Source organism: Bacillus rossius, chromosome 1, assembly GCF_032445375.1.
Source record: "Bacillus rossius redtenbacheri isolate Brsri chromosome 1, Brsri_v3, whole genome shotgun sequence".
Taxonomy (NCBI): Eukaryota; Metazoa; Arthropoda; class Insecta; order Phasmatodea; family Bacillidae; genus Bacillus; species Bacillus rossius.
In genome coordinates this window covers 308414275-308702632 of record NC_086330.1, presented here as the reverse complement: position 1 = coordinate 308702632, position 288358 = coordinate 308414275, and the positions used below count along the sequence as shown (strand labels likewise).

The 288358-nt window shown below is 37.8% G+C and overlaps 2 protein-coding genes across 6 annotated transcripts; both read right to left on the bottom strand.

Annotated features, from left to right (window-relative positions):
* Window positions 1–117172: 117172 nt before the first annotated feature.
* Window positions 117173–261139, bottom strand: LOC134527883 (tyrosine-protein kinase Fer). 5 transcript variants are annotated; one of them, XM_063360882.1, is made up of 16 exons: window positions 260982–261110; window positions 256029–256241; window positions 245466–245639; window positions 242924–243023; window positions 239128–239323; window positions 238658–238795; window positions 226984–227214; window positions 222592–222790; window positions 195558–195743; window positions 190439–190636; window positions 178831–179007; window positions 169764–169977; window positions 165629–165781; window positions 153918–154040; window positions 144679–144801; window positions 117173–128067 (listed from the first exon to the last, which is right to left on the bottom strand). In XM_063360882.1, exons 2-16 carry the CDS (start codon window positions 256239–256241, stop codon window positions 127925–127927), a joined length of 2568 nt encoding a protein of 855 aa, XP_063216952.1. In that variant the 5' UTR covers window positions 260982–261110; the 3' UTR covers window positions 117173–127924. The 5 variants fall into 5 exon arrangements, with proteins under 5 accessions (XP_063216952.1, XP_063216953.1, XP_063216957.1 ...); XM_063360883.1 differs by having other exon boundaries at window positions 190439–190615; window positions 260982–261104; XM_063360887.1 differs by lacking the exon at window positions 260982–261110 and adding an exon at window positions 252957–253086 and having other exon boundaries at window positions 256029–256135.
* Window positions 261140–263741: 2602 nt separating this feature from the next.
* Window positions 263742–265875, bottom strand: LOC134527902 (uncharacterized). The gene is made up of 4 exons (XM_063360923.1): window positions 265791–265875; window positions 264821–265115; window positions 263965–264365; window positions 263742–263872 (listed from the first exon to the last, which is right to left on the bottom strand). The coding sequence occupies exons 1-4, from the start codon at window positions 265873–265875 to the stop codon at window positions 263742–263744; spliced, it is 912 nt and encodes a 303-aa protein (XP_063216993.1).
* Window positions 265876–288358: the final 22483 nt, after the last annotated feature.

Genomic DNA, 288358 nt, shown 5'->3' with positions numbered 1-288358 from the left:
ACTTTTCTTATTATATGAAGGTCCTTATCGTATAACTAAGGTTATAAGAGAAAATTGTTATGAATTAGCAGATATTGACACAGGTAAAATCATAGGTCATTACAATATAACCCAATTAAGAATTTATAAAGACCCTAATATGATAGAGAATTAAATTCTCAACCTGATTGGAAAAAAAAAAACATACCATTAATTAAAGTTTGGAGGGGCAAAGTAATCGTTTATTTGAAAGTTTGTTTTATTTACACACACACTAATGATATGAATGCATCATATTTGTATAACGTGAAAGGTTAATGAAGTTACTAAGTACGAAAACAAAACAAAATTATGATACAATTGTTTAACTATGTTTAAAATAGAAAACATGTACTTATTAAATGGAGAATTGTTTTGTTGTTTTATTATTTGAGTGTGAATTGTATGTAACTCTTGTAAATATGTAACGATGATATGTGTTCAAGTGTAATTTTGTCCATAGTGTATTATTGTTATTGGAAGAATACCTCCAGTGTATAGTGTCACCATACACAATGTAGACATTCTTCGGAGGGGCATTCTATAAAGGTTGAACTTGTTAATTTCACATAACAAGATGGATGAACAAAATTAATGTAGCATATTTATAATTTCACTTCACTACACATTTTATTTCTCTATGAACCATAAAATCAGTAATTTGTATTTATATCTTTGAATGTAATACTTCCTTGCTCAAGTAATGATATTTGTTTAACGAATAAGAATAGTTGTTTTTGACAGTTCATATGTAATATTATATGACGAATATTTGTAAAACAATCTGGTATTGGTGGAAAAGATTTAACAAAAATTATTGCAAGCTAATAAAAGTTTTGTTTGGAAGGAATAGCGAAAACGAAAGGGAATTGATATAGGAACTTCGAATAGGAAAGACATGATATTTTTATGACTGCAGAAATTGAATTTATAATTGGTGAAATATTTTGAAGAATTACAAGATATGATAATAAATAGTAATAATATTAATGATTTGAAGAGAGTTAGAGAAATAAAGAAGAATTATTCTTTATAAGAATATTTGAGTACTACAAGTCGATACCAGGAAGAAGACTACGAGTATAAACTACGAAGACTGAAATCAGATTAAGGCGTTTCCAGGACGAAGAAAGAAGTATTTCTAATTTTCAACTGTACGAGAAGACGATCAACGCGAGGCGTTCCCAGGACGAAGACGATCAACGATAGGCGTTTCCAGGACGAAGACGATCAACTATCGGCGTTCCCAGGACGAAGATGGACATCTAGAGGCGTTTCCAGGACGAAGTTTGAAACAACGAAAGGCGTTCCCAGGACGAAGACTACTCGTTAATACTAGGCGTTCCCAGTACGAAGGTACAAGACAGCGAATGGGCGTGCCAAGGATGAAGATGCCGAAGATTCATTGCTGAGGTCCTGGCTGAAAGAAGGCAAACCTAGTAACGCATAGTTCGTTACCACGGAACTATAATAACAGGTCGGTTATATAATGATGAATGAATGTCACCACATTTACTAGCTTGAAAAACTGACAATCGGGAATAATTAATATCACTTGAAATCCCTTACTAAACCTTTTACCCTACCTGATTGCTAAAGTTAGAGACAACTTGAGTTAAAATTCACAAAATAGTTGTATACAAGCTAATCCAAGGTTTTGCGAATTTTTCCACGATATACCCAACTCTACCCCTGAATAGCCCGGACAATAATAAAGAATATTTTAATTAATGGCGTGTATTACAAATTAATTAAAATAGAAGTAATTGTAATGATTATTCATTATTACAACTTCGTAGAAGTTGTTGGCGCCCACAAATTAAATTAAATGATTCGTTCTTTTGTTCTTATCATATAAATACACCAGAACGAGTCTAAGTACTTTCGAGTCTTATCAAATTAAATATATTTATTATAAATAATAAAGAATTTGATAGATAAGGCCCGTTTATGGGTCTTCCTGCTTTTACATTTGAATTGTGAACTGTTTCATGACTGTAAAGTCCGCAACAGGTATAATTATCTGCAGGAAGAGGCACATGTTTTCTTATAGTTCATGCACTTGCATTGCTCCGAGGCACAACATGCTATAATGTTTGATGGGTCAATATCCATAACCACGTTCGTGTATATTATCATTAATGTGCATACCTAAATTATTTGTGTTTATTTCTCATGTGCACATCTTATGTTAAAACACATGCTGCTAGGGCTAGGTGCATTTATTATTATTGCTGCATTCAGCAACGTAATGTTAGCTAACTTGCATACACGTAACATTCAATTTGTTTTGTATCTATTTATCGTTAGAGGCATTTGAATTGCCCCTTGTATTCAAGTTTGTAATTTTGCCTCTATGATAATAGGTATTTATAAAGCTATTGACAATTCGTTAGAATTGACTGTGATACGTTTTTAAAGATATTTATTGTTATAGCCTTTTGGTAAGTTGTTGATTAATATTAATAAATTTATATTTATTTGTGTAATTGTCTACTATGTCAGGTGTTTTCTCGCGCTACCTCTTGTTCATAGCACTCAAAATCAGCTCTGCTTAGATCTCCCTTCCAGCAGGGAGTAGGTCTTTCTTACTTTTTCTTTTTAGTGATTTCTAGGCGCACGGTTGTGACTTGGTGGGATCTCGTAACCTACCACTTTGCAGTTTAGGAAAAGACTTTGTAGTAATTCAAAATATTTTACTTTTGGTAGTAATGCTTCTTATAGCCATCATATTTATTCACTTTGTTTGTATGCCAATGATCTTGTAATTTTTGCGATAGTTAAAATAGTAAGTTTACGCCTCCCGTAGTGAGTCTATTTATTATATGGAGGTTTAAATATGTTAATGATGAGTGAATGTAGTTAATATGTAATTGCAATGGGCTTTTATTATTTATTATTTGCTTTGTAATTGGCGCTTGCGACATTAGCTAAGCGAGACGATTAGATTATGTCGTGTGCCTCCTAGATTGTTAAGGCAACTGCTTTAATTGCGTTATGTTGTCACATAAACGTGTACCGGGATGGAAATACCCGCAACAGTGGAACCAATCTTCGAAACTTCCGAAGTAATGTCTAGTCGATTTTATTATATTGGTCTGAGACTTATAAAGTGACTAAAGTTGTAGAATAATTTTAACAGCTTTCTACGAAAGATTCCCAACATATATTGGCCGGAAATAATCTCCATTCATGAGCTATGGTGAAGGACGGGAGAGATTAAGATGGTTATACAGATAAAGCTGTGGAAATTTAAATGGATCCCGCATACACTCAGGTAAAGAAATGGATCCGTTGAGATTGAGGCACTGTGTTCGAACCCGTAGGGTAAAAGGAGGAGAGGGAGACCCAAACAAAGGTGGCGAAGATCTATACACATGGAAGCAATGGAAGAAGGCAATATCTGGAGAGAGGTGAAGAGGTTGGATGAAAATGGTACCAGATGGATATGATTTGTTGCAGCCCATGTTCCACTAGGGACGACAGGAATTAATTCAAGTAAGTCATCATTAAATTTACATTAATTGAGGTAATATTTAATTAAATATATATTTTTATCTAAAATTACCTTTTATTTATACAGGCATGGATTGAACCAAGTGCAGGAAGGGGAGAGGGGAGAGAGGGGTAATTCCGTGCACTTAAGGCAAAATTATTATGTTTAACTTTCTGGACTCAAATAAAATACGTGTTTTCAAATACTTAATACCCTAAAGGTTTTAGTTTAATATTTGGATTATTAAGTCTATTTCAAATCATGCAGGTATTTTACAAAAATGTTTCACTACATGATATTACCCCAAGGGCTGAGGTAATACCATGCAGTATAAGAGGTAACAACAAACAAAACAGCAAAAACTATATAAAAATAGAACACTTGAACAAATTATATCTTCCTAATTTATTTACAATACCCAGATGTAAAACATAACTAATTATAAAATGTCAGATAAAGACCAAAAAAACTAAAAAAAAAAATTCCTGATAAATTAGGCAAAAGTCACAAATAGTGTTTTCAGCATTATCACACCCGCTTCACTCGGAACACACCCATCCCCTGCCAAGTACGCATCGGTACCATAGCTCTTTGTTTTCCCGAACTCTCCACATAGGAGGCAAGCGGAATTCTTTTCCGCAGATGTCTTAATGTCTCTGAAATTCTTGGGGTCAATGTCATCCATCTCATCGTTTTGCAGAGTTTGGATAAGGGTAGTCCTAGGTCTAAATCGTCGTCTGTTGACGGCTCAAAAGATATGTTCCGGTGACATTTATTTCTGTTAGACTGCTGAGGCCTTATCTTAGATGCAAACTTTCTGAACTTGCATTTTCATTTAGTTTTTAACGTTGATTTTTTTTTTTCGCTTGATTGCTCTTTATTTTTCTTATTTAATTTGTCTTTTCTTTAATCTTCGCAGCTTTTTCTAAACCCTCTTTGTTAGGAGTCAAAGTGAAAATTGAGGAATGCTGTTTTTTGGCACGATTATTTAACTTCAGAGGGGATGGTAATGTGGATAATTCTTTGAATCGTATTCCAACTGCAGGCTGAGCTTGTAAGCCTTTGTCGATATCGTCCAGGACTCGAGTGGCTATCTTGTAGTACAATGGACAATGTTATGAAGTTTCATAATTTTTAGCATCATTATCCTCAACCACCTATAGGTCTAAGGGTGTATTTTCTACTGGGTGCAAAAGCACATAGTCATCGTCGCTAAATTTGGTGGAGTCTAGAGGGAAAATTCCTGTTTTCTATATTTTCAATCCTCGTGAAGGCAAATTCCATGGGGTGTTATTTTCTGGTGAGGATTATACTCCATAAAATGGTCACATTCCTGATTAAATGAAGCTTTGAAACTGCTGAAAAGGAACACGTATGTAGGTTGTTGTAGCCTGTGAGAGCAATGTGGTTATAGAGTAACGACAATTCCGTTATCCTTGCAAAATGTGTAGGCTTCTAGTGACACAAGGCTAGTGTGATTGTCTAAAAAAGAAGTAATGGAATGGCTCTTGGAAGCCTTAATAAAGTTCGCAAAATGGAAAGAAATGTTCAATAATTCAACCATTCTTGCTACAGTCATATATTGAATTTGATGGCCCCCTTCTTTGTAAAGCAGTGGTAATCCTAATCCGTACGAAAATAAACATGGGAGGCATGTATGCCCCATTGGCGCTCACGGCACAGCACACTGTACTAATTTTCCCACGCTCCCAGCTGGCTGATGAGCCAACTTGCTCATCTCTTTTGTTCAGCTCTTTTTATCAATTTTCCCTGACTTTTGAGCCGATGTTATACAGTTTTCATCAAAATTATTAATTCTAGAGACATCAAATTTATGGATTGCCATCACAGAAGAGAGGTTAGAGAAAAAAGTTTAAGTTCATTTACATTAAAAGCTGAGATCCGATTAAGACTCGTAGCCTCAAGCTTTCGAACACTGACTGATGGATTTCTTGTAAGAAACCCAGTAAGCCAATTCTGCCCCACCAACTTGAATGATTTTTTTTAAAATTATGCTGAATATAATTTGCCTCAGCATACTCATACACTAATCTTCTCAACTCCACAGATGATATTCCATAAAATGTCTTTGTTAACACCAACACGTGCTTAGCGAGGTCTTATTCCTGTTAATTAGAAAATGTAGGCTTTCTACCTAAGCTCACTTTAGAAAAATTCCCACTTTTAAACTTATCGTTTAAATTTGAGAAAGGTATTGCATACCTTTCTTGCAACTTCCCTCTGTGATTTTCCATTTTCAATAACATCTTGGAGTTCACAATTCACCTCATGTTCCGTCCACCCTTTTCCCCTGTCCGTCGTTCGGATTCTTTTACTCACAGTCTGTAAAAGAAGAAACTTGTAAGTTTCCACACACTTTAAAAAATTCAATTCTGTGCGAAATATAGCATATTCCATAAAAAAATTAATAATTAATGAAAAGTAGGTACCACATGAGGCAATGGCGTTCACCACGGGGCAAAACCGTGAATCCTGCGCGTTATTGCCCCGTGACAAGACTACATATATTTTCAATCCTAAACCAAACACGTTGACGATTAACTACTAATGTTTGGTGTTTAAAACTAGCTCATGAAAGGTGTAATTAAATACAGTTACTATAAATAATGTTACTTTTAACATATTTATCTTACCTCTATACTCCCGATTCCCTAATTATATAACAAAGGAGGTGAAATCAAATAAAAACAAACGTTGAACACCCTCGTGCTGTTAGAAGCTTACCACCTGACTGGAACTGATTGGGATGCCTTCCGCTATGTAGCAGCACTGCGCAGCGTTCGTTATTCCCTCTAGGAGATATATAAAAGCGATGCACGGTATTGCCCCACTCTCCCCTAGACAATAAACCAATATCTGATGACAAGAAAATCAGAGATGGATCCAAGATGGCTGCGTGACGTCACACTGGTTGAAATAACAAAAATATTCCTAGGCATTCGTGGTGGGGTTAGTCTACTTGTAGACACCTTGGGGAAGGTTTATTTAATTTTGCCTTAACCAGGTTCAAACCAAGTACTCTGTACTTGATGATGTAAGTTATTTTTATTAAAATTTTGTTGAATTTATTTTAATTAATTATTTTATAATATTGAAATGTTTCTCAATTTTTCGATGATGTCATTAAATATAGCATAAAGTTCTATAATATAATATGGCGGGATTTAAAATGTCAGAATGTTCTATAACCCAAGATGACGGACATGGCTTCATGCAAGTTGGCGGCCAGAGTCATGGCCAAGGTCAAAAGTTCCCCTGGAGGCTTATTGGAGGCTGTTAAAGTTGAAGTTAAGCCTCTTTGTGACATTTAATTCTTTTAAAGGCAAAAACACTTTGAAGAATTTATAATTGAGAATCGTTGAATTTTTGATGGGAACGTTTTTCTTCAATGGGAATTTTCGAGATTTAAAGTTTTTGAGATTTTTTTTCTCAAAACGGGAAATTTTCAGTCATTCTGGCTCAATTTTGGCGATTTTGAGTCAATTTTGGGACATGATGAAATTTGAAAGTCAACGTCAGGTAATCTAAGATAGCGACCGTCTCATCACAAGCCAAAATTGCGAACCCAAGATGGGTGCCATAACTTCACACTGGTTGGAATAATATAAGTACATTCCTTGGCATTAGTGAAGGGACGTCATTTTGCTTGCTGACACCACGGGAGAAAGTTTATTTAATTTTTTTCTGACTGGGTTTGCACCAAGGTCACCGGACTCGATGATGTATTTTTTCCATCATAAATCTATTAAAATATCGAATTAAAATATTTTATATCTGAATCATTCAACCAATCACACTCGGTATAATCGTTGTAAATTATGTCTACATTAAGGATGTGAAAGCTTATTTGTAATGTTAATTGTCTATTTCAGTTCAATTTTTGTGATCAGTAGTATTAAATTTGGTATAATATACACTACTGCCAATTGTTATTTCCAGTAATAACAATGTTTCCCATTGTATGCAGGATAAAAGATACAGCATTATCACATGTTCAACTCATTAAAGAAAATTGTTACAACATTTTTTTGGGTGAATGATTAAATTCATAAAATTATATTCCGATGTTTTAGTCAAAATGTAACGCTTTTCAAAATAGTGACGAAGATGGTGCACATTGCGACATACAAGATGGCAGAAAGTACTAGAATCCAAGGTGGCAAAATTCATAATGGCGGAAATGACATTATCTTAGATAGTGGCCGGGATCAAGGTCATAGGTCAAGATTGAAAGATCAAGGTCATCCAAAATGGCGGTAGGAATTGGACTTGTGCATAGGCAGTTCGTTTTGACAAAAAAAACCATAAACAGATGGAGTTTACAAATTCATGTTATTAGACAACTTACATAGATCTTGTTGTATTCCAATACAAACCAAATGTAACATAAGATTATAAGGTCGTGCAGTTTCGTATTTCCCAGGAGTAGTCAGTGGGTTGTTGGGTTCTTGTCGATTGTTTGTTCGTATAATTTAGTTATATATTTCACTAACGCCAATTTATCTCGCCGCTCTAACAGTTGCCTTTGATAATGAATGTTACTCGTAAACTATTGTTTTTACGTTTCCTTGTTACCGCAGAGCAAAATATTATTTATTATTTTCTTATTTCCACTATCAACCAATGTACAGTTGCGCAGCCGTTGCACGTAGTATCTGTCTCCTTTAGAACTGCCAACTGAGTGAGTTTAAACCATGTTTTTGCAACGGCATTAAGCTGTGCATGCAGCTGCCCTTCCCCCACCCCCCCCCCCCCCCCCCAAACCACACATTAAAACAAACTCCTCTTTGGAAGCCGATGCCCCACATCAAGCATAATCACCCGTCACATCATTTGGGAGAGCAGTAGTGGTCATAAAATAATCTGGGTTCTGGGCAGTAACAAACAATGTTCACTCTCGTCCACACCTGATATTTTATTTCGGTTATTTTTGTAAGAACGTAAATATTTTACATTTTTAGTGCCCGTGTAATGCTTTTTTTGCTCAACTACTCTTAAAAATCAGACGAACTCAAACTTTTGATAATAACTTACGTTATAAATTTTTATAATAGCCGTTCAAATGATTTTTTTTTTCTTTTCGGAATTTCTGCCTCGCCATCTAACCGGGAGGTAACACTTACCGAACAAAAGAATATCCGGTCTTCCGCCGCCCCGAAGTTGAAGCTGGTCCCCGCTGAGAGAGAGTGGGCCATACGGCATTCTCGTAGCTGTGTCTGGGCTAGCTTTGGTCTGTTCTGTTTCACAGACGTTTGTGAGACTCGACGAGTGAAAAACAATGACAATCACACCGAAACATACTGGTACCAGAACAGAAATTTGTACCGTAATGAAAATGTCTATACCGTCTTGCCTTAATAATTTCCCAGCTATTGGTCATAGAGACGTAAGTGTGGTGTCATTATTTAGCGCATACAGTCAGCTCGTTTAGTTTGCGTCGCGGGCGGGCGGGTCAGTGGGGTAGGGGAACCGCACAGAACCGGCGCTCTCGCTCCTTTCTACTCAGTGCAGCTCGCGACTCAGACGTGATAGCGTGATGATGCTTAGGTTTGTGTATAGAGTTCATTTAGATGGATCGATTTAAGCCAAAAATCGTATGTTTTTGACAATATTTGTACTTAAAAATGTAAAGTTAGTCTATAAAAAAGTATTATAATACTGTTACGAGTATCATGTGGAAACAAAACTGGGTTCGTAAGGTATAGCCTGATTAATTTGTTTAGTTTAATTTATTACTAATACATACAACATACATTTAATTAATTTAGACAAGATTTCTGTCCACAATAATTAGTCTTACACTGGTCATTGAAATATTAACACTTTCCCACTGGAGCTTGGCTCGACAGTGGCTCGCTCTTCTGTCCGCCTCTGTCCGCTTCCTTCGCACACTCACCCACACCGCGCCGCAGTCCAGTCCCCAACTATCGCTCGTCGCACCCGACTGGCTCGCCAGGCCTTCACTCGCAGGTATCACCTCCTGATAGATCCGGTTCACTCAGCAAGGACTACTTGCACTCTTCACCTCTCGCTGATTGCACGGGTATCGCCAGTATCACTCCCCGAGGGATAGACTCTTTACACTGCTCCGCTCTTCGCTCTTATACTCTTGACAGACTTTCTGGAACCGTTTGGGAAGGAGCCGGGGGGGGGGGGGGGTTGGAAGTGTCTTTCACCTTCGGCCGAGCCAACGCCCGAGAAGTCCAGAAAGGCGGTGTTTATTCGCGCCACTCCGCGCGGAGGCCACGGGAACCCGCGGAATTCCCAGGCCGCTAAAAGGGTCATTGACAATGGCCGGAGGCGGGAGGGTGCGGTGGGAGCTAAAGGGGCGAGGGGGTAGCGAGGACCCTTGTAATCCGGCCAGGCACGCGTGGCATGCCTTACATCAGTGACCGTGCAGGCCCGCCAGCCAGCTCCGAACCTGACGCGCGTCGCGGTCCTGTCTGCGTTCGTAACAATACGCCAGCCTCAGCCCGTGCAAGAGCCAGCCTGAAATATAAATCACGTCTGTCATTATAAAGAGGAGTCTGTGTGCCACGCACAGACGCCCCAGTGTCCGGTGCCGGCACAGAGACTGTCTCGGGAGCGTCGCACAGCTGCCACGGAGAGCTCAGTGATCAACACCGACTCCTCCGCTGTAGTGCCTGCACCAGTGGACACATCGAGAGAAGATAGCACCCACACATCTGTCAAACACGTCTCCGAACTGAGTTATGTGAACATCAGTCGAAGTGAAGTGATGCAGGACCACTGGCGTGCAGCTGACGCAGACGTTACACGTTAAACCAACGGCCGTGTGCCCCGACACAGCCACGCCCAATTTTTTTCCTTGCATTTTCTCTTTAGGGTTTTGTACATATATGTCAATACAAGTTAAACTAAACAGTATCATTAAAAATTTAATTATTATTATTATTTTTAGAAAAGATGTACTAAAACCTTCTTGAAAGGTGAAATGCGACCTAGAGTGGATTACTTCGTGTTACCTTCGCAGGTACTTGAGTGGTGGCGGGTATGTGGCGGGTACATCCCACAGGACGCCGCCTGACCGCAGGCACGCCGCCGTGTCCGGTGCCTGCGTCTCCCCCCTCCCCCCTCGCCCGCCGCGAGCCGGCCCCTAATTGCGCGCTCCTCTAATTGAGTCATTTGCGTGCAAGAACGTGAGGCAGACTCGGGCGCCCTCGGGCCTCGCCCTCCCCTCCTGCTCTCCGCTCCTTCTTCACATCTTCCTTCTGCCCCCTCCCCTCACACCGCTAACAGCTCGTCGGTCTCTCCGCCTCTCCTTCTCGCACACCGGCTTCCTGCTCGGCCCGACTCGCGCACCAACCGCCACGTGCTTGTATCCGTGATTCAGTCGTGTGCTCTGATGACTACAACACGGTAGCCTATTTAGCAAGTCGAATACACTATTGTAAATTGTGGACTTGAAACATTTTTATTACCATAAGAAGTTCACATGCACTAGTTGTAGATTCCCCCAGCTTTGTGGAAACATTATTGCAATTGGTTCCAGAATGTTAGAATTACCCAAGCCGTGTGGTAAAGTTGATGCTATTGGTTCCAGGATGTTAGAATGTTTGAAGCCAGAAAAAAAAAACAGGAATAAATTCCCTAGCCTCGTGGTAAGGTTTGTGCTATTGTAGAATGTTTAAAGTCAGCTTTGTAGTACGATTAGTGCTAATGTCTCCAGAATGTTAGAATTATTGAAGTCAGAACAAACATGAATATATTTGACTATTCTCATATACATATGGAAAAATATAATGGCGAGTTATTGTATACCATTTCCCTGAATGACCAATTTTCCGAAAGATCCGTTCTCCGAACCTGTTTTAGTCGATGGCCACTTCACCGAATGACCACTTTTCAAAAAACCAGTTCTGCGAATACTGAGGAGTGAAAAGTGTCTCCCGCGATCTTCCCGTGCCCCGATCTTGTCAATGTTTTGAGCCAATAGGCACACGGCATATAAACCGAATTGAAATTGCGTTGCATATACGTACATGAAGCACCAAAGGTGCGAGGTGAAAACAGCTTCTCGCACGCAAAAATTTAAAACAATTTAGGTGACATGCAGCAAAAAGTATAGTGAAAATATTATTTTTCCGTTATAACTCAGCATTTTTGAACTTTGAAGTTTTTTATGTTTTGAAGACAAAGGGCCAAATTCACCACAGTTAGGTTAAACTTTAGGTACCTTAGCTGCGCTTAATGTGACATCATAAAATTAAACTTAACGTAAAGTGGTTTTTTCTCCAGCATTTCTCGTATGGCACTAATCTTGTGTAGTAGCATCTAGATTAACTTTAATGATGTTAGGTTGAAATATATTTACAAGGTAGTGGCGGTACTGTTTTGTTTCTTTTGTGGCGAAGTATAGTTATGTCAGTAAATAAATATAAGCCAGAAACAAAAGATAGCAATACTTTAATTTCTCAAAAATTTATCTTATTATATGTAATTATCTATATTCTAATCATGAAGGTATTAGTATATGGAGTGGGTGTCTGTACTGAAGTTGAAGTCAGCTGTTTAGCAATTGGATAGAGAAACAAACCGTTGCTTTATAAAGGCAAAAATACTATACGTTCATGGTTATTATAAAGTTTGTTTTACACATACATTAATTTAATTTTTTAGCAACTTCTAATGAGTGAAATAGGGAACTTTAGAAAATGATTCGGGTACCTAAACTGGTGTATTTTTATTTATTAATTTCCCAGAATAAAAAATTGCAAAACTTTTCTGTTTTGTTTCAGAAAACGTAATTTGATTTGAATTATTTATCGATTATTTTAAATTTTACAAATCAAAAAGATTTAAAGCACAGTATTTTTTTTTTTCAAATTATGTTAGCTGAACTGGACAAAATTTTAGGCCACGTTTCAGAAAATATTTACATATTTTAAATGTTTTTAATGTGTGTGAAAAATTAAAATGCAATTTATGCAGTAATACGTGGACTATAACAATAAAATTTAATTGGCCTTCCTGGTTTCTTGCTAAGCTGAATTTTAAAATCATGTTTCCAATTAAAGATATAGCACTTTATTCGCAATGTTACAAAAATTGTTAAAAATTAATTTAATAGACAACTCATGAAAAGGTCCAAACGGTTTATATTAATCACTGTGAGATATTTAGAAATGGTCATTGTTTTAATAAAAAATATTGACAAATTAATCCCATGTTTAGTTGACATATCAAGTATATTAAGAGTAAGATATAAAGGCATATGTCCTCACAGTGTTAAGCCTTCATACTCTTCTTTCATGGCTTTTTCGTTAATGTTAAATTTTTACTCAAATTAAATGATTTTAAGAACTCGTAACATTTTCTAAATGACACAATGCCGTCATAGTTTTTTTTCTTTGACGTACACGTGTTTGCTTTGCATTAAAAAAAACATTTTCCAAACTATAAACAACTGAAAAGCAAAGAATTTCGTAAGGCTGCAAGACCATTTTATCTCAAACGAAGAGAGTAGTATGTTTTGGTAGGTCCGAGGATAAGCTTCACCAAGAGGAACTCAGAGGAGCCGACCGTCATCTTGGATTGTGACGTCAAGGTGGCCATATAGGGATAAAAATTTCCTCAAGAGTCCTCAAAAAGATTTTAAAAACCTCAAAATAACAAAAAAAAAAATCCCTATTTCGAGGGAAAAATTCCCTTTTCAGGGAAAGATTTACAATTTTTTCTTAAAAAAAAAAAAAACTCCGGAGGCTAATTTTCCTCACTGGTGTTTAGATTCTATGCCCGCTAACAGGCTTAATGACTTAGAAAAAAAAATACTTTTCAGATTTAAAACAAGTTACAAAATGGTTGACAAAATAAGACAAAATCATTATTCTGGACCTTAATCAATAAAACAACTTCATGGCTATACATTTAACAATAAGTGACATTTTATTATATTATTAATATATTAGATTTCATTTTTAAGTATTATTTTATTAATTAATTTTTTTATTGAATGTTAATTTCCCCCCGATCTTCTAGCATAAAAAATATGGAATCTTAAGATGGCGGCCATAACGATAATTGCAACAGTTACAACATAATACAAGAAGACGGTCATGGCATCCTAATTGTCAAGGCCATGACCTCAGACGCTTAGGGAGGCTTGTAGATATGGTTTCTTAAGCCTAATCACTCACTTTTCAAGCTTTTGATATTTTTGTGGACTAAAACGGGAAATTTTGCCTCTAAACGGGAATATTTCCCTCGACGTAAAGAAATTGTTTATTTTTCAAACTTTTTGAGATTTTTTGGTGAAATTGTTTTCCTAAAAAGTAGAAATTTTGGCGGATTTTTGTGTTTTGTCAAATTTTGGGTCATTTTTTGAAAATTTTAGCAAATAAAGGTCAAGTTTCAAGATCAAGTTAATCCATGATAGCCGACGTGACGTCATCATTCAAGATGGCATCGACAGAGCTCTCAATTCTCCTGCGGAAGCCTGGGCCAGGAGGATTGTTTATGTACTACTAATAATCCTTTTCGTATAAAATTTCACTGCGATAAAACCATGTTAGGTTTACTCGATTGACAGTTTGTGACGACACGCGAAAACCTGTAAAGATGAAGTCCTTGTGCCTATTGTGGAACTACCTAAAGACATTTCGACTCCTCGGTTTATGCTGGGGACTCCTATGCGTACAAGCACACTAGCAGATGTGAAGCAACCGATTGCGATGACGCCTGGAATGAAACTAAACCCCAGAATGTGCTGGATGCATTAGGGCCTACAAGAAAATGATAATGGATTCCATTTGGCGAAATTTGCATTTCGTGGAATTTTGAAAGACTTCTATTATCTAAATACGTTCAGTGAGTCGAAAGTCATCTGTACACTTCTTGAAGTTATCAAGCAGAAAATTTTCAATAAGCTTAACTTTATAATATAAATTATGGCTGGACTGTAGTAGTATATAATAGCCGGAGCTGGCACAGGGTCCAGGGTGAGGAGCGAGGAGCCGGTCCACCATCTTGGATTGTGATGTCACGGTGACCATCTTGGATGGTTGTGACCTTGACCTTTGACCTTGACCCCGGCGGCCATTTTGGATCCGCCATCTTGGATCCGCCATCTTGGATGACGTCATTGTGTTCTCGAAAATTCCGGCAGTTCTTTGAGTATGAAGGATATTTCTTTGATGCACGGATAGTTTCCTGCACAAAGCGAGCCATGTAGAAGTCTTAGCCGGTCAACCAATATGTTTGGATCTTTCCATGATGTGTAATCAATCTCTTCTACCACCATCTTACTTGCTTGTTTATTATAAATACTTTTAATATCACAATCGTCCCAGTGATCATAATAAGCATTATCAGATTTATTTAATATATCACGTCGTTTCCATCGTTTCGGTCTCAGGACACCGTCACATTCTTCGATCTTGTCAGCTTTAGGTGCTTCATCATAGTCTATGGCTTTGTCAACAGCCTCAGAGTCACTGTAACAATCACCGTAGAAGGAATCGTCTTCACCCAATTTACCGTAATAATTCGTTGTTGATGATTTCGAAGTGTCTTCATCGTCTTCATGCTTCCTTTTTAGGAGTCCATCATTTTTTCAAAGTAGGAAAGATCTACTTGAATTCGGCCGGAATATATTCTCACTTTTCACGTTAAGGATTCTTCCATTGTCTTCATTCTTCCGTAAATCATCAACCTCCTTCAATTTATGTTCTTCCTCACGATCGGGTGAGCTAATACCATCACGCTCAGGACAAGGAAAATTATTGTCATAATGCAGATCACTCTTCTTTAGTCTAGTGGATCCATCGGTGTCCTCTATGCCGTAAGTAGTCTTGACTTTACATGTTCTACCATGTCTTTTTAAGCTGTCAATTCGTGTTAACAACCTGCTACAACGATTACAGCTTAACATGTTGCGTAGTGGGTTTCTAGCACAATCATTCTTCTCATGACGTCTAGCATTCCTTCTCATGTCAAAATCCTTGCCACAGTATCTACAGCGGCTTCCTTCCGATTCAGCTATAGATAACAAACCACGATCCATGGTAGCTTCTGTGACTAATGTTAGATACAAACTGTCAGTTTTCTACAATTGGAACCATTTCTTAAATAGAGTTTTTGAAATATTACATCAGCGAGAGTTAAGTTATCTAATGCAAAGAAAATTGATGCAAGTAGTTCCGGCTGTCGTCAACAGATGGCGCCACGTGTTGCTTGCAGGTAAATAATATTTAGTTCTTTTATGCGGGATGCGGGATGCTCACTAACGATCGCAAAAGAAGGATGGCTTCGCTAGACTCCAAGGAGAAGGAAGTCCGTCCTTCCTGTTAGTGCTTCTTAGATATCTCAGAGATTATTTGACTAAAAAAGGATTTTTTTTATTTTCCACCTGATAAAAATATTACAAGTGTTGATTAAGTAGCAGAAATTCACTAATTAAATATAACCTTAAATAAATTAACATGACTCATTACATAGAAAAAATCCTTCATGAAGAGATCAATTGCTCATCTGTAACCAGAAGCACTTGCAGAAAACCATCAAAATATTGCCAAGTATAATCAGGAGCACACGGAGAAAACTATCATAATATTGTCAAGAATAAACGGGAGCACACGGAGAAATCCACCATAATATTGAAAAGAATAATCAGGAGCACACGGAGAAAACTACCATAATATTGTCAAGAATAAACGGGAGCACACGGAGAAAACCATCAAAATATTGACAAGAATATTCAGGAGCACACGGAGAAAACCGCCGCAAGTTTTCTTTGATATCATAAAATTTCAGGAAAAAAATAATACTAAAAAATAAAATTAAATTAATAAAAAATTTAAAAAAAAATAAAATAAAAAAATACATAAATATATTCTGCTAGCTTGTGAACTTCTCATTGTTGAACAAAGATAGAGTTCTAGTACAAGCCAGAATTTTATGTATTTATATCTTCATTATGTAAAATGCTCCGAGAAAGTTAAGTGTGAGTATAATGAACATGGTTCTTGTTTTGACTCATGTGTTGTACCGACTGATGAGTCTATATAAGTGAGACCCTGGTGATATGGACTTCAGTCCGTCTCTGGCTGAGGTAATGAACGGATCGGATAGACATTTAAAGTCATGTAAAAGGCTTAGTCCGTACAATAAGAAGACTGTTTGAAACGTGGAATCCAAAAGGCTTTGGTAATTTGTCAGTGTTTTTTTTTGTACTTGTAGTAGTGTAGTATGTATGTAATAAATTTTTTTAAAAGAACTTGTGGTGTTTTTATTTTCTCAAACCTGTCGCTTTTGTGGTATTTTTTAAAATTAAAGTTGTTTTGTATCGGCCAGGGATCGAACCAAGGACCTTATTCGATCTAATCAATCAGTATATAAATTACAAATTTATTTAATGAATTTTGAACTTTTTCCCGAATCTCTAGCATTAAAATTACGAATTTCCAATATGGTGGTCTTGATGTCTGATAGGATGATGGTAGTAGAGGATTTAGAGTCTCTTTAAATATGTTGAACATGGTTTATTGCAATTATTATTTTTTACATAAAATTAAACATTATTGCATCGTTCGGGTATCGAACCAAGAACAGGAGCGGGTCGAATCGATATGTAAGTTAATGAGTGATTTATTTAATGAATTTTGGAACTTTTCCCGAATTTCTAGCTAAATGATTACGGATTTTCAAGATGGCGGCCAAATTTCAAGATGGCGGGTGTCACAGTAATAAATGATTACTGCACTCTAGCGGGTAAGAATTAAACTAACATGTCATCAGCGCACTCTAGCCGACGATACAATGATGATAGCTTCCAGCATCGAAGACAAGATGGCGGACATGACGTCATACTAGGTGACAATATATATGCTTTGAAATAAGTGGTGGGAGTCAGTATGCCAGCACCCACCACAGGGGAGGGATCGGTCGCAATTTTTTTTTTGCGCTCGTCGGGTTCGAACCCAGGACTCCGAGCTCCGTGTCGTTAATGTATGATTTTTAAATATTTTTCATTAAATTTTTATTAAGTGAATTTTTTTATAAATTTTAAATTTTTTTCATTAAAATCGGATAGTAAATAAAAAAGTTAAAGATGACGACCGTAACGGAAATTGCAACGGTGACGTCATCATTCAAAATGGCGGATAACACAATGCCGGAATTTTCGAGAACACAATGACGTCATCCAAGATGGCGGATCCAAGATGGCGGATCCAAAATGGCCGCCGGGGTCAAGGTCAAGGTCAAAGGTCAAGGTCAAGGTCAAAGGTCAAGGTCACAACCATCCAAGATGGCCGCCGTGACGTCACAATCCAAGATGGCGGACCGGCTCCTCGCTCCTCACCCTGGACCCTGTGCCAGCTCCGGCTATTATATACTACTGACTGTGTATGTGGTAAACGGTGTCCGTTCGAGGACCAAGAAGTGCACTTTCAAGACTATAAATACTCTCATTTACAGTTCTGACTATGCAAAGCAGTCCGTTAGTCACAGAACCGAGAAATTATGTTGGGAAGAGGAAAAATATGTCAGTAAAGGATCTGGCTGGTCACTATCTTCAGTAAACCGATTAGTCAGTTCAAGCTAATGCAGGACTAAATGTTTATTAGATTACTAACTTTCGCAAGTGTTCTTGTAGTAGAGTAGAATTTACATAAAAAACTTTTATTTGTATTTTTTTGTTTTATTTTTAATACATGTCAATAGAATGGTACATTTTATGGAAAAAAAAACTTTTTTTTTACATAGAGCAAGGATCGAACCAGAGGTAGGATAGATCAAACCATTCATTATTTTAACAAGCTATATTTTTATGATATTTATTTATTTTTTCCTAATTTCTAGCTTAACAATAACAATTTTTCAATATGGCGGCCAAAACGGCCGACAAAATGGCGGAAGCTCTGGCAATAAATAATTACTAGAATCTAGCAGGTAAAAATTAAATTAATATGGCGCCAGCGCCCTCTAGCCGACGAAAACAATATGTTGGATCGATGATGGCGATCTCCAACAGACGAAAAAAAATATGGCCGCCATGTCATCATCATGGCTGATGTAATACATTCCTTGGCATATGTGGTGGGAGGTCAAACTGCCGGTAGCATCCGTGCAGGAAGGATATCGCCATTCTTAATTTAATGACCTTGATGGGTTCAAACCCAATACCTTTTTATAAACTTTACTATAAAAATTTAATAAAAATATTTTTTATTAAATTTAAGGTAATATTTCCCAATTTTCTAATTTAAAATACGAGGATTTTCAAGATGGCGTATAAATGTCCAAAACGTGGAATAATTTTCATTACAATTTGATTAAATAAATTTTTTATAAATTAAAAAAATCCCGAATTTCTAGTTTAATATTTACGAATTTTTAAGATGGCAGCCATAACGAAAATTGTATTTTGGTTGAAGAGAAGTTTTTTACCTCAGCAGCTTAGGGCTGCTTGCCTAAGGTGAATTTTCAACCATCTGATTTTCGGAAAATAAAATGGGAAATTTTCCTTGAACATCGGAAATTTTCCTTCAAAACAGGGAAATTTTTAGGAATTTTGGGTTATTTTTAAAGAATTTTGAGGAAATTTGACACCACGATGCCACCCTGACCTCACAATCAACAATCCGGACCCTGGACCCGGACCTTGGAGATAAATATTCACTATTTATTTTATGCCTCAATCAAGACACTGGTTCACGAGGAATCTCAGTCAACTGATAATCTTGATGTTTATATTGAGAATTATTAAATATTCGTTCATGTGATATATGTTCGTGTAAATATTATACCAAGGCACATTTCATCGAAAGGATAAATAAATAACTTACATTTATCACGAATCTGCTACAAATTTAAAATAACCAGTGGTCCATATCTATGTTTCTGAAGACTGAGCAAAGCTATTCCTGATAATGTCAGTGTCTATCAAGGGCGCCCATACCCGTGGGCAGGGGGGGGCCGTGGCCCCCCCCCCCCCCCTAGCTTTCAGGGAAGGAAAAATATATAGTGTAGTCAGGTGTTTTACTTTAAAGAAAATTATTTAAATTAGGTATTATGTAGAAATGATTCAACACGAAGATATTATTGTATATTTTTTTACACGTCTACTTCATTTTTTATGTTAGTTCAAGCATTAGTTTCTGCTGCTGCGATATAAGGTGTTGTGAACAGGGAGAAAACGCTGTTCAAGCGCAACGCCCGTGGCGAGTAATTCCCCTTCGTAATCCCGCCCAAGCTCACGCGATAACACAACACAACAGATTTAGACCAGTCAGAGTTAGACGACGCGACAGTTGACATGTACTTGTAGACGGCGAAATGTTTTGCTACTTTTTCGTCATAATAATGTGAATGTTCACAAATAACATCTCAAAACAGAGATTTTTCAATAGTCTTTAGGTCTACATTTTTCTGCATCTGGTCTAGATTTAGTTTAGTGTATTCAGTCAGTATAAATAACTTAAGTGTAAATAAATCAGTGAAAAGTGTAAAGATAAAAACCATTGTTATTATGTAGTGTTTCTTAGTTTTCCTCATTCGTCACATCCGCTCAGAATATTCACAATTTTTAAGGTAAGCTAACACCTTTAAAGTTACTCAAATAAGAATTATTGTTAAGAAAAGTCTACAACGTAAAATTTATTTTGGAATTTTGAATTTAGAGGAAAACCACTTTTTCCCTTCAAAAGTGTTTAAAGGAATAAGGATTCCGCTACCTTCAGTAGACTCGGAAGCAATTTACACTGGAATCTCGATTTTACGTACGCTCACGGTCGCTTGGATTGCATTCGTAAAATCGTTATCTTCATAAAATTTTAAACACCCCATCCCGTGAAGATACATGTTATAATTTATTGAACGGAATATATATAATATTAAATAGTAAAATCAATGACTGCCCTCTGCCCTCCCCTGCGTTCCCCTTATTTTTTTAACATTCCACTACTTGCCTCATTGCACGAGTGATATAAAATTAACATCACAGCGACTAAACACAGTTGCACCACGCATTGCATCATGTTAACTTTTGTGTGGTGACAGTAGGTTGTCCGACATGCCTTTCTTGGATATCTTTCCTTTTCGTAAGACGCGTGCTACTAAAATAAATTTATATTTGAGTTTGCAAACTTGTCCACTCCTTGCCAGAGACGACTGAACACAGACGAGACTATCCAGGGTAGGGTTTATGAGCTGGAAGAATTCCCTGCCTTGCATTTTTATGAACTTTACCTTATATTTATCAGTTAATCTTTAACAGATCGGCTTGAAAAATATTAATGAACGCACTTTTAGTAACATAATCGAGAACAAGCACACAGTTCAGTGTACACCTGTACTGTTTCATAAAAGTGATCATAGGTAGGGATTGGAAAAATTCGCGGTTTCAATGACCACTAGGATAGACTCCACGATTCTCTATGTACTCGGGCAAATATCACCTGGCTATTGGCTACCGACTCGGGACACCTGTTTATTGCGATTCTTATGATTCGATACTTCTTTTGTTGAGTGTTTGCCATTGGCTCGGAGTCCTTCAGGTAAATTGCGGTCCAATCACTGACGCAGCATTAAGCTAAACGAGTTTGGATTCCAGCCTGTCTCGAAAGGAATCCGCGAATTTTTACGGTCTCTAATCATAGTCTTATTTGGTGAAGAAAAACGCTGCTCTGTAACGACAGACATTCATTAAAAACACAGTACATTTTAGTGCGAGCATCCCTTGAATTTGTGATAGCCATAGGGAATTATTTGTTTGTATAGTTAGTTAAAAAAAGCTTAGTTAAAAAACCGCTCGTCACGTCTACTTGCTGCGTCACTTATACCATTTTTGAGCGTTTTTTACTGGCAAACCGATGCAGCGAAGGTAATGAATGCGACACATGTCAAGATAATGCCTAATGGCATGGGTTGCTGGATATTAGCGGAAAGGAGAGGAAGTAACTACTCAATATCGTTTCTTTCTCTCACGCTTCACAAGGTTTCAAGCTCAGTTGCTATGCTCACGAGCTGGAAATGTTGGAATGGGTAAGGAATGTTGAGTATAGTTCATTTGCGGTAAAATAAATATTTTTACGGCCTTGACATAATTTTTCAATCGAAGAAATTTCGAACTATGCGACAAATAGTGTACCTAGTCCATTTTTTCTTTTCGATTTTGAGTTTGATGACGCAATAACGTATACAATATTCACTAACGGTAAATGGATGTTGTATTAGCTTAAAAATATGAATACGCTGTGCATTAAAATTAATATTTTTATATGTTTTCGTAGTGTTTTTTAATTTTTTATTAAATAAATTTTGGTGTCAAATTTTCCGAATTTTAGATGGTTCCTGAAAAATGTATTCGTAAAATCGCGGCTTCGTTGAGTCCGGGCTCCGTAAAATCGAGGTTCTAATGTACTCTTAATTCTGAAGTTAAGTAATGAACATGTTATTTAAGGGTTTATCAGGGCCGTATCTACACGCAGGCTATCTAGGCTGTAGCCTATGGGCCCGCACCACAAATAGGGCCCGCACCACACGACACGAAAAAAAAAAATTATACTGTGACGTGGATCTTCTTATATTCTTAAAATACGCGTCGACATAGTGTCCAGTTGTTTTGTGTGGATTAATTGCGCCGAACTAAACTCTTCTGTGGAAAGCTGACATGAGTTATGTCAGCATTTAGAAATTTTCGATTATTTTCATTGGTTTTGGTGTCACTTAATTCCTTAACCTCTAAATACTGTTTGGTTAAATTGTCTAGTTAAATAATAAACTAATTTTTTCTGCGCTTTTCTATCACTAAATAAACTTATAGTCCTCGACTACTGAATCCATCTGTGCTAATTCTAAATGATAAGCAATTATGATTCATATCGAAACATAGTAATATTCATTTAATTGTGAAACAATTATTGACTATAATTATAAGCGTAGTTCAGGTGTTACATTTAAAAACAACTGTTTTCTGACTGTGATAACATATTTAAATCGTTTCTCTCCCAAAGTTGAATCTTTTGACCAACACGTTTTAAACTTTATAATTATTTTAATTTAATTTGTACGCGATATTTATTTATGGGTAAAGAGAGCAATTAGTTGAAGGACTGTATTCTTGATATCCGTGTACCCAAGACGCTGTAAAAGTATAAGGACTGTATTCCTGCATTTTTGTTGCTAAAAATTCATTTGTTTCAATAAAATAGTTAATAATTAATTAATAAAGTAGCCAATATAGATTTTTTTTATGGCGAATGAGTACTGTGGTCTTTTTTTTTTAGTAACAGGACAAAAAATTTTAATAGGGTCAGAACTGGAACTATTTTATGGCTAGTAACAAGCCGCAGTTAAGTCTTCCAAAATATTAAAAATACTTCATTCCCCTAAGGGGTCGTCCATTAATCACGTGATGTTTTTTTTAAGCAAATTTTTAACCCCCCCTTCCCCCCTAGTGATTTGTGGCGAGGTTTCAGACTACCCCCCCCCCCCCCCCCCCCCCAAATCACGTGTATTTTTTTGGTACAAAATATTTTTCAAAAATTCAGAATATTATCTTCTTCCTAGTGTGTTAAAATTAAGCACAGTGATAAAAATGTCCAGACACACATTAAGGTTGCAGGTTTATTCTCACTGGCATAAAAATAATAAAGGAAAGGCTTATATGTGATTTACGCATGTATTCGGCGCCAAAATCACAGTCTTACTGGCGACTGGCAAGCCGAGCCAGGTGGTTCATGTTGCGGCGGGCGGGGATATTGTTGCCTGGCTACGGCGAGTCAAGGTCACGCGTCGCTTTTCGGTTTAGTAGAAATCGCGCGAAAAAATAAATACACGTGATATCTCTACACCCCCCCCCCCTCCCACATTGTGATATTTCGTGATTTTTCCCGACACCCCCCCCCCCCCCTTTCGAGCCTCTCGTGATTAATGGACGATCCCTAAGTCTGGCCCCCCCCTACTAATTATCATATGGGCGCCCTTGGTGTCTATACTGGAAGCGTCATGTCAACCTTTAGTGAGATTTTAGTTCGATAAGTAACTCATGCATTGTTACCCATAAATGGTAATACTGGTGCATGAAAATTGCTTGTATTCGTTCTGTTCCCTAATCAGTAGTACACCAAGAACACACTAATAGTAGTTTCCTATAATATTAACCTGATTCATGGTGTCACTATATCGAATGTGCTTAATGTAGTTTAAGTAAATTAAAATGACCAATTATACATACTTCTTCCTGTGGTTGAAGTAATTTATGTATTTTAATTTTCAATCAATTAATGTAATAAATAAAAGGTGTTGATTGATTCATACAAATAACAAAAGTACACTAATATAGGTGTGAATATGTAGAGTTATATATAATTATACATTTGTAAGAAAGAGAGAATAAAAAATAATTATCGACGCCCAACATGCGGCTTGGAAAGAGAAGTTTGCAGTGTTTCTGATATGTTAGTGATTTAACATAGCTAAGAAAATTTTTAAGGTAGATCATTTACCATATTTCTTGCGGGACAAATCAAAGACAGATGTCAAGAGGGGGGAAAGAACACTGAGGAGTGTAGTGACAGGTCAGATAAGCCCAATGGTATAGACAACAGGACAATGAGGGACAGCCATAGGGAATTAATTACCCATGGAGCGGCAGACACCTGAACCGGTAAACACAGGCAATTACACCATCTGTTCAGGTTGTTAGAAGTGTAGGTAATAACCCCATGGATTTTAATGCATCTAGCTAGCTAATATTAATGAAGCTGAAAACGCACAGCAAAGATATGCAAACACTGAGTACCTATACAGATAGAAGCACGGGGAAAATATATGCAAACAGTAAGTACACAGATGGAAGCGCAAAGGAGTGGTATACAGACGCAGTTTGTAACATTATATACCAAGTTGGAAACACAGCAAAACCATATAAAGTTGCAGTTGGCAACACTAGATAGTAGGTTCAAAACACTGAATGATATGTTGGAGGAGAACGAAACTCGGATCACAACATTGGTCGAACAGAAGTTTCGTGAGCAGGGTAAATATTTAGCGAAAGTGCAGTATAAAGTAGTTTCGCTAAATAATCGTCTGAACGAACACGAACTTAAGACAGTCACGCAATTGCGGCAAGTAATAAATATGGTTCGTGAAGTTGGTAAAGTGTGTAACTAGAATAACAAAAAAATTCGGCCGGATTTAAATCATGTTCAAGGAGGGGATAATTACTCAGATGAAAGAGGTAACGACCAGGGTGAACGCGACTGAAGTTAGCCTAGTTCAAGCTCAATCAAACTGCGACACCGTGGCTAATGAGGTGATCAATGAAAATGTGCAATAAATTAGAGAAGTGGTAGCTGAACTGAAATGGGTGAGATTAACCAGGAAAGGCAACAGGTTCTTCAGGAACACGTCATGTCCCTCAATAGGAAGGTAGGTGAGCTGGAGAGGCACATCTAGGGACTCAACTTACAAGATGCGTCACGAAAGGATGGCGAGAATTCGACAAGTAAGGTTTCAGCACCGAAGGTGATGGCCAACCATATGCATCTCACATTTACCAGCAACATCACGCATAAAATTATGAATACTACTCCGCAAGGCATACCAGTCAACTTGATTAACCACCCAGCCAGACATTGGGCTGAGGCGAAGTCCACGTTTTCTGCATATTCAAACGAAAATCCAGTCCAATTTCTGAAGCAGTTTGATGAATACAGAAAGATGTTTAACCTCACTGAGCAGGGCAAACTCAGATGTCACAGTTCTTGTTGAAAACACAATGCATTTTATTGGTGGGGGGGGGGGGGGTTGTTTCATACTCATGTACGTTCCCACAGCAATACTGGAACAAGTAATAGCAGGAGAATTTGAGGGCACAAACTCATACAAAATGCTACGAACCACGAAAGAACAAATCTCATTTGGGTCCATGTTCGAAAAGACTAGGCACTTAGATTTACCACTGGGTTACAACGAATTTGAAGCGATGAACTTGTCGCAACTACCAATTCGTTACCAGGTACACTTATCGGGAAGAAACTACGATAGCATCGACAAATTTAGAGAGCAACTTCCATTGGCGTAGCTGTGTTCATAAAGTTGGGGGGGGGGGGACAAATAATGATTTTGATGTCATGTAAACCCATTCCCTTCTTACTAAGACGGGGGGTCCGGGGGTCCTCCACCGAAATAGCGATTTTTAATCAGTTTTTGTATCCAACCATTGGATACATCGATGTAAAAATTATTATTGTTTCCTTAAGATAAAATTTGAGTGAAGAAATTACAAATAAAATTGGGCAGAATAATATTATAAAATAAAAATATCACGGTCTAGAAAGTTGGGGGGGACAGTCCCCTCCACCCAAAAAGTTCAGGAGGACACGTCCCCTCTGTCCCCCCTGTCCCGCCGGTTTCTACGCCCCTGGCAACTTCTCTCCTTCGATTGTTTAGAACGAATGAGTAAGCATTCAGCATTTCAGGAGTCTGGTGAACATACAAACCAGTCGAAAAATCAACCACTCTACAATAACCAGCCCAGAAACCAACAGTCTTATCAGACAGGTAACCACCGACAGCAGGAGTAAGACCACCAAAATCAATGCTTACAGATGGCAAGAAAAAGGGATGTTCTATGCGAAAAACCAGAAAACAGAATACCAGCAGTACTATCAAGATAGTAATAGCCAGCCATATAGAAAATTGAAAACTTGGTGGGGTAAGCAGCGATGGGACAAGGAGAGTGATTCCGACGAACAAGGAAGAAGAAATGTTGCATGACATAGGTCTCAACAGCAGGGGCCCTCGACCACATCCGAAGGGCCACCCAGATATTCGTATTTCGAAGATCGTCAACCACCCCCACTGAATATCTTTAATAACCACCAAGGTACATGGCCACAACACAGCGCAACCTTTACTACTAGCAACACACCCACCTCATACTTCATCATTCTCAGCAAACCCAGAAGGGTACTTCACATGCCAAGAATCATTGAACCAGACAGTACCGATGCATTTACCAAAGGAAAATCAAGAAACCTTGGAAGCAGTATCCCAATTGGTCGGTCATATCAAGGTTTACAACCAACTATTAAACAAGACAGAGTTAGTGAAGCAATGCCCCAGTCATCGATCCTCACTCGCGATATAAGGGAAAGTCATAACTTGCTGAACATAGTGCTACCTGCATATGATTGTATCGAATATGACAGTTTTTTATGCACAGTAATGTTGAATGAAAACAAAAGGAAAAGTTAAGAAATTACATTCCCGATGAAAGAAGTAATAGCATTATTACTCTATGTCTATAATTAAACATGAGCATTAACAGGACTGAAGTACTTGTCCTGTTAGACAGCGATGCAGAAATTACTTGTGTTAGTGAAAAGCCAATCAAAGTAACTGAATGCAATGGAACTAAAGTACCATTAATACCTTTACTGAGTATAAAGATTTTAGAGTAATATCAAGGGCGAGTCCAATTGTCAACCGACAAGCCTTGTTACATGTTAGTGGATTAGAATAAACCAAGATAATTTCAGCTTTAGCAGTGTGAGGTTTAGCAAAACCATTAATTCTTGGCACAGATTTTTGGACTCAATACAAGATCATGTTAGACTTCGGGAATTAGGAAGATATCAGCTGATTGTCATGAAACACCACCAACAATATCGACAGATAGTTGGCAAGTCAAAGTTAACTTTTTAGGACTGAATATAAAGCACTTAAGTTCTATTTGGGTCATGAATGTGAAATTGCAACAAAATTTAGTATCAACAGTTGAAGACCTACGATTAGCCCTACAAGGTGTAACAATGGTCAGTGATAACCTGAAACCATTGTTACTACAAATTTTGATATATAACCGCCAAACATTTTCCGATAAGCCAAGACCAATTAATATGTATGCAGCCATAGAAATCAAGGATAACGAGCCTTTTCACAGAAAAGCATATCCATACCTGCTAAATACATTACTGAAGTCAAATAATACTTGAAGCTTATGTTAGAATGGAACATCATCAGATGCAAGGCAAGCCCATATACTAATATTGTGGTGATGCATTAAAAAAAGGATGTTTTGTAAGAATTTGTTTTGCTGCCAGGGAGCTGAACCGAATTACATTAAAAGATCGCGGGTGTCCACAGAAGATCAACGAGATCCTTAGTTTCTACAAAGGAGTAAAGTATTTGATCATATTAGATTTATCCTCAGGATATTGGCCAATTCTGTTGGAAATTACCTCTCAGAAGTACACTGCCTTTCTTTTTAGGAATCAGCAATTTATGATTCAAGAAATGCATTTTAGTTTTTGAATGCCGTCACTGAATTTACAAGATGCCTCGATGCAACACTGGAACCCCTTTGCAAGGCATTCGCCAAAGTGTATTTAGATGATATCCAAATTACATACTCCAGTTACGAGGAGCACCTGGAGCACATTAAAATAGTGTTGTCAAGGTTAGTCGAAGCGGGTATGATGGTAAAGATACAAAAATTCGTATTTTGTAGGAAATAATTGTCATTCTTAAGGCATGTACTGACTCCTACTGGAATAAAAACAGCCCCAGATAGGTTACAGGCCATAACCGAATTTCCTCATCAACTGTGTGGTTTTCTTGGCATCATTGGGTTTTCTAGAAATTACTCAAATCAAATTGTCAAACTAGCATTACCTATTTTCGCATTACTGAAGAAAGACTCTGCAAGGACATGGTAAAAAGCAGAGAAAACAGCATTTCAGGTCTTGAAAGATATTGTTCTTGCGGAGCATGTGATTTATAATCCTGTGCAAGACAGAGAATTTTTGCTTTACACCGACTATGCTTTGGGAGCCAAACAGGTGCAATTCGATGACAACAGAGTCGAGAAAACTGTAGCGATGGCCAATAGGACGCTAAGCAAAGCAGAACAAAATAACACTCTAATTGATAAGGAAGCACTCGCCATCTTTTAGTTGTTACAGAAATTTAGGATTTTATTGCTGGGTGAGCAGATCAAATTGCTGACCAAACATCAGGCACTATCATTTTTAAAAGCTGGGAAAGTATTCGGAAGCCAGTTAACATGTTGGTACTTATTGGTACAAAATTACAATGTAGAAACCTCACACATAAAGGGAGCCGACAATACAGTGGCCGACTACTTAAGTCATATGCAAATTTGAACATTGACACCATGATTCCTGTAACACACCCTAATGAGTTTTGAGTTGTAACTGTATGTACTTCCAAAATATGGCTAAACCCCAGGTTGTCAAAATTGATTCAAAATTTGAAAATCGCACAAGATAATGACCCGTTTTGTCAGAAAGTCCTAAGCAATTTAAATTAATTTTAGTGAATCTGCAGATAATATTTTATTCTGCCACTATAAAAAACTATATTTTATGACTATTGGAAACTACTTATAGCAGCTAGTATCACCAATTTAGTGATATGGGAAGTTCACATTAGCCAGGGACACTCAGGATAAAAAAAAAGTGTATGAAGCAATAATAAGGCAATTATTTTGGCCGAACATGTCCAGGAATGTAACCCAAGTCACAGCATCCTGTGACATTTGTGAAAATGGTAAACACACATAAGAACATTTACAAGGCTAATTGCAATATATTTTACCAAAAATACCATGAAATTAGTTCAATGGACCTTTTTGGACCATTGCCTACTACAAAGTCGGGGGTCAAATATATCTTTGTTGCCATGGGTATCTTCTCTAAGTATTCCAAATTATAACCCATCGTTCGGCCAATGCAAAATCCTTTCTAAACAAATTGAAACAGTTTAGGGAAGAAATAGGTAAACTGGAATGTGTATTGACGGATCACATTACCCAGTTTACCAGCATTGTATGGCCGTAAGGTGTTATGAAATTAGGAGTCATGCCTACTATGTCATCCATTCGAAACCCATAGGGCAATAATCTGGTAGAGTGGCAGATGCACACATTATAGAACTTGCTCAGGATGCATTGTCATAAGACTCAACAAGGATGGAGATACCAGTTACCATTAATTGTGTGCATTATTCAGCTACAGGTTTTACCCCATATTAAATATTGAATCGCGAGAGGTAGGAGGCATTGTCACTAACCATGTAACCTACCTGTGATAAAGCCAATCCATCAAGTTTTACATCGAGGATTTTGTGCGAGCCCGATTAATTTCAGGCGCAGAGTCGAGGAAGAAAAAGAAATCACCATCACGTGTCAAGAACTTAAAAATAGGAGAGTTGATAATGAGGTGTACCACACCAACAAGTAAGTTATGGGAAGATGTAACAAAAAAAAAATTATTTGTATGACAGACCATACAAAGTCAGTGGAGTGATCAACAACAACTGTTATTCCTTGGAGTCAATAGAAGACAACCAGTTTGCAGGTAATTTCAACCTTAATCAGCTGCGAGAGTACACACCACCTGTAGTTTTAGCTGAAGAATAAGTCAGAATAGTTAATATAAAGAGCCCTATAGTATGGTATAGAGAATTAAAATATAGGATGTCAATAACTGAAAAATAATTGGATTTTCTGCAGCATAATTAGTACAAAGAAAATAAGCTTGTAGGCATGGCTTAACCAATAGTGTCACTATTGTGGTTTTATTATTGTGTGTCAATTAGTAAAGCAAACTACTGATAGTTATTTTGGGTGAGCAGAGTCTAACTAATTTTGGCATGGCAATCTATTTGGGGCTGATATGCTCTTGAGCTAGGTTGAATACCTATGTTTGCGGTAACCTGAGAATTACCCATGTTTGTTATTGCCATTGTTGACCATGTCTCATTATACATGTCTCGGTCCACCATACTTGAATATTGTTGGTATTTTGAATTTTAGGATATAACTAACCTCACAAAAGTTAACAACCAAAATAGGCGACTCCGTAAACTTATAGAAATATTCTGAAACTTAAGAGGTATGTTCAAGCACTGAGTTTAGGGTATAATCTGACTAGTATTCTTTGGTACTCTAAGAGTCATACTATCCGAAAGTGTATTTTAACTATTGTAATATCAATGTTGGTGTAGCCTGGTGTGATGTAAATTTATTTGTTTATGTTCCTCGAACAGCTTTAATTGTAGCACTCATGCCCTATAGGAATTTAGAATAGTCTGGACACTTAATTCCCAACTGACACTACCTTGTGGCAGGTGAAATATTTGGCATAAACAGGGGAATGCTCGTAATCCACATTTTCGGAGCATAACTCATACACAGGAATGAAGCAATTCTTAGTTGGAATAATAAAATATTACATATTAGAACACTCATGAAAAGGAAAAATTTAAAACTAAGAATGTATATAATTTTAAATATAGTATTAGTTGCTGCAGTTGTAAATATTTAACAAAGGTATTATGTATTTGAATTAGCATTATTAAATCTGCTATGTAATTTTGTTGGTAGTATAAACAGTAAACTAAAGGTTATGATAGCACTTACAAATCATTAAATATCGAGGCCATAAGGGCGATGAATTTTCTCGTTGTTTAGAAGTGATGTTTTGGATCAATGCTTACAAATGCTTTATATGATTATCATAACTTTGCAACCGTATGACTGAGTGTGATAAGTTTTAAAACAGAGTTGAAACATGAACAACGTAACCATAAAGCTACAGGAAGAGAGTATACAGTGGTAAATCCATGTGGAGGCTTACTCCAATGACAATCGAACCCTAGGACGAGATACTATGGAAGGCTACCAGCCGACGACCACCGCGTACACTGTGGCTAGTCAAGAGTCTTTCCGATGGAGTGGCGAGGAGTAGAGATGCCATGCCACTGCGTGTTCCGGAATTGTATGTCAGCAGTGCGTGATTTTTTTCCTAGCCTAAGTTAATATAAATGTGTGTGGGGGGGAGGGAGTGACCAGGTTAGGTGAGGACCTAAGTGTGTCTCAGGCCGAAACCTACACACACTACCATGCGGGATTTGAACCACGCAGAATAAGGGCGCGTGCATCATGTGCTTATTGGGATTTATTGGCTAGCCATGACTGCGATTGACGCCATTGATTGCCTAGCCTAAAAGCTAACCATAGTGACCCAGGTAAAACCTTCATAGACACAGGGAAAACCCTGGGCCGGGTCCTGCGGGGATCAATTAATCATGCATTAATGCAAGCAAGAAAACTAAGGACAAGAGGGAAAAAGGTCCAGGTAAGAAGAGTCGGGCGGGGCAGAAAGAATCAACCATGCAGGGGTTAGGGGCTTGGGCCTTGCGGCCCACATTATTGTTAGGCACACCTGGATTGTATTTACCAGGGGCGCATGCGCCGTGCTCTCGGCGGTGGGCAGACGAGCCAGTAAACCAGCTCGAACTGCGGGCGCACGGGGTGCCAGGCAGCCTGGCGATCCTCCATCTTCATCTTCATCTTCCTTCTTCCAGTCAACAACCAATTACCTTTCAAGCCAGGGTGGGGGTAAGTCTTCCAGGCGAATGAAGTATCTTCCCGTTTCGGACCCTCTTGTCCTCCAAATTCCCCGGGTCGGTTTCAGGTCGCGCCACCCAGGGCTATACCACTGGCTCCAGGGCCCCAACTTGAAAGCACCGCCATATATTCCTTCAGAGTTCCGATACTTTTCAGTTCCGTTGCGCACGCAGCTTTCCGGAGCTCCGCCAGTTCCAGCCCGCAGTTCGTCTACACTTCGCATCCAGGGCACACGCAGTGCCTTCGCTGACGAAACCGCTTCCAGCTGCGCGCCGATCAGCATCCAGGCTACCTTTCACCGCCGATAGATAGCCGCAATAAAGACTCCACCATGCCGGCCAGTGGTCCGCGGACTGCTATTGGTTATTCACAGTCACTCCAGCGAGATTGCAACTCTCGGGCTTGGATTCCAGTATCCGCCACCCGCGGGACGCACTGCTAGGCCGCCCCCAGGCGGTCCACAAACAACCCTCGCACTGCCAGCCTTCGGTAACCCAGCAGGCCGCAGGGCACATCCCAGCCAACAGCCCGCAGGGGAGATGCGTGCGCCCCGAGAGACGACCGCCGACCAGTGTGTGACAGTCGCGGGCACAGTCCAGCCGGATTATTCCCAGGACATTCACAGCTGGTGTCATTAGGGTACAAAATGTGACGACACCGCAGGACGCAAATCTCAGTTTCTCCTCAGCAAAGTGTATTGTTTCCTAAGGCTCTTCTGGAGTGTCCTATGACAGGTACTCTTATGAATTGTTGGCATAGAAGATAAACAAACATTTTAATGATTATTATGTTTTTCGTTGATAACTAATGACAGCTTCATTAGCTCGCAGAAGTACTGCGTCATCGCCATGAACTGTGCTATTTTCAACATTCGACGACCAATGTCTATTTTTAGAATATTTGCTTTTTTTAAATTTTGGTAAAAAAAAAGATAGATTAGTGACACCAAAAACACTTTTGTGATTTTATATGTTAAATTTAATTTTGTTGTTAAGGCAATCACCATTAACTAAACAGGGTTTGTTAACATTGATCGCCTTAAAGTTTCATTCTGCGAGAACACAATTATTGTTACCGAAGTATGTAATTTATTTTGTTTCTCTGTGCCAAAGAATAGTTAAATATATTAGTGTCACAGAAGTATGATGTTTTGCTCTTTGGCGGGCTATTCAAATGTGTGTAACTATGGACATGAAATGAAGGATTATAGTGGCTATTTTACTGCACTACATTCTAAAACTAAGAAAGCTTGGAAGAAAATGTCTAAAATTTAACATCTTACTGTATAACGATAGTACAGCTCTAGCTACTTACGTTTTAGTAAAGAGTCTAGGATAAGAAGACATCAGGAAAATAAAGAAAAATGACATCATTTTCAATTGATGCAATAAAGATATGCATAGATTTAATAAGCTAAATATTCACTTATTATTTTATGCCTGAACTAAGATATTGGTTCACGAGAAATCTCAGTCAACTGGTAATCTTGATGATTAGACAGAATTATCAAATATTCGTGCCTGTGATATAAGTTGGTATAAATATTACCTAGGCACATTCAATCGAAAAGATAATTAAATAACTTACATTTATCATGAATTAGCAACAAACTATAAGTAACCAGTGGTCCATATTTATGTTTCTGAAGACTAAGCAAAGCTAGTGTCTATATTGGAAGCATCATGTCCATCTATAGTAAGATTTTGGTTATATAACTCATACGTTGTTACCCGTAAGTGGTAATACTGGTGCATGAAAATTCAATTCCTTGTATTCGTTTTGTTCACTAATCAATAAAGCAAGAATACACTAATGGTAGTTTCCAATCATATTAACCTGTTTTAAGGTGTCGCTATATTGAATGTATTAACAAATATACATATTTCCTGCGTTTGGAGTAATTTGTGTACTTAATTTTTACTCAATCAACATAATAAATAAAAGGTGTTCATTAATTCATACAAATAACAAAGTACACTAATATAGATATATGTATGTGGGGTAATATATAAATATACACATGTAACAGAGAGAATAAAAAAAACATGTACACAAAAATGTTTGAAATACAGAAAAAAATATGTTTATATACAAATAATATTCGATCACAGAGTCTTATAGTTTCCATACTCATTATGACTTAATTTAATATAGTACCTAAAAAACAGACGAAGAGACCATAGAACCAGTAATGATTACAGTCTCACTACTAAGCATAAATCCACATACAATTCATTATCATATTGTTATGAACGCAGACACGACCGCGACACACGCCAGGTTCGGAGCTGGCTGGCGGGCCTGCACAACCACTGGCGTCACGTGCATTGTCACGTGCCGTCTACTGACGTAAGGCATGCCACGCGTGCCTGGCAGGATTGCAAGGGTCATCGCTACCGCCCTCCCCCCCAACACTCACCACGCATCGTTCGGCCTCGAGCTTACAGAGGCCACAGCGTGGAGTGGCGTAAACAAACGTCGCCATTCTCAATGTTTCGGGCGTCGGGGCAGCCCGGAATGACGCGACTCGTCACGTCGGTTCGAGAAGGACACCACAAGTATATAAGCAGCAACGCCGACCTCCGTGGGAGTTCCGAGAGTTCCGCGAGTGAAGGGAAGTGTAACATCGGCGAAGAGGGTGAGAGATCCCTCGAGAGTGGTGCGATGCAAAGCGACGGGATCGAGAGAGTGCGACTGAGTGGCGCAAGATTTTGTGTGTGGACTGGCGCGAGGTAAGGGGCGAAACACTATTGAGCCTAGCTCCAGTGAGGAGTGCGAACTGTGGAACTTGACATACATTTGTGACTTGTGAATAAACATTTTTAAGTGTCAGTTCTTGGTGATCGGACATTTTTTAATTATAATTATTTATTAGTAATGTAAATATTAATACTTAAATAAAACTGTAATAAAATTTGATTAGGAAATTCCTTACGAACCTAGTTTTCCCCACATAAGTCGTAAAAATAATTTTACAATTTATTGTATCATGCAAAATCCTACAAATCATATCTTACTCTATAGCCTATTACCAATCATTCCCTATCCTACCAAAAATATCATAACTTATCCTACCAATCATATCCTACCATATATTTTAATCATATACTACCATATCCTACCAATGGTAACCTACCAATTCCTGCCAATCGTACCCTATCATTTCCTACATTTCGTATCCCATCAATTTTTCTATCATTGTATTCTACTGAAATCAACGAAGCTGAATAAATCAGTATTCCTTTTCTTGATGTTTCCTATCGAGAACAATCAAGGAATATCCGACTATTCAATTTTTTTTATGTATCCTACTGAGCTCAACGAAACGCTATCCCAACAATCCTTATATCATTATATTCCACTAATCTCATTCAAGCAGATTATATAGTTCATAGCGTGCAGTAATTTCCTACAGACATGTGACTGTAGTTAATGTTTAATTTCGATTAGAACATAATATTCCAGTTTTGTTAAATGAATATATTTATATTTACAACCAATCAAAAGTAATTTTTCAAAAACCTAGAAGTGCTAATTTTCTATTTAAGGTATTATTTTGAGTATTTTTCTTTAGGGAATTATCTGAGGAAATTAGGTTTTTTTTTAGACCACGAGAACAGATTATTTTTATTTTTGGTTCTTATTTTGAGTATTTTTCTATAAGGAATTATCTGAGGAAATTAATTTTTTTTAGACCACGAGAACAGATTATTTATTTTTATTTTTAGGCCCATTTTTAAAGTAGTATCATATTTTAAAAGACTGAATGTATTATGTAAGCTTAAATCTGATTGGTCAAAATATTTTCGCTAGAGGGATAATGTCATATAATTATGTTAAGAACATTTTACTAATATTTGATCCTTCAGAGGAAATAGACATGTTTTCTAAGCATTCACAATCTAAGTAATTTGAATCGTCATTGAAACTCAATTTTATTGTATGCATTCCTACTAATATTATAAACTCGAAAGTTTGTAAGTATGGATGGATGTTTGTTACTCTTTCACGTAAAAACTACTGAATAGATTTGAATTAAATTTGGCCTACAGCTAGCTTATAACCTGGATTAACGCATAGACTTCCTAAGGGAGTGAAAAAAACATAATTTCATTTTATAACAGAAAATTGGTTGTCTGTAAAGTCGGTTTACGGACGATAGTTTAACGTGACAACGTCATAACAAAACATTGATTAAATGATTGATCCAGAAGAAAAGGAAATATCATATTCTGCCTGAGAATATCTTTTGTATGATAAAATCTACCTCTGCATACTTTTATGAATAAAATTGAATATTTTTATTGAATTATCACTATTTTGTATGGATACAAAGGAGTGAAATGACATGTAGAATTTAATTGATAAATTTACTTTTATTTGCATTCATTATTCAAATATATTTATTACTTTTGAAATGTTACGTGCGCCGTATTTATTTTTACAAGTACAAAAAAAAATTTCGCACTTGCCGGGATTCGTACCGACAACCTTTCAATTAGAAGATAGCGCCGCTGATCGCTCACCCACTCACTCAGCCATATTTAATTATTAATAGTTGTAGATGTGATATATACATTTATAAAAATTTTGTTCACGGTAGGGGACTAATATTATTTCGTTTTTATAACTCGATTTTATAACAAATACGCATCCCAAATACACCAAACTTATTTATAATGTGTTACAATATTTTTTAAAACATTGTGCAAAAGATCCCGGTTGTAATTTGAATTATTATGTGTAACTGTAAAACACCATTGTTGGTTCAAAACGTATTTGAATATTCAACATTACTTTAAAATAACTGTACCGATTGTGCTGAAAATCGGTGGACAATCGTTAAATTACATAATATTAATCATTCAAACGACGAAAATATGATTGAAAAGTTAAATCGATGGTCGTTCCAATCGAGTGGAAGAGAGATGCCACGCATGCGTAGGCCCTACAATGAGCATGAAGAGAGATGCCACGCATGCGTACAATGAGCAAATACGACACATCCGTAGTGGGACACTTTTTCGTGCGTGCAGCGATTTCGAAAAAGTTCCCCTTCACCCTGTGTTCAGCCCGGGCAACGCCGGGTATTGCAGCTAGTATTGTTATAAGTGAGAAATAATTTTCAAAGAAGATATTACAATAAATAAAATACATTTGTATTTATAACCAGGTACTATTTACTGTATTAATAAAGATATAACTCTTAAAATGTCAGTTCACAAATTAATTCTTTCATTTAGTCGGCTGTTTAATTTTCCCGCTGGAGCTCGACTAGACAGTGGCTCTCCCTACTGATGTTCTTTGACCTCGCACCTCTGTTTCTGAACTATGCCTCGCACTCCTCACTCGTCCATCGCACATAGCATAGTCCCGATGCATCAGTCTCATCACACAACACCCGTCATTCCACGCCATGTTCACTCACAAAGTAGTCACTCATCATCCTCATTTCAATGCCTAGGAGGTTGGAATTGCCATTTTTATCCCCTCAGCCCCCTTTTGGAATGGTTTTGAACCTCTTTGAAGTGTTGCCTCATGACGGTCGAATTGACACACGAAGTTCCCAGAACAATGGCATCCTAGTTTCACAAATTCACGAAGTGGGCTCCGGGAGCTCGCAGAATCCTCCATAAGGACAGATAGTTCTATGACAAAGTGCCAATCAAGGGGGAGTGGTGGGTGCCAATCAAGGGGGAGTGGTGGTTGCCAATCTGATAAGGAATATGTCACGCTAATTGACTGCACTATACCCGAGGGCTAACGAGCCAGCTGACAGGCTAGCTGGCCCACTGACCTGCCACGCGACCCCACCTCTATAAGCTCGTAACACTGCCTCTTGGTTCTTGAAATGATAACACCTCTCTTCAGGAAAATCCCCTCAGTCAGTCCAAATGTACCATTTTGATTTGTCACCTCTTTCCTCTCTGGATGCCATAGACCACAAATGTAAGCCATTTTAACACGTCATATGGGCTTTTCTACACTGATTTAACCTTAGTCACCTGCTTTTCCTTCATTGCCGGTTTTACAGTCACGCCAAATCACATTCCTGAAATCCGATTGAATTAGCCTTCAGGTCGTACCTCGTCTTTATTAGGTTCATTACTAATCGAAGGTTTTTACGAACTTGAGCATGTATAAGTGCCATACGCTCCTTCAGATGATTGCCAAAGTCGGTGGTGCTGGCTGACTCTCGGCGAGGACAACCGAACTTGACATAACAGGGTAGCCTCAACTCCTGAACAAACACTGTACTCGCAGGAGTCTGTCCATCTGAGTCATGAAGAGCAGCTCTATAAGCCATCAGGAATAATTGGATGTGTTGATTTCAATCTTGTTGACAGTAAGCCACAACCTTGGAAAGGTGCACTCCTGGGGTTTTGTTAACCTTTCCACCATGCAATCGAACGGAACATGTAATGTTGTGGTCCTGGTTTTCTTTCTCCCCAGTAACCGACATACCTACTGGAATATATTCGTTTCCAATTCGTGGCCATGGTCTGAGTGTAGCTCCATCGGTACCCCAAATCTGCAGATGACGTTTATTGTTTCAGCATGTTAGTGTTTCCTGGTTAGGAAGAGCATACTGAAAATCCAATGGCCACTAAAATATACCATTACCATTCTTAGTCTTAGGAAATGGCCCAGCAATGCCAATAGCTAGATACCCCATAAAATATGGCTCAAACATTGTAGGGTCTCATTTTTCCTTGACTGCAATACTGTAGCCCTTTTCGGGCTGAACATGTGTCGCACTGTTTCACTAAGCCTTTACATTCTGATGGCGCCTCAACCAGTAGTAGAACTAACAACTCTGGGCTAGAGTTTTATTTACTCTAATATGGCTATCTGAGGTTCCCTCATTCATTTCTTTCAGCACTTCTGTCACTAGACTTGTCAGGATAAGTGTCTGAATGGTGATCCCTTTTCCATTTGGACTCTCTCACACCCTCTTCAATAACTCATCCACCATCCTGAAGGGATCCTATTTTGCCCATGAAACTTTTACAGCCCTTCGGTAACTGGATATCGCATGCCATGATGAATGTAATGTATCCCTTTCTAACCAGCCTGTAATGAGCCTTAGGTCAGGATATTGTTGCTGTGCTTTTTTTAAGCATGGCATGGACCAATTTATACTCTGTTAACGATAGTCGCACTTCTTCTCTGCCATTTAGCAATAAATGCAGTCTACATTGCATGGTCAGCGAGAAAGGGCATCAGCATTGCTGTGAGGCCTTTTCTGTGTTAGATTCTGCAATAATAGTTCTGTATCTGTTCAATTTACCTAACAAGTGGTGCCTCTGGCTTCTTGAACTGCAATAGCCACTTAAGTGAAGCATGGTCAGTACGTACAAGGAATTTTCCCCCATATAAATACTTGAGAAAATGCTGCAGAGACTTAACTACAGCTGGAAGTTCTTTTCTGGTGATGCAATAGCTATGTTCGGGCTTAGATAAAGTTTTGCTGTAGTACCCGATGACTCATTTGCTTCCAACCTGGACCTGGAAAAAACACAGCACCCAGTCTGTCTCCACTAATTTGAAGATGTATGTGGTAGAAAACAACTCCAGTTCAGCCAAGGATACTTGCACGTGCCTTGACTTTATGAAGGCTACTTGATAAGCTAACTAGTGGATTAATATGAGAAGAATGGTCCACTCAAGTATACAATCATTCTTGAATGCGGCTATGAAAAGCCGATGGATGCATGTAAAGACAAGATTATATTCAAAACCATAGATGTTCCCCTCTACAAAGTTCATGAGGTGGATGATGCTGTTGCCGAGACCATCTCTAATATCTTTAAGAAAGAGGAGTACTACATGGGGAATGTCTCTGGATGAACTTTGTCTACCGTGAAGCATCTCCAGCTGCAAATAAACAAACTTGACCTACTGAGTGCCAGCTCCTCCATTGAGTTAACCACCTCCTCAAGTTCAAAACATTGCAGCGGTCATGTCCGCTGCCTTCAAACTTTGTGCTTCGCTGCGGGCGTCGACGCAACTTTCCCTCCCTCCTTCCGCCTCTTAGTGTTGTGTTTTGTTTCTCCTCGTCTCCCCTCTCGGGGTTGGCGCATGCGCGCTGTACCGCGCCGATTCCATATAAGCAGCCGTCAGGGTTTTATTCGGGCGATTAGCATGTAATCTTCATGTAGAATTTTAATATCAACGATGTGTGAGAGCGACCTTGGGGGAAAGCTATGTAAGTGTCATATTTTGTGAGTGAGGCGGTAGCCCTTGCCATAATGTAATCCGCGAACCTTAACTATTGTTTTTGTTATCTAGTATATATTCTCTTTCGGCTGCCACCTCGGAAAAATTCTGTTCCGATTTAATTTTCTGTCGTTTGCTTTTTCATGCACTTACTAATTTCTCTTAATTGGTTACTCAGAACTGTTCTCCCCCGAGAAGTCGATAATGATATTAATAATGATGATGTAATTTATTAGTATGTAAACTTTATCGCGTGTAATATTTTTTGGTTCATGCATTTTTACCATACGATTAAAGTATTTATTATCCTGTTTATGTGGCGTAAGCCTTGTAATTGTGTTGGTTGACATAACGGCCCTTTTGATGGTTCGTACAGGGATCATACTCCAGTTATGCGTGTGTTACTTGCGTTGAAGAATGTTCATGGCCTTGATATCTGTAATGCTCGTCTACATTAGGCGTAATTATTCGTGTGTATCCCTTTAGGATTTGTCAAATATCATTGCTTGAGGCAATCGTATTTAGCTGGATTGTTTTTTTTTTGTATTTACCTATGTCTTAATGTTCACGGACAGTATAACTTCTAACAACTCATGATAATGGTATTTCACCTGTCAATATTATCGTTGTACTTTGTATGAAATGTTCTATTGTGTATTGTGTACCTTAATTTTATTAGGCTCTGGGCTTAATTAAATATTAATTTTAATATTCTTATTTGAAACTACCTTCGAAGTCCCTGTTGAATGCATTGTTTTCTAATACACAAACACCTTAGTCTTTGCCGAATAATTTAATTTGGCCACTCCTTGCTTAGACGGCAATTGTAGAAAGATAAGCTTTTAACATAACATATACATCCGCAAATCTTATATGACTGCATTTGCTTTAAGTGGGCTATAATGATCAAGTTCATGGAGGGTTAGTATCCTGAATGAGTCAATCAACACTACCGTGACTTGGAGGGAAAGTTCGACTTCACTAACATCGAGTTTCTTACTCCTCTTCGTCAGATCCCTGTGATTGAGAAACAAAATCGTGGTGTCTCCATCAACATCTACAGCATCGATGAGAACCAGAATATTGTAAAAGTACAAGTTTTCCCAAAAGAGAAAAAACATCATTTTATTTTGCTCTTGGTCAATGACGATTCGCTCCATTTTGCATTTGTCAATGATTTTTACAATTTGGTAAATTTCCAACTTACTTCACATTGTGATTTAATTCATTAATGAAAACGATGCTTCAAGCATTTCGATGAACTTAAAAGGGTTGTGTAGTTTTGTTATATCTAGCTGTTTGTTATTTTTCTTATGTCAAATCCACCATAGCAGGAAGGTAACTGTACAATAGTGACATGAGGTCTGTGAGTGATCCTATGTTGGTAGTCTATATTTATGTGTTAGTCAAGAGTTTAATATTATATCTTAAACTAGCGACTCTAATATCGCTTTTAATTGCGAATGTTCAAAAATCTAAAAATAAAAATAATCCTAATTTTGTTTTAATTTGTATTGAAAATATGACACAAAAATGACACAAAAAAATTCTGTTTATCCGATCGCTACCAAAATTCACAGGATCGCTCGCTGGGCTTATCTGAAGATTGCCTGAAAATGTTCTCAAAATCGGCCCAGCCGTTGTTTAAGTCCATAGGGAACACACATACACACATCAATATATATACACATTGTTTTGAATGTGATTGAAAATTGAGGACAAGTGTTTGATATAAGTGTAATATTGTTGCAAAAAACCGTTTGGTGTTTTAAATATGTGGATTATTGTTTATAATATGTGTACTATGGGGATTGTGTAGCTTATGTGGATTGGTGATAAGAATATGTGGAATATTGTGTGTTGATTATGTGGAATATTGTGTGTTGATTATGTGGAATATTGTGTGTTGATTATGTGGAATATTGTGTGTTGATTATGTGGATTTGTGTTTGAAATGTGTGGATTTATGTTTGAAATGTGTAGATTATGTAGGTTGTGCGAATGATGTGGATTGTATGGATTTTGTGGATTATTGTTAGAAATATGTGGATTATGTGGATCTTGTGGATTATGTGGATTAGTGTTTAAAATATGTAGATTATTTAGATAATTGTTTGAAATATTTGGGTTGTATGAATTGTTTGGATTATTATTTGAAATAAATGGATTGGTGTTTAAAATATACAGATTATTGTAATTGAATTTTGTAAGCCAAGTTGGACGCCAGAAATGACATAATCCAAGAAGTTGGCAGTAAATGACATACTTTAAAATATACACCGGAAATGACATAATCCAAAATGGCCACCATGAATCCCTGAATCACGACCTCTCACCCCCTGCCACAGGACGAACTAAACCTATCTAGGGCCTACTCAGTCTCCTTGCCCGCAGTGACAGACAGGCCTTGTTCGGCCAGACTCTGGTTCTAGCCTTGAGAATTTTTTTAAAACTTTCGGGATAACGAGCTTGAATTTAGGTAACTTACTTTGACTAGTTGTACGTGAATACTTTTAAATTAATATATAATTGTAAATAATATATTTAAAGATGCAAGAACAAAGTTGCTGTTATGCCACCAAATGAGTGATTTGCGCTTCGTATATGTGCTGTCGCCTTTCTCCTCTATCCAGATGTTTCATGTGATAGTGAAGTTTTTTATTTATTGTACCTGGAATCTTTAATGAAGTATTTGTCAATTTAATTAAATATGTACTGCCTCTTATCGTACCAAGAACAGAAATAGAACGAGTCAATAAATATATTAATTATTTTTAGAATTTTTTCAGATTTTCAAGATGGCCGACAAGATGGGGGATACTAAGAAAGCTGGTTGTCTAGTGATTGGCAGTACTGAACTCTAACGGGTAAAAACTAAACCAATATTGCGGGTGCACACTCTAGCAGAAAATAAACGTTTTTGGGAAAGTCACTGTTTAATTTTATAAGTAGGCCTACATTAATCGAGAATAGAACCTAGTTCTCCACGATAAATGACGTATTTGCGGTTTTCATTTAAGTATTTATATTTTTGTCTGAATTATTATTAGTTTTTTTTTTTTTTAATTTCCCTTGCTGTGATAGAACTGAGGGCCCTGAACTCTATGGCATACGAAATAACTTACCTTATTATTTAATTATTTTTTTTAAATACGTACATTATTAATACATTTTTTTGCTAAAAAATTATAAAGTAGAATTTCACCCTATGTATCGTATTTCATACACTTTTACAGATCACGTTCATCCAAGATGGCAGCCGTGATGTCAAAATTCCAGATGGCGGTCGGTCATTGAGCCCATTCTCAATCCTCAGCAGGGGCGGATCTAGAAGCTAGGATTGGGGGGGGGGGGGGGTCCGGGGGTCCTCCCCAGGGAAAATTAGGATTCCAAAGTGCAAAATGGTGCTATTTGGGCATTTTTCATGCTCCAATGTAGAATATATCACTGGCAGAAAAAGTAATAATTTTTCTGGGAAAACGGGTATCAAATAATTATGATTAAAATTGTTTTAAACATTTTTAATTATGCTACCATTATTCTGCTTGTTTCTTAAAGATTTTTCACATCATGACACGGAAAATCAGCGTAACTAAAGATATACTTGATATGCATATATGTCAGTGGCATATACAAACAGGTAAATAATAATAATAAAACATTTTTTAAAAACATTGTTAGACAGAATTTAGAAAAGTTCACTTGTGTACAATATTTCACATAAAAAAAAATATTCATCACAGTACAAAAATTGCAGCCTCCTTGGTTGCAATCGGGCAAACATATCGATTACAGCTGAAACTTCGAGCTTAATGTTATGTTTATGAATGTTCATAAGAGCGAGGCCATTCAGTCGGTCTTCGCGCATTGTCGTTCTAAGGTATGACTTAGTAAGTTTCATAGTAGAGAAACTCCTTTCTCCACTGCAAGATGTCACTGGAAAAGCAGGTGAAGAAGTTGTTTTATGCTTGGGTAAAATCTTGTAGATGGATCGCAATATGCATCAATAGCACTGAAAGCTAGTCCCTTTTTTGCTTTCCAATGCTCACGCCACATAGCCACCTCATTCTTGAGCTTGATTTCACTTGGGTCCTCACAGTATTTTAGAGCAATGCTGATCAATTCGTCTTCCTCAGTTTGTGCTGAAAATTTTGGAACAAGGCTAAACAACTTAAGCAAGTCTGCATATGTTGGGGAAAATCTTGTTGATAATTCACTAATCAGGTTGTCAAGAAATGGAATGAAGACTTTTTCCTGTACTATTCTTCTGGGTTGGATTCCTGTATATTGGATCTGTGAACTTGCCTCTTCACAATACGGGGTAATCTACCTTGAACTTCGTGTTGCGTTGCTACATTTACTGCTTTTTTGTAAATGCAACTGTAGAATGAACTCTCTGTACGATATCGCTGTAGTATTTTAATGGTTGTGTTTGCCATGGCATAGCACAACTGAAGATCAACATCTGGGCTCTGAAGGTCACGAGACAAAGTTGCTGTTATATCAAGAACTGTTCCTAGGATGTGTAATGTTAAAATAAAGTCAAATCGGAGAATAGCAAATAAGAGTCCTGCTGATTTGGTTGAAGGTATTTCTTCTTCTGTCAAAGTCAAAAAGGCTACAATTGAATCAAACATCTCAAGAAAGCGTGTCACTGCATCATGTCGCTCGATAAATCGTGTTTCACACAAAGATAGTAATTTGTGCTTTTTCTCGTTTGGATGTTGTTCAATGTAGATTTTCCCAAGCTTTTGCACTCTTTGGGGCGAATCCTTAACAAAATTAATTACATCTGCTATTATACCAGTAGCATTTCTTATACTTGGTTCGGAACAAGAATGCGACAATGCCAAATTTAACTGGTGTGACGCACAGTGTACATATAAAGCCAAAGGATTCAATTCTTTGATACGAGCCTGAACCCCTTTGAATCTACCTGACATGTTGGACCCTCCATTATACGCCTGTCCTCTCAACCAACTGAGATCCAGGCCTAGCCTCTGTAGTTTTTCTACTATGAGTTTTGTTAACTCTTCACCTGTCGTGTCATGGGCTTCAACAAATCCAACAAACATCTCCTTAATCGTACATGACTCAGTATCAAGATACCGTATGCATATAGTAAGCTGTTCTACCGAGCTACTGTCTCGTGTTTCATCAGCAATCAAAGAAAAGTATTTGGACTTCTTTATTTCGTCAACAATACTCTCAACAATTACCTGACCACAACAATTGATTAAGTCATTTTGGATGGTTTTACTAATGAATGTTGCATTCTTTGGGGCTGTTTTTAAGTGAGATTCCAAATTTTCGTCTCCTGCATCCACACGGAATCGTAACAATGCTCTGAATTTACCTTCTCTCTTTTTTCCTTCTTCCAAGTCCATGTCTCCATCATCACGATGTCCACGAAGCGCAATATTTTCTCTGCCACATAGAATTATTGTTTTTACAATCGGAATAAGCCGTCGTCTGTTTTCTGCCCCTCTCTTCTTGGCCTCAGAGTCTAACAACACATCAATTTTTTGGGCAGGGTTTTCATGTTTTTTAACAATATCAGTACCTTTGAAGAGAGCTGTTCTGTGGTATTCATTATTACTGTGCTCCTTAAAACTCTCAAGTGCATGTTTGTATTTGCAAAGAGATTTCTTCACCAGCTTCCCTAAAGGTGATTTTCTTTTTACCCCTGCATCTTGCGGGCCAAAAAGAACACACGCTCGGCAGTATACACCTTCATCTTTTTTACTATAGGACAACCAAGGATAATCATGCAACCATTTAAAATTGAATTTCCTATTTTGGCCTGACTCAACACTTAGTGGGAAAACATATGATTCAGCTGGGGTCCAAGGTTTTGTAAACACAGTGTATAGTTCTTCAAAGGAAATGGTTTGACTTTGGCACACATAGTTGGCAATATCATGTGAATCTGTATAGAAAATGTGTGTACCTGAATTTGATGCAAACTCGTTGGACGTGCTAGGTTTAGGACTTGGAGGTCTTCGATCCACCGATGTTGATACGGCTGTAGAAGGTTCTTGTTCTTGTCCGACTTCGTTAACTGCTGCAGCTACACCATTACTTTTATTAAAACCTACTGTTTCAAGAGAAGAATTAGTACTTTTCTTTTTGACAAAAGATAATAAATCTGTCATCGTTTGGACATCGTTAAACACAAAACACGAATACAGTTGTATTTATAAATAATACTACGTTTGTTTTGCAAACCTCGTCGTAAACTATTACACAATACCGTATGGTTTACACAGGTAGCAAGGTCATTAGATACCAGGTCGTCTCAACAGAAGAAAAACGAGTTTGGTCGTTCGGGTGTTTCCGTGATATGACGTATTCGCTAGACCTTCAAAGTAAACAAAACTGTGAAATTGCGTGCTTGTTTTGATTTTGTTTTCGTGCTGTTGTTTAGTAATGTAAAAATGCCTGCTGTTGAGAAAAAATTGGTTGCTTCATTTGTAAGAATAAGGACTTTTTTAAGATTGAATCATCTCAATCAACAGCTTAGTAAAAAAGTGTTGGAAGAAGCAGCAACTAAGTGTGGAAGAAAATGAAAAAAATTGTTACATAAATAGTAGGCTTATAGATTTTTTAAGGAAGTGTCATTTAATTTAGATTTAGCAAAAAAAAATTGTGGGGTGTGTTTGGAGTGATAGTAATCTTTTGTAATTCATATGAAATAATTTACATGTAAATTGCAGTCATGGATAATTTCAGAATGTGTGTTGACTACAGAATTGTTTAACAAAAACTTATGACTTCGCAAGATAGAACTTCTAAAACTGTTTGACAGGACTAAATGTTATTGGATGTATTATGTTTGTAGGAAATCCATAAGGCTCCTGATATTGCTCGTCGTTCATTGAATAAAAGCATGTTTGATGTGAACCACACCTAATGAACTTCATTTTCTGGTATAATGAATTTGTCATTGCTTTGTTTATCTTTAAATAGCAAACATTCCATAGCTTGTCAGATCACTCATTCTTTCATTATATTGTTTTCTTTCTCTGGTTTTTCACTAAATTGAAACTAAATAAATAGCTCTGAACATATTGCAAAGAGTTGTCCCTTGTTACGTTCACAAGTAATTGTCTATGTTCTTATTATATTTACATATTCGTGCCTTTTATAATTTTTAATATGTGTTGTGGTCATAATTGGGCCACAGTGATTTAATGCAGTTTAACAAAAAAAACCCTGAAACTAACCGCAGTTTTCAACATGAATAGAAAATATGTAGCATATCAAACTAAGTAATTCAGATGCATGGAAAAGTTACAAATGTGTTTGTATACTGATGTAACAAGCAAGTGCACCCATGTGATATTTCGATGGGGGGGGGGGGGGGGAAGTGAGATCTGGAGGTATATGGTGTTTTAAATATTTTGGAAGACAAATGGTGATTTGTAAGTAGGTACATATATTTAAAATCTTCTACGTGAAAATATTTCAGTGTTGGACGACTTATACGTAACTACATTTTTGTCTTTCTCTGTCAAGGGGGGGGGGGGGGGGGGGCTTTGCCCCAGGTATGGGTGCCCATGGTAACCAGTAATAATCTAGTCATGTAAAATATGTCTTGTTAGCTCCAAATGAAGTATTTAGGGAGTCATGCTTAGTTTTACCTCAATTTATAACATGTATTTGTCTACCACACACCAAAATTTATACTAAGCCTTATTATCATCATCATCATCATCATCATCATCATCATCATCATCATCATCATCATCCACTGTTTCCAGTCTGTGGCTGGGTCAGCCAACTGGGTCTTGTGACTTTGTCCATTTAACAATCACATTAAAGTGTGATGATATTGAAAGCCTTGCAGTTTATATTTTATTCGTACAAATATATAGTTATGTATGTGTGTGTGTATATGTGTGTGTGTATGTGTGTATATATATATATATATATATATATATATATATATATATATATACACACATACATACATATGCCATATAAATTTCAGAGATATAGAAAATATGGTATTAATTTTCATGGCTAGCTGCCACACTAATTCTTTTGATCCAGGATTTTGTGCGAAATGACTTTTATAAAAAAAAACTAATGGCAACAGTATAATAAATAAATTTAACATTTAATAGAGGTGGTATTAACCAAAATGTAAATAATGTTATATCATTTACATAAATATCTTGGTAACAAAATTTATTTATGTACATATTTCATTAAGGAGACTTCACGCTAAACCATTTGAAACTTCGCAAACATGTAAAAATACAGAAAAAAATATTAAATTACTTTTTATGTCAATTAATGTAATAAATGATCAGCTACAAGTTGGGAAAACAATTCCTACACATTTGCATTTAAAAAAGCAATTAAAGCAAAATAGTAATGAGATAATACCTGTAGTAAAAAATAAAGTTTTGTGTATTTTTTGTCAGCTTTTTATTTATCTTTCAAATATGTGTTCATTATAAAATATACTTGAAGTGCCTATTTATGTTGATGATATATTTAGAGAGAAAAAATCATGTCAATTGATGTAGTTTGTATGACAGAACATAGTGACTAATTGTATTTGTTTTATAGCTACATACTCACCACAATTTATAATAGGCATAAGTAAATGTAGATTATTATGGATTACCTATATATTTTGTTAAATACTGAATTTTGATGTAATGAATTATGTTCTGGGATCAGATTTGGAGTGTTGAAATATTTCTGATGAATTATTTGAGAAAAATTACCTTGTTACTGTTTCTAGCAGTAAAGAATTATGATGAGAGTATACAGACTGCATCTAATAAAATGAAAACAATTTAAGATATGGAGAAATGTGTTATGTGCATGAAAAATAATGAATATCTGATAAATTAATGGTGACTTAGAAATGCAAATCATCAATATAATCACGAGTACATTTAGTAATAAATTGAATAGTCACAAAAATAAATATTGCAAGTTTTAAAAGATGTTACACTCCTATGATACAAACACTTACAATGAAATATTTTTCATAGTAAATTATCATGTTTATTTGGCTCAGTGTTTTGTACGTAGTTATGGATTACAAGTTTCCAGGTTTAAATCCTGTCACTTAAGAATTATTTTAAGTAGGTACATAAACTTTTACTACATTTTAACACACTAGAGTTATAGAGGATTATATTATTGATGGTTATTTGTTCACCTAATTGTTGTAATTACTTTTAGCTTGGTCATTTTTCACTAGGTGGTCTTACAACATTTATATATTTTTTACTTGTAACAAAAAAAATTAATCTTACAAACACAATCAAGGAGATTAATTACGAACATGTAAATAAACATTTATATTGATACAAATTAAGTGTATATGTTTGTTTGCATGCTGGTTTTTTTAATTTTATACAAATGTACAATTTTATTCTACACAAATAAAGTTTTGCACATTTAACCTTTGAAACTAGAGGAATGTCACTGTCTACACATTTAAAAAACCTGCCTCTTTTTCTACCTCTTACAGCAGAAGTTTAGCATTTTGTGGTGAAATTTTTTGTAACTAACAGTTCAAAATATGATTACTACTGTGAACATCTGATTACAAAATAAAAAAAAAACTATTCTCATGCTCCATCTTCTACCAGTAGTTTAATTTTCTGACATATTAAAAAATATATTTTTTTTTATTCTAGTTACTCTCGTTCAAAAAAAAAATATGTTTGTCTAAACTGCAAATGATGAATATGTGACACTGTTTCTCATTACCGGCTTAGTACAATTTTACGTTCCAATGTTAAGAGATGAAATAAAATTACCCAGCGATGTATCATGTAATAAAGACTTTGAACAATGGTCTGTGATATTTGTGTTTTAAGCCACAATTTGAAGACCACTTGTTGGAAAGTATCACAAGGTAGGAATAAAGTGTTTCAGTGTTTTAGGCATGTTTTCTTCCAGAAGAAGTGTTCAGGTAAATCAGAAACTGAGTATGCCTTACTGCCTGCACTATGGTGCGTAAGTAGTGGCCTTAGTGGGAAAGGAGCATATTTAGTAATACCAGCTTGGAAACATGTAGGTACCTGCCAAGAATGCCAAAATACCAAAATATTTTTATCATGGTAAATGATCTGGGAGTTTGTTTTGCAATTTTAATTTGAGATTTTATATCAAAATATAATAGTATATGTGGTAATTTTGGAGACTATTAGTTTTTGGTAAATAAGTTGAGTAAGGATTAAAATGAAAGATTTTAAGCAGAGAAATACATATCTTTTAAAGAATTAATTACTTTAAAAAAATAATTGTGTTATTATTGTACACTAATAAATCTTTCACTTAGAGAGTAGTATATATTGGGGGCTCCTGAAACAGGCTTCAGGCTGTGGAGCCTGTGGAGCCGACCGCCATCTTGGATTTGTGACGTCACAGCGGCAAAAATTCCTCAAAATTGACTCAAAATGACTTAAAAATTCCCGTTTTAAGAAAAAATTTCCCGTTTTCGAGGGAAAAATTCCCGTTTCGAGGGAAAATTTCCCGTTTTATTCCGTAAAAATCCCAGCAGCTAGAAATGTCCATATGTAGGCTTAAGCATCCATGTCTACAGCCTCAGATAAGCCTCATCATGGATGATGTCACCGTTGCAATTTCCGTTACGCCCGCCATCTTCATCCGGCGCCTGGCACCGGCGCGTGGAGCCGAGAGCCAAGCTACATCTCTGACGTCACGTCTATCTGTGACGTCACGGCGGACATCTTGGATGAGCGTAACGGGACACAGCGTAACGGGACAAGTAGTACCACGACTTTGACCATGACCTTGACACCGGCGGCCATTTTGGATCCGCCATTTTGGATCACCCATTTTGGATGACGTCATTTTGTTTTCTCGAACATTCCGGCATTGTGTTTTCCGCCATATTGGATGATGACGTCACCATTACAATTTCCGTTACGGCCGCCATCTTTAAAATCTTTATTTATTATCCGATTTTATCGAAAAAAAAATTTAAATTTATAAAAAAAATTTAAATAACAAAATTTTAATAAATTATTTATAAAAATTACATTTATGACACGGAGCTCGGAGTCCTCGGTTCGAACCCGATGAGGGCAAAAAAATTAAAAATGGCGACCGTTCCTTCCCCCGCGGTGGCTGCAGGCAGACTGACTCCCACCACTTTTTTTTTTCAAATCATATATATCGTCACCTAGTATGACGTCATGTCAGCCATCTTGTCTTCGATGCTGGAAGCCACCATCATTGTATCGTCGGCGAGAGTGCGCTGATGACATGTTAGTTTAATTCTTATCCGCTAGAGTGCAGTAATAATTTATTATTGCTGTGACACCCGACATCTTGTCATTTGGCCGCCATCTTGAAAATCCGTAATTATTTAGCCAGAAAAGCGGGGAAACTTCCAAAATTCATTAAATAAATCACTCATTAATTTACATATTCATTCGATCCGCTCCTGTCCTCGGTTCGATACCCGATCGATGCAATAATGTTTTAATTTTATGTAAAAAATATTAATTTCAATATACCATGTTCAACATTCTTAAAGAGACTTTAAAACCTCTATTACCGTCATCCTATAAGCAATCAACACCACCATCTTGGAAAATTCGTAATTATATTGATAGAGATTCGGGTAAAAGTTCGAAATTCATTAAATAAATTTCCAATCAATATACTGATTAATTAGATCGACTAAGGTCCTTGGTACGATCTAAGATGTTGCAAAAAAAATTAAATATAACATCAATTTAACATAATAGCAACAAGTTCGAGGAATTAAATACCGCAAGTTCTTTTACAAACATAATATTTATTACATAATTTCTATTCTACTACATGATCACATACGAAAGCTAGCAAATTTAAAATCAATCATTTAGTTCCGCATCGGTGTGAAATGACTAATTCTTAGCTCCAATCGGTTTATACTAGACAGAGTCCAACCAGAACCTTTACTGACATAGTTCTCCTCTTCTTGACAGAGTTTCTGGATACCGTTTTTAACAGTTTGTTTCACATCGTCAGAACTGTAAATTACTGTAGCCGATGTCTTGAATGCACACTTCTTCACTTTGTCATCTAACGGATATGGCTTTCCATATAGACAGTCCAACCACAAGTTATATTTTAATGGACCGTTTGTTGCTACGTCATCAGTAAGCTGATTGATAATGTCCTGTCTGATATCATCAAGAAAATTACAAATGTCTTTCGACTCACCGAACGTATTTAGATAATAGTAGTCTTTCAACGTTCCACGAAATGCAGACTGCACCAAGTAGAAGCCATTATCGTTTACTTGTAATGCACCGAACACAGTCTTAGGTTTATTTTCATGTTCAGACGTCATACCAATCGGTTGCTGCACATCTGTTTTTTTGCTTGAACGCTCACGAGCCTTCAACCTAAACCGAGGAGTCGTAATTGCGGCAGGTAGTTCAGCAGTAGGCGCACGGACTTCACCTTTACAGTTTATCGCATGTCGTCGCAAATTATCGATTCGAGTAAACCATTTAAGGCACTCATCACAGCGAAACTTCATGCGAGAAGGATTCTTCTTGCATTTGCTCCGCTCATGTCTTCGTGCATCATGGAAAAATGCGAACGACGTATCACAGTAGCTGCAAGGATGCCTAGTTGAAGACAAACCCGAACCAGATGACGTTGTAACTGTGGTTGTACCATTTCCAGGCATGCTCTTATGCACATCGATGCATCGTTGTTGCACCGTTACCTTTACTTTCTGCCGCTCTGCAGGGCCTTTACATGTATCCAAGTGATGCTTCAAATTAGCATTTCTTGTAAATTGCTTGCGACACTTAATACAGCCAAACATTTTTCGATAAGGGTTCTTAGCACATTCTCTCTTCTCATGTCGACGAGCATTGCTGATGTTTGAGAAAATCTTGTCACAGTAACGACATCGATGTTCGTTAGCTGTTGAGGATTCGTCATCCATTGAAGTCTCCATCGAGGGTGAAACAGCGTCCGTTGAGGTTTCCTGTACAGCCCGCACTACCGGCATTAAAGTCTCTTCTGCTGGTGGTATCATGTCTGTCGAAGTCTCCTCCAGTGTTGTAGTCGTTGCCAACGGGATCTGCTCCTTCTCCGTCGTAGCTGTCGTCAAGGTTCCCGTAGACGATGGTACAACGTCCATCGAGTTCGCCGTTAAAGTCGGTAAAGATGCCATCGAGTTCGCAAAAACAGGTAATTACGCAACTTATGCACCGGAAGAAACAAACTAGGTGATCCTTACAACGTCGTCAGTAACAAACTGAGCGACCCGATGTCTAGGACTCGCTTATATACATGCACCGGATGGAATAATACGCTAGTCAAATCAAGATCAATTTACTATAATACTAGAGTCAAATCAACATTAAAAATAGAAGCACCATCAAAAAGGCAGCACATTTTGGACGCGCCGTCAATAAAAAGGAAGCACATTCTACAAAACGAAAGCTCATTTAACGAAAAGGAGGTACATTCGCACTTACATTAAACTCGATAGGATGCGATCGTTAGTGTTAAGCTAGGATATAATGTCTCCATCAGTCTATGAATCCACCAGTTAGTAGTTCCATAAGTAATTGGCTTCAACAGTCTTTAGGCTCCAATATTCGTTGGCTACAATTTTCGTAGGCTCCAATATTCGTTGGCTCCAATATTCGTTGTCTCCATTATTCATTGGCTCCAATTTTCGTTGGCTCCAATATTCGTTGACACCAATATTCGTTGGCTCCAATAATCATTGGCTCCAATATTCATTGGCTCCAATATTCATGGGCTCCATTATCAATTGGCTCCAATTGCTCCAAATGCTCCAACAGGCTCCAAAAGGCTCCATCAGTCTTTTGACTCCAACAGTCTTTTGGCTCCAATATTCGTTGGCACCAATATTCATTGGCTCCATTATTCATTGACTCCAATATTCATTGGCTCCAATATTCATTGACACCAATATTCATTGACTCCAAAATTCATTGGCTCCAATAGTCATTGACTCCAATATTCATTGGCTCCAATAGTAATTGGTTCCAATAGACATTGGCTCCAATAGACATTGACTCCAATAGTCATTGGCTCCAATATTCATTGTCTCCAACAGTCTTTTGGCTCCAAAAGTCTTTTGGCTCCAATTTTCGTTGTCACCAATATTCATTGGCTCCATTATTCATTGACTCCAATATTCATTGACTCCAATATTCATTGGCTCCAATAGTCATCGGCTCCAATAGACATTGGCTCCAATAGACATTGACTCCAATAGTCATTGGCTCCAATATTCATTGTCTCCAACAGTCTTTTGGCTCCAAAAGTCTTTTGGCTCCAATATTCGTTGTCACCAATATTCATTGGCTCCATTATTCATTGACTCCAATATTCATTGACTCCAATATTCATTGGCTCCAATAGTCATCGGCTCCAATAGACATTGGCTCCAATAGACATTGACTCCAATAGTCATTGGCTCCAATATTCATTGTCTCCAACAGTCTTTTGGCTCCAAAAGTCATTGAGTCCAACAGTATTTTGGCTCCAAAAGTCATTGGCTTCTAAAGTCATAGGCTCCAACTGCTTTTTGTCTCGTCAGCGTCAAATATATTTGGCTAGAATGCTACGAGTCTAAGAGACTATGACTTTAGAAGCCAATGACTTTTGGAGCCAAAATACTGTTGGACTCAATGACTTTTGGAGCCAAAAGACTGTTGGAGACAATGAATATTGGAGCCAATGACTATTGGAGTCAATGTCTATTGGAGCCAATGTCTATTGGAGCCGATGACTATTGGAGCCAATGAATATTGGAGTCAATTAATATTGGAGTCAATGAATAATGGAGCCAATGAATATTGGTGACAACGAATATTGGAGCCAAAAGACTTTTGGAGCCAAACGACTGTTGGAGACAATGAATATTGGAGCCAATGACTATTGGAGTCAATGTCTATTGGAGCCAATGTCTATTGGAGCCAATGACTATTGGAGCCAATAAATATTGGAGTCAATGACTATTGGAGCCAATGAATATTGGAGTCAATGAATATTGGTGTCAATGAATATTGGAGCCAATGAATATTGGAGTCAATGAATAATGGAGCCAATGAATATTGGTGCCAACGAATATTGGAGCCAAAAGACTGTTGGAGTCAAAAGACTGATGGAGCCTTTTGGAGCCTGTTGGAGCATTTGGAGCAATTGGAGCCAATTGATAATGGAGCCCATGAATATTGGAGCCAATGAATATTGGAGCCAATGATTATTGGAGCCAACGAATATTGGTGTCAACGAATATTGGAGCCAACGAAAATTGGAGCCAATGAATAATGGAGACAACGAATATTGGAGCCAACGAATATTGGAGCCTACGAAAATTGTAGCCAACGAATATTGGAGCCTAAAGACTGTTGAAGCCAATTACTTATGGAACTACTAACTGGTGGATTCATAGACTGATGGAGACATTATATCCTAGCTTAACACTAACGATCGCATCCTATCGAGTTTAATGTAAGTGCGAATGTACCTCCTTTTCGTTAAATGAGCTTTCGTTTTGTAGAATGTGCTTCCTTTTTATTGACGGCGCGTCCAAAATGTGCTGCCTTTTTGATGGTGCTTCTATTTTTAATGTTGATTTGACTCTAGTATTATAGTAAATTGATCTTGATTTGACTAGCGTATTATTCCATCCGGTGCATGTATATAAGCGAGTCCTAGACATCGGGTCGCTCAGTTTGTTACTGACGACGTTGTAAGGATCACCTAGTTTGTTTCTTCCGGTGCATAAGTTGCGTAATTACCTGTTTTTGCGAACTCGATGGCATCTTTACCGACTTTAACGGCGAACTCGATGGACGTTGTACCATCGTCTACGGGAACCTTGACGACAGCTACGACGGAGAAGGAGCAGATCCCGTTGGCAACGACTACAACACTGGAGGAGACTTCGACAGACATGATACCACCAGCAGAAGAGACTTTAATGCCGGTAGTGCGGGCTGTACAGGAAACCTCAACGGACGCTGTTTCACCCTCGATGGAGACTTCAATGGATGACGAATCCTCAACAGCTAACGAACATCGATGTCGTTACTGTGACAAGATTTTCTCAAACATCAGCAATGCTCGTCGACATGAGAAGAGAGAATGTGCTAAGAACCCTTATCGAAAAATGTTTGGCTGTATTAAGTGTCGCAAGCAATTTACAAGAAATGCTAATTTGAAGCATCACTTGGATACATGTAAAGGCCCTGCAGAGCGGCAGAAAGTAAAGGTAACGGTGCAACAACGATGCATCGATGTGCATAAGAGCATGCCTGGAAATGGTACAACCACAGTTACAACGTCATCTGGTTCGGGTTTGTCTTCAACTAGGCATCCTTGCAGCTACTGTGATACGTCGTTCGCATTTTTCCATGATGCACGAAGACATGAGCGGAGCAAATGCAAGAAGAATCCTTCTCGCATGAAGTTTCGCTGTGATGAGTGCCTTAAATGGTTTACTCGAATCGATAATTTGCGACGACATGCGATAAACTGTAAAGGTGAAGTCCGTGCGCCTACTGCTGAACTACCTGCCGCAATTACGACTCCTCGGTTTAGGTTGAAGGCTCGTGAGCGTTCAAGCAAAAAAACAGATGTGCAGAAACCGATTGGTATGACGTCTGAACATGAAAATAAACCTAAGACTGTGTTCGGTGCATTACAAGTAAACGATAATGGCTTCTACTTGGCGCAGTCTGCATTTCGTGGAACGTTGAAAGACTACTATTATCTAAATACGTTCGGTGAGTCGAAAGACATTTGTAATTTTCTTGATGATATCAGACAGGACATTATCAATCAGCTTACTGATGACGTAGCAACAAACGGTCCATTAAAATATAACTTGTGGTTGGACTGTCTATATGGAAAGCCATATCCGTTAGATGACAAAGTGAAGAAGTGTGCATTCAAGACATCGGCTACAGTAATTTACAGTTCTGACGATGTGAAACAAACTGTTAAAAACGGTATCCAGAAACTCTGTCAAGAAGAGGAGAACTATGTCAGTAAAGGTTCTGGTTGGACTCTGTCTAGTATAAACCGATTGGAGCTAAGAATTAGTCATTTCACACCGATGCGGAACTAAATGATTGATTATAAATTTGCTAGCTTTCGTATGTGATCATGTAGTAGAATAGAAATTATGTAATAAATATTATGTTTGTAAAAGAACTTGCGGTATTTAATTCCTCGAACTTGTTGCTATTATGTTAAATTGATGTTATATTTAATTTTTTTTGCAACATCTTAGATCGTACCAAGGACCTTAGTCGATCTAATTAATCAGTATATTGATTGGAAATTTATTTAATGAATTTCGAACTTTTACCCGAATCTCTATCAATATAATTACGAATTTTCCAAGATGGTGGTGTTGATTGCTTATAGGATGACGGTAATAGAGGTTTTAAAGTCTCTTTAAGAATGTTGAACATGGTATATTGAAATTAATATTTTTTACATAAAATTAAAACATTATTGCATCGATCGGGTATCGAACCGAGGACAGGAGCGGATCGAATGAATATGTAAATTAATGAGTGATTTATTTAATGAATTTTGGAAGTTTCCCCGCTTTTCTGGCTAAATAATTACGGATTTTCAAGATGGCGGCCAAATGACAAGATGTCGGGTGTCACAGCAATAATAAATTATTACTGCACTCTAGCGGATAAGAATTAAACTAACATGTCATCAGCGCACTCTCGCCGACGATACAATGATGGTGGCTTCCAGCATCGAAGACAAGATGGCTGACATGACGTCATACTAGGTGACGATATATATGATTTGAAAAAAAAAAAGTGGTGGGAGTCAGTCTGCCTGCAGCCACCGCGGGGGAAGGAACGGTCGCCATTTTTAATTTTTTTGCCCTCACCGGGTTCGAACCGAGGACTCCGAGCTCCGTGTCATAAATGTAATTTTTATAAATAATTTATTAAAATTTTGTTATTTAAATTTTTTTTATAAATTTAAATTTTTTTTTCGATAAAATCGGATAATAAATAAAGATTTTAAAGATGGCGGCCGTAACTGAAATTGTAACGGTGACGTCATCATCCAATATGGCGGAAAACACAATGCCGGAATGTTCGAGAAAACAAAATGACGTCATCCAAAATGGGTGATCCAAGATGGCGGATCCAAAATGGCCGCCGGTGTCAAGGTCATGGTCAAATTCGTGGTACTACTTGTCCCGTTACGCTGTGTCCCGTTACGCTCATCCAAGATGTCCGCCGTGACGTCACAGATAGACGTGACGTCAGAGATGTAGCTTGGCTCTCGGCTCCACGCGCCGGCGCCAGGCGCCGGATAAAGATGGCGGGCGTAACGGAAATTGCAACGGTGACATCATCCATGATGAGGCTTATCTGAGGCTGTAGACATGGATGCTTAAGCCTACATATGGACATTTCTAGCTGCTGGGATTTTTACGGAATAAAACGGGAAATTTTCCCTCGAAACGGGAATTTTTCCCTCGAAAACGGGAAATTTTTTCTTAAAACGGGAATTTTTGAGTCATTTTGAGTCAATTTTGAGGAATTTTGAGGAATTTTTGCCGCTGTGACGTCACAAATCCAAGATGGCGGTCGGCTCCACAGGCTCCACAGCCTGAAGCCTGTTTCAGGAGCCCCCAATATATACTACTCTTAGAGCTACCATTTTTCAGAATTACAGATCCTAGTTAACCTAGCAAACCTTTCACATAGTGATCATTTACCATGTTACTCAGGAGTTACCATTCTTAAGAATTACAGCTGATGGAAAGGGACATGGTTAATGGTAGGCCAGACAGATTTAGAGTGCAGTTTAAATTTTTTACTTAAATTAATAATTATAAATGACAGGTCTGTAAGAAAACTTTTTCTATGCAAAATTAATAGCTCACTTAATATGAAATTAATGGTAGGAAGAGGGAGTGGTGACATGGAGTATGTACCACAGGGGAGTACCATGGGGCCCTTGCTATTCATAATGAAAGATGTCTGGGAAAGCATGAGTAGATTAAGATTGTTCGTAGGTGACTGTGATATACAAAACCTTGGGAGGAGTGGCACATCTATAAGATGAAATTAGAGTGTTGGTCAAGGAATAATGGAATGGGGATAAATGTAAACAAAAAATAGATGGCTAGATTCACAAGAAATAGAAACATAGACAAGCAAGTATATTACTGGAATATATTGCAGGAGATTCTGTAAGCAGTAGATGATTACAAGTATCTGGGATTAACACTACAGAGAGACCTAGACTGGAAAAAAAAAAAAAAAAAAAACCGGACGGTGAAGAAGGGAGTAGGGGTCTGGGGTTAACTGCTATGACACTAAAGGAGAGAAATAAAGTCAATGAAAAGGCATCTTCCATGCTGGTGATAACCAGATATGGAATACACCACAGGAATTTGGGACCCGTACCTAGCAATGGACATTTAAGAGTTATGAAGGTACAATGCAATGTAGTGAGATAAATGACAAATATCGGAGGAGAAACGATGACGGAAGAAGGAAGATGCATAGACCATCAGTGATGATGATGATGGAGCTTGTGTGGGACACACTGTAAAGGAGGAGAAAGAAAGAAAGAATGGTGAAATAGTTTAAGGTAATTAAAGGGAGGGGATTTTGGAAAGCTGAGAGATAGGTAAAGGGCAGAGGGATCACATGTGGAAGATCCACAGGTTAGAATGCAATGGATTAGACAAAATCATATTACTGCACACAAATATGAAATTTGGTAGTTAAAGGGTCATTAAATATTCTTAGAATATTTTTTGGAGGATAGTCATTACCATAAAACTTGTTATATTGTATGATATTCTTAATACACTTACATTAGTTTGTTTACTACTGAAAATGAACATAATATGTTGACACTTAAACATATAGCAAGGAAGCTAAATGTAATATTGAATATAATTACTTATCAATGGTAACAAGCATAAACAAATTAGCATTAAATAACACAATATGTGAATATTGCAAGAACAGCACGCATCACAATGTTTACCAACAACACCAGTTTAGATTTTAAAATACACATTTGAGCTAATTTACGATTAAATAACTGACAACATAACAAAGATTAAATATATTACTAGCGGAAACACGTGATACATTTAACCTGTACATAAATTACATCAGTCTATGTGAATAGGAAAATTTAAGAAAGTGCCATTTAGACACGTGATTAATTTGAATTCCCGCGGCAATATGGTCTAGCATGTACGTCAGACGCGATTGACCAATAACAGTAAAATAGCGGGATGAGATGACCTGGTATCTAATGACCTTGCACAGGTAGGATGAGTCAAAATACCCTCGTCATTGATTCAGGGTTGCAGCTGAACTTGACAACATAAATTGTCACTAGAAAGATGCTGGGTAATTAGAAGTTCGCGAGCAATTCCAGGGTTACCCTGCAAGGTTGCAGCTGAACTTGACAACGTAATATGTCACTAGACTCTGGGTAATTGAGCGAGCACACTCCCCTGGCAAATATCGCGAGGATTGCCCTGCAGGGTTGCAGCCCAACTTGACAATGGTAAAAGTTACTGGATGCTAGGAAATAATAAGTGCGTGGACATAATCATTGCTGCACTCTGCTGCTGTGTTGATAAACTGCTAAACCACAGCGGGAGTGTGACTAGAGAAAGGAAAAGCGTAAAACTTAGCATTTTTAATATAGCTTTTACATATAAGCCACAGATAAGGCATCCTTGGCTCGGTGTCGATGTTGGTAATAATAACCGAGTCGAGCATTGTTATTTACATAAAGGAAGAACTACGCACAGTTCGCCAGTTATGAATAAAAACAGTAACTCATCAAAAACCGGAAATTGAAACACTTCTGCATCTGATTTGGGGGGGGGGGGGAGGGCCCTTCAGCCCAGAAACCCCCTCCCCCCCTTAAATCAGCCTCTGATCCTCAGCCTAGATATCTGTCCTAGAAGGAACCAAACACTACTATTTTTGTCGTGAACAATTTAATAGGTCTACACCTTATATAAATATTTATACAATATTAGCTTCAAACATTTCAAAGTTCATTCTTGAAACACAGAATGATGCCAATAGCCAAATAATATCGTCTAAAGGGTTATGTGGTACTTTTATGTTTTAATAAATATGTAGAGATGTAAAATAATATAAAATTGATGAAAAATCAAAAAATATATACGTATAATTTTATAAGTAAACTGATTTAACTTGTGATGTTATAAGCCTGTTTTATCAAATGCGTTTGTTCGAAAATGAAACATAGTAATTTCCATAGTTTTGTCGTGTATAAAATTTGACGATCTTATTTAAAAAAAAGGTCCCTGACACTCTGAACCTGAGCATCAACACTAAAAGAGATTAAAAAATCACTTTACAGAAGTTACGTATTTTTTAAAGAGTATTTTAACTCATCGCATACTTACGGTACGTTTACCACTCTCTAGGGTTCAAAAAATAACACGAAGGTTAACAGGTAAAATCTACTTATATTTACATTTTTTTTCTAGGATAACTGTTAACACAATTGCACTATTTATTCAATCTTTAAAATAAAATCGCTTTCTGTTGATGTGTTTCATTTAGCCACTAAACGACATTTAACTGTGGTGTTTATATTTCATTAAATATTTAAAGGATGTTTAAGGAAGTGGGGGATTCAACACGTGTCTTATCATCTTCGTTACGTTTTACAAATATAACGTAAATGTTGCCCACGTAGTCACTAACTAGTAGCCTACTTATGAGTTACGGCAAGCTCACGACACGAGCTCGAGGATTGGCCACCGATATCCGGCGCTTGTGGCAAACGAGCTGCGGTGATAGCTCCGGGGAGGCGGCGAGATGTTCCGGCCGGGAGAGCAGCCCAGGCCCGCGTGAGAGCTGCGGTGCCGGCGAGGGGCGGCCACAAAGGCCGGGGAACGGCTTGCCTGCAGCACGTAATCCGCTTACGAGCCCCGCCGAGCGCCGAGGCGGTAATCCGCCGGGTTGGCGGGCGACTTCTCGTGCGAGCAGCACCTGGCGCGCGGCGATCACAGGGGCGTTGCAGCTCCTGCAGTCCGTCCCCTCCCGTCATTCTGGCCAAGTCTCCCTTCGTCTCCCTTACGTGGAAACCACGCACCATGTGTAACAAATGATAAAAGAAAGCTCAAATTTACACAATTTTAGTTCTATTCACCATGTTTCCCCTGATGTATTAATCTTAGCAGTACCTAAACGCTAGCACTATATTTCACCTGATGTATCAATTTTGCTAACACTATAATTTACCTGATGTATCAACTTTACTAGTACTTAAATAATCTTTATATATGTTTATATTAAAAACTTATCTGTTTAAACTTCTCAATTTAAAAATTCCAACAGAATTTTTCGTCACACACATTGTCGTTACTCACAATTAAGATAGTGACGACTAAATTTATATAATTACACCTATGTTTATATAATAAGTTGGTTTGATTGCATACATATGTAGCCTACTGTATACAAGTAGATGAGAATCACTATCATGCAAGACGCTTCCCCTTCCCCCTAAGGTCTAACGAAGCTCTCCTTCACTTGCGACCGCGACGGAGCATTCCGCAACCCACATAAAACAGCCACTGCTTTTACAAAACAACGAGTTATGAATGTTTGTTACTTGTTTGACTATGCAAGGTAAATTGTGCTAGGTGGATTCAGGTGTTATAGCATGAACACTCTCCGAGTCATTATCTAATGCAACATTTGTTGGTGAAAAGCAGAACTACTTAGTCATGAAACAATAAAAATGGAAAATTAATTTCCGCTGATGGTTTATTTAAATAACTATTCAAGTATTTGATTTAGAAATAATTTTCAGTATGCATCTGACCACAGTCACATAAGCTAATATGGATTCCAGATCGATGCCTGCAGCGTTACTACAGCAAGGAAGTTTCCCTAAGAAAGAATACTAGACGTCATGAGAAAAATGATTGTGTTAAAAACCCACTGCGCAAATGTTAAGTTGTGATCGGTGTGAAATGTCGTTTACACGAATTGATACCTTAAAACGACATGGCAGGACTTGTAAAGCCGTGCTCACTTACAGGATGTAGAAGATAGAGGACAACGATGGAGTCACTACACTAAAGGAGAGTGCACCGCATGACGACTATAATATTCCTTGTATTTAACGTGTTGTTCTTAGGTCTCCAGATCTCGACAAAAACTTGAATTGAAGAATGTTGATGGTTTTAGGAAGACTGAAGTCAATGGAAGTATCATTACCACGAAAAGTGAGAATACATTCAAGCACGCTTCAAGTAGATCCTCCGTACTTTGGACCAATGAAAGACACTTAGAAAGGATACGTGTAGATGATGAAGAAGCTTTGATATAAAAGATTGCGAATTATTACAAAGATATATTTGAACATGCTGACAACTACAATGATGATATTAGTGTATTTCAAGCTGGTGATAAAAAAGAAGACTGTAAAGATTTTCTGTATATTGGAAGTAAAGGTGAAATGAATATGAAGGCAACTGCAGTAAATACATATTACAAATCGAGGGACGATCAAAGTGGAATTATTGACAGACAAACATTCATTTTTCTTCTGTATTTTCAGGAGACAATTCTCGCATGAATGAGATATCCTCTGTACTTTAAATCCTGAGAGAAGAGATATTCATAGAATATACATATATGTTGTTGTGCACTCTAGCAGACGAAAACAAGATATTGACCTCCAGCATACGGAAACAAGATGGCGGAAATGACAGCATATTAGCCGAGATATTAACCCTGGCATTAGTAGTGGGAGGTCAGTCTACCGGCGGCCTTCATGGAGGAAGGATCGGCCGCCATTTTTATTTTGACCTTACCGGGTTCGAACCGAGGTGTTAAAAATGTAAGTGCGTTTTTTATTACCATTTTAATAAATAGTGATGGTTTATTTTTTTAATTTTAAATTTTTTCCCATTAAAATCTAATAATAATTACGGATTTTCAATATGGCGGTCGTGATGACATAATCAAATTGGCGGAGAATTTTTTATTTAAGTTTTAATTAATTTTTTATATATTTTAAACTTTTTCCGAATTTCTAGCATAAAAAATACAGTTTTTAAATATGGTGGGCGTAACGAAAAGGTCAACATTGGTTTTTCAAATATTTTTATTAAAATGTTTTTAATTAATTTTTTATAAATTTAAAATTTTCCTGATATTCTAGTATAAAAATTATGGATTTATAAGTTGGTAGTCGTAACGAAAATTACAAAGGTAACAAAATTATTCAAGATGGCGTTCATGAAATCCTTATTGTTAGGTCATGACCTCAGAAGGTTAGGTGAGGTTTGTAGATATGGATTCTTAAGCCTCATTACGGACTTTTAAAGCCATTGACATTTTTGAGAACTTAAACAGGAAATTTTCCCTCAAAACGGGAATTTTCTCTCGAAATAGAGAAAAAATTAGAGATTTTTTGACGTAATTTTTCCCAAAATAAAACTGTACATTTAGAAAATTTTGGACAAATTTGGGAGAATTTGGGTTCTTTTTTGGCAAATTTTGAAGGTCAAGGTCAAGTTCATCCAAAATAGCTGCTGTTACGTCAAAATCCAAGATGGCGGTCGGCACCACAGCCTGAAGCCTGGCTCAGGAGACCCTTTTATATGCTACTGATATTGTATTTTGTTTATACAGGTACTTTTAGTAAAGTATAAATTACATAAGAAATATTTTGTTTGTGAAAATGTGTTGTTTTATTACTTTAACCTGTCACATTTATGGTAAAATGTTAAATTGAGGTGACATTTAACTAAATAAATATATTTAATCTAAAATTGACTTTTTTTTGCAGCGATAAAGGTTCGAAACAAGGACATGAATAGATCGAACCAATGATTTTATGGTATGCGCCACACAATCTGGTGATTTGCACTTTAGCAAATAAAAATCAAACCAAAATGGTAGCAGTGTACTCTGATGGAGGATGTATGTACGAATTTACACTAGTGCTCTTAGTAGTTAGTAGTGTAAACAAAGATGGTGGCAGCACCCTCTATCTGACGATGTGTGCAATATGTGACACTAGTGCTCCTAGTAGCAAGTACTGAAAATAAATATGGCAGCTCGGTCTCCAACAGATGCTGCTGCTATTATTCCTTCATATTAAATTATGCAAGTCCGAATATATATATATATACATACATATATATATATATACACACACACACACACACACACACACAAAAAAAATATTTCTCAGTCTGGTAAATGTCTAAATGGCCGTGTGGTCAAAGGCATAAGTTTTCCAATTCAGAGGTCCGAATCATGGTTCGAATCACCTCGCTTACAATGTATTTATATAAAAAAAAATTAAAATTAATATTTCAATAAGGGTCATAACATCACTGATAGGTAATTGAACAATTACCTTATGTGCATGAGTTAGAGCGATGTAGAAATAAAAATTGCTGTCCAAGATGGCGACCTCCAGCAGAACAAAAAAAAATATGGTGACTGACGTCATCCTATGATGGTAAGTTCTAGAAACCAAGATGGTGCAATCCAAGATGGTATACGTGACGACATTCAATATGCCCACCAGGGTCAAGGTAAAAGGTCAAGGTCCTGCAAAATGGCCGCCGTGATGTCAGTCCATGATGGTGGTAGGATCCTCTCGGTTCCTCCTGGTGAACCCTGTTCCCGGACCTACAATGATATGATTACGAAAATTATTTATTTCTTAATTAATTTTATTTTTATTTTCAAGTGTTTATGCCTCAAAATTTAATTTATTTTCACAATAGAGTTAAATGAGGGCACGCAATTATTTTCATCGGGACATCCCGTGCTCAAGAATAATCTGATCAATTTATAGCAGTGTGTACCACTGTTAGTATAAGTGTCGATATTTTAAAATTAGGTATGACACTATATTTCCCCTCACAACTTGTAATTATATATTTTTTTTAATTAACTGGCATCTCGAACGGACGTATCTAATTATTTCCTGTACTTATGCGACTGTTATGGCAATATTTTGAGACTAGTTTCTCTGCAAGTTGACGCCAGTTTTACTCTTTTACAGTAGTGATTCTAGTATATAGAAGGCACGATGCTGAAAAAAGTAGTTTTAAAACTTTTTAAACGTTTTTAACTTTAACATTCCCACAAAAATATTAAATTTATTAAGTTTATATTCTAGAAAATAAATTATATTGTGTAGTAGCAAGCTATCATTTGTCTAATTGTATATACAGCTAGAAAACTTAAAATGAACAATATTAAGACTTTGATGGTATTATGAATTTGTATGATCTAATAATAACTATATCCGACTGTAGAAAACATGTAAGAAGTTAGAACTTTTAACAAACGCAAATTAAATAACTTTATGGTTTTTATTTATTAAGATGAATTTCAATTTTTTTTTGTGAGAGAGCAAATGAAACACAATATCCTATCAAAATCATACAGAAGATTTTGAAAGTAGACTATAAATAGTTAACATTTATTGACAAAACTTGCCAAATATTTCAAAATATTCAAACATAAGAAAATAAATTAACTTTATACTACACATACAAAAGACCTCTTATTTTTAAAGTTATCTGCTTGGCTGTAATAAAATAAAATATGTAATAATGATTGTTGGTTGCTATCGCTTGTACGTAGCTGTACTGGCTGTACTGGCTACTCTCAATGCTATAGAGCAACTGCAGGAAGAATTACTTAGTATTTTCTTCGAACTAATTTGTTCACAACGGCAGTTTCAGCTGAGTCTATCTTCATTAGGGATTAATTACGATCCTCCTAAATGTTTTGGGTCCACCAAATTTAACGAAAGTAATGGACAACCTTGAGCTCAAATGGAGGACGCTCTATTTATCCAGAACAGACAAACAGAGAACTCGAGAGGTGGACCGAAAGAAGAAGTAAACAAAAAAGAGTGTTGTGAAGAGCGCGGGGACCATTCTGAGCCAAACCCCGCGCCGTCGCTCGATGATTTATTTTCTGCCCGACCCCGAGGAGTGGGTCTCGCAGGACCGAAATAACGCCACCCGCTCTCTGAGCAGAGGCGTATGTGACGGAAATGGCGTGCGTCTCGGCAAGACTTCCGGCGCGCAGCGAGGACATCGCCAAGCCAAACAGGCAGGCCTTGTCATGCTCGAACCCATGCTAAAGTCTGTGCTTGTGGCTGTGCTTGGGCTGTTCTTTAGGACATGCTTAGGCCGCGATTAAGGCAATAATGAAGGCTTTGTTTGAAGGTGAGCTTGAGGCCGTTCGTCATTCCATGATTGTGGCTGTACTTGTAACCGCATTGTACACATGCTCGTGGTTATGCTTCTTCCCGTGATTGTAGCAATGTTGTGGTTGTGCTTTTAGATGATATTGTACACATGCCTGTGATTGTGATTGTATGGTTGATCGTTTTCCCATGATTGCAGCTGTGCTTGAGGTTGTGGCTGTGTCTGCAACCGCTCTCGTACAAATGTCTGTGGTTGTGATTGGGGTTGTGCTTTTTCCCATAACTATAGCAAGATATTGGCTGTGCTTGTATCCATTATTGTATCTGTTACAGTGCTTGCGGCCGTGTCTGTGGCCAAGCTTGTTTCCATGATGGAGGTTGTGCTTTTACAGATAGCTATGTCAGTGATGTATAGGCCTAGTGATAAAAAGATATATTTAAAAATTCTTGGAGTATTTTTTTAGCCCAACAATGCAATGTAGCTGCACCGATATATTTTCTGTATGTCTCTTGGTACGACTTTAGCATATATTAAAGTAGATTTTTTAAAATTAATTACTGGTTTTTACACTTAGTCCATTACAGCGTAATTTCAAACGGATACCTCGTACAGATACTCTCCTCATAACGTGCATTTAAGCTTACCGAGAACATAATAGAATTGTTGGCACTGATGCTCAAAATACTGTGTTGGCTCCCCAGATTCTGTTGTTGAACCCCTTACGTGCTTTATAAATATACTGTGTTCAAATTATGATGTAACAACAAACGAGAGAGAGCCTCATAGTGTTATTCACTTCCCCATCTCTAAATTACACTGTTTATCATCAAGCCTCTTTAAGTAAATAAACAAGACATAACAACAAATACCAACATTAATCAGCAAATCAACATACACATAAAACATAAAGTTTTAGACATGCACACAGGGCCGTCGAGAGCAGGCCGGGGCCCAGGGGATACTAACAGTGGGGCCCTCTCTCATCCCTGTTAAAAATACCTAATGTTATCAACAGTGAAAGGAAAAATTTTATTATCTTATTAAAATACAACATGTAAAATAAGAAATGGCATGTACTTATGTTATTAAAAGTCAGAAAATTATTTTATACTAACAAAAATAATTATAATAAAAACATGGGGTACAAAATAATCTCTATCAAAGTCTGATCAAGGAAGTCACTAATTCTAGATAAATAATGTACATGAAAAATGGCATACAAATTAAAGTCGAACACAGTGAGATAAGCATCAGAAAAACCACGAATTCCACGTAATTAAATTACATAAAACTTGGAGTACAGTAAATTATACTCGAAAACTAGGCCACAGTAAGATAAGAGATGTTACAAATTTAACAATAATTTAATTGAAAGCTTGTAGTCTGCCACAGTCTGATCACATGTATTGCAGATTCCACATACTGTAATTAAATTACTTAAAAAATATGAGGTAATAATTATACTGAGCCACAGATAACAGATGTTGAAAATTTAACATTAAAAATTTACATAGGACCTACATAAAAGTACACAGTACAAGTAACAACACTCTTATCACAGCCTGAACACACAGTTCCAAATTCAAAATTATTTTAATGGGGCTTTGCGAGCTTTGCGATTAGCAAATATCTCAATGACCTGATTAAAGTCTAATTTTTTCGCAAGTCTGCCTTCCACTGCTAATGTTCCTAGGTTGGTCAGACGGTCCTGGCACATTGTAGATCGCAGTACATTCTAATCGCAGAGCAACAATAATGTTAGGAAATAAACTGTCCAGTTTCATTTCATGCAGTTCATTCAGCAAATCAATAGGTGGAAGAATTTTCTGTCCTAGATTGGGAAGATGAATTGCTTTGAGATGTAACAGTTCCTCACATATTTCCTCACTTATGTCCACACTATATTTCTCATAAATTTCCCTTCCACATTCACGAACTTGATCCTTTTCTATCTCAGGATATTTTCACAAGATGCTGAAAATGTTACACAAATCTTTAGCTGCTTCAAAACGCTTCGTCAATTTTCCAATAACAGCATCCAACAGTAGGGTAAAGCAAGGTAATTTCGTGATAAAATTAATTTTTCGCTAATAAATATTGTTTTATTCAACCATTACTGTCGTATTTGGCCAAAATTGTTTAACTTCTGTGTAATACTAACATTATAAGTAATAAACTTGCAATTATATACATATTTTCAACACAAAATTTAATTTCAAATTTTAAATGGTTTGACAGGTAATTTCGTGATATGGGTATCTAATTTCGTGATAGGGGTTAGGCAATTTCGTGATACAATAACAATACAAATATTTTCAAACAAATACCAACTATAATAACAAATAATATAATTTTAACTTGTAACATGCGTTCTAATTGCTGTTTTCTTCATTTCTTCAAAAAAATGTTCAAATAACCTTCGAAAAATTAGGTTTAGTCTAGTTTTTTTTAGATGCTTACCTCGCTCAACTCACTTTCAGCATTAGCACAATTATCACACATGAAAACTAGTTCCCCAGAATCAGCAGGTTGGCACTCTTCATGATAAGGCATCAAGCAATAACAGCATTGTACCCATTTAGCGCCATTTCTTATTTGAACGTCTCTGAAATAACTGTTCCCGCACATACCACAGATCCAATCTTCATAAAGAATTTGGACTTCCTTTGATTTTGTCTTGCATTCGCGAAGTTCTGGACCAGATATGAACGGTTCTAATGTTGGTGTCGAAGCTTTTGAAGTTGATGGGACAATATTGGAAGTTGATGGGACAGCCATGGAAGTTGATGGGACAATCTTGGAAGTTGATGGGACAGCCTTGGAAGTTGATGGGGTAGCCTTAGTAGTTGATGGGACAGCCTTGGAAGTTGATGGGACAATCTTGGAAGTTGATGGGACAGCCTTGGAAGTTGATGGGGTAGCCTTAGTAGTTGATGGGACAGCCTTGGAAGTTGATGGGGTAGCCTTAGTAGTTGATGGGACAGACTTGGAAGTTGATGGGGTAGCCTTAGTAGTTGATGGGACAGTCTTGAAAGTTGATGGGGTAGCCTTAGTAGTTGATGGGACAGCCTTGGAAATTTATGGGACAATCTTGGAAGTTGATGGGACAGCCTTGGAAGTTGATGGGGTAGCCTTAGTAGTTGATGGGACAGCCTTGGACGTTGATGGGGTAGCCTTGGACGTTGATGGGGTAGCCTTTGTGGTTGATAAGATATCCTTCGATGATGACATTACAGGATTCGATGTTGGTAGGGCAGCATTTAAAGTTGAAGTGGCAGGTCTCAATGATGCGTATTTTATTGACCCCAAGGTGGTAATTTCTCCTACTGGAGTAAGGCATCTTGCACTTGAGTCTCGCTTTATCTTTCCTTTGTTAATGAGGGTGTCTCTTGACATTGATTGCAGGACCAAGATCTTGTCAGCTACCAATATCTCATCCTTTTCCGGCTGTTCTTGAGGTAGAGGCTTGTTTGTTAGTTTGGAGGGTTCAAAAGCTTCCTTAGGAATAGCACACTTGTTGAATGGATGAATTCCCGTTTTCTTGAAAGAATTTGTAATGTTCTTAGTGCAGAAGCTCTCAATAAAGGCAGTATTCATAATCGTATGAAAATTTGTTCTATTTGGTTTTTCCGTTGGATTTTACTTCATGTAGGAGTTAAATGTTGACCCCAATGTGATTTTAAGGATTTGTAAACTCCTACATCTAACGGTTGCAACAAATGAGTTGTATGGGCTGGGAAAGTAAATAAGAAAATCTGATTTTCTTTCGCAAACGAAATAACTTCAGGGTTAATATGCGATGCGTGTGAATCCATGAAGAGGATGACTGGTCGAGCAGGAGGAATGGAGGCTACAAAGAACTGGAACCATTCAAAGTACAGATCACTGTTAATCCACCCTTTTGGAGACAACTTCCCTATTGCATTAGGCAAACAATCTCTCTTTAGGTTATCGTTCCACCTGACACCTTTGAAAATAATCATAGGCGGAATACATGTCCCATTTGTGCACACACATCCCAAAAGTGTATGTTATTCTCCCTTGTCTGCATAAACTCTCTTATAAACATATCGCTTTCCCACTGCTGTTACAACTTTGTTTGCTTTCACGACATACGAAAGACCTGTTTCGTCACAGTTCCATAGCCTATCAGGTGCTTCTTTGATATCCAATCTGTCCAGTAATTCCTCTAATTTAATATAAAAATCCCCAATGATTTCTTCATTTGCCATAGAAGCCCTGTATGCTGCAAGGTTTTTCTGGAGATCTTAATGAGTGATTGTACCTACTCTTGAAATATGTACACCACCATTTGCTTGCACTTTCACTGTCGGAATTTAATAAATTTTCACGGCCGGCACTTTTTGCGAGTTCATGTGCTAATTTCCTTACTGTAGAAACAGTTAAACCTAATCCTAACTCTTGCATCTCTATGATGTAATTATACAGACTAATTTCTAGGTTTGAAGTGAGAGCGAATGGTCTTCCTAGTTTTGGCAGAGGTTCATTTCTGTTTTCACAGGTGCTATTTTTTAGACAGTCTCTTAGTGTACTCCATGGCACACCCATTTCCTTGGAGGCTTTATAAAGTGAACAATTTTGTTGTTTAACGAATTCAGCAGCTGCAATTAACTGTATTGAGTCATATTTTCTGTATTTACTTCTTGTTTTATTCATCATTCAACTGAAAAATAAAATAAGAGCCAATATATTTTTGTGGTAGCCAATAAGTAATTTCGTGATATAGGTAATTTCGTGATATAGGTAATTTCGTGACACACTATAATTAGCTTTCTAAGTGAAACTAAGTTATTGTAAACTTAATTTACAACACAAACTCTCATAATAATTTTGTTCTAACAAGCTTAGAAAACTTACAAGATCAATTCATATTAAAGGCTTTGAAAATGTATCTTTAACAAGGACAAAAATGCTAAGAAACGCCATGAACAACATAAGCAATAACAACTGTATGCAGACGTGGAAAATCATAAAATTATTCACACTGTAAGAGGTTTAGATTCTCTACAAAACTGTGTATTAAATGCTAACATACCATGTACATGGATCCTTTTATGAATATTCGAAGTTAAACCTGCAAAAGAGTACTCAAATTTAACGACACTTTGCTCACTTTTACGAAAACTTTTGTTTTGTGACGTTGACGCATTCCAAGACACGAACGATACATACCACATTATCTAATGGAGAACGCCGAAACTACCAGACCAAAATGCAGCTCCAAAAAACCGCTGGTATTTTCGTTACAAACGTCATAAAAAATGTCACGAAATTACCTGTGTCACGAAATTACCTTACTTTACCCTACATTACATACTTGCCAGTGAAAATGTTCTTCTGGGTTTGCTTGTTCGAAAGCATCTGCAGAAAGACTCTCATCTGCAAACTTTTTCCTGCATCGTTTTCTTTTTGATTGTTCCTTTGATAACTCTGGTAATATATTTAGACATTCTGTAACACATTTACATTCAGCCCAAATCAAATCCCAGCTATTTCTTATAGCCGTAATGTTTTCAATCAAATGATCTATATTTTCTACTTCTAAATCCAGTGTAACATCTCTTGCTTGCAAAACCAAACTGGTGTAATTTATAGAAGTCAGGACTTTAAACCAAATTGAAACCATTAAAATGCACTCAAAATTTTCCAGGTAGTTCTGGATACCATTTAAATCAGCTCGAACTTCCACAGAAAGGTTCAAGTCAAGAGCTTGATCAATTGCATTTTTGATTCCTGGTAAGTGTGATGCAAAGGCTTAACACATTCAACTCTTGCAGACCAGCGAGTAGTAGACATGCTATGCAGAGAGCAGCCAGTATTTTCCTTCAGTATTTGCCATATCTGAGGGCTTGCAGAAAAAACTGTGAACAACTTCTGTAACACCCCGAAAAATTTTATAACTTCAACACAACTCTCGGCTGCATGAACTCCACACAAATTCAAGCTATGGCATGCACAAGATGAGAAGATGGCAAGTGGATTTTCCTTCTTAATGTGAGCTTGAGCACCCTTGTACATGCCACTCATGTTGCTGCCATTGTAGTATCCTTGACTACAACAATCACCAATGGGTATACGATGATGAACTAATGTCTGAATTATTATATCCGCAATGGAGGCACCAGTCTTTTGGTTGCAATTGACGAAAGCTAAAAATCTCTCGAAGATGACATACTTGTTATTCTCATCACACAAGTAGACATAACGTATTATGAAGACTGTTTGTTCTATATGAGCTGAATCAGGTGTTGCATCGACTATGATAGAATAGTACTTCGCAGTTTCTCTCTGTTTTAAAATACAGCCTATAACATGGTTAGCGCAGCACTCGATGAATTCATTTTGAATTTCTACTGACAAATAATGCACCTGAAGTCGTCTATGTTCAATTTGAGATTTCTTTACTTTTTTTAAATGTTCTGCAAGTAATGGATCATAGTGGCTTATCAACTATAATATTCCCAAAAAGTATCCATTTCTGGGATCGCCAATCAAATTACTTTCCCCACGAAAAGCCAAGCCACGTTCTCTAAGAAATATGATAACATCGAGAAACCTACAGAGTAATTGTTTCCAAACTTCTACTTGAGACTGATTATTGCGCAGTAGTAATTTGTTAACAGTAACTTCTTTACCCAGCTCCATTTCCAAACTGCGCCATTCTACATAGCAGATTTTGTGATTGATATTGCTTTCATGCTCTGGAAGTTTGTCATAAAGCCTCTTCCAGTTTTTGCAGGGTCCCCAACCAATGGAAGTCGACAGAACAGAACGACTTGATGTTGGAAACTTACTAAGCAAACTGCAAGGAAAACAGAATAAAGCTTGTTTGGCATCACTCCATACAAGCCAATCACGTGGCAAAACTTCTCCATTTTTCAATTTGCATTACAGAATATTGACAGGGAATGCATGGTCTCCTGCGTCAGTAGGCAGTGTCTTAGAGTTTGCTTTCGGCCCTCGCCGAACAGCATCTTCAACATCATTTGAAGAGGGGTTTGTCTTAAGCAGACCATTATTAAAATCCAGCAGTTTTCCCCCACGGATTGGGTCTTCTTTGTTTGATTTGAAGATGAGTTACCAATTGAATCCATCAAGATGTGGCCATCTGCAAAATCCTCCTGCGGTGCTGCTCTATGCATCAAATCATGAGAACTGCAGGGTACTTCTTTCTCCAAGTTACCACCAATTGTGTTAGCACTTGTTACACGGTCGTCACGTGAACTCTCTGTGACACAGCTAAGAGCATTTTCAGTTTTATCAGAGCGTACAGTGGAGATAACGCTGCATGTCATGACAATGTCATCTAACCCATGAGTAATATCATCAGTTTGATTGCGTCTATCATTAACTTTTTCCAAGTCTGATCGTTGTCCGATTTAGCTGTAACTACAAAGCCTGTAATATATCTCTGGCCACGACTAAAAATCTTGTCCCGAGCAGCCTTTTCTTTTCTTTTCTGTGCCCCAGATTTATGATGGTATTCCATGATAGTTACCACTTAAAAAATGATCATACCTAAAAAAAATACCAGTTAACTTAATGCTAATACAATTATCAGTTTTCACAAACTTTACTAGGTTGGTTATAGTAAAGGGTTAATTTTTTTTGCATCTATTTAAAACATATATTTATAGGGTTGTGACATTTCCCCCACGAAACGAAAGCGAAAGAAAATTTATGAAGTTTCGCGAAAGTGAAACGAAAACGAAAGTTCTTGTTAGATGAATCCAGCCTTTATTTATTGACTGTACCTATATTATAAACATTTTAATACGCAGAGAAAAAGTGCGTAAAATATAAATAAAGTTGACCACTCTGTACATTTCAAAATTGTACATTCATAAGTAAATATATGTACTCTGCTGTTTGATAGCACAAATAAATCAGGTTTTTTTTTTTTCAAATGTTACATGATTTTGTTACAATGCCACAACGTTAGTGCAATACTATTTTTGTCAGCGTCTGACTGAAGAGCAATAATAAACACGCACACTATTTAAATAGCATGTAAGTAAATCTTAATGCAAATTTTTTCAAATAGGTAGTAGGCCTATATTGTTTGCATAACTTGCAAATGTGAATGTGGTTAAAATACATTGAATTATTTTTTTCCTGAATCAATTAAAACGAAACGAACTTTGGTAAGCTATCGAAAATTTGTTTAGATTGAAATATTTCGCTTATTTACGAATTTAGATAACTGAAATTCTAATTGAAATAGAAATTAAAGTGGCGAAATTTCGATTTCGAATTAACTTACCAAACATTCGCACAAACCTAAATTAATTTAATAAATAATTGATTGATTGTAGACTGTAGACGTGGTATTGTGTAAACTGCAGAGACTGATTTTAACATGGAAACAGGCACATGCACAGACGTTATGAACAACATTACATGTGCTTAAACTGCAGAGCAGATAACTGGATGCACTTGACTTAAGCCCTCCGCACACTGTACAATATTCCTTACAATATTGTAAGCTAGGAGTCGTACTGGCTCTACTACTAGTTTGTTCACTCGAATTCAAACTGGATACTAGTAGCTGTACGAGCTGGGCTACTGGTTTTGCGTAATAGACAGCGTCCTATTTTCGTTGCTTGGTGTGTTCCAATATTTAAGGAGTAGCCAATCAGAACTCACGAAAAAAGCACGAGGGGTTGTTTACACTTTTAAGCGCGCATGTCGTGATAAACATGGACGGAAAGGAAGTGGACTAGTGACCAACTCCTGGTTTTAATAAATGCATACAAAGAAGAAGAGCCTTGTTTGTATCTTCTTTGTGTGCATTTATAAAAACGAGGAGTTGGTCACTATTCCACTTCTTTCCGTCCATGTTTATCACGACATGTGCGCTTAAAAGTGTAAACAACCGCTCGTGCTGTTTTCGTGAGTTCTGATTGGCCACTCCTTAAATATTGGAACACACCAAGCAACGAAAATAGGACGCTGTCTATTACGCAAAACCAGTAGCCCAGCTCGTACAGCTACTAGTATCCAGTTTGAATTCGAGTGAACAAACTAGTAGTAGAGCCAGTACGACTCCTAGCTTACAATATTGTAAGGAATATTGTATCGTGTGTGGCGGGCTTTTACCAAGGCCAACTATTGAATTCTTGGAATTGTTCGCACAATCGTAAAAGTCACGTTGCATGAGTTATAATATACTACATTTTGTGTAGCACTAACACACACACAGCGACCGATGCTACATGACTACATGTAAATGTAACTTCATTTTGTATATCTCTCTGCACTGCACTCTGCACACAGGGAATCGCTACACGCAACAAATATTAGGACTAAACGCACGCGCAACAGGCTGTCTGCTCTAGAGCTCACTGTGAAGCCATGTGTTATCAGCACCAGGTACTAGCAGTCCAGTCAGTCAAGTGTCGCTGGCTCGCTGCTTGCGAGACAGTACATAATTTACGGTTTTTTTTATGGCAAGTAAGCGCTTTTTAAAACCATCACTACGGGAATAATATCCAATAACATATTTTATAAAGGTCTCAGACAATAACATATGATTGCAGTGCAAAGTATACATTCATTTAATAGTCATTTAAATCTACCATCGCCTTTTCAGAACGCAAATGTTGACATACTATGCTCGGGCCTCGGGCCCCCTGAAGGGAGTCGGGCCCCGGGGATTTTACCCCTGCTTCCCCCCCCCCCCTTCTCGACGGGCCTGCATGCACACATGTGCACACAACCAAAAATATATCAAAACCTAACACATTAAAATTCTCACAATGCCAATATTTATACGATTATTAGTATCTCCATTAGTAATAAAACTTTTTTTTAATTCGTTAATTACTAGGCAGAGAATTACATGTTTCCACGATTATTTGGCCTAATGACTTCACATATCCAACAGCATCAATAGTAAATATTATTATCATACTTATTATTATCATACTTTTATGCTTTCACGTGTGATAATTAGGTAGGTATGTTTTACCATTACCATACAGGTTCTACAATCATGGTTGTTAAGAGATCTATATCTACTATCAAAATGTTGCATTGCAACATTACTTGTCGAGTGAAGGTAAAACATTAATTTAAAATACAGAAGTGCGTTAAAGGAGGAAAACATAGTGTTAAAGCAATATTAAATGAAATTTAAATAACAAAGATATATAATAATAATCAGACTTATTTTGAAATATATATTTTTTGAAACAAAAATACTTCATTAACTGTAACGTTATATATTTAATTTTTAATACATATATATAATAACAAAGAGATATATATTAATCAGACTTATTTTGAACAAAAAACTTATTTAATACTTAGAGTGTAGTGCATACACCTGTAATGTTAAATAATAATATAATTTTTTTTAATACACCAGTATTCATTATTTTTATAGGAATCTCGTTAAGGTTACTCAGTAGGCGATAACAAGGTTTGAGGTGTTACGATAAGGTACACTATAGTGACCCGCAGATGTTGATAACAGAGCCCTGTTCTCAAAGTTATTTATATTGAGTTTGCAAGGTACATTTTAAGTAACATATGATCCCGCATATGATAAAATAACAAAGTACAAATTTAAAAACCGTATAGTTAATTTGCAAGATACATTTTCGTGAAACCTGTGAACATGCAATTAGTAAAATTAACAAAGTATTGTTTTTTAAAAATTTTACGGGGATTTTGCAAGGTACGTTTTCGTGGAACCTGTGATCCCACACATGATGAAAAAAACAGAGTATTGTTTTTAAAAACTTTATAGTTATTTTGTAAGGTACTTTTTCGGATAACCTGTGATACCGAAAATAAAGAAAATCACAGAGTGTTGTTTTTAAAACCATTACAGTGGTTTTGCAAGGTACATTTTCGTGTATCTTATGATACATAAAGAGTTTGAAAATAACAGTTTTTTTTTAATTTTTATAAACTTTGCAGTGCTTTTGAAAGTTATATATTCGGGTAACCTGTAGGCATAATCCCGCAGATAAGTAAAATACAGAGGATTGTTCTCTGCACTATAAAATTTATAAAAATTATAAACTGTGATTTTCAAAATCTTCTGTATCACAGGTTACACGAAAATGTGTCTTGCAAAAACTTTATAGAGTTTTTGCACGACACATTTTCGTGTAACCTGTGATACAGAAGATTTTGAAAATCACAGTTTATAATTTTTATAAATTGTATAGTGCTTTTGCAAAGTATATATTCATGTAACCCGTAATCACGCAAATGATAAAAATAAAGAGCATTAATAAAATAACTATATCCTGCTTTAGTAACTTAAATTTTTGTGTAATTTGTGATCCCTCAAATGATGAATTAACAGAATATACATATTTTTACTTTGTAGTTCTTTTTAAGGTACAATTACGTCTAACATTTGATCCTGCAGATGATGAAAATTATTGAATATTGTTTATAAAAAAACATATAGTTCTTTTGCAAGGCACATTTTAGTGTAGACTTTGATATTGCAGATGATAAAATAGCAGAATAATGTAGCAGAATAAAGTATTTATAATAAACGTACAAGGAAGATGGTAGCAGAAGAGATTGATTACACATCAGGGCAAGATCCAAACATATAGGTTGACCGGCTAAGACTTCTACATGCTTCGCTTTGTGCAGGAAACCATTAGTCATCAAAGAAATATCCTTCATACTCAAAGAACTGAAGGAGGCTGGCTTCATACAATAATGACTTGTTTTACCTGCATTTGTATAATATTGACAAATATAATAAATAATTTATATTACAAAAATTTAATGTTTTATTTCTTGTATTCTGATTTTTAACTAAACCTGAGTTCTCGCTACTGTGTGTTCATTACGTTTCCTGCGCGTACTGTGTGTACTGTGTGTTCATTCCAATTCCTGTGTGTACTGTGTGTACTGAATGTTCAGTGGGTTATTTTCTTTTAATCAATGTGTGACATTTCGTTAAATGTGTGTAGTCAAATCAGTAGTAATTCTGTAGTAGCTCTGAATATTTACTAGTCCAAAATCTCAGTATTGATAAATCATTTTTCAGAGATGTAACGTTGGTCTAATTGATTTAATTGATTCTATGTTACATTAGGTCTTACAGTTCGAAGACTTTGTCTTGACTGGACGAAATATGTTATATTAGCTGACGACGAATAAAGTTATGAGGTTCGGAAATGTCTGGTCTATAGGTCCGACATTGTTTATGACCCGGTCTCGTGGTCTGAAGACGCATGGTCTATATGTATGGTTTTGTACATGAATGGTTTAGAGGATATTCTAAGTATTGAAAATTAGACTTACATGCTAGGCATGTTGACAACGTATTGAATTCGTCAGACAGGTATATTGTTTTGAGTTGTTTTACTTATAGTGAATGATTAATAAACTCCGCGAAAGGTAATGTGAAACAGAATATAAAATTTATTTAATATTTAATTACACTTGTTACTGGTCGAGATTAAAACCGAGGACAGAAATCCATATATTCAGTAATTATTTTAATAAGTGTTTTTTTGTTGTGAATTTTGAAATTTTTCCCGAATTTCTAGCAAAATAATTAGGGATTTCCAAGATGGCGTCCCAATTTCTAGATGGTGGACGCCTCAGTAATAATAAATGATTACTGCACTCTGGCGGGTTGAACTTAAACTAATAGCAAACTATAGTAAAGGTATACAAGATGATGGCCTCCAACAGAAACAAGTTGTCGGACATTTCTTCGTACTAGCTGATTATATATACCTTGGCATTAGTGGTGGGAGGTCAGTCTGCCGGTGGCTTCCTTGGTGGAAGGATCTGTCGCTATTTTTCTTTATCTCACCGGGATTGAACCAAGGACTTAGTCATGTATGTTTTTTGTATACAATTTTATTAATTTTTTTAGTTAAAATTTTTTATAATTAATTTTTTTTAGATTTTTTAGCATGTGAATTATGAACTTCAAAGATGGCGCGCGTAACGAAAAGTGAAACGATCTAGAATCCAATATAGTGGGCATAACATAAAGTGTAATGTTAACATCATACTCATTCAAGATGGCGGATGTAACATAACAAACAACGATTCTATAATCCAAGATGGCGGGGCGTAATGATATGTGCAACAGTGTTTTTGAAGATTTTTTATTTAAATTTTATTAGATAATTTTTTTAAGAATTTAAAATATTTTAAATTGCTAAATTTTTTAAGAATTTAAAATATTTTAAATTAAAATCTGATAATAAATAAAAATCAAGATTGCGTCCATAACGAATAATGCAACAGTGGTGTCATAATTCATAATGTCAGGTGTGGCGTAAGATCTTTTTATTACTTTTTGTTCAGCATTTTTTTGTATATTAATAAATTACTGGTTTACTCTCGCCGGGAATCGAACCGAGGACCGAAATCGATTAAGTAACTAAAAATTTGAAGTAGGCATTTTAAAATATATTTTTTTGGAATTTTTTTCGGAAAAATCTAGCATTAAAATAACGAATTTTCATGATGGCGGCTGTAACAATTATTGCAACAGTTACATCTTAATACATGATGGTGGTTCTGTCTTGAACAGAAGATGCTATTATTACTTCAAATTAAAAAAAATTACAAGTCTGAATATGTGTGTTACTTTATATATACCTTATTTAATTCTCTGTCTGGTTAATGTCTCGATGGCCGTGCGGTCAAAGGCGTGTGTTTTCCAATCTAGAGGTTAGAACTGCGATGGTTCGAATCACAGCGCTTGCAATGTATTTTGCTTAAAAAAAATAAATTTTATTTTTCGGTAAGGACCATATTAGCCATATTAGCTCTGGAAGGCATAGGCGTACCCAGGGGGGAGGGGGGTTTGGGGGTTGAAACCCCCCCCCCCCCCCGAAAAGTCTTGGTGACCATTCCCGTCTCAACTGCAACTCTGGAGAGGACATTTTCTTGCTTAAGAAGATTAAAATCATATCTGCGGAACACCATATCTCAGGACAGACTGAATGGATTGGCCTTACTGAATGTCCACTACAACATCCACATCGACCCGGAGAATGTGGTTACGGAATTTGCCAAAAATAAATAAAATAATAATTATAATTATAATAGAAGAATTCTTCTGTAAAACGTTTGGAGGCTTAAAAAAGTTTATTATAAACAATTATTTTTTGGTGTTTATGGAGTTTTTCTTAAAAAACAGAAGCCCCCTTCCCCAACCCCCCCCCCCCCGCCCGAGAAATATCTGGAAGAACCACCCCCCCCCCCCCGAAAAAAAATCCTGGGTACGCCTATGCTGGAAGGTAATGGAACATCGACCTTATTTAATGAGACAGAGCGATGATGGCGCTCTCTAGGAACAAACGGCATAAACAAAGTCAACGGTATCCAAGATGGCGGCCTCCAGCGGAACAGAAAATAATCTATATGGCTGGCCGTGACGAAAATTGCAGCATTAGTGAGTGCGGCCCTCGATTTAAAGATGGCGGATCCAAGTTGGCGGAACCAAAATGGCTGACGGTTAAAAGGTCAAGGTCAAAGTCACGGTCATCAATGATGGCCGCCGTGACGTCAGAGAGGTCGGTCATTGACCCGGCACCGGCACAACCCTGAACTCTGGAGCCGGAGCCCATATTATATTCTATTAAACCAAAATTAACGATGTAGTTATAAATGTGTACATAAAATAATTATTCTAAGACTCGAATTGTGTTGCGTGTGCTCCGCATACGCACATCATGATGTGTCGCGCGGCGCCTAACCGCGCGCCGATGCATCCAGCACAAGCTAGGAATTCGCGCGCTGCGCGCATGACGTTCGGAGCCGCTCGGGAGCCCTCGGGGAAGCTCGTTTTGGCGGGCTGCCAACCGGACATCGCCGAAGGCGCCTGTTCCGGTTGCCCCGACCGAGAACAATCTGCCATGTTCGATACTAGCAGTTCACAGAGTATAAAAGGGGTCCCATTTTCCGCTGATGGAGGAGACTCGTCGCGACCACCAGCGACACCAGCCGGAGGCCCTGCTGGCCTTGGCTGCGGAAGGAAGCTACACTGTCAACACGTCTCGCCGGTCTGCCGTCACGCTGCCCGTCGGAAGAAGCTACCACTTGGTAAAGTACTGTTTCGTCGTAGACACCTATAGACCGAGTGGGTAGAAAACTTAGAGTGAGAATAGGGGCAGTGGTGACAGAGGCAAGGCTTGGAGACGGCGGTGTGAGCTTGTGAGTCCCGATGAAAGACTTTACATCTGACTGGACACACAACACTTAGGTGCGAATCCCGGCAGCGACACGTGAAGAATAATGCCAGTCCCCACACCGACGAGCATTTCTCCCGCTACGATAGTTTGGGGAGATAGTCAATGGTAACCCCTGCATCGACGAATAAGAACTTGCCCGCAGAAATACGTGTCAACAAGAGTAATCAAAGTTGACGACCTGTTATATTAATAATTAGAGGTCTGCGTACCCTCGTGAAAACATGTATAGTGGTCCTTTATGTATTAGTCATGTTGTGTATAAATAGCATGTTAGTTAGATTATATTAATGATTTTGGTGATGTTTGCTAACTTGCGCATTGACAGAGGCGTGTCGCATAATATTCAATAAGTCGAGGGGTCTTGTTATATACTTTCATTTGCACTCTGGAAATTTATGTACGTTAATTGCTTGTAACTTAGCTTTTGTTTTGACTGTGTACCCAGCGCCAAGCGCGGTGCCAAGTATGAGAGCACGGGCAATTGTGAAGTGAATTTGTTAAGCTGCATTCACGTGTCTCACGTTGCAATAATTCTTAAACGTTTCTGTTCGCAGACTTTTGGATCAGAGCCACGCCGCAAATATCAACTGTTTACGTTTTTGTCATTAATGAAGTTGTAATGAATAATTTAATGTATAAGCGATAATAAATGTGTTGTTACCATAGAGTTGTAATAGTATTATATGACACTTCGCCGCACTCTGTTACATTCCTGCTCCTTGTTCCCCTCGAGTGTTTAACACGAGAGGCTACAATTGTACACAGGCACTTAATTCAAAAGGTTTGATTCAAGTCATGCACGATATTTTATTTTTTTATTTTTCCTGTTCTGCTGCTATGACACTAACACTTGGTTATTTAATAAATAAAAAAATTATTAAAAATATTATTTTGACTCAATGTTTACAGAATTAACGTAACATACATGCTTATATGAAACATGTAAATTTACAACTCAGCAATTCAAAAGCAATCTTTGAAAGGACAACAATATGTGTTTGTGAACCTGTTACGCGCGCGCACGCGTTCAAGAGCTAACTGTGGGTATGAACTGAAGGGGGACTTGTGAGCAGCACAGGGCAGGCAGTACGAAAGAAACAACCCTCACTTGTATTCAAACCCGTTTCTTTCAAATCACACTCATTTATTTCCTCCCACTTCTTTATTCATCGCATGGCCCTCAGCAGAACGTGGGTTCGAGTCCCTGCCGCGATCCCGCCAAAGAAATAAATCTTAACAATACTTCGCGGTCTGGAACTCCTCGTGGGCCCTTGGTATACGGACCACGAGGCCCGCAATAGCTGTGACGACAATGTGTCGCAGTGTTGTTCTGATCAAGCGAACAGCCTGAGCAGCACGAGCAGTGCAGACCAGTGCGACACGCGAGGCTGTGATTGGCGCGCTTCCTGCCGACGCGCCACGCCGCACCAGGTCCGCGCCACGGCCGCCTCATGAGTATGCAGCTCGCGCCCTTCTTGCGCCAGACACCAGGATCACAATAGCGCCTGTTGTGGTTTATGTTTCCTGACGCCAAGCGGTAGACTAACATGTTAATCCAGGCTTCCCTAAAGCCCGCACTCCACGCTGGAAGTTTCCTTGCAAGGTCTTCCGTGGCAGCAGGTATGGATGGTTCTGTGGAATAATTGGCAGAAAGCTGGCCGTTTTCATGGAAGTTTTTCTAATCGGTGGTGTTTGAATTTCTGCAGAAGGTTTCGTACAAGATGGTAATTTTATCCAATCAGAATGAAGTAGTGTTCCCCGAGTGTTAAAATAGGTAATTTATTTTGGAGGGATTGAAAACTTTATGATTATTGATTTGAAAAAAAAAGTGAAATGTGGTCAGCATAATGCGACAATTTTGAGAAACATCCATGTTTATCCAATACGAAAAGAATTAACTATCATATCATTTACACTTTTTCGTCCATACTGAAAGACGTTCATTCAGTTTTATCTCTTCTGCAATAATTATTGATGCCGCACTTAAAAGCAATGTCTGTCGAGTATGAAACATAATTTAGCATTTGTTTACAATATCATCTCGCGCAAGCAAGCTAGGCCTACACCAGTCACAATCCTACGTGTAATACTTAGTTTCTTCCATAGAAACATCCACACCTGCTGTCATGGAGGCTTGGATAGCAGTCTATCGTGGAATACGGACTTAACAAGTAACCGAGAAACAACACTCATGCGGCCAGCAGTACCACAGTCCAGAGCTCTTAAAGCTCTCTGGATCATACTCTACCTCCTGCGCTATCCCCAGCCGACAATTTGCATGACTTCCTGGACACAGCTCCGGCGCCAGGGTACAGGGTCAAGGAGCCGAGGAGCCAACCGCCATCTTGGATCGTGACGTCAAAACAACAATTTAAAAGTCCCCAAAATTACAACAAAAAAAGTCCCATTTTCGAAAGCAAAATTCCTATTTTGAGGAAGTATTCCCCGCGTTGGTCCGTAAATATGCTGGTGGTTTGAAATATCCCTAAAATGGCTTAACTTTCCTTGAAATTTTTAATTCAACATGACACTGCAATCACATTTTTACCTAAAATCTCAACAAAAAATACTGTATTAAAAATTATAAAGAAATTAAAACAAATATAAATGTGTATTACATGGACGTAAGAGTCCCCAGTTCGAACCTGTTTTGAATCATATTATTAATTATTAAAACGTTTGTTCATAAAATTTTATTTAAAAAAGTAATTAGACATTAAATAATTCCTTACTTCACCTAATTAACCAGAGGACTGATCCCCACTGCTACTACCAATGCATATGTTACTCCTACCAGTGTGGTTTTACGGCAGCCATATTGAATGTCACCATGTTGTAAATTAATTCTTGTCTCTGCTAGAGTAGGTATGTTACTGCCATACTTTTTTTTCCTGTTTAGCCACTGGAGTTTACTAATTTCAATCACCAGGTAGTCACTTGTCTTAGCATCATGTCAGCCATATTGACTGCCATCTTGAAAACCCAAATATTTCTGACAATTTTGTAATAATTAATAGAAAATTTACGTAATAATATATTGACTCGATCGATTCCGTCCTTAAAGATTAGTTAATTTTAAAATTCTTTATTTAAATAAATTTATTCCCAATATATTTTGACAAGCATACTAATAATTATCATTATGAACAATGGTCATGTACAAGACAACTGCCTGAGCGAATTAATATGTTACTGCTATTACACCTATCATCAGTGACGTAGCGTGCCATCTCGGCGCCTGGGGCGGGAGACCCATTTTGCCGCCCCCATTCCATAGGTGCTTAATTAAAATTAAATTTCACATGCAATCAGGTACCTTTTATTAAAGTTAAAATAGGATGAGCGGTTTTACAAGCGGATTCTATGGGCCTTATGAGCAGCGAAGTCAGAAATAACTTTGTCAAAATCAATATTAGCAGCCAATTCTTGTTCAATCGACAATATAGCCAAGTTTGATAGTCTAGCGGAGCTCATAGTAGATCTGATGTAATTTTTTATTAGCTTCAACTTCGAAAAACTTCTCTCACAACTTGCAACACTAATCGCCAAAGTCAAATATATACGAATCAAGATGACTATATTTGGAACCGAAATTCCGAGATTCAGTTTTTGAATGAACTGGAGGAGCTCCAGTGGTCCAAACCACTTATATCTTCCTCTGATTCAGAACAGGGAACAACAACAAACTGCTGAAGACGCTTCCGCTCCATCTGAAACTCGTCCTTGTCGATGTCTTCTAATACATGGGAAAGATCACACTCGAACTTGCTGTCCAAAAGTTTCGCTGGCATCCAAAATCCGAACTTGTCCGATATTTCTTGAATTTGCTGGAATCGAGTCGTCATTTCTTGAATGATCTTGTCGAATGATGCGATAATCTCTCGACGGATTTCCTGTTCGTGAGACAAAGCTGCATCTTCAGAAGATTCATCGCCATGCATGTGTTTTTTCCTGCGAATTCTTCTCGTTTTGAGTTCGATTCCGAGTTTTTCGCAGAGAGTCTTAGCAAAGTCAATTGCTTCTTGCACGAAACGGTCTCTACTTTCCACTAAGAGGGTTTTCAAAGCGCAGAGTTTCTGAGCACACTTATCCACACTTGGTCCTCGTTGCTGCAGGTAAATCTGTGCGTCATCTACTTCAGGTAGCACTGCAGCTCAAAGGCCAAGAAAAGTTAGGAAGTTAAATGACTGCATGACTGTCAGGAGAAAACTGGCTCCCGATCTTGTTTCGGAAGTTTGAGATGAATCTGTTAATTGTTCCAGTACCTCAAGAACTACCTCAAACTTATTTTTAAGCATCTTGACAGCTACATGTCTAGCGCTCCAGCGCGTTTCAGTGTCTCGTTTTACTGCTTGACCTATGACGGCAACCAAAGCGTTCCATCGAACAGTTGATGCGGAAAAGAAGGCAAACAGCTTCTCCAGAGTTCCAAAAAACGTCACGGAATCCACTGATTCAGAATCGGCGTGTACCCCAGCCAAGTTTAGTGAGTGGTTTGTGCATGCAACGAATATAGCTTTCGGATTCAGTGCTTTAATCCGGGCTTGAACTCCATTGTGGATCCCTGACATTGTGGCAGCATTGTCATAAGCCTGTCCTCTCAGATTCTGTATGTCCAGTCCGTCTGATGTTATCTTCGCGATTATATCGTTGCTGAGATCTTCTGTATTATTTCCTTTTGGTTCGAAGAAGTCAATGAAAGATTCTACCACGGCGACTTTTTCTCCTTCGATATGTACGTATCGCAGAACTTGGCTCATTTGGTCATTGTGGGAGATGTCTGGTGTACTGTCGAAGATTACGCAATAAAATTTAGCTTCTTGAATACGACGGATGATGGTGGATCGAACTTGCTGTCCCAGTAAGTTTATAAATTCATTCTGGGTTTCTGGAGATAGATACGAAACTGAGACTCGTGTCCCAGCTTTATCTTTGTCAGGTGTTACATTAGAAGAGGGTCGTATTTAGCTAGGAGGTGCACTAACTCCAGAAAGTTCCCGCGATTACCACTATCATCTCCTCGAATGTCTTCTCGATGTCCTCTGAAGGCCAGATTCTGTTTGGCTAAGAACTGGATAATATTCAGCAACCTGTACAGTACATCCCTCCACTTCTTCTCCTCACTTTCGAAAACTTCTTGTTGTTTCTGATCGATGGTTGCTTTACAGTTCAGGCGAACTTCCAACTCCTTCCATTTCAAGAAGCTCTGTTCATGGCCCAGGCTATTTTCATGGTCTCCTATTCTTGGATTTAGCTTCCACCATTTGTTGAATCCTTCTTCAGATGCGAAGTTAGAGCTGGAATCGCCAAACAGCTTGCAAGAAAAACAATACAAGGATTGCTTCAAAGGCGAGTACACCATCCATGTTCGGAGAACCTTTTCGCCGTTAGATAATGGTTTGTAGAACCACTCTTTGGTTAGTTTTCGGGTACCGCCTTTCGTTGAAGTCCCTGAGCGAACAACATCGGCAAATTTGGAATCGATGTGCTGTACTGAGTCAGATCCGCGACGTACTAGAAGCGTTCTTACTTCGTCGGTCATAGGAGAAGGCCAGCAACCTACATCGTCGAGATTCACATCTTTGATTTTGGCAGGAGCAGAAGGCACGATTTCAATTATGTCTTCTTTGGCAACATTCACTTTTTCTGCAGGCTTATGACTAGATGCTTGAGGTACTTTTGATGAGTCGACTTCGTCTTGACCCTGCTCTGTGGTGGGACCAGAACTACTTCCAACTGCGACGGCAGGTACGTCTTCTTCTTGTACCTGTAAAATAAGTTATGTATTCCCATGAATATTGGCCGGAGGACACGTTCGAATTTCAAATAAGTATTTCATCTATCACAAAACAAAAGTGGTTTTGGTGACGGCGCGGTTTGCCGGGCTTATAGGAAAATTTACAAACAAAATTGATTTTGTATGGCAGCTACCTTTTTTAGAGTTTCCCGGTAAAAACTGACTGAGTAAGCCATGTTATAAATGTTATTAAAAGATAAAATGACGAGAAATTTGAGAAAAATCGTTGGCGCTATTTTTGAGCTAAATGAAAAATTATGTTTTCTTTGTATGACAGGTACCATAAATAATCAAGTTATCCAAAAACAAAACAAAAAAAATATTCCTAGACTACTACTAGATTTACAAAACATCCCCTATTGAAGTTTTATATTCAAGTAGCAGGACAAAATTCAGTCGTAAACTTAAAAGGATGTACCTTAACTCAATGTAATTTATGTTAAGTAAGTAAGTGCCAGCCGTGCCACTGCCCAGTTGACCCCTTTGACCCCTGGTGCGAAACTATAATTTGTGGATTTTTGGGATTTAAATTAACGGACTAATAAATCTGAAACTGGGATTTTACGTTCAGCGTGTTTCACCCAATCCCTGCCAGACCTAGAAGAAAAAAGGCGTCGACCGTTAGAAAATGACTTAACTGAGAAGGGCTTGTAAACCCATAATTTGTAATTTGCTAAATTTTTGGTATATTTATTTGCATGTTAAGGTGTGTCAATTTTTTGCTAGATTTCGCCTATGTTAATTGGTATTTACAGCGGTGATACGCCCGGTGCGTATCTGTATTTGTATTTGTATTAATATGTTCTTATATATTTTTAATGCCTTTTTGGTAATTATATTTAATTTTCGGAGCTCCGAAGTATATGATCAAATTATAATTTTTGGGGGAATTATTAAAGTATTTTTTTAGTATTATTATATAAGCTATTTTTTTATAAGTAGTAATAGGGTATGTATTTTATGATGGATGCGCCGATTTGAGATGAAACGATTTTATGATATATATATTTATTTATTTATTTATTAAATTTTGTCATATAAATTTTGCGTCTTTTTAACTTGCTGCCTCCTCTCACTGTTCGCAACCTTATTAGTATTTTTTAAGCCTGCTATTAGTTTGGGTTTTAATATATTTTTTTGGGTTTACCTGCGCTCGCGGTACGGGGCAATATAGGAGTTTTACTGTGTCCCGGTTTGCGGAAGTTGTTTGGTTTGCCCTGGGTTAAGGTCAAACTTTACAGTACAATGCGTAGTACTAAATTCAATGAGTGCGAAAGAGAGGCATCGACACGGGCCGACGCGTGAAACAAAAGATTTTGTATGAGTAACTAACATAATAAGGAGTGCCGCTCAACTCGGCTCGCGCGCGCCGGGCGGCGCGGCGTGATGCGATGTTGCCGTTCGTATGTAAACAAACAAACGTTATAAAGAGCTCTGTCAGTGATTTCGCAGTTTTTCTTTTAAATAAATATTAAAAAATAGTTGGTGCGCAAAATTTTAGATAAAAATGTAACATTATAGTGTGTCTGACACATGTAATGAATGAATCATAGATCAGATCTCAACCCGCTTCACCGGCGACCCGCCCCCTCGGGCTGCCGCCCGGGGCGGGCCGCCCCCTCCGCCCCACCCACGCTACGCCACTGCCTATCATTGCCGGCCGCCATATTTTATATTTATTTCGGTACTGATTACTATTATAATGAAAATCGCTCTATGTTAATAGTTATAAAAGTTCATTAAAAAAAATTAGTAATAAAAAATAATCCTTAGCTAGGTGGATTGGAGCCGACGATTCTCATCTTCCCAGCACGAAGCGGTGGCTTCAACCACAAGGCCGGGCCGGCCACAAGGATGGCGGGAGTGAAGGATCTCTTTAAGTGTAACACATACCTTTCGGCACTCCTAAGCAGTAGCGGATCCAGAGGGGGGGCTAAGGGGCTCAAGCCCCCTCCAAAAGCATCTGGGTCCACTATTGTTTAAGTTTTTGCCTTGATAAAGCCTAGCCTCAGCTGGGTCAAGCCCCTCCCAAACCAAAATCCTGGATCCGCCACTGCTCCTAAGTTAAAAAAAAAATGCATTAAAATTAAAATTCTACCTTATTGTAATTCTACCTTAATGTAATTTTTGTGTAATTTAAACAATTCTTAATTGTATTATTGGCTATAGTAAAAAAAGCATTGCATTTTCTTTAATAAATATTGAATGAAGTCGTCCAAGATCGAGTAAAACCCTTTGTAATTTCTGTGAAAGCGTGTAGTTTAGCCTACATGTATTTTTTAAAAAATAATCATTTATATTTCATAAAATAACTATTTAATAAAGGATCTAAAAAATATTGAAACCCAAGTTTGCAATCTCGACGAGATCACTTATAAGAAAAGATAATATATTCTTTACAACTATGTTAAGAAGTTTCTTTACTACTATTTATGAGTCGATACAAAGATACAATGTACGTTTACACGTTTTGCATCAATGTAGATATAACTGATTTTTTGTTAACTAATTTTGGTTTAGATTTTTATAACTTGGTTAGTTTAATTTATGTTGTTCTCTGGTTTATTTTAGATTCTGAGGTATATTTGTTAGTGTTGGACCTGATGTTAAACAGAGTTTGTAAAAAAAAATGTAACACATAAATAGACTTTAACAATGCAATTAAAAATGATAGGAACTAAGAGTGATGCGGGGAGACGCGAATCGTTAGTTACGAGGTTAGACAGTTGGCCATATTGGGTTTGTCCGTGCAAGAACGACGCTGCGTGGGAAAGAGGAGCGTGTGTTGACGACGAGGTGGCGCGCGCATGCGCATGTTCGGAACTCAGCTTGTCGACTGCATTCTACTGGGAGTGCGCTTGGCGTGACGTCAGCGACGAGGGCGAGGCAGGGGACTGTTTGCTGTGTTCGGCGAATACGAGCAGTCAGGAGCCCGGTGGCTCGGCTTTGCGGTGCACCGAGATTTTTGTTTACCAGTAACGAAACTGGAACAACTTCACATGTATTTTGACGAGCCAAAGTGTTAAGAGGTTTTAGGCATGCCATCGTGGCAGAGAACTTGTGAGTACTTTTTTTGTTATATTTCTACATAAAGAATTGGCCGTGGCCACTACTTGACGTTGTAGACTGGCAATTCGCTCGTTTTAGCTGATTTCGGTATGGCCAGCTAGCTTACAGGAGGCATGCTTTGGAAACTTCAAGTTTGAACTTATGTGTGATGAAATGGTTTTGCCTCAAAAGTAAAAGAACTGGAAGGCATTGCAAATTTCTTGTACAGATTCAAATTTGAATTTTTTAGTCGTTATATAATTTTTTTTTTTTTTAGCGTGACTTCCCAGTTGACCAACATTTAAAATATTTGTTAAGAATTTTAATCGACTTTTGTTGAATTCTGAATTGTTGTAATCTAAATTGCAGAAAATTTAAGTAATTTAAATTGAATGTCTGATTATGTACCGTTTATTCACTGACGCCAGTTAATGTTTAGGTACAAAGATTTATCAAATAATCAGTAGGCCTGCCTATGTGTAAGCAAGACTTTTTTTAAAATGCATTTACCCCTATCTATTTTATATTGATTCTAGCTAATCTTGTAAGTAGTAATTCGAACCTGCGATTATAAACTTAGTTCAACAGCTTTTGAATGCTTTTGTACGTTTATAAGAATATATTTTACATGTAATGTAAGAATTATGCATAAAAAAAAATTTTAGTTTTCATAAAGAGCCTAAGTCGAACAATACATTTTTTTGGAAACTGCTTCTAGTTAGATTTTTTCTTAACACCTAGAGGCGGTATTTTGGTAGAAAGCTTTTTTTGAGTGATTGATAATTTTTTTAAATATTTATTTTGCAATACCATCAAAGCGGCGAGCGAATAAGGTGACTCGCTGCCACAATCACCGGAAAGAGCGAGTATGGTGAATTGCTGTTGCATCGATGCCAAGCGAGTAAGGTGACTCACCGACATAAATCCCGGACCGAGCGAGTAAGACGACTCGTTGGCTGCATCAGAACCAAGCGAGTACGGTGACTCACTAGTTGTGTTGCAGTCCCGAGTGAGCAGGACGATCACTGACTGCCGAGTACCATTTGGAAGGTCTGGGACGTCTAGGTGAATGCGGAGGACTGTTGCGCGACCAGAAGACTCGTCAGGTCCTGACGACCCACGAACGGAGAAGCAACACTTGGAGCCACGACGGAGCTTGGAGAGCGAGGGAGTGACTCGCTATCCATCTGTACATAACGAGGAGAGTTTTAACAGTACTAATGACACCAGAAGAAGATTAACTATTTTGAATTCTCGGCCCTCAGCTTGTAACAACCATGGCTTTTGCTCAAGACTGTAATTAAATAATGTTAGTTAATGAGGAAATTCAGAGTTTCTTGTGAAGCAGAGGTGTTTGAAACTGTGCATTAAATATTTCTTTAATTAGACATTAAAAAAGTTTCGGGCAGTCGTGACACGCAGTCATAAACACTTCCCATTAGTATGTCCTGAGTACAGACTTATCGATTCTCATTCGTCGTCAAAAAGACAGCACATATGCAGTGGCGTAGCGTGGGTGGGGCGGAGGGGGCGGCCCGCCCCGGGCGGCAGCTCGCGGGGGCGGGTCGCCGGTGAAGCGGGTTGAGATCTGATCCATGATTCATTCATTACATGTGTCAGACACACTATAATGTTCCATTTTTATCTAAAATTTTGCGCACCAACTATTTTTTAATATTTATTTAAAAGAAAAACTGCGAAATCACTGACAGAGCTCTTTATAACGTTTGTTTGTTTACATACGAACGGCAACATCGCATCACGCCGCGCCGCCCGGCGCGCGCGAGCCGAGTTGAGCCGCACTCCTTATTATGTTCATTACTCATACAAAATCTTTTGTTTCACGCGTCGGCCCGTGTCGATGCATCTCTTTCGCACTCATTGAATTTAGTACTACGCATTGTACTGTAAAGTTTGACCTTAACCCAGGGCAAACCAAACAACTTCCGCAAACCGGGACACAGTAAAACTCCTATATTGCCCCGTACCACGAGCGCAGGTAAACCCAAAAAAATATTAAAACCCAAACTAATAGCAGGCTTAAAAAATACTAATAAGGTTGCGAACAGTGAGAGGAGGCAGCAAGTTAAAAAGACGCAAAATTTATATGACAACATTTAATATATATAAATATATATATATATTTAATATATATATCATAAAATCGTTTCATCACAAATCGGCGCATCCATCATAAAATACATACCCTATTAATACTTATAAAAAAATAGCTATATAATAATACTAAAAAATACTTTAACAATTCCCCCAAAAAATTATAATTTGATCATATACTTCGGAGCTCCGAAAATTAAATATAATTACCAAAAAGGCATTAAAAATATATAAGAACATATTAATACAAATACAAATATATATACGCACCTGGCGTATCACCGCTGTAAATACCAATTAACATAGGCGAAATCTAGCAAAAAATTGACACACCTTAACATGCAAATAAATATACCAAAAATTTAGCAAATTACAAATTATGGGTTTACAAGCCCTTCTCAGTTAAGTCATTTTCTAACGGTCGACGCCTTTTTTCTTCTAGGTCTGGCAGGGATTGGGTGAAACACGCTGAACGTAAAATCCCAGTTTCAGTTTCATTAGTCCGTTAATTTAAATCCCAAAAATCCACAAATTATAGTTTCGCACCAGGGGTCAAAGGGGTCAACGGGGCAGTGGCACGGCTGGCACTTACTTGCTTTTTGACGTCGTGATGTCCGGTCACCAAATACACTCGTTTCCTCACGAGTGTTTTTAATGGCAAACCCTTGCCATTATACGTTACCGTAGCTGCAGGTAATTGTACGGATATGACGAATCCTTCGCCATACCGTCTTGGAGTTTATTTCGGCGCACATAATTCATCCTTGGAAAATCCTCGCGATATTCACACACGCTTCACCAACCACTCGCGTTCATCGTACCAAAGCGTTCTAAATTATATAAATGAACCCCGTTCATATTCAAAAAGGAACACTCGTATACAGTTACTTCGATGTGGAATCATCACCATGGCCAACCCGCTTTTTACTTCACGTGCGCGCCCGCTTGGGCCTGCCAGGAGACTCCGCTCGCCCGTCTCACCTGACGTCACACAATCAGCTGTTCTGCTCGCGCGCCGTCTAGCGCAGCGATTACCAACATATTCGGTAGTGTCCTCGAACTTTCCAGACCAATTTAATAACTTAAAATCTTAAACTTAAAAATAATAAGACTAAACAAGAATTACAAATTTCTTTTTTAAAACAACATATAACAAACTTAAATCCAAAATAACTCGTTTTACCAGGGCATCCGAAAGATTAATAACATACGTTAACCATTTCTGCCAACATAAACATTATCAAAGGTAGCAGCTGTAGCACACATGCTACAGTACTGATCTTTGTTTGTTTTAGTGCATCGTGAAGTACCGTTACGCAATCACGCTTTACTCGTATGTTTGTTTCGCGAGAGTTTCTGATACGGAACGAAAGTCATTTTGATTGTGTTTCGATCTTTTAAATACTGTTGAATCTTCTAAAACTAAACATTTAGAACTTTACCCAATCTTCGAACTAGTTTTTGAAAATGAAAAGAGTCAAAGAAGGTGGTGCGGAATCCCGCAAAATAAAAAAAAAAGGCTAAGAAAGAAGCAGATGCGAAGAAGTCTCAAGGTGCATTACTGAAATATTTTAGTTCCAGTTCTGGTTCGAAAGCCACGTTAACGTCTTCGGTGGCATCCTGCTGCAGCGGAAGTGATTCCAGTGTAAGTAGGTATATGATTCCTCCATATAGAATCATGCATGGCCTAGAATTACTCCAGTTATTTATTATTATTATTTCTTTATTTATTGTTTACAAAAGTTACAATATTTCTTACATTAGTCTCGCAAAACCTATTCACCTAGGTTTGTCTGCGAGTACGAAGTCACACTCGTTCATTAAATCTTATTTTATAATACACTTAAAATTGCTCTAATAGCTGTTTGAACATTGATTATTGTTTAAAAAGTATGGAGAATATTAACATAAATTACATTGAGTTAAAGTACATCTTTTTAAGTTTACGACTGAATTTTGTCCTGCTACTTGAATTTAAAACTTCAATAGGGGATGTTTTGTAAATCTAGTAGTAGTCTAGGAATATTTTTTTTTGTTATTGGATAACTTGATTATTTATGGTACCTGTCATACAAAGAAAACATAATATTTCATTTAGCTCAAAAATGGCGCCAACGATTTTTCTCAAATTTCTCGTCATTTTATCTTTTAATAACATTTATAACATGGCTTACTCAGTCAGTTTTTACCGGGAAACTCTAAAAAAGGTAGCTGCCATACAAAATCAATTTTGTTTGTAAATTTTCCTATAAGCCCGGCAAACCGCGCCGTCACCAAAACCACTTTTGTTTTGTGATAGATAAAATACTTATTTGAAATTCGAACGTGTCCTCCGGCCAATATTCATGGGAATACATAACTTATTTTATAGGTACAAGAAGAAGACGTACCTGCCGTGGCAGTTGGAAGTAGTTCTGGTCCCACCACAGAGCATGGTCAAGACGAAGTCGACTCATCAAAAGTACCTCAAGCATCTAGTCATAAGCCTGCAGAAAAAGTGAATTTTGCCAAAGAAGACATAATTGAAATCGTGCCTTCTGCTCCTGCCGAAATCAAAGATGTGAATCTCGACGATGTAGGTTGCTGGCCTTCTCCTATGACCGACGAAGTAAGAACGCTTCTAGTACGTCGCGGATCTGACTCAGTACAGCACATCGATTCCAAATTTGCCGATGTTGTTCGCTCAGGGACTTCAACGAAAGGCGGTACCCGAAAACTAACCAAAGAGTGGTTCTACAAACCACTATCTAACGGCGAAAAAGTTCTCCGAACATGGATGGTGTACTCGCCTTTGAAGCAATCCTTGTATTGTTTTTCTTGCAAGCTGTTTGGCAATTCCGGCTCTAACTTCGCATCTGAAGAAGGATTCAACAAATGGTGGATGCTAAATCCAAGAATAGGAGACCATGAAAATAGCCTGGGCCATGAACAGAGCTTCTTGAAATGGAAGGAGTTGGAAGTTCGCCTGAACTGTAAAGCAACCATCGATCAGAAACAACAAGAAGTTTTCGAAAGTGAGGAGAAGAAGTGGAGGGATGTACTGTACAGGTTGCTGAATATTATAGAAGTTCTTAGCCAAACAGAATCTGGCCTTCAGAGGACATCGAGAAGACATTCGAGGAGATGATAGTGGCAATCGCGGGAACTTTCTGGAGTTAGTGCACCTCCTAGCTAAATACGACCCTCTTCTAATGGAACACTTGACAAAGATAAAGCTGGGAGCAAGAGTCTCAGTTTTGTATCTATCTCCAGAAACCCAGAATGAATTTATAAACTTACTGGGACAGCAAGTTCGATCCACCATCATCCGTCGTATTCAAGAAGCTAAATATTATTGCGTTATCTTCGACAGTACACCAGACATCTCCCACAATGACCAAATGAGCCAAGTTCTGCGATACGTACATATCGAAGGAAAAAAAGTCGCTGTGGTAGAATCTTTCATTGACTTCTTCGAACCAAAAGGAAAAAATGCAGAAGATCTCAGCAACGATATATTCGCGAAGATAACATCAGACGGACTGGACATACAGAATCTGAGAGGACAGGCTTATGACAATGCTGCCACAATGTCAGGGATCCACGATGGAGTTCAAGCCCGGATTAAAGCACTGAATCCGAAAGCTATATTCGTTGCATGCACAAACCACTCACTAAACTTGGCTGGGGTACACGCTGCTTCTGAATAAGTGGATTCCGTGACGTTTTTTGGAACTCTGGAGAAGCTGTTTGCCTTCTTTTCCGCATCAACTGTTCGATGGAACGCTTTGGTTGCCGTCACAGGTCAAGCAGTAAAACGAGTCACTGAAACGCGCTGGAGCACTAGACATGTAGCTGTCAAGATGCTTAAAAATAAGTTTGAGGTAGTTCTTGAGGTACTGGAACAATTAACAGATTCATCTCAAACTTCCGAAACAAGATCGGGAGCCAGTCTTCTCCTGACAGCCATGCAGTCATTTAACTTCCTAACTTTTATTGGCTTTTGGGCTGCAGTGCTACCTGAAGTAGATGACGCACAGATTTACCTGCAGCAACGAGGACTAAGTGTGGATAAGTGTGCTCAGAAACTGTGCGCTTTGAAAATCCTCTTTGTGGAAAGTAGAGACCGTTTCGTGCAAGAAGCAATTGACTTTGCTAAGACTCTCTGCGAAAAACTCGGAATCGAACTCAAAACGAGAAGAATTCGCAGGAAAAAACGCATGCATGGCGATGAATCTTCTGAAGATGCAGCTTTGTCTCACGAACAGGAAATCCTTCGAGAGATTATCGCATCATTCGACAAGATCATTCAAGAAATGACGACTCGATTCCAGCAAATTCAAGAAATATCGGACAAGTTCGGATTTTGGATGCCAGCGAAACTTTTGGACAGCAAGTTCGAGTGTGATCTTTCCCATGTATTAGAAGACATCGACAAGGACGAGTTTCAGATGGAGCGGAAGCGTCTTCAGCAGATTTTTGTTGTTGTTGCCTGTTCTGAATCAGAGGAAGATATAAGTGGTAAAGGACCACTGGAGCTCCTCCAGTTCATTCAAAAACTGAATCTCGGAATTTCGGTTCCAAATATAGTCATCTTGATTCGTATATATTTGACTTTGGCGATTAGTGTTGCAAGTTGTGAGAGAAGTTTTTCGAAGTTGAAGCTAATAAAAAATTGCCTCAGATCTACTATGAGCTCCGCTAAACTATCAAACTTGGCTATATTGTCGATTGAACAAGAATTGGCTGCTAATATTGATTTTGACAAAGTTATTTCTGACTTTGCTGCTCATAAGGCCCGTAGAATCCGCTTGTAAAACCGCTCATCCTATTTTAACTTTAATAAAAGGTACCTCATTGCATGTGAAATTTAATTTTAATTAAGCACCTATAGAATGGGGGCGGCAAAATGGGTCTCCCGCCCAAGGCGCCGAGATGGCACGCTACGCCACTGCACATATGGACTAATATTCGACGTGGTATGATACAATCTCGTTACATGAATTCTATCTCGACAGTATGCACCAATGTCCAATTGCTCCAATTTGCCAACAGCTCCAAGTGATCCAAAGCTCCAAATTCTCCAATTGATGCTTGATGCAACAGCTCCAACTGCTCCAATTATATCAGCTCCAAGTGCTCCAAATGGTCCAATTGATGCAACAGTTCCAACTGCTCCAAATGCTACAACAGCTTTAGGTCCTTCAATTGCACCAAGTGCTCCCAAAATTCAAATGCTCCAATTGATACAACAGCTCTAACTGCTCCAATTGCTACACCAGCTCCAAGTGCTTCAATTGCTCCAAGTGCTTCAATTGCTTCAAAGCTCCAAATGCTCCATCAGTCATTGGCTCCCACAGTCATTGGCTCCAACAGTCTTTTGGCTCCAATAGACATTGGATCCAATAGACATTAGCTCCAACAGTCATTGGCTCCAACACTCATTGGCTCCAATAGTCATTGGCTCCAATAGTCATTGGCTCCAACGGTCATTGGCTCCAACAGTCATTGGCTCCAACGGTCATTGGCTCCAATAGTCATTGGCTCCAACGGTCATTGGCTCCAATAGTCATTGGCTCCAACGGTCATTGGCTCCAATAGTCATTGGCTCCAACGGTCATTGGCTCCAATAGTCATTGGCTCCAATAGTCATTAGCTTAAAGTCTAAGGCCTAGCTGCTATTTGGCTACTAGACTAGGAGGCTACAAATACACAAGACGTCAGGACTATAGGACAATACTTCAAGGCTTCAACTGGCTACAACGCTACAAGTCTACGAGGCTACAAGTCTACAAGGCTACTTGGCTCTGTCTTTGAATCCTTTCAACGACGAGATATATCATACAAAATAACTTGTTGCAAGTAGTCCCGATAATTGCCAACCGATGTGTCGTGGTGTGTTGAGATAAAAATTATTATGCTCTCTAACGATCGCAAAAAAAGGTAGGCTTCGCTAGACACCAATGAGAAGGAAGTCCTTCTTTTATTTTAGTGTTTCTCAGCCGTCTTAACACATATTATTGGACTGAGTAATGATATTTTTGTTTGAATTCCACCTGATAAAAAATATTGTAACTGCTGAATCAGCAGGAGAAATTCTCTAATTAAATGTAATTCTGAATAAAATTGCATGACTCATTAAGTAAAAAATATTTCATGTAGAGATCTATTTCTGAAAACCAAAGCATGTTTTCCTTAATATCAGAAATATCACAAATAAAAGATAAAAAATAATGAAAATTAATAGAAATAAAAACAGAAAACAAAAAAATTAATGAAAAATTATAACTAATTCTGGCTTGTACTAGAACTCTATCCTTGCTCAACAACGGAGAAGTTTACAAGCTGGCAGAAGCTGTTTTTGTAATTTTTCTCTAATGTTTTTTTATTTTGAATTTATATTATTTTAATTATTTTTTATGTGATATATATATTAAGGAAAAATGGAATGCTCTAGAATCCAAAATGGTATAAATTCATTATTTTTAAATTTTTGCCCCATTTTCTAGCATAAAAAATAGTGAAATTCAAGATGGAAGGGCGTAACGAAAAATTGCAACAGTTACATCAAAATCCAAGATGTCGTCAGAGGCTTATCGGAGGCTGTAGATATGGATTTTTAAGCCTCAATATGAACATTTCAAGCCGTTGACATTTTTAAGGACAAAAACGGGAAATTTTCTCTCATAACAGGAATTTTTTTTATAGGAATTTTGAGTCAATTTTGAGTCCAAAATGGACGCCTTGACGTCAGATGGCCAACGGTCATTGAATCCATTCCAATCCACACCCTGCTCCCTGCGCCAGGAGCCCCATTTATGCACTACTGATAGGATACAGTCCCATCAGGATATGATCGCAGAATATGACCCAATTAGTACAATAGGATAGGTTTCCACTACATTTACAATTGGCTCCAAATAATATGAATTACGTTTTGCTCTAACCGGCCACGATTTCTGGAATGAATTAATTTTTACTCTCCGTTTGGTTGATCATTGGTAACGATTTTTACATCTTTAAGTTAAAAATTATATTACGTGAACTCAGTATTTGTTAAAAATCATATTTAATGAACTAAAACATTTTTTTTGAAATTATATATATATATATATATATATATATATATATATATATATACATAACAAGTCATTAATGTATGTAGCCAACTTTCATCAGTTATTTGAGAATGGAGACTAAGTACTTCGTTGATGTGCGAATAGTGTCCTGCACTAAGCGAAGACAGGCAGTCCCAGACGATCTTTCCCTGCCGTGTGATCAATCTCTTCTGCTGCTGTAATAGTCCTTACATGCTTATTATTACTAGTTCGGAGATTCTTGTCTTGTCTGCTTGAAATAGGTCATTGCTTGATTGAAATGTATGCAAAGTATCGAGAAAAAGACTCGTTCAGACACGCCAGACATTGTATATCACCTGGTTGACAGGTAGTTCAAATATCGAAAAAGGCTTTCGGGTTCTGAGATGCTTGTTATATATGCCTAACATTGGACATGACTTGGTTGAAAGGAATAATAAATATCGTGGTTCGGAGATGTTCGTACTATATGTTTGTCATTTGTTTTTACTTGGATTGCATACTTAGTATTGACAAAGACGAACTCATGATTCGGAGACACTTGGCCTATGTGCTTGTAGTTGGCACTTTAGTAATCATAAGGTGAACCGAATACGGCTTCCATGGTAGGCACAGTGATTTATTTAGTCGGACATGTCTTGCATAGTCATTTTGTACAGACAGATTAATAAACTCGACGAAACAAAATAGGAAGAAATAATTTAAATAATGATCTTAAGATTTATCTATTCTTAGCACTGACAAAGGATCGAACCAAGGATGGAAATCGATATATATATATATTAATATAATAATATATTAATAGGTAATGTTTTAAATAGTTTTTAAAGTTCTTCCCATTTTTTAAAGTTAGTAATTACAGATTTTCAAGAAAACTGCCAATATGACATTAGCGGCTTACTGGCGAGTTAGATGGCGTATTTAATATGCTTGGGGGACATTTCATTTATTTAAACGAGTATTTTTTTTGGCTAAAATTACCTTTTTAACATCAGCCAAGGGCCAAAGTAAGGAAATGAATCTATCGCATTAATCACTATATTAACGGGTATATTTTAAAAATGTTTTTTTGCAAACTTTTCCCAATTTTTAGGCTAATAATTACATATTTTCAATATTTTGGCCAAAATGGCAGACAAGAATGCGGCAGCGCACTCCAGCAGACGATGTGTACAATATGCGACACTAGTACCTCTAGTAGCAAGTATTGTAACCAAAGATGGCGGTTTTGTATCTAACAGGGCAGCTATTATTACTTCATTTTAAATTTTTACAAGTCCGATTATGTGTTATTGTTACATATATCTTATATAATTCTCAATCAGGTATAGATCTCAATGGCCATGTGGTCAAAAGCATATGATTTCAATACCAGAGGTCAGAGCTGTTGTGCTTTGAATCACCTCGCTTTCAATGTATTTTGTTTAAAAAATTTTGATTTAATGACATAAGTGACATAACAACACTGGTAGGTAAAGGAACAACATCACGTGCATGAGACTGAGTGATGCTGAAGCACTCTAAGAGCAACAGGAGAAACAAATATGGTGATTATTACATCATCCAATATGGCGACCTTCAGCGTGCGAAAACAAAATGGCGGCTGTGAAGTCATATGGCGGCCGGGGAAAGTTCAATGGTCACGGTCATCTAAAATGGCCATAATGTTATCACAATCCAAGATGGCGGACGCTGATACCAAAACCACACCACTACTTCTGAGCTATTATTTACTACTGACATAAAACATATAACATGCGAAAAACTGATTTTTGAGCTAAGCTGTAGGTGGCTCATCTAAAGTCTACCTCAATTTTCGTTACAAATCATGTCCTGAAATATTTGGGGTGAGTTTCTGAAAAACGTTTTTACTTTTTAAAAGTATGACTGAGACACATAAATACAAATCACTTAGTTTTTTTTAATCAACCAAACATTAAATTACATTTTTCTCTTAATGTCAATTTCTGAATGTTAACAGCTCTGAAAATAAGAAATTAAAATTAATACAAAATAATAATACTGACACAAAAATTATATAGAAATTTCAGTAAATACCAAAACTATAAAATTATGCATTTAAAAAACAGTTATCATTTAAATGACACTAAGGTAACATAGCTAAACTAACCAATTTTGTACATGTGAAAACATAACAAGCTGTTGCCTGTACTTTACATACAACCATGATGTAATGTTTAAACATTTTGCTTATCTTATATTATGGCACTGCATTATTAAATTTAATTTTATAACAAAATCATTTTTGGCATTCAAAACAATAACTCCAGAGAGAGAGAGAGAGAGAGAGAGAGAGAGAGAGATGCTGAATAATTACTTTATCTTGTTCAAAACAAAAAATGATGAACATCCAAAAATGTATACCAGAATTTTGTTCAAAACTATACATGTCTCAATTTAAAAAAAGATCAACTTAAGTAAATATATATAATGTTGGAAGGAGAAACTAGACCACAAATACACATCCTTACAGTAACAAAGGTACACAGTATCACAAAGCAGATAAAAGCTAAACAAAGACCAACACAGCATTATAGTGATTACAGGTTACTGAAGATACTTTAAATAGTGCATTGAAAATGCTTAGCCTCAAATTTTGAAGAAGTTTGTGGTTTTTTGAATGAAAAAATTTTTTCACTGGAGTTAGGTGGTTTCCACTTAAAATATTTCAAAGTGAAAAATATATATATATAATATTATGTTTATGAACGTTATTTAATGTAACATTTATATAATTTCTTAATAATTTCTTTTAAATACAGCACTGCTAACATTATTGGGTTACCATGTTAACACAAATGCCTCAATTTTGATTATTAAATAATCTCATTAAAGGTATACTTGTGTGGTAAATAAAAAAAAAATTCAATCAAATGTTTATTACTCAATAAAGGTAATAAAATAGTAATAAATCAAATATGTACATATTTACAAAAACATGACCATATATTAATTTATATCATATACTAATAAGAAAACACACTATTCAAATTACGGTAATGCCTTTTTGGGAACATTCTTTTTATAAATGTTATAAATCCTATAAAAACTAAAATGAACAATATCTTACCTTTAAACTTTGGCTTAACTCACAATTTTCTTTTCTGTAATTATAAAATTAATAATCGTATAGGAAATATTTCAAAAATTTGGATTACAGAACACAAAACAGCCAAGGAGTACTTCCCACAAATTAGGACAAAAAAAAACTGCATGCTGTGACATCAAAAATAGGAAGAGAGTGCGAGATAGTACTCTCATTTGGGTTTGAACGAAAAAAATTTCATCTCTGAAGTTAATTGTAACAAGAGCGTGCGAGGGAATATTCTCCCTATAGATCGGACAAAGGTACCGTAAAACGGGGGTGTCTTTGGTCACCCTGAGGTGACTTTATACCACATAAAGAAAAAAGTTTAAATTCAACTAATTTAATACTTATTATGTTAATTCATATTTATTATTCATGTGTTCGATAGATACATAAACTATTAAGTGAAAAATATGTATGAGTTTCAATAATTATATTTTTTATGTTGGTAATACTGCTTGTTTACTTACTTGTTACATTGCATGGATTTTTTTAATCTTAAACTTTTATCTGTCGTTTAACCTAGTTATAATGCTGTGGGCTTGGTAAGTGTTTAATTCCATTATTTATTTGTTTGACTTAAGGATTTAGTAACACATTTTCATTTGTTCTTCCATTTGTTTGTCATACTAGCCTTTAACCAAAAATATGTCTTTAAAATATATATTTGGGGTGTCTTTGTCCTGAGACAGTCACCCCTACTGATAATTTTTTAATTGCATTTTTAAAGAATATTTCTTTGTGTAATGTGTGCATTCTACATGAACAATAATTTTATTATTTCATTATTTATTACTTTACTGTTGCAGAAGAAGTGACATCATAAAATGCCACGTCTGTACAAAAAAAAGGTGGGAAGTAGGAACTACTGCAACTACACCTCAGAGACACTTGAAAAATGCCTTCATGCAGTGAGAAATGGCACTGTCAGCCAACAAAAAGCCTTAAGTATGTACAAAATTCCTATAGCCACATTAAAAAATAAATTAAAGAACAAGCATGGAAGAACTGTGGGTGGTCAGAAAGTATTTTCTGACAATGAGGAGGAAATTTTTGTTCAACACCTGATTAAATTGTCAGAATTTGGTTTCCCTGTGACTGAAGATTTCTGACAAATGGTCAAGCAGTACATAAACAAGAAAGGGGCAAATATTTCTTGCTTTGAAGACAACACACCAGGGGCAGATTGGGTAAAGCGATTCTTAAGGGATCACCATGAGGTCAGCGTTCGAATAGCTCAGAATGTAAAGAGGGCAAGGGCAGGTGTTTCAGCCGAAACATTATCAAATTACATTGACCATTTGAAGCAGGAGATAGACGGTGTTCCACCATATAATATCTGCAATTATGATGAGTCCAACCTTACCGACAATCCATTTGCAGGAGGGGCATGAAGTACCCTGATCGAGTTTGCAACTTCAGCAAAACATCAACATCAGTGATGTTTTGTGGGAGTGCAGAGGGAAAGCTGCTACCTCCATACATAGTTTTTAAGCTGAAAACATGTAGTCATCCTGGATTGTTGATGGTCCAAGTGGAGCAAGATACAACTGGTCAAAATCTGGTTGGTTTGATTCGACAATTTTCGAGGATTGGTTTCAGTCATTGTTTCTTCCTGCTGTGAGGCACTTACAAGGACCCCTAGTTCTTGTTGGTGACAACCTTTCTTCACACATCAGCATGGATGTTTTGAAGATTTGTGAAGAGAAAAATATCAAATTCATTTGTTTGCCCCCCAATGCAACACATATTGTGCAACCACTTGACGTGGCTGTGTTTGCCCCGATGAAGCTTGCATGGCGCAAGATTTTATCGGAGTGGCGGGAGACGTTAGAAGGACACAAATACGCCACTATTCCCAAAGAAAAATTACCAGCACTGCTGAAGAAACTGATGCTACATTTGGAAGTGAGCATTGCAGCAAACCTTCAAGCAGGCTTTGAGAAATGTGGCATTTACCCACTCAGCAAGCAGAAGTTGCTTGAAAGTTTTCCAAATCCTGATGCAGTAGACCCTGATTTGATAGGTGCTGCTTTCATGGAATCACTTGAGTCCAAAAGGAATGAGATAATTGGTGATGCACCTCGCCAGAGAAGAAGGAAGCTCACTATAACTCCTGGATGAAGCATTAGTGTCGTTGATGAGCTGTCTTCTGTTTCAGCACCACCACAACCATCCACATCACGGAAGAGAAGAGCTCAGCGACTCATCTCTGAATACTCATCAGATGAAGACTCTGAAATGGTCATAAATTCGTGTTCTGGCATTTATTCTTCTGAAGATGATTCCATTGACTCTACTCCGCAACAACAGGAGACAACACAGCAGCAAGAAATTGAAGACATTTGTGCAATTGATGACTTTGTGATCGTGCTGTACAATGGCAACAAGTACCCTGGCAAGATTGTGCAAATCGACAACGATGGTCCCACAGTCCTATGCCTTGAAAAGGGGAAGACATCATGGCATTGGCCACAACACAAAGATGAGATGCACTACAACTGCGATAGCGTTTCGAAGAAAATACCACCGCCAAAACCAGTCTCAAAAAGGAGGAATAATATGTTCTTGGTTCCCCAACTTGATATTTTTGAGTGAAATTTTCTTCTGAATATGGCATTCTTTATTCGCTGTGTTATTCATTCTGATGTGTTATTTATATTGGTATAATTTATTAGCAAATATATATATTTTTAAATTGTCAGTGTCTTTGTAAAATTTGCTGAAAACCTACAATCATGTCATTAAAAGTTATAATTATTATGTATTCTTGCCTCACAAACATGTTTACTTAGGTTAATAAACATTGTTTCACCAACTGAAAGGGTCACTTTGTCTCACATGTAAGATTTCAATTGTTGGGAAGTCACCCCCACCTCAAGGTGACTTTATCCCAATATTTAAAAAATTAATAAACTTAAGGGAAAAAATTTAAAAAAAAGGAAATACACTGTGAAATTGATTCCTCAGAATTTCTACTGTAATAATAAAATGTTACTTTAAATATATTATTATTATTATTATTTCATACTTTTATTTTAAAAATAAAGAAAGTAGTGGCAAAAAACGAGCCAAAGTCACCCCGGTCTACGGTAACTTACTCTCTGACAACAAAGAGTGCCGAAGGAGAGCCAGAGTGTACCCGTCCTCAAGTTCGGACACAAGAAGCTCACTCTCTAATATAAAACATGGAGAGACAGAGCGACAGTTCATACAAAGGTAGCTCACTCTGACATGAAAATTGGCCAGAGCGAACAAAAGGGTACTCTCCATCAGCTCGAACAAAGGCAGCTAAGTCTAGCATCAAGATTAGTGAGAAAGAGCGAGAGATAACACAAAGGCAGCTACGTATCATTAAAATTGGCAAAAGAGAGCGAGGGATATCACTCCCTTTGATTTGGACTAAGGTAGTACACCCTTTGCTATAAGATTGGCAAAAAAGAGCAAACAAAAGAGTAATCACCCTCAGTTAGAAGAAAAGTAGCTCACTCTTTGAAATCAAGAGTGGTGAGAAAGAGAGAGAGAGAGAGAGAGAGAGAGAGAGAGAGAGAGAGAGAGAGAGAGAGAGAGAGAGACAGAGTATACACAAGTTTGGATAAAAGTAGCAAACACTTTTCATTAAGATTGGCGAGAGCGAGGGAGGAAGTAGTCTCCCACAGTTTGGACAGAGGAAGTGCACTCTCTGACATGAAGAGATGTGAGAAAGAACGAGATAGCACTCGTTCTCAGTACGGACAGAAATGGTTTACTCACTAACATCACGAGTGACGAGAGAGAACGAAAGAGTACTCTCCCTCAGTTCGGACAGAGATAGCTCATCTATGACATCATTAGTGGCGAGAAAACACTATCCAAGTTCATACAAGAGTATCTCACTTTCTGATTCTGCCAGAATTCCCTGACTTTTCCAGGTATTCCAGACCTGAATCTACAGATTTCCCCGACCTTCCAAACCTGGGGAGAATAATCCATGGAACCAAAAGAACAGTCAGTGTTTTTACTTTCAGGACGGATAAAATGCATTTTAATTAAATTATGAATCTGTTATTCAAATATATAATTTCAGTATCATTACTAACTTTCAAACAAACACATTACATTTTTTAAACAACATTCTTCACTCTACTTCTAAATGTGGCTAACATCTGTAATCTGCTTCTGACACTGTAACTCAAAGATCTTTCTTGCAACACTCAATATGACAAACTGTAAAATAGGCTGGATTAACATTATGATCATCATTGTCGTGTACCACATCTACTTTCATTAAGTTAAAATTGCTAATTTGAGCGATCATTTCATATTTTAAATTAATTATTAGCTAAGAACACATAACTTCATGGTGTAAGAATTCATAATGCACGGGTGTGATTAATCTGGATAATTGTGGCCTATAACTACTAACCTTAATATTCTCTCTTCAGAAAGTCCAGCAGTTATTAAAAATTTTGTATTTAAAACCAAACACTGATAACACACATATTAGAACATGAACTATCTCAATAGTACAACAGCAAGCACTGCAAAGTCAGGTTGTGTTTACTTTCTGGTGGCCAATTTCTTTTCCATTTGGTAACTGTAAGCATTGTCAACTTACGCAAAAAAAAAACCTCGCTTAGTATAAGCGGACTACATGTAGAAGTATTGGGTTAAGAAAATTAAATAAAACGTTACCCAATGATCACTGCTTAAGTAGTGTGGCGATGTGCATTAACAAATACATTGATATATCCCCTGTACTGCAGATTAATTAACTTTAAAAGACTTAAAAGGCGTATCTACAGAAACATCAGTATGTTTCTTTTAAGGATATGGAAAACTTTATTTATAACCAAGCCCACATTGCCATTTCCAGACAATGGTAAGAGATACAGATGTGCTGGTACATCTCTTGTATGGCGCTATTCACGATTAATGGACAAATTAACTTAACTCAAAAATTCAATTTTCAGTTATGCAACTGTGTCTTTTGTTCAACTACATATATATTATTTTGTGCTTTATAGTTAAGTTGAGGAAAGGACTTCAAAACGAGGGGAAGGGGAGCCATGCACGCTCACAGGAGGGAGAAAGATAGATGTATCTAGACCAAGACTCCAGCCCAGACAGCGGGCAGTGACTTGGAAAATTTGTTTTTTTAAATCTTTTGGTATAAGTCAATTTTAAGTGGAAGACCAACTCCAGGCATTCTAATAATCAAAACGTGAGAACTAAAAATTAAATTTATTTAGTAGGCCATGTTTAACATGCACTAATGAAAAGGGGATGTGGATTCAGTATGTGATTAGTTATGTATATGAAATCAAAGATTTTTCTATTGTGGCATTGTATAATGCATACATCATATATACTTATATACATTTAAAAATATTTCTCTGTTTGATTGTAAAAATATACTTTTACGCATTCATGTTTATTGCCATTTAAGATTATTTACAAGGATAATGGTTTAATAGAACTTAATGTTACGTATCTTAAGGTCCGAACAGCATTTACCGATAGGCAAATTTTGATACTTAAAATGTTGGTTCTCTGGTTTTGAAAACCACCCTTTGCCTCTGTTCCAGACAAGAATGGTAGTGCATGCCATACAGCATTTAAGCTTATGGTGTTAAAGGTTCTAAGTTAAACTTAAAAAGCATAAATACAAAATAGATTAAAATTTACATAATAAGACCTCTTAACTAAGAAGAAAACACAATCAATGGACTTTTACTTGCACATCTCATTGTCATTAGTAATTAAATATGTTACCGACTGTCAGATATAACTATATGCTGCTCTATAGAATGATTTTACTTTGTGAATTATCTCTACTGAAATAAATTTTCACTTCTAAACTCCTTGATTTACTAGAGGAAAAAAAACAATGAAACCCAATATCATGATAATGCATGATATTGATTCACTCACGCAGCACTCACTGTGCTGAAATACACACAGAAAATTTCAGTGAAATGGAGGAATAAAAAGAATACAGCAATTCAATTATAACATTTAAGCAAAAACAGGAAAGCTAAAAAAAATTTTAAAAAAATCCTTACTTAAAAATATCCTATTTAGATAATAAAATTAGACAAAAAAATGAGTACAGTTCAAAGTAAAAGCATATAATGTTCATGCCTCACTTCATAGCCCCTTATGTTTTATTTCATCATCCTTCTTTCCATTTTGTTTTTTTAGAAGTTTAAGTTGCAATTTTTTTGCCGAAATCAAAACATGAGCTATTTGTTTTTAATTTGATATAAGTTTTAAATTAATTACATAGGTATTAACTATGTATCTAATCAACATTAAAATTGCAGAATTGATAAATATTTTATACTTAGACCCTTCAGTTTTCAGCTCCTTCCCACAAGATGGAAAATAATTAAAATGTTAACAAAAATGTTTTAATTATTCTACTGTATTTATGTGACATATTCAGTTGAATAAAAAAAATGCCCTCTTCAACTAGAGTTTCATGAGATGCTAGCTTAAGTTACATTTGTTGTCAACACATGATGTAATAGCTGCATAGCAAAATTAACACTTTTTGAGACTAGCAATATTATAAAACATAGGTGGTTTTAAAAAAAGAACACAAATAAACTGAATTTAATGATATTTCATGTTTTATTATTTTTTTGAGGTGTATAATAGTCAGCAAAAGGAGTATATTTCATTTCACTTTTTTTTTATCACTAGCAAATATTCTAGAAATATTATGTGAGTTTCCTGACTTTTTCACAGCTTTCTTTACCGACAGAAACTCTGAATAACACGTTTACTCACCAACCATAGTCTATTGAGTCCTACAGTGAGCCACACTCAACACATTTTACAATTACTATAGACCCAAGTCTCTGAACCACTGAACATTCAGCACCCAGTTACAATTATGGCTACACTAGCAGGCATTTAAATACATACTTAGCTGGAACAGATAGGTAATTGGGTTCACACAATGTTCCACCTGCTAAAGTATGGATACATATGACTACACACTGCTACACATTTTGCTACACATAACTTCACAAAGTAAACATGACTACACATACAGCTACACATGGAAACAATATAATATTTAAAAATGATTTATATCTTCCCTTAAAACTCTTTATGAAATAACCTATAGCCACAGAATGCAGCATATGTTCGCTTTCACTTCAGAGAGTGTAGACAAGCTTATAAGCCAGTTTTAGGTACCAACACTTCAATGCTCAATTTGAATCAAATTCACCATCAGCACATTCACCTACATCAAAACTCACAACTCAACAATTCACCAACATCGGTGAAAAATACAATGCACATTCATCAACATTGATACACAGTTCAACACACATTAAACCAACATTGACACACAATACAATGCACATTCAATTACATCAGCGCACAATTCGAGTTTACTAATATCAATGCACAAACAACAGAAAATACTCGCAGTCATTTTGATACTTCTCTATGAAGTCATTAACACAACACAAATTCACACATCTTCGACAAATCGACACACAGCTTCATAGTCATCTTTGCATTTAGTTTCATTCATTAATGCACATTTTCACAAATACTGACAAACATTCACGGTCATCTCCATCCATCTTCGCAATCTCCACCAACACATGGTAATACCTGGTCTGAAATGAAGTATTTAGATAAAAAGAATATATAGGTACTAATAAATATATATTAAATATTAACGTGTTACAAGAAATTTGGTCGCACATCACATTGGTTTTCTCTGTGCATTTCCAGTAAATTCTGAGACATAATTCAACCTTAGTTAGATTTTCTTTAAGCATTACTTTGATTGTTCTATCTGATATCTTCAGTTGGAATTTTTATTAAACTTTTATTATTAATGAAGATTGTTGTTTAAAGCATGTACAAAAAATGTCTTTAATATTTATAAAATTAATTGTGTGAATGCAATTTATTATTAGTGAATATGTGTACAGAAAAAAATGTGCAAAGGTGACTGAGAGGATATTCGTCAATGAAATAACAGATGTGATGAAATTACAGTAATGATGTTCATCAATGAGTGTGAAGATGTGTAAAAACATACTGAGATAAGTGGGAAGATAGAGATGACCACGATGTTACTCAGTAGTAAAAATTAAGATCAGCAAAAATTTACTAAGAGGAGTGAATATAGGTGTGAAGATGCTCGATGTTATGTGTCAAACTGTGTGAAAATAATTTTAGATATATGATGATGTTCAACGATGAGAACAAGAATGTGTGAACATGACTGCTAATGTTCGTAGATGAGTGTGAAGATGATTTTAAAGAAGTTTATTAATAAGTGATGATTTGTGTGAAGATGATTTTGAGCATGTTCGTCAATATATGTTTCGATGATTGTATGATTTCGAATTGATGAATATATGATAAATTGTGTAAGAAAAATGATAAATTGTATCGTATTGTGGGTGAATATGCATTGATGTTGGTGAACGTGGATCAAACTGTGATTCAATGCAGGTGATAGTGCATTGAATTATTAACAAATGAAAGTGAATATACTTTGTATTTCAAGTTGACATTGGTGAGTGTGCTTCAAATTTAGCCATGTTGGTAAATATTCATAAAATTGTATGCTGAATATTGTAATATCAGAATGTATCTTGTAATGCATCTTGTAATATAATACTGTATCTTCATAAGAGCTTGTAAAGACAGAACGTAACACCGCAGAGGACAAGGGTCAACTCCCCTCACGAGGCAGGGGAAGTATCAGTGGACTTGGTGGGAGTCGTTGCACACAAACCCTGGGAAGAGTTGCACACACACTCTTGGTCACACGGCCCTCAAGTAAGTGACAAGGGGCACTCCTGTGCAGCCTATATAAGAGAGCTCATCGACTAGTCTGTCAGAGTTCTCCCGGCAGTGCCGGGCAGCAGCCACTAGGGGAATCGTGGTAAGACATCTCATTAAAGGTGTTTGATCCGGTAACCGGGTGGACCATAGGGGAATTGCTGTAACGCATCCCAGGTAGTGTGCGACGTTCGTACACTGTGTGAACTCTCGTCTGAATGTGTATAAGTCCGCAGCAATACGTACGATGTATCTAAGTGATGTTGTATAAAGAACTGTTCAATAAAATGACCTCACTACCAGCATGAATTGTCATATTGTATTATTGCACTTAATTATCACACCCCCACACTACCTTCAAGCAAGGATGAACTGTATACATCTTCCCAGTTGCTCGGGATAGAACATATTTGGTGTCAGATGTGGGGTGTGGTAGATATGACAAGATAACTGGTTACAAGCGTAAGTATATTGTGCAGCATCAGAAACCGGCAGCCGCATCAGAAGCCATCGCCTGGAATCCAACGCTGGTGTCAGGGCACGTAGAGAACGGGACCGAGGACTACGTGGAGACCACGTGAGCTACAACGACGGAGATAGAAGAGGACCGCCGAGGTCAGCCTGTTCTTAACCGGCCGGCGCTGCCAGCAACTACAAACGGGGCCAGCGCGAGAGAAGACAGCGGTAACTGAAGAAACCAGCAGAAGCAATGCATCCGGGCAACACGACAACACAGCAACACATGGAACTACCGCCGCATCACCCAACTAAGAACCAAGATGATAAGGTTAGTAGAGCAGTAGGCTCACTAAGGGAGTGCTCATGCTAATGCATTAACCTAGGAGGTAATTTCGTGAACTACAGTTTCTATAAGGTCAATCATAGGGTGTTGTACCTAAGCTCGGTCTCCCCATACAAAAGCACACCATGGCGGATAGTAAGGAATCGAGTGAGGCTGGAGACCAGTACATCCTCATCACATCAGCACTTAAATTAATAACGTAACCTTTAGATGGAAATAAGAGTAGGTTGCGAGAATTTATAGATAACATACTGACACGCGAACGTACAGGAACATGGGATGAGGTTAAGGAGATTTTGGAAGAGAATTACGCAGTTAAACGGACCATAGACTACTATGCATGTCAACTAATTAGTGCAAGGCAAGGGGCCAATGAAGGGGTTGCCCACTGGGGAAGTAGGGTTGACACAATGGTCACAGACATGAAGGAATCCACATTAAGGGTGTGTACCGCCGCACACGCAGTCGGTGCCTTGGCTTTAGTCAGTCCAGCACTTGGCAAGAGCATGTTATACAAGGGCTAACTAATGAACGTATCCAAACCATCATCAGAAGTAAGGGGACACAGCTGGACACACTAGGGCTTGCGGTAGAAGCTGCGTTAGAAGAAGAGTCATACTTTCAAATAGGAGTAGACAAAGTCTAACTATTGGAGAAGATAGGACAAGGGAAAACAGACCTCCGTGCACTAATTGTGGGAAAAAGGGACACCGGTATAAAGACTGTTTCCTACGGGGAGGCCCTAGAAATACGCAGATCAGTGAAGGGCGAGTTAACCTAGGGGAAACCAAACATCCCGACAGTCTGGGCAATAAGAGGTTTGGCATGAAAACACATGAGGAGCATGGTCAGGGAAACAACCACACATGTTTTATGTGTGGACTCCCGGAACACTATGCCAGATATTGTCGGAACAGATCCAAAGCCAACGGCAGTGGTAGGTTCCAACGCCCTTTCGGGCAAGGTGGGAATCGAGACCAAGGACACACACTGAACCATCCCTGATATCCCAACAAAGATGCCAACACTGCCTACCAAGGCAAAAGTTACACACTTTCCCACAAAAACATAATTAACGGATCGGGAAACGACACCGGGGGCAGGTAGAGCAGCAATACAGTGCCTCCCGACAATGCCGACTAACCAGCTGCAAAACCTTTCAAGATAAGACTGCGATAGGGCCACCAAAAACAAAGACGAGTATCGTTTTCTTATTCATAGAAGAAATTGGTAGGAGAGTAGAATGTTTGTTAGACACCGGATCAGACATAACCCTAGTACGAGAGAGCCTCGTGAGTAGCGAAATAATAAGTCAGAAAAACAAAGACAGGGCAACGAAACTGAGTGGGATAGCCACCGGGCTAATAACCACAGAAGGGACAATGGCCATGAACATTAAAGTACGACAAAAGAACATAAGACAGGACTGTCACTTGTTGAGACAGTGTCCCCATGAATGCATCCTAGGAAAATACTTTTTGTCCGCCGCAAGAACACTTATCGATTACGGTAAGGATGGGGCGTGGATAATGGGGAGTTTGTTCAGTTTGACATACAGAGGGAAGCCACTAACCTCTCTTTGCCTGCGAGGTGTGAAAAAATTTTACAGATAAACACGACGAATGATGGTGTCGGTTTTATTTCCATACAAGTGCTAGCAAATTGAATCTTTATTGGGGAATGTCTAACGGAAAGTAAGATGGGGAAAAGTATTTGTACAACCATAAATACTACTGAATATGACACCCAGGTTGAGGTGCCACCCCTTACTATAGATAATTTATCCCGAGAGCAAAACGTACTTGAGGTGACGAAGGGAAGCACCAACAGTAATCAAGTTCTCACTAACATATTAAGGTTAGAACATCTCCATACTACAGAAAAGGAAGGGTTACTGAAATTATGTAGGGAATATAATGATATCTTCCACCTACCAGGGGAAAAACTAACATTTACCAATGTCACAGAACATAGGATCCCCACAGTAGAAAATTGTGTACCTGTGGCGGTCAGGCCTTATCGTATCCCAGAAATACACAAGGAAGAGGTAAACCAACAGGTGAAACAGATGCTCGAAGACAATATAATCGTCCCTAGCAGAAGCCCATGGAATGCTCCCATATTGATTGTTCCCAAAAAGGCAGACTCAAGGGGTAACCCATCGTGGCGTGTGTGATTAGAGTTGCGCAAGCTGAACTCCTTATCGATAGGGGATTCACACCCCCTTCCCTCCATCGCGGAGATATTAGATAGTCTAGGACAGTCGAAATACTTCTCCACATAAGACTTATATAGCGGATATTTACAAGTACAGATAGCCGAAGAAGACTGCCCCAAAACAGCCTTCAGCACACCTAATGGTCACTATGAAATTAAGAGAATGATGTTCGGATTAAAGGGAGCCCCAGCCACATTCGCACGATTAATGAACACAGTATTAGCTGGACTGATAGGTATTAAATGTCTAGTCTATTTAGATGACGTCATCTACGGCCAGTCGGTTGAGATTTAAAACACACGACTAAGGGACGTCATCGATTGCTTACGAGAACACAATCTCAAACTACAACCCACTAAATGTGAGTTCTTGAGAACAGAAGTAGCATATTTAGGACACATTATCAGCAATACAGGCATCCGACCCAACCTCGCAAAAGTGGAAAAGGGGTTAGGAACTATACAAGACCCTCCTCAGCCAAAGAAGTTAAAATGTTTTGCGGACTAGCCTCTTACTACAGACGATTCATTGCAGACTTCAGTAAAGTGGCAAAGCCGCTGAATATGTTGGTAAAAAAAAGACATCCTTTGACTGGGGGGGGGGGGGGGTGAACAAGAATGAGCATTCAAACAATTTAAAGAATTACTCACTTCGGAACCGATCCTCCAATATCCCGACTTTAGCAAACCATTCGTTCTAACCACTGACGCAAGTCAGGTGGCCGTAGGAGCCATCCTCTCACAAGGTGAGATTGGTAAGGACAAACCAGTGGCATTTGCCAGTAGTATCCTCAACAAGGCGGAGGTTAACTACTGCACAACAGAACGCGAAATGTTGGCCATAGCTTGGGCCATCAAATACTTCAGGCCATACTTACTAGGAAGGCAATTTAAAGTGGTCACCGACCACAAACCCCTTCAGTATGTATTCAATGTAACTGATCCAAGTACACGCCTTATGAAATGGAGGCTAAAACTTGCAGAGTACACTTTTGACATAATCTACAGAGCAGGAAAGACAATAACCCATGCGGATGCACTTAGTAGAGCATACCACATTGAAGCCGAAAAACATGAATGTAGTGATTCGGTAGAAGTCCCGCCTGCAATAACAGGACAAATAATTAAAGAACAACACGACACTGCAGTGGGCGAACACCAAGGAATGAACCGTACACACAACAAGATAAAACAATACATCACATGGCAAGGCATGAAAAAGGATATAGAATCATACATTCACAAGTGCGATTCATAACAACGTAACAAAATAGCAAGACCACACACTCGGGCACCCTTAGAGATCAGGGATATACTCTCAACCGTGTGGGAAAAATGTAGCATGGATGTTGGTGGCCCCTTGACAGAAACAGAAAAAGGAAACAAATATATATTGACATTCCAAGACGCATTGTCAAAGTACACGGTGGCAGTACCAATGGCGAACCAACTAACATAAACGGTCGCCGCAGCATTCGTAAATGAGATAATATTCAAGTTTGGTATAACCTGTAACATTGCAGAACCCTCCCCTCCTAGCTAAATAATTTTCTTTTAAACTTCTTTTTGTATAGGTAAATATAAATAAGTCAATGTTTTTAGAGTGGTATATATGTTATGAAACAGTATAATCAGACATTATGGCTATTAATATATGTTATTTTCACTTGCTGAATGTTTTAAGAATGTACCTTGTATTTTAAGAGACGTTTTCAATCAGTACTATTTTTTATGTAATTATTCACAAAGAAGTCGCTGTAGTAGAATTTTACCTGTTTAGGCCTACTTTTTCAGGTTTTTCTCAATAAGTTTAATTTTGTAAAGTAATTTGTATTATGATTATTGTTCTTAATTTTAATTAACGTGTTGCAATATAATTATAGATCACGGGACTGTGTCTGGGCTGGGGTGATGTGTAGAAAGAGAGGCATAAGAGGCCTGTAAGTATGAGTGAGAAAGAAACAGTGCTTCCCCGCCAACCGAGATAAAGACGGGAATTCCCCCACTGCGTGGGAAATGTGTGATAACTGCTGTCTCACAGTGTGGGAGAGAGAACGAGAATGGGAGTCCCCGATTTTGATGGGAAATTGAAAAGAGACAGATCAAGGGAAGCCCAGAGTTCTGTATGTACAAGGTTTTTTCATGTATTGTAACTTGTTCTGTGATTGGCTTGTATCTGTAAGCGTGAATGAAGCGTGCATGTGATTGGTCGGTGAGGTCATGTGACGTCTACTCCCTGCGTGGAGGAGACGTGTCATGAGTTCATTAGTAGTCGTCGGGCGATCGCTGCCAGACGAGGCCGCGTTTCGGCGGCTCGCGGTTTTTCGCCAGTTGCATCCGTATTTGAGGCCCTACTGATTTTTGTATGATTACAGCTTACAGTAAGATTTTACTGAAGAACTTAATCGACGTTATTATTTTTTATTATTAATTTCTCATCACACAAACTGCGAGCATTTCTCGACGGGCGAATGAAAGAAGACCTATCGATGAAATTCAAATGATGTGATGAACAGTGCGGGAGGTCTCTACCTGTAAAACTGAAAGCAAATTATTGTTACTAATTTGTTTCTTTTTATAGGGGGCGAGGTGTAATATCAGAATGTATCTTGTAATGTATCTTGTAATATCATACTGTATCTCCATAAGAGCTTGTAAAGACAGAACGTAACACCGCAGAGGACAAGGGTCAACTCCCCTCACGAGGCAGGGGAAGTATCAGTGGAACTTGGTGGGAGTCGTTGCACACAAACCCTGGGAAGAGTTGCACACACACTCTTGGTCACATGGCCCTCAAGTAAGGGACAAGGGGCACTCCTGTGCAGCCTATATAAGAGAGCTCATCGACTAGTCTGTCAGAGTTTTTCCGGCAGTGCCGGGCAGCAGCCACTAGGGGAATCATGGTAAGACATCTCATTAAAGGTGTTTAATCCGGGAACCGGGTGGACCATAGGGGAATTGCTGTAACGCATCCCAGGCAGTGTGCGACGTTCGTACACTGTGTGAACTCTCGTCTGAATGTGTATAAGTCCGCAGCAATACGTACGATGTATCTAAGTGATGTTGTATAAAGAACTGTTCAATAAAACGACCTCACTACCAGCATGAATTGTCATATTGTGTAATTGCACTTAATTATCACACCTCCACACTACCTTCAAGCAAGGATGAACTGTATACATTTTCCAAGCTGCTCGGGATAGTACAATATGATAAATGTAGATCAAATTATATGTCTTTGTTTGCAAAAGTGTGTCAAAGTGCATGTTGATATTGGTAAATGTTCCTTGAATTACACAAATTTTGGTGAATAAATGTTGAATAATGTGCAAATGTTAACAAATATGCTTCAAGTTGTCCATCATCAATGGAGAATGTACAATTAATTACACATTGATGTTTGCAAATAAACATAGATTTGTATGTCAACGTAGGATATTACGTGTATTATTGGGCCACCAGGTTGTGGGTGGGGATTTAGGGATTGGCGGCTGCCATATTGGATGACTTAAACCTCATTGACCATTGTAAATGACCTTGAACTTGACTTCTTGCAGCCAACACATTAAAGCACTCCTTAACATTGAGCTTTTCATTATGGCCATCACCACCGAGCGCCCCTATCCCAACTGTAATCTTAGTTGGCCTACTCAAATTTAACTTTGTAATGTTTTCAAATTTGACTTTGGCCTCATTCGCCATTTTTGAAATTTCATCCTGCTCCCCAATTCCACTTATACTACATTCATTAGCATACAGAATGGTGGCATGAGGATATTTAAATTAATTGTGGTGGGGAGAGGGATTATGATGGTAGAAATATATACTACTGATCACCATTTTGAAATTTCATCTTGCTCTCCATTACAATAATACTATAGCCATATAGGGTGGTGGCAATTGTGATATCAAGAGAATCAGAAAGTGTTTTGTAGAATCTCTCAATTTCAGCATTTGCCTCCCAGGAATTGAAGGGAGATTGGAAACCCCACCATTTGGCAAACCTACCTAAATCTTCTTCATTTGAGAACCTTCTCAACCAAATACACATCAGGATACATCGCAGGCCAGATCCCTTCGGCCAAGAAGCTCCATTGAGGAAACCAAATAAACTATTCATTTTAAACTGGTTTGACCCTAGCCTTAGTTTAGTCATAATCCGATCTTTTATTGGTATAATCAAAGACTGAATTATTATTAGAGTATTTTGTTTTAAGATACATAAAGGTGAATCACAAGCAGCAAAACTGACTTATTTTATGGGTTTTGTTTATTCTGTTATAGGTTGTTATATCTTTTCACAATTCCCATTAAAATATTTTATATCCTTGCAACTAACATGGTTTTTCTAGACTATTGCTATATCTATCAAGTAGCCATGGGTTTTAATAGTAAACCTTCTTCCCTCTGAATGAAGTCTGCTAAATGATAAAAATACAAGCAGGTACGATAAATGCACCACTTCTCCAAGGATGTTTTTTTGGAAATACCCACAAACCAATAATACTATAACTAGTACAGACACACGCAGCAAACTGTAGGTGTCCTTTGATTGCCTGTGGACACTAAAATGTTGTGTAATGTTAAGTATTACACCTAAATGTGGCCTTAGTCAAAACAATTTTATATAAGGTATTCAATTTAGTTAATCAACAACTTCCTTTCTTTCTTCACGTCTTTGACAGTAAGCCAAAATGATAAGGATGAATACTGGAAAGCTTATAATGTTTTTTTACATTTTATAGCTCTTCTTGGCAAAACTGAAGATATTCCCGGGCAATGACCCTGCTGGTTGTGGTGACAGTCGCGACTCCCCGAGGTTGGGCGGGGGTTCCCTCCATGGTTCCCACGGCAGCGCGGCCAGACGTGCAATCTAGAAGGTGTTTGTACCATAATTTAGTGGTATGTACCACTGTACCATTGCAAGTTGGATGGTATGTGAAAAATATCATCTTTTATATATTTGACTATATACAAGCGTGTATCTTTCAATACAAATAATAATTCAGTAAATCTGTCTTCCAACATTTTTTTTATTGTATTTTAAAACTACGATATTTAAGTAAATATCTTTAGTAAAAATTACTCAGCCAGTTTATCTCCCTCCAAAATACGGTGCCCGGGGTACATGGCCCATCTGCCCTCCCATAGTTACGTACCTGCCATTACATATGTTTCCATGTTATTATACAATCACAATTATTTAATTATGTTTTGTTAATCATATTTTAGTTACTAGTCAGTTTATTATTGCATTTAATATTTTTATAAACGATCTCAAAGTTAATATAATTAAAATTTCTGCTATTTTAGGATGCCTTGAGGGTTATGTGGGACACATTAAGAAGACATATTCCTTTGTAATTACTCACAAACGTTATTGTTTGAAATATGACTAGAAGCCTCTTAGATGTACGTATTAAGTGGTTTCCTAACCTAGCACTGTGTGAGCTTGCGTTACGTTGCTGTGTAGGCATTTTAGTTGGACTTGTACTAAAGAGTCTCACCTGCAACTATATGCAGTTGTTTCCCAGTAGAATATTTATTTTGTTTACTCTAAATATTTTAACCCTCACAAGTTTCAATTATATTTCTCTACATTACAACTCATATGTCGTACACATATTTGTTAGTTTTTAAGGTAATTTTAAACATACAACTGTTTTAGAACATTTTTCTAACAGGGCATGCTTCGCGCAGACTAGTCGCCCCACAGCCCCCCAGGTTTGAAACCTGACTAGTACATTACATATAAAAAAATTTAAATTCTTTCTCAAAATATAGTTTCCCATTCTGTGTGAGAAAACTGCATTGACTAGACACCGCATGGTCTGGGTTCAAGTCCCAATTAGTACTTCGTATAAATCAGGTTTTATTTTATTCCCAGTACACACATAATATTTTTTCTAATCTACACATTTGCACAAGCAGTATTTTTCTACACTTTAAAATAAATACTGTTGCCTATAAGTAATTATGTTTTTAACACATAGCTGAATGCTAGGTTAGTTAATGTTATGCCTTTCATTCTTAGACATGTTGCTATAACTTGTATTTCCTTCCTGTTGAACCACACGTCAAGGCTACTCCATTGGATCCAGGCAAAGATCAAGAGATGGCATCTAAATGCAGAAATGTTGTTTCTTCCCTGCCATGTTTTCACTGAGCCACAACTGCTACCGTCACAAATATCAGTGTACTGACAACCTGCAGCAGAAACTCCAACAGTGCCACCTGTTTCCCTCAGCAACAAGATGCAGGAGCATCTTGCTTAATTTACCGATGCTGCTCCTACAACTGCTGGCAACCATTGTGTCTTCTGCTACAGAACATTTGAGCACGCCCACCATGTTGGATGACATAAGTCGACCTGTGCAAGGAACCTTAACCACAAAGTACATTCTTGCGAGTACTGTGCTAAGGAGTTCTCCCAGGCTGACAATTTGAGAGCCCATGTCAAGGCTTGTAACAAGGCTTGCAACGGACCTGCTCTATCTCAGACTGAAAAGCATAGGATGGTAGCAATTAAGACTGCCACAACCCTTAAAGACACACACTTCAACCACCAAAACCAGTGTGGTGACTGGACAGACTTCATCACTGCCGAAGTTTGGTTTCGAGATAATTTAAAGACATGTGGCAGAAAACAACTCCAGTTCTGCCAAGGATATATGCATGTATTTCCATTTGACGAAAGCTAACCTGAAGTCAACTTGTGGATGAAATTGAGGGGAACTGTCCGCTCAAGTACAATATTGTGCTTCAGAGTGACTACGAAAAGCCAATGGAGATAAGCAAAGACAAGACAAGAGGGCCTTCAAAACTGCAAATGTTCTCTTCTACACTGCTGCCAAGTCCATCTCCAAGATTTGCAAGGAGGAGGAAGACAACATGGGGAAGAGCTCTGAATGACCTTGTCTGTCATGTAGAACCACCAGCTGCACATAAATAAGCTTGACCCACTTCGTGCTATCTCATACAAAAGTTACCTACCTCCATTAAAGATAAGTTTGCAGTGACCACAGAACATTATGACCACACGTGCTTCAAGTGGACTAACCTGGAAGAGTTCGTGCAAGGTTAGAACCATGAGCGAGTCAACCAGCGCTATCATGATCTGTAGGTGAAGTTCAACTTCGATAACATTGATTTCCCAACTCCACTTCGTCAGAACCCTCAGTTTGAGAGGCAAATTTCTGTGTCTCCGTCAACATCTACAGTATTGATGAGAACCTGAATATTGTACCAGCATGAGTCACTTAAGAAGAACAAGAACACCACTTTGATCTTCTGCTATTAGTCAATGACAGTTCGTTCCATTTTACATTAATTACTTGTTTTTATGTCTTGGTGTGTTACCAACTCACTACACACAAACATCAAATTTACGTATGCAAACAATGCTTCAAGCATTTCTATGAAAATGATAGGGTTCGTGGGCTCCCTGGTCTTCCGTGTTTTGAAAAACACTGCGCACTCCGTAAAAAACATGCTGCGGTTCACATGTAGATGCTGCAGCTGCAACCTGTTCTCCGATTCAAAAATTACCACCATTGTGATAAGATTTCTATTGTTGTTTATTGTGATTTTGGGGCTATGCTCGATAAAATCCATATATGTTATTCAAATCCTGTTGAGTCGTAACACTTACAGTACCAAAAACATAAGGACTATAGTTACTGTATTTAAGTGAAAGCCAATAACACCATCACTCCTGAAAACCTAACTTCTTCACTTCCATCACATCCTGAAGTGTGTAGAGGTTGTGTTGTAGAAGACAAGTTCATTTCTTGCATTGTCGAATTCAGGAGGGACATGCAAAGACTATTTTCTACATATTTTTTTCCATGACTCCACTATCGCTTGCACAGAACACTGCTTTTCTGGAAGAAGTTAGGTGTTGTTACAGTGATGGAAAGTTTAGAGGTACTGTGAAGAAAGTTAGTGATCACAATCACGTCATCTGGGGGCTGCATGTAATGATTGTATGTAACCTTCTCAGATGCAAGGTGAAAAGTTTGTTGTGTTCTTCCAACCTGGCATACAACCAGAACTTTGTTATCAGAAAACTGAGATATGATATCAAGGACATATTTATCATCCCTAAATCTAAGGTAAAACTAATTACATTTTCCATGATGCTGTATGATAAATTCAGTATACAATTTGTAAACCAACTCCACTTCATGAGTAGCAGTCTCGCTTCTCTCGCCAAGTTTTTACCTGCAGACTAGTTGGTTAGCACCGCTGAATTTGTCTCACCTAATGATATTTTGTTGGTTACCTGCAAGGATGTCTTCCCCTATGATTACATTGATGCATGGGGTAAATTGGATAAGACTAGTCTTCCATCCATTGATGGATTCTATAATGTCGTCACAGAGACTAAGATTTCCGAGGCAGACAGTAACCATGGTTAAATGGTGTGGGACAAGTTTCAGTGCACCACTTGATTATGATGACTTGTACTGAAGACTGATGTTCTAATCCTCACTTTTTTTCTCGAAAATTTCTGCAGTCTGTGTTTGGATACGTACAGACTAGACCCCTCATAATACATTTCATTTCCTGGGTTTGCGTTTGATGCTATGCTCGGCACTACAGGGGTAAAACTTTGATTGCTAACAGATTATGATATGTACGGTTCGTGGAGGTGGGTATTCAAGACGGTGTAGCACGGCGGATCAAGCGACATTGTGTAGCTACCGACTATGCACCAGAGACATATGGTGCATCGAAGCCGACTACTTTCTTAGAGTACCTCAATGCAAATAATTTGTATGGGTGCGTCATCTCGCTGCTGCTTCCTATTAGTCATTTCCAATGGGCTAATACAGCAATTGACGTTACGTCCGTAGCCGATGATTCTCCCACATGCTACATTGTAGTGTGTGATGTGGAGCACCCTCCAGAGATCCACAAAAGTAACACAGACCCGCCACTCCTCCCCATCAAGCCTGTATCTCATTCAGTGTGTGATATAGCCGGTCCCAAGCCTGTAAAAATGCAGAGGGTGGAGAACCGAAGCCTACTATGTTTCAGAAATGCAATGTGAGGATGTAATGTGTCTGCTACAACCTGCCAAAGTTGCATGGCTGCTAAGAGCAGCTGCTGGCTTTCAGTATCACTCCTATGTGATAATTATAACCTACCGATGGACTGAATGACCACTGTCTGTCTGTGACATCATCCACAGCCGCAAGATGACGGCCCACAGAGAACAAAGTTGACACCCTACCCCTCTTAACTCATATTCCATTTCATACCATACTTAAAGGTTCACATTTGCACTAACCTTCAGATCTGCTGTGAAAGGGTGCTTAATTCTGTCTTTTTTTTAGTCTTCTCTGTGAACACCGGCACCATCTTTGAAGGGGTCCTGAATTTTTCTCCTTTTCAATGCTCTACACAAGGGTCAAAGGCTACCCCACAGCGTCAAGAGAACAGCCTCCCTCAGTCAAGCAACCCTCTATGCTACAAACATCATGCGATGATTACTGTACCCTATATGGGTCCTTGTGTTTAATGGAAATAATATGCTGTGAAAATAAAATAATTAATAAAACTTTTTAACCAATGCATATATATTGATGTGTATTTTTAATGATAGACTTATTTATAATGGAAATAAGTGTTTTAGCATGGGTTTTACGAGACCTGTGCAGAGAGGGCTTTTATTAATTCTTGTTGCTGGGTCTGACCCATTCATTACCATAGTGAGAGGGCCAGCTTATGGCTGTCGCTGTCTGTGCTCAACGGAAATACATGCGATGAGGCGAGCGTAAACAAAACTCTCTCTTTCGTTGGCAAGTGAAATGGGGGAGGGGGAGGGGAGCAAGAAGTGTTTACGCACTTTCAATTTCGCTCCACCTGGCCAGTAGGGCAGTCGCATGTTGTCCACTCTGAAAGTAATTATAAAAATAAATTTGAGTAGGTCAAGGCCATACAAGATGAAGGTCATGAGCATGGTGCTCCGTGGTGATGGCTATAAAGGAAAGCTCAACGTTGAGGAGCGTATTAATTTGTTGGCTGCAAGAGGTCAAGGTTAAGGTCATCTACAATAATCATAAAGGTTGAAGTATCCAAAATATCGGCCGAGAATCCCTGAATCCCCACCCGCAACCCAGTGTCCCCATACCGGCCATACACACCTACTTCGGATGTTGGGGAGTGTGCATCGAATTGTGTTTGATACATTCTTTAAATGATACATTCTTTAAGTGACAATGAGTTTGATATTTGTTAAGTTTGTGTCAAATTCCACATCAATGTGTTAGTATCCAAATTTGCTCACATGTTGTAACTCTCTAAGTGAAAGTGTACTTTTCATTTATGTTATATCCGTAGATAATTTAATTGTGCTGGGATATAATATGATATAAAGAGTCTAAGTAAAGATGATAATTATAAAAAATAACCTACTGTAGCCATGTGTAGCCACATGCAGCTGTGTATGCCATGTGAATCTATGTATCCAGCAATTATAGTAGCTAGGTGTAGCTATGTGTAGACATGTGTGTAGCAATGAGTAGCTACGTGTAGCAGAATACATAGCCATATGTATAGCCCCGTGGAGCCATGTGTGGGATCAAATGCCTACATGAAGCTACCATGTGAGTATTCAAATTCCTGCTTGTCTCACCAAGTTTGTAGCTTGGTGTTGAAAGTACCATGTTTCAGAGACTATTGGCTCTAAAGTACGTGTATACGTCAGGTAAAACCATTGCAAGACTCATACTATGATTGGTATTTAGACATATTATTGTACGCGGTGTTATTTGTATAATACACATATATTGGCATATGTGCTTGTAATAAGTCTTATACATTAATCATAAAGTATTTCAGGTAACTCCATTTAGCACACCTTTTGGTTTTAACACTTAATTAATATGCTTGTATTGTTTTTGGAAGTGCTAAGCAAGTATAGTTATTTATTATCTTTGTGATTTCATAGACTTTTGGTATTCATGCATATAGTCTGTGCACGGCTCTGTAGAAAGCATCAAGGCCCATATGCTTAAAACCAAAGTGTTCCGAAATAATGCATAATACATGCCTAATATTGCCCAAATGTATGTGCAAAATTATTGAAAATTGTATCGGAAGGCTCGCATGGTACAGAGAACTTGTCTCATATGCTATTATTAAATCTAGTGTAAAATCTAATGCAAATCATAATGACTCCTAAATACACCAAAGTATACCTTGGTCTGTATATGCTGTGGTAGGTTTCAAACCAAGTACTCCAAAGTTGATGAACTAAAGGTAATTTTAAACATTTTTTTTACATTAAAAAGTTATAATTCCAATACTGTGGATACAGGATAGCAGCTATGGTCAGCCCATGCACTCAGATGGAGTCTTTTAAGACTACATACAGACCCCTGTAAAAAGAAAATTTTACCTTTAAATTAAAATGAACCTTCATTGAGAAAAATGTCCTCTGAGGAAAGATAGCTCCTCTAAGAGAAAAATAGCTTCTCCAGATTTTATGAAGATTCCAAAACATGTTTTAAAAATAAAACCATTTTTACTAAAAACAAGGAATTTTTCCTAGAAATAGGGAAATTTTGAATAGTTTGAAGGAATTTTGTTTAGTTTGGCAGTACAAACATGAACATTTGTAGGTCTATACAACATTTGTGACAATGAAGTGGACTTTTAAGTCATTGAAGATTATGGGCACCGACAAAATTAACAGGGGCCATTTCTCCTAGCTACATACATATACTACTCACATGATCCTGCTTAGAGTCAGCATGCTGCACTCAACAGAACAGTGATTCATTATTCACCAGACAATAATATTTAATCTAGGTAGTTGACCAGGTCTGCAGAGTCAAGTGTGTTCAGCCAGCAGTAAACCTCCTCAGTTTGTGTGAGCTCGAGCTATGTGTAATGAATGTCATGCGCTGAGTGTTACTAAAGTCACATGAAGTCGTTTCTTCCAATATTCGCATATTTGTTGCAAAACATTAATTTTAATTCTTTTAAAGTATGTAAAAGTAACAAAAATAAAATACATAAAAAATACTGAACAAAATATCAAATACTTAATATTTAATAAGCATTCTTATGAAAAGACTAATAAAATATGCAACAAAAAATTAAACTATCCTCAAAAGAGGCAAAATAACATAAAATAAATTTGTGTGACTGACATTCTACAAAAATTATCAGTAAAATAAATTTTCAGAATGATAACAGTAAGAAGAATTGGTTGAAGAAAGGTTTCGAGGTGCGGCTAAAAACAGTGATGTTCATGCATGCCATGCGTGGAGGTGGTGGAGCACACTCGCTGAGAGACTGCAGCTATCTCTGGGCACAAAACAATGCGTCGAGTACAAGGTATATGTGCTCGAAGTGGGGCCGCTTTTCCGGCTCATAGTCCCAGCAGCTCAGCATGAGGCGGTACATCTCGTCAGGTGTACCCTCCGGTGCCGGCATGCGGTATCCTGCACACATGCAATACACATACACTGTGCACTCGAAGCAAGACACAGCTACAACTTCATGTGCTCAGTGCTACTTCAACAGCACGGATAATCAAAACACTCCCAACAACTCTTGCTTTTTAAAGAGCCTTCCAAAATAATAAGCTTTTGTAGTTAAGTTATAATCAGCCTGTAATTTTATTTTCAAGACGATTCCCTCGTTAGGGACGGTGAACTGGTTGAAGATAGGAACTTGTCTAATTTTTCCTTGGAATAAGACAAATGTAACACAAAATTAAAATTACACATACTATGATCTAAATCAATAAAATAAAATAAATAATTTTAAAATAAAAAAAAAGTGGCACAGCAGCCCTACTCATGTAGCTTTATCGATACCCAGCAAGTCTTTATAAGTGATAATTTTGGGTGTAACACAAATTTAAAATGCAAGGTAAATTAAGTCTTGATGAGAAAGTCCATGAGCTGGAAGCTAACCATTACAAGGTGATGGTCAGGTCCAAGCAGGTATGTGACATGGCCATGTGGTGTGTAGCACTAAGAGGACAGGAATTAAACATGTTTCAAAAATTGTTTACTTCTGTGTAATTTAGTAACTTATTAGTGTTAACATCACCCACACAATTGTGTGACTGTTTAGTGATTCACAAGAATTGTTTCAAAATCAGTGAAATCAACTACATTAGGGTTTATAACATACTAAGTACTAGCAGAGTTTTACCTTTGCTTACAGTTATATTTAAAAATAAATACTCCACAACTTTTAATAACTGACAAAAATGAATGTAATATATTAGCATTTTAATCACATTCTGGACATGCATTGCTATGCTACCACATATTTTTCTTCACAGTCATTTTGAATTAACGTATAGGGACGAAGGTAGGGTCAATTTCAAATGGGTCTCAGATATATTAACAGCATGGAAACTTTTAATACAAAAAATAACATCAAACTAAGAATGGTGGGAAAGTAGAGACTGCTGTCAACATTGTGGGTAGGGCCAAGGGGCTTCCCGAAGTAAACAAATGGTAGAGGGGGGTTCAGGGATTAGCGCCGAGCTAATATTCTGTTACCAAGGACAGGTTGCACAGTTACTGGAAATACTTGGACACAGAGTGTTGGAAAGATTAATGAGAGAGTGGAAGAAAATATCGGTGAAGGAAAGATGAAGGCAATGATATTTGCTGACAATTTGTTGGTGAGGGGAGAAAAGGAAGGGGATGTACAAAAGCAACTAACAGCATGGAGTGAGAAAGTAAGGATGTGGTATGAGGTTAAGCATTAAAAAAAGTGAAAGATGGTATTGATGAGGGAAAAAAAAGGGTGTAAGGTGATCCACTGAATTAGATTATGTTGAGTTGAAGGAGGTGGAAACCTTTAATTATATAGGAAGTATATTGGAGGGAGAGGGCAAAACAAGGAGGAAATAGTAAGGAGAGGACAACAAAGAGATGCACTCTACAGGTGTTTGAGAGATTTTGAATGGAAGAAGGAGGTGCCATTAAAATGCAAACAAGTGTTGTACAATACCTATCATGTGCCCATAGTCGCTTATGGAGCAGACACTTGGACTGTAGATAAGAGAGATGCTGAAGATCAGAGAAATAGGAATGAAGTTTATAAGGAGTGTGTTGGTAGTTGCGAGATGCGACAGGATCAGGAAGCAAGCGTAAAGGATTTGAAAGAGAACATGGAAAAAGCAAGACTGAGATGGTACGGTCATTTGCAGAGAATGGGATAAGAGAGAGTGTCTAGAAAAGTAATGGTGTTGAAATACACAGTAAGAAGGCCCCAAGGAAGACCAAGGAGGAGATGGAAAGAGCAGATTGTTAAAGGAGTGCAGGAGAGATTACAGACTGAAACAGAGTGAAAGAGAAATGGTGCAGTGCTGGCTGCAGGCTGGAAGCAGTGGAGGAGGAGGAAGAGAATGTGGTGGAAGAGGAAGAGCAAAGGAGCAAAGGAGAAGGAAAGGAAAGGAGGAACAGAAGGAAGAAGATGAGGGAGAGGAGGAGGAGGAAGAGGAAGAAGATGAAGAAGAGGAGGATGAGGAAGAAGAGGTGGTATAAGAGAAGGGAAGGAAGATGAGGGAAAGGAGGAAGATGAGGAGAAAGTGGATGAGGAAGAAGAGGAGAAAGAGGATGAGAAAGAAGAGAAGGAAAAGGAGGTGGAAGAGGTGGAGAGAAGGTGAAGGCTGAGGAGGAGGGGACACTAGGTTCAGTAATTACATCTAAAAATTAACAAGGTAAAAATATTATACGGCAGAAATTTTTGAATACAATACCTGTAGTGCTTCATGAGGACTTCAGCCAGGCAGCTTGTAATACAGACAGTCATTACACTCACACATACACACATACCATTACTATTATCCCCAACATACTACACAAATTACTTTTCATAACTACATGGGTGAATCTGTAATGGATCAGAATGTAATGTCCATAAACATGTGAGTGGAAAGAATATTCATAAACACATTCACTGGTAAAAAAAAAGGAACTAAAATAAAAATAAGGTAAGTTTATCCCACTTACTCAGTGAAGAGATATAATCACTTCGATTGTTTCATAAGACAACAATTTTTTTGTAGACAGTCCAAAACTGCTTAGTACCAAACTTTTCCTTTGCCACCTTCAGAATTTGCTGTTTCTCATTTGTTAAAGACAACAAGATTACTAATGAAGAATCTTTGTTAGGTAAACTCCACTGATCTTTCTATCACATCTTACCATCCTCAATCCTCTTAATGTCGTATCCCAATGATCCCTGCTTCTCAATGTTTTTTGCCAATACCTACCAACCAATGTATCCTACTGGTACCCACCCAGCAATGCATCCCAGCGATTCCTACAAAATAATTGTATCCCAGTGATGTGTAACTTCATGTCTGCCTTAGCACCTTACCTAACAATAAGTTTGTGTTTTATATCGATTTCAGCAAACATTTCCTCATAGTTTCCAACTTTCCAAAATTCCAATTAGAAAGAAATTAAAAAAAAAAAAAAACTAAAATTAGACATAAACAATATGCCGTAATTCTAACGGAAAACTTAATGTTAACAAATATGATTTTAGTTTCATTATTTTCACCATATAGGTTTTCATACATTTATTAAAAATAATAACCTTAAAATCATTATTTTAAAATAATGAAACAAGTATGTATACAGGATTACAAGCACACAAGAAAAAACCTTTTTCACATACCTCACAACAAGATAAAACTTTTAAGTTAAAAGAACTGTAAACTAACAAATTCACCAATGAAACAAATTGGTTGAGTTGCAAGATATCCCGTCATATGAATGAACAGTTTAAGGCCCTGTAAAAATGTAAGCAAAGAAACTATACAATTGGAGAAATTTACAGTACTTCTAAGACAGTCACACTCTATCTGGTTTTCTAGAGATTTAACATTTGCTTTTTTGCTGCCTGCAAGAATGTGTCACTGAAAGTCTGTTAATTGCATTTCTTCTTCAGAAACCTATTACACTTGATATTAGATACATTTTCAAGAACAGTATTTGAGAACGAAACTGGGTTCTGTTCTTTCTGACAAGGCTGAACACTGTCTCATATTTAGCTCTGCTGTGTGGTATGGTCAAAATCCCTAGCATAACGCTGCTTAATCCATCATATTTACGTTCACCATTAATGCTTGACAGATGTAGTACTTTGGCCCATTTATCTACATCTAAATCTTCTGTATTATCCCTCTTAGCCAAGGATATTAAATCTTCCAGCTGAAGAAGTAAGAACTGATTGTGAAGCACATCTGTTGCCTCATTTCTGGTCTCATGCTATTTACGGGAAAAAGAAATGGAAACAAGTCTACAAACAGAAACTGGCTTCTGGAATTTTTTCAACAGCTACACTTGCTTTCTGTACAACTTCATTTCTGAAGGGAAATTTGTTGACTATAAAGTCACATGAGAAGACAAAAAATATTTTCTTTAAGAAAAATAAAACATATTCATATCCGTTCTTGTCACTGCACTTAAATTCTCAGATGTTTTGCTGATTTTCAGTGAAACTGTAATTTACATGAAACAAGGCAGAGGTTTCCAGAACATTTGGCTTCACAAATCTCACCATTAATTCTTTGAAAAAATCAGTAATTAACTGATGTAACCAATGGATTCATGGAGATTAAGACTACAACACAACATTAAACTTGTCCAACACAGGAATAAATGTTCAATAAAAAAAACAAAGAGCCTAGTTAATTGGAGATAAGATATACACAAATTGCATTCTTCTTGACTGGCTCCACTTTGCATGGTTGTTCTAGTTTCTTTTTCTTTCCCACCAAGTAACAAAAACTGCTGCTCAAAGTTTGGTCCCCATCAGTAGGACAAGATTTCTACTTGTGGTTTCCTTCTGAGAAATTTCAGTTTTGTTTACAGAATCCATCGAACACACCACTAAATTCTGAGCAGCATTCTCTCCTTCAAAGAAGAAGGTTTGGTTAACAGGCTTCTTTCGAATTGTATATGTAGACAATCCTGAAGGTCGTTGTTTCTATGTCCGCACTTGCTCTTTAGGAAAAAAACATTTCAACTAGCTGCTTTAAGCTTTTACCAATGTAAACCATCTTGTGCAGACATGTTTCAATACCTTTCTCAGCTCTTTTCCATGCAAGACTTGCAATTTTTCAAACTATCTTTGCACTTCAAACTATTTTCAAGATAGTAATATGTGTCCATTAGAATCTCATAAATCGGTATAGGCACCAATCCGACTTTTCCCAGCTGCCAGGTTTATCAGACGACATACACAACCTATTCCTACTATTTTTTTTTTTTTCAAAACTGCTATAAATACATTTTCATAACCCATCATCACTGACACATTGTCTGCAGAAAATGTTATAAAGTGGCTGACAGGTACATTTAAATGTTTGAATTCATTGAGAATAAACTTACCAATATATTGTTCTATTGGATTAAGTTCTGGTAATGGAAGTACAGTACTTCTTGATAGAAAAAAAAACCATTAGATAAATCTTAGTATCTGAGTCGTTTGAGCTATCAGTAGCTAAGGAATAAGGCCCAATTAGCACATTTCTCACTATTGCTTCTCTGGTCATTTCTGCCATTTCTATAATTATTGCTACAGTTTTTATCTTGCCGCATCTATATTGCTTCAACTCTTCAGAATTCGGAAACATGTGAAGAAATAATGGACCCGCATGATCTGCTACACTTATTGAGAAATTGTGTTCTAATAAAAAAAAACTCATGAACAAACACTTGGCTCTCATGACATTACCTAAGCCACACCCTCGAATAAGCCTTTTTCCAAACTATTAAAACCAGACCTTGGAACCATATTAAACTTTGTATTAATTTTTTATTTCGGACTTGCATAATTCTGCCATTATAAATTGCCTTAAAAGGTATTTCTGTAAAAAATAAGAACATTCTCAGTATGTACCTTTGTTGACGTCTACCAGTTATTTTTTTCAGCACTGTATTCTCGCCACAAGTATACTATTTAAAGTTTCAATACTTCCATTAAAATTCCTAACATAAATTGTAAATACACATGTCTACAGATATCAGGGAGTAAATATTTCATTTAAGGACTAACTGTAAATGATAACATGTTAGCCATGATGGAAGGAAAATATGATCATGAATATAAAATGACTACCCACTGCAGATGCTTTGATTCCTGTAGTGAAGCGCCACCAACATTTTGACCATGAATCACCAAAATCAATGTTACGTTATAAAGAAAATAAATTGGAAACTGCTGAAGAATCACACGCAAAAAATTATCTCCTTTAAACTAAAATAAACATTCTTACATTACCACCCACCATCACTCATTATCAAATCTTATTTTTTACCTACATTCTTGTATAACACTTTCTTACAATACCACCATTCCCATTTCCTAATCAATTTTAATCATTTTAGGGTTTTTCAGCCACTATAGATTCCCTTCAGAAATCATTGCAATGTCTTTCTCACAATAACACACATTTTCAAACTACATGCAATATGTCCATCATCCATTTAACAACAGCAGGTTAACCAACCTTGGAGCTTGAAGAAACTTGTGCTATGCAGCACTGCCATGCAGCATTGCCAAGTTTTGAATAAGCAGTACATAGTGATTATTCAACACGCATTTTACGAAAAATTGTGCGCAAATTATTCTGGTGAATACATTAATATGTAGAATCAATTTTAAAAAGGTCACAGCTAAACTCACATTTTTTTGTAACAAATGACCATTGAAGAAACCATAACGATGCAGAACTAAGCTCATCTCAAAAATTTCTCTGACTTTTCCCGATTTTCCAGGTGTGTGGCCACCCTGGTAACAAAAGGTTGGCACGCACTAAGCACGCACGTGGCTAGCCTGTGCGGTACATGAGGATGCTGGCTGCATATGAGGATGGATGAGTCGCGAGATTGCTCTGCGACTCGCAACTTCCTGTAAGACTGTGACTTACTCCGTGCCAGATATGTCTGTTTAATAGTGCGAACTCCTTCCAACTATCAATGCACGTTACCTGTATGATTAGCTATATGTATTTTAAAAGTAGAACCCGGCAGACGTTGTCCTGCCAGTGTTTATTTATTTACATCTATATATCTCAAATGGAATCTATAATGCATTTTAAATGGTATTCCATTTTACATTCACTCATCAAATACTAATCAGTCACAATCACTATTTGATGTTATTGAGGATTAAGGACAGTAAAAATCACAATATACCAATTTTTCATGGCAATCTGTTGAACGGAATAGAAGTTACTGCGCTGCACGCTATCTAGTGGTGAGTTATAGCAAAATGGATGCAAACGTTGTCTTGCCTGTGTATATTTATTAATTTTTTTATATCTAAAATGGTTTGTATTTTACCTAGAATCTACATATAATGCAATATAAAAAATTTGGAAAAATTAAAGATAAGTTATAGTGATAAGATTTCATTACATATATTTATTGGTATAAACTATATACTTATTATTTAAAAATGATTCACTTGAATGAACAATAATTTTAGACTATTCTTTTTGGTATGTAATTGAACTAATTAAAAATAATTTAAACTAATACAAAATTAATGTCTATAACCTATGATTTTTTGTTTACCCACGGCGATCGGTTGAACGGTTTAGAAGTTGATACACTGCAGCACCATCTAGAGAAGAGTTATAAAAAAATGGATATCGCGTAAATATTCTCCATGTTCAAATATTTATGTATACCAATTTTCATGGTGATCTATAGAAGTCGATGTGCAGCAGCGCCATCTAGCGACGAGTTACATGAAAAATGGATAGCATAAAAACCTTCTCCGTGGAAAAACACTTTTATGTCGTTGCTGTTACTGCAAAAGGTTGTATGTCAAAAATTGGCATTTTTAAATTTTTGGCTGTTTGTGTATTTCGGAAGGCAACCTATGTTGTGGCAAAAAGTCGTTTGTCAATAACTGTAAAGTAAGAAGATATAAACAATTAACAAAAAGTCTTATGTTACTACTGTGACATGTTGTTACTGCAAAAAGTCGTATGTCAGAAGTGTTGAGGTGAACCAGCTGTGTTGCTTTGATGTTTGTTCAACATTAACGATCGTTTATGAAAGTGTTTAGCTGCATTTTATACTGGGACATATTAATAATGGTAAGAATGTGGTCTAATAAGCTTAGCTTGGCTGATACAGAACTTATAAAAGTACAAAGTAATACTGGCTGTTTCCGAATAGTCACCTCATTCTTCGGATTTGTATCCTTGCAAAGCATTGTTTGTAGGTTATGTTAACATTAATTGTTCTTTAAACGCTTATAAATAATGAAATTAGTACAAACACGAGACATGTTACAGTAAAAGCAATGAATGATGGCAATTTCTTATATTTAAGTTAGCTTTGCTTTTACTGGCAAGTGAAAAAAATATTTTTAACAGTATTTTTATATTAATTTTCTGAACATAAATCCACACAAATATTCAGAAGCAAAGTGTTATATTGGTAATAGTATAACAATAAAAAGATGATAAATTTTTAAAATCATTTTCATTAATTAGACTTGTAAAATTAAAGTCACAGAGTAATAATACATGCCCCGAACCTCACATACTCATAAAATAGACCTGACAGCATTTTATCACTATGTTGAAGTATTAGGCGGAAACATTTTGTAGGTATGATGATTTTGTGGGTAGAATTAAGTGTCACTAGCAATTACTGTTTCAGGTAAGATGTTTGCAAGAGGAAAGCTCATGGTAGACATATGTGCTCAACAAAGAAGCAATAATATTGCTTTGCATAATGAAAGCAATAGTGAATACGATGGGCAAAAGATGACATCTCTGGATCTTGGAGCTGTTGAAGAAGTCTCCACAAATGTGTTGCAAGAAATAGATAATAACTCAGTTACCACACAAGCTAGCAATAATATTTCCATTCAAAATTTAACACCATGTGAAGTTATTAATAATAATTTAGTATCACATGAAGCAACACTTGAAGAGAAGCATCACAATAGGAAAAGAAAAGGCGAAGGAAAACCAGAATAGTGGGGAAGAACAAGTAACAAAAAAAACCGAGAGCAAGGAGATAAGTATTTGGGTTTAAAGAAGCAAGAACATGGAAAATATGTCCTCTGCAATGATCGTAATGAACGAAAGATGGAAGGAAGATGTGGGTGCAAAATAGGGCAGAAAAAAAAGTCATCTTGTTTTACTGTCACTGAAGCTGAAAGAGAGAGAATATTCACTAACTTCTGGAAAGGTATGGGATGGCAGGGCAAAATGGCTGTTATAGCATCTCTTGTGGACGTTGTAACACCTACCTACAGACGTTCAACATCTGAGGCACAGTCATCTCGGAAAAGTCAATCATTTATCTATTTTCTAAGAACAAATAATGGGCGTGTACAAGTTTGCAAGAAAATGCTTTTAAACACCTTTTGTCTGGGGGAAAAATCTGTACGCTCATGGGTACTACAGTCATCAAATTTGCCACAACATGCAGAAGAAGAAAATGATGAGGATGAACCACAGCTGCTCAACAAAAGTCAAATTAGCACACAGCTCTTGAAATCAGCTCTAAAAGAAAAAGGACAGAGTGTTAAGGAATTTCTCGATTCCCTTCCGAAAATGGAAGCACATTATTGTAGATCTTCGTCAACTCTGCTATACCTTGGCCAGTATGGGAAACTAAACGAAAGTTATACAGAGAGTATACAAGACAATGTGAAATCAATGGAAAGTCTACAGCCTCTTGGACCCTATTTTACAGAGTTTTCATGAAGAAGAGGATTGGCTTTTACCAACCAAAGAAGGACCAGTGTGAAATCTGTATCAGAAATAAGCATGGTCAAATCTCCGAAACAGAATATCAGGGGCATCAAGAACGTAAAGAGCACAGAAGAATCCAAAAAGAAAGGAGCCGAAAATATGCATACTGTTGGTGTCTACGCTGTTGATATGCAGAAAGTATTGTTATGCCCCGACATCAAAGCATCGAGTGCGTACTACTAAACAAAACTCAAGGTTCATAACTGGACTGTTTATGATACGGTAAGCACAGATGACTTTTGTTTTTTATGGCATGAGGGAAATGGAATGCTTGATAGTGATGTATTTGCATCTCTCCTTTTCCGATTTTTATCAAATCAGATAAATGAAAAAGGATTGAATGAAGTTATAGTGTGGAGTGATGGTTGCAATTGCCAGAACAGATGTGAGATGTAGGAAATGCGCTCCTCCATCTGTCCATCTCAACGGGTGTGACAATTTATCAGAAATACTTGGAGGTAGGTCATACCCAAATGGAGGTGGACAGTATCCATAGTATTATTGAAAGGAAGATTAGTAAACATGAGCACTACGTTCCAGCACATCATGTGAGAGAAATAAAGGAGGCAAGGGTAGAGCCAAGGAAGTATTTTGTTGAGAGCTTGAACTATCAAGAATTTCATATGTTTGCTAATGGCTACTACACCAGTATTCGTCCTGGTGCAAAGAAAGGAGATCCAACAGTGAACAACCTACGTTGCCTTATGTATGCACCAGATGGTCATATTTCTTATAAGACAAACTTTCATGATGAATGGAAAGAACTTCCACGGAGACCAAGGCGTGTTGTAGATGTGTACAATCCTTTGAAACCACTGTTTTTGGATTTGCAAGATCTCAAATTTTGTTTGGAACCGGATTATCGTTCTTTTTATGACAATTTACGACATGATAAGTGTGCTGTAAATGTAAGTGAGTGTCCTCACATCAAGCATTGATAATTGACTACCATTCATTGGAATGCCATTGTAATAGAAGGATTACAATTCACTAGACATTTTCAGTACGAAACAGTTTAACTTTCCATTGATGTTCGTGTGACTAAATCACAATAGGAAAATGTAAGTACATGTGACACATGAGTTGCTATGTGACTAATGTACTGAGTGATTATAAGACATTAAGCTTATGGGTGGTAATTTCTGCATGTAAACATGTATCTTCTTTTGCAATTACCTATTAAAGAGTGATTTAAGGAAGTTTAAAAGTAATTTAATGTCAATTTAATAAGTTCAGTTGGCTTTATAATAATATTCTTTGAAGGCATTTGTCATTTTTTGTGGGAGAAAACTTTGAAATTCTATGTTAAATAATGTTAGACATTCTTATTTACATGTCAGCTACTTTGTGCAAAAGGTCGCATGTCATTTAATATCTCCGGGAAGACTTGTGCATAAGGTTGTATGTCGTATGCAAAATGTCGAATGTACTGTAGGAGCAGAAAAATTGAACTGCAAAAGGTCTTATGTAACAGAAATAAGAAACTTATAAATATGTTTACCAAAAATGTATTCCTAATAGAATTCTAGCATAATTCTAAGAATACTACCAAAATTTCATAACATAATTTGATAACCCTGATGAATGAAACAGTTTTTTTGATCTCCTGGAAAGTGAGACATTTTGACATACGACCTTTTGCAGTAACAGCGATGATGTGCCAACTTACATGGTGAACGGTCAAATAGTATCGGAGTTTATCGACGTCATAAATACATACCAACTACCAATTTTATGTCTCTCTCTCTCTCTGTGTGTGTGTATATATATACGCACACACTGTTACATTTATTCAACGATCAAGGATATTAATGTTACTAGTACGGGTAGCGACACAGGCGCATTGACATTATTTATCGTCATCAAAGAACAAAGAAGACTACTATAGTCAGTGTCACGTTTTACTCAAAGACCTGCCTGACGGCCTAGTCAGGTTTGTCCTGTGTTGACATTAAGGCTTTCCAGTGACCTGCAACAGAACTCACGCTTATCTTAGTCAGTCTGCAACATTCAAGAGCCCTTAGCCACATTGGTCGTCCCACACCCTCCAACAGTCCTTTCACTCATGCTCTGCTGTGAGCTGGTGCGCAGCATTACCTTCCCATTTACACCAGCTGGCGCTCAACCCTTTCGCTTTCACCATTACATTCTCCTCTTTCCCATCGTGAAATTACATAAGTGTGCTTTTACACACCTAAATCTGTCTCTGTCTAACAATTTGTGATGTCACTATGGAGATATTTTGTTTAGTAGGTATAGGGAAATGTACGTAAAATGTTGTTTAGATTTTGTTCAAATGGCGCTTATCAAGAAAATTTTAATTTTTATGGTAATTTGATTTCCATTAAAGTAAATTAAAAGATAAATTTTATACATTTAACTAGTTAATTGCCTCATAATGATCAGGTAAGTTTTTTATTGGCCGTTTTTCTGTCTCCCTTCGACCTAGGTTTCAAATGGACAAAAGCTATGAGAGCATTTAATTTTGTCCATTTTTTGATATAGCTCCAATTTTTTTTTTTTTTTGTGAAATAAATTAACAACTCAAGTATGGTTGAAATAGAGTTTAACATTTGTAGGAATGACTCCAGGTAATTGTTTGCGACAATCGTGATGAATGCCACTCATCGAAGAGAACATGAGTAATAAAATAGTTTATATTTAAAAACTGCCTGTAATAACAAAATACTATGCAGGGGAAAAATAAAGTGGTGGTTGTAGATAAGGAAAAAAAATTATTTTGATGGTTAGTTCAATGTCATCCGAAAAAGCCATTACTTACAAAAATCAAGGTTAGAAAAATAATAATCTGTCCTCCTGTGATATAAAATATGTAATTTAAATGTTTAAAGTTTATTAGTCATTTCACAAAGCTTCTAATATTAAAATTTTTAAGGTTTTCAATTCTGCAGTTTTAATTGCAAATCTGCCACTCTACTTCACTAAACTTAGCTAACAACACTATAATTCTCTACATGCAGCTTGTTATCCCTCTTTAAAGTAATGGTAATTTCATAGAGAAGGTTTTCTACTAAGAACATTTAATTCCGAAAATGTTGCTAACCTAACCTAACCAAAACAACCACACCAATTTACAGTATTTTAAATGCATCTTACGTAACCTAACCCATCATTCACACAATTTTACAGTGTTTGAAAGAAAACTGCCTACTCCATCCAGCCATTCACATGACTTTAGTAGAGTATTTTTAAAGAAGCTTACCTAATGTAACCCAACATACTAATACAATGGTAAACTCCCAGTAAACTACTTGAAATAGTAAAATACTTGAAATATCTCAATAACGATTTACAGAATCATCAAATATAATGAAGAGAACTGAAAAATAAAATTTTAAGAATTTAATGTAAATTTCTGTAGAAGAGCTTAAACTCCAGAAAATTGCCAGGATAAATACTCAAACAACAAAGAAAAAGTACTCTGTAGCATTAATATTAATATTTAACCCATTGTTGTTAATGCTTTAAACAGACCATTACAGAAACTTATAATTAAATATCTGCAAATATGTTTTTTTACGTTTTCAACCAAAACTTTGGGACACATTTATTTTTTCCAAAGTAAATGTTGTAGCATTGCAGTATACATGCCTTTTATACTAATAAAAGTGTTACTAAGAATGGGTTAGGTTGCCAGTATATTTTATTCTGAATTTATAATTATTTAATAATCATGTTTCTTCTGTCCTCCGTTCAACTTTGTTTTGCTACTTATAGTTACCTAATATTATGTGTAATGAGTTTTCTCTATTATTTATTTAAATTTGAATATTGTATTATAATTATATATTACGTTTTTATTAGAATGCAGAGATGCATAATGATTCTAGAACAAGGGACTGTGTCTGGGGTGAGGTGTAAAAAGAGAGAGGCATAAGAGGCCTGTAGGTGCGAGTGAGAACGAAACAGTGATTCCCCAATAAGAGAGAGACAAAAGCTGTGATTCCCCACTGGTCGTGGGAACTGGTGATAACTACTGTCTCATGGTGTGGGAGAGAGAACGAGGATGTAAAGTCCCTGGCTCTGTGTGTACAAAACTGTTTTCAATGTATGTCGCATATTCCTATTGGCTTGTGATTTGTAGTGTGAATGAAGCATGTGTGTGATTGATCGGTGAGGTCATGTGACTGCCCTCCCTGCGTGAAGGACACAGTGCCATGATTTCACCAGTCGTCTGTCGATCGCTGCACGAGGAGGGCGCGTTCGGTGGCTTCTCACCAAATATGTAGGAGAATCGTGGCGACTGTGTTTCGCCAGGTGCGGCCAGGTTTGAGGCCGCACTGATTTCATGTACTTACAGTAAGATGTTACTGAAGGACTTAAGCTACGTTTGTTTTCGTTAATTCTCATCGCCCGAGCTGCGAGCAATGCTCGACAGGCGGATATACGTGTTGAATGAGTGAGCAAAATATTGAAAGTGATTGGATTCTGTTGTTTCGTCTTTCGGACAATAAACCTCTCGAATTAAAAGGAAAGAAAATCTTTTTATTTCATATAACGAATCGTAATAATGCAACTTCTTTTAATTATACAAGTAAACATTTATATATTAATTTATGTACCAATATAAGATACATTGATGGCTAAATAAAATGTTGTAAACTACTAATAATTCAGTTGACAGTGAACCTGCATACTACATAAAAATTTGTAACAAGGTTATAACTTAGAAAGCCATTAAAAATTAAACCATTATTTAAATGTTGTGACTTTATTTTGCACATCTGTTTAGGGCAAGTCCTACAGCTGCTATAACAAATTGTAATTTTATCACTCTAACCATACCTACCTTACTTTGTGCAATAATCATTGTCAAAATTTCTTTTTTTGCACAAATACATTCAATTTGGCCAAGTTATAGTTTTAAAAGGAACGGTAATACTTTATTTAATTCACTTTTGTTCTTTTACTGTTATCTGAGCAACCATATTACACACAATTTAGCATTCTAACATTTCATATTATCAAACTACCATTAAAACTCGTGCTATATTAGTAGTAATATCATCTGCCGTATCTCCGATAATGATGAAGCAGATATTTTTTTTTTCATCTTTTAAGACTCCACTGGCTTGCAATATTTGCATGTTTTCTTTGTGCAGACGATAAGAAATATATCCACGGATCAGGCAGTCTTCTATACTTAGGCCATGCTCTTTCCCTCTACCTTAACCTCGCATCTTCATCACCAAACGGCTGTGGCACAAAATCAGTGACACCTGCCAAGCATTGTGTTTCACCGATCCTTCCATCTTAGAATCCTTAATATTCCTGAAAGACATATTATCGAAGTAATCTTTCATGGTAACCTAAATATTACTGACAGATAAAGATGCTCACCAATTTCTGCTGAGCATAGTGTCTCAACGACTATTGCTTGCATAAGTTGTTACAATCCAGGTTTGCCCGGCTAAGCAACCGAGAATAGTAAGAAGACATTTTAATCCCTTGAAAAGTTTACACAAAATGATTTTGAAGTTTATTTAAGTTAGTTTTGTTCCCAACATCAAGGATTAATTATTCCTTTAAATAAAAGTTTTTATTTGATTGTATTTAAAATAAAAGAGTTTTTAAGGCAGTCTTTTGTTTAGTTATTACTTCTCAAAAAAACAGTAGATCAAAACTTACATTTCCATAAATAAATAAATAAATAAATTTTCCACACATTCACTGGAGACTTAGCTTGTCACTCGATAAAAAAATTTAAGTCCCTTTGTTTTACTTTTAACAAAGGTATCAATAACCCGCGGAAAATATCCTGGGAGGATGACAACGGTTTACAAATAACAGGCGTGAAATTAGCTATTTGTAAAATCTCACTTCATATATGTGAGCTACCGACGATGCGGCTGCACGCAGCGACAATCAGGCGACAACTAGTTGAACAGCGAAGTTGTCTTCCCTTATAAAAGTGAAAACAAAGGGGAGGTAACCCCGTGTCAATTGACCAATCACCATAGAGAACTAGGTACATGACCATGTAAGGATTAGTACTGGAAAAACATTTTTCTCTGAAAGTCTGGAAGGACACATCACCCCACCTCAAGGTCTGTTCAGATTGGCTGGGGAGGCAGCTCCCAGTAAAAGTTCTAGTCCATTGCTGCGCAGTCGTGCACCTACGCACTGGGTTTTCCCAACAATGCACTAACTTCAGGGGTGAAAAATAACTTGCTGGTGACAGTGTATCGCGCTCGTGTCGCACCAGTGTCTTCCTTTCTAGAATGTTGTAGAATATTACAGTCTTATTGCCCAGAGAATGTTTTCAAATTGCAAAAACGTAACTAATAGACATACTAAATTTAACTGACCACGCAAAATAGAGCAAATAATAATAATAATAATAATAAAACTACTTTCATCTTTATGTAGAAACTAACCAAAAATAATAATAATATTGAAGCACAATCAAAATACCTTAAATGACTATGCATAATACAAGAAACATGAGTATAAATTAATTACGAAACATTAATAAAACATCAGCAACATAAAATATTCTTAGTTAATTGTTAACAGTAGTGGGGGGGGGGGGGGGGGGAGGCCCATGAATTGTTACAGGAGCCATGGTGGTTGGGCGCTCAGGTGTCTTGCTTCCTAGCAATAGTAAGGCAATCTGGGTTAGACTGCTGGCAGGGTCAAACACAGATTTTTGCAAGACAGAATGTGGTGGACCCACCTTCAGCCTATCCAGGTCGCCACTTGCATGGCACTTAGATGACTGCAACCCTGTGCAACCTCCCCCATCATATTCTCTCCAGAGTGCTTGGGTGCACTTCAGATCATGTCTTCAATATTCCTGCACTTCAGCACTTCTCAACTAAGGGCTTGGCTACGGCTTTCAGGAAGGGGAAGGTCAAACATAGATGGACTCGAAACCAACCAGTGTGTGGTCTGGTCTATGACGAATAAGGAACCTTCCTCAGTGGAGTAGAAAGGGGAAGGGTAAGGGGAAGAGGTAGGAGTAGGGGTAGGGGAAGGGAAAGGGAAAGGGGATGGAGTGAGGTCAGTGATAGCATGTTACAGCAAAGAAGGAAGGGTCAAATATGACATATGATTGTTTTGCCCTCAGACTGAGTCTGAACCATCACATTCTCCATATGTACTTACAATCACTTCAAAAATTTACTTGATGGTTTAGTTTAAGCAGTAGCTTTATGCAATGGTAAAAGAGCAGGAAAACTAGATCTTAGATCCACATGATTAGGTAACCTATACACATATTTGCACCAATAATCCTTTAAACAATCAAGTTGGCTTTTCTAACCTTCATCTATCCGCTCACGAGCCTTGCTGTTGCTCAAACCGCTGTATGGCACACTGCCTTTCGAAAATATTTCCCATGTTAGAACTCCATAGCTCCACACATCACACAAAGAAGTGTATTTGCCTGCAACCAAATACATAATATTTGTTATAAGAGTTTCTTTTTTGAAATGAAAGGTTCATTATCACTCCTTATAGGCCTAGAGCTACTAATAGTTTTTTTTTTTTTTAACATATAATCAGATTAGTGGAAATAGATGGTTTAGTCCAAAATTTAGAAAATGTTTTTAGTTTCCAATACTTGTGAGAAAAAAAGTGAAAAATATAGTCTTTTTAATATTACTAAATGACAAAATTTACATTACATGAAAATACACACTTTATTAAATGTCAAAGTCTAAGAGTACAGTTACAAAATGTAGGCCTGAGCAGCACTTACAAAACTTTACCCTGGCCATTGTTATTACGATAACGTTATCCTGATTTAATATCTCAAAATACTTTAAAATGTCCAAGTTGTTAAAATATTGTGTATTTTTTTATTTAATTTGCTAACAACAACAGTGTTAAAAACAAATGTACAGCACACAAAAATTACTAAGTTTTCAAAGAAATTTACAAAACTATAGGTCAGCGCAGCACTTAGGTACTTTTTATTGGCTGTTAAATTGTAAGTTTAAAATTAATTACCAATCTAATTCTCATCTTAAAACAATGTGATTAATTTTGAAATCATAACAAATTACTTTTAAAAATGGATTTGATGATCAATATTGCAGATGAACAGAATACAGTTGAAAAATAAAAAATTTCAAGAACAGCATGTCGTGTAATACAACAGCCACTTCGGACAACCTTTCTAGTAGTCAAACCTACAGAAGATTCACTAAAATATAGTCTGAGTCATCTCATAAGCTTCATTTTCAGACTCAAACAGCTGGCAATGGAACCACAGTCTTCTCTTTGGCATTACACATTTAGGAGACTAAGGCACCAATAAACATGTTAACAATTCTTCTGGAATTACTAGAGATTCACTTAAAACATAGAAAATAAAATTCTTTTCTTTAGCACTAGTTAGCATGTTCTTTTAAGTCTCTGTAGCATTGCACTCAGTAAACCTTTTCCTTGCACGTTGATGGGGATGTATGGTACGTTGTAATCATACTTGTATTCAATTATATTTTGGATACTTCTTTTCATGCTTGAGCTATTTTATGTTAAGCCAACACATTGTATTTCCCAGTGCATCTCCGTTATTATCTTTAACTAACCGTGATGTAAGATTTGGGAGGTCCTTCTTATCACTTTATTTGAGTTATGATATGTATGGAGGGGCACTTTTTCTTTCTTTCTTTCTTTCTTTGGCACTATGCATAGAGTCAGCCTCCGTGTGATAATGCCTAGATTGCTTAAAGGTCAGAAGTTTGGATAGTATAAAAGCAATGGAGTGATATTTTTATTCATATTTGTCTGCAGCATTCATCCAAAAAGAGTGACTATTCTGTCAGTGTATCTGGAAAAAGCTTCGGCCATGAAAGTAAGTCAATTATTATCTCAACACTAACTCTTCTTCCATTCAGTTTGCTCCAAGCAATATATTTAAAGGCTTTGCCTTGTAAATTGCAAGGTTATAGAATCTGATGAAAGAATTTCCAACAAATACAATTTTAAAATAAATAATTCCTGCCAGAAATGTTGGATAATTTTTATTTATTGCTTTCTTTGTCGTTAGCGTTCACGTGAAGTGCATCAGATAAAATTTTTCTGTTCCTAATTCAAATTTTGTACTGGCAAAAACAACAGTCTTCTTTGGCTTGATGAACAAAAAATTGTAATAACAATGCAATTTTCCCCACTTCATAGTGGCCTTTGGTATGTAATAAATGTTACATCCACAAAATTCACTGAAAGGAGAAGACAAACATGTGTACAGTGAATGTTTTCCAGACAAAAAGTAATTTATATATATATATATATATATATATATATATATATATATATATATATATATATTAGTGATGGGTCGATTCCGATTCCGGAATCGGTCGGTTCCACCGATTCCTGCATTGTTTTTAAGTTTGCAAAATACATCTCCTACGCAATGTAAAAAATATTAAAATGCATGCAAATATAATTTTTAAACTACATAATACAATCTTTTTTTACGGAACTGATTTACGAATTTCGGTGATTAACGTATTTATTTACTTACACCGCCATTTTCCCTACAGTACAAATGCAGTATCTATTTTCCCGCTTTAAGCTAAAGCATTTTTCGGAAATTACGTTGCAGCAGCACTGCATTTAATAGTAAAACTTCAAAAATAATAACAAAAAACCATAAATGTTTAAATAAAATAATGTAAATGTAAACGGTAAGTAAAATAATGTAAACGTTAACTATTTGATCATGGCAGCTACATTTGCCATTGTAAACAACCTAATTTTTTGTTTGTACTACCTACCATGGTAAACCATACGGCCATGAACCAAATCTTTGGTGACGTGAACTGCACTTTAAACTTTAAAGAATTAAAATGAAATAATTTTTGAATGTGATTTTACCCAAATTCACAGTGGATTACTGCGACCATATTAAAATTAGTTTAAAAGCAACATAACCAAATTGCTGTAAATCAGCGTTCTTGTGCGTGTTCAACGATGCTCGTTTTACATTAGATATATTTTGGAAAGGCAGTTGGCTAATCTGAATTTCCAAACATTGCTGCTGAACAGTGTTGCCAACTAAGGGGTATTCCCCCCAGATTTGGGGTTTATTGGTTGCTTATGGGGGAAAAATTTTACATCTGGGGCTAGGGGGAATTTTGGGGGTTTTCCGCATATCTAGGGGGAAATTTGGGGGAATTCCATGTATATTTATGTATGTTTATTTCTGAAGTTGGCTGTATGTTTGCATGTTTCATAAACTGTTGTTATTGTGTTGTTCAACAATTCAGCATTATTTATGATTTATCTAGTAATCTTACAGTGTTCTTCTGCATTCTGCAAGTGAACAAAAACTAAAATCAGTCTTTTGTGATGTAATTTTGTAGGTAAATCTAGCCTATATTATGCCAAACAAAAAAGTTGATCATAATTATTTGCAGCGATTCAGGCCAGAGTGGTTTTCTGATAATGAACTAAAGGACTGGATTCAGGAAGTTACAGGACAGCCAAGCAAGGATAAATGTAAGTTCTGCATGTGTATTCTGAAGGCACACAAAAAAGATTTATCTGCCCATGCTAAAACCAGAAAACATAAAAAGGCCGCAGAACCATTTTCTTGTTCGAGACAAGGCAAGCTAACTTTTCAGCCAGTTAAGAAAACGCTAAGCCTTGAAACTGCCGCTGCGGAAGCTGGTATGTGTTTGTTTACCATCTGTCACTGTTCTACCAGATCTATTGATCATCTTGGTGAACTAAATAAACACATATTTCCTAGTGCTACCAATGCTGAACTGGTGAAAATTCATCGCATAAAATGTAGTGGTGTGATTAAAAATATTATTTATCCCCTTTTCATTGATGACCTGAAATGTGATATTGCGGACAGCTACTATATACTAGTTGACGAGTCAACAGACTTAAGTGTTGATAAGCAGCTTGGAGTTTGCGTAATTTATTTCTCAAAAAAAGAAAATTGTGTGGTGTCAACTCTCTTAAAGATTTCTTTGCTGGATGCGGGTGATGCTGAAAGTTTGTTTATTGCTCTTCAAGCAGTCATAGAAGAATTACATTTAGATATGCAGAAGTTATGTGGGGTGAGGACCGATAATGCATCTACAATGACTGGTATAAATTCTGGAATGTATGTGAAAATGAAATCAGTTGTACCTCATCTCATTTTAATAAGATGTGTTTGTCATTCAGTACAACTAGCTGTATCGAAGGCAGTTGCTGACTGTATGCCCAGGAACCTTGAATTTCTTCTGAGCAATACCTACGCATGGTTTTCAAGGTCTTCAGGACGTCAGCAGTCTTACAAATTACTGTACAATGCCATTAATGATGGTGAAAACCCTCTCAAAATTGTAAAGGCAGCAAAAACAAGGTGGTTGTCTGTTGAGGAAGCTGTATCTCGTATACTGCAACAGTGGCTTGAATTGAAAAAGCATTTTGAAATATCAAGAGTCAGTGAAAAGTGTTATACAGCAGAAATACTATTTCAGATGTTTTCTGACATTCACAATGAAATATACCTGGCATTCCTTCAGCCTATTCTACATGAGGCACAGCATGTGAACCAATCATTCCAGTCAAATACAGCAGATCCCAGCAAGCTTTTGAATGAACTTGTACTGTTGATTCAGAGTCTTGGAAAAAGAGTTGTACTGCAAGGATACAATGCTCCTGACCTCCTAAAAGTTAATGTTAATGATTATTTGAGCCCCAATCCTGTTAACTTAGGACATGCTGCTGAAGTTAAGATGAGGGAAGCTCGAAAACAAGGAGTACTGAAAGCTGATGAAGAAACTGAAAACAGGGGGCGATGTAAAGAACTTCTGATTACTTTAGTCACCCAACTTCAACAGAGACTGCCAGAAAACATGGATATTCTTACTAAAGTATCTATTTTTGCTCCTGAAAATAGCTTGAGAACCATTAAACAACCAATAGTTCCACTAGCAACACTGATGAAAAAATCTAATGCAGAAATAAAACTCATAGAAAATCAATGGAATAAAGTCAACTTTGTGGAATGGCAGAATATATCAAGTACTACAGCACTGTGGGCAGAGATTCTAGGCTACAGGGATGCATCTGGAATTAATCCATTTCAGAATCTTGCAGAATTGGCAATTCAGTTCCTTGTTTTGCCGTGGTCCAATGGCGAGGTAGAGAGAGTTTTCAGCCAAATGAATTTGGTTAAAAACCGCCAAAGAAACAAGATGGAAATTGGTATGCTAAATGTGATTTTGTGTGTTTGTGCTGGACTCAGACGTAAAAAGAAATGCTGCAAAGATTACACATTCCCAACTGATGTGCTGGAAAAAATTGGAACTATGGCAGCGTATGGTGATGACCCTCCAGCTTCACGGGGAAGTTCATCAAAAGAACCATCTAGTGTGGAAAAATCAACTAGAACTGATTACTTGACTCTGCTACTGAATGAAGATGATTCAGACAATCCGGACCCGATGGCCTGGGAATCTTGGTTAACTGAGTGCTAAAAATGTTTCGAAGTGACTTAGTCTGTGTTTTTGCATAAAAAAATTGCAAACGAAAATAAGACTACATTATACTGGTGAGGTGATTTGCCTACATGTGTGTATGCTGTTTAGTTGATAAAACCGTTAAAGTGTTTAGTTCTTGTAATGTTTTTCCTTAAATTAAATTTTTGGTTTTTTTTTTGCCTCATCTGGGGGTTTTTCAAGTACCATATGGGGGGATTGTGTCCCCATGAGTTGGTAACACTGCTGCTCAAATGTTCGTATATTTATATTACCAAACATAAACAATCTTTTGAAAGTAGTTGTGTTAGTTTAACTGAATTGTTTCCGATAAATTTCTGAAATGAATTAAATGTTAACACGCAATTATTTGAAGAGTTTAAATGTTTTGTGTAAGAAAATCTCACCATAAAATGTGGAAATTTTGAGATGCTAAAACATGCACAGAACTTTCTTACTCAAGAACCGAAAATTTATTTTCTCTTTACGGTTGTGAAGAACTGCAAGACTGGATGGATTTATTCTTTTCACAAAGTAAGATAATTAAATTCTAGGTAATATATTAAAACGTAAGCATCTCTGACATTTTATTTTAGTGTGGTGCATATTTGTTTCTTGTCATTTACATCATAATGAGATAATAAAGTTTTATTTTTACATTTCCCTCTTTTTATTTTTTTTCGCCCTGGTCCCTTGAAATATGTATAAACGAGGTTTTATTGTCATTTTATTTGGATCATTATGTAGTTGTGATTGAAAATAAAATTCTTAACCTAACCGTACAAACCTCTTTTTTTACAATAAATTAATTGAGTTGATAATGTAAGGTATCTAAAGTTGGTTAAGTTATAACATTTGTAGCATTGCAGAACCCTGCCCTCCTAATTAAATAATTTTCTTTTAAACTTATTTTTGTATAGGTAAATATAAATAAGTCAATGTTTTTAGAGTGGTGTGTATGTTATGAGACAGTATAATCAGACGTTATGGCTATTAATATATGTTATTTTTACTTGCTATGTGTTTTAAGAAGGTATTTTGTATTTTAGTAGACATTTTTAATCATTACTATTTTTTATGTAAGTATTCACAAAGAAGTCGCTGTACTAGAATTTTACCTGTTTAGGCCTACTTTTTCAGGTTTTTCTCAACAAGTTTAATTTTGTAAAGTAATTCGTATTATGATTATTGTTCTTAATTTTAATTAAAGTGTTGCAATATAATTATAGATCACGGGACTGTGTCTGGGCTGGGGTGATGTGTAGCAAGAGAGAGGCATAAGAGACATGTAAGTGCAAGTGAGAAAGGAACAGTGATTCCCCAGTAAGAGAGAGACGAAAGCTGGGATTCCCCACTGGTCGTGGGAAATGTGTGATAACTGCTGTCTCACGGTGTGGGAGAGAGAACGAGAATGGGAGTCCCCGATTTTGATGTAAAATTGAAAAGAGACAGATCAGGGGAAGCCCACAGTTCTGTATGTACAAGGTTTTTTCATGTATTGTAATTTGTACTCTGATTGGCTTGTATCTGTAAGTGTGAATGAAGAGTGTGTGTGATTGGTCGGTGAGGTCATGTGACGTCTACTCCCTGCGTGGAGGAGACAGTGGCAGGATTTCACCAGTCGTCCGTCGAACGCTGCACAAGTAGGTCGCGTTCGGTGGCTTCTCGCCAAATTATGAAGTAATTTGCTAATAGATAATTTAACGTTGGTGGTCAGAGACAGGCCGAGTATTAAGTTAACCTAAGTTTATTTTTTATATTTCGTTCGGACAAAATTAGAAATTGTGACCACCTTCGTCGGCGTTTTGGCTCGTGGCGAAATTCGTTTTCGCTGGGTGCGGTCATGTTTAAGGCCGCACTAATTTCGTGTGCAGTAAAAGATTACTGAAGGATGTTATTTTTCGTTAATTCACATCGCGCAAACTGTGAGCATTTTTCGACGGGCAGATGTACGTGTTGAACGAGTGAGAAAAACTGTGAAAATGATTGGATTTGTCTATGCATTCTAGTTTGAAAAATAAAACAACAAAATTTGCAATCGGCGTTGAACATCTGTTTATTTTTGTATATAACGAACCGTTATACATTATTTACAATTTATGTCATAAGACATCTTCGATTATTGGCAGTGTTTGAACACGTGTTTCGTCTAACTATATGCAAGGTTAAAAGGCCAAATTGTGCTAGAAATTCAAGGTAGCGTAACTTAATGGTAATGAACATACTTTTTAACATTATATAAGCTGTATATAATGTTAATTTCTGCACAGAAAATGAAACACAACGCAATTACATTTTAAAAATCATAAACAACCTTTTTTTTTCCTGAGTATATTACTCTGTTGAACATTGTCAGATAAAAATTAAGGAATCGGAATCGGATTCAAAGAATAGACCCTTTAATTTAAGAATCGAAAATTGAATCGGAATCGGTATATTTTAGTAATCGGCCCAACACTAATATATATATTTATAAAAAGTGTAATGTACTACGGAACAAGACATTAAATAAACACACAAGGTTTGAACTGCCTATAACAGTGTCAGAAAGGACTTAACGAAACAAAGAGAGCCACAGGCTTTCAAAGGAAGACTTACAAACATTTTACACATAAAAATATTGCCATTCCAGATTTGCTTTTTAAAATACAATAGAACCCTGTAGTAATGTTCTAGCCTATAATGTTTTTCTGTTTATAATATAATATTTTTAAGTCATGACACTTTCCACTTATACACAATGTATTATTTACATCCTGTGTTATAACGTTTTTTAAATTATGCATTTCCTGCTTATAATGTTTCCTTTCTACTAGTAAAATTTTGTAGATGCTAAAAAAATAATAAAAAAATCTAAATATTGCAACACTTATCACACCTGTGAAGTTTAACAGGTTAAATATGCAAAAACAAAATGGTGGCACTGGCTAATGCAGTATATTCGATATATCAAAGGTACATACGTTTGCAGTTATGTGTCTGTTAGTGCTTTCCTCTTGGAAAACAAAATAATCCTTCTGTTTCTTGCAATTGTGATGTGTTTCCAGATGAACGTACGTATTGCTACAATATTTTAGTTTGCCAACCATTCAACCATTCCATGATGGCACAAAAAATACATTCCATGATGGCACAAAAAATACATAAAATGTTTTCTACTGCTGACAGAGTTGAATTTATTTCATTCGTACATAGGAATCCACAAAAAGCATAAGTTAAAGTGACAAAGGAATTGGACATACTAGTCAATTACACTCTAAACACCATCATCACAAATCATGAGAAAATTTTACAGAAATGTGGCAGTGTTGAAGAAAAATTGTTGGCTTGGTTTAAGCAAATTTGAGCATCGAAAATACCCATCAGTGGTTTTAACATTAAATTTGCTTACATAGCTAAATGAGTCCATCATTAAAAATTTTAAACACTGACAAGTGCTAATGATATTTCCAGCACATATTTTTTTTTATTTCTTTTTGCCCCAGTGAGAAACATTATAACAGGGTTCTATTGTAACTCATTTCCTCAAAAATGTGCAATTTTTCCCAATAACCCAATGATATTCACTTCTTTTTTCTACACAAAAATAATAAATTGTCAGTAAACACTCACAAGTATAAAATCAAAACTATATTTTTAAATTAAAAACATATTAACCATAATTAAAAAACACACAAGTTATGTTTTACTTGCCATCTCTTTTGCTCCCAAGGAATTATAATAATTAGGAGCAAAAGAACCTATGTCAAAAAGAGTTGGTAACTCTAATAGAGGCAAAGAGAATGACTTGTTATTTTTCCTGGCACAAAAGCAGACATCTTGAAAAATAAAATTGTGAATTAAGATTCGTCTGAAGATGAAACTGCTCAGGCAATACTTAATATCATGCCCGGAGTCACAGCCTTAGCCTCTAATGTCAAATACTTGATCAAGAATTGTAGTGCATCAGTGTTTATTTACGTAAAACATTTCCACCCAAATATGGGCTTGCTTGTGTGTGAACAACCACAGAACAATACAAACACATTAGAAACCTCTCACACTCAAATAGTAATTTGCGACCTACCGAAGTTGAGCGCCTCTGGTGCTGTCCACTTGATGGGAATCTGCTTCATGCCCTCAGACACTATGTACTCCTCCTCTTCACGAGACATCCCAAAATCAGAGATTTTTACTATGTTTTCATGACCTGTAGGAAAAAAATACATAAAGAGCTAAATTATATATATTTCACTAACACTGAATTCTTTGTTAAAAAAAGAAATAAATTATTTAGTGAAGAATATTGTAAAGCCCTCTGAATATACACATTTTTCCATCTACTATTTCACTGTTCAGTCATGTTGTTACCAGCAAGTTGATGAAGTTACACTTGAACATAAAAATACATTTGAAAACATAGCAAATCATGTGTAAGAGGTGCGATGGTTGAGTGGTTAGAATCCTCGTTCCCACCAAGGCAACCAGGGTTTAATTCTCGGTGGGGTTCAACCCGGATTTTCACAAGTGGGATACGTGGAGGATGTTGCCATTGCCTGTATGTTTACTTGGGGTATTTCTGTTTCATCTGTTAATTTATTTCATTGCTGCTCCATACCACACCTCATCTCACCTCATGCATTCTTGCAAAACTTACCACACCTGTGATTGTATGCAAAAACGAAACGGCGGCACTCGCAGTGTATTTGATAAATCAAAGATACATACCTATATTTGCAGTTATGTGTCTGTTAGTGTCTTCATCTTGGAAAAGAAAAAAAACCTTCCATTCGTTGCAATTGTGATGTGTTTTATACTGCTAATAGAATTGAATTTATTTTATTTATAGATAAGAATCCACACAAAAAAAAATACACAAGTTCACGGGCAAAGTAATTGGACATAGGCATTTACAAGATCTAAACATCATCATAATCACAAATTGTGAGACAATTTTACAGAAATATGGCAGTGTCGAAATAATACCCATCAGTGGTTTTAACTTGAAATTTGCTTACATAGCTAAATGAATCTATTGTTAATATGTTTAAACACGTGCTGATTTGACATTTGCTGAAAAGTGATAATTTGATATTTCCTGCCAGTTCGGTCCTTTGGGTAGGACAGCCAGATCCTATTAAGTGTCAGCCCCAATCATGTACAGCCTGCCTCAGGCTGGAAACTGTGTGTCGATTATCAGTAAATTATGTGACTGCTTTACAAGTATTCAACCCAATAACATTAAAATGCAACTAACTCTACTTTTATGTACTGAAAAGTGAGATTATACTTGTGCATTGATTTGTTTGGTTCATAATATTATTTTTTATATATCTATATAGTTTAGCTCTTCGATTGCAGTACACAGCTTAAAGCGCATGCTGTTGCCAAATCTCTAACACATTATGAATTTTTGGAGAACTGTTTCTTTAGAATTCTGATTGCACAAGAAGCATTTTAAGATCTCATCATTAGAGACCCAGAAAAATGGTGAAGCACGAAATTCACGAAATAATGCGAAAATTTGATACTTTAAACGAATTTCGTGACTTTCCTTTGGTTTTGACGAAATTCTCAGTTTTCTGCATGAAATTCACGCTTTTTCGCACAAAATGATGTCCTTATGTACCAAGTTCTATTTATTTACGCCATCATAAAAATAGGCGTGAAATAAACACAGACTGAAAGACTAGTGCCGTGATATTATCTTCATTTTAACCATGGAGGTAAAAGTCTATGGAGTGGAAGCAGGTTTACTTTTCAAGGGTAATCAATGAAGCCTGTACCCGAAATAAAATCTTCGGACTGCGCATGCGCACGACGATTGTTTACATGTACCACCATATTGCGGGTGTCAAAAGAATAGCAGACAGCAATGTAATTTGTAATATGCGTGCAAAAAATTTAAATATGAAACTATTCTTTTTATATTATTAGTAATAAAGAACCACGCAGGAGGGCTAGCATAGCTTTCACATTTAAACTGTATTATAAGTGCTTAATTAGGAACGATTTAATTACAGACTATGAGTGTACGAACTGCCAATACCACATTCAAGTATTTACGATTCTGCATTTTTATTTAATACAATGAGCAACTATAATACTTGGTTTTTAACATTGTCTTGATATTGTTTTTTACTGTGAATATTATTATTGATGCAGTGCGACGACTGATGCGAAGTGTTATGAAATTAACACTATACTTTAGATTACAATTAACGAATGTTCAATTCAATGAGTTTTTGGATTCCACAAAATGCTATGCTGCAAACTGTAGTTGAATAAAACATTTTTTTAAAAACAGTTAATGAGAAATTTGAACAAAGGTTGCGAAAGTGTAGAGTAAGTCACAGTGTGTGTTGCTGTTTAGATGTAGATACTTCTCAAGATTCGTGCATTGTGAATAAAAAAACATGCTGTTTTAATATTCCTTAAAATTTAATTTAAATCAACAGTTGAAAGTGCCTAGGGTAGGCCAACATGATTTTATGGATAATTAACATTGTTCATGCACACATTTTTTTTGCTAATCAACTTACCTAGTCCAAATGTTTAATTTAGGAAGCCACTGAATTGAATTCAATTCAATTCAATTCAATTCAATTCTTTGCTTTCCAGGAGACCACTTTTACACAAATATGGTACAAGTAGTATAGGACTCGTCAGCAAAGTTATATTTCACAATATAAGTTGCATATTTGATTATATATAAACACTTGACAAGTGAGAATAAACAAAGAGTAAAATTCTTGGGTTGCGGCTTTTTCGTAAATAAAATAATAAAATTCTGATAATACATTTTTTCCCCTATAATAAAAGTAAGTAAGCATATGTAGGCCTACAATATTATCGATTAACTTACCTTTAGGGCCAACTTACATTTATTTCAAATAAATATGCAATACCTCAGATTAACAAACACATAAATAGGATGGATTGCATTGTGAAATGGTGAGCACACCACAAGATATTTTTGACTGATTGATTGATGGTTCGACTCTGCAATCCAGCAGTAATCTTGAAAAGGTTAGGTTAGGTTTGGCTAAGAATTGTTTTGAGTAAATTAGCACATTAATATTTTCAGCGATAACCTGATAAATGCTACCTATTTATAAGTACAGTAAACTCTTGATTATCCGTGTTAATTGGGACCTTCCGATGCCCTGATAATTGAATTCCCATAAAAAAAACCCGGATAATCCGTTTCACCACTTAAAAATGGTGTATTTACTGGCAAAAGAGTGTCTGTTCAGTAGAATTCTATGAGTACAAGCAAAGGCTTTGTATACCGTGTCCCAGCTTATTGGACCGTAAACAATACTGGCACTGTGTTGCCACCATCCTTCTTCTGTCCCCTTTATTGCTACGGGAGGGAGAGTGGCGGCAGTCCCAACTCAGCATCTCCCTCCACCCTTTTAACGACCTAAACCAAACATACAAAGCTTTGTCAACATCTGCCTGGGTAGATGTTTTCATGCTTTTACGTTTAGAAGGCCCTGCCACACTGTCTGATCTACTAGCAAACTGCAACAGTTTTTCTTCACTTTTATTAATGTCTCGCACGGTTTGGATTCCTATTTCATATCCCTGTGCTAATTTCGCGGCAGTTTCTCCTTTTTTTTTAACCTGTCCACAACTTCTAACTTCTCTGCTATTGTGAGCACTAGACATGATTACAAAAACAAATGTGCCTGGGAGAACTGATGTAAATAACTGCGTGAAAAATGCCTCTTCCAGCCGTCAGGAGTGTGGGAAGGTAAAAGAGGTAGAGGGACTTTTTTTTTTTTTTTAGCGTAGCGGGGCGCTGTGAAAAGAACTGTGAAAAGAACGCTTGAAAAGAAAAAGAAAAGGTGGGGAGGGGGGGGGGGGAGTTCAGCCAGAAGCAGCAGTCAAGGCATTCCTTTTTGGTTTAAAGTGTGGCAAATTGACGGGTAATGGGGGCGGGGGAATGAGGGTCTGAAGGGTCAGGTAAGGGTAAGTGAAGGTGGAAGGCTTTGCAACTGGCCACTCAAAATTCAAGCCACCCCGGGTAAGTGAAGGTGGAAGGCTTTGCAACTGGCCACTCAAAATTCAAGCCACCCACCTTCGATGACCAAATGGTCGTGGTCTATCTACAGGAAACCAAGACTTAAAAAGGCACAAACCTGTGAAAAATTTGTCCAAAGCTGAATTTTTGCACAGTTGTAGATTTGACTATGCATAATAACATACCGAAAGTTTACCGCTGTAGACCTTGTGCGTATCACCGAAAATTTGCATTTAAGTCCTAGATGACAGCGACTTACATCAATCCATTAAAATGCTACCCATTTGTACAGTTTTTAATTTAGACTGTCCATAAAACTACCAAAATAATCTAATACAGCCTTTAATGTTGTAAAAAGGATAAATTGTTAATATTAAAGATTTGATACTAAGAGATTTCATGACATATTATTTTTTATCTTTGCCACTCAGATAAAAATACTATTTACACCAATTTGAAGAGTCCAATACGAAAAATGTCTAAATAAATGTTTTTGGTTATACATTTAGCTTTAAGACAGTATATTTATAAAGAGTCTAACGTAATTAGTTGGCTCATTAAAGCAGCCCGAGCGTTGCAGTGTACTGCGGCCGTACTGATCTCTCACGGCCACCGCCGTTCCAGCGCGGCATTGCGACACACTGCGTACTGAGACACTCATTCAACTGGGTATTATTTAGGGATTACTTAAAGCATAGCTAATTCATATGAGAGGGTGTATGTTACATGTAATGAGATATGCATTTTTTTTTCTTATATGAATGTTTTTTGATACAATAAAATTAACAATAAACGATTTCTGCTTGGAACTTGTAAATGAAAAACTCTAGAGGACCTCTGGTTTTATATCTGCATGGATTTATTCTGTTTCAAAAATTTTATTATTAAAAATTATTTTTTTAGCAACAAATATTTTTTTTTATTTCTGATACATCGTTTTATTTTCGATCAGAACAATACAAAATTTTAATGTATCCTGTATTCGACAAAATGAAAAATTAGATATTTACTTCTTTAAAATCAGTTTATTACATAAAAATTGAATAAAACGATACATCGTAAATGTACATCTGAGTTTTTTTTTCACTTTTAAAACATAATTCCTAAAATAATAGGTTTTTTTTCCAGAAAATAAATAAAACACGAGTTGTGCTGTAAAACGTATAGGTAGCATTACATATTCAGTTTTTTTTTAAATAAGTTAATGTATTTGAGTGCTGCGCCTAGCTGACGTCGTTGGATTGCTAGTGGTAAAGAGCGGTGGTGGATGTTTTTGCAAGAGTTTGACCGTATTTTATGACCCTACCTGTGAGAGGGTGTTTGTACCAGAAATCCTAACGGTTAAGGAAACTATCCATTCTCTGTAGTCACGTACGGGTGTGCTACTCGCGCAATATCGTCAAATATCACAACTTTCCGGGACGTTCGGTCATTTCTCGGTTAGCTCTGGTTTCACCATAGTAAACGGAACAAAATCTTGTCTATAATGATTTCATATTCCCATTACCGTAGTAGTATGGCGTTTGAGGACAAACCAAGTTTGCTGTATACTGGGAGCCTACTTAAAAAAAGTATTTATAGAGATATTAAATTATATACGAAACACAATTTTTTGGATCGTTTGGGAAATTATCATTTAGGACTTAACTGCTCGTTATTGGTGTGATCACAAGGGATCATCGGTAAACTTTTGACATGTTACTAAGAAACGTTTATTCTACAACTGTACAAAGTTTCTGCTTTGGGATAATTTTCCATGTTTCTTAACAGCGAAATTTGTCCCGACCCCAAGCCGACTTCGGCAACCTCACAGTAGTACACACTACACGGCTCGGATAGCTTCAGGGGTCAAACAAATTGTATGAGACCCTTAACAAATATACCCATTTAAAGAAGAATAAATATGCAACAACGTTTATTGAAAGCGATTTTCAAGTAGGGCTCTTTATATTTATGTAAGATGTATTAACTTTTCCGTAAAATTGAATGAAAATGAATTTCTCAACTTTAATGATTTAAATTGTCTATTTTATATAAAGATGTTAAAACTGTGTACTTTTTATTACTATCCTCAAAGAGGAAAATGTTTCTAGATTATTTTGGGTTACATACTGTCAGTCTACTCCATAAACTGCATTTGCAATATCCATTATTGTAGATCGTTGCAAAACATTTACATTTTGGGCTTAACTGCTCGTTTTTTGCGTGACGCACAAGGTTTGCATCGGTAAACTTTTGATATGTTACTAAGAAAAGTTCACTCTACAACTGTACAAAGTTTCTTCTTTGGGATAATTTTCCATGTATTAAAAACCTTTGTTTCTTTACAGCGAAATTCGTCCCGACCCGAGCCTACTTCGACAACATCGCAGTAGTATACACTACGCGGCTCGGATCGCTTCAGCGGTCAGACTAATTGTATGAGACACTTAAAGAATACACCAATTTAAAGATCAATAAATATGCAACAACTATTACTCTAAGCTATTTCCGTTTTGGGCTCTTTAAGTTTTTGTAAAATGTATTTATATTTCCTAAAAATTGAATGAAAGTGAATTCGTTAACTTTCATGATTTAAATTGTCTATTTTATAGAAAGATGTTTAAACTTTGTACTTTTTATCACTATCCTCAGATAGGGCAATGTTTCTAGATTATTTTGGGTTCCATACTGTCAGTCTACTCCATAAACTGCATTTGCAATATCCATTATTGTGGATTGTTGCAAAAAATTGACATTTTGGGCTTAACTGCTCGTTTTTGGTGTGACGCACAAGGTTTGCATCGGTAAACTTTTGATATGTTACTAAGAAACGTTCATTTTTGAAATTGTACAAAGTTTTTTCTTTGGGATAATTTTCCATGTATTAAAAACCTTTGTTTCTTTACGGCGAAATTCGTCCCGACCCGAGCCTACTTTGACAACCTCGCAGTAGTATACACTACGCGGCTCGGATCGCTTTAGCGGTCAGACACATTGTACCAAGCTCTCAACAAATAAACTAATTTAAAGTTGAAGAACTTTGCAACTACTTTTATTTAATGTTTTCACATCGGGCTCTACGTGTTTTTGTAATACGTATTTTCATTTGTGCCCTTTTTTTCAGAACACCTCTCTTCTAATATTATTGAATAAATATCATATTTAGCCAAACGTAGTGAAAGATTTTTAAATTTAATCATTGAGATTAATGTTTTGAGTAAGTTTTGGTTTGCTATTCTGAAAGTATACTATAGTAATTACGTTATAGTGCCATATTGTTGAGTGGTCAATAAAGTATTATTTAGGACTTAACTTCTCGTTATGGTGTTCCGCGCAAGGTTTGCGGAGGTAAACATTTCAAATGTTACTAGAAAACTTGAATGTTACCACTGTTTTAAATTTCAGTTAGGAGCAAATTTTACAAAGATTAAACATCTTCGATTTCGTGGGAGTGAGAGTGGCCACAGCGCTTGCGGCTGTGGCTCTGTCGCAGTGCGTAGACGACATTGATAAGCTCGGGAGTCTCTAGTGATCCTATAAATTAAGCTAGACTTTTGAGAGATATGTCCCTGGAAAGCTTAAGAACTATACAACAACTTTTGTTAAAGAAATATTTGCGTAAGACCCTTTATTTTTAAGTGAATTGTCTTTTTATTGACTTGACTGATGTAAAAAAACTTATTTCATTAATTTAACATTTTTTTTCTTACCTTTAATATTAATTTTTAGAACTTTATTAATTATAAATGTGAGTAGTAGTGCTTTAAGATTATTTTCATATAGCTATCGAGAGTCTACGGGTAAAAGTGCGAAAATGGGAAGCATTTTAATGAACTGCTGCAAGTCGCTGTCATCTAGGACTTAACTGCAAATTTTCAGTGATACGCACAAGGTCTACAGCGGTAAACTTTCGGTATGTTATCAAGCATAGTCGACTCTACCACTGTGCAAAAATTCAGCTTTGGACAAATTTTTCACAGGTTGAAACCTTTGTTTCCTGGGCTATACACCCCGTCATTTTTTTACAAGTTCATAAAAAAATCAAGCACGGATAACCCGAAAACCGGATAATTCAGGCCCGGATAATCGAGAGTTTACTGTATATTGTAAGTTACGTATACATTTTAGGTGCAGTGGATTTGCCATCAGCCAACATGCTTAGAGAATCTTATGTCCCAAAAATTGGCTAGGCAAATAAGGAAGCAATAAGGCACACTGTAGAAGAAAAACAGATTGTATTCTTGTGTGATGAAATGACAGATAAAGCGGGCCGATGTAAGGCAGAGTCTGCTACTTTGTAGTGCCTATGAAAGATACTATGGTAACTGTTTGTGTACCAACCAAACTTGCCTGCAGAGGAGAATTTCTATTATGTACAGTGAGATAGACTCTATAATTGAATTTGGATATTGAAATACTGTGTATTGTAACTTAGGATTTTTAATGGAATATCTTGAATGTTTTTACTTTGTTAAGACGTGTTTAGTCTTTGTAAAGCCTGTGTTCTTTAGTTTACAACAATTTTTTTTTTGTGCAAAATAAGACATCACTTTGATAATGTATAAAAATACTGACATACAAAACAGGTTTTATAACTGTACCAAAGTACCACGTGAGAATAAGTATTTTCTTGAGATGAGTAATACCTTGGTATCATATGTGAAGTATTGTAATCAAAAAGTATAACAATGTTTAATTGAATGAATCATTTAATGAATTTTTTACTTTTTTTCTGTTTATGTAAAGCAGATTTGCATATACAAAATTTAACAGCTATTTATAATAGTATTTTTATCTATAATATAAAATATTTGTAAACACCGCTTTCCTCATTTATATGTACCGCTATGAGGGTTTTTTTTTTTACACCGCCAATGGCATAATTTTTTCACCATTTGTTGGGGTCTCTACTCATCATTATCTATAAATTTTACACTATCACTTATAAATTTGTAATAAATCACTATTTTAACTCTTACTTACAACAAGAAACTGTTCCCAAACATTCAGTGGTACAAATTCATACGAAAATTGTAAAGTTAACTTGATAAAGAAATTAATATAACAACACATACCTTTTAATCACTATTGCTACTGCTGACCAAAGTTGACCAAAGCTTTCTTAACTTTACTGTTAACACTCATGTTTTTTTGAAAAATACTTAAATACTTTCAACACAAACTTGCATTCCCTCCCTCGTAGCCTACCAATGTAGTTTCTTTTTGGTGTTCCACCTTCCATAGTTTACATTTGTGTAATCCACATAAAAGGCTGAAAATAAAATCTGATATGCGAATAAATAACCTGTCAAAATTGTAACTACAGAAAGTGACCGGACACAACACGTTGATTGGTCGCGAGACATAGCACTAAATGGCAGGCTGGTATTCAGAATTGTGTGTCGAAGGAAATAACTGATCTAAGGAAGCCTTTATCTTTGAACTTGCTTGCAGGACAGAACCTCACTTCTCCAAACACACTGCCATGTTTTGCCTTATGACAGCACCCTCTGTGCTGATAAGACTTGTCTTCACAGTTAGGGACACAAAAACTGTAGGAGCAATTGAGATAGTATTGCTTTTAGAAAAAAATTCTTTTCATTATGAACATTTTTCATGCTTTCGACCTCCATCTAACTTGAATAGCAAAATACTTTGCCGCTAAGAAAATTCATTTTACGATTAAAAAAAAAAATATATATATATATATATATATAAAACAGAAAAAAGGAGAGCTTTTTGTCTTGAGATTTATTTGGTATCATCTATAACATAAATTTATATACAAAAAAATCAGAATTGAATACACCTGTAAATTCATTTTTTTGGTGTTACATTTCGAAATGATTAAAAAAAATTTGACAATAAGCTCTGAAGCAGCATTTTTTTTTTTGCTTGTATGCAAGTCTGACAAAAATGCACACTTAAAATAAGGACCAGATAAAGAGAATAATGATAAAATCAATGAGTGACATGATATATATTTTAAGAGTAGATGCTGTTAAACCTTTGGAATTTTATATCATGAAATAAACCATACCTCAAATAATAAAATTGTAGACTTTTTTTTCTCAGTTCCCGACATATGTGTAATTTGTCTGTCTGCTCAAGGGACTCAATAATCATTGTCCGATTCGATACAGCTTTTTTCACAGTGGTGTGAACAAAATTTTTAAAGATCTGATTAAACAAACCTAATTTTGAGAGAGAGAAAAAATAAATCTATTGGGAGCTACCAAATTACTGAAAACTCTAAAGCAGAGTTTTTATATAATACAATAGGTAATCCCTCAAATACTATGAGAATAAGTTAAGATGTAAATTTCATTATGTACAATTAGCATGCCTAATAAATGCATCCGGGCACCGTTAGTTTTCAAACTAATAAAAACTGAGATGTGTTGAGTCAAATGGGGATACATGCTTAAAGAGTTGTCAATGTTAACAAATTTGTGTTCCAAACTATTGAAGTAATCCAAATATTTGTTTGGAGTTTAGGCAGGGATAAATTGTAATAATTCCCAAGCAACTGGTTGGTTTTTCTTTTTCCAGGGCTTGGTCTCCTTCCCCCCCCCCCCCCTTCAAAACTACCATTCCTCAATTGTCCTGTATTTTGTTATAATATTGTGCTGCAGATGAGAAAGGAAGAACCTATATTTAGAGAAATGAAGATGTAATTGAAACAACACATAACTTAAAATAAAATATGATTCAGAACTACTATAATTTAATTAGAAAAGTTATGCCAACCGAATCCAAGAAATTTGGATGTTTCATAACAAGTTGTATTTAAATTGAAATACCAATGTGATTTATTATTTTCCTTTTGAATGTTAACATTTTATTTAACTAGACTGTTTTGATGATTACAGAAGCTATTGTTTGTACACTCGAATTTTAAAATTAATGGATAATACAGTGAACAGTGTGATCATTAGTTGTTTGATTTTTATTTTTTTATTAGAGAAACTGTTTATATAAGGTTGGAAATACACATTTTGATAAGATTGAATTCATGAACTGAGTAATAAAAAAGGAGTTATTTAATTAAATTATTTTCCTTTTATTAAAGTCTCCATCTAAAACAACTACATTTTTCTAAAATTTGTACCAATAAAATTTAGCTGGAACACCTGCACGCTACACATTAAGATGCTACAATGTCTCTACTTTATGATGTTCAATTTCAAAAGTGAAAATTAAATCAATATCACGTACTGTATATGCACCATTAAGGCTAGAGAGTAAAAGAGAGTACACAGCCCCCAATTTTTTTCTTTCGATTTTTTCAATTATGATTGTACTTTTATTATGTCTTGTATAATTTTAACACGAGCATGCCTTATAAAAAATATTCACTATTACTAACCAAGAATATATATTCTTAAGAGTAAACTTTATGCAATTTTCAAACTTCATTTTACTGTACATTAACGAAGGAAATAAACTTACATGCCAAAATATGTAACAAAGAGTAAGTCAAGAGCTTACTCTATACAAAACAATTTTACGGAGTGTAAGGGATTGAGCGTAACTTACGAAGGCACATGGAGTTAGATACATTATAATACAGTGGTTTACTTGTTGGTGCGACTGCAAAGGTAAATCTCCATAATGCTTTCTTATGGTGCCACCTACAATACAAGAGTAAGAGGGAGGGGAATATTTAAAGTTGAGTTATTGAGCTTAGCGTTCACAAAATGAGAAACGACAATCGTAGACAGGAAAACAATCACTGGAAAAAGACTATGAAGTCAACAGAACAAGAATGCTAAAGCACGACTCACCCACAAGGCAGTTGCGAGCTGCCAAGTCCCTATGGATACAGTTCTTGGACTCGAGATACCTCATGCCAGCGGCCGTGTCTCGGCACATCCCCAACAACTGCTTCTGCGTCAGTGTCTTGCTGTTGTTGCGCAGGAACGTGAGCAGAGATCCTCCTGCAAAACCAGCACCATTCACCATTCACTCATCACAAAATCAAAACAGAGAAACATAACCTTTGCCACGAGTTCAATCGACCCAATGCTCCAAAATGCAAGGATCCTGAATCTGAAAAGTTGTTAAAAGTTTGTGGATCATTCAAAACTCAAACTGGAATCATTCCACAATATGAGTTCACACAAACCAACCCGCAATACCAGAACTCTGTCAGTCGCAATCCTGGCATTAAAAGAAGACACTTCCCTGGCCAAGCTACACACATGGTTTACTGCACCACAAGACAAATGACCTTGTTCTACTAAAAGAGTCAACACTTTGTCTAGTCATAAACAATTGCAGAGAAACACATCAATTGCATGCATGTTAATTCTAAATAAGCACATCCCAATAGTTTTAGTGTGAATACTGTGAAAATCATATTTTTAGATTACATAATTGAAGTTTAATGTAAATTTACAAGTCAGAGGTATTGACATCAAAGAAAAGCCGAATTGGTTTAGTCTTTGTCTATTTATTCACTAATATTTACAAAAAGCTTTCAATATCTTGCTTGGATATGCAATAAATATTTAAATATAAAAATCAATCCAAACTCTGACCAAATACTCAATAAGCCTTATCAACTTAACAGTTGCCTCTTCATGATGGGATCACTGTTTTCACCAACACTCACTCGCATGTACGGCTAAACAAAAAATTCTCCTAAACATTCTGTCGACGCGCTTATACATCAAGATTCTAACTAGACATCCCTAATCTGCTACCTGGAAAAAGCCAGAGGAGACATTCATCAATGAAAGTCAGTGTTTGGGCTAGAAGCTGCTATACACCTCAGACGCGAGTGGGGAGGGTCCCACAAGCAGTGGTGGTAGCAGTGATGACAGAAGTGACAGTCCGCACCATGCGCCACGAGACACAGGTCAAGCATGGTTCTTTTACTTGTCACCGTCATAGCAACGACGCGTTATCGGTATGACGGCAGAGTTGAGACAGCTGCATGATAATGTGAGCATAGATCCCATCATAATAACTCTTCCGTCATTGCTAAGACGCCTTACCTATGAGCTCGGCATTTGATAATATGCAGACGATGGGAGTAAATTTACAAGGAAGATGTGTTTTTTTGGCAGTTGGTGTAACATTTACAGCCAGTAGAATACTATCAAAAAGAAAACAAGATTTGTGGACATTCAAAAAACTTAAGCACGATGCTTCTATCCAATTATACATTTTCCACAATTAAATTCCGTATTTATATCAATATGCATTGTATACCTATTGTTTTTCCGTGATATGTAAGTTTTATAAAACTATTATTTGCTCCGCAAAACGCCTGTTACTTATAGGACTCATACAACATTTAACGTGCACAAGTTGGTTATGATTATTAAATGGTATCTAATAGGCTTAATAAATGTTTTTAAAAAATGTGTAAGTTTGTAGTTTTTAATATGAAGGCATTACTTAGCGATCTTTGAAAAATGTATTGCCCGTTTTTATTAATTTTCTATTCAATGGTCAGTTGTTACTTATGACCAAATGATAAAACAAAAAATACAAAACCTCTTGCCACTTGACGTGAATCATTATTAGACTAAAACTTATTTAATCATAATTTGACTATTTCCATTACCCATTAAAGTTAGTTTGCAAATTTGAAAGAACCAAAAATACTCAATTTGCTCTAACGTACCATAAAACCTGTAAAAAATATTATTTTATTAATTTACTTTATGTTTGAAACTGTTTATAGCATTTTTACTGCACTGCAAGTTTTATTAACACTATTTTGCACCACTAGGAGGAAATAACCAGCAGATTGCTAGGTATTTATTCAGCAGCATTCTTGTGTATTTTCAACCTTATCAGTGTACATATTTTATTATTGCAGCAATTTTTTTTTACCATGTAAGGAAAGCTAAAGGAAAAATTCAAATTATTTAGAAGTTACATAAACCACACAATTTTGTTTTACACTCGCGTGAACAAGTTGTTGAAAGTGTTAGTAAGAATGATTGAAATTCATAAGAAAGCAAAAAGGTGTAGGAAAACAGTTTGCAAAACTGTCTGTTGACTTCATACAATAAATTAGTGACCACAGAACCTATACTGAATAGAAGTGAATGTTTAAAAAGTGGGCTTTTAGGGCCAAGTCACTTGTTGAAGCCATCTCAGGGGTTACCGGACGTCACACCGAACACATTACCGAATGCATTTACTGATTTCCACAGTTGCAAAGTAACAACATTTATAGAGCAGTCAACAACCAATGTCGCAATCTTATAAATTTTTTCTCCATTTACTAACTTTTTCATCTTCTTTTTACTCTTTCTCTTTATGGTTCTTGGTTTCTGTCGGGTGCCAGTTGGGTGCTTTAGCGCTGAAATGTGGGTCTCTGTAGTGCTGTAAAAAATGTAGTGTTGCACTAAGTTTACCGAGACGTGTGACGTGACTGAGTCTCAAAGAGGCCAGCTTGACACGTTTGCTTCACGGGTTTAGTAATCTAACGTAAGTGCTGCTTCTTTTCCTGGAACAGCTGAGGGCCCGCTTCTGCACACCCTACGTTGCGCAGGCGACTGGCTGCATGAGGAAAGTGTCGCAACCTAGCATGCCCTTGTTTGAACTACGTAGGAGCTACATGAGTGGCACTACAAACACAGCGCGGCTGTTGTTTGTTTTGTAAAACGGGCTGTTTGATAAACTGTCGCAAAAGTTCCCATCCGAACATTTTTTCACTGTTTGTTTGGGGACGAGTGGGGGAAGGGATGATTTAAAAGCGGTCTGTAGAAGGCCTCGTGGTCATGCTGTCCGGCAACGAGGTGGTTGGTGAAGGAGACTTTGATGAGTAATAAAATGGCAGTATGCTCTTGTGCTTTTAAAACCAAAACTTTAATAATAATTAGCCTCTGGGTATAGTAGACTTGTTGAAAAGAAATAAAATGAAAATTCTCTGTAAAGTTGAAAGACCTTAGGCAGAGAAAAAAATAAACAATGGATGTTTAAACATTTGTTGTAACTACCCCTTTGGTAAATAGTTTTTTTAATTTTCTTTCCATCTAAGTATCTTGTAATTTACGAATTAAACTTGTTAATGATAGTTGTGGTGGAACCTATGTATAATACCAAATGAGTTCAATTTTTTTTTTTAATGAGATAGAAACAAGATTTTTTGGGACAGAAATGATAACTGGCATTGTAATGATTTTTAGATAATGTAGTTGAAAATGTTGAGATTGCTGGATATGTGTACGCTATGTAGATGTTTAAGGGTTGTTAAATTATTCCTTGCTATGTTAAGTTTTTTCAATTAAAGTACTGGTAGGCTGGTTGTTCTGAGCAACCTTAACTTTATCATAATCAGTCAAGTGGGATTATACACCATTAGGTATTTCTAAAGCTTCTTGAAAATTTAATTACAGTTAATCTAAAGAATTCTTAAACTGAATGTCTATTAATGTTGACATCAGAAAGTTAAGAGGTTCTTGATTATTTATTTATCTAACTTATTCATTTATTTATTTACTGTTTTTAATTTTTTTTCTTTCACTTAAATGTTAACTAAAAATTAAATATTGTTTAACATTTTTTTTTTATCCAGTCCTCCAGTCCCTGTATAAGGATTTAGACTGGCACTATCTTGGTACTGCTCAGCTCTACTCAAATAATATATATTTTAGAAACAAGCCCTCCTTGACTTGCGAAAACATTATTCTGAAATAAAGTTATTTATTAGATACAAGTATATGTCATTAAAATGTGCAAACATTTTTAAGATTTTTTAAAAGCACAAAAAAAGAAACCACATTTGTTTTATGTAGAGTAAAGATTTTAAAACTAATAACTTAATATAACACAAAAATTATATATTCACATTTTAAAATAAAAGACAGAAATTTTTTAGTTTCCATATTTCAGTGATGATAATTGTTTAGCAACAGACCTATACAGGCATACTGAATCAAATATTTGCTAGCTCACCGGGAACCAGCTCCATCACTATCATGACCGGCTGCTTCTGGACGCAGATGCCTATCAGCTTCACAATGTTGGGATGGTCGTACTGCTTGAGAATGCGGCCCTCTTGCAGGAACTTCTTCCTGTGATCGTCCGGGAGAGTCATCCGACACGTCTTCACCGCCACATCCTGCCTGCTGTTCTTCAGTCGCGCCTTGAACACATCTCCGAAGTTCCCCTGAAACCAGTGACCTCATCAAAAAAAGAAATATCTGCTATGAGATAATAATTTTATTGTCATAAAACTGGCATAAAACATTTTGAACATAAAAAAATTGTTCATACCAGTCACATTTTCAGCCATCTTTGGAATGATGTAACAACACCCTATTTTTTTTTGCATAACTATCTTTTATGTAGCTGTCTGATATTATTCTCTAGCTTATTTGTGTCACTCATTTATAACATAGTATTATTAAACACCTTAACATTTTTGTGTGGAAATATAATTAGCAGAAGGATTTTATGGAATGAATTTTAAATAGCAAATCAATTGTCTGTGTAAAAAACCTTACAGGTCATACCACAGGAAGACTCTTCCCACACACTGATACATATTCCCCTTACAAGCAATTGAAACAAGTTTAAGAATGAATCAGGAGCAGTTTAAGGTAATTTTTACTTATTGTAGAATGCCATTTCACCACGCTCCAATACATTCTTCAGGAACAAGACCTTTGTTAACCAGCCAAACCTGCCCTTGGTAATACGTTCTAAATCTGTCCACTGGCAGATGTTGGAGTCAAGGAATTTACTTTGGGTACAACTTTAAAGGAATTTCTGAAATAAGTCGAAGCGCAAATCCCAAGCTATATTTTTTCGTGAATCACTAGTTTCCAACAGCTTTTGTATCTCATATGCAGTGGCACCATTAGAGTTCAAAATAGTTACACATTCCATCAGGGAAGTGTTGGTTTCTATTAGCTTCAATAGCAGTTTCTTCCTTTTGCTATAATGTCACTAGTAGAATCCTATACAGTGAAACCCTGTTTTTACCTTCTAAGTATTTACCTTTTCCCACAATTAACAACCTTTTATTTAGGTCCTATTTACATATTATTAAATGTAATACAATACTTTTCCTCAAATTGCATCGTGGAAATTACTATCATCATTTAAGACATTCTCGCACAATGAGATTCCCCATTAAATAAAATCAAATGTTTCAGTCCAGCCATTTCCTCCATGAGATGTACAATGTACGTTATTATTTCTGATGTTGAAGTTGAGCACAATCTTTATTTCCTGTATCAGACTGTTTTCTTTTTTCTTTGAAATCCTTTATTTGTTAGGAAATTACAATTTACTCATTTAATTAACAGGAATATAAGGTTGTGTGATGTGTAAATTTTCCTTCAGTCATGTTTTCAATTATCTGTTCCATCGCCGCTTTGTAGCTTGTATGAAAATGTAGCCAGTGCTGGTTGGCATCATATTTGGTTAGCTTGATGCCTGTATAGAGTGCGTGAACGTAGACCCGTATCGATATCGATAGCTCGCCGATTGCATTCAGTGCCTGCACTGTATCTGGTACCAAGTAAACTATATTTGATAGCCTGCACTCTTTCGTGTTAGTGTGTACAACGATAATTATCGGTGCACTACGTCAGTTCTGTCTTGCATTTGGTTCACAGTTTCTGTTGTCAGTTTAAGTTTATACAAAATAATATTTTTGTTTCATAATGTTTATTTACTTGTTATATGGTGTCAACTGAAATTGAGACTGAATACAGAATTAGAATCTTTATTTTCATGTTTAAATTCTCTTTTCAAAACTTTTTTAGTTCTCACTTTTTTTTACATTTTTTCAAACTTATAATACAAATAAAAATAATTTTATTCAATAAAAATTTTTATCTTTAATTATTTTTATATGATGTATTTTGGACACGGCTTGAGTATTGATGGTATATTAGTAGGCTCGTATACATTTATTTTTCTTTAATGTAAAGTTAAAGTATTTTTTTGAAGAAAAAAATCATTCAGGAACTGAGGTACATAGATATTAGATGAGTCTTAGAGTTTCCCCTCAATTTACACTTTCCCAATTTTTAAAACATTTTCAGACACCTCCCCTGAATAGTGTAAGAAATGGGTTCTACTGTATACTGAATCCATGATAAGATGATGCTGTTGCAAGGTGAGAGGCCACTAACTGGTGGCTTCATTAGGAGCACAGGCTTGTTTAGTAAAGCATAAGCAGCCATTAACCCCAGAACCTCTACATCCTGAGTGATGATGGGCTGGAGGAACTTCTCAGACACTCTGTTGCTCTCTGAAAAATGATGTTTGCTTTACCCACATACTGCTTAACTTCAATGCCTTTATTTTTAAGCTCAGGATCCGCCATCTCAATAAGTTTGCTTGTTCTTAATGTTGGCTAGAAATTTTCTTGATTTCCTTAAAAGTACTTGATTCAGTGATGTGTAATTGGGGGGAGAAATGTTTGTTACTTGGCGAAAACTTTCTTTTATGCTGTTTGGGTCATTGTATCCATCAAATACTACAACTTTTCTCTCAACTGTGAAACTTATTCTGTAATTTTCATAAGTAATTTACATATATGGAGTTTGAATACACATTGTAAACATCAAGATAAGTGAGACATACTACTTAATTTTTTGGGGGCAGAGTGGGGAAATGAAAAAAAATAAATTTTGATGACTTTTTACACGCTGCATCAAATGTAACTACTTAAAATATATTAGAACCACTTACAAAGGAGATTTGGTAGATTGGCAAATAAGTCAAGAAGCAGTTAAGTTAAAGAAATATAATTTTTATTCTAAATAAGTACATATTAATACTATGAAACTAAAAATAATATACAGTGTTTAAGAACTAAATAATAAATAAAATTTATAGAAAGGTGAGATTACAGTAAATGTTATAAGTATATAAAATAGTATGAGTATTAAAAGTTAAAAGTAATTAAAATATTTATGGACTAAAGTTTCATTTGGTACCTAAAGTATATGTCCAGTCTTCAGATGGAAGCACAGTGGTTGCGACAGAAGACAGCTGATGAAGAAATTTATTGCAAGCCAGAACATAGCTGCAACTGCATGCTACCAACATGAGGGCATCAGAATGTCGTATCACAGACGTGAAGGTATGAACACACAATATGAGTGATGCATTTTGCATCAAGACGTGTAATATATTCAGTCAATCCTGTGGTTTGAGACTCTGTTAGTCATAGCTCACCAGCCTTAGTGCAAGGTGGTCGGTCTTCGACAAAAAGAAAGAAGCGAAACTGAACTGAAATGACAAGGGTTATGAAGGAATGAAGTGGATAAAGATAAAGTCCTTTCGCCAGAGTGCAGTTGCCAACCGCAACGATAATCCACATACATTCAGTATCTTGTAGAAACTATATTCTAGGAGTCAGATTTAAATTCTTAATACCAAAGGTTAATGATAAATCCTGAATCACTATTGTCAGATGAGACAGTTAGTGAGCTCATACCTTGCGTCGAGCTAGCTAGTTTGAGGCAGGTTACAGCGGAAAGCTTATATTTTGTGAGGTGCCAGGGCTGGTTGAGACACTGATCATATGGGAACGATTGAAGGGCCCAGCCATTTGAAAAGGGCGCGACCATCAGGCGCAATACTTATTTACACTCCTGTGGGATAAGTGTATGAGCGCCGATCATTTAATTGCATGATTCACACTTCATTTTGAATCACTCAGAAAACACTTATGTTTGTACTTGTCAATATTATAGTATTATTATCATTTTCTTTCTGTGGTATTGAAGTGGTAAAGTAAATGAGTATAAATATTAATGTTAATGATGAAAATATTTGAGGACTAAATTTGAAAAAAAATTGAGAAGTGCCTTAGTAGTCATAATCACCCTATGAAAAATAGTTAACATAATGCAAGCAGACAGCTATCATTTATTAAGTTAATAAGATAACACAAAGCCATTGAAAAGTATAAACATACTGTATAACAGAAATTTATAACAGAAAATGACACTTGTTAAAAAGGAGATATTTAATGTAATTTAAGAAAATTGAGAGAAAGTTAAATAAAATAAATGACAGATTCATAAAAGCAGGAAAAACTTCTATAAAATATATTTTTAATTGTGAAGCAATGTGTAAGATTAAATAAATATACCTTAAGCAGAGGAGTGTATTTTGAAATTTTGATATCTATTGCTGGAATGCTATTTTCCAGTCTTCTGTACACAAAACTCATACTTTTTTGTTTGTTTTATTTTAACAGTTTAAAATGCCATCATTTTGAAGGGCTACCACAAAATTAGCATCCTGTGGGGCCAGGAATGCTGACAATGGAAGAAGGCAGTAGTCCAGCCAACGAAACGGTCTTACAGAATGCCTCTGTGAGGTCCAAGTTGATGGAAATTACGTCACACAGCAATACAAAGGTACCAACACAACACACCTTACATCAATACACAGCCATTGGTCGGTCACATTTACACACACATTAGTAGGGAAAGGGGATGAAAACTGGCCACTTTTGAATCCACATCAAACATCCGGTCAGGCCATGCACCTCTCTGCTGTATCCTCAATATGCATGCGGAGGATTTACTTCCACATAAGAAGGAACCAGTCAGGCCACACCACTGCTTTTTAGACATGTAATCAGTCCCCCTCCATTGGTTATAGCAACTGCTCCTATAGGAAACGTGTATGCATTAGACCCTCCCCTCCTTTTATTCCAAAACCCTTGGTAGGGAACTTCTCAGGAGCATTTGTCCAATGAGTGTGACTCTCCTCTTTCTATTCTTGGGGGTGCAGTGTTGTGGTTAGCTGGAGGAGTACGAGCATGGAGGTGAGGAGGAAGTGAAGACGGGAGGGTAAAGATATTGCTTGCAAACCTAGCATGAAGTGTAAATCAGTGGAAGGAGAGAGGGATGAAAGTAGTGATAGCGAAGGCAGGCAAACATGGCGAGGAGAAACCAGTTAATGTCACAGCTAACCACTGATAAAAATAAATAGTTCTCTATTATCTATGGTAGACAGAAAGACATTAAGAAAAAACTTGGGGTTTAATGAAATAAAAAACTGTAAATACCTTGAGTGAAAAATTATTTTTTGTATTTTATTTATTCAGAGTTCATTGTGTGATTAGCTGATTACACAATTTTCATAGCAGATTACAACTCAAAAAAAGTTTTGCAACTAGCACAACAATCATTTAATATACACCTGTCCCTCCAAGTAAAGCCCCATTCCGGGAAAACAGAGTGCTAATCAAATAAATTTTTTCCATAAGAGTATATGTTAATCAAAATAATAAGTTTTCCAATCAGGTAATTGTGCTTGTTGACTCCTGTATTAATCAAGACACTTCTCCTGTTTAAATCAATTCTCACTACTAATATATGTCTAAATACGTATGAAGTATTTTTCAATAAACCAGGGTGTCTAGCAGATTGAGCTAACAAAATTCCTGTACAATTTCTGTACATTTCTGGAAAGAGTTCCGTACAAAAATTTTGCACTTTTGTCAAATATAAATTGAACAGTGATGATTTTAAAGTTTAAAACTTTTTATCTTGTAAAGAGATTGAGAAGATTTATTCAAATGCCTGTTGAACAAAATCCACATAATATATTTGCATGCATACATACACATATTTTAAAAGAAAGTGGTTCATTGAAAATCTGTCAGTAGTACACCGATCCCTCACTTAGCACAACTAATAAAATTCATTCCTAAAAATGCTCATGTTATTCGAAATCGCGTATTCTGAAGCATTAGTTTCCATAAATAGCAAGGCTAATTTAATTAATGTGTTCCAAAAATTGCCTAGTAAAATAATTTTTACCTAATATAAATGCGAAGAATAACACTCAATGATAAATATGCCACACCATTAATCTTTATATGCCTCCTATCGCACTTTGCATGACAAATACGACACCACGTAACGGGGATACGTGGTTATGTACTTTATCATCAGTCGGCTGACTGACTTGCTCGCCCGGGCGTGACCTTCAATTCATGTCGCGTACCTTTGCAAACCATCCTTTACTGACAGTGAAACCTTGATTACTGTCCGGATAATTACATTTAAATTTTTCAAAAATTAAAGTGTTTACCTTGTCTTATCACATAATCGTCGCACAATTTCTAATAAGATCAAGTTTCAAAAGTAGGGGTGCGATTTTATGTGAAAAAAAATTGTTTTTAGGTAAAGTGATTAATAAAAACATACACATTCATGGAAAGTACGTTTATTTAAAAAGTAGAGTATAAAAAAGCCAGCCAAACAATTTAAATAATAAGTCATGCAACAAAACCCTTTCTTCAACTTTAAATAGAGGTGGGACGATACCACACTTTCAATACTTGATTCTGTATTGTTTTTTCAGTTCGATACTTTTGATACTCCAGAGAAAAATATTTTCCCATTAAGTAACAATTATTACAAATAACATAAATTAGTTTTAAACTATATAAATTCCCTCTTTATTACAAAAATACAAACTGCAAACAACTTTAAAGACTTGAGTATAAAAATCAATATAAAAAATAGAAGCGAAATACAAACTATCTTCAAGAGAGTTGCACTTTATTTTCCAGTACAATTTTTTTTACTGCGAACAAATGTAAATAAAGATAGCGCTCTTTTAAATAAAATTGCCGCAAACAATGATAGTTCGTGCTGGTGGCGCCAATTTACGTCACGATACGACCGCGGCAATTGAAAACGTTCATAATATCGATACAAATCTCTGGTACTTACCATACACGAGACACGTACTTACTCTATGATGTTGACTGTTATTACTAGGCGTGTTATTGTTACTATTGCGAGTGGAGTCAATTAATGTGAAATTTAAGTGCTCGATATTTCTACAATTTTTTTTTTCTTTTTTTTTTTTTCCCAAATTTCCTGTGAATTTAATGTCAGAAGTGTTACATACGAAAAACGTAACTTCTTGAACACGAAACAAAAACAACTTAATTTTACTTTACCGTTTGTTTACTATTGGCAGGTTGCAGTAACGACTTATATAATCATAATTTATTCTGATGTAAGCCTATTGGTTATCATAATTACGGCTAATAAGCTGTTCTAGTACAGTAGAACCCGTCATACACTTTTCAACGGAGGGCACAAAAATGGTGTATGATGCGGGAAAGTGTATGAAAAGGGAATGGCAATAATAAAAAAAATTTTCAATCTAGCATACCAGCATAATGTCAAATTAAACTTAAATACCTAATGTGTAAATAATTGCATTATATTAATGAAAGATATGAAATCATCATTATATATACATATAATAAAACCACCAGAAATGTAAAATACAGTCCATAATCAAGTAAAGCAGTCCTTTCTTGGAGGGGGGGAAAAGTCACCAAGCCTAAATTAGAAATAAAAAAAATTAGGCTATTGTAAAAAGAAAATCAGAAATTTTTGCTTGTTTGTTTCATTTAACAAACAATTTTATGAAACAAAACAATTTTCAATAAAATTTTAACTTGAGAAACATAAAATACATAACAATCCGATCGTAAGAAAACAATAACAAACGGGTATATTCAGTTCAAAGATTAATGAATGCACAAAATATGAGATCCGTGCCTTGGTAAAGCGCGTGCACCATATTCATAATCATTGCTAGTTTGCACCACTAGTCTCACTTGGTGCTGGCCATAGATGCTAATAGCAAAGTGCACAGTATTCCTGATACTATTTATATCTATGATACGATAAAGTTATTTTCTTACGTTTGCAAAGAAAAAAACAATGAACGTTTTTCAAAATAAAAGCATTAAAACGTATTTTATTGCGAGGAATATAACAAAAAAATTTGTGAATTTTAGGACTTTTCCGCTTTGTAAAAACGTATGAAACGGGAAATTAATGATTTTATAAGTGTATGTTCCGGGAAAGTAAACCATTGTAAATATAGTACTTTCGGCGGGACCAAAATTAATCAGCGTCTGACACGGGAAAATGTATTAAACAGAAACGTATCATCGAGGTTCTACTGTAGTTGTATTTTGTATGATGGCGACTCAAAACTTAATTCAATACAAATGAACAAGCATTCCGGTATCGAAAAAATGTATCGAACTTACAGTTTTGATACTCGATACTTTGAGATACCGTCAAGTATCGAAGGTATCAAGGTATTGAGGTATCGAAGTATCGAAAATCCCATCACTAACTTTAAATAGAAAAACAAAATCTGTGACCAAAATGTGAGACTGAACTATCGTCGTAGTACACACCACGAAAGAGTACGGGCTATCAAATGAAGTAAATTCGGTACAAGACAAAGAGCATCGGCGAGATATCAATATCGATATTCGACTATGTGTACGCGCTCTATACGGGAAGCAACATAGCCAAACATGAATGATGCCAACTAGCGCTGGCTACATTTTTATAAACAGTACATCGCGGCGACGCAGACTAACAGATAAAGGCTAAAAAGTTTATAAACATCTTTAAAAGAAAATTGTGCGCACAGTTGACTTGCTTAAAACTAAAGTGTGACCAACATAAGTGTTGCCTTCATGTCAATCTGCGCCGTAATACTTCTAGTTTTGTCTTAAATACTTGAACACGATGCATTATGAGTGATCAAGCACGTACCTTTATCGGCAGCTGAATGGGCAGACGTTGCTTTTGTTTGTGTGGATTCCTTACCACTGGCTAGACTGAGTTAACGGCCTGGTCTGTGACCAGGCGACAACGGTACAGCACGGCGGCATACGCGCGGGCGTAAAAACATTTGGTCCTTTACACTCCATAGCCGCAATTTAACTTGCCATAGCTGATGTTTGTACAACGGCCGATAGCGTAGTCAGACCTGCGCGCACATCTTTTCCCCCCTTGTTTGGCTAACTGTATCCCACATTTGTTGTTTACCAGGTTGAAACAGATTTTGTGGAGTCGTGCTCGACTTTTTTTATTTAAACTGAAAGGTAGGAATTGACATGTAAGGGCAGAGAGATTGTGCATGCACAGAGTTCAAACATCCGCCACTGCACATTCAAACACATCGCAAGAACATTAGTGCGTACCCTGCCAATTTTATCCAGAAGCACAACGTCGTCATTGTTGAGTTCCCAGCGCTCACGCAAGATGGGTTTGCGCAAGACAGCTCCAGACCTGCCGGTGACAGGCAGATTGCTCTTGTACTGATAATGGATGAGCTCTTGAACCGTGGAGAAAGCTGGGCCCTCAAATCTGTACTGTCCCTGAAAAAAACATTTTTTTAAACAACAAAAAAATTGATCATATTTATGTTTACAAGAAATATACATAAGCCACAATTACTCCTCTGAGGCTACAAAAATTAAAAAGAATGAAAAAATGTATCACATGCTATCAACACAGCAATTATTGTATGTGCTCGTGTTCTTGAAAATGGCTCCAAGGTTTTGTTTAAATTTACATAACAGCCATTTTCGGAAGAGATATTAACCTATCTAGGTCCAACCGTAGGAAAAACTGCGATGTTACCTTATTAACATTCAAACATGTAAATGCAACTCTAAACAAATACACCATTTATATTTGTTTATCATGCAGGCAGGGGTGAAAAGTGGTAGTTAAAGTCAGGAGATAATAATTGTGAAATATTTGCATGCCTGTAAATTATTTTTTTGTATTTTAAGATGTATAACTTTAATAATTGTCAAGCCATTATCCTTCTTAATAATCTAAGATAACCTACAAGAATGTAATTTTTAATTATAGCATAGAATTACTTTATATATATATTTATTCTTGATGTTAGCATTACACACCACCACAATAGAGATATCTTGTAATAACTAACTCTAATCTCACACTTAATCCACATCCTCTCTTCATTTGCACTCATTAAACATACCCACGCCCTCCCCACACCAAGTTACTTTAAACTTACTTTTGACAACCCTGCCCTAAGATTCAGGGTTAGAGACACTCTATATCATTCCTGGAGTTGGTGTTTAAATGGACATCGCCGGGGTTTTTCCCCCTGAGCCTGGTAAGACTTCACTCACTTCCCGACCTTCACCCATCACTTCCGGCATTTGAACTGTCGTAGTACATCAGCACCGTGTCGGTGTTCAAACAGTGTGCCACAGCTCTGAAAGACATCTGGCCATTCAGTTCTCCATAATTCAAGTAATTCTAAAAACATTTAATAGAGACGGAGCAAACAATCTCGAGAGGACCGAATTTGGCAGAAGCGGGCAATATTTTAAATCTTATGTACTAAATTCCTGTATATTAAGGAGGATGTGCCTCAATTATGGAAGTATTATGTGTGTTTACTTTTAAGTACCCATGGCACAAATAGAAATAAGTCTAATGGTTGTTTGCTTGGTGTGGGGACGCCACGACGCTCCGGAGCACGCACTCTGCCACCCCAGTCTGAAATCATCACCAGCCAGTGACTTCAACCGTGGCCACTGCTGATCACGTAATTGTTTTCATCTGTATTTGGTCTGAAATGCTTTCTTAATGTCCCTGAGGCCTGCCTTGGCAGTAGACTGCATTAATAATAATTTTTAACTCTTAACAAGACTTTGAACCATAACTACGTGCATTTCAGTACAACACCTAAACCAATTTTTGCACAGGGTTTTCAACAGTTTAATCTAGGTGCGTCAGAGTGAGAACTATAATCATGAACGTGAACAAAAATGTGCCGACCATCTGCAGGTATCAGGTGTAAGGGACGTCTGAAGAGCCCACAATATCATCTCCTATTGTGAGTGTGCCTGACGCTGAGACCAGACAACGTCCTGGAAAATCTGATAAATGTGTTTAAGGGAGAGTCCGAATCTCACTCTCCACACAGGTCACGTCACGCTCTGAGAGGAGTCTGCCTTCCTATTGGCTTCAACAATTATTCTTACAACTACTATTCTGGGATTCCCCGGTCAGAGGGTTCTCCCACAATTCTGGATAACGTTGGTGTCACTCTCTAAGATGGGATGCGATAAACTATGGTCTACCATTTCGAGAATCTTTATTTCTTTCACAGAAACTAATGTCCTACATTCTAGATAAGTCACTAAACACTATGAAATACATACTGTACATAGAAATATAGTTATAAAAAAGGACATTTAAATGAAACATAATTAGTAACCAAGACAGAAAAGTGAAAACCAGTAAAAAAAAAAGTTAAAAGGCTTTTATAAATAAATTAAATATTAAAATTAATTAAAAGAATATTAATTATAATAAACTGTATGAATAAATATGTCACCATAAAGTTGGACCATAAAATCAGCTGACATCCTGCCTTAATGAAAAATATTATGTCTTAAAAATGCTCTGAAAAGCTGGTGTGTGCAGGTGATTTTATTTTCTCACAGGCTCATTTATGTTTGTTTAGTATGTGTTTGGATTCCCATAAAGTTGAAAAATAAAAATTATTTCACATCTTTATTGAATTACATTGCATCATCAGCATAGGTTTTTATTTACAATATGTTGAGCTGTAATATTTTTTGTTGACTTAACAGCACATTTTATGAGTGACACATATCTATTAAAAATATTTGACATAATACTGCATCAAAATTAAGCTTTGGACAAATTTTTCACAGGTTAAAACCTTTAATTCCTAAACTGACAAGATCGAGGAAAAGAAGCTCATCTATTTCCTGAAAGTTGGCTGACTGACACCTGTACTCGACGGGTGGGGTGGAGGGTGCCTGCGGGCAAGGGAGAGCCTGTTGTGGAGGCAGGAAGCGACCAGGGAGGACTAGCCAACCCCCCCCACTGTCACGTTGTTCATGCAAGGATTACAGCTCCTCACTGCCGTAGTGTGCTGTTTCAATGTTCTGGCACAGGCTGCAAACACTTTGTTGTACTGTGCACAAGTAAACAATTCTTGTGGCATTCAAGAAAATAAAGAAAAAACAAACACATTAATAATAAACCTAACTAGACTTATGACTATAATAATATCAACAATACTGTCATGCAATATTCATCATAGAAAGAAAAAACTCAGTTTAATACATTAGATCATTTAAAAAAAACTTAAAAAGACGAGAGTTAGAATTTATGATACTAAGCTTAAAAATATATCACAGAAAATGTCATTAAGAAAATTGTGAGCAAGTCTTTTAGTATTCACATTAAATAATTAAAAAAATAAACACTTAAAGAGACAAGAGTTAGAAATTGTTATGATATTGATTAAGCCAAAATATGTATCACAGAAAATGAAATTTAAAAAAATGTGGGCAAGTCTTTTAGTACTTGCTAGTGAAGTGTAAACCTCAAACCTCAGTAACGAACAAATTTTGGTGTTCACATATTGTTCATATAGCAAATAAACTTATAATACGAAACATGGCCACAAAATTGAAAGGAGGATTCTTTAAAATAATGCCGGGCCTGATAAACATAAAGATCAATAAAATATTAGCTTTTCAAGTACATACCAAAATATCGAGATGTGAATCACACATTCTGCACAACTGCTAGAATTTGCTGCCTAAATCAGAAACGTTGCCTGCCACCAAAATGCATTGATAGCAGCACGACTCCATTAAAAGACTTACAAAAATACTAAACCCTGGTTTTGGACCTAATTTTGACAAGGAATTTTATTCAAATATTGCCCATTTTGTTAAATTTCACTATAAGTTAATACTATAAAGTTTCCACACACAGAAGTATTACTTCAATGGAATTACTAAACTATTAACCTTCAGCATTTTATAACACATTTATTGTTCTAAGTATTATATATTTGTATATTTGCTTTTGCTAAAAAAGACTGAAATCAATCTGTAAATACTTCATATAAACAAACCTTAACATTATTGTACTGATTCAACAATAGTATTAAATGATTTATTACAGGAAAGCTTCACTATAAAGAACATGAAGGGGCCAAAAAATAGTTGAGTTTGTTATACTGAAGTTCTTTATACTGAAACATAAGCATTGTTATAAATATGTATACCGATAAACACATGAAACACCTTAAGTGTTTTAAGGTTCAGTATCTCAGTCATTAGTCTATGGCCGCTTGAAGAACCTGTTCACATACTCTCTGCTGATGCTTTGTCTATGGTCAGGAGACACATTGTAGGCAGAGCTGCCAACCTCAAATCACACCCATCAGTAATGACAATTATATTAAAAAAGTACGCGTAAATCATGCACAATAAATTTTTCCTGAGGAATTATGACACACACAAGAGAAAACAAAGGACAATAATATGCAAAAAAAATTAAAAATGTAGGCCTATGTATATGAATACAATGAAAATTAATGAATCGAAGAAAAAAACTATTTGAACAATACAATCATCTGAATATGTAATAAATGTCATTAATTTTACAGGAAATTTTCAACCTTCAATTCAAAGTATTCAAAGTTATACTTTTGAACAATTATATTTTTATTTGCTTCTTTTATCCTGGTTGGATAAGAACTGTCTTATAAACAAACAACAGAAGACAAACAAAAGAACTTGTAAACAATAACTCTGCGTTCGTTACTTTCGTTTTTTCAGATGTAGCGAAAAAACTACGATATGGATTTATTGCTCGTCATGACTATAAAATGTTCCGCCTGTTTCTTTAATTCAATGTGCCCTCTACAGTCATCCCTTCCACCATGTGCAATCGAAAAGTCAAACGTGCATACATTACAAAACGCGTGGTGTTCCAAAACATTTGAAGACAAGCATGGCCATTCTTTTGAATAGTTAGGTCTTAGGTCGAAAGTTTTGAAGAATTGCGTTCTTTTTTTTATCCCCCAGATACACGCTTCATTTCTACAACCGGCCGGTAGCCTACAACTCACATAGTTTCGGTTTCCTACCACGTTCGTGCAACTTTGGATTTCACTCAAAAATTGAAATTAAAAAAATCGAAGGGTTGGGTTAGGTTAGTCACAACATGCTTGTTTTCATTGATTTAGCGGCTTAAGTGGCGTTAATACCGAAACGCAAAACTTCGGAAATCTTCGGAAATTCTTGCAGGGAACCGAAACTACGTGAGTTGTAGGCTTCCCACAACCGGCACTGAAGAACACAACACTACTGAAAAAAGGAAAAAAATTTCACGTCTGTAGACACGACAAAAACAATATGGTGAAAAAAATTAATTTCAAGAAATAAATTAAAACAGCACAGGTTAGCCAAAGTACCGTACAAAAATTATCGTGATGTAAGTAGCCAACAAACGAAAAGTCCGAGTATATGTACTATTTGTATCGTACAACGGACGTAATACCATCCCATTACTATTTCAAAACACAAGAATTAATCTACTCATGTCGACAGTACATGCGCACACATACTAGTTCCGTTATTGTTTTTGTTTACGTACACGCTGTTACGTTTGAATAAGAAAATTAAAAATAAAGTACAAGTTTTTGGATGGTAATTTTTTTCAAAATTTGCCTCAAGGTTGTTCGTTCAAGTGAATATTTTTGTTTCAGGAAGAAACGGACCGTCGTAAAATTCGTTAAGATGAAATAAAATTCAAGGTTATTATATACGTTTTTGGCGGGACCAAACAATGAGTTCGGTTAAGTGAAGTGTTCGTTTAACTGAAGTTCGTTGTACTGGTGCTTTCCTGTATTATTATTATTATTATTTAAAAAGTTTTAATATATTCCCAGTGGAAAGATTTGAACCACGTCCCTAGAGGTTATCAAACGCACACTCTACCATTGTGCTACCGAGCCTGTTGGCATACTGCAAAGAGAAAATTTACTATAATCATTGTAATGCCAGTTTTCTTGGGTATTTTAAAACTTGAGTTCAGTTTTAACTATGACTATTTTAGTTTACCAAATATATTCCAGGGTAGTTTCACTATTATAAAGTTCATTTGGCACACCAATACAATTGGTATGTACCCTAATGTTTACGAAATTAACTATATACTGATTTATGTTGCATTACATGGGTCCACCATCGTTGTGTCACATTTCCATTCATTGACATCTGTTCCATTTTCATAAAATGCTGTTTATCAAAAACTAAGATGTTTAAACTTCAAAAACAACAGATAAAAAGATAGTAAATAAAATATTATACCAATAAATCTTTTAAAAATATATACCAAAGGAAAGCACATTACTAACACAAGGCACAAGATTATAAAAAATATTAAATATAATATATCAGTTTAATAGTCCCAAGTTATTTTGTATAGTATAAATTAACTAAGTACAGTGAAACCCTGATTATCCGTTTTCCAATGGACCATGAGTAAAAAACGGATAATCCAGGAAATCCTACAATGTGGGAACACACTCTAAAGTTACCAAATGCACAATGTATGTACTATTGCAAAAACTTTCAGTGAATCAGTTAGGTATTTCCATAAACTGACACCAGCAGCACACTGTATAAACACTATCAATATTGGAAAATTATACTTCCTTAATTTTTTTTAAATGAACAAAACAAAATAAACTTCAAATTTGTATGTTTTAAGCAAGTAATTACGTATGTATTATTCAAAATTTAAAAGGTACATACTTTCGCCTGGATTTTTTTCAACGGCATTTATAATTTCGAAACGCTCTTTAATGGTTTTAACCTCTTTTGTAGGCCGATAATCAATGAACCTTTACAAATTTCACACGTGCATTAGAGTTAAATGCATAAAGCTAATTTACCGTAAACAAAGAAAATCTCGCGCATATACGGCCGGCCACGGAAACGCTAGGATGAACAATTTCGTCTATGTTTCTCGCAGGATTTCACTATCGCTAGGGGTGTGCGAATATTCGTAAACACGAATAGTTGCGAATAGTAACTGACGAACTATTCGCATTCGTATGTCGAATAGCAAAATTTAAAATTGCGAATACCGTATGCCCGAATATAAGGCGACCTGCAGTTTCAGGAGGCCAAACAAATGTAAAAATAATTTTGGTAGAAATCAATGTGAAAATTCATTAGACATACATTTTGTGTTGATAAATCCTTTTTGCATTTATGTATACCGCATTTAACTTTCCGTTTCACAGCTACGTATTACTAGTATTTAGTAGTGTGTTAAACGTAACAAAGCAAACAAAGAATGCAGCTTGCCGGAACTAAACAAGTGGCTAGCTGCCATGGTGAAGCATACGGCCATGAATAACTTCGGTGACGTGACCGCGAATATTTTTCCATATTACTCTCTGACAGAGAGTCTCTGTCCTATGAATTTTAAAGAATAATCTAAGATAATTATGTTGTTTGAGAGGTTTTTACATAAATAAAGAGTGGATTACTGTGAAATTATTAAAATAGCTTTTGAAGCAACGTACCAAATTCCTGTAAATATGGCGTCTTCGTGCGTGTTCGGCAATGTTCGTTTTACAACAAAGAAATATTGTGGAAAGACAGTTGGCAGCCATGAATTTCCAAACATTACTTCCGAAATGTTTTGTAAACGTAAACAATCGTTCTGAAAATAGCTGTGATATTTTAGTACAAATTTTCCGTTAAAAATCTGAAATTAAATTAACGTAAATGTTAACACGCGATTGTACACAAAGTACAAATATGATATGTGTAATAAAATGTTTCCATTTTTAGATGCTTCAACATTCACATTTTTACTTAAGAACAAATATTTTAATTTTCAACGTTAAACAATTGTGAATTACTGCAATATTGGGTGGATTTATCGTTTTCCCCGTGTGAGCTAACGAAGTTTTTGTTAATATAAAAATCGTTAACAATTTGTTTAAAAATGTTTCTACTGTAGCTTTCAGCTTGGAACTAATGTTTGCGGTGCTGACGTCTTGTGGGCGAAAATAAGGCGACTTCCAATTTTCTCATTTCTAGTTTATGTAAAAATGGTCGCCTTATATTCGGACCAATATTTGCATCAAATATAAAATAGATAACAATTATTAAATATTATTATATATGAAATATAAATTCATGACCTCAATAACTCTTAAAAATACTAAGTGAACTTTTTTTTGTGGTTTCATTCACAGAAAATATCTTCTATAAACTAAATATATAAAAACCCGCCATTGTTCAGTGTAGTAACATTATATATATATATATTACAACTATTCGACTTCGAAACTATTCGCATTCTATTCGAAAATTTTACTATTCGATTCGAAATTATTCGACCATCAAAATCCACTATTCGCACACCCCTAACTATCGCTAAATAGAAACGTGTTACGTTGGGCTAGTATGTACAGTATATCGACCACGGTTATATTGTTGTGTCGATTATCGCACAAAGCAAGAACTATCGTGCGAGCGTTAGCTTTCGTCTATTGTTTTATCGAAGTTGGTGAACCTGTTAGCAACAGCGTCATGCTCACTTTATTCGTTTTCTTTTAGTAATGGCCGCCATATGTAAATATTGGTATTGCGTGTCGTGTAGACACGCGTAAACTGGAATATTTCCCGGGAATTTGAATGTGAAATTGGTAAAAAGCCTGTAAAGTTCAACCCTTTAAACCGGGTTAAAAAATATTCATAAACGATGGAAACGGGATTTTTTTAACATTGTTCTTGCGGGATTTTTTCGGGACCACGGACATTGAACAATAAAACCGGGAAATTCTACAATGCGGGAACGAATAAACGAGGTTTCACTGTATCTAAAAAATAATTTACACATGATTATTAGGCTGTAGAAGCCGAATGGGATGTTCCTTTCGCCTTAAAACGTATTATAGTCAAATAATTAATTAACCTAAATAGTGAACCTGTATTACCATTCAAACAGATAAATAAGTCTAAAAATTTTTTTTTGCAAAGTAGCTTCATGTGAAGGAAGATAGACCTACTGATAATTTATAGAAAGTTACATGGTATTAGTATATTTTGTTTTTGGATATTCTTATTCACAGTTTCAAAAAGAATTAATTGAAATAAAATTTGATGGGACTATATCGAATTTCTTTCTCTATACAAAAAAAGTGAATAAAAATATCTTACTAATGTTAATATAATTTACATGTACTGAATCAGATAAACTTAACAGATTTTAAGCAGTTCCTAAACAACGTAAACACACAAACCGGTGAATATTTTGCATAAGGGACATGCGTAATGCACCAGCTAGGGTTACGTTTTAACCATCAGGTTTATAAAAGTTGTATTTCTAATTTCATACTTAAAAATAAAACTCATTTCATACATTATCCATTTCTATTTTATCTAAGTAACTAAACTTCAGGATATTATTCAACATAGCTTTGTAGCATAACATTAGATATTTTTGGCGGATTTACCAATAGTAAACAGCAAAATCTGCATTTAATAAGACACTGTCACCTAGGACTTATATGCATGTTTTCATTGTAATAACACAAAGTCTATGGTGGAAAAATTTTAGTATTCTATTGAGCATACCAAGTCAACTACTACTGTGCAAAACATCAGATTTGGACAATTTTTTTTTTTCAGGTTATTTTCATTATTTACTCTACTATCACTCGTAGATTTCACAAAAGTTCATAAAACCTGACACACGCACAGTTTCAATGACCTGCCATTTCACCTGTGCAGAATGTGCTGCAAACAGCAAAAGTCATTTGCCCAAACGTTGTTTGCAAGATGGTTGTCCAGAAGTCAGTTGTCTAAAAGCCACTTGTCCAAAAGTCATTTGTCCAAAGTTTTGTCCTAAACATGAGTGTTAAAATTTATCTACCCTATACACCTGTTTGTCCAAAAGACGTTTATCCAAAATTAATGTGTACAAATGTTGTTTGTCCTAAAGTTGCACTAAAAATAAGTGACTGAACTACCTACCCTATACCACTGTTTGTCCTAACATAGTTTGTCCTAATTTTTATTACAATTGATGCACCCCTGGTAGAGCCCACCATGATGATCAGGTAATATTGTCATTGTTCCAAGGACAAATTCTTTTAGTATGTACAGTGAGTCACAAGTAACCATGGAATTTCTAAGACCAGTTTGTAATTTTCAACTTTTGGTACCAACTAACAGTGAATTTCAGTACAGAGCCAGTGAAGTAGTTTTGTGCCTCAAGTTTGTATTTTTGTCATGTATCGTGGCCAAAAGATGGGGGGCATTGTAAATTGTGAGTTTTAGTAAGGAAAAATAAAAAAAATAAAACAGTTAGTAAAATGTGTCCGTGAGATTTATTCCAGTCATTAATATTTGCTAATAATTTTTTTTTATTTCAACATAAAACATTTTTCAACACCCAAGTAAATTCTTCAGTGTTCATGTATGCAACAGTCGGACAAAAGTACAAAGCTGAGATTATTAAATAGTGTACTAGAAAAACGAATACTAATTCGTTTTTTAGCCTGCAAGAAATATAATGCACAAATGTTGATATTATAAATATGATTATGAAATTTAAGTACTGTGTATGTAGTGTAGAAGTGAGTGTCATTATAATAAAATGGAAGTGGATTAAAATTTGTGTTTTCTATAGTGCATTATGAACAACATAAAATTAAATCACATTTTGGTAGGTGGAAGAAAACCCCCTTAAATGTCTCAAGACATTTGCAGTTGATATAAAGTAAGTACCTATTCTGGTTTTATTGTTTCGCTGCAGTAGGATCAAGTCATAGATTGTTCAAGTCTATTTTTCCAGCCTTCAGACATTCAAGTTTCCACTCTTTAAGTATCAAAATTACAAGGCTCCAGATCTTAGCGAGCCAGACATAAGCCAGATAATACATTTCCAGGATTACTATGCCAATTTTAATGCCAGTAACATTCTCAGCTGCACCTACGTTGTACGACCACAAGCACTGACATCAAGACAGTCTAGAGCTATAATTATTATTCAAGTTATTACTTTTAAAAAAATTAGGCTTAAAAACAAAATCACTAAATGTAAATACTGCTTAAAACATTATGTAGGGGGGTAGTGTGGGGCAATATCAGGTAGCACAGGACAGGGAAGCAGGGTGAGGCAGGATGGTGCAGTTTAAGGCAGGGGGGCTGGATGGGGCAAAGTGGCAGGGTGAGGCAAAGAGGCAGGGTGGGTTGGGTTTGGCTGGGAAGGGTGGGATAAAACTGGACAGGGTGGAGTAGGGAAGGGTGAGGCAGAGTGGGACAAGGTGGGCAGAGTGGGGTGAAGGGGCAGGGTGGGGCCAGGTGGGGATGCATAGGGCAGAGGGGTTAGGTGGGGAAACATATCGAAGGGAGGCTAAGGAGCAGGATAGGGCAGGGAGCAGGGAGACAGGAAGATGAGGGTCAAGGGGGCAACTTGGGGCAGGGGAGCAGAGTAGGACTGCATAAGAAATGGGTGTAGGATGGAGGAGGGGTCCGGGAGGACTCAAGTAGGCAGGGTGGGGCACGTAGCAGCATAGGGCAAGTTGAGGCAGGAGTTGCAGGGTAGGCAAGAGACATGAGAGGCCTGGTAAGCAGGGTGTGGCAGCATAAGGCTAGGGGGAGGGGTTGGTTAGTGGGCAAGGTGAGATAAGACATGGCAGGGTGGGGTGGGGCAGGTCAAGGCTGGGCATGATGGGGCAGTGCAGGACTAGGCTGGCTCGGTGGGGCAGGACAGGACAAGACTGGGCAGAGTAGGACAAAGCAGGAAGGGTGGGACAAGACTGAGCAGGGTGAAGCAGGGCAGGACCAAGCAGAACAAGCTGGGGCCAAGGGTGTAAATTTTGCGCAAGGTGGGTTATGTTGGGCTCGGGCCAAGCGGGGCAGGGTTCAGTGAGTGTTTTGGGGGATTGCAGACCTCTGGTGTGGTCTGCACTATGAAGTGCTTGTGTCCTCCCCAGCACACGGACAGCACTGTCTGGCTCTCTTCATTGCGTGTTGTCTCTCGCACCAGGAAGTCTCCCTCTCGCCTTAGCAGCCGCACTACTTCCTCTCGCGGCAGGACTCCGTGAAACCACTCCTCATCCACCAGCGACTGTTCAGGACACAGCATTAACTGCAACAACATCAGTCTCACAAAACACCCTGCATTATATACGTTCATGAAGATTGTCTCTCAATATATAGTTATATACTATGATCACTGTTTTGCATACAGTTTTAGTTTTATCTAGGTACACATAATTGGTCCCCCCTTTATTTTGACAAAATCATAGGGCACAGGTTACAACAGGCATTGTAAATTATTGTATAAATCTAAATAATATGTTGGCAAACCCTTACTAGATGAGGTGTTATAAGACTCCCTTACATATTGAGTGTATCACTAGAAATATATATAGGTATTAGCTCTTTTCAGCACCAACTATATGGTTCAGTATGTCATTATCCAAAGATTTAAATACTATTTAAATTAAAAGAAAAAAAAATAAAAGGTTTAGTTAGTAATATCAAATAAATACTATAATTTGAATATTTGTAACCCAACACATGTGGTAAACTACCACAGTGATGGAGTGTAAAATAGTAATAGATTCCAGGTACTGAAAAGTTTATCCTGGTACTTTAACTAATGTGAGGGTACTGATTTTATTTGATAAATTTTATTTTTTAAATTTCACTTTAGTACAGATAATATCAAAATTATCCTTTTTTATTACTCAGTATAATATAATGTTTTCTATGTTGATATTAATAAAGGAGAAAATAAGACTACTTTATGTTTTAGAATGTTAAGGAAAATTACTGAAATGTAAAAGGAATCTTACTAATACTTAGATGGAGCATGACTAATGTAAGTCACTATACAACTAATCTAATCATAACTGTGCAAAAAAGCAGTAATAGCAATTCAAGAAAACATTCATAGTTTCTAAGGAAATTACAAAATTCAACAAACAAACATATTGCAAAAGAACTGGTGAAAGTTATGTGAAATGTGTTTATGGAATCAAGACGACGAAAATCTTAGCACCCAGTCATTGGTACATTGGTATATTAAAAACCATTATTTGACTGTTTCTATAAAACATACAATTTGTGTGAAAATAATTGTAAAGTGGCAATGATTGCTAACATGTCATGCTCATGTGAATCCAAGGAGGCAGTGATCTCTACCATTCACACACATGTGGGTCCTCAGTGGCAGGAATTGCTAACATGTCTCACTCATGTGGATCTCTGTGGGAATGAACTCTAAAATGACATGCACTTGTGGGTCCTCAGTGGCAGTGATTATTAACATGTCATGCTTATGTGATTCCTCTGTGTCAATGATCACTATCATGTCACGCTCATGTGGGTCCTCTGCGGCAGTGACGGCTAACATGTTACATTCATATGCATCCTTCATGGTCGTTAACTTTTAACATGTCATACTCATGTGGGTGTACGGTGGCAGTGATTGCTAACATGTCACACAAGTGGATCCATGGTGGAAGTCATCTCTAACACGACTTGCTCATGTGGGTCCTCGGTGGAAGTGATCTCTAACACGACTTGCACATATGGGTTCTTGGTGGAAGTGATCGCAAACTTGTCACTATGGTGACTTTAATCACTTTAATAAGTTTACTTGTTGGTTATGCACATATTTAAAGTTTTATCCTACCTCCTATAACCTTGTCATTATAATAAAGGTTAAATTACCGAACTAGGGCCTATAACGACACAGGGTGCGCCACTCTGGTAGATTAGGTTTAGGAGTGTGGGTAGACTACAGTGCTGTTAGCTGTAAACTGTTAGTATTATCAATGCTGCAGAATGTACCTGCAATTAAGTTTTATGAGTCACATGCCCTACTTAAATTTATTGTTTCACTCAATTAAATTACAAGAAGTTTGGTGCTGACTTCTGATGTTGACTTAATCCAAGATCTAACACCCAGGTGTTCAGGGTGGCTTGAGAAGCGTAACTAGGGAGTGGAGAAAATTGGGCCGCCAGTAAGCAGTGGTATTGGTGTTGTGCCAGAAACAAGAATACGAGGATTTGCAGGCCACTTGATGAAAAGTTTCCAGAGAGCTAGTGAAGGCATGTTGGAGTTTGTTCATGATGTTGGGGAAGCAGCTACTGCCCTGGGGGTTGAATACTCTGATCAGCAGTTTATTTCTTTAGTAATGGAATGTGCTTTCCTGCAAACTCCTAAAAGCAGGGAGGAACTGAAATCCTGGAATGTAAAAGTTGACAACCTAATTTACACCTGCGCACGATATGCAGCTTAAACATCCGCTGAGCAATCTCGTAATGTTCCAATGTTTAACCAGAGTGGTTCTGATGCTGTTAAACCAAAAAATATGAAAGGTTTCAAATGTGAGAAAGCCGAACATATTGCTTCTAAAAGTAGGAATCAAGTAACTGACAACCGGAAATGCTATAACTGCGCGGAAAAGGGGCATATAGCAAAAGCAAGTAGGATGTCACCCAGAGCTGTAAACCATTCCGATAAAGGGGCTGATGATGACGCTGGTGTAAAGCAAGGAGCGGTGATCAGATATAGGAATGCTGAGAAGAAACTTAGTAGCTTTTGGGTGGGACTTGAGAATGGAGAGCATGCTATACAAGCCATGGTGGATACTGGAACAAGTTACTGTTTCGTGAGTCAGGGTTTTGTGAGCCGCCTGGTAAAAAAGATGAGAGTTGAAGAAACAAATCAGGATAGCGGTAGAATTTTAATTGCAAGTAGCAAATGGTGATAGCAGTAAAGTCAGGGTTTCCTTTATACTGCACTTTATAAAATAAGAAAATCTTCTGAACTAGAATTTTGGGTGCTGCCTGAGCTGTTGTGTGAAATGATGTTAGGGTTAAATTTCCTTGAGGAAACACGAGCACTTGTCGACTGTGCTAGGCATGAGTTGATTTTTGATTTTGGTAGGAATGTTTCTCTTCCTCTAGTCATGAAAAGTTACAAAGAAGCTAAGACGTGTTTGGTATTGAAGCGCTAAGGAAAAAACTGAGGACCAGGAAAAAATGTTGCAGGAATTGATTACAGAGTTCAATACAAAGAGGCTAAGGCATGTTCTGGTATTGAATTGAAGCGCTAAAAAAAAACCTCACTGAGGACCAGGAAAAAAGGTTGCAGGAATTGATCGCAGAGATCAAGGACATAATAACCAAGCAGTTAGGGAGGTGTGACTGGCTACCTACAAAATAAAAGTAATGTGGCAGATGCACTTTCACGCATGTATGACCTGAGAGAATTTGAGGTCTCGGAACAGGAAAGGCAGGAAGCATGTGCCACCATTCAACAAATTCCTGAATTTTTCAAACATTGCTTAATGGCAACACAAAGATTCTGAAGGGGGATCTATCTGCACTCAGATTGAGGCTGGTGAGTGCAAAAACTTTGTAGTAATGAAGAATGTCATTTAGTGCACAAATAAGAAAATACAGATATTTGTATGGGTTCCAAAGGCCGTGAGACCCATGGTTTTGCAATATTTCCATGACTCTCCCGGTGGGGAACATAAGGGCTTCCAGAAAACCGAACAGAAAATCAAAAAGGAATTTTACTGGCCAGGTATGCATTAGAAAATCAAAGAACATGTGGACCAAATATAGGAATGTCAATTGACTAAACAACCTCATCCCAAAGAAGGGATGTACTCAGTCCAAATGCCGGGAAGAATCTGGGAAAGAGTATTCATTTACATGTTTGGGCTTCTTCCTCCTTCAAGTAAGAAACATAATTGCATTCTGATTCTAGCTGATAGGTTCTCTAGGTTTGTGGTTTTAATGTCCCTGTGAGATATGAAAGCTTTTTACATTTGTACCAATTTGGAAAACAAAATAAGGAAAATCTTTGATAGTCCCGAATTATTAATTTCAGATAACACTACTTATTTTACCTCCAAAACATGGCTAACTAGAGGAGAGCAATGAATCTATGCTGAAGTTACTTGAGAAGAGCACGGAGCCTAGGATAAAGTTACTAGAAAAGAGCAGGAAGGCAATACTAAAGTTACTAGAGGACAGCAGAGAGGCTATGCTAGTAACTAAAGGAGATAAGAAGGCTAAGCTAGTTACTAACGGAGAGCAGGGAGGCTATGCTACAGTTACTAGAGGAGAGCAGAGAGTCTATGCTAGTTACTAAATGAGAGAAGGATGGTTATGCTGAAGTTACTAAAGGAGAGCAAGGAGGCTATGCTACATTTACTGAAGAGAGCAGGGTGGCTATGCTACAGTTACTAATGGAGAGCAGGGAGGCTATGCTACAGTTACTAATGGAGAACTAGGAGGGTATGCTACAGTTAATAATGGAGAGCTTGGAGACTATACTACAGTTACTGAAGAAAAGCCTAAAGCTATGCCACAGTTACTAGAGGAGAGCAAGGAGGCTATGCTAGTAACTAAAGGAGATAAGAAGGCTAAGCTACTTACTAATGGAGAGCAGGTAGGCTATGTTATTGTTACTACAGGAGAGCAGTGAGGCTATGTTACAGTTACTAAATGAGAGCAGGATGGTTATGCTACAGTTACTAAAGGAGAGCAGGGAGGCTATGCTACAGTTACAAGAGGTAAGTAGGATGGCCATGCTACAGTTACTAGAGGAGAGCAGGAGAGCCATGCTACTGTTATTAGAGAGCAGAGATGCTAACCTATAGTAGTTAGAGGAGAGCAGTTACTTGAGAAGTGCATGATAGCCATGCTACAATTACTAAAGAGCAGGATGGCCATTCTACAATTATCAGAGATCAGGATGGCCATGCTACAATTATCAGAGAGCAGGATGGCCATGCTACAATTATCAGAGAGCAGGATGGCCATGCTACAATTACTAAAGAGCAGGATGGCCATGCTACAATTACCAGAGAGCAGGATGGCCATGCTACAATTACCAGAGAGCAGGATGTCCATGCTACAAAAACTAAAGAGCAGGATGTCCATGCTACAATTACTAGAGAGCAGGATGGTCATGCTACAATTACCAAAAAGCAGGATGGCCGTGCTATAGGTAAGCAAGATGAGCAGGAGACACATACTTTGTCGAAGCAGTCGTCGCTGCCTTGCTGCTCCTCTTGAGCGTTGTTCAGCCCCTCTTTCCCCAAACCTACCCTATCACAATTTGCAAGCAAAGGCGAAGATGTTGATTTTCTGCGGAATGGTTTACGAAGAATATTTACTAAACGTTGTTGGTGTTTTCTCACTGTCAAGCTTGACCAATCACCCTGGAAAATGTTACATAATGGTTGTCACCACAATACATGTTATCAAGTGTTAAAAAAATTTTACGTATTATTTCAATATGAAACTTTAATGAAAAATAGTATTTTAATCATGGCATAAATATTTGTAAAGTTGCAGATGTTTCCATTAAGCATTAGAAAATTATGCAGTTTAAATTATTTGTAATAGCTTAGAGAAATTGTATAGTTTAAAAGTAACTAATTTGTGACATAATTATTTGATGATAATAATAAACAATATCTCAAGTGCTATCACATGCCTCGTATTTTTAAAACAATGATCATTCAAGTCGGTCCTGATCAATGCTGCCCACGAAAGCTGCTCCAAAAAAGAATCATTGGAATCAAAAGTGTTTTAATTTTTTTAGGTGTCAAAAATACCTGCTTTAAGAGTATGTGAGTAGTATATTGGAAAGTCATGCACCAGGGTGCAGAGTGAGGTGCCTGTGCTGGGGTGCTATCTTGGATTGTGATGTCAAGGTGGCCATTTTGGATCACCATTTTGCAAAATATTATGGAAAAATTTACCAAATTTGTCTAAATTGACCTAAAATTCACCAAAATAACTCAAAATGTTAAGGTTATAAGGGAAAAATTCACTTCAAATAATCTCAAAAAAATATTAAAATAGAAAATAACCTTTTTGAGGGATAAATTCCTGTTTTGAGGGGAAATTTCCTGTTTTATTTCTCAAACATGTCAGTTGCTTAAAATGTCACCAAAGAGGCTTAAAGTCCCCATTTACAAGCCTCCAATGAGCCTCTGACCTTAAGTTAATTATTAATCCCATTCAACATTTTGTTTTGTAATATATTTCATCATTTTTGATTCCTCCATTTGAATTATGATGCCGTATCCACCATTTTGTTTTCTAGAATTTTTCACCATATCTAATTATGTTTGGGCCGCCATATTGAAAATCCTTAATTATTATCCAAAAATTAATAAATATTTTTAATAAATAATGCACATATGTCATTGAGTCCTCAGTTCGAACCTGATGAGGGCGAAAGAATTAATCCTCCCCCTGTGGTAGCAGATGGCAGACTGCCCCCCCCCCCCCCCCCCCCCCTTTTTCCACCTGGGCCGTCTTATCAAGGAATATATTAGATCAATCAATATGGTGTTATCGTAGCAATATTGGACCCGCCATTTTGATTGCATCTGCTAGAGTGCATTGACACCGTTTTGGTTTATTTTACCCACTAGAGTGCAGTAGTGCCATTTACCAGATCATCAGCCATTTTAACACCATCTTGAAAATCTACAATTTTTAACCTAGAAATTTGTAAAAAAATTCTAAACATTATAATAAAAATTACTAACTAATTTATTGATTATGTTAATTGATGCCTGTTCTTGGTTCAATTCCTTGATGATGAAAAAAAAAGTTAATTTTAGGTTAAAAATACTTATTTAATAAAATATGGTGATAATTCTTAAAAGAGATTTAAAATTCCCATCCACAGCAACCAGTAAGCTGCTGATGACATACTGAACATAATTTTGAAAATTGGTAATGATTAACAAAAACAAAAAAATTGGAAAAATACTAAAAATCATCAAAAATCAACTATTAATGTAATGAGTGATTCAATCGATGTCTGTCCTTGGTCCATCTCTGGAGAATGCAATAATGTTCAATTTAGGTTAAAAAAAATTCATTAATGAAATATGGCACAGAATCCTAAAATAAGCTTTAATTCTCCACCGACAAGCTATCATAAGCCGCTGATGATGTACTGGCTAACCTCTCGAAAATTTGTAGTTATTAAATTATAAATTGGAAAAAAATTCCAAAAATCATTAAAAAAAATTGTCTCTATAATTTATTAAATGATTCTATCATGTCAGTGCTTGGTTGGATCCTTATCCTTGGTCAGAGCCAAAAAAATTAATTTAGACACTAAAATATTTTTTTTAAATTAATTATCCTCACTGCAAACAAGGTCTCCTGCCCAATTGAACAATATGTTACTTGAAATCATTAAGTCCATATTCGATGCACTTTTTTTTAATACTAGAGTGTCAACTACATGCATCTAGGCCAAGCATCTCAGAACCATGAGGTCTTCTTTGTCAGTAATTAGTGTGCAATATATGTTTGAGTAAAAGGATAAAGAACTAGTGTTTCCGATACACGAGGCCTTCTTTTTTTGTATTTGGCATGCCTTTCAACCATGTTATGTTCAATATCAGGCATATAGCCCAAGCGAATCCAAACATTCTTTTTATAATGTGATAATAAAAACATGTTCTATATATTTTTGTTAATACATTTATAAAATATCCAATGTGAAAATAATCACAAGTAAAATAAAAACAGAGGTACTTTGCCTTCTGAAACCAAAAGATCCACTGGTTGCCCCCCAATCATCAGGAGAGTGAATTGTAACAAAGTTATAACATAACGTGGGTTTACTCTGTTATGACTGAGGAGTGTAACACTACATATCTATCATCTCCGTCAAAAAATTTAAATACACCACTGGATAGCTAAAGAATCAAAGAATTAGTTACGCTAAGTGAGGACTGTGACTCATCGCGCGCATTGGAGGGGGAAGCACCGCCATTTTGAGGTCTTTTTGCTGCATTTCGAGATTTACATTTAGTATTAACTTTTGACTCGGAGAAGCTACATCGTTCATTTAAGTTTCAATCGTCATACTTGTTATACTTGTCATATCTTTCAAACAATTACATATTTCTGGTAGATAAGACCAGTCTCTGAACTCACAGACCTATGTTATGGCTATAATATATTCAAAGAAAATAGGCCAATTAACTAACGATGTTTTACACCTACCATAAAAACTGAGAATCCCTGAAAAATGTTTCCAAGAGGTTTTGATCCAATAAATATTCAATCCTGACTACAGACTTAACTACACATATTTAACTAAATGCACCTACATTCGCACAAACATTCAAATTGGTAGGATACAACAGCATCAGGCTCCAAATACTTCAAATGCACTTGGTTCCAACTGCTCCAATTTCCCCAACTGAATTTTGCTCCCAATGCTATGACAGCATGTGACTCTTAACTGCTCCAATTGCTCCAACTCCACATGGCTCCAACTGAATTTAGTTCCAACTCCTTCAATTACTCCAACTGAAATTGGCTCCAATTGCTCCAACCACATTTGCCTCCAACTGCTGTAATTGCTCCAAATGTGTCAATGATTTCAATTGTATTTTTGCACAAACTGGTTCCGATTGCTGAAATGGCTTTATTATTACTCTCCATTTCATTAATCATTGGTAAAAAATTTTACATCATTAGTATAGAAGTTGTAATAATATATTTCATTCTTATAAATTAGATTACAAAAATAAAACAATCTTTAGTTTTTTAAATGCAAAGTTAAAAATATTTTTCACTTTTATTCACATGCAGGTAAAAAAAGTCATTCTTGTAAGTCACCCGCACATCATAGTTCACGAAGTAGTCCATGTTTCTTTGGTGATGGGTACATTTTCAGCATTTTGCGAAGAATGTAAAAGTCTCAACCTGTCGAACAATATGTTAGGATCTTCCCATGATGTGTAATCAATTTCTTCTGCTGCTGTATCTTTCTTACAGGTTTGTTATTAATATATTTAAAATCTCTGAATGCTTCTGTTTTAAGACTAGCCTCAAAGTCATTAAAATTATCATTGCCTAGTGACCATCATAAGTGTGATCAGATTTATTTATTTTGATGTGCAGTTTCCATTTTTTGGTCTCAGCGCTTCATCATAGTCATTGATCTTGAGAGCTTCAGGTGCTTCTTTTAATATTATTCACAATTTCACTGAAACAAATAGAATTTGGTATAAATATTATTTCATATTCCATTAAGATGCTACTTTTTTGTTAGCTTTCAATTCAAAATCACTAGCAATATCTAGGATAGTTTTGAAGTATCAGCATTTTCATGTTCGTCCAGATCATTATAGTTGTCCAATAATTTGTCTTCATTCCACTTCCTCAATGTTGTAGATTAGTCCTCGTTATCATTAGTCGGCTTGGTTGTACAGATCTTATAATCTTTATTCAAGAAATATCTGCGACCAAAGTATTTCTGACACTGACTTGTAAAGACCAAAAATACACTCACAAGTGGAAGCTATGACGTTCCGATCACTGATTTTATTCAAACTTTGTACACTTTTAGTAATAATCCATTAGCACAACATAATGTGCAAGTAGTAAGGCGTACTACTTGGGCGTATGAGAAAATCGCAAGAGAAGTTTTACGCTTTGAATATGTACCGGTGCGTTGTGACTATGAGCGCGATATGGTGGTAGTCCAGTAGTTAGTGTTCAAGCTCCATAATCGCTGGATCTCTGAATTGAGTTCTATTCATGGTGTTATTTTAATTCATATTTTTTCCAACACTGGTCATATTCTTTCTTATATATTACAATTCAAATATAATATAATTTTAAAATGTGTGTATTTGCATGAACTTTTATTGAATTTCCTTTTTTTTTTGTCTGTTTGTTAATGTTTATTATAACAAGAAATAATATATGTATTTATAAACATCGACAAGTAAACGACTAACATAAACACACAAAGTTTTGCTGAAAATGTATGCCTGTTGTAATTTGCAACATTACATATACCTGCGATCGGGAAAGGTACCCGGAATTGCTTTGTACCTGGACACTTCAACCTGCAAAAGAGATTTGATGTGAAAGGACAAAGGGGAGGGACAGGCTTGGAAATCCCAAGTCAAAAATTGATAAATAAAGGTTTAACATAAATACTGTTATTCAATAATACAATGAGTTACAATTTGTCATAATATAAGAGTAATGTATAATTAATCGTTGGATGTGCTTTTGACATTACAAGTTTCAGGATGATATTTATCATACAGACACCGAAAACATAAATTAAAACAGCATCTGCTACTTTCAATGAATGCAATTTTCGCACATACACAAGGAATCATAAGAGTTTCTATCAAAAAACAAACCTCAATGACATTTTGAAAATATCTCTTCCCTCAGACAATTTGGATGCAAACCATGCATAACGCAACATTTCCATGACTATCGGTGCTGATAATTGGTGATGTTCGATGGAATGTATTTTAACAGCATCTTCACAAGAAGCAACTTCTCATTTTGTTTTCAATCAAATATGTACAATTTTGAATGTGCTTGATAAAGTTTTTCACTTGCCTATTGAAATAAACATCGCATGGTTGGATAATCGGAGTACATTTCAAGGGTATGACTTTAACCGTGCAAGTCCCAAGACCATCGTTGTCGGTAAAGATTTCATCGTACAAACCAGGATTCATTTGACCCCCCCCCCCCCCCCCCCCCCCAAGAGTTTATTATTATTAAGCATTTTTCTTTCTCCCTGTAAGGAAGCATGATGCTGGTTAAAAACAAATTATGGAGCTGTGTGGTAAGTTTCCTAGATTTTGAACATGTTACAACAACATTTGGAAGGTTTTTCGTTAAATTCTCAACAGTTTTTTAAATCCTTGAACCAAACTTTCCCGTGGCTTCTTGAAAACGCAAAACTTTTGATAATAATTCACCAGACGTCATCGCGTACTGTGCTGTGTATTAGTGTGTTACCTTGACCATATTGTGGCTTTTAACAAACACAGTTTTTGAATTTTTTTTTCTGCGAGACTGGTACTTACAACCTGTCTGGTCGGTATTAATCACAAATGTTTTGTTAAAATTTGCAATGATTGCCTTCGTCTGCAGTTGAAACTTCCTTGGAAATTCGAGTGTTTCTTCCAAAGTCACAGATCCCCTGTTATTCACATATTGCGTGATCATCCTCTGCCGAATTGTGTTATTGTTTTAATTTTTTCACCCGTGAAAGTGATGCTTTAAAGATAAATTCCTTCAATTAAAATTGTCCTGCAGCAGCCAATGCCTACTGCTGTAGGTTCCATGTTGTCACCTGTAAAGTAAAATCGAAGTGTCATGTCATTATCATAATTTGTTACTTCAAATAGGGTTAGTGAAAATTTAAAAAAACGTTAGATGTAAAGTCAATAAAAATGTACACTTACTTGCTGATAATTTTTGCGATCCTCCTCCAAGCCTTCATAGGTCCAAGAATCAATTATGAAATATTTATCGATCGTGGTTCCCTCAGTTTTTATGTTCTCTTCCCATCTCTTCAAATCATCCTTCCTTTTGAAACTTTGAGATCATTTTATCTGGAGCATTTGTAGACTCCACGTGGGGTGTTGTTTGTCCGTCTCACTACTTTTATTTTTACTCCAACGGAACATATTCGGTTTTGGCCTTTTTTCCCGCTGAATTTTAATCCTCATCATCGGAAAAATCTCCTTCACCTTTATGGAATAGACCTTCTTCATCACTTCATCGAAAGAAATGAGGTCCTCATCAGTAATAAGTATTTTTTTCTCTTAACATTTTGACGGTAGGCTGATACAGTTCTTCTCCAATCGTCACTGAATCTGCATAAATCGTTGCTGATGATTCCTCCCATCGCCACTGAATCTGCAGAAATCATTGCTGATTGTTCTATATCTTTAAGGTCTGCTTCTTGAAGAAGACTATCATAGGACATGAATACATTTTTAAACCATCATTTTGCAACTGCATTATGCATTGAATTTTCATGAAATTCATCACCCGCAGTATCGAATCGGATGTCACCTCCATTTTTACAGTAAATATGTACATTTTGTAATGTTCAAAGAATTTGTAAGTACACTATTCGTTCTTGTTAAATGAGCAAGCTCAACGTTATGCGAGTTAACTGCCAAATGGGGGCTATTCAATTACTTTCGCCCTATACGAATAGAATCGAGGTGCAAACCTATCCCTCCCCTTATCATTTCACATCTGTTTCTGCTGGTTGAAGAGTCTAGGTACAAAGCAATTCCGGGTACCTTACCCGATTACAAGTATAAAGAATGTCACAAATTACGACAGGCATACATTTTCAGCAAAACTTTGAGTGTTTATGTTAGTTTTTACTTGTCAATGTTTATAAATGTAATATTTCTTGTTATAATAAACATTAGTGAACAGACAAAAAAAATTGGAAATTCAATAAAAGTTCATGCAAATACACACATTTTAAAATTATATTACCTTTGAATTGTAATACATATGAATAAATATGACAAGTGTTAAAAAAAAATTATTTAAAAAATATAACACCATGAGTAGGACACGATCCAGAGACCCAGCAATTACGGAGCTTGAAAACTAACCCTCGACCATTGCCATCTCGCACTCACGGTCACAACGCGTAAAACATTTTCTTGCAATTTTCTTGAAAATGCCCAAATAGCACACATTACTACTTGCACATTATGTTGTCCTAATGGAATACTAAAAGTGCAAAAAAGTTTAAATAAAATCAATGATCCAAACGTCAGTCCTTTCATGATGCTTAGCAATTTTTCACAAGGTAAATTCTTTGCTGCAGAAACTATAATGTTTCGATACAGCTGTTGGCAACAATCCGGAATCCATATCAGCTTCTGCTATTGTGGTCAGATGCATAATGAAAGTTTTAAATATCAACAGATACTTAAATACAAATTTTAGTAATGTATCTGTGAGAGTTAATTTTCCATTTTGGAAGTTTCATGGCCAAGTAGTTCTGAGTTTCAACAACAGATTCGCACATGTTGAGTTCAGGAAATATTAATTATTTTTTAATGGGTTTTCAAGGTCGCAAGAGAAGGAAGGCTTTAGTAGACCTCAAGGGAAAGAGAAATCGTTAGTGTTTCTTAGCTGTTTTAAAGGCATAGTAATTGACTGCGTAATTAAATTTTTGTTTGGATACAACCTGAATCAAATATTACAGGGGTACCCACAAGGGGGGGTAACGACGCAGACTGCGTCATTAAAATTTCCGGGGGGGGGGGGGGGGGAGGGGGGGTGTTAAAATACGAGAAAAATGTATATATTATTTACATAATTATAGCTTCTAATGTGAAAATACGTTTCTGGTGCTTTGATAATTGAAAGGGATCTTGTAAATCAAATTGGCAACCCCGCACTTTCCTCAACGAAAGCAGTTTGGCATCTGTCGGTTCAGGATGGAAATATTACCTGATATGACCAAAATTATTATTATTAGAAAATCAGTTTTAATTAATGCAAAATTTGATAAAATACAATACTAAAAAAGTATAATATTATAAAATAATAGAGTAAATCATTGAGAAAATGGCATAAAAAATTTCGGGGGGGGGGGGGGGGGCACATCATTTGGTTAGGAGGGGGGGTGAGTCGTGAGTCATAGTGTTTGGGGGGGGGGGGGGGGCACCTCTGAATATTACTTGGTAACAGGACTTCACCAATTAAACAAAACTCTGAAAACAATTGCATGAAACATAAGGGAAAAAAATTCATGCAGCAATATTTTTCTCAGGTATAATCAGGAGCATTCAGAGAACACCAACCAAATATCGCTAGGAATAATCAGGAGCACATGGAAGAAACCAACAGAAGTCTTGCAAAATCCAGCTCAGTAAATACATTTATGTGTATGCTTGCATACTTAATATCAGAATATGCTTAGCATATCTATGTATGTTCTATGCATATGCATATTTGAAAGAGATATATACTGAACACATTATTAAATGAATTATGCATATGCATACTATATATATACTAATATATATTAATCGTCTAAATTTAACATTCACTGAACTGGATTTTGGCTGATGATCTGGTAATTGGCACTACTGCACTCTAACGGGTAAAATAAACCAAGATATTGGCAATGCACTCTAGCAGATGCATTCAAAATTGCAGATCGAAGATGGATATACTGATGTCACACTGGTTGATGTATGTAATATATTCCTTGATATTAGTAGTGGGGGTCAGTCTGTCACCACAGGGAGAGGATTAATTTTTTTTTGCCTTCACAGAGTTCAAACCAAGGACTCCATGATGTGTAACGTTGCAAGACCCTGCCCTCCTAGCTAAATAATATTCTTTTAAACTTCTTTTCTGTATATGTAAGTATTAATAAGTCAATGTTTTTTGAGTGATGTATATGTTATGAAACAGTATAATTAGACGTTATGATATTATTTACAAGTGCTATGTGTTTTAAGAATGTCCCTGGTATTTTAACAGACATTTTCCATCATCAGTATTTTTTATGTAATTATTCACAAATAAGTCGCTGTAGTAGACTTTTGCCTATTTTGGCCTACTTTTTGAGGTTTTTTCTAAATAAGTTTAATTTTGTAAAGTAATTTGTATTATGATTCTTAATTTTCATTAACGTGTTGAATGATTCTAGAACACGGGACTGTGTTTGGTGTGATGGTTAGAAAGAGAGGCATGAGAGGCCTGTAAGTGCAAGTTAGAAAGAAACAGTGATTCCCCAGTAAGAGAGAGACAAAAGCTGGGATTCCCCACTGGTCGTGGGAAATGTGTGATAACTGCTGTCTCACGGTGTGGGAGAGAGAAGGAAAGTGTAAAGTTCCTGGCTATATGGAGAGAAAACTGTTTTCAGTGTGTTCTGTACTCCTATTGGCTTGTATCTGTAAGTGTGAATGAAGCGTGCGTGTGATTGGTCGGTGAGGTCATGTGACTTATCCTCCCTGCGTGGAGGAGACGGTGGCAAGACTTCACCAGTCGTCTGCCGATTGCTGCACCAGTAGGTCGCGTTCAGTGGCTTCTCGCAAAATTATGTAGAATTTGTGAAGATATTATTTAACGTTGGTGGTAAGAACCATGCCGAGTATTAAGTTAACCTAATTTTTTTTTATTTTCATTCGGACAGTAACAAATTAGAAATTGTGATCACCGACGTCGGCGTTTTGGCTCGTGGTGAAATTCGTTTTCGCTGGGTGCGGTCATGTTTAAGGCCGCACTAATTTTGTGTACTTGCAGTAAAATGTTACTGAAGGACGTTAGTTTTCTCTAATTCTCATTGCGCAAGCTGCGTCCGTTTTTTTAACAGGCGGATGTACGATTGGAACGAGTGAGAAAGAATTGAAAAGGGTTTGGATTCGTCTGTGCATTCTATTTGAAAAAATAAAAACAACAAAATTACAATCGGCGTTGAACATCTGTTTATTTTTGTATATAACGAACCGTTATAGATGTAAGTGCATAAATTTTTTGAACTATTTTATGGATAATAATTACAAATTTTCAAGATGGCGGCCATTACATAATTAAATATGGCAGAAAATTATACAAAACAAAATGGTGGACATGGCATTATAATTCACAATGGAGGAATCCAAAATGGCAAAAAGTACTAAAAAACAAAATGGTGGATGTGATTAATTAAAACTGGCAGCCAGGGTTAAGGTCAAGGTCCGAGGTCCCCTCCAGAGATTTATTGAAAGTTTGTAAATGGGGATTTTAAGCCTCTTAGGTAACATATCCAGGTTCTTGCAATTTTGGCGAATAAAACTGGAAATTTCCCCTCAAAATTGGTTTCTCTCCCCTCGAAACTATTTTTTATTTTAAAATTTTTTTTTAGCCTTTTTGGAGGAAATTTTTTTCAAAAAAATTAGACGTTTCTATTTATTTTGGAGAATTTAGGTAAAATTTTGAAAATTTTTGTGATTTTTGGCAAAATTTTGAAGGTAAAGGTCAATGTCATCCAAAATGGCCACCGTGATGAAGTCTTCACGAAGGTGCACCTTAGCACATGCCCCACAACCTGCACCCTGGTGCAGGACATACCAATCTATACTATTTACATGTGTTACTGATTAGTTATTGTTCACTTTGGTATGTGGTTATATTATATGTTTATATTATATACAGCCCTATTAAGGGTGGTTTAAGCAATTACTAAGGTTGGAATTTCAACAGTGACAACTATTTACTTACAACTGATACAAGAGAGATACATGTTACAAAGTTTTACTGTCCTTCAATGTAGTCATCAGCATTGTGTAAAACCCGTTTCCAGCGATAAGGAAGTCGCATGATACCTTAGCAATGCCTGTTGTGTTGATAATTAGAATGGAGCAGTCTACTGCCTGAAGAATCTCTGGAACATTTCTGAAGCGAATGCCAATAAGTAATTCCTTCATCTTAAGAATAAAGTGAAAGTCATAAGGTGGAGTATGGGGATGGTACAGCACTTCCCAGCTCCATTGATCGAACAAATTAGCCACAGCCTGCGCTGCGTGCAGCCGAGCATTGTCCTGCAAGATGATGAGTGAGTTCTGCAGGAAGTGTCGTCACTTCTGTAAGGCAATGCAGATTTCCCTCAAGCCTCGTGAAGACTTTTTTGACACTATTGTGCTGTACGACCTCTGGTACATTCAATCTTTATCCAAATCCATTGTTCCTGTTTCGAAAACGTTGTGACAACATTACATTCGACCGCCAGCTAACACGTGGCTCTGTTATCCTCATCAGCGCGCATGCGCGTGATGTGGGAAGGGAGAGTCCATTTGCTTTGAGGTAAAGTCGGTATGTAACTAATGTGTGGTGTAAGCGATATTATTTAGTTCTATTGCATGGTGTCCCTGCAGCAGTGTTGCCACTATTAAAATTCCAACCTTTGTATTTAACAAATATTAAGGTTTAATTAGGCTTCAGAATAGTACACCAAACTGCATTCACCATTTTAATATTAGTTATTTTGAAATTCACAACACTATGTTATTTTTAATATCAATTAAAATAATACCTGGAAATTTCTAGAGGCCTGTATTTTAATTATCAGTTTCAATGCAGCTAATTTTAAATCCAAATTTGTTTTATTTAGTTCAAGAAAATTATAAAACATGCATATTAGACACTGTACATTATTAAAATATTTTTAATAAATAAAATATAAAATAAAAAGTATTCACTACATGAAACACAAATGTTGTCAATTCCGATTAACATTCAGAAAACCAAATGGCAACACATACTTCTCCCATGATGTCCACAAGCACACTAACCCCGACAACAACCAACACCACATAAACAAATATCTGTCCCCCTCCCCCACCAATTGTGATAACATTGCCGCTATATTGGCATTCATTTTTTTTTCAGCCACGTTACAAATCTTCAAATATGAACAAAATATGAGTTAAATTAAAAAAAATATACAAAACTATTTATAAAATAAAAAAGTTCGAGAGCAAGGTCAATTCTCTTGCTCAATCATTCCCTGTCAGCAGTGGCCACCTAAAAAATCTGTAAATATTAGCCGAAAATTCTAAAGGAAATAAAATTAAGTTTTTTAGGGTCGCCATAAATTTTTGCATTGTGAAATAACCACAAAAAATATATATTGTATTGAAATAAATGTTTATTTATAAGAACAAAAATATACTGGAAAATCATTTTCTTAAAAACAATATCCTCCAAATGGCCACCATCTCGCCACCTGCATTCCTCAAATCTGAATGTGAAATTAAAATAATTGAAATTATTTTATATAAAAATGGAATAATATAATATAATAATATTAAACTTAATAAAAATACATGAAAAGTTGAGGTCTTGGATGCAGCTAAAATGAGATCACAATAGAAAAACTAGGACTGTGACCTTCCATTATCAAGAGGACAAGCATACAATCATACTCGAGACAACAATGCTATACACAGAAACTGTCAGACTGAGTAGTGATGTCACTCACAACATATTTCCCGGGCGAAACTGAATATTTTTAAGTCGCCACATCTGTTGCCATTGACGACACATCTACCAACGATGTTGGCTTTGCATTGGTGCAGAAAAATGTATGTTTAAATATAGCAGAGTTGCATCAAAGAATCATTGAAGTTGTCAAAGATAAGTGATTCTCCCAGGTAGACACGACTCATTTAACCGTCTCCTCTAAGGCAATGTCAGACACTGTAATAATTAAAAATAGTTGACATTAGTTATTCAATGTTTCTTTAACAAGTTCTTAAATACATTATTACATACTATTTTTTTTTCTGTGTTTAGCAAAATCTCTTTTTATTGCTAAGTGGGATTGTGATACTTTCAGTCTAGCTTGAAAGACACTCAACTCCTCACAGCTGATTAAACAAAGAAAGTCCATGACAAAAATGAGAATTCCATACTCGTCTTTCCAGCACAAGAAACACACATCTTTAAATTCCTAAAATGATGTGTCGGTGTTCGCGTGAACATGGTAAGCATGATGTACATTCAGTTCATTCATGCAAAACCACACAAAGTTTGCATTGGCCCTGAGCAAATGTTTCTGAATTCTGCTTTACTTTTGAAACAAGTACCCACTGTCTACTTTTTGTGTCTCCTACTGAAAAATACTCTTCAATACAAGCCTGCTTCTTACAAGCAAGATCGTTGAAAATAAAGATGGACATAGGTTTTCAATTTGCTAGGAGGCCCCACATATGCATTTAAAGTGCATGGGAAATATTTTTTGCCTTTCTCAATTGCAGAAATAATATCTAAGTGTTGGTAAATTGGATGTTGAAGTGATTTAGAATACAGGTATGAATTCTTAAACCGAAAGCTATTTGGTTTTTTCAGAAAACTCAGGAAAACATATACTTTTACACAACTTGAAAGACATGCAACTATGGATGAAATAATATAATTTAATAATACCCTGTATCATGAATCAAGCCCATTGATATCATCCTGTGTAATCCACTCAGGAAAATTAACTTCTTGCTCAAAGACAAATATGGTCCTGATTGAATTGTATAAAATTCTACTCAGAAATCCATTAATTTCACTTAAGTATAATGATTGAAGGTGTAAGAACAAAAATTATTAAAAAAAACTTGTAAACTCGCTGATAAATAAAATACCTTTGAAACTGCACATTCCTCACAACAGATTTTGTGATCCAGGAACTAAACGAAACCAAATAACTTGCTAGCAGTGATGGCCGTGGGCACTTATTCTCTGGATGATGCGTACAAAAAAACACAACATTTTCCATTTCCTTTGAAAGGATTGGAATTTAGGCACTAAACTGACTAAATACTAGCTTGTCGGATGTCGGATTTGGAGAAAACATTTTCAGCTTAAGGCTCATCAAAAGTGATAAAAGCCAATACAAAATTATAAATGTGAATTCACCAGAATCAGCAAAAAAAAAAATTTTTAATAAATTATGCACCCAGGCTTGAAGAGAATTTTCCAAGGCAATTTCTTGAAAACTGATTTACTCACAAAAACTAATGAATCATATTTGTGTTTCACAGAATATATCGACTCATCTGTAGACCATCACACACACTAGATGACTTACCTATAATCCAATACACAAAAGCTGAGTAGGACCTACAATGACAGTTTAGGTAATTTGGGACCTCGTTCCGAGTCACGAAATGAACTGCATATGATACCATTGTACTACAAATATGAGTTGGAACAAGTCACCGAACGAGTAGAACTATGATCACTTGTGCCTAAGATTAAAAAAAAAAAAAAAAAAAAAAAAAAAAGAGGCATAGCTACTATTGAAAAATTATTTGTAATTTATAAAACCCCTTTGCAGGACAGTTTGGAGCTGCGGGCAATCAAGTGCCCGCCTATGTAGCTAGATGGAGAATGGATTGTTGGTCTGCGAAACTTTCAAACATACAAGGTGATAACGCACATTAATAAAGAGAACTGTTAATCAGCATCCTAAAAAGTAATGAAACTACTCAAGAGATAGAAAATCGCATCAGGAAAAAGCTATCATTGGATGTAGACTTTAAAATCTCTGGAAACTAACCCCCACCACTTGTACCACGGAATATAAGTACATACAACCCCCTAACCTCCAAAAACTCCCCCACCCTTTTTTGCATTCTTCGTAAAAAAAAAAAATATAATCCTGAAATTCTCATTCCTCCTTCCCAACCCCCCCCCCCCCCCCCCTATTATTATTTGCTAACCCCTATCACCTTAGACTCCTTTAACCTATAAATGCAGATTTGTGGGCCTCAAGATCTCAGTTTGTAGCACTTCACTGGTTAGTGCACACAAGTCACCATCTTTGTTTTCAATGCTTGCTTCTAGGAGTGATAGTGTCACATATTGTTCACGTCATCGGTTTATTTCTTTCCCGTGAGAATGCATTATCATCACCCATCTTGGCCACAATCTGGAAATATCCACAAACAAGCTTGAAAATCCCTCAAATTTTCATGTCTCTGTGCATTCGATACTATGATCATGTCACGAATATCCGAGGCTTTGACTTGTTGACAGATGGCCACTAGGTACTCCAGTAATTTGTTTTTCACATGTTCTACTTTTATACCAAGCACAGAAATATATTTACAATGTCGGTGAAGTAAGCACTGAGAACAGAATACAGTTCATTTTCAGCGTTTAGAATGTGACTGCTATGACTGAATTTTAAAATACTATAATTCATACTGAACGTTAAACTGATTGAAACCCTGTCAGTACATGCCATTAATTTGGGACCAGTGCTTGATGATAACTAGGAATCTCTACTCGTTTTTGCAGCACAAGGGACACATGTCTTTAAATTCTTGAAATGAAATGACATGTTTATGTTAACATGGTCATCGTTAACATGATGTAAATTAAGTTCTTCCACGCAAAACAACACTATAATATTTGCATTAACGTGCAGCAAACGTACATCTAACATAGGTAAACACAGTCCACTTTTACATGTCTTCCCATGGAAAAGTACTCTTGACTAAACCCTTGCTTCTCGCACAAATCAAAAATAAACAAAGAATCGGCACTGCTTTGCTAGGAGGTACAACATCCATACTGTTAATAAATGGACAGTATTCCAAGTCTTCAACCGACCATAGAATCGTAGCCAGCACACATACTTTGGTTGTTGCAGTAATTTCGAAAACAGGTCCAAGTTATCGAATAAAATAACATCTGATCTCTCCAAAAAACTCAGTAAAGAGCACATTTTAAAGCAATTAGTCGGGCTTGTGAATGTGAATCATACAATAGAAGGCAATAGCTCACCATGTCGCAATTTGTGCGCAAAGTCTTCGACATTCTGCGTAATGTGCATGGACAAATATACTTCTTCCATGTTGACGTGCATGGTACTAATAAAATTGTATAAAAGCATAACATATTTGACATTGACTCTAAGCATGATGTGCCTCACACCACTGCCAAGCCCTCTCCTCCCACCGACACCCTCTATTTCAAACCTCCTGCCAACAAGTGCGTGTGTGTGTGTGTTCGGTCGCCCTGCGCGAACCCTTTCGGCACCCACCCTAACTGGAGCAGTGGAGACTGCATCTTTTTTAAATAATGTAGTAATACTTAAATATCTGTAAAATGTTATCCTTAAATCTAAATTAACTTGTGATTTTTAAAAGGTTTAAATAGTTATGTTTAATTATCTGTCATAGCAATTTACTAACGGTAAGTTCAGCACTCCCTGCGGCCATGACACCCGGGGCCCGAGGCAGTCTCTTCCGTTCGCCGTGAGGGGTAGGACGCGTCTCAGCACCTCGTCGACTTCAACTTTTGCTCGTAACCGATCCGTTAACATCTGCCGTCATAACTATTTTTTAAATCTTTTTTAAATCAACCTTCGAGGCCTACCCCAGCGACAGACTGTGTAACTTAATTAATTAAAACTCCCTGGAGCGTTTTGGATTAATCGGCGGACTTGTACTTTCGGGGCCGGGCCACGCTGTGTCCTGGTCAGCATGAAAGCTGGACTACGTGCTGTTTTTTGCACGCATTGTCAATGAACATGTCGGCGCCAATAAAACTCAATATTCACCCGACTGGTTCCACTCAATTCTCGACCAAGAGTTTTCCAGTACAGAGACGGAGGTGTGTGGGGCGCCTCAAGACCCCACAAGCAGTAACATAGCGTGCCCGCCGCTGAGAGCGGGCCGATGAGTGCTAGCGGGGGGAAGTCGAGCCTAGCTCAATATGGGTCACATCACGGCCCTGTGACAGAGTCGGTAGCCGGGTCCACGTGGTGGCGCCCAAGGTATACACGTACGCCGATTCGAAACCCCCCCCCCCCCCCCCCTCACGACACATTTATACCTGAAGCTTAGTTGAATGTATTGAGAAGGTATGAGCAAAAAACACACTGATGAAGGAATCATAAACTCAGTGATAAATAAACTGCTTTTCGAGCTATACATTCCCGTTTACAGATACTGTGGTCTGAGAACGAAACCATTCAAATGAATAGCTCGCATCGATGTGGACAAAAAATCCTTTGGAAGAAGCATGCAAACAGAACATTCCCTTAGCAAACACTTGGAATCTCGACACCCTGCAGATGAGATATTACCACAGGAAGCAGAAGAAATAAGCAAATCGCCAAACACAGGACACAAAAAACGCAGCCTGGGACGTATCGAAGGTTCGGGCAGTCAACACTTCGAAGAAAAAGAACAAGGAGTTGGAGGAAGCGCAAAGACACAATTCCAATATGGAAGCCTTTACAACTGGTAATAAAAAAGTGCAGGACTTTACTTATGACTGCACAAAGTAGGTAATGGTATGAGAAAGAAATTAATGAATACTTATTGAGTTCCATGCCAAACATTCTGCTTACCAATATATATTTAGTAAAGAATGCATGAGAGCTGAAAATAACAAATTTTCAGAGCATTCTCAGGCCAGATAATTTAAATATGAAACCAAAGACTTGCAAGTAAGTCATAATTAAAATAGGTGTGTCGGAAGGTCATGGCAAGCACTGGGTCACAGACATCAAAACGAAAAAAAAAAGTTGAGCAATATGACCATTTCAGTCATACTTCAGCGGAACTACATTGTATAATAATTACAACAAACCTTCGCCTAACCAAACAAAACGCAAAACATTGGGTTTGAGATTTCTTGTTCGAAATAAATAAAAGGCCTAAATACTATATTGAGAAATGATCAGTCCTGTACATAACACTTACCTTGACAGGTCATAGTTCGGAGCTTCAGGCAGTCCATTTCCCACCTTAGAACTGGAAAGAGAATGAATGGAGTGTTGTACTGGCAGATTTTGAACTTATAATACCATACCAAATATTGATGGAGATAACTACAAGTTATTCCTGAAAAGTGATGGGACCGCTCAAGAAATACAGTTACCTGTTGTTTCTTACAAAATTGACGAGTTTGTAAATTACATACACAAAAAAGTTACCACTGGATGTAGACTTTTAACTATGTGGTAATACAAACACCCATAAAAGTATTCTTACACGCAGTGAAAATGATGACACTACAAAACCAAGGACCATAGGTACGATGCTAGGATTTGAACCAAGGATCTATGCTGGAGGAAAAACATACAAATCTACACTAGCAGTAAGCATGTTGCTCGTAAATGTGTTACGAATTAATTGCAATTTGGCTAGTGAACACATCTTAAACAGAGAATTAACATTATTATTACTTAATTGTCCCCAATAACTCCATCAGGTTATAAATTGGTTAGAAGTGCTGCAAGGTATCATATATGTCCCAGTTGTCATGAAGAGTGCAACATTGCCATCAGAATGTTGAAAAGCAAAGACCTGTAAATTTTATAAAAAAAAGTCATGTGTGCACTTGAAGCGATGAACATAAAGTTTGTGTGATCCCCCAGTAATAAAATTATTCGCTTTGGAGTACAGAAGGCCAGTTCATTACCAGAAATCTGTGCATTAATACCTTAATGGAGTTAAGTTTCTTCTCAGTATCGGACAAGTGTTAAAAAAATATTGAAGACAAAATTCTCAAAGTGAACGACAGGATGGCAGTATTATGAAAATGAAACTGCTCAGCCCGTACACTTTACCATTTTAAGTAGGCATACATGTCAAGATATCTACACATTGCCTTCAAATTATTTTTACATGTACAAGCACTGAAAACAAAAGATGGAAGCCACCCAACCACGAAGAAAAACTCCTGCAATGATATTCTTCACCTACCCGATCACATTACATATTTTCTCAATTATGTCGAGGTAGGCCATATGAAAGATATGAACGTAACATCCGCGATGTTCACACCTTACGAACTGTCTGCTGCAAAGATGGCTAGATGGGGCCTCCAGGATGATTATAAGCTTCCTGTCTATGGCAAAGGAAAGTTCGATCTAGAGTCATTCCGTGTGAAATCATTGAATTTTAAAATTAATAGTTGCTCAATCATTTTAAAAATAAAATAAAATTTTTACCCAAGAAAGTCTTATCAGTAAATAGCTCAAAACTATTTTTATTTAATTTTTATCTGGCACCATTTTGAATCAGGGCTCGATTATCTTTGCTACTGCGTGCAAAAATAAGGCCTCGTAGAGGTTTTGTTAAAAGTTTATTGTTGGCCTTGACTAAAAGATAGAAGTTTCTTGTCTTTACTGATAAAAAGAGAACATGATAGGCTTACATAAAATGTATAAAAATATATTAAATACATTTGGAAAACATAAGACAAATGACCTTGAAATATGCCAAAATATTGAACATTTTCAGCAATTTTCATGACCTTTTAAGGTGACTTGGGGTGGGAACCAAAAGACCAAATTTTCTGTGTAATAACTACGGCTAGAGTACTTTCCAGCTGTGTTGAGTTAAAGTAAAGGTTTTAAGCCCTTCCTGCTTTTTTTTAGCATCAAAATTTCCAAATTTTCAAATTTTGCTAATTTCAAGGTCAAATATCTTAAAAGGGGGACCGGATAAAAATTTTCTGTTCATGCCAAAAAATACATCTATTAGTGATTAAAATGTGCAAGTTTCATTTTGTGGTTCAAACTGATTTAAAAGTTAGAGTTATTTAAAACATGTGTTAAATTGCTATAAACTTAAGTTACTTATAATTCAACAGTTGTTCATGTTTTCATATTATTTTTAAAAATGTCTTTTGTCATTAAAATTAAATTACACTTATACATTATATGTACAAAAAGGTTTAGTAAAGAAACTCACAATAACCTTCTTTACACTTTTTGATATTCACTTGTACACTTTAGATACCCACGTCTGTGTAAGGAGACATGGACGTGCATGTTCTAACAAGCAAGGCTAGTTTCATCATCCACCTGGCAAGTTGTAAAATGTCTACAGACAGTGCCAACCAGTTCAGTCTGTGTGTGTTCTCAAAGAATGAAGATGTGTTTCCGTTTTTTTTTTATCCTAAGCAGCTGCGTATGCTTTTTCGTTTGTTATTTGCAGTTGTGTGAAGTTCTGCAGTGAAGTAGCTTTCTTGGATGTCAACTAGGTTTTCTTACTGGTTTCTAAATACATACTTTTAAAATGAATATACATATAGCAACAATATTACAAGAAACATGAAGTGCTCTGTGGGAACGGTTATAAATGAATGCTGTGAAAATCAGTCCTATGGAAAGTCAGAAAAAAACCTTTGAAATATCCTGGTCAACTGTGCTGTGCAAATATGTGTAACGTCTTTCACTGCAACTTCAAGTGCTCGTCGACATGAGAAGAGCGGTTGACTGAATACAAAACAAAGTAACATACATCTGAGCAACAAGTGTAGTTATCAATTTGGATGTCATAATTATTTGGAAAAACATCTCATAGCCTGCAGTAATTCTCTATACCCACCTCAAAAGACATATCGGTGTGACAAATGTGCTACAGTATTTCAACAATGCAGAGTAATCACAAGATGTGCAAAGGGATACATCCAAGTGATAGTAAGCCTCAATCCCAGCAGCAATCATCATTTATTGCTTTTTCCAAGTTGATCAACAACAAAAGAGAAGTAGTCAATTGCTAAAACTTCAACAATAATTTTTTTTTTTAATGGTGCACTTTGTGTCAAATTGTAGAGGAAAGTCATCAGAACCATGTCAATAAGAGGTACTATACCTTGGAGAAGATGTATGACTTTATAGTGGTCTGGACTATCCACCACCAATAACACAATACAGAAATTATTGAGAAAAACAATCCCCAAGTGTTGTTTAAAATGTCTAGATTAAACATAAATAATAATCTGTACCCAGTTCCCATAAATTATCAATTTTTTTTCTGAAAAATTTTATTTTTCATAATACTTATTTTAAAAGTCTAAATGCTTGAACTATGCACACAAGGAAGTTTGGCTTGAACCGGTTATTGTATCACAGATGCGGGCTGCGAGGATTATGGACAGAGGGTCTTTGTGACTTGCTTCCCTCTGTCCGCTCCAAAGAAAACTGTGCAGAGAGAGATTGAGATTGTTTTGTAAGACCTTCCACCAATGCCCACTATAAATAGAGCATCCCACTCTTAAGACTGCAGTGGGTATTTTTTCTTTCTTTCTAACACACACCAACTACCGTTAGCGCTGTCCTTGTTTATTTGTGCGCTGTTCCCAAATATCATACAAATTTAAAATTATACTTTTGGACAAAGTATTTTTGCATATTGTAAAGTATTCAAACACGCTTCAGGTAATATATATGTTGTCAAAAAAAAAAAAATTTTCTCAATGAGAACTGATTTAAAGTATTCAAAAATGTATCACATTAAAAAAAAATTAACCTACATGTGTATTCAATACAGACTTTTTTTTGTTAATAAATTCATGTTTAACGATGCCACCGAATAAATCTCAAGACACAAACGTTACATTTTTCAGTTATATGAATCTTTTTAATACTAAAATGCATTTTCTTAGAAACTGACACAAAAAAGTTGATTGGTGGCAAAGAATTTTGCTATTAAAGACAGATGGGTCTCAAAAGCATGAAAGATGTTCACAATTAATTTGTTTTTAAAAGCAACATAATCTCAATTGCTCCTACTGTTTTCACGTCCATAGCTGTGAAAACGAGTCTTATAACACAAGAGCGCACTGTAATAGAGGCTCACTTTAAAACTGCTTCGTAAGAAGTAACACGGCTGTGTGTTTGAAGAAGTGGGGTTATGTCCTACAAGTAAGTTAAAAGATGCACATATTTCTGTTTATCAGCCTGCCAGTTAGTGCCATGACCAAGCGATGTATTATCTGGTGACTTGTTACAGTTACACTTTTGACAGGTTATTTATTGATACATGTGAATTTATTTTGTAACTTGATGTGGACAACATAAATGTTAATTATGGAAGGTGGAACACTAAAAATAAACTACATTGGTAGGCTATGAGGGAGCGCAAGATTGCGTTGAAAGTATTCAAGTATTACATGAGTGTGAGCAATGAAATTAAAGAAGCTTTGGTCAACTTTGGTCAGCAGCAGCCACAGTGAATAAAAGGTATGTGTTATTAATTTCTTTATCCAGTTCACTTGAAAATTTCATACCAATGAATGTGTGTAAATGATTTCTTGATTAAGTTAGAGTAAAAAAAAGTGGCAATTCACTACAAATTTATAAGCAATGATAGTAAAAAATATTATAAATTATGAGTTATTAAAATGTTTCTTGTGCAATCCGAATTCCAAATAAACACATGACGAAATTCATGTGTTAGAGATTTGGCATGCCATAAGCCGTGTACTACAATCTAAGAATGTGACATCTATAGCAGCCCTCAGGCTGCGACCATTGACAAACGACCTCCCCTTGCAGGAGCTCTCGCCACTGACTTGTGATATCTGACCCTAAGCTTATATACGATCCGGCTGACTACATATTACTACTAAAGAAGCATTTATGAAACAGATAAGCCAATTTTTAGCTTATTCTAACATATGACTGTTTTTTACCTTGCACCAATCCCTTCAAATCCGAGATCTGAAAAGTGAACAGGTGTGTACTTCGACTATTGTAATTTGTGCTCGTCCTTGTTATTGCTTACCTTATTTTAATGTAGTAATTGCTCAGGGAATTTTGGTTGGTTTGGTTGGTATACTATTCTTCTGTTAATGATTCTAATCCCCTTAGAAACAGCATAAGGGAATGTATATTATCTATTGGATATAATGTTTCTATGGGCCTTAATGAGAATGAATGTAAGCATGTCAGTGCATTTGCATAAAATCTTGGCTTTAAAAGGAAAGCCCATTTTCTTGAAAACATGCAAACTGCAATATTCAATTGAAAGTTGTAAAACTAAATAGTCTATGTTTTCTGTATGTTAATTTGCTCAGGGCCGCATCTAGGGGGGGGCAAAAGGGGCATTTGCCCCGGGCCTCACATTCAAGGGGGCCTCAAATTTTATCAAAAAAATATATCATTATTTAAAGTGAATTCCCATTTTATATCTAGCAGAAAAATAACTTGTCTTTAAATTTAGATACTTATTTATTTAGTTTTGTTAAGCATGATTCCACAATAAAACCACACCGTGCTGTAACTTGTATGGTGTTATTTATAACTACTGAGTAAGTCACCGACATCGACGCCGGTCCATGAACCTCCTCAAACACTAGAACCATGTGATTGTGATGGTAAGTTGCCTTTGACTTTACCACTTTCAAGCTCTGATAAAGTTAAAGAAAACACAGAAGTAACTAAAATAGATAATTGTAATCTCATTAACACAACTCCAAAAATTCCCATAACTTCTAGAAACTGTGCTAGGACTGAAAGAAGTGTAGAGTTTGATAGTGCAGTGTTAATAGAAGAAATCCAGCAAGATCATGCGGCATGGCCTGGCAATATCACTGACGAAATGATTAGTTATTGTGTTGATAAGGGGCCGGACTTTTTTTTTGTAATAATGATGGAGACTACACAGCTTCTGCTAGGCAATATCCAAAATGTACTCGTCAACTAACATCATCTGCATTTGTAAGAGTTCTTGAAAATGGAGAGCGACAGGAGAGAAAATGGTTATTGTACTCTAAATGTGCGGGAAATGTGTTTTGCTTTGCGTGAAAATTTTTCAGTAATTTTAAACTATCAAAATTTGTAAATGATTTTTCTAATTGGAAGAAAACAGAAGAAAAATTGAGGGAGCATGAAAACAGTATTGAACACAAAGCATGTTCTTTAAAATGGGTTTCAAGAAAAAATTAGAAAATTTCAATTTCATCACATTTAGATGCACAAGTGACTGAGACAAATTACTGGAAGAATGTTCTTGTTAGAGTAGTGGCAGTTGTAAAATTTTTGTGCAGTCGTGGTCTTCCTTTTCGTGGTGATAATCAGATGCTTGGATCACCTCGTAATGGTAATGACCTAGGAATTTCGGAACTCCTTGCTCAGTTTGATCCTTTTTTACAAGAACATTTAAGGATACATGGGAACAAAGGAAAAGGTCATGTATCGTATATTTCTTCTGATATATGTGAAGAATTCATTGAGCTAATGGGCAACGAAGTTCGGAAACACAGGCTAAATGAGATTAGACAGGCCAAATATTATTCACTGATAGTTGATTCTACACCTGATGTTTCCCATACAGATCAGTTATCTTTTGTGTTTAGATACTACCTTAACAGTAACATTTAGGAAAGGTTTTTGTGTTCCATTCCAATTTACAGACACACAGGAAGAAATTTAAGTGAAGTTGTAACCTGTACTCTAAAAGACAACACCAATGATATCCAGGATTGCCGAGGTCAGAGCTATGATAATGTAGCCAACATGTCAGGAAAATATGAGGGCCTACAAGCGCACATTAAATCAATAAACAGCTCTGTGCTGTATGTTCCATGTGCAGCACATTCAGTAAACTTAGTAGGAAAAAACAGTGTTGGTGAATGTATTCATGCAACAAAACTGTTTCTGTTTTTAGAAAAGCTGTACTCATTTTTCACTGCTTCCACTCACACTTGGTCAGTTCTTGAAGGAGTTATTTCGTAAAGCACAGGAAATAGCGGAAAGCCAAAAATCACTGTCAAGAGCTTGTCGGAAACAAAGTGGTCATGCAGAGAAGATGCATTGAAAACTCTCGTCATTCATTATGATGAGATTTTCTGTGCATTAAATGATATGTTCAACGACAAAAATGAAACGCAAGTCACAAGGATGGAAGTGAACTCCCTCATGAAGAAAATGCAATATTTAGAAATTGCTTTAATGGCCGTTTTTTGATACGACATTATTGAAGATTCGGTGCAGTAACCAAGCATCTACAGAAGCCTGGACTCGATGGTCATCAATTGATGAATTCTTTGAAAGATTTTGTTTCCGATTTGCAAAAAATTTTTTATGAAATTGAAGTTAAAGCAACACAACTAAGCAACCATGTGTTACAAACTTTTGTAGATACTAGATCTACCAAAATTAAAAAGTTTTTGGATGGAAAAGACGAACTTTCAACTGTTGTAACATCCTGCGAGAATTTCAGAATTTCCACATTTCTATGCATTGCTGAGAAGCTCCGCATGGAACTGGAGAAGAGAGTTGCTTCCTACAAATATATTGCCTCAACATTTGGGTTTTTTGTAACTTAACTACAGCAAGTGAAGATGAACTCAAATGTAGTGCTACTGAGTTGGTCAGAAAATACAGAAAGGATCTGCAGCCTGTTATTACAAATGAATTATTACACTTATCGTCATTTCTCAGAGAGCAACAAGTTGAAGACAGCGTTACATCATTCACTCCATAAAAGGTTTTGCAGCACTTATATAACAGTGATATAATTGATGTATTTCCAAATGTAGCAATAGCACTGTGCTTGTATTTGACACTACCAATCACAAACTGTGAAAGTGAAAGATCATTTTCAAAACTGTCAGTTCTGAAGAATCAATTCCGACCTACCATGTCACAAGAGAGATTAAACTCGTTAGCGGTGATTTCTACAGAACATGATCTTGTGAACAGCATTTCATTTGATGGACTCATTAACTTGTTTGCTGCTAAAAAGGCAAGGAAGAAGTTTATTGCAAAGTGATTTAATAAATATGTAATTTTGATCGGTCGGGATCTGCAACTCATAAAATTGTGTAAATATTTGAGAAATGAAGCAGAGAAATATTGGGGGTGGGTGTTGGCTATGAAATATTACTACATTTCAACTAGAAAATTTGTTGTTATACATTATTTTGTTTTCCCTGCATAAATATGTTAAATATGAGTTTTTCATATCTGAAAATTATCACTACAATAAAAAAAGGAGGGGGCCTCGGAAAATTGTTGCCCCAGGCCTCCCATTCTCATAAAACGGCCCTGAATTTGCTCCTCTTAAGGCTTACTAGATGTCAGAATAAAAGGCAACAAAATAAATTTGTTATATTTATATAATGCTTTTTTCAAAGACTATAAAATATTTATTTTTACACAAATTTTTAAAACAGTGTACTGTCTCCTCATTGGGACTAATATGCATGTCTTTCCAAGCCTGGTCAATGTGATCATGAGTTTGTAACCAGCTCAACCAGCAGATGGAATAAAATAAGGCTGGCTACGATCTCCTCCAGACGAGATAACACTAGCAACCCCTAGTAAATAGCATCAGAAACGAAAATGGCCACAGACATCTCCAACAAAGAAATGATACAATTTATTATGGTAACCAATTACCCTTATTCTTATAATTCATAAGAAAACATACTTGCTTGGTATTAAGACAATACAAAACATATCTTTCAATTATGTTTTAAGATAATGAAAATCTTAATAAATTTTCCTTCAAGATGCCTTTCCTCATGACAGTTCCGAACCATAATCTAGGATATCAGCTGTGATACCACAAACTTATGACAGCTATGCATTCACCCTTTCCCTCTTTCGTCCTTTTCCTGCAAATATCCTCTTGCTGATCTTTACCCTTTCTCCCTCACCTTTGTCCACCTGCTAAAATAAGTTTTGTAATAAAAACAGTAAAAAAAAAGTACAGACCAATATATTTCAAAAATGTTCAGCAAATAAAAAATATAATTAAAAAAACAGAAATCTCAATTTGTTGATGCATTTATTTTTAATACTGAAGTAGCACTGTATAGAACATATGTATTCAGCTTAAACCTTAAAGCTTTGAATAGTGAAACAATGCCACAAATGCCCAGCACTACTTGGAGCAGACACAGGTGTTACACATAATAGCAAAAGAGACCAAGGGCATGCACGGTAGATGGAGCAACATTGCTGCCGCGTACCTGCTGCGCTGGCATCTGCACTGACGGCTCTTGAGGGTCCACGAACGATGTCTCGATGGACAGATCACAGCCTAGGGGCAACTCTTCACAGCCCACGTCCTTCAGTGCACAGTTTATCACATCAATCTGATGCTGCAGCTTGCGTTCAAGGCACCTCAGTTCATTCACCTCCTTGTTTATGCTGTCTGTGGTTGTCAGTCTGCATTCAATCACAGTGTAGAAAAACCAGACACTACTTTATTCCATGCAAAAAACAAAAGTTAACACTTCTAAAGTAGAGACAATTATACTGATACTTTTAATATTATGTAAAGATGGTAAAGAATTTTGTAATTGTAACACTTTAATTGGAGCCAAAATGCTCTGCTTTTGTGAAAACTTTGGTAGCTATTTCTTTTAAGCATAAATTTTTATATTAATCAAATGTTAGCACTAGTAATATTTGTGTTGCATACCTAATCATCAGTGCAAAGATTAAACATAGCTAAGCAAGCTTATGCAATTTGGTCTTGAAAAGAGTAGTACAAGCATGAACCAAGGTAGCTCTGGTTTATAAATCAGAAGAGGCTACATGCTTCTACACACACAATAAGAAAGCAGCCTTAGTGGCATAAGTTCGCAGTGCAATCAGCTGCTAAAGAGAAACATTCCCCCTTGTCAAGCAGTTAGAGGCAGACTTCTGTTGCTCATGCTTCACAGGGTGCTTAAGCGCATCTCTTGTTTCGAAGGCTCATTTTGTATATAGTGAATAGTATTTTATCTTTATTTTAGATTTTCATTAAAAAAAAGTCAGTTACCAATGGAATCAAACTGAAACTAAACATGGATAGAAGTTTTAGAATACCTACATATCTGTGAAAATTTTTTTTTACATTCAGAATAACATTTTAGTAGACCTCCGGTAGTTTCTCACAGATAGTGCGGTGTTAGATTTTTTTGTGCAGATGCTCTAAACTTCTGATTTGTGCTAGCATGTATCATATATTTTGTATACGTCACACACTAAATGTATATGGTCCCAGGGGCGAATATTACATGGAATCAATGGAGCCGTCTGTTTCCCTGCTTTCAAGAGGGGTAAACCACCTTTAAGATTAGATTCTGAATCTGTTATTTGAATACATTATGTAAGTAGAATAAATGGTATTCATACAAACATGCTAAATTTTTGAGACAAGATTTTTTTCTGCACTCAGTTCCTAAATGCTCTAAACCATTGTCTGTTATCTGCTTCTTACACTGAAACTCAACAGAGCTTGGTTAACTTCGCGTATGCGATTGTACCTGAAGCCACGTGGCCCAACTCGGGAACCTGATCAGCGCTCTTTTTCCCTTGCACAAACAATAAACACTTGTATACTACAAATTAATATGTTTTTAAAGATGGGCATGTTATAAAAAGCTATGCCGTTTTTAAGTTTTGAAACAAAGGATAAAGCACTTTAACATAGTGTTTTGGGATGTTCTGTATTGGAAAATAGATAATCTGAAACATTTATGGTGAATATTCCCAGCAACGAATGACAAAACAAAAATCATGGTAGCCAACATTTTCATTCAAAAAGTAACGAATTTCAGGTTGTTAGGTTGCCGATAAATACAGCACAGTTTGCTGATTTCCAAAGAAAATAAGAGCGTTAGTTATAGCATTAAGTTGCAACTCTTAATCTTCCTTGCTCTGTGACTGAATTCATATAGTGTACCATAATATTTGATACAATGTACTATATCTGGTTCAGCATACCAATGTTATGATGCTTTGCACCCATTTTTTTTTATTAAAAAAATTAAATAACTAAAAAATTTTGGATTTGGTAATAAAATAATTTACAAAGAAATTCATGAGTGTTTCTTAAATAAAAAACTTATAAACATATTTAACTTTTATTAAAACACATTTCCCACTGTTTAAAAGTGATTCGCAAATGTTTCGCAAATTCACGAATCACAATTTTTCCAGGTCTCAGTTATAAGTACGTAATGTAAAACTGCAAAATTCATAAGTACACCAATCCCTCACTTAGCACAACTAATGTGTTTGTACAAATGTTCGTGTTAACCGAAATTGCATATTTTGAAGCACTGGTCTCCATGAATAGCAAGGCTAATTTAATTAATGTGTTCCAAAATGTGTACGGAAATATTCTTCACGTAATATAAATGCGTAGAATAACACTCAATGATAAATATGTCACACCATTTATCTTTATAAGCCTACCATTGAATACTTTATATGACAAATTCGACACCTTGTAAAGTGAGATAGTTATCATCAATTGGCTGGTTGACTTGCCCACCCAGGTGTAACCTTTAACTCACGTCGCGTACCTTTCCACGAACTTTCCAAAACAATCTTTACTGTCAATGAAAATTATATTACTGTCCAGATATTTACATTTTCATTTTTCAAAAATTAAAGAGCTTATTTGTGTATCACCACTTGGTTCACATCAATCCCGTCAGGCCCGTGATTTTTTTCACTGCACCATTCATTTAAAAACCTTTTTCATGTGAATCATCTGTTAATTTTTGTTCCAGTATCTAATGTCAAATATATTCCCACTAGTACAACCAACAGCATCAGACTTATATAAATGTTTGATAGAGTTCTTATTTTGTACGATTGTGCGCACAGTTGACTTGCTTAGAACTAAAGTGCGACCAACATAACATTCTGCACGCCGTAATACTTCTAGTTTTGTCTCAAACACTTGAACATGATGCATTATGCTTCACTTGGAAGTCATGATTCCACTATAATTCCCACTGCAGGTGCTTGCGCACGTACAGTTACCAGCAGACAAATGGGCAGATGTTGCTTGTGAGAGTTCCCTGCCACTGGCTAGACTAAAGTTCATCACAGCCCGGTCTGTAGCTGGGCGGCAATGGTATGGCACGGAGGCATACGTACGGACATAAAAACATTTAGTCCTTTACACTCTATAGCCACAACTTAACTTACCATAGCTGATGTTTGTACAACAGCCAATAGTGTAGTCAGACCTGCGTGCTCATCTCTTCCCCTCTTGTATGGCTAACTGTATGCCAAGGCACATGTGTTGTTTACAGAAGTTGAAACAGACTTTGTGGTGTCATACCAGACTTTTTTTTGCCTGCGGAGATTTCGCACAAACTGAAATTTACAGACGTGCTATTCAAGACTGGGGCAGTAAAATAACATAGTGCTAAATGAATTCGTGCAATCTGAAGATGTGCTAATTTAGGGATTGGTGTAATGAATACCTACAGTTAATGAGTATTAAACTACTTTAAATCATTGTGGTTTATTTTTAAGGTAAGTATAAAAGTATATTGAGCTTGTGTTAATTTTACATAGGTCTAATTTTAGTTTAAATGTTTTTCCCTATCTACTAGCGAAAAGACAGATGAAAAAAGGGTCGGCATCTCGTCATAAAGAACTGTTGTTTGCACTGGGACACTTCCTGCTGGCGTTAGCTTTCCATCTAGGTGGGCTGACGCACGAGAGTGAAGGAAGGGAAGGGGAAACTGCCTTTTCTTCATGTCGCCTGCCATTTTCAAAGACTTACGAACTATTAATTTGTCACATGGGGCTTAAAGTTAGAAAGGCGTGTGCTTGTTGGTCGCTGGCAATATACCACTGCGTTTTACTGGAAGTCTATTAAGAACAAATCTAAGGGCATGAACTTCAGCAAACTTTATTTTGTATAAAGAATAGGATTTTACCAAGCCTTTACCTACAACCTACATTAACAATACAATAGGTTTTTGTATCATTTGACTATATTTGATTGATACAAACCAAGCTTACCTCTGATTGTTTTAAAAAATACTATTATAAAATATTTCATCCTGTTAACCAGCACACATTTGCTAAAGTAATTGTATCCATGTGAATACTTCAGGAGTATCTTGCTGTTTGTGTCAGGCTTGATGGAAGAAAAATGTTAAACAGAAAATTTTAACTTCCATGTAAAATTACAACTCAATTAACTCAACTCTATGAAAAATTAAAAATTTATCAGTGTAATAAAATAACATATGTGTGGCACACTTTCTCACCTTTTGTAACGAGGCAGTTTGTTGTAAGTCATCAGTTATTAGCATGTCCTCATGCCTTATAGGTCATGCAGACAGCTCGTTACTCAGTCATTCTTAGTATATTTCAGGAATTTTCTGCTCCTTGCCCTTGGGGTACGGTAAACCTCCACTGGCTTGCAGTTATGTGCCTCACTATATCTTATTTATGGATAGGACCAGCATGCTTAGTAAACAACTTGGTCCTTTTTTTCCAAAATTACCCTTGTAATCTAACCCTCTGCATGCATTCTTTGCTTTAATCTCACTAAAGTGGCTGATTCAACATGAATTTTGTAGTTCAAATACTAAATGTTCTACAAACTGAAATCTCACCTTGCTAGTGAGTCATTTGATGTTTTCCGTGTTTTCATGAAGTCATTTTGCACAATGAGCTCCTGTCTTTCTTGAGTGACACGAATGCTTTGTTCAAGTTCAGCTAGCTTGTTTCGCAGCCAATCTACTGTCAAGTTATCTACTGTCAACTGGTTTGGTGTCAACTTCCCAGATGTGTCTTCTACTAACGTGTCGTCGAATGGAAACAGCACTGGGCTTGGTGGTCTAGTTCTGAAAAACATGAAGCAAACCTTTAGGCAGTGCTTATCAATTGCACAAAATAACAAATTAATAATTAACAGATTTAAAAGCAATTAATAGCTTTAATTTAAAGTCTTCTATACTTTTATAGTATTTATCTCATTTTATTGTTAAATAGTAGAAAAATTTGGACTATCAAATACACCAATCGAAACGTCAATTACCTGGTGTTCATTTAATAAGAAATACACAGTTTTGTGTCCTCTACCAGAACATTCACAAAAAATTATTTTTATGTGTGTGTTTATGTTTATATACACACACACACACACACATACATACATACAAACAGGATGTTCACAAATTACGGCAAATTACACCAATAGAAATGTCAATTACCTGGTGTTCATTTAATAAGAAATACACAGTTTTGTGTCTTCTACCAGAACATTCACAAAAAATTATTTTTATGTGTATGTTTATGTTTATATATATATACATATACAAACACACATACATATATATACAAACATACAAACAGGATGTTCACAAATTACAGGCCATAAATTTAATGGTTGGTAGGGGATACCAAAAAGAGAAATTTTTTTAGTAACATATGTACGGAAATGAAACCCTGCAAAATTACAAGCGCAAACAGAAGCACACAAATTTGATTTTAGCAGGCTACGACGCGGCTACAACCCAGAAACCAAGCAACTCCAACTGGTGTGTGGTACTAGACTGTACACCTACTTTTAAAGCAGGAGACTTGTCACCAGTGAGCCTGCCTAGAAATCTGGCAAATACTTTAACAATAACTGATATAAAGAGGAAAAAATAAACCCGGCATAATTAACAGTGTAGTATCTTCTGTTTATAACTACTTAAGGATCTTCCATCACTGAGTTTCTCGAGGTTTATTAATGCACTGCAAACTACGGCTGTATTGGTGCTTTACCCCATGCGGGCGTGTCGAAATGTGGTGAAGACTTTGCTGCCCAAGTTGCGCCCCTTCTTATAGGGTGTCGCACATAGGGGGCTGGAAGCCTTACTCGTGCAAGCCGTGATGTGGAGCATAAATTAATGCTACAAACAACAAGGAGAAGTGCAAAGTGCCAAACGTTGTTCCACCATCCTTCAGACCTCCCACCCACACCAACAGGGAAAAAAGTGATTATAAACCTGAAGAATCTTTGTGATTTTAAGTGGTCAATTTTGGCTAAATTTATTGAAGGAGAAAATCCTCAACGTATAGAAAAGAGGTCACACGACCTGAAAAAAAATTTGACTTGTCTGGTACAGCAAATAAAAAGTGTTTGAGAGGAAGAACTGTGTTGTGTCTGTTAACATGAATGATTGGTCTCAACAAGGAGAAAATCATTCCTGTGTATTTCACAGAAGAAGAGAAAAAAAACACTTTTTGACCTGTTGCTGTTGAAAAGTCAAGACGATTTACATTGTTGCATTAGAAAATTTTTTTAATATTAGTCAAGCCGCAAATAACATTACCTAAACTATGTCTGTGTCTGTGTGTCTGTGTGTGTGTGTTTGTGTGTCTGTGTGTGTGTGTGTGTTTGTGTGTGTGTGTGTGTGTGTGTGTGTTGTTACCATGTTGGTAACTGCCTCAACCGTGTGTGATTACTTGCGGTCACTATATTTAATTGTTTTATATTTATTCAATTTCTTGTTATATTTAATTACTTTTATTTACTTTTTAGTATTTAATTGGTAAAATTAATTACTTGAACTTTGCTGAAATTGCACTATCCAGCTAGCGAGTGTTAAGTTGGTACACTATACTGCACGCTTTCTGTAATGTACGGGCCGAGCCGAAGATTTCTGAGTGGAATGCTCCGAGTGAAGACCGCGAGGAAGCGGGATCGCTCGATGTGTCGCCGGAGTGGACGGACCACAAGGCACGAGTGCCTACGCTGAACGAGCGTGGAGGTTTCGACGGCCGGGCCGCGTTGGAGAGATGCGAGGTGATGGACAACGCTGGTGCCCCGGGGTGCACAAGGGCCACGGCAGCGGCGGACTTGCTGCGACTCTGAAAGTAAGACTAGAGACCCTTATTTATTTTCTGGTGATGGTTCACTTGCATGGAAGGTGGAAAAAGAAAATTTCAATTTGACTTAATGCTAAGTAAAACGATCGTGACTGCGCTTAACGCCTGCTGCTAACGTGATTAATACCATCAACAACTTAAAACTACTTCTGAAACGTGCTCGATATAGCTCGATACTTTGGTGCAAAAACAATGTGGAAAATACCATTCGGTGAAAATGGCCATACAGACTTTTTGAACTTTTATCATAATATCTCATAATAATATTCCTTTTTTTAGTAAATCCATGCACATGGTGTTGTTGCGATTATATTCCCTGTATCACTTATTAATTTTTCATGTCAGTGCTAAATGTATATTATTATTATTGTACGGCGTCATCACTCGCAAGTAACAGTATTGCATTAAATTCTTATACCGTACGTCTGTTTGCTTTACACGTGACGCCCCATCGACCCCACTTCAATTTGTTGCTTATAGAATCTTTTTCGAATCCCATACACACAAGACGGGGGAAGGGTACATATAAGAATTTTTTTTTATTTTTCTTTGCTTCCCTGTGGCAGTGTGTGTGGAAGGTTTTTTGTAGACCCCGGTAGCGATCAAGGTTTTTGAGATTGCTGGAGGCCGGGGTTACACTGTAAGTGGTGCTTTAGTTACTTCAATGACCAGCCCAGGAAATCCGGGTTCACAGGACAGTAATTCCTTGACCAACTCAAGAAATACTGCAAAAGTCATGCTCCAGTGCATGTTAAGATGCCTAAATCCAAGAAGGAAAACCACCTGTCATCAAGTTCAAGAACTACAATCACATGGAAAACCTTCCATTGCAGCCTACTGTGACTTAGATGCTATGCTTTAGCCTGTAGATGCCTGCGAGCCTGACCCTAAGAGTTCTGTATGCCTATCAAAAGCATGTTACGTACAGTTTTTGCAAATATATAAAGTTGACCATTTTCCTACAGCTTTAACATCTTTGCTACCCTAACAACCTATAGTATATCGAGGCCCGAATGCAGATATGATGATTATGGAGGCCATTAATGGTATTTGCCAACAAGTCCAGAGGATTTATTCAATCTCTAAACCAATGACTTATTGTACGCCAGCTGAACAGGTAAGCTGTTACTACGCCTTGGAATTCAGGACCAACAACGGAAAAGTGAGTGACCATAATCATTTAACTGGAAAACACCTCAGTGCTGCCTGTCACTCTTGTAATCTGCTCCATAGGTGACCAAAGAAGTTAGAAATGTTTTTCCACAACTGGATATATGATGAGAACTTTGTAATACCAAACAGCAAGGTTATGATACAAAAAGACTTATTTATCATACCACATTCACAAGAACAACTGATAACATTTTCGAAGAAGCTCAGCGACAAATACTCTATTCAGTACCTTCACACATTTTAGGTTCATGAGCCGATCTCTTGCTTTGCTTGCCTCCTACTTACCTACCTCAGAATTCTACAGTTCATCAAAGTTCTTCAGCTCAGACCACCTGCATCTGGTCCCTAGGAGAGCTATCTTCCCATAGGGTCATTCCATATGAAATCAACCAGAGGCCTTAACCCCTACACCTTCGATTTTCATGTTTTTTTGTATATTGGTAATATCAACTAAATACATTATAAATCTATTTTTCTAAAAAAAAATTTCTGAGTAGTTTTTTTCGTATAAATTTTTGAAAATTGCAAAAATAGCAAATTTTAGCAATGTTTTGGATCACTCAAATACTTGTAGGTTTCCAAATAATGGTGCTAGAAGGCTGTTTGACAGCTCATTTTAAAGGTCATTGAATGGCCTTCAATTTGATATGTAACATGACCAACTTTGGGAAAAAAAATTTTTATTTGTTTTCAAAATTTTTAATATTGAATTTCTAAAAAACACCATTTTCGATTTTTTTTTTTTTTTAAAAAAAAAGTATGTTGTTCCTACATATATTGGTTAGATTTGTGCCAAATTTCAAAGTGGAGAATCGATGGGATCATGAGTAAATAAAAATGAGAAGTTTAGTAGATGCTTAAGGGGGCGTGGTAGATAAATAAATGCTTTAAGCGTCAGTTGTACGTTATTGGTTTTTGGAAGACAACATTGAAAAACTGAAAAACAACAATCCTACATAATGTTATTTGCCAACTTTATTAGCAGACGTCCTAAAAAGACAATTCTCGAGCGTTGTTTCTTCCGCAGCAATTAAATGTTCGAAATTACCAAGGCAGAAGTTTTGGCTTCAAGTAACCTTCAGTTTTTAATTAATGCATTTAGCTCTTGTTTAGATACTATGCCGCCTTAAGAAATAGTTGCAGCAAGGAAGAGTAGCATAATTTTACATAAAATTTTGACTTAGTAAAGTATTCAAATTTTATTGTTATAGACTGAAAAGTTTTTACAAATTATAAAACACGGATAACAAATCTTACCTTACATTCATCCAGTGTTTTTTGATTAAACATTTGATCAATATGATAATACAAAGCATGTGATCTTGCTGAACAGATGTAGCCTAAGTTATAACTGACAAAACATGTTACTGTGAAATACGATAACTTTTGGTGGCTTGCATGTATATTGGCAAAAAATAATGAGAATAATGAAGTTAAAGTCAGTTTTTTACATCCCAAAGGACCTGCTGCTTCCTTTTTTTATCCAACACCAAGAGCCGATATACTAGACATTAGAACTGAAGATCTTCTTAAAAAGGTTGAACCTTGTACAGCAACTGGGAGAACTTTTACACTCACTAAAGAAGAGATAGTAGAGACATCACACCTGCTTCAACGAAGTATGCCACAACCTAAGTGAAAACTGTAAATAATTAAATATATACTAAACAGATTTTTTTCATGAGCAATTATATGTTTTGTCAGTTATAACTTAAGCTACATCCTTTCAGCAAGATCATGTGCTTTGATCTTAGGCTACATCTGTTCAGCAAGATCACGTGCTTTGTATTATCATATTGATCAAATGTTTAATCAAAGAACACTGGATGAATGTAAGGTAAGATTTTTTATCCGTGTTTTATAATTTGTAAAAACATTTTAGTCTATAACAATAAAATTTGAATACTTTACTAAGTCAAACTTTTATGTAAAATTATGCTACTCTTCCTTGCTGCAACTATTTCTTAAGGCGGCATAGTATCTAAACAAGAGCTAAATGCATTAATTAAAAACTGAAGGTTACTTGAAGCCAAAACTTCTGCCTTGGTAATTTCGAACATTTAATTGCTGCGGAAGAAACAACGCTCGAGAATTGTCTTTTTAGGACGTCTGCTAATAAAGTTGGCAAATAACATTATGTAGGATTGTTGTTTTTCAGTTTTTCAATGTTGTCTTCCAAAAACCAATAACGTACAACTGACGCTTAAAGCATTTATTTATCTACCATGCCCTTAAGCATCTACTAAACTTCTCATTTTTATTTACTCATGATCCCATCGATTCTCCACTTTGAAATTTGGCACAAATCTAACCAATATATGTAGGAACAACATACTTTTTTTTTTAAAAAATCGAAAATGGTGTTTTTTAGAAATTCAATATTAAAAATTTTGAAAACAAATAAAAAAAAAAAAATTCCGAAGTTGGTCATGTTACATATCAAATTGAAGGCCATTCAATGACTTTTAAAATTAGCTGTCAAACAGCCTTATAGCACCATTATTTGGAAACCTACAAGTATTTGAGTGATCCAAAACATTGCTAAAATTGGCTATTTTTGCAATTTTCAAAAATTTATACAAAAAAAACTACTCAAAATTTTTTTTTTTAGAAAAAATAGATTTATAATGTATTTAGTTGATATTAACAATATACAAAAAATCATATAAATCTGAAACATGAAGTTTCTAAATTAATTTTTAATTGGTTGATTTGATATGGAATGACTCCATATGACTACGTGGATTGATGGGAACAACTGGGTGAGATGCAGCTACCAAGTAAAGAGACCTTCTAAATCTACAGTCAGAGTCTGAAATCACTGAAGCTTACTATGCTTATGCCCAAAAAGTGTGGAACACTTTTTCCTCAAATATGCTGGGAGACTACAATGACCTGTACCTAAAAACTGATGTACTGATTCTTGTCGATGTCTTCGAACAATTTTGTTTTCTTTGTGTTGTAACTTAGTCTTGACTGTGCACACTATGTCCATGCAGCAGGTTTTTCCTTCAATGCCATGCTAAGAATTAATAATGTCCAGCTAGAACTACAAACTTACTACTTTATGTACTTGTTCGTGGAAGCTAGCATTGGTGCTTGCACATAACAGTGAATAAAGCGATACTACAAAGCAAACACGCCTATCTACCAGCAAGCCATCTGCATAACTATAGTACGTAGAAAACACTTTATATGGCTGTGCCAAGAGTTCGCCACTGCCTATTTCAAACTTTAAGAAGTGGACCAACACTAACATCAACGTAATGGCAGTACCTGAAGATGGTCCAACAGACTACATCATGGAGGTGGCTATTGAATATCCTGTAGAACTGCATCATAAGTACTAAGATCTGCCATTCCTGCCTGTGAACCAGTGTCCGCTAGGTTCACGTTAGACCAAGCTACAGATGACACTGGAAGCCAATAATAACTAAATCAAGCACTATCCAAACTTAAAGAAATCATTCCAACATGGGCTGCATCAAGGTAAACCGAGCACTGTAATTTGATCAGTCTCCTTGGCTCAAAACAGTTATTGATGAGTAAATTAATGGAAGATAAAAGTAAACGTTTACATTTGGAGCTCATATATTCAGACCAAAGAATTAAACAAAACTAATAGCCAAACCTACATTTCTGGATGTTTCATCTAGAGTGAAAATTTAGTTCTTCTATCATTTGGCTGATAAAAAAAATCTTCCTTGATAAGCACATATATGCTGGTTTTACAGTCCTGGGTGTGTCTAAAACTCCTACGTATCAACTTCATTATGATGTCATGAAAATAAAGTATGGAGATACCCTCAACTAGCATATACCAACACAGCTTGTTTTAGGTAATACACACTGAAGACTTTTAGGGAAGACATGGCTAATGACACATCCTTAGAGGAGTTCGACACATCCAGTTATCCTACCAACCACTCATACTATTCATCCACAAACAAGAAAGTAGTGGGTAAATTTTAAGGATGAGTGTGAAGGAACCATCATGTCCAGTTCATGAGCCTGCACTGAAGCTCTACACCTACAAGTGCGCCAGTGACATCACTAGAAAGGCCAAAGTGTGTTGTGAAGAACACCTCAAATTTAAAAACTATGTAGGAGTTCTAGAACTGTACCGGTAGATACGAGTGAATGTACATACAAAAAGATCTCACAAGTTTGAATTGTTTACAGCTCTATTGCAGACATTTTTCCTTCAATTTCCTACACCTTCACAAATCTAGAATGAGCCTACCTTAGTCTTGCAAGAGCCCATCGAATACCCATCACTATTTTCGACTTAGTGTTTATCACCTTCGATATGCCCCAGGTTACGAATTATTCTCGGAGTTTGACACCTAGCAATTTTTTCATAGTCTTAGCTTCCTGCTCTAGAATCTCATCTGCTTGGTCCCCAGATTTTAAATTGTTGCTAAGGGAATAGGTGAAGTCATACTGTCTACACGCTTCGTGCAGAGGACTAATGCCTACAACGCTTCAAGCTAGTCATTTGAACAAAGAAACTGTAGCAGGGAATTTGTAGCTCAAACGATAAATTGTAAATTTAGAAGTAATTCTGCTCTATCTAGTAAGCAGCAAATATAAATTATGGCACTGCAGGCCACTGCCCTTCCAAATATTTCAGAGTAATTTTTAGGAGGTAATGTTTTTTTAGTAATGAAATATCTTAGCTGATTATATTTTTCCCAATCATATTTAGTAATATTTTATTTAGTTTATAAACATTTTATGTTGTTTTCATAAATATTAGGGTATATTATTCTAGAAAGCAGTTAAGGTACATTTATACATTTTACAATCTAGTGAATAACTTGTAACTAAGGTTTTTTTTTTTTTTTACATTTTGTAGCAGTAGGTTATGTTTCTAGAACATGGGCAGGTTTTAAAAAAGAAAGACGTTCTGTTGCACCAAAATGATAGGTGAATGTTAATACATCCTGTGTTAGGGAGAGCCAGAGATGTTTGCCAGAACTGTGGGAAAACTTTCTGACCAGGGAATCACATTAAAGTAGTTGTAAGAAAAAAAAGTCCATGTAATAATCATGTTGTTGAAGAGGCAATTTTACGACTATGGTCCAGCTACACCCAACCTTAAATATTTTTGGACTTTCACTTCATTAGAATTTGTCTGTATTACGCCTTCAATGAGGCATTCACGAGTCATTATGGTCGTCGTTTTAAGGACAGAGTCCTTGGCTTCTACCGTGAGATGGTACGTAACTACAGGATTTTCATATCAGTGATAAATAACCTTTTTATCAGACATTTTGGTACAATTTAAAAGTAAATTGTATTAGATGCAGCTAACTTTGTGGGTAAAAATATCACATTCGTTTGCGGTTATTAATCTCATAAGAGTAACCCAAAAACTTTTGCTTAATATAATTTTTATACAACCAAACATTACTGCAAGGGGTTTAATAAAAAGAAAGGTGTTGAAGAACAAAAAAAATTATAACACCTTTAGCAGGTATACCATCAAGCCCTTTCCTTTTCTGTAAACTTTCTAAATAAAATCTTAAACTTTTGTTGTTAACAATTTTTGATACAACCAACTATTTATGCAAAGGGTGGAAGAAAACAGGAGTTGAATGCCTAAACATTCATAATTTTTTTTAGTAGAAATTATCAAATCCATTCAAATTTGTTATACGCCTTCTAAATATTATCTTACTTACAGAAGCATTTATATTCCAAGGGTAAAATGTAGTGGTTGAAGGTCAAACAAATTCTCAACTCCCTTAATAGGCATAATACAAAATTATTTTTAAGTTATCATAAACTTTCTTATTATAAATTAAAATTTTATTTCTAAAAATTTTTGATATGACAAACCATTTTTTAAGGTTTGAAAAAAATACGGCTGTAATGAGAAAAAACTCTGCTAGTCAGCATAGTATCAAATCTGTTTAAAGACCTTATATTAGAGAGCTTCACTATTGTCACCTACTAGCAAACTTCGCTGTCCATGAGGAAATCAGAGTCAGTAGCCAACAACAGACCACATCCACATACTAACCTTCTCCTCTCCATAATTTGCATACTCACTTTCCACCCTCCACCTCCCTCCCCCCAAATCTTATCCTTACGTCATCCAATATGGCGACTAACTTCTGGCTACTGGCATGTTCTCAAACATACTACAATAGAAGCCTTATTTTACATTACCACTTTTTAAGTTTTCCAATTATTTACACCATTTTATTTCGGTCTCGTTTAGACCTCATATGACACAATGCAATAAATTACAGTTGAATACAAGGTGCCTACAATCTGCTTCCCGGAATTTACGCTGTTTTTTATGCTATACCTACATAAATTCATTTTTCCCATGTTTATCACTTACATCATACATATGAAGATAAATAATGGTTACAGTTTATAGAAATTCCGACTGTCCATCAGTAACTTATACATACTACTGTATTATGTATTTTATATTTATGGTAGTCATCTTTACAAACATCTGTTAAACAAACGTGGTCGGTAATAAATTTAAATGACAGTAACCGTTAAATATTATTTTTTTCTGAGAGTAATTAATTGAATTTTTATCTGTACAAATTTAATCAAGATAGCAGCTAGTAAAAGATGGGTAACATTTACAACTGATGAAAAACTAAACATTTTAAAATGCATGAACAAGCACAAAAGTACTTGTGTTTCACTCGCTGAGAGGTTAGGCATGCCTATTACAACTTTGAACACAATTGAGAAAAACCATTAAATAAATTGAAGTAAATGCAGCTCAGTAATGTGATAAAGTACTGTATTATTATTATTATTATTATTATTATTATTAACCTGTAAATGTAACTATGAATTGTTAATTAAGTATTCTATTCTTTCTCTCTATTTCTCTCAGATCTAAATTAGATTCTGGCTTAATAGTCTGGAATAACATCTCAATATCAGATAGTAATAAATTGGAAACTACTCTAAAAAAATTATTGAACTAACCAAAACTAAGAAACTTTCTTATTCTACCGTGATCCCTCTTTCTGACCATCATACTTACTTTGATGCTCTATTTGTACTTAACTGCTATAATTCTAAAAACAACTGCCAATAGCTCATTGATAACACCGGCTTGAGAATACCCCAGTTTCAGTACTTTATGTACTCTTGTAAAAAAAAAAATTATTTATAGACATCTGCAACTTCAATATACTTGATTTCAAATCCTTTGTTTAAATCGATTATTATACTTATTGCTTATTTAATTAAGACTGTGTTTATATGTCCAATTTTAACTTTTTGTATTTATTTTGTATATCACGTTAAATTTTAAATTCTGTATGTTTTACATGTTATCATGTGTAATTCATGTCATTCTTGTCAGTTTGTGCTTGTCTGTTTTACTTTATTAGTGCTTGTTTGTATTTGTTGTTATCACTGCTGATGTAGGGCACTCTCGTCCTTGTGTGTTGGCCATATGCGGCTGTCCCCTACTATGGTGCCGACGGGGGTGGCAGGCCATACATTTGCAGTGAAAACCTTGTATCTGTCAATGTGTGTTGTGCCCACCATAAAAGACTTATGTCTGTCAGTGGACATGTTACAATAAAAATAATTTTAAAAAAAAGTACATATGTGCATATACTCTATGTATGCTTACCTATACTCTATAGCTACAGAATGTTAATATAGGATTTTTATGTGATTATTCGATTTATATATGCTTCAGACACTCTTAATAATTATGTGCATACAAGAGTATGGTATGTTAAGGTCATATAATATCACTGTTCTCTGAGCAAAAAAGAATTTTTCATACATCTCCTTTATTTTACATTTTCCCTCATTTAACATTTTCAGACATTCCCTTGAATAGTGTATAAAAGGGGTTCTACTTTATTTCCATCAACTCTAAAACTTTCCGGTTTTCTCTGACTGTAGCAGTGCTGCATATATCTTTGCCTTTCATTGATGTTTTAAAAAAATTTAGTTAAATTTTAAACACAAAAAATAGCATCCCAAAATAAAAAAACTCATAATATCAATTACCCAGATAAATAAAAATATATTTCAATTCTTTTAAACTAAAATACATAGTCTTATGTTTAAAAAAATTTGATTTATTAAGATTAAATGGCTTACACTCATTGAAGCCCTTATAAAATCAAAATTTTTCTAAATCAACTACAATAAACTGTCTATAGACAGTCAAAAAAAATTAACTTAATTATTGTAAGTAAACTGATGAGTAGGAAACTCGTAACTCACTTGTGCCTGTCAATGAAGTCAAGGTATTCTTGTGTTGGCTGGATGCTGTCGACACTTGCATTCAAACGCTCTTGCATTTCACGAAACTGCTCGCTGGAGAAGTTGGAGAGCTGGGCAACTTCCTGGAGCAGGGCACGCCTGGAACCAGGTCTTGTACTTACAACACAGTCTCACGGATTTCAAAAACTATCTGCAACTATCTCATGAGGCTTCTCTACTATAAGAACACAAAGGAAAAATGTAAAATAACTGCACATGATCTACAATAGCTGCACATAAATAAGCTTCTGCTCGAACTAAAACAAACCAAGCAAGAGCAGGTAAGCCATGCAGACACAGGGAATAAAGTCAGAGACTCAGCACGCACCAGTCTGGTACGAACAGGTATCAGCTAGCTTGGTTGTACAAGTGACGTACGCAGCAGGCAGAACACAACAAGGTTGCCACAGAGATGACGGGCTCGCACGCACCAGGTCAGGATGAAGGCCTCCTGTGCTGCTTGCTGGAACTCTAGGAGACCGGGCAGTAGCACCGTCCTGAAGTCCATCTCGAACTGGGCAGCCTCGTTCAGGAGCAGCACGTACTCGTTGTGTGTAAGGTGCAGCTTCCTGCACGCCTTCTGGACGCGATCACGGACCTCGTCCAGCTGCCTGCTGCCACGCCCCACTGCACACAACAAAAAAAAAAAATTATTCACTTGTCACACGACTCACCGTCAGTTAATTGAATAGATCCTAACTAAAACTTTCTAAAATGTTGGCTGGTGGCAAAATTGTATACATATAAAATAATTTTATCAAATATTTTGCTATAAATTCCTTTTATTAATAAGTGGCAAACAGCAAATTTAAAAAAAAAAAAACTCTTTAATTCAATTATACCTTCATTAATATCAATATTATTTTTAAATGCATTGTTTGTTTGGACAGGCTGGCTAACTAACAGTGAATCTGTTAACCTAAATCCTCAAAAGCACAGAACAGCTGCTAGGTGCTATCCGGCCATTAACAGTACCTCCGTAACTTTCAGCTAGAATAGATATAATAAATGAGAAACACTAGATTTTAAGGCAAGGATGAGTAGAATAATTATGGGATTCTGACACCAAGGATCAGGTTTTGGATTATGACCTCTGAGATAAACACTACCCCAGCTGCCATCTTGGATAAACTGAACCTTAACCCACAGCTGCCATATTGGATGCCCCTGACCCCTATCGGCATCCTAGAATCTTAAGATAATTATTCATATCTTGAGTGGTTTATAATAAGAAATTTGTCTTAATCATAAAACATAACATGTACATCAACTACATTTTGGGATCTGTGACATATCCAAGTGTTTTTTTTTATGTTTACTGTCATCTGCCATGTTGTATGATGTCATAACAGCCATACTGGCTCCAAAGTTGCTTTAATAGGTGATGCTAGAGTCACTGTGTTATTTTTTTATAAATTTTTAAAATCCTGGTTGCAGGTGTGGGCTTGAACAAAAAGGCGTAGTGCTATACATTCATCGGATTGCACAGTTGGAAATAAAGTATTAAATAAGGAAATATAGAAGATGTTTCACAGTTGCCATATTTGACTTCCAATGTTGCAGGCAGAGTGATATAACATCAGAGTGCACCACTGAAGGCCCCTGCCTTCCTCGGTACACGTATTGTGTGCAGAGCTTCAGAAAAAACAACGCAATTTATAAACTGCTCAAGATATCAGAAGGGGGTCTGTTTGAGAAAAGCATTCATAAAAACCCAGAAGATGGATGAAAAGTTCTGTATATTTTGTTTTTAAACTGTATTTTTATAAGAGTGAAAATGGCTAAAATGTATGTTTTCAAAATAATTTTTAGGCATGAAACATTAAGTACAGATTTTTGAAAACACTCAAGGGACTGGTAAGATACCTTTATGTTCATTTCTCTGCCATTGTATGTTAAGGTTACTTATCAAATGACACAGTTACCCTATTCACGAAAAGAAAACTGCACACCAGTCCACAGCCTTGCGCTTAGAGGTGATAGATACCACGCTAGAAGCACTAACAAGCATCGCACTTATCATACCATCTCACAAACAAAAATACACCTCTGACAAAGTGGACCCATTAGTTCAATTAAATTGAACAAAATGTGTAATATTACCTACTAGAAGAGTTAAACAAGTACCCAAAAATTAATTATTATGATTACTTGGTGGGATGTACTTAAGTCAGGTTAAGTGTACTATTTTGTATTTCTTAAATGTGTTAAAGAAATTAAAATATTTTAAAATCTTTCTTGAATCAAAAACTTGTTAAACATATAGTTATATAATTTAACACTCCTAAAGATATAAGATATGTAGTTATTTATCTTATTTTCATAAAAACCAGAGTATCGTTTCTAAGATAAGTTCTGTTTGTTACCACCTTCAACATTGTCATCTCAGTGTTAGTCATCAACGTCACGCACACATTTGTGTGACAGAGCACCTTTCCTTCTTGGCATTGGTGAAAGGGATGAGAAAATCTAGGTTTTAAGAATATCCCTATTCCATACAAGGACTAATTAGTAGTCAAGACCTCTCGTCACAAGCCTACCACAGTTGCCCGAACAGTGGTCAGTTAAGCTGTTTTTTGACAGTGCTGTTGTCTTTTCTGGCAAGGGTGAAATGGAGGAGTGCAGTCTAGGTAGCACGGAAATGAATAACCCGTACAAGACTCATAAGAAGCTAACACTTTGTCTTATCTCACAACCACAGCACAGTTGCCAATAAAAAGTCAGTGTAGCTGTTTTTTTGACAGTGGGTCTGTCCTTCCTGGCATGGATGAAAGGTATGACTGAGTCTAGGTGTAAGAGTATCCATGTTCCATACAAGGACTAATAAGTAGCAAACAACTATGCATCACAACAGCAGCACAGTTGTCTGAACAGTGATTGGGTTACCTTTTTTTTAAAAGTCTGTCTTTCCTGGCAAGAGTGAAACAAACGAGTGAAGTCAAGGCTGCAAAGATATGTATGATCTATACAAGTTACACCTAGTCTCTCTCACCGCCAAAGCATTGTTAAAAGGGTTGATTAGAGTTAGGTTGTAAGGATATGCATGATCTGTACAAGGATGGATAAGTATATAAGACCTTGCTTCACAACCATAGCACAGTTACCCAAGCATTCATCAGGCTATATGTGTTTTCGGCAATGTGTCTGTTGTTCCTGGCATGGGTAAATCGGATGAGTAAAGTCTAGGTTGTAAGGATATGCATAATCGATACAAGGACTGATAAGTAGTGGGACCTAACTTCATACCGTAGCAAAATCATCTGAAGAGTAGTTAGGAAAGCAGTTTATTAAACAGTGCATCTGTTCTTCCCAGCATAGGTAAAAGGTACAAATAGAGTCTAGGTTGCAATGGTATCCATGATCCATACAAGGACTGATAAGTAGTGAAGAAATCGCTTAACAGCACCAGAAGAGTTGTCTGAACAGTGGTCAGGTGAACAATTTTTTCAACAGGCAGCTGACCTTCCTGTCACGGGTAAAATGTATCAGTGGAGTCTAGAGTGCAAAGATATGCCAAATCTGTACAAGGACTAACAAGTAGCTAAGACCTCACTTAAAAACTCCAGCATATTTGCCTGAACATTGGTCAGGCTAGCTGTGTGTTTGACAATCTGACCTTACTGGCATGGGTAAAAGTGTTAAGAGTGTAGTTTAAGTGGTATGCATGATCTATAAAAAGGACTGAGAAGTAAGCATTTCACCCTCTGCACTGTTTCCTAAACAAATGACAGACTAGTAATTTGTTTGACATTGTGATCGACCTTCTTAGCTTTGGTAAAAGGTATGAGAACTGATAAGTAGCTAAGAACTACCTATCGCAACACCAACACAGTTATCTGAACAGTGGTCTGGTTACCCATTATTTTGGCACTGCATCTGTCCTTTCTGAAATTAGTAAAAGGTGAGTGGTGTATAGATTGTAAGGATATGCATGATCTGTAAAATCACTGATAAGTAGTTAAGATCTTGTCTCTTGCCGCCTGGACAGTATAGCCATTTGTGTGACAGTGTGTCCGCTGTTTTGGGTGAATTAACTAGTGTGTGGAGACTAGATATTAAGGATATACAGATATTATGTTCTAGTCTCATCTCATGAGTGCAGCACAACTCCCAGTACTTTGGGCCCGACATGACATACCATTAGGCAACATACAATTATGAAAATCTTTTTACAAAAATGAACTTGTGTTACAATCATACCTTTAAATTTAAAAATAATATACTTACATTTGATTACGTACTGTTCTTCGAACTTTGCACGAGTTTGTTTGTAAGAGTCTAGATACTTTTGATATTCAGTTTTTTTTCTAGACACATCATCGACAAGCTGAAACAAAAATAATAAATAAACCAATTTGGTCTGTCTTGAGTGGAGTAACAAAGTAGTAGGATAAAGTGGTAGAAAAGGGAGGGGTAAAATACAAAGAACACAAAAGGAAATGCAGAACTACTGACACGTCTCATAACAGGTAATGAAACATGGATTTAAGGATATGACGAAACTAAGGTTCAGTCGTCCCAGTGAAGGCATTCTGGATCATCAAAACCGAAAAAAGCTAGACAAATGTAGTTGAATATAAAGGTTATGCTCACATGACGAATACACAGCAAATCACATTACCACCAGCGAGTATTCGTTGACCTGTTTGCATTTTTTTAAATTTTTTGCAAGCAGTTCGCGCACTTATATTGTGCTCAGTAAACAATAATTGATAACCCACAAATAAGGGGTTTTAGTTTGTGATCTTTTTTAGGGGTGATTTTAAGGTTATCAAGCATAATAAACATTTAGTGTTGTGAAAAACATAGCATAATAACATCTACAAGTAGTCGAGGACCCATTAAACAGAACGTGATATCATCTGAAGTAAAACTGAAAATAATATCGGAAGATGATGTGAATCCTTTGATACCGAGAGTATGGCAAGAAAACTCGGGATGCTGCTGTCTAGTTTGAACGGAATCATGATGAAGTGGGACTAACTGTTGGCTACTAGTTTTTCGCCAAAGTGTAAAAAAATGTTCCAGATAGTGTGAGGAAGAGCTTGTGGAAACTGGACAATTTGTGATTCGTCAGTCTCAAAACGTGTTAAAACAAACAACTCTGACCCAGTATTTTTCAAAGGTCATTTTTAAGTTATTATTTTTTTATAGCATTTTTTCATAAATTTTTTTATTGTGGTTATTGAATTAAATTCAGTTCACAGATATACTTGTATATTTTTTCCAGTACGCTGACGATGATGTAGGTAAGTGTAGTATTTGAGTTAATACAGTATGTCATTTAGAGTAAAATTTGTTTTTATGTAGCAACTGAATTTGAACTATTTATTTCCCTTTTAATTAGTTTTCCCTGTTAAGATGTTTTTTCACATTCAGTTCCTTGAAAAAGTCTTAACCTGGTTTTACTGTAAAGTAAAATGAGGATCGTCTGAAAAGTTTCGGACCTCAAAATGTAGGTGGCAGCACTCATAAAAAAATTTGGTGAATGTGTTTGCTCATGCTTTGGAATATACTCTCTGAAGTGTTCTTTTTTTATAATTATAATTTTACGTATGAGTTTTATAGTGGTTTTAGTACTGTTGAGTATTGTGTTGAGAGAAAGAAAGACGTGCTGCAACACAATGGCATCGGAATGATAGACGATAACGTAGCGCATCCTGTGTAAGAGAGAGACAAAGAAGTTCCGGGACCGTGAGAATGTTATCTGACTGGGGAATCCCAGACATTAGAAACAGACCGAGATGTGTGAGAGAACCAGGGGAAGCCCCCTGAGAGGGAAATCAGTGAATAGTATTTGGAAGAATAATAGTTATAGCCAATAGGAAAGAAATATTTCAGGGAAGTCCCCATCTCAGTGATGTTTTCTGTAAGCTACGTAATGTGCTTTATTTCGTTCAGTCGTTGTATGAGCCGGGCCGTGAAGTCAATCATCCAGTGGCCCAATAAAAGTATCTTTCGTAAGAGGAATAACATTAAAAAGTCATAAAATATTTTATTTATAGTCAACGGGTAACAGCCTTTGAATAATAGTAATCAAAATCAGAGTTTTACACCTCACTACTTGCTACTGCCAATGTGTCAATGAGATAATTATTTTAACTGATTTTGTATGTGCAAGAATCAGTCATTGTTTTAGCCGGGCATGACTGTGACTTGTTATACAGAAAACTAGAAAGTGTGAAAATATATATGATGTTCTATTAGAATTTGAAATGACAAAATATGGTATAACAGCTAAATAAAACCAAAATGTCATATCTCAAATATGTAAAGTAATAAAAATTAAAACCAATTTTATGAACCTCTATGTGTATGGAATGATCTGGTAGTTACGTAGCTTTCTGGTAAAATAAAGTAATAGTAATGTGGGAAAGTGAAATTCCCATGAACCCTTTAATATTCCAGGTTCATTTTTTATATCATGCTGTCTACCAAACTAGTTTAAGAACTCCTGGTTTCGTTCGGTTTTCCCCAATAATTTTTTTTTAACACAAAGTTATTTGAAATATATTTTTAACAAGCAATAAGTAGTTATAAAGATCAATAACAATTCTGCTTATATAGCAATTTATCTCCAAGGGGAGGGAAGGAACAAGTTTCCACCAACCAGCTTTCTTCATATTTAATTTTGTCTATTAAAAAATAGAGATTCTCACACGAGTAATACTTTCTGCTTAGTTAAAACTTACTCAAGCTACATACAAGCTCATTGCTCTTTGAAGCAGGAACCAAACCACAAGAATGCTAAAGCAGATTCAATACTTACATGAGCAAACTGTGCTGCAATCCTATTATATTCTTCTTGGTAAAACTTCATCGCTTTGCGTTTTTCTGCATACAGTGAATTTAGCTTTTCTAAAGTCTTGCTTTCCATTGTATCTGCATTTTGTTTTATTAGTCTTGCTGTGTTTTCTAATTCTTCTAACATAGTTCTCCAAGTCTTGCAAAATTTAAGAAACAACATTAACATCAATAAAACAAACATTGTGACAACTGTGATTTCCTCACTATGACAGCTCAACACTCATGAAACGAATCAAAGAACAACAGCCTTCAAAAAAACAAGCACACATGAGTGAGAGGCAAGTAAGAGCCACAGGCCTCCTAGAAGGAGACTACTTCTCTGTGCATGAACAATAATCTAGATAAAGTGGATTTGGCCAAAATAAAACATTTCATACAAGCTTGCTACTATGTAAACTTTTAAAGTTGGCTTTATTATATAATGTGGCCCGCTAAAATTATTATATTGCATTCCTAATTATTAAAACAAATACATTGAAATATAATTTACACTAAATCATTGTTAAATTTCCTAATGAATGGAAAAGTTTTAACATGGGACATAAATGTGGATTAAAATTTACTTATAATGGTTTTTCATCCACCAATAATCAAAACCAAATTCCAGTTCAGGAATTAGCATAAAGAATAGTAATAGCCCCAGGAAGTATTTAAAACAGTTTACAAAAAATTCAAAATTAAATATGAAAAAATAAGCATCAATCTGCCTAAATTTTCTGATACATTTTTGATAAAATTTACTTTTGTGAATTGAAAATGTAAGTAATTTAATTCTAGGGCAGAAAATACCAAATATATTTGTCAAATTATTATTATAACATAATTATGATACAGTGTTGAAACTGTCGTTATTCATTTATAGTTCCTTCTGCGAAATACATGCTGATGGCCCCTTGCCAATATCAAGCACATTCTGATGACCACCTAGTAACGACCCAGGCTAGTGCCCTATCCACTCAATAAACAGCTGAATTAACTATTTATTATGTTGTCTAATCATGTGCAGTACTACGGTTAGGTTGTTCAATACCATTTAAATAACATATTTTTATTCCTTTAACCCTTCAAAAGTCACGCGGGTCTGGCAGACCCCACCTCATGTTAGTTCGCGCAGTTGCTCATAGATAGTGTGTACTGTGTCAACAACCATTCCAGTACCTTTTTCCACTTATATAAGCTACATGTTGACGCCATTACATTTAGTTTAAACTTGTCGTTCAAGGCAAATATTTTACATTTGGGTCTGTGAGACCTACTGCGACCATTCACGTAACATTTTTATGGGTCTGTAAAGATCAATGTGACTATTGATCTATCACATTGCTTGAATATTGTTGTACTGGTAAGTTTGTATTTTATTCACCTACATTTTAGTTGTTATTGTATAAAAGAAAATTAAGTTTTACAAAACACTGTTATATATTATTACGGTGCAGTTTTCAATTTTCAAAACAATGTATAAATATTTAATTTGTTAGTTTTATGTCGAAATATGGTTTTTCGTATATCTGCCATTGTACATTTTTACATGGAAATTATTTTAGAGAGATTTATTTCTTGTATATTTTTGCACACATAACAGAAACTACAAAAGTCTATGTCCTTTTTTTTTTTCTTTGTTGCTACAGGAACGAAGATGGCTTCGAGAGAAAAGAGATATGACTTGAGAAACCCACGTGATCTTGAAAAGGTGTATAAACTGTTAGCAGAACCTTTGTCTGATGAAGACAACGGATGTGATGATTCCGAGGTTGATGATGTGTCAGACAAGATCGATGAACAAGAAGCTGTTACTGACACAGAAGAAGACATTACCTCAATGTACGAAGAAAATGTGAGTAATAACATTCATTTTTTTGTTGGAAAAGATAAGGTTACTAAATGGAAAAAAACATATCCTCCAAAAAGTATTCGTACTAGATCTCATAACATAGTGACACGTCTTCCTGGAGTTATAGGCAGTGCTAAAGAAGCCAAAACACCATTACAGTGCTGGCAGTTATTTTTTGATGAAAATATTTTGGGTGATATTGTTGACAGCACCAACAAATATATTAATTCTGTAAAAGACTGTTACTTGAGAGAAAGGGATGCAAAAGCTACGTCGGTCCCAGAATTGAGAGCATTATTTGGGTTGCTTTACGTAGCCGGTATTTACCATTGTAATAGGGTAAATACGGACGAGTTATGGTCAACAGCAACCGGCATGGGAGTTGAAATTTTTCAATTAGTTATGTCACAAGGCAGGTTTCAATTTCTTCTCCATCATATACGGTTTGATGACAAAGAAACCCGAGAACAAAGAAAGCAAGTGGATAAGTTGGCACCAATACGAGAAGTATTTGAGAAATTTGTTGATAACTGCCAGAAAGCATATTCAATGTCAGAGTATGTAACAATTGACGAGAAGCTCGAATCATTCCGGGGACGATGTAGCTTTAGGCAATACATCCCCAACAAACCTGCCAAGTATGGTATAAAGATATTTGCTTTGGTAGATGCCCGAATGTTCTATACATGGAATTTAGAAATTTATGTAGGGAAACAGCCAGAAGGGCCTTATGCTTGCAGCAACAGTCCAAATGCCATTGTTGAACGACTAAGTGAAAAAATTTTTGGAACTGGTCGTAACATCACCATGGACAACTGGTTCACAAGTTGTGACCTAGCCAAACACTTGCTGGCTAAAAATATCACCATGGTTGGAACGGTAAGAAAGAATAAGCGAGAGATACCAACAGAGTTCCTCAACACAAAACAAAGGTCAGAATGCTCTAGTTTGTTTGGATTCCAAGAGAATTGCACCCTTGTCTCCTATGCTCCCACAAAAAAGAAAAATGTGCTGCTGATATCAACTATGCATCATGATACAGCAATTGATGACCATATAGGAAATTCTAACAAACCGGAGATCGTCACATTTTATAACTCCACAAAAGGAGGTGTAGATGTGGTAGACAAGTTGTGCGCAACATACAATACCAGCAGAAACTCTATAAGATGGCCCATGACAGTATTCTACAGTTTGTTGAATATTGCGGGAATAAACGCCAACATAATTCACATTGCAAACAACAACTGTGAACAGAAGAGAAGGTTGTTCTTGAGAGAGCTAGTGTTTGGGCTTGTAGATGAACACCTTCATTCTCGGGCAAATATCTCCAACTTGCTGAAACTTCTGAAGGAAAGAGTTCAGAAAATAAGTATGCAGAAGAACAATAAAGGAACACAAGAGGAAGTCACTCAACCGCGAGGAAATAAAAGAGGACGCTGCGTAAGATGTCCGGGAAAAGACAGAAAAACCAGATTTACTTGTGCACGTTGTAATGACTATGTATGCTTACAACATACACTTAACATGTGTGTCAAATGTTCTTCCGAGCTAGATCTGTGAAAACCAATATGTAAAGGTTTTTTTTTTCAATTTTTTTTTTCACTTTCAATGCAGATAGTGGCAAATCCTTGAAACAAAATAGACAGATGTCACATAATTTTTACGCATTACACCGTGTGCTAGGAACTGGAAATTACAAAGAAAAAAGAATTGTTTTGTGGACTTTGTGTGTGTGTGTGTGTGTGTGCTTTTATTACATATTATATTGTAAACATGCAAAGAAAATGTTTTTTCAAGGTAGAGCTGTAAAAATTGTATAGTCAAATTAATTTCTATTTTTTTAAATATACAATTAACAAATGAATGTCACCTACCATATTTGACTTTTTATAAATAAATCATTTAAAACATAATTTTAAATTGTGCAAACTACATTTTTTCATTTCATTTGTATTGCAGTTAGTAAAAATATATATAAAGACACATAAGACTTATTTGAATTATTACACGGCCCAATAACTTAAGTTGGGGTCTGACAGACCCAGTGCGACCTATGGTGTCATTTCATACAGTGCGACTTCTGAAGGGTTAAGAAGCATTCATGTGTTTGCCATATGTTTTACAATGTAATTTACATGATTTCATGCTATCTAAGTTGTTATTATGATTTGTTTGCTTTGTACTAAATAAGCCCATATGCCTTTTTTTTTTTAATACCTGTTTGCGTATTTACATTTTTCTATGCTTTCACATGCATTTTTAAGTACTGCTTGTTTTTTATTCGGTCATTAAAAGCAAGTTAAATTATTTTCTTTCAAATTTTTTTCTTTGTTTGTCATGATTCTTGATGAGGCAATAGTTAGCTGGGTGCATAAAAATTAGAGAGACAGAGCTCGGTAACTGTAAGAAAGGACTCTACAGTTAGTCAAGTAGTGTTGTCATATGCCATGAGCGGCTGATATTTCTTCAAAGTATTTTTGTGATTGGTTAAAAATGATGTCACCAGACTTTGTGATTTTTGACGGAAAAGCCTTGTTGACATGGGTTCAGAAATTTGTGTAATGCTATGTTTTTGTGAGGGCTGTTGCTGGGATTGGCTGGAGAGGTCATGCATCTGCCACTTCCTTCTGGTAGTATGCATGCATTTGCACATAGCCTCGTTAGTTAACGTCAGTACGAAGGACCGAGAGGTTTTGTATTGGGCGGTGGCTCAAAATTAACATGTAAATGGTATCAAGAGAAGATTTCATGGCTGTGGTCTGGGCGCTGTGTTCCGAGGGTTGAATCCTTTGGTTTGTATCATTAGTTTGTGTGCAATAACGGAACAAAACTGCACATGGTATTTCCACATTGATCTTTTGGTACCTGCAAACAGTCCGGTTGTTTGTTTTGAAATCAGTAAATAGGTTATGTGTGATTGCTTGTAATTTCTACATGTACTTGTTATTGAATCCTGTAAATGGCCGCCATGATGACTTGAGTGTTCGTGAAGTAATAAAAAACAGAAAACAGTTTAAAATCAGTTTGTGTCTGAGAGACGATATTCAAGTAGGTATCCCATTGTTTAAATATTTATTTTGGAACTCACATAATTTTTCATCATTCAATTCATTTCTGCAAGTGTTAATGAAACATTTATGTCCACTCTAGACCCACATTTTGAGCTAACCCAGGAGGTCTGGGGTGCTGTAACTTGCCAACATTACAGCACACACTGGAGCCATTCAATGTCAAGTCAACATGAAAAGAAAAAAAAAACCATCCTCACGATCTCAGATTTCTTGAAAATTGGCACAGGTGTACCATTAGTATAGACTAGACGATAAAAAAATAACATATCACTGAGATATGTCAACTCGTTTTTAATTTTCAAAGCTATAAATTTTCAAAAATGGTGCTAAAAAAATGGACAAGCAATTTTGTGAATTGTTCTAGAAAAACTCTAGCACAAAAACACCACTCAAGAAAACTATGCAAACTTTCACCATGATCCTGCACTATTCAACATTACGAGTCTGTAAATAAATTAAGTTGTTGGTTTTGCACATTTTTGCATGCTCATAAAATACATGTGTGCGTGTGTGTGCTATAGAGAGAGAGAAAGCTATTGTAACATTGTGCTTCTGTTTACTATTTGCAGCACACACACACACATGTATTTTATGAGCATGCAAAAATGTGCAAAACCAACACTTAATTTATTTACAGACTCGTAATGTTGAATAGTGCAGGATCATGGTGAAAGTTTGCATAGTTTTCTTGAGTGGTGTTTTTGTGCTAGAGTTTTTCTAGAACAATTCACAAAATTGCTGGTCCATTTATATATATATATATATATATATATATATATATATATATATATATATATATATATATATATATATATATATAAAAAATTCTTGTAAATAGAAGCTATTGTTACATTGTGCTTCTGTTTACTATTTGCAGCATATTTTGAAACTTTATTAAAAAAAATTTCAATAAATATGTAATCCTATAAATTCTGCCATTATTAAATGTAATGTAATAACAAATAGTGAACAGGTACATAAGAGCAACAATCTGTTTATGTTTTCATGAACTTTTTTGCCATTGTTTGTGAATGAAATTGTTTTTAACAAGATATTTTATTATTTTATTTTTTAAATATCATAATTATTATTTTCAGTGTGTGTGCTTTGTTCATCAGATTCACATTTCATTTTGCGTATATAATTTGTGACATCATAGAATGACATATCAAGTGTGCCCTGCTGACCGGGTGACAACACCATAGATAAAAATTGGCCATTATGACTGTAGAGTCACAGCACATAGCGTCATGGCAAGCCGGAGTGACGTCACGTACAATCAGCTTCCAGAACTGGGAGTAGCATGTAACGTCACGTCTGAGGACACTCCTAATGTAGAAGGACCTTTAAAATAAAAGAATATCAATCGTGGTACCATTGTTAATGTCTACCAGTTATTTTTTTCCAGCATTGTATTTCTGCCACAAGAATACTATTAACAGTTCAATACTTCAATTGAAATTCTTAATGTAAATTATAAATACTTTATTTATTTGTGTATTGTAAATATATTATTTGAGGAATAATTGTGAATGATAAAATGTTTACTGTGAAGCATGAAACAAATGGTCATGAATGTAAAATGGTTACTGACCGCAGCTGTTTTGTTTACTGCAGTAGAGCACCATTAACATTTTGGCTATGAATCACTGAAATAAAACCCTACATTATAAACAAAATAAATTTGAAACTGCTAAAAAAAAGTATGTGCAACAAATTCTATCCTTTAAAATAAAATTTTTAAAAAATATTTTTCCATTACCACTTTCACTCAAAATTAAAACTTATTTCTTTCCCTCCAGTTACGTATATGACTTTCTTCCTGTAGCATGATTTCTCATTATTTCTTCATGAATTTCAATCATTTTAGAGTTTTTCAGCCACCATTGATAATCGCAACCGCAAACCTTCGGTAATTATTGCAATGCCTTTCACACAAAATCACTCACTTTCAACCCACATGCAAGATTTCAGTTGTTTATTAAGTGACAGCAGATTAACCAACCTTGGAGCTTAATTAACTTGTGTTGTACAGTCCTGTGCAAATATGCAAGTGTGCAAATATGCAAGTGTGCAAGTATACAAGAACCCACTGTGCAAGTGAACAAGTATGTGAGTGTGCAAGTTATGTAGACAAGTGCCAAGTACACAAGTGAACAAGTATGCAAGTATACATGAACCTACTAGGCAAGTGAACAAGTATGTGAGTATGCAATTATACAAGTACCAACTATGCAAGTTATGTAAACAAGTGCCAAGTATGCAAGTAAACCAGTAGGTATACAAATATGCATGTGTGCTATAGAGAAAATATGTACCCTATCTTAATTGTTGACCTCTAAGCATTACATATACTCAGATGACATCATCACCTTGATTGACCTTAACTGACTGTACAGAAGATACACTTCAATTACATTAACTTTAAAAGGAGAGAAAAAGTAGATAACATAAATTAATGAAAAGTGTATATTTTTATTGCATAATATAATATACATAAACATGTTTTGACAGAATAAATACAATCGTCAATTAAGAAGTCTTTTACCTGTTCTTAAAGATATCCCTTTGAAAAACATGTTTCTTGTAAATGTTGAGGCAGCCTGTGATTATTTCATTGCTAGTTTTAAGTCCATATCACTTGTTTGATTGCATGATTTGATATTTATCCTTACCCACTGAAAATCAGTGTAGAAATGTCAAAACAATAAGCACGCATGCACAGTCATCTTTACTTTAAAAGGAAGAAACATACTACAAGCAGATTGCAAATACTAACATTATAAGTGGAGTGCTGTGTTGCCTGTAGCATTGCAGGACCCTGCCTACTCAGCTTTTATAAGAATTTTTTGAGAGGAACAAATATTGTTTCTTCAGAAATTCAGATGAATCAGCCTGTTATACAGATACAAGGTCATGAAGGTCATGGAGACCAAATTTCATATCTGATTTTATCATTCTTAATATTCTTTTAATTATTTTCATATTTAGTTATTTTATTTCTGGAAAGCCATTTAAATATATTTTTACTTGTTTACACATTGTTTACTAGGTTATTATTTGTGTAAACATATTTTTCAGTATTTTATTCACTTTCAATAAACATGGTTTTTATGACTATATTATAAGTTTGTGTTAAATAGAAGCTTTCCTTATGTTTATAGAATAGTTAGTGTTTTGGTATTTAAGGACAGATGCGAGATGCTCTGGTTCCCGCAGACAGCCAGTTTATCAGTTACAGAGACATGCTGATGCCTTCTGTGTAATTCTTATGATGGGAAAAATAGCAGGTTTTAGGTGCCACAGGAGCAGATTTTTCCACCAACCAATCAGAATTAAACTTTGAAATTGTGTGTTCGATTTTTACAGAAACGCCTAGATGTGAGTATAATGTAATTTGTGCAGTGTTGTGTCCTTGTATGGAGATGCTAAGTAAAGTTGTGATTGGCAGATGGAACCAGACAGCTACCTCCCCCCTGCATGGTTGGACATATTTGTGTCACTTCTTTAGTTCTCTGCTCAATGTGGACAAAGTAGGTCCCGTTTTGCCAATTTCTAAATATGTATTACGTGAAAAACTTTACGGCTGTGGTCTGGGTAGCCCCAAGTGTGTAACCTTTTATCAGAAATACAAACTAGACATTTTGTAACTAAAATTGTCGGCACTCCACCCACGATGGAGCTTTATTAGCTGCCATTCCACATACACATTTGTCTTTGGTTGTACGATCGACGCCAAGCAACCTCGGGTATTATTTGAAAAATGTGATTTTATGAGAATGTTCAGAAAATTTTTTGTCATCACATTTAATAAACATTCCATTTTAGAGCAGTTACAGGAATTCTATTGCGTTGTTGCTATGGAAACCGCAATGAAATGTTTGTGAGTATCATGTAATGGCAGACAGTGTTTAGTTTAAAGGTGAGAGGAAAAATAAATCTACATGAACTTTCTACTAGCATTTTTCTTCAGTAACATCTGTGCTGCCAACTAGTATTTTGGCACAATTTTGAATTTGAATTTTTAAAAAAAATAATTTCTCCAGTCATTCTTTTGCTGCAAGAACTTAAACTTGTTCCTCCTCCCATACACTCCCATTCAATCTTTGCCAGGCCTGCCTCCCCAATTTTTTCCAGCCCTAGATCCGATTTTTGCCGAGTCTTTGCCAGTCAGTCTGGGTATCCTTTTATTCCCGCCTTGGCGCACGAACGTCGCCTGTAATTCGCCTCCGATCCGTGACGAGAACTGCTATGTCCTGCAAGCTCTCAGGGCAGGCTGCTTCTAAGACCTCACCTGACGTGAGCCATTTCAACCAACGTACAGTCACGCCTCCAGGATCAGTAGAGCCCCTTTCCCACTGCCATCAGCAGTCTCCACACACCCCACCTCTCCAAGTTTTCCTGGGAACACTGCCCAGAGCTTTGACCGGCCAATAACCCCGGCCAGGGTCGGCCTGTCCCAAGGCCACAACACTAGTCCCAAAAAGTACATGCTTTTATGCCATCTAGCGGTAGTTTTGCAAATCACTTCCCCTGGGGGTTTGAATGCCCGCTAAACGCCTGCCCTCTGGTATCTACCACAGTAACCAGTACCCCGCAGTTCCTTCCCAGGCCACCAGAGCGCTGGCCTAGTCCATTCCATAAGCCCCATGCTGCAAGTGGTCGCCTCGTGTAAGTCGACCTCTACTTAGTTCAGACACACAGATCCTGGAAGCCATTTCCCTGTTAGATGAGTTTTAACAACTTTTTCTCCCCGACCATCATTGTGATTAGAAGGCATTTTCTACCTAATTTGCCAACTGTCTGTGAATCAGTCCCGAACATATGTGTTTTGGATCTGTTCACAGACAGGGTACAAGGACCGGACACATTACAAGAACCGGACACATTCCAAAGACCAGATCAGTTTCCAAGGGCCGGATGACTAAGGTTCCTGACGTACAGTCAACTGTTCCACTTCGTCCAGCAATCGTCAAACCGCCAGCCATTCAGTTTTTTTTTAACTTTTCAGACTAGCATTCAACCACGACGTTGCTCAGATCAGACAGCCAGAAGTTTCCTTTAGGACTTAAAAGATCCACCATAATCAGGGACTGCGACTCCTTAACATGTTTCTTGTTACGAATTGTATTTAAATTGTGTTAATGAACCATATAATTGTCTAATAATATAATAAATCCATGTTTTATATATATATATATATATATATATATATATATATATATATATATATATATATATATATATATATATATATATATATATATATCAACTTATAAAATATAATGAGAAAAATCAAAAGTAAAATAAAAACAGAGGTACTAATATCGAGACGAAATCATTATTTTGCCTTCTGAAACCAAAATATCCACTAGTTACCCCCAGTCATCAGGAGAGTGAATTGTAACAAAGTTGCAACATAACTTGGGTTTACTCTGTTATGACTGAGGAGTGTAACACATCAAAAATCAAAAAATCTACAAATATTTTCAGCAAACATCTCCAGAATATTTTTTATAAGAGTGTTTTGTGAATTTTCAAATCACATCATCTTTTAACCGTGCTGATCTGATTTCTAATAAGTCATAACAGCAGCCACATGTTCACAAATGTTACTCACTTGAAGCACAGAGCTGCCAGCTAAATCTTCAGACTTATCAAGCTTGCGGCCCTGAGACACCACAGCAGCGAGAGCATCAGCGTACTTTCTGTCGCACTTCACCTTGCTCACAAGGCAGCCACGCATGGACATCAGTAGCCTGAGCTCTGCCTCCTGGCGAGACAACAGAGCTTCATGAGCTGCCTTGCTCTGAAGGCTGGTCGAGAACCCCATCTGAAACACACACACATACACACACACACACACACTGTGACAACACAAGAGCTTCGTGGACAGCCTTGCGCCTCATCGCCCTGAGGTCGAAAACATCTGTGAAACAAACCCTCAACTTCACTGCTGAAGTCAACAACATTATGTGGTAATTTATAAATAACCATTAAAATTACTTTACAGTATTAATAATGTACAGAAGACCACATAATGTCAATTCTTTCAAAGTATTTTAGGTAATTTACAAGTATAAACACTCTTCTGAATTAAAAAAAAATATTAATTATGTTTGTGTTATTAGTACTTACATATAATGTGATGATACTTTCATAGAAATGTTGCGATAATCCAAGACCTTCCTTATTTTTGAAATGTTTTAATTTTCACTTGAGTGTTTTATGTTTGTTTGAAATGTAGTTTTCCACCTGAGGCAGCGTTTACATCGTACAATGGGGCTGACACTCACAGAAGTCAGCTGCCCCCCCCCCCCCCTTTTCCATCAAGTAACAGACCTATCATTCAAGCCAGCCTCCTGAAGCATGTATGAGATGAGATGGTGTATAGAGCAGCGCATATGTTACGATTGTATCGTGGGTAAAAACTGGCACCAACTTGCCTACCCGGTAAAATCTGCACCAACTGTGGAAGAAGTATTAACCTATAGTGAAACTTCTTTTCTGAGGGGGCTACAATTTTTGAGTATTACGAAAATTCCAATTGCATGACGGGAATAGTTAAGTAGGTACGTGGTGGGGAAACCGGTACAGGATATGGCAGGGCAGAGGCAGGTGTGCAGCATACTTGCACACTAACATTTCTTGCACTCATATTTTCACACTTTTACACATTCTTTTTTTTTATTTGCAACCGCGGCCAAAGAGAATTATGTTTCCTTTACCTAATAATACAATAAGCAAGAAGTTTCACTTGTCGCAAATTCTACTCGACACACACACTTTTTTTAAAAATGTAAAATTGATAATAAATATCTTAGGGTCGTTGAGATAAATATCATAAAAGTGGAAGGTTGAACATTTTATCTTTGTTTTGAAAATTGATCATGAGGATGTTTAATTATATTATTTAATAGAGTAGCAGACTTTCTTTTCCACTTGATGTATTGTGCACCTAGTACTCGCTATACCTTAATCATGTGGTTCTCCAGAGACCCTTAGGAATATAATGTAGCCAAAACTGTTTCCTGAAAGACAAGAACTTTGATGTCAGTACGTTACAGCTAGAGCCAAGACTGTTTTCCATCCTAATATTCTTTCCGTGCCTCTGTATAATTGTTTTACCCCACAATTTTCCTCACTTCATGGCCAAACCCACTATTGAATTTCTTATAATATAGTTTGAATTCCAAAAAGCCTTTTTGGGGTGAATGAAGGGACTTTCTACAATGGTCAAAAACAGTGTTTTCAAAAAAAATTTATAATATTTTTATCAGGCAGAAGGTTGGTTTAGTTGGTCAGGGACATTAACAATATGTACTGAAAAATATGGGTAATTTGTCCATTCTTGCTAAATTACAAAAACATTTCCCAAAAGGATTCAACAAAATTATGAATTTATGAAGGATAAAAACAAGTAAGCTGAACCAAATATTATTGACATCACTTCCCTAGTAATATTTCTGAAATTATTATAAATTGTGTACAAAATATCCTCATTTTAAAGTGTTTAACCACATAATTTCCCTGGTTTTAATTCCTCACCCTCCCCACTACCAAGTTTTTCTCGGTATCCCATGTGAATTTCATAATGCCATTTTAGGGGTTCCTTAAGAAACATAATTACTTTACAATGACCATTTTTGTAAATTTAATTAATTTTTATTTTTCAGATGACATACATTAGAAAAATCCTGTACCTATTTTAAATGTGGCTAATCACAAATCTTTAATATATAAACCTAACCTCACTACTCATTAAACTGGTGAACTACTCTAAATATTGTAACACTGACATGGGCCTCCTTTGTCACCACTCAGTCCGCCCCACCTTCTACTCAGACGTCAGCTTCGGAGAGGAAGCTTTGCTTTAAAGAAATCGTTGAGAAAAAAACATTAGAGAGACAAGAGGTTTGAGGCAGCGGAAACATGGCATGCAACGGGAGATACTCAAACTTTTCTTAACTCTAGCTATAACGGAACTAAAACCTTGGCTTGTGTAATTAAAGCATGAATGGAGCCCAACTATCACCCAGCATAGGCCCAAAGGCAGGTTAGAAGCAGCGAGGTCCACAATAGGCCAAGTGTTGGTGATGGTCCAGCCGGACAATCCATGAACCCAAGACCTCTTTCATACTCTTCTAACAGCACCGGAGTGAGCATAGACCTGTTACAATCTTAGAGAATATTTACAAATATATCAAGAACATTAAATAAAAATTGAAATTTTAATTTTAGCGTAGTATTCTTAACTCGCAGCTTTTCTGGAATGGATGATAAAATTACAAAAGCACTTATTTCGAAATTTAGAGACATTCCAGTATTTACATTGAAAACAGGGTCCTTATATTCCTACTGATTTTTAAGAAATGACAGTGTAAAGCTTATATTACAATACCTATGCACTGATGCAGCCATCACAATGTTTGTTTTTAACAATCTCATATAAATAGAAGAAAACAGTATCAGGAAACCTAACATTCACAACATTCCATACCAAGGCGGCATTTGTGCATGTTCAGTACAAATATTAAAAATTATATTTCTTCTTGAGAATGGTCTAATAGGTTCGATTAGCTACCTAAAATTTATTTTAAAATATTGTGGCTGGTTGGTAAGGTAAGTATAACTACATTAAAAATACTGTAAAAATTTTTCAATGGTTGCTTAGAAATTCCAACGTAGCATAGCAACCAGGTCCCACAAGTCCATTCCAAGACCCAAACAATTCCAAAGTTCACCGGTTACCAAAGTTTGCAGGCTCGCACAAGCAACTTTGGTAGTGGATTAAAACATACATAAGATGTCCATATAGTCTTTCATAGATTTAAGTGATGGAGAAATTAGAGAATAGACAAGCTACATTTAAAATACTTTCAAAAAGTGAAGACGGTTGATACAGTTAAGTTAATTACATTAAAAATACTGAGAAATTGTGGGTAAATATGTAGTGTACGGATTATCATCAAAAAAATTTTTTTTAATCTGAAATAAATTTCATTAAGTATATGCTCTTTTACGTCCTCTTTTCAAAACAGCCTGCGGAGATAAGAAATTCCAAATACTTTAGGAGATATTGAATTATTTAATTTTCATATTTGGGCAATATTTGTTAAAAAAAATTTAAAATTCCGAAAATACTTTTATTCTGTGCTCTTTAACTTCCTCTTTTCATTAAACCCGGCGGAGATAAGAAATTCTAAATACTTTAGGAGATATCGAATTTTTTAATTTTCATCCTATGCACTCATGCGGCATTCACAATAGATGCTTGTTTACAAGTATGATTTTTTTTTTCGTGACGTACGTGAACGACTACATCATTTTCTACTAATGGCAAAGGAATTGTACCCGCCTCTAACTTAGGTGAGTTTTTAACGTTTCAAATTTTAATGTTTTATTTTTTGCGCAAGTAATAAGTAAAAAGAAAATTACGTGAGTTCCTACTGTTCATCCTTTGTCCCGGTTTGTTAGGTCAGGTCAGCTACATTATAAATACTTTAAAACTAAACAACCATTAAAATTAATTTTATTATTTTTAATGTCCGTTCAGTTTCAAAGTATTTATACTGTAGCTGACCTGACCTAATCTACCTTTGTCCCGTTTTGTTAGGTCAGGTCAGTTACTATACAAGTAAAATTAATTGATATTTTTAATTTTCATTTATTTTGAAGTATTTATAATGTAACTAACCTTACCTAATGGAAAATTTCTGTTATTTAGGCATTCACGCACACACGGCAAAATATAAAATTGCGACGGTCGAATGATTACATAGGTCTTGTATTGCAAAATAAGAACGGCGATATCTCCAAAAGTAATTGGAATTTCTTATCCCCGCAGGCAGTAATGAAAATAGGACGTAAAAGAGCACATAATAAAAGTTATTTCAGATTTTTAAAAAAAATTTTGACGATAACCCGTACACTACATATTTACCAAATTATGTAATGGTTGGTTAGGTCAAGAGCGCTACATCTTAATTTAGTAATTCCTAAGCAACAATTAAAATTATTTTCCAGTATTTTTAATGTAGCTATACTAATCCAACCAACCATCCACAATGTTTTAAAGTATTTTTAAGGTAGTTAACCTAAACTAATCGACCATTCTCATGATTTGAGTAGGTAAAGTTCTCCAAAACATCAAGACACAGACCCACAGGGGAAATCAATAAATGGCGGCGATCACATCAAAACACAGGTATGATAGCTATAGACAGCGATTTCTCTGAAACCTTAAAGTATTTATATACGCTGTCTTCATGGTACATACAGAAAGGTCTCTTGTGTTCGAAAAAAGTATTTTCGGATTTTTATTATTAATTTATGTAAAAGCCGCGACGTAAGAATATTACAAAAGTATGTGTTTTTTGAATCAACATAGCGTTTTATCTTCAAAAGAATTTAAACAATTACACGACTAGTTCCTCACTGACTGCAACCTTAATTTATTATATTTAGACTTTATGGATACCAGGATACAAGACATACTAATTGGTATAAACCGACAATTTATTTTTCAAAGAACATTTCGTATGCAATGTCAGACCTCAGAGTGAATACGAACCTTCGATAATAACGCGCTATAAAATCAGAATCTTCACATTTATCACCATGTAAAAAAGCCCAAAATATTTCCTCTCCAAATGTAAACAAGATCTTAACAATATTTAACCAAAGTCTACCTAATACATATGAAACTCTGGCGAACGCGATTCGCGCACTACCTAGTGACCACGGTCATATAACTTGGTCTGGAAAATACCTTAATTCGTCATTGGCTTAAAAAAGATCGCGAATGCATGCAAACAAATAGCGCTAGTAGTATGTGTCCCCTTCATTAACCATGGAAGTTTCATATGAAAGTAGGTATAATTTTTTAAATATCTAATTCGTTTTAAAAGTTAGGTGCAGTTTAAGGTTTTTAATTTATTTGGAAGCTATTGTAGGGTTTAAAAACATAGCAATAACTTGTAACTTCACCGCAAGTGTGATTTAAAGATTTAATCTAAAAACAGTTACTATTTAACCATTTTTTTTTCTTTAATTGTTAAGTCAGTGGCGTTGTAAACTGGTATAATGTGGCGCCAACCGCCGGTTTCACCTCTGGATCGCACAGGCCGTTACGTCCCAACAACACTACTTACTCGTAAGTGCAACGAACACAACCAAGAGTGATGTCCACAGTTTGAGTGAAATGGCGCCGCGACGAACACCAAGTCGACTACAGCGCCCGGTCGGGTGTGGCAATGAGCTAATGTATAATTAAATCATTAATTATTCTTTTTAAAACAACCAAATTAATAACAATTAAAAGATACTGAAATCAGTGGCGAAGGGTGAATTTCAAAGTGGGGGGACCAACTATGTTCACTGTCACCCCCTATTAAGGTAGGGGGTTGGGTCCTCCCCCGAAAAAATTTGATTTTAAGGTGCTAAATTGGTGCTATTTAAGCGGTTTAACGCATCACTTTTGTAGGAAATTTTATGCGCTTTAATTTTGTATAAAAATGTTTGTTTTTTTTTGCTAAAACCCATAGTTTGGAAAATACTTAAGCAAAAGCGATGAATTGTAACTTTAAAGAGCCCTCCCACCTCCCGTTCACCACCGACCAATGGGTCTATTAGTATTGTTACGATTTACTGCGGGTTCGTAAATGATAGCCCAATTAAAGATTTTTATCACACACACAGTTTTATTTATTACCACTACTTGTCACTTACAAATAATCTTCTAAATTGGCAGATAATTACACGTAAAGAAATGTCAATTCCCTAGTCACTCGTTTCACACACCTCGCTGGGCCACACTTCTGGCGCATGTCCCGCCGCAGCACCCCTCGCGGGTCTCCGCCACGGGACTCCGTCGCCACACTCTGCCGCCGCCGACGCACTTCCCATTCGTCGAGATCCCACTCGACTCCTCGCTCGCAACTTCACTCGGGACTCCGCCGCGCCCGCGACTCTATCGCCCGGAAACTCCCGACTCCACTGAACTCACTCACTCCCTGCCCTGGAACCTTCGTCCAAGGACTTCGCCACTCTGCCGCACCCGCGGCACTATCGCCCAGAAACTCCGCCGCGGGAGAACTCCCGACTCCACTCACTCACTCAGACTCACCCTACCTCCTTATATATCCCTTGGGTTCCAGTCCAGAACAATCGGGCATGTCTCCGAGATATCGCGCGCCCTTCGCCGTCGAAATGCCCAGAAACGCATCGTGAGTCCTGTCGAAGGACGCTGCGGCTGCTCAAAGAACGCCGATAAACGCAACAAGCATCGGGTTCCCACAAAACGCGCCGATAAACATGTCTAAGTCCTTTTATGCCGCAGTACGGCCTCTTTTCAGTAACTCGATCTGAGGCAAATGCGCACTGCGAAGGTCAGGATGTAGCGAGATAGTATGACAAGAGATACCAGGGAGAGGATGCGGGTGGAAGGGCGCGCAGACAGGCCGAACGAGCGCGGCGACGCCAAGCACTGCAGCTAAGTGCGAGTGTAACAGTATGTTTTTCATCTATTTTTCTTTTGTTGCCTCGACTAATAAGGGGGCTTCCGCAGCAAAACAATTTTAAGTGTCGATGAAAGCTAGGCCCAAGAGTTTCGCTTCAAAATGTTAAGTCAACATTTCCTATATTATAATAAAATTAAAAAGCTGGTATGACTAAAACTTGAGCAATCGTCGTGACACGAAGCAAGATATTTTAATCAGTGAAACAGTGAAAGATACACTCGGAAACACATCACCAGCATACCTATATTAAAATTCACGAAATTATGATTTTGGTAGTCAATGCAATACATGTTAAAGTCACACAGAATTTAATAATCTGGTGTAGGCCCATCCCAGCGGGGGGCGATTCTGGAGTAGTAATTGCGTGGTGCTGCCGACAGGGGGTACGCTCGGATGTAAACCCGATCGCCGGCCTGCAGTTGTACCGGGGGTCGGGCGTTCTGCGGCGTAATTCCCTGGCTGTATCGGGCTTGCCTTACACGTGTCGTGGCGTGCTCCTGGGTTCGTCGCTCATCGCGCTCTGCCAGTTGTTCTCCTGGGTGCGGAATGCCGTGAGTTGCCAGGTCGCCCGGCAGCAGCAGATTACATCCCTGTATCATTTTGGCGGGGATAATCCCAGTGGCCATGTTCACGCCTCGCCGGATGCAGAACAGTGTGTCGGCAACGTGGCGGTCCCTTTGGGTGTGGTCTTCCCCTAGGCGCAGCTGCAGTTGAAATTTCAAATCCTGGTACCTGCGCTCGGTCGGATTGTCCCTGGGGTGGTAGGAGGGTGTGGTAAGGTGGATGATGTGTGCCTCTTGGCACCACCTTCTCTACCACTCCCCCAGGAACTGGCTGCCGTTGTCTGTCAGGACGGACTCCGGATAGCCGAACCGAGTGAGGAACTTGCGTGTCAGGTCCTCGATGAAGGTAGCCGCCTGTGCATTGCCGCAGGGGTAGGCCTCTGTCCAGCGGGTGAACATGTCGGTCACGACCTCTAAGAAGCGCTTACCCCGCGGCGAACGGAGGGAAGGCCCCATCACGTCCAGCGCGTACGTCTGGAACGGCATTGACGGCTGGCGAGGCTGCTGTTGGTGCATGCCGTCGCTCGGCGGGCTTTGCGGCGCTGGCAGATCTCACACTCCCGGACGTAGACCCGGACATCCTGGTTCACCCCTGGCCAGTGGTAGTACCGGCAGACGGCTCTACGAATCTGGTCCGAGTCCGGATGTCCGGCGAGGTCATGATCATGATAGAACCGCAGTGTTGCCTTGCGTGCTTCTGTTGGGACATAGGTCTTCGACTCGTTCTCTTCCCCTGGCGGTCTGTTCATGACCCGGTCCTCCCGGAGCTGCCAGGAGGGGTGGTCTCCTCCGCGTACTGCCTCGCTGCGCCTGTCGGAATCCGGCGAGCGGTGCTGGGCTGTGAAGTCATGCCGCTCCAGGTCGGCCTCGGTACTGGGAGGGTCTTCGGTCCCTTTTACACCGAGTGTGAGGCGGGTGCAGTTAGGGAGCCCGTCGTCAGTGGTGCTGGTGTGGGAGGGGGCAGGATTACGTCCCACTCCTACTCGTCCAGCTCCTCCAGTCTGCCATCTGGCTCGCGCGAGAAAAGGTCGGGGAGCTGATTTTCCGCGCCTGGCACGTGCCCGACCGTAAAGTCGAATGACTGTAGGAGCAACGCCCAGCGGATCAGATTCCCCTTCCTCCCCAGCATGTTGTGGAGTCAGGTGAGGCAGCGGTTGTCTGTGTGGAGGGTGAAATGCCTGCCTTCCAGGTGTGGACGGTATTTCTTCACGGCCCACACCACCACCAAGCACTCCTGTTCGTTGCTGTGGTACCGCCTCCCCGCCGCGCCGAACTTCGCGCTGGCATAGTCCACCACCTGCCGTTCTCAGCGATGGTTTACCCAGTACAGGAAGACTTCGGTTCCCAGGGCGCTTGCGTCTGTCTGGAGTATGAGTGGGCGCTCGGGGTCGATGCTGGCCAGTGTGTAGAACCAGGTGAACGCGCTCTTGATGGCCTCGAACGGCGTCTGGGTAGGCGAGCCCCAGTGATAGCTGATTTGGGGTGACAACAGGTCGATCATAGGCGCGATGACTTGGGAAAAATTCGGAATATAGTTCTGGAGCCAGTTCAGTAGCCCGATGAAGCGCTGCAGTGGCTTCTGGGTGCGTGAGACTTCTGCCATCGTGATCTGCTGGATGTGACCTAGTTGGGCGCGGTTCTCCTCCGCGTTCACCACATGGCCCAAGAAGTCGACCTCGGTGGCTCCGATATGGCATTTGGCTGGGTTGGCCGTCAGGTAGTTTGTGGCCAACCGCTCCATCACCAAGGCCAGATGGCGGCAGTGGTCCTCCCAGGTGTCTGAATACACTATGACGTCGTCCAGCATCTTGTCCACCTGCTCCCTGATGGTTCGCTGCTCGCGAAACCTGTAGCCGCGAGGCGGGTCGAACACTGGGTCATCAGTCAGGTTGGGGATGCAATATTCGGTGACGGTGGTTCGCCTCAAGGTTCCGTCCATGGCAAACACTTCGGGTCGGGCGGCATGGACCTTGTTTACCTCAGCCTGGAAGGAGGGGGGTTGTCGTGGCGCACGTCCACCAGGGTCAGCACCGTGTCCTGTCGCGGGGGGGGGGGGGTCTGTCCTAGTGCGTACACCATGTACCTTGAGGCGGGGGGTTCCTAGCTCCAAGACCGCATCTTGCTAGACTAACCAGGGGAGTCCTAGCACCAACTCCTCACACAAGTCTTGCATGACTACTGCGGACACACTACTATTTAATTCCTGCATACTTACCAAAATCTCAGCATGCCCCAGCATCCGCCCGGTGTGTGTGGTGGTAGCCAGGGGCAGCTCGCCGCTGTACGGACGCAACGCACCTGCGGGCATGAACACGGGCCGTACGAACACGGTGCTCACTCCCGTGTCGACGAGCGCGGCTGCTGGCCGGCCGTTGACCTCCATGGGGATGCGGAACAGGTTGTCTCGCGGGCGGCCCAGCTGTCCCAAGTTCGGGAGGGCGCGCACCCCGCATGGCACAGGGTAAATGGTCTTTGCGGGGGGAGTCTTAACTGGGCCGGGCTGGTGTGCGGTGGCAGAGGTGGTATCTCGTGCGCCTCCTGGCGCGGCGGCGTGGCGGGTCTAGCTGCCCGGAGTACCCACGGGCACTCATTGTGCCAGTGGTGTTCGCCACGCGGGCATCCCAAGCGACACAGGGGGACTTGCTCCCGTGCTCCGGCGTCCCGCGGTCGGTCGCTCCGCTCGCCAAGCCAGCGGCGCCTCGATGGCTCGTAGTCCTCGGTGTTGTTGTGAGGGTGGGTCCTGTAGTGTGGTGTTCTGTCGGGCTTCTGGTGGGCTGTCACCCCCTCGGGTGCTCGTGGTCGGGTCGTGCTTGCAGGCTCGCTAGAAGTTGTGTTCCGTCTCGCGTGCTTCCTGCACGTATTCCGCTACACCGCCGGTGTGGCAGCGATGCAGAAAGGGCTGCAGCTCGTCCCTCACTAAGCCTGCGATGATGGGCAGTGCCCTGGACAGGGGGGTGCCGGGCGATATGCGGCGAAACAATGGGAGTTTCGTGGCGATGAACGCCTTCACTGCCTCGCTGTCCTTCTTCCAAGCCTCATAGAAATTGGTGGAACACTCGACGAGGGGCGATCCTGTGTCGAACCTGTGTCGGAAAGTGTCGGTGAACTCGCCCCATGGCATGGCAAGTCGGCTCCACATGCCCCACCAGCTCCGAGCGGTCCCTTGCAGCTGCTCGCTTAACCGCTCCGTCCACTCTGATTGGTGCGTCCAGCACCCAGTTAGGCGCGCCTCGCACTGTGTCAGGAACTCCCCTGGGTCCTCGTGCGGGGCTCCGGCGAACTCTGGCAGAGTCGCTCTGCAGAGCGGCAGGGCTCTTGCCAGGTCTTCCAGGCCGGACCACACGCACTTGGCCTTGGTGCAAGCAATGTGTTTGTCACCCCAAGCTTGGTACCCCCGGGAGCACTCCAACCCCACCGCGCCGATCTGCGCCTTGCGACCACTACATGGCCAGGGATGACAGTGGGCCAAGCCGAACTCCAGGTAAGCTTTCGGGAAATGTCAACCACAGTTCTTGCCCTTGTTGTGGAGGACCTGCATGAGGACCTCGTATTAGGACAACCCTGGCTAGCGGAGCATGATGCTGTAGTGGATCTGAAGGCTGCGCGAGTCCAGGTGGGTACCCGGGAGCGATACACAGTGTATGCCACGGGGTTCGCACCCAAACCACCTCGCGAACTGCTTACACTGGCGCAACTACATCACGATGTACCCCCGCAGCATCAGGCAGCTGTGGAAAAGGTGCTGCAAGAGAGGCAGGATGTGTTTGCACTCGCCAACCCCTGCAACACACCACAGTGGCGGAGCATCGTATCCCAAACATGCATGATCAACCTATTCATGAACCACCCAGGGGATATGGTTTCCGAGAGCAGAGCGCCATCAGAGAGCATGTATCAGAAATGTTACGGGAAGGCGTCATCGAGCCCTCCAATAGCCATTATAATTCATGTGTGGTGTTGGCCCCGAAAAAGGATGGCTCGCTGCGTTTTTGTGTGGTCTTCTGGCCCCTGAATGCCATCACCATCAGCTCACCTCCGCCCCAGATCAGTGTCGAGGCCGCCATCGCAGGCTTAGGACGAGCCAAAGTGTTCAGCACACTTGACCTCAAGGCTGGCTATTGGAAGGTGCCCATATGGCCTGGGGACCGAGGTAAAACTGCTTTTACAACACTAGATGGGCGGCGCTTCCAATTCATGGCCATGCCATTCTGCTTAAAGTGCGTGCCAGGCACCTTCCTGGAGATGATGACACGGGTGTTAGAGGGGTATGTGGGACAGATTGCCATAGCCTACCTCGATGATGTCATCGTGTTTTCCAAGACATGGGAGGACCACATCCGCCACCTTGCCCTCGTCCTAGAGCGGCTCGCGACACATCACCTAACAGCAGCCCCAGCCAAGTGTCATGTCAGGGCGCTCAAAGTAGAGTTCTTAGAGCACTTGATGGATGTGGCAGGCAACAGCCCACAATTAGTTCACCTGCGGAAAATCATGGAGGTTGAGGTGCCGAGGACCCGCAAACAGCTACAACGTTTCGTGGGACTCGTTACCTGGTTAAGGAGCTATATACCGAACTATTCAAATATCATTGTTCCAATCACAGACCTTTTGTCACCAAGGTTGCGCTACAGGTGGGATGCGATCGCACAAAGTGCCTTTGACCACATCAAGGCCGCATTCACGAGCTGCCACACATTGACACAGGTGGACCCAGAGCGCCGCCTGTACCTGCATACCGATGCCAGTGCACTAGGGGTGGGAGCTCTGCTATTCCATCTGGACCAGAATGGAGACCGACAAGTCATCGACTATGCGAGTGCGAAGTTGGGCTCGGCAGAGTGTCATTACTACAGTAACGAGCAGGAGTGCCTGGCTATCGTGTGGGCCGTGAAAAAGTACCGCCCACACCTGGAAGGAAAACCATTCACGCTCCGCACCGACAACAGGTGCCTGACCTGGCTGCACACCATGCAGGGGAGGAAGGGCAAGCTGATCCGGTGGGCATTGTTCCTGCAATCTTTTGACTTTGAAGTCGAACACGTCCCCGGAACAGACAACCAGCTGCCCGACCTTCTGTCTCGCGAGCCAGACGAGAACAGCGAGCTAGCCGACCATGAAGACTGGGAGGATATTCTGCCACCCACCTACCAAAAGAGGCAAGCCCAACCAGATGCAACATGCACGCGGATTACGGCCGATGCCCGAGAAGACAACGTACCACCGAGTACAGCAGCCGACGTCCACCACCGAGTTTTGGAAGCTCAAGGGACGTCACCAGAGGCCGATCGATGGCGCCAATAGGCGATGATGGGGGAACATGACACCTGGTGTGTACGAGACGGGACCGTGTGGTGCCGTACACCTGGACACCAAGTGGACTGGAAGACGTACGTACCACCTGAAGCCCGGGAAGCTGTACTATTGTTCTACCATGACCACGACCTAGCCGGCCATCCTGGCACCGACCAGACGAAGCGGGTCAAGTAATTACGTGCGTGTGTTCATTGTGTTCAGCCACCATATAGCCTAGGGGCTTAGTAGTGCACGCTGGGGCCGACGATCCACCACAACAATGGCTAGATGCTTTAAGACTATTCTGGCGCCCTCCCGGAGAACAAACACCTCAACAGAAACACCAGCAACTAATAGGCTCACCTCGGGTATCGAGTTCAAGACCCTGGGTGATGGCAGTACCTACAGTTGGTAAAATGTTAAGTAACAAATAATTGTAAATATAAATTATGTAAATATTTTAGAAACTGGCATTGTTAATCACATAAAAAATGTAATAATCTTATAATTTAAATTGTAGTTCAATTAAAAGATATTCCTCGTCACCAAAATTCGAATTTTAAAGATTGGAATGAAATATGTATTGCAATTTTTAAATGCAGTAAATTTGACATATTTTTTAAACCACTGCATTTTAGTTTTTATATATAATGTTTCCTTTAGGGATTATTTAAATTTCAATAAAATAACCTACGACTCTGTGATAGGCTTGCATACAGTATAACCTCTCGTATTTTTAATCTTAAAAAACATCAAATAATATAACGAGGTGAATAAGTTTTTGCTGATTGAAAATGTAGTCTATCTGTGTCGAAATAATTCCGAACGTTTGTGACATGATTCCGATATATAATTCCGCTAGTGAGTGTTCAAGAATTTGTGTTAGCAAATCTGTGTCGGAATAAGTAAATCTGCTAGCGGAATCATTCCGTTGCGTCAACAATATGCCTCCTGCGGTGTTGGCCACATAACTTTCGCCCGCTCACCATCCTCCAAGTGACGTCAGATTGGTTCAGCCAATGAATGTGCACAGACGGGGAATGGCCTACCTTTTATACTCTTAATTAAATGCTCCATGTAGGGATGCAACATCGCTCTTAAAAACATCGATATCACGAACATCGATGTTCAAACGAAAAAGCATCGATGTCAAAAAACATCGTTCTGACAACCGATACATCGATGTTATAACCGATGTTTTTAAATATCAGGAAAAAACATGCCAAAATTATTTAATCTATAGTATGTAGCCAAAAACCATACCTACTACAGATTCCTGACCACAATATCCACAACATATTTACAGTCGTGTCTCGTGCAGAACAAAAACATGAATTATAAGCAAATTCTGCTACCAAAAACTTAAAAATCCGCATGAACTACTTGACCAGCTCTCAGTAAACTTCAAAGAGTTGTGGACAAATTTAAATGACTACAACTTCACAACATTAGCAGAAGTAAAGGTAAACATTAAAGGGCATGTCCATAATTTAAATGTATGTAAAGCTGGCCGTCTGTTCGTGATTTATGTGTGTCAGTGAGGCGGGATGATAAGCGCGACGCTCGCTGGTGCTTCTAGCACGGTGTCTCCTCTGGACTGGCACACGGTCTTCTCGTCGTCACAGGATAACTGAGGGAACTGAGCGGTGACCGTGACATTATATGGCCGAGAAATGAAGATAAAGGTGTACTGCACTGCCCTTAAAGCCGCGTCCACACTTGTATCAGATCACCGTATCTGTATCACGAAATGATACGCGATCATGATACGACCGTCTGAAGACAAGTCAGCCCACTCTGTAACACGTATCTGTATCTTGGACGCGTATCTATTCAGTTTTTCACCTTCTAACCTTGTATCATCTGTAAGTCAGTGTAGTGACAATGTCGCACCAGCTGCAGTTGGCTGGTGCCAGCTATATTTTAAAACATTACTTATTAAAAAATAAGTCGAAACGTTCACGAAGGTGGTGGATGAAACGTGTGTTTGTCAACAGAGAAAATCATGGCGGTTCATGTTTATTACGCGACTTGAATTTTCAGTCGGTAAGTGGGCAGTATAAAACTTCACCCGCATGTCCCCTACAGAGTTAGAATACCTGTTAACCAAAATTGGAGAGCGGATTACGAAGAAGGACACAGCATTCAGAAAAGCGATCCCAGTGCAGGATAGGTTAGCTGTAACCTTGCGCTTCCTGGCAACAGGAGATTTGTATGCAAGCCTACAATATCTGTTCAGAGTAAGCAAGCATGCTATCAGCACAATCATCCCCGAAGTTTGCATGGTGCTGGTAGAAGAATGTATAGAGTTGATCAAGGTATGTATTTGAACATTATGCAATGAAATAAAAATATTTTTAACATCAAGTTACGGTATTAATTTTTAATCTGTCTTTACAAATACACAGAGAAAGAAAAGTATTGTATTTTATAAAATGGTTGAAAACATTATTCTCATAGCAACTAAAAGTGAGTAAAAATGTATTTGCCTAGCAGTTAGGTGTAGGAGAGGTAAATTAGTTTGCACAAACCAAATAACAGGTTTAAATTATCATGTTTGATTATTTATTACCCATGTTGTATAATAATTATGCTAGACATATACGCCAATGGTCGAAGACCTATTTACAGCAGGTCTGTAATGATCAAGCTGTCCTCTGAAACAGAGTAAGAATCGGAAGCAGGACTGGCCGCAGAAATGTTTGCTAAAGACTGAAGTGGTTGTACTGACGTCGTCTGGCCGACGACCACCCCAGAGCCCGACCTGCACCCGCCAGTATACGCTCCCGCTAACGGAACACACCCCTGGCCATGGCCCACCCGAGTCAGGCGACCCGAACAGCAATTAAAGACAAAGCCGCGGAAACCTGAGTAGACAAGAGAAGAACCGTACCCATTCCTCCTGAAACATTAAATGAGGATTTTAGCGACAATTAAATCTCTTCCAGAGACACCCGTTTGGAGTCTAGCATAATGAGGTCACGCCTGGCGCGAGAGAGGCCGAGCCTCCCTCGGACGCCATGCCAGTTCGGCAGTTCAGCGCAGCTCATGGACCGGGGCGGACCTACGTCCCACGGAGAGGCAACATCCTTTGTCTACATTGAAAGTAACGTCCGGTAAATATAGTCACTAATTAACCAAACCCCTTTTATTACTTAACCTCTCCGTGAGTACCCGGTCCCTTTTTTCGGTCCCGGACCTAATCCGGCCGCATCAACTTAAGGACACCCCGCACCACACTTGGTCAGCGGGGCTGCTCTTCAGCATACGGCACGGGCCGTCTCCCACAACGTACAGAACTTTGTTTAAGGTCACGCGCACGGCGCTGACCACAAACCCGCAAGGGAACTTGGACAAACTTAATTGCGGTGCGTGTTTCACCACAGTGGGCACAACACCCGCGCCGAGACATTTGCATACGGGATTGGCCGTCTCCAATCGCCCGCCCCTTAATTCAGTGTATTTTTGTATCCCGTATTTTGTACTGCTAACTTACGTTACCCGAGTAACGAGTGCCATGTAACTTGTGCGCGCCCCCTTAATCCAGTGTATTTTTGTATCCCGTGTTTTGTATTGCTAACTTACGTTACCCGAGTAACGAGTGCCACGTAACTTGTGCGCACCCCCCTAATTCAGTGTAATTTTGTATCCCGTATTTTGTATTGCTAACTTACGTTTCCCGAGTAACGAGTGCCACGTAACCTGTACGCGCCCCCTTAATTCAGTGTATTTTGTGTCCCGCCTTTGTGTTACGAAATTACGTTACCTGCGTACCCAGTGAGACGTCTGAGACATAACAGCATCCGAGGCCACGTAACGCGGAACACAAACAATACGGCGCCACGGAATAACAAGTAAAACCCCCCGGGGACCTCTGTAGAGTGTTGTATTGTGTACGACTCGCTCCTCTGAATAAAAGGTACGACACCGCCACCTCAACTCCACGTCTCTTATTTAAAATCATCTCACGCAACACCGCCGCCGGCCCTAGTGGGCCACGCAGGGGCACATACATCCACGACCCCAAATTCACGACTAGAAACGAGCTAGTCTGGCGCCCACCCGGACAACACAGATCAAGAACCGCCTTTTCCCACTAGGAGCCACACCGGGACTCGAGCCCGAGACCCCGGACGACGGCATTTGGCGCCCGCTGCGTGGGGCAGAAAATAACGTGAAAATTTTTTTTTCTTTCACTTCTGGACATTTTCGAAATAAATTCACCAACAGGCGACAGCGGAGACACGAAACGGCCATTTTGGACACAGGAAGGGTCGAAGGCCAGACAGACCGGCGCGACGAGGCGAGCGGACAAAGGACACTCCAACCACCCCCACCCCCGCACGTCATCACGGCGAGGCGAGCAACGGAGCGACGTCACCACCCCCACTCCGCACGGACCGTTTTCGCCTCCTCTTTGTGCGGCTGTCCGGGCACCTACCCCCACCTCGTCACCCCGCTTCACGCTCTCCGCTTCGGGCAACCATCCCGATACCCCCACTCCGCGCGGACCGTTTTCGCCTCCTCTTTGTGCGGCTGTCCGGGCACCTGCCCGCCGCCGATCTCAAACCCGCGCGCTACAACACGCGCCCAGACTACAAACAGCCCATCACAGACGGCGAACTTGAACCTACAACATACAACTCAACATGCAGGCACCACCTACAGACCTCGTGTGCACGCGTTGCCTATTACCAAGGGAAATAGACCTATTGACGGGATCACTGCCGTGGTACAGGACATGCCAATGCGCGAACACCCGGGACAACGTCACTGAGCAGACCTGGGGCAAGCCCTGGAGCGAGACGTTACTCGGCGAGCCGCACACCCAATTACCGTGGTCATGGGCACCGCTAAAGACGGAGGCACAAGCTAACGTCACACTGGGAGGCATACTACCGACTATGGGCCTCACGAGTGCGCGGACCAATCCGGCACCCAAATACATCCCACCACCAAGCGCAATCACCGGACCAAACACGGGGATGCATACACGCAACCCGTGCTACACAGGGAAGTTAGCACTACCCGAGTTCAGTGGAATAGGGCACGAAGTACCCAGAGACTTCCTAACACACTGCGAGGTCAGACTGGCACGGTCCGGAATACCGACCGATGAGTGGTCGGGGCGAGCGAGCGAACAGCTGAAGGGGACCGCCCGCCAATGGTGGAACACCTGGGGACGCTTCGGCATGCCCTGGGAGGAGTTTGCCATGTCGTTCAACCGCCGATTTCACACGGAACACGCACTGGTCCAATGCACGACACAGTTCTATGGCGAACGCCAACGCGACGGCGAACCCGTCGAGCAGTTTCTAGCCAAGAAAATACAACTGTTCAATCGAGTAGCACCCGGCGCCGCGCCAGCCACCGCGCTCGCAACCATTACCACCCTCCTACACAATGAACTGCAACCGTTCATGCGGTGTTACCGCACAGAGGAAGTTGAGGACTACGTCCGACAAGCCATAGACACGGAACGGAACATCCGGGGACTGCGACACTACGACCCCCCGAACACCGACCGGGACCTGGCCAGACGCCCAATGGGTCAGAGAATAGCCAGCGTCCAGAACCGGGAAGCAGGGGGCTACCCACCCGACCGCCCGCGACGAGCCATCGAGGACGCACCACCACCTGGTAGGCCCGATGGGTCATCGACACAGCAGGAACCCCCACTACCGCGATGCCAGTTGGGCTGCCCCGCAGGTACCCGCCACTGGCATGTCGACTGCCCACGCCGGCAAACACCACACGTCACCAACACGTCGGGAAACGCCCACCCGGGGGCACGGCGGTAAAACCCGCGCCTCCGAGCAAACCGAGCTAACCCACACCCGCCGCGGAAATAGCCACACCGCAACTAAACCAGCTAGTCCGTCCCCGCGACGGCCTACTCCGCATCCCCGTGGAAGTCAACGGACAACCCACGGCGGCCCTGGTAGACACGGGCGCGAGCCACGTGTTTGTGGCCCCCCACCTGGTACCCCCCGGCGCGCTGCAGCCCCACCAAGCCGAGTTACGGTTAGCAACCAGCACGCAACCGGGAAGGACAGTGGGGCAAGCCGAACTCGAGGTACGCATTCGGGACGACGTCACCACGGTAACCGCCCTAGTGGTAGAGGACTTACACGAAGGGATAGTACTAGGCCAACCATGGTTAGCGAGACAAGATGCGGTGATCGAAATGAAACCCAGACGAGTTTACATTGGCACCCGCGAGCGGCTCACGGTGTACGCCATAGGCACTATACCCCGAGAGTCAGGGGGAGAAAGTAACCTTAGACCAGTTCCGCCACAACGTCCCCCACGAGTACCGAGCAACAGTGGAACGCATGTTGGCAGAAAGGCAGGACGTCTTCGCGGTAGCCGACCCACTGAAGCGCACCACCATCACCGAACACCACATCCCGACCACCCACGACAACCCAGTACACGAGGCCCCGAGAGGCTACGGGTTCCGGGAGCAGAGGGCCATCCGGGAGCAAGTGGCGGACATGCTTCGCGACGGGGTAGTCGAACCGTCCAACAGTCATTACAATGCTTGCGTCGTATTAGCCCCAAAGAAAGACGGTTCGCTACGCTTCTGCGTCGACTTTCGGCCGCTAAACGCGATCACGATTAGCTCACCCCCACCTCAAATCAGCGTCGACGCCGCCGTAGCCGGACTCGGCCGCGCGAAAGTCTTCAGTACGCTCGACCTGAAGGCTGGGTATTGGCAAGTGCCCATACGGGCGGAAGACAGGGGGAAAACCGCGTTCACGATACCAGACGGGCGGAAGTTTCAATTTCGCGCCATGCCTTTTGGGCTAAAGTGCGCACCGGCCACGTTCCAGGGAATGATGACCCGAGTGTTGGAGGGGTACCTGGGCCGGTTTGCGATCGCGTACCTCGACGACGTGATCGTCTTCTCCGAGACTTGGGAGGACCACGCCAGACACCTGGCGCTGGTCCTAGAACGCTTAGCCACACACCATCTCACGGCCGCACACCACAAGTGTCATATAGGGACCCAGGAGGTCGAATTCCTGGGCCACCTAGTAAGCGCGGCTGGCAACCGACCCCAACCCGTTCACTTGCGCAAGATCGCTGAGGCGGCACCACCGCGGACGAGGAAGCAACTCCAACGGTTTATCGGCCTAGTGAACTGGCTCAGGGGGTACATTCCCGACTTCTCCCATACCATCGCACCGCTGACCGACCTCCTGTCACCACGGGCACGGTACCATTGGGGCGAACCCGCGCAACGTGCCTTTGAAGAAATAAAAGCCGCCTTCACTCGCTGTCACACCCTCACACGAGTAGACCCCGGACGCCGCCTCTACCTCCAGACCGACGCCAGCGCACTCGGTGTGGGCGCGGTGCTCTTCCACACGGACCCGAACGGGGTCCGCGAGATCATCGACTACGCTAGCGCAAAGCTCGGACCGGCCAAACGCCGGTACCACAGCAACGAGCAAGAGTGCCTAGCCGTAGTCTGGGCCATGAAGAAGTACCGGCCCCACCTGGAGGGGAAGTGCTTCACACTGAGGACGGACAACAGCTGCCTCACCTGGCTGCGTACGATGCAGGGGCGGAAAGGCAAACTCATACGATGGGCGCTATTCCTCCAGTCGTTCGACTTCGACGTCGAGCACGTTCCCGGCACGGAGAACCAGCTCCCCGACTTACTGTCGCGGGAACCCGACGACCGAACAGAGCTGACGGACGAGGACGACTGGGAGGAGATTCTACCCCCGGACACACCACACGGACACGCATCGCATGACTCGGCATGCGCGCGCATCACGGCCGACGCGGACGGGGACGAAGACCCACCCAACACCGTGGCCGACGTCCAAGACCGTGTACGTCGAGCACAGGAAACGTCAATAGACGCGGCAAGACGCCGCCAGCAAGCGACCGCCGGACATGAGGCGTGGCGCGTGCAAGACAGCCTGATTCAGACTCACACACCCGGACAGCAGGAAGACTGGAGGACCTACGTCCCGACGGAAGCCCGAGAAGCGGTCCTTCGGTTCTTCCACGACCACGACCTCGCTGGACACCCGGGGACCGATCAGACACGACGAGAAGTCACCCGGCACTACCACTGGCCCCGCGTCAAGTACGACGTACGTACGTACGTGCGCGAATGCGAGGTCTGTCAGGCGAGGAAAGCGAGGCGGCGTGACGGCGAGGAGCAACAACGACCCAGGGAACCCACCACCGCCTTCCAAACGATAGCCTTAGACGTAATGGGCCCCTACCCCCGCACGCCGCGCGGCAAACGCTTCCTCCTCGTCGTGACAGACCTCTTCACGCGGTGGACGGAGGCGTATCCATGTGGGAACGTGCGCACACCTTCCATCATCAGCCTGCTGACCAGGGAATTCCTGTCACGTTGGGGATACCCCCAGTCGGTGTTGACGGACAACGCCAGTCAGTTCCTGGGGCGACATTGGAAGGGCTGGTGCGACGAACACCAGATCGAGCACCACACGACGCCCGCCTACCACCCGAGAGCGAACCCGACAGAGCGCCGGAACCAGGAACTGAAGGCACAGCTCCGGATCCGGCTGGGGGCGGACCACACGCAGTGGGACCTGCACGTGGCTGACGCCCTCTTCTGTGTACGACGCCGCACCAACGCCGCAACCGGCCGCACACCGGCCGAAATGATACAGGGCCACAACCTGCCCTTACCGGGAGAATGGGCCACACACGGCACTCCACACCCCGACGAGACGACGATGGAACGTGACCAACGACGGGTGACTCTGCACGACGAGGCAAGACGTAGACAGGAGAGGTACGAAAACCGGATTACCCCAACCACAGATCATCCTCCACCCGCCGTGCAGGTCGGCGATCAGGTGTTCGCGCGACTACACCCACTTTCAGCCGCACCCCGCAACTATTGCGCGGGACTGGCCCCGCGCTGGGGTGGGCCATACACGGTACGGCGACGACTAGGCAGGACGACGTACTTAGTCCGCACGGAGGGACGGCGCCTGAAGAAGGTGCACAGGGACGACATCCGGCTCACCGCCCTACCTGGGGAGAGGAACCCAGACGGAGACGCAGGACCCCCCACTCCGGACGAAAACGGACGCCGTACGCCGGAGAGCGACGTAGTCCAGAAAGAGGACGACTCGCCAGAAGCGACCCCCGCTAGGAGCCGACCCGAACCGCGCCCATACCGCACCCTGGTGTTCACGAACACCACGTCCAACAGGCCCCGCGACGAACCCGCGGACACGCCCGTGACATCACCCGCAGAGGCCGCGTCAGACGACGAGGCGAGGCCACAACCACGGCGGTGGCGGCGCCCACCCACGTACCTCGACGATTACGCACTTAGCACGGCCACGGGGGACACCGGGGGCGACCCCGCCCACGACGTGCCAGACGAGCCGGAAGAGGTCCACGAGGACGCACCGGAGACGGCAGTGGTACCTTGGGAGGGGAGCGTGGTGTACGAGAGCCCCCCACCGCAATACTACCCACGGGGCAAGGACGAAGAGGCCGTGGAGATCGCCGAGCTGTCGCACAGCATAGGTCAATCTGATGCATGCAACGACGACGGGCCAACGCCGATCGTCACGCAACCCGGAGAGACCGACTCGGAGATCGCCGCCTCAGCATCAGCCGCCATACCCGAACGGGAACGGACCCCGTACCAGTCCACGAACTGTCAACCGCCGCCGAAGGAGGACCTCCGCGGACCGGGACATCGACTGGGGACAAGCGAACTCGCCAGCGAGCCCGCGGAACGACCCCGACGGGCCCACAGACCTCCAGTTTGCCTGGCCGACTACGACCTGGGAACAGGGCGCAGAGCCTGTCAGCCGCAAGGCCACCTCGACGAGTCGACCCCCGGATGTTCGGCGTGGGACGACCCGGGACAGGTGCTCGGGCCCTACCAACTGCGGCCACCGCGAGCACCACCCGGGTGGAGCTGTTGCCGGAGCTAGGAGGCGCCACGACGCCGCCCCCGGCACGCCTGCCACGACGGCAACCGGGGCGGCGCGCACGTTGGCCCAGTCGGCCACGATCACCAGGTCCAGTGCGCTGGCCCTACCAGCCGCTGACCACACACCGGCACCACGACGCCGCCCCCGGCACGCCTGCCACGATGGCAACCGGGGCGGAGCGCACGCTGGCCCAGTCGGCCACGATCACCAGGTCCAGTGCGCTGACCCTATCAGCCGCTGACCCCGCCCAGGCGCCACGACGCCGCCCCCGGCACGCCTGCCACGACGGCAACCGGGGCGGCGCGCACGTTGGCCCAGTCGGCCACGATCACCAGGTCCAGTGCGCTGACCCTATCAGCCGCTGACCCCGCCCAGGCGCCACGACGCCGCCCCCGGCACGCCTGCCACGACGGCAACCGGGGCGGTGCGCACGTTGGCCCAGTCGGCCACGATCACCAGGTCCAGTGCGCTGACCCTATCAGCCGCTGACCCCGCACAGGCGCCACGACGCCGCCCCCGGCACGCCTGCCACGACGGCAACCGGGGCGGCGCGCACGTTGGCCCAGTCGGCCTTGATCACCAGGTCCAGTACGCGGAGCCAACCAGCTGCTGAGCCGCGAACCACGCCGGGATGGAGCGGCCGGAGCTAGGGGTGGCCCCATGTTAGCGGGACCATAAGCGGCGCAAGGTCGGGCTTCACGGGGGGGGGGGGCGTTTGACGTCGTCTGGCCGACGACCACCCCAGAGCCCGACCTGCACCCGCCAGTATACGCTCCCGCTAACGGAACACACCCCTGGCCATGGCCCACCCGAGTCAGGCGACCCGAACAGCAATTAAAGACAAAGCCGCGGAAACCTGAGTAGACAAGAGAAGAACCGTACCCATTCCTCCTGAAACATTAAATGAGGATTTTAGCGACAATTAAATCTCTTCCAGAGACACCCGTTTGGAGTCTAGCGTAATGAGGTCACGCCTGGCGCGAGAGAGGCCGAGCCTCCCTCGGACGCCATGCCAGTTCGGCAGTTCAGCGCAGCTCATGGACCGGGGCGGACCTACGTCCCACGGAGAGGCAACATCCTTTGTCTACATTGAAAGTAACGTCCGGTAAATATAGTCACTAATTAACCAAACCCCTTTTATTACTTAACCTCTCCGTGAGTACCCGGTCCCTTTTTTCGGTCCCGGACCTAATCCGGCCGCATCAACTTAAGGACACCCCGCACCACACTTGGTCAGCGGGGCTGCTCTTCAGCATACGGCACGGGCCGTCTCCCGCAACGTACAGAACTTTGTTTAAGGTCACGCGCACGGCGCTGACCACAAACCCGCAAGGGAACTTGGACAAACTTAATTGCGGTGCGTGTTTCACCACAGTGGGCACAACACCCGCGCCGAGACATTTGCATACGGGATTGGCCGTCTCCAATCGCCCGCCCCTTAATTCAGTGTATTTTTGTATCCCGTATTTTGTACTGCTAACTTACGTTACCCGAGTAACGAGTGCCACGTAACTTGTGCGCGCCCCCTTAATCCAGTGTATTTTTGTATCCCGTGTTTTGTATTGCTAACTTACGTTACCCGAGTAACGAGTGCCACGTAACTTGTGCGCACCCCCCTAATTCAGTGTAATTTTGTATCCCGTATTTTGTATTGCTAACTTACGTTTCCCGAGTAACGAGTGCCACGTAACCTGTACGCGCCCCCTTAATTCAGTGTATTTTGTGTCCCGCCTTTGTGTTACGAAATTACGTTACCTGCGTACCCAGTGAGACGTCTGAGACATAACAGCATCCGAGGCCACGTAACGCGGAACACAAACAATACGGCGCCACGGAATAACAAGTAAAACCCCCCGGGGACCTCTGTAGAGTGTTGTATTGTGTACGACTCGCTCCTCTGAATAAAAGGTACGACACCGCCACCTCAACTCCACGTCTCTTATTTAAAATCATCTCACGCAACACCGCCGCCGGTCCTAGTGGGCCACGCAGGGGCACATACATCCACGACCCCAAATTCACGACTAGAAACGAGCTAGTCTGGCGCCCACCCGGACAACACAGATCAAGAACCGCCTTTTCCCACTAGGAGCCACACCGGGACTCGAGCCCGAGACCCCGGACGACGGCAGTACAGTGCTTATGAAAGGTGTAGCTGCGTCCTCTCGTCGTCAGTGAATGATCGAAGCTTCATCGCGACAAAATTACCAAATGACTGGCATTCATCATTACGTTCATTGCTGCAAGTTTCAATAATACTGAACGCTTTGTCAAGACGATCATCATTGACAGATTTTCTCTTGCGGTTATTCGGTGTGGGCTGTGGCGTTGAAGTAATTCCCGAGCGTTCGGAAAAACTGCTGCCAGGGGATTGTGGCGCTTCTTCATTTTCAGGTCCAGTCGCATTTTCGTCACCGGTTGCCATCTGAGAAAAAAAAATTGTAATATATTATCAATGATATCCACAACGTCGTACAATATTCCTTTGACAGTAATGTTTATGTTGTGTTTGTTAGTTTCTAGATTTGTTAATTTGTATTAGCAATGATTTGAAGAAAGATGATGTACAACAGACAGCAACATATACAACTAAAAGGGAACTTTGGATGAAATAGGCCATGTCATTTATGTTAAGTACTCCATCCCAGCATTCGCCTGGAGTGATTTTGGGAAAGGACGGAAAAACAGAAATGAGGATGGCCGGAGCCGGGAATCGATCCCGAGTCCTTTCGAATGCGAGTCCAACATGCTAAATGTTGCGTAACCTCACTTTATTACTACTAGTAATTGGTTTTCGTACATTGTTTGGGTAGGTCGCACTGTCGGTTACTTTTATTTGTTAATTTCCCCTTACTTTTTAGAATAGTTTTCTTGTGTACTTTACTGTGACCAACTACATTAGCCCTATAACTTGTATGGTCACAGTTTCCTCACTTGTTCGGTTATTTGCGTTCCTCACATATAGGGAACATTTACGTATAGCTACATTTGCCCTACATTTAGGCGGTAAAAATTTTCTCACTTGTTACTGTTATGTGCTTTCCTCAAATATAGGCGATATTTACTTATTGTAATGTTTGTCGTTTATGAACCAAATACATTTTATCGTTCCAGGTGCCAGAATCCGAGGAGGAATGGTTGGAAGTGTCGAATCAGATCGAAGAAATGTGGAATTGCCCTCATACAGTGGGAGCTATTGATGGAAAACATGTGGTGATACAGTGTCCGATCAAAAGTGGCAGCGATTTTTATTCATACAAGGATCTATTTAGTATTGTGTTGTTTGCAGTAGTAGATGCAAACTACAACTTTTTGTCTGTATATGTGGGTTGCCAAGGACTGATTTCAGACGGCGGGGAATTCGCTAACACTAATATGTATAAACAATTAGAGGACAATTCTTTATTAGACATTCCTCATCCCAAACCTCTTACTAATGTTTCAAACAAATGTATTCCATTTTTTTTTCGTAGGTGATGACGCTTTTGCTTTGATGGATTATATGATGAAACCATACCCAGGGTTGTATCGCAAAGGGTCTAAAGAGCGCATTTACAACTATAGGATAAGTAGAACACGAAGAATAGTGGAAAATGTATTTGGTGTGGTATCGTCAATTTTCCGTGTCTTGAGAAAACCAAAGCTTCTGGAACGCGAAAAGGCTCAGCTAGTTGTGATGACGATTGCATGTCTACATAATTTCTTGAGACGACAGCTTTTGTCATCTTCGCGATACACCCCTCCTGGAACCTTTGATGTCGAAGAAAATGGCGAGGTGATTGAGGGAAGCTGGCGAGTACAGACAAGTGAAGCGTCTATGTCATTTGTCGCACTCAGAAGAGTCCCTAGGCGATCGTCTTTAAAAGCTAAGGAAATACGGCAGGAACTAACTGACTATTTCCTAAACGAGGGAAGAGTTAAGTGGCAGGAGAAGTACGGATAAACCATTGTCAATCATGACCAAGTGTATAGGTAACAAACAAGGATATTATTATGCTTAAAGTTGTTATGTACTTACCGTACTCAATGTCTGGCGTGGGTTGTTCTTGTCCAAAAGAAATTTAAAACTGTCGAAAGCAAACCATTTGCTCTTGTATACATCATCTGCACCTGTAACAAAAACGTGATTATTTACAGTCCTTTAATAAGTTTAGTTAATAATCACACAATGCTTAATATAATTATTACGCACATTACTTAAAATCACACCTATTCATTTTTAATAGTATTTTTTTGTAACCACAAATACTTTCATTATTTCTATCTGTTAATTAATTAAAAATAAATTTTATTTTAAATATCTACCTTGTTAATATTTCATTAAGACTAACCTTTTCCGGTTCCTTGTGACTTTTTCATCTTCTGTTTCTCTCGCCTAAGAGCTGACAGCAGATACTCCATTTTCATTTTACACATGTCAATCGAATTGCCAACATTGTTCGCAATTTCCTCCCATCCGTCATTATTTTTCAGCTTATTAAAATGATGAGGATCCTTTGGGTCCCACAAAACACTCTTTTGTTGATAGCAGCTTATCAGTTCCTGAACCATTTCCTTGGACCAGTGCGAATCCATTATTGCCTCGCTACTATAGCCCGTCCCACTCTTAGATTGCAGTACACGGCTTATGGCGCACGCTGTTGCCAAATCTCTAACACATTACGAATTTCAGGAGATGCGTGTATTTGTAATTTGGATCGAACAAGAAGCATTTTAAGAAATCATATCGTAATTTATAATATTTTATACTATTACACATATAAAATTGTAATAATACCACTTTTATGTAAATTTCAAATAAAAACTACCTATTGTAGACGAAAATTTCTTATAGTTTGTTTTTCTGTTCTAAAAATCCCATATATATAAGTATATATATAAATATATATATATATATATATATCTTATATATAAAATTCTCGTGTCACAGTTTTCGTTGCCATACTCCTCCGAAACGGCTTGACCGATTTTGATGAAATTTTTTGTGCTTATCCGGTATCTATGAGAATCGGCCAACATCTATTTTTCATCCCCCTAAATGTTAGGGGTAGTCCACCCCTAAATTTTTTTTTATTTCCAGTTTTTGGTAGGAAATCACCATGGCAACGGCTGTTGCTTTGTTGATGCTTCATTCGTCTCTATGGCAACGGCTATTTCATTGTTAGTGCAGTCCTCATCACCGTTGAAATTTTGCAAGTGGGGTGGTGGAGGGGGAGGTGTGGTGGTAGTGGGAAGGGGAGGTGTGGCGGGAGTGGGAGGGGGAGGTGTGGTGGTAGTGGGGGGTGGAGGGGGAGGTGTGGTGGTAGTGGGAAGGGGAGGTGTGGCGGTAGTGGGAGGGGGAGGTGTGGCGGTAGTGGGCAGGGGAAGGGGGAGGGTGGGAGAGGGACCGCCGACGCCGAGCAGATTTTTTCGCGAAATATGCCTGCCCCTAATGTTCCTTATGTTACGCAGGATGACATTTTCCGAAAATTAGATCTAATGGGTGGTTAAAACCAGGCAACAGTGGGTACTTTGTCTGTATGAGAACAGTATTTTGCATTGTTCATGCCTTCTGCGTCTCCATGGCAACGGGCATCGCGCGGCAGTGGCGTACCCATTTTCTCTCCGGTACATTATACAGCATTGTAATAAATTTTCACTGAATTTTTTTTTATTTACCATTACTATAAATGGGAGATGTGGATTAATTTTTTTCCATTAGTACCTATAGCCGTGCGAAGCCGGGTCGGGCAGCTAGTCTTATATATAAAATTCTCGTGTCACAGTTTTCGTTGCCATACTCCTCCGAAACGGCTTGACCGATTTTGATGAAATTTTTTGTGCTTATCCGGTATCTATGAGAATCGGCCAACATCTATTTTTCATACCCCTAAGTGATAAGGGTTGTCCACCCCAAACATTTTTTTTTTAATTTTTGGACAAAATTTTTTATTTTATTTTTTTTATAATGTGGCATTAAAAAATACATACAGCCCTAAATTTTCACCCTTCTATCACCAACCCCTAATTTTTTAATAAAATTTTATATTTTTCAACCCCGGTCGATAGCTGATCAATCAACACTTGATCAACCTTCCCCACCTACAGCGAGCTCATTACCTGGATTAACACATAGACCACATATTAATATGAAATTCCATCCCTAATGGAGTGAAAAAGTGATAATTTCATTTTATAACAGAAAAAATCATAGGTCATAGACATACAAATAGTGAGTGAGTGTCATTTCTCTATGTCTGCCACAGGATCATGCATACACATAGTAAGGTTAACCTTACACATAGTAAGGTCTGGCAAATTCATATTTTTTCTCCTTGGTGAGACCAGCCCGCAATAAAGTCGCTAATAACAGTTTTGTTCTTAACTTCGTCAATAGATAGAGTTGCCTTGAATTTTAAACGCACCATCGTTTGATGCGTTTGTCATGTCTTTAATTTTCGTTTGTTTGTGCCGTATGTGTTCCTATACCACACATCCGATTGCGATGAAATTTTGGTGAGTTGTTATGCGCATTCCCGTGAAGGTTTCAGAGACGGTATAACTATTTTTCAATAGTTGGAGCACAAATCTTTTCAAAAAAAAGTGTTTATTTCATATTATATAGCGGCACTTCGTCTGTTTTTGTTCTATAAGTGCGCACGCATGACACAATTTATTTAAACATAAAAAAGATACAGAGATAGAGTGATATATATATATAGAGTGAGATGGAGAGAGACAGAGAGATAAGTTGAGATAGAGCGAGGTATAAAGAATGAAATGGGTTAGATAAAGAGATATATAGGTGTATATAGCTATATAGAGATTTATATATAGACAAGATAGAGATAGTGAGTTATATATGTATATATGTACATATAAAGAGATAAATAGAGATAGAGAGATACATATATAGATGTAGATAGAGATATATATATTTAGAGAGATGGATAGATGATTTGCATATGTGTATTGTGTAACTACTTCAAACATATTAAAAAACAAAACTGAATAAGGCATTGCAATGCATGCCGAGCATTAGCTAGATAATGGAATCTTTTCAATATTAGTAATCTCTTATTTTTAAGCTTTTTTCTATAGTTCTTTATAGAGTCTAGACTACATACAGACCACCAATTTTTAGATATATACAGGTAAATAACTATACACTGGCAGAACAACGTCTGTCGGGATCTGAAAGTGATATAAATTATTTTGCACACTTGACATTCAAATTAAGAAGACATTTACTGTCTACATTTGATTTCGAAAAAGGTACCCTTCGCCCTGTGTTCAGCCCGGGCAACGCCGGGTACTGCAGCAAGAAATTCCCTAGAAATAATTTAAATGGCAAAACAACGTTTGCCGGGTCAGCTAGTCTTATATATAAAATTCTCGTGTCACAGTTTTCGTTGCCATACTCCTCCGAAACGGCTTGACCGATTTTGATGAAATTTTTTGTGCTTATCCGGTATCTATGAGAATCGGCCAACATCTATTTTTCTTCCCCCTAAATGTTAGGGGTAGTCCACCCCTAATTTTTTATTTTTTATTTCCTGAGTGCGCGCGCCGCCTGCGGCTGGCAGGGCATGCTGCCCGGCAACCACTCCTGGTATGCGGGTAGCCTGCATCTCACGCTGGGGAGGGGTCGGATAGTGATGCAGTCACTTTTCTTAGCCCCTAAAACTGCGCATTGAGAAGCCATTAAGAGTGTTTTTTGGGGACTCACTCATCACGAGATCTCTAAAACTATACACCGATTGGCTTGAAATTTAGCATAGTTACTCATTTTGTGATGTAGACGCTCACTAAGAACGGATTCTGCGGAAATCAGATCCCAAGGGGAGTTTCGGGGGCGTAATATATCAAAATTTCCAGTTATTGGTAGGAAATCACCATGGCAACGGCTGTTGCTTTGTTGATGCTTCATTCGTCTCTATGGCAACGACTATTTCATTGTTAGTGCAGTCCTCATCACCGTTGAAATTTTGCGGGTACTTTAAATTTCAAAAAATTTCCCCCTTTTTTCAAGTATATATATATTACAGACTTGAAACTTCACAGTAATGTTCCTTATGTTACGCAGGATGACATTTTCCGAAAAATATATCCCATGGGTTGTTAAAACCAGGCAACAGTGGGTACTTTGTCTGCATGAGAACAGGATTTTGAATTGTTCATGCCTTCTGCGTCTCCATGGCAACGGGCATCGCGCGGCAGTGGCGTACCCACAAGTTGGGGCATGTATAATGAGCGGCGCAAGAGTGATCTGCCTGTAGACTGCCGTAGCGAAGTACGGGTACATCAGTTGTACGTTGCGTGCACGAGTCGGGAAACCATCGGTGCTATTCATTTTCTCTCCGGTACATTATACAGCATTGTAATAAATTTTCACTAAAATTTTTTTTATTTACCTTTACTGTAAATGGGAGATGAGGCTTATTTTTTTTTCCATTAGTATAGCCGTGCGAAGCCGGGTCTGGCAGCTAGTATATATATATATATATATATATATATATATATATATATATCTTATATATAAAATTCTCGTGTCACAGTTTTCGTTGCCATACTCCTCCGAAACGGCTTGACCGATTTTGATGAAATTTTTTGTGCTTATCCGGTATCTATGAGAATCGGCCAACATCTATTTTTCATCCCCCTAAATGTTAGGGGTAGTCCACCCCTAATTTTTTTTTTTTTATTTCCTGAGTGCGCGCGCCGCCTGCGGCTGGCAGGGCATGCTGCCCGGCAACCACTCCTGGTATGCGGGTAGCCTGCATCTCACGCTGGGGAGGGGTCGGATAGTGATGCAGTCACTTTTCTTAGCCCCTAAAACTGCGCATTGAGAAGCCATTAAGAGTGTTTTGTGGGGACTCACTCATCACGAGATCTCTAAAACTATACACCGATTGGCTTGAAATTTAGCATAGTTACTCATTTTGTGATGTAGACGCTCACTAAGAACGGATTCTGCGGAAATCAGATCCCAAGGGGAGTTTCGGGGGCGTAATATATCAAAATTTCCAGTTATTGGTAGGAAATCACCATGGCAACGGCTGTTGCTTTGTTGATGCTTCATTCGTCTCTATGGCAACGACTATTTCATTGTTAGTGCAGTCCTCATCACCGTTGAAATTTTGCGGGTACTTTAAATTTCAAAAATTTCCCCCTTTTTTCAAGTATATGAATATTACAGACTTGAAACTTCACAGTAATGTTCCTTATGTTACGCAGGATGACATTTTCCGAAAAATATATCCCATGGGTTGTTAAAACCAGGCAACAGTGGGTACTTTGTCTGCATGAGAACAGGATTTTGAATTGTTCATGCCTTCTGCGTCTCCATGGCAACGGGCATCGCGCGGCAGTGGCGTACCCACAAGTTGGGGCATGTATAATGAGCGGCGCAAGAGTGATCTGCCTGTAGACTGCCGTAGCGAAGTACGGGTACATCAGTTGTACGTTGCGTGCACGAGTCGGGAAACCATCGGTGCTATTCATTTTCTCTCCGGTACATTATACAGCATTGTAATAAATTTTCACTAAAAATTTTTTTTATTTACCTTTACTGTAAATGGGAGATGAGGCTTTTTTTTTTTCTATTAGTATAGCCGTGCGAAGCCGGGTCTGGCAGCT

Excerpts from the sequence above, each read along its gene's own strand:
- LOC134527883 (XM_063360882.1), bottom strand. The coding sequence starts at position 256,241 with ATGGGGTTCTCGACCAGCCTTCAGAGCAAGGCAGCTCATGAAGCTCTG. Across the intron at positions 195,744-222,591 it reads TGCAGATGCCAGCGCAGCAG|GGTGATTGGTCAAGCTTGAC; the intron begins GTACGCGGCAGC and ends AACATTTTCCAG. Across the intron at positions 179,008-190,438 it reads TAGTGCAGACCACACCAGAG|GGACAGTACAGATTTGAGGG; the intron begins GTCTGCAATCCC and ends TGTTTTTTTCAG.
- LOC134527902 (XM_063360923.1), bottom strand. The coding sequence starts at position 265,875 with ATGGAGGTCAACGGCCGGCCAGCAGCCGCGCTCGTCGACACGGGAGTG. Across the intron at positions 264,366-264,820 it reads CTGGGAACCGAAGTCTTCCT|TACCGAGGCCGACCTGGAGC; the intron begins GTACTGGGTAAA and ends AGACCCTCCCAG. Across the intron at positions 263,873-263,964 it reads CCGTCAATGCCGTTCCAGAC|AGGCCTACCCCTGCGGCAAT; the intron begins GTACGCGCTGGA and ends CCCGCTGGACAG.